This window comes from Maniola jurtina, chromosome 26 (assembly GCF_905333055.1).
Source record: "Maniola jurtina chromosome 26, ilManJurt1.1, whole genome shotgun sequence".
NCBI classification, from domain to species: Eukaryota; Metazoa; Arthropoda; class Insecta; order Lepidoptera; family Nymphalidae; genus Maniola; species Maniola jurtina.
The window spans coordinates 5,332,088-5,540,849 of NC_060054.1; the positions used below are offsets into that span (position 1 = coordinate 5,332,088).

The 208,762-nt window shown below is 38.3% G+C and overlaps 23 protein-coding genes and 1 pseudogene across 24 annotated transcripts; 12 read left to right on the forward strand and 12 right to left on the reverse strand.

The window, feature by feature from the left end:
- Window positions 1-1,193: 1,193 nt before the first annotated feature.
- LOC123878574 (protein ANTAGONIST OF LIKE HETEROCHROMATIN PROTEIN 1-like) lies at window positions 1,194-18,785 on the forward strand. The gene is made up of 3 exons (XM_045925847.1): window positions 1,194-1,245; window positions 8,636-9,004; window positions 17,754-18,785. Exons 2-3 carry the CDS (start codon window positions 8,721-8,723, stop codon window positions 18,670-18,672), a joined length of 1,203 nt encoding a protein of 400 aa, XP_045781803.1. The 5' UTR covers window positions 1,194-1,245; window positions 8,636-8,720; the 3' UTR covers window positions 18,673-18,785.
- Window positions 11,333-15,654, reverse strand: LOC123878569. Its single transcript, XM_045925843.1, has 2 exons — window positions 15,403-15,654; window positions 11,333-14,292 (listed from the first exon to the last, which is right to left on the reverse strand). The coding sequence occupies exon 2, from the start codon at window positions 14,283-14,285 to the stop codon at window positions 11,382-11,384; it is 2,904 nt and encodes a 967-aa protein (XP_045781799.1). The 5' UTR covers window positions 14,286-14,292; window positions 15,403-15,654; the 3' UTR covers window positions 11,333-11,381.
- Window positions 15,749-19,013, reverse strand: LOC123878578. The gene is made up of 2 exons (XM_045925851.1): window positions 18,787-19,013; window positions 15,749-16,579 (listed from the first exon to the last, which is right to left on the reverse strand). Exons 1-2 carry the CDS (start codon window positions 18,959-18,961, stop codon window positions 15,801-15,803), a joined length of 954 nt encoding a protein of 317 aa, XP_045781807.1. The 5' UTR covers window positions 18,962-19,013; the 3' UTR covers window positions 15,749-15,800.
- LOC123878575 (protein ANTAGONIST OF LIKE HETEROCHROMATIN PROTEIN 1-like) lies at window positions 19,006-170,837 on the forward strand. Its single transcript, XM_045925848.1, has 3 exons — window positions 19,006-19,139; window positions 165,192-165,561; window positions 169,806-170,837. The coding sequence occupies exons 2-3, from the start codon at window positions 165,278-165,280 to the stop codon at window positions 170,722-170,724; spliced, it is 1,203 nt and encodes a 400-aa protein (XP_045781804.1). The 5' UTR covers window positions 19,006-19,139; window positions 165,192-165,277; the 3' UTR covers window positions 170,725-170,837.
- On the forward strand, window positions 19,774-22,437 carry LOC123878452 (annotated as a pseudogene).
- LOC123878572 (putative nuclease HARBI1) lies at window positions 33,962-36,282 on the reverse strand. The gene is made up of 2 exons (XM_045925846.1): window positions 35,690-36,282; window positions 33,962-34,802 (listed from the first exon to the last, which is right to left on the reverse strand). Exons 1-2 carry the CDS (start codon window positions 36,137-36,139, stop codon window positions 34,029-34,031), a joined length of 1,224 nt encoding a protein of 407 aa, XP_045781802.1. The 5' UTR covers window positions 36,140-36,282; the 3' UTR covers window positions 33,962-34,028.
- LOC123878585 lies at window positions 38,236-39,020 on the reverse strand. Its single transcript, XM_045925858.1, has 2 exons — window positions 38,654-39,020; window positions 38,236-38,568 (listed from the first exon to the last, which is right to left on the reverse strand). The coding sequence occupies exons 1-2, from the start codon at window positions 38,852-38,854 to the stop codon at window positions 38,410-38,412; spliced, it is 360 nt and encodes a 119-aa protein (XP_045781814.1). The 5' UTR covers window positions 38,855-39,020; the 3' UTR covers window positions 38,236-38,409.
- Window positions 56,560-61,828, forward strand: LOC123878453 (piggyBac transposable element-derived protein 4-like). The gene is made up of 4 exons (XM_045925624.1): window positions 56,560-58,432; window positions 59,403-59,541; window positions 61,535-61,726; window positions 61,780-61,828. Exons 1-4 carry the CDS (start codon window positions 57,001-57,003, stop codon window positions 61,826-61,828), a joined length of 1,812 nt encoding a protein of 603 aa, XP_045781580.1. The 5' UTR covers window positions 56,560-57,000.
- On the forward strand, window positions 62,403-66,066 carry LOC123878454 (membrane-bound alkaline phosphatase-like). The gene is made up of 5 exons (XM_045925625.1): window positions 62,403-62,606; window positions 62,985-63,177; window positions 63,241-63,413; window positions 64,216-64,867; window positions 65,810-66,066. The coding sequence occupies exons 1-5, from the start codon at window positions 62,475-62,477 to the stop codon at window positions 66,064-66,066; spliced, it is 1,407 nt and encodes a 468-aa protein (XP_045781581.1). The 5' UTR covers window positions 62,403-62,474.
- On the forward strand, window positions 83,089-85,316 carry LOC123878576. Its single transcript, XM_045925849.1, has 2 exons — window positions 83,089-83,571; window positions 84,485-85,316. Exons 1-2 carry the CDS (start codon window positions 83,233-83,235, stop codon window positions 85,247-85,249), a joined length of 1,104 nt encoding a protein of 367 aa, XP_045781805.1. The 5' UTR covers window positions 83,089-83,232; the 3' UTR covers window positions 85,250-85,316.
- Window positions 83,577-85,436, reverse strand: LOC123878581 (protein ALP1-like). Its single transcript, XM_045925853.1, has 2 exons — window positions 85,310-85,436; window positions 83,577-84,395 (listed from the first exon to the last, which is right to left on the reverse strand). Exons 1-2 carry the CDS (start codon window positions 85,418-85,420, stop codon window positions 83,628-83,630), a joined length of 879 nt encoding a protein of 292 aa, XP_045781809.1. The 5' UTR covers window positions 85,421-85,436; the 3' UTR covers window positions 83,577-83,627.
- Window positions 86,658-88,456, forward strand: LOC123878455 (zinc finger BED domain-containing protein 4-like). Its single transcript, XM_045925626.1, has 2 exons — window positions 86,658-86,844; window positions 87,213-88,456. The coding sequence occupies exons 1-2, from the start codon at window positions 86,658-86,660 to the stop codon at window positions 88,454-88,456; spliced, it is 1,431 nt and encodes a 476-aa protein (XP_045781582.1).
- Window positions 102,246-105,344, forward strand: LOC123878582 (protein ALP1-like). Its single transcript, XM_045925854.1, has one exon. It carries the CDS (start codon window positions 103,703-103,705, stop codon window positions 104,570-104,572), a length of 870 nt encoding a protein of 289 aa, XP_045781810.1. The 5' UTR covers window positions 102,246-103,702; the 3' UTR covers window positions 104,573-105,344.
- On the reverse strand, window positions 113,511-116,558 carry LOC123878584. Its single transcript, XM_045925857.1, has 2 exons — window positions 116,381-116,558; window positions 113,511-114,323 (listed from the first exon to the last, which is right to left on the reverse strand). The coding sequence occupies exons 1-2, from the start codon at window positions 116,556-116,558 to the stop codon at window positions 113,728-113,730; spliced, it is 774 nt and encodes a 257-aa protein (XP_045781813.1). The 3' UTR covers window positions 113,511-113,727.
- Window positions 116,751-122,566, forward strand: LOC123878568. 2 transcript variants are annotated; one of them, XM_045925842.1, is made up of 2 exons: window positions 116,751-116,820; window positions 118,769-122,566. In XM_045925842.1, the coding sequence occupies exons 1-2, from the start codon at window positions 116,751-116,753 to the stop codon at window positions 121,543-121,545; spliced, it is 2,847 nt and encodes a 948-aa protein (XP_045781798.1). In that variant the 3' UTR covers window positions 121,546-122,566. The 2 variants fall into 2 exon arrangements, with proteins under 2 accessions (XP_045781798.1, XP_045781797.1); XM_045925841.1 differs by lacking the exon at window positions 116,751-116,820 and adding an exon at window positions 117,140-117,691 and having other exon boundaries at window positions 117,762-122,566.
- On the reverse strand, window positions 142,483-146,008 carry LOC123878570. The gene is made up of 2 exons (XM_045925844.1): window positions 145,464-146,008; window positions 142,483-144,930 (listed from the first exon to the last, which is right to left on the reverse strand). The coding sequence occupies exons 1-2, from the start codon at window positions 145,623-145,625 to the stop codon at window positions 143,716-143,718; spliced, it is 1,377 nt and encodes a 458-aa protein (XP_045781800.1). The 5' UTR covers window positions 145,626-146,008; the 3' UTR covers window positions 142,483-143,715.
- On the forward strand, window positions 146,190-148,287 carry LOC123878577 (protein ALP1-like). Its single transcript, XM_045925850.1, has 2 exons — window positions 146,190-146,305; window positions 147,378-148,287. The coding sequence occupies exons 1-2, from the start codon at window positions 146,190-146,192 to the stop codon at window positions 148,255-148,257; spliced, it is 996 nt and encodes a 331-aa protein (XP_045781806.1). The 3' UTR covers window positions 148,258-148,287.
- LOC123878583 lies at window positions 146,299-148,952 on the reverse strand. The gene is made up of 2 exons (XM_045925855.1): window positions 148,525-148,952; window positions 146,299-147,057 (listed from the first exon to the last, which is right to left on the reverse strand). Exons 1-2 carry the CDS (start codon window positions 148,709-148,711, stop codon window positions 146,444-146,446), a joined length of 801 nt encoding a protein of 266 aa, XP_045781811.1. The 5' UTR covers window positions 148,712-148,952; the 3' UTR covers window positions 146,299-146,443.
- On the reverse strand, window positions 149,572-151,364 carry LOC123878458 (zinc finger BED domain-containing protein 4-like). Its single transcript, XM_045925628.1, has 2 exons — window positions 151,178-151,364; window positions 149,572-150,815 (listed from the first exon to the last, which is right to left on the reverse strand). The coding sequence occupies exons 1-2, from the start codon at window positions 151,362-151,364 to the stop codon at window positions 149,572-149,574; spliced, it is 1,431 nt and encodes a 476-aa protein (XP_045781584.1).
- On the reverse strand, window positions 154,247-156,039 carry LOC123878459 (zinc finger BED domain-containing protein 4-like). Its single transcript, XM_045925629.1, has 2 exons — window positions 155,853-156,039; window positions 154,247-155,490 (listed from the first exon to the last, which is right to left on the reverse strand). Exons 1-2 carry the CDS (start codon window positions 156,037-156,039, stop codon window positions 154,247-154,249), a joined length of 1,431 nt encoding a protein of 476 aa, XP_045781585.1.
- LOC123878460 lies at window positions 159,533-159,973 on the reverse strand. The gene has a single exon (XM_045925631.1). It carries the CDS (start codon window positions 159,971-159,973, stop codon window positions 159,533-159,535), a length of 441 nt encoding a protein of 146 aa, XP_045781587.1.
- Window positions 166,149-171,490, reverse strand: LOC123878579. The gene is made up of 2 exons (XM_045925852.1): window positions 170,839-171,490; window positions 166,149-166,979 (listed from the first exon to the last, which is right to left on the reverse strand). Exons 1-2 carry the CDS (start codon window positions 171,011-171,013, stop codon window positions 166,201-166,203), a joined length of 954 nt encoding a protein of 317 aa, XP_045781808.1. The 5' UTR covers window positions 171,014-171,490; the 3' UTR covers window positions 166,149-166,200.
- Window positions 171,491-172,114: 624 nt separating this feature from the next.
- On the forward strand, window positions 172,115-174,032 carry LOC123878571. The gene is made up of 2 exons (XM_045925845.1): window positions 172,115-172,295; window positions 172,470-174,032. The coding sequence occupies exons 1-2, from the start codon at window positions 172,266-172,268 to the stop codon at window positions 173,811-173,813; spliced, it is 1,374 nt and encodes a 457-aa protein (XP_045781801.1). The 5' UTR covers window positions 172,115-172,265; the 3' UTR covers window positions 173,814-174,032.
- A 1,260-nt stretch (window positions 174,033-175,292) lies between these two features.
- LOC123878461 lies at window positions 175,293-199,456 on the forward strand. Its single transcript, XM_045925632.1, has 8 exons — window positions 175,293-175,426; window positions 175,578-175,670; window positions 175,803-177,340; window positions 182,074-182,357; window positions 187,060-187,833; window positions 190,909-191,130; window positions 196,613-196,720; window positions 199,227-199,456. The coding sequence occupies exons 2-8, from the start codon at window positions 175,596-175,598 to the stop codon at window positions 199,454-199,456; spliced, it is 3,231 nt and encodes a 1,076-aa protein (XP_045781588.1). The 5' UTR covers window positions 175,293-175,426; window positions 175,578-175,595.
- Window positions 199,457-208,762: the final 9,306 nt, after the last annotated feature.

Consider the following 208,762-nt stretch of genomic DNA (forward strand, 5'->3'; position numbering starts at 1 on the left):
TAACCCCCGACCCAAAAAGAGGGGTGTTATAAGTTTGACGTGTGTATCTGTGTATCTGTGTGTCATCTGTGTATCTGTCTGTGGCATCGTAGCGCCTAAACGAATGAACCGATTTTAATTTATTTTTTTTGTTTGAAAGGTGGCTTGATCGAGAGTGTTCTTAGCTATAATCTAAAAAAATTGGTTCAGCCGTTTAAGAGTTATCAGCTCTTTTCTAGTTTTCTTGTAGAAAAGAAGGTTAGATAACCATTAGGTTCATAATATTATGTCAATAGACAAATGTCAAGATGGACGTTGTCTAAATATATAATTATTTATTTGAAAATGATGTTTTGGAAAACTCAAATACTTTGGATCGTCGGGGGTGTTATAAATTTTTAATTTACACTTGTACTAATCTTGCCGACAAGATTACCCACGAAGTATTTGTCAGCGAGAAGGTCCCATCTCTTGAAGTCTGTGTGATTCAATTTCTCAACATCAAAAGGATTTGGATTTTTTCTTGCCGTCTGAAAAACTGTGTACCATTGCGATGGAGCCCAGAAAGTAGTATTTTTACAGGAAAACGCTTTTTCCAAACCCCAAAAAACCTTTCGATTGGGTTTCTAATTTGGGGTTCATTATATAGAGATTCTGCTGGTGAAGAAACTCTATCCAATGGCATCATTACATATTCTCTGTTCATGTACCCACTGTCTGCAACAAGTACAAAGTCACGGTGGGTTCCCAATTCAAACATAGCATGTCTCTTAGATGCACTAAATATCCTTTCATCATGAGAACATCCTGACCACCTCGCTACTAGGTCAGTTAACAACAATTTCGCATTGCAAATGGCTTGCACATTAGCTGACTTATAGCCTTTTCTGTTCCTGTAGGTTTCGGCGTGGTCGCCTCCTGGTGATATTACTCTTATGTGCGTGCAATCCAAAGCACCAATTACTTTTGGAAACTTTGCGATGTTATAGAATTCCACTTGAGTTTTCCTTATGTCTACTTCAGTTTGCGGGAACTTAATATAGTCCCGGCCTACGCTCCGCCTCAGGAAAGTGGGAAAGTCGTTTGTGGGAATGAGTGTAATATTTTATAATAGAATTCCACAATCAATTTTAGACTTGCCTTTACACAAGTTTAAAAAATCTATTAAAAGTATGCTCCTGAAAAAAAGCTATTATACAATCGAAGATTATGTAAGGGCGCTTTTAGTGTCACGCGGATTTGCTCACGCACGCGGGATTGGACCGCATGTATTAAAAAATTTCAGGTAGAGCTACAATTTATAAGGTACTTTAATAGTTATTATGTAATTTATTTTAGTCTACCAATCCACATTGGGCCAGCGTGGCAGACTAGGGCCTAAACCTTCTCACTCTGAGAAGTGACCCGTGCTCAGTAGTGAGCCGACAAATGGTTGATCATGACGATGAATAAGCTACGAACTTTTATTTACTTAGGCAGATAAAGAACTACATTTCTAAAGGGTGATTCATTTAGAGGTATTTTTTTAAATTTAAAAAAATAAAAGAATAAATTCAATTTTATTTTGTAATCTTTATTATCATACAAAAGGACCATTCTTTACAATTATTTCTAAAAGATAATTTCTTTTAAATGTTGTCCGTGACTACGGTTAACATGGTCCCTTCTGAAGTTCCAATTTTTAATGACTCGTGTGAGTATTTCGAGAAGTATTTGGCCAATGACTCGAGTAATATTGGTCTCCAATGCGTAAATCGTAGCTGGCTTATCCATGTAGACTTTGGACTTTACATAGCCCCAAAGGAAAAAAGGCAAGAGGTGTGATGTCACATGATCTAGCCAGCCAATTTACTGGTCCAAAGCGTCAAATGATGTGTTCGCCGAATCGTTCTCGCAGTAAAGCCATGGTTTCACGGGCTGTATGGCAAATGGCACCATCTTATTGGAACCAAATTTCGTTGAGACCACGGGCTTCAATTTCAGGTATCAAATAGTCTGTTGAATACGACAACGTTGTTGAATCCGACAGGCCAAGCTCTTCAGAACGGCGACGAATCGACACTTTTCGGTCTTCGCGTACGCTCGCCGCTACCGTCCCTATATTTCCTTCACTACGTGCTGGATGTGGTCTATTTGGTCGAGTATTATCCAATAGTGAAAATTGGGTCTCAAACATACTGATAATAGAGCGAATTGTGCGTTCGGTAGGCCGATTATGTGGACCATAAGTTGCTCCAAGCGCTCGATACACATTCCTCGTAGAACGCCCATTTTCGTAAATAAAGTTGAACAATTTGAAGACGCTGTGACGAGCTAAGTATTTCGATTGTGAAATGTCAAACACTACTGAACAGGAATGCCACTTCATTTGACACGACGCATGCGCGATCTGCAATTAAATCCCCACCACAAAAAGTACCTCTAAATGAATCACCCATTATATTTAGAAATCACAAGTATTAAAGCAAAGAAATAAAACCCTAGTGTACTAACTTTAATTAGATGCTATTTGAGAGTAAATAATTTAATTATTTTAGGCAAAACTAGCAAAGAGAAGGAATGAAACGATGTACAAAATTAACACTCTTTATATTTTTCAATGATTCATTGGATTGGTTTATCAACGAGTTAAAATGGGTACACAACAATTACACAGTTAAGATGAGTTTCCACGGAAATTATTAGGTACATTATTAGGTATACATAACACAATTTATAACAATCAAATACAGAGAGATACAGTAAGAATACTTATCTTTATTCGAGGAGGCTCGTTGCACAAAAACTAACTACTCTCACCCCAACAGTGGTTTATATAGGTTACTATCTTTCTTTGTTCCCTCTACATTTTCCTTATACCAAGCTGACAACATAACACAATATTCTGTTCATAGTAAACAATTAGGCTGAATTACTAACAATTATATGTTTCCAGGCACTAGTTAACATTAATATTAATAATTGAAACCATTATCAAGTTAATACAATATTTAGTTTAAAGTTATTTATCAAAAGTACACACAAGTCATAAGTCAATTGAGGTATTTTAATTCACAATTATAGTACAGCATTACACAAAATTATTCTTAAAGATCATAAGATATTATTCTAATAATTAACAAATAGTTTTCTCTATTTAAAACATTATTATAATTTAATTAAGTAGCAATGACGTGTAACTTGAAAGTTTCTGTCGGAACTCTATAATAGTCAACTGTTCTATTCTTGAATCACATTATTTTCTTGAAACATAAATTAACTACACATTACATCACAAAATTAATAATTATTTATTCTAATAATGTCTACACTTTTCTCTGTTTTTCAATTATACATATTTTAGTAACAAAAATAAAAGAGTATAGCTAATCTTGATAATCAGCCTATTACCATCATAATAAGTACGAATACAAGATAAACAAGTGTTGCCACCCCTTTTTACAATTATTGCTACCTAATTTAATAGTAAACAGTGTTTACATACTTCAATAATTAACTATTCCTCATAAATCACAGAATAAATTTCTTATTTTAAAATAATAATCTATCACGGCCAAACTGACCGTGCTTCGCTCTCGAAGCATAACGACAAAAAAAAAAACAACTTTTCACATAAGGACAATAATAACTCATGACACAGTGAAAAATCAACATGTCTGTGGCTACCATTTACTCCTTACTTTCAATGTGTGTGAAATCCAAAATCACTCCACCATTAATTCCAATAAAAAAAAATTGACAAGTTTTTATTTCTTACCACAGTACATATGTGATACTCCATGGCCTTAAACACCATTGGTTTTCAAGCAGCACCAGAAAATAGCCATGAATACCATTGGTTTTTGAAGCACCACTAAATAATAAACTTCCTTTAAAAATCCTTTAACACCATTCGTTTTATAGCAACATTTTATAATATCCTTTTAACACGAGTGGTTTTAAAGCTATAGCATTTATTTTTTTACTAAAAATTACAATCTATCACTGGTCATCGACATACTTTTTTATTCACTACTTTCAATATAATCTTCAACCAAGACATTTTGATCTATCCATTCACCAGGCCAACGTCTTAACTTTTCCTTGGCAATTATAATATCCTTTAAACTTCCTTTCCCTTTTAAAGAAAATCGATCATTTTCCAAAATATTGATAATTTCATATGGACCTTTGAATTTGGCTCTTAATTTATCATGCCGTCTGTGATCCTGATTAACATAGACTACGTCCCCAATGTTATATACTATATTATCTCGCCTGGATAAATCAAAACGCTTTTTAAAATCACTAGCTACATTGACTAGTCGTTGGTGAGCTAGTAAACGCTCAGCACGAACATCTACTAATTCTTTTTGTACATCATTACCATTATCAGTCACATCATTCAATCGAGCCTGTATGCAAGGTATATTACCATTAAGCCCAACCAATAAACGAATAGGAGCAAAACCAGTAGATTTTTGTATAGTTGAATTGAGTGATAATTGAACTTTCCATAAACCGTTTGGCCAATCTGACGTATTACATGACGTAGTTAACATATCTATTATAGTTTTGACATACCTCTCTATTTGACCGTTAGCACGTGGAGTGCCAGTAGTTATCATATGATGTTCAACTTGCCAACTTCTAAACAATGTTTGTAATAGTTTACATGAAAAGTTTGTACCGCGATCTGTAATGACTAGTGAAGGGGTGCTAAATAGAGTTAACGATTCTCGCACATTATTGACCATTTCATCACCACCCATTGACTTCAATGGTTTTAAAATACAATACTTTGTGAAACCATCTATAATCATAAGAATGTATTTATAGCCGGCACTAGATTGTTGAAAAGGACCCGTACAATCTAAATGTACCGTATGGAAAGGTATAGGAGTTTTTTTCTATTGGGTATAACATGCCTTGTTTGGGCCCTGTATGTGATTTACGCTCTGTGCAAACTAAACAATGAGAAAGATACTTTTTAATAAAACTTGTTAGTCCTGGAAACCAAAAAGACTCAGAAAGTTTTTGAAAGGTTTTATCATAACCTACATGACAATTTTCATCGTGAAATAAACGTAAAATGCTTAATCTGCTGCCTTTGGGAACATACAACCTTGCCCTACCATCGGAGTTAGTTTTGTAGTATAATAAATTATTTTTAACTAAGTATTGGTTAGTATCCAATTCGCCCGCCTGTACTTTTTCAATCAATGACTGAGTTTCATCATCCTTTTGTTGTGCGATTTCTAACCATGAGTTAGTTGGTATTAATACATTAATGATCTCCTTAGATTCCGGATTGAAAATCTCAGTTGTTGATGTAGATAATTTAAGTCGGAACCCCGTAACCTTATCTGATCCTATCGTACCAATTACTACTAAAAAAGAACCTAAATTATCTACATAAACAAGTAAAAATTTAAGATGTCGTACAGCTTTAGTTATGGCTCTTTGAAAGACAGATGGGCCATTGCAAATTCCAAAAGGCATTTTCACAAATTCGAAATGCCCATCTGGCGTGACAAATCCAGTATACTTAACAGAGTCTGGTGCAATAGGTATTTGGTAGAACCCGTTTTTCATATCGATTGAAATAAAATATTTTGATTTACCTAGCTTATCTATCTGATCCTCGATAAGGGGCAAAGGAAATTATTTTATTTAGGGCTCTATAATCTACGCACATTCTATCATTTCCGTCCTTTTTTTTCACTAATAATATGGGACTCGCATAGTCCGATGTACTCTCCTGAATTATATTGTTATTTAACAAATCCTTTATTATTTCTTTAACCTTTTCTCGTTCCACTGCAGCTAACCGATACGGGCGGTAATTGATTACTTCATCTTTTTTTTATCTAATTTTTAATTCTCCCGTTCTGACGGTACTCAAATTACCGTTAGACGGTATAATGGACGGATATTTCGTAAAAATTTTTAAAATACTTTCCCTTAGATTAGAATCAAGATGTTGGATCCTATCAGATAATTGGGATAAACTGTTATTACCGCATTGATATTCTAGTAAATTAACTTCTTGTTGAATTACACGAATCTCTGTATTTCGAATTAATCTACTTCCATTTGAATCTGTAACAATGGCTACGTCCGGATGTAACATCGCATTGCGCCTTATTATACAATCATATTTGAAATCATTATTTTTTACGACGTAAATATCTAACTCGAGACAAATTTCCTCAAATTTAACAGGAACTGTTATTTTCCCCTCTACGTTTATTTTTCCGTTACCTATACCATCAATAGTAAAAAAACAAGGCGATATATTACAATCAAGGCACTTGGCAATTGAATATTTAATGATACTACAACTAGCCCCCGTGTCAAGTAAACAGTTAATCGTGTAGTTATTGATCGTAATCTCAGTTAATTGTCATAGTTGTTTAGCAGCAGTTTCCTTATCGATCCGTTTTTTGTGAAAGCAAAAATCAATGGAATGACCCTCCTTGCTACAAAATACACAGTAAAGATTTTTAGTCTTTTTTACAACTTCTTTACCGTCTGAAGAAGAAGAAAGATTTTTATTTCCTTGTAAACATTGAGAGGAAATATGGCCTAATTTTCCACAAGAAAAACAAGTACGGTCCTTATCAGTTTTAACTCGCTTTGGAATACTAGGCCCGGCACTATTATCGGCATTATTTTCTAATGGGCGTTTTCTTGTTTGTTTCGAAAATGTAGAAAACAAAGTTATTAATTCCGACGTGTTAGTAACGGAAGTATTATGGCAAGTTATTTTAATATTTGGTTCCCGAATTCCCCCACACACAAGCTCAATTAATTGATTTTCAGAAAAATTAATCTTACAACTCTGTAAAAGTCTTAACTTTTCTCTTGCATAATCACAATACGAATCACTTGAATCCGACGAATACAATACAGCCTTTGATAATTTTTCCGAAAGATTTTTCTTTTCAGGATATAATGCAATAATATCTTTGCTAAAATTCTCCCAATTTCTACCTTGTTCGGGCTCCCATGACTCAAACCAAGATAAAGCAGACCCTCGGAGGGCCTTACCTGCTTTAGCTGCTTTTTGAATACTGCTCCATCCAAGCTCGGTGCCGAGTAACTCGATGCTTTTGCACCAGGTCTCAGCCCCGTTGTCGCTTTTCTCAGGATCAAAAATAGGCAGCGCGATGTCATCGCTGCGTTGATTGGATGTTAACGAGTCACGTATACTCTTCAAGATTTCTTGCAGCTGCTCGTGGTTGAGATTCATTGTCCCTCGTTTTTTCAAGACCTGTGTAACAAAAATGCTATTAGGTTTCCATTGCCATAAATAATTCGTATCCCACTTCTGATATTAAAAAATTTCAGGTAGAGCTACAATTTATAAGGTACTTTAATAGTTATTATGTAATTTATTTTAGTCTACCAATCCACATTGGGCCAGCGTGGCAGACTAGGGCCTAAACCTTCTCACTCTGAGAAGTGACCCGTGCTCAGTAGTGAGCCGACAAATGGTTGATCATGACGATGAATAAGCTACGAACTTTTATTTACTTAGGCAGATAAAGAACTACATTTCTATATTTAGAAATCACAAGTATTAAAGCAAAGAAATAAAACCCTAGTGTACTAACTTTAATTAGATGCTATTTGAGAGTAAATAATTTAATTATTTTAGGCAAAACTAGCAAAGAGAAGGAATGAAACGATGTACAAAATTAACACTCTTTATATTTTTCAATGATTCATTGGATTGGTTTATCAACGAGTTAAAATGGGTACACAACAATTACACAGTTAAGATGAGTTTCCACGGAAATTATTAGGTACATTATTAGGTATACATAACACAATTTATAACAATCAAATACAGAGAGATACAGTAAGAATACTTATCTTTATTCGAGGAGGCTCGTTGCACAAAAACTAACTACTCTCACCCCAACAGTGGTTTATATAGGTTACTATCTTTCTTTGTTCCCTCTACATTTTCCTTATACCAAGCTGACAACATAACACAATATTCTGTTCATAGTAAACAATTAGGCTGAATTACTAACAATTATATGTTTCCAGGCACTAGTTAACATTAATATTAATAATTGAAACCATTATCAAGTTAATACAATATTTAGTTTAAAGTTATTTATCAAAAGTACACACAAGTCATAAGTCAATTGAGGTATTTTAATTCACAATTATAGTACAGCATTACACAAAATTATTCTTAAAGATCATAAGATATTATTCTAATAATTAACAAATAGTTTTCTCTATTTAAAACATTATTATAATTTAATTAAGTAGCAATGACGTGTAACTTGAAAGTTTCTGTCGGAACTCTATAATAGTCAACTGTTCTATTCTTGAATCACATTATTTTCTTGAAACATAAATTAACTACACATTACATCACAAAATTAATAATTATTTATTCTAATAATGTCTACACTTTTCTCTGTTTTTCAATTATACATATTTTAGTAACAAAAATAAAAGAGTATAGCTAATCTTGATAATCAGCCTATTACCATCATAATAAGTACGAATACAAGATAAACAAGTGTTGCCACCCCTTTTTACAATTATTGCTACCTAATTTAATAGTAAACAGTGTTTACATACTTCAATAATTAACTATTCCTCATAAATCACAGAATAAATTTCTTATTTTAAAATAATAATCTATCACATGCGTAAAATTTCACGCTGCGGATCATACGCAGCATGAGTTTCAGTTTTCTACGGGCTGCGTAACGGTATAGACGTGTTCAAAAATGATCAATGTCAGAAGAATATGTGTCGCTTACATACTTTACAAACGACGAAACAAGAAGACAAGAGTACATGTTGATCCCTTTCTTGAAAATAGGCTTCTTGCTGGGGCGTTTGTTACACGCTTTGGAAAACTACAAAATAATGAACGTAAATTTAAAAATTACTTTCGAATGTCCATTCGTTCTTTTGATGAACTGTTGTGTAAAATTGAGAATAAGCTACAAAAAAGCAGTTTACGAAGGATTACAATACAACCGATTGAGAGGCTCGCTATTACATTAAGGTAAGTTTTAAATTTTAAATATTTAATTTCCTGCTATGATTTAGTGGAAAGGGATTTGAACAGGTAGGATAAACGTTTTTTGACTTCAAATTACTGTCATGTGTAAATTTACATGTGCAAAAAAAAAATTTTGTCATGTACTCTGAAATTTCATTGTTCATAATTTCATTCAATTTCATGTTGAAATTTCATTAAATAAGATTATTTCACTCATAAAATGTCGCCATTAAAGTGGAATCATTCCTACCTTTCATCACACGCTACTTATTATAATATAGATAAAAGTTATAGGTTTGCACATGACAGTAATTTAAAGTCAAAAAAAGTCCTTAATTGGTTTGGGATTGGTACGTTCAACCTACATACACAATCCTTTTTTTTATCTGATAAAGTACACATGGCCACAGATCAAGTTACCCAAAACCAGCATAAATGGAACTCGCGCCTTGCGTATTATCATACTTAGGTAACCCGTCGGAGTCCCGCTTATAAGGTGCGTTGGGGTAAGTTCGGACGGTTTTTCGTTGTATTCGGAAGATGTTGGCCAAATTTATTTTACACGAAAGTTACAATAGTTATCACAATGAATTATAGTGAAAATTGATTGTTAATAAATAAGCTACAGATAGAATGTTTTTCATCTAGTTATAAATGAAACAACTACTGTTTACTGGGTGTTTAAAATATGAATAAAATTTTAAAGCCTTGGGAAAAATCGGACATTCATGGGTAAAGATCGGACTACCTTCTAAAATCGCCATTGTGGCTTAGAACACAGGGTTCATAGAAAGAGAATATCCGTTCTTATACGTCCTACAAGATTATCTTTGGATTTTTTTATATTCTAATAAAGTCACCTGGAACAGTACTTTTGTTTTTTTTTTGTTTCGGACGTCCGATCTTACCCCATTAGACCAAATCTCAAATTACAGTGACTCTCAAACTTTCGTGTTCCTGATCCTGATAAACTTTTTGCAGTCAAATTTAAAAAAAAAAAAGGTTGGATAGGTTATACTTTTATGTGTTGGATATATAAATAAAACCTTACAATTTATTGCTGATCAAAATTTTATTTAACTGCTTATTTATAATTCTAATCAGTCTTAGGTATTGAGACCAATTATTTGTCTTTATACATTAAAATAAAATAAACTTTTCAAAATGTTATCTGAAAGTACAACAATAACTTTATCTAAGAACCTATTTTACATAGGGTGACTTTTACTTAGTCGCCTATAGAAAAGTGTATGAACAATGAACATGGGTCGAAAAAAAAACCTTCGCCTTCCCATAATAAGTCGATCAACTGATCGTGTATTTTGTATGGGTCGGTGATTATATTTTCCTTTTTTCACCCATGTTCCTTTGGGAAAGTTGTTTGTTATCATGATACATTCAATCACCCTTTAATTAATATAATTTTGACTTTAAAATTGTACTCTTTAGAAATATTTTCTAAAGAGTCTAAGTAGATTAAAAAGTAAATATAAAAAGTTGTCCTTGCTTAGTAAGTAACATAACTTTGTACGTTGGTGCCTGGGGAGAAGTAAAGATTTTTAACAATATTATTCATACTACTACAAGACCAACGCACTTAAAATAGCAACAAAATATGAAATTGTTTTTATTATGGTAATGCTCAAAAATGAGATAAAAATTACACAAAGTTCAAAATTGGAACAATATTAAAATTCTGAATATCAACATTAGACAAAAAATGCTTGTTTATTAATAATTGAGTATCAAAAAAAAACACTATAACTAGCCTTTGTTTTGTAGCCTAATTATAACTAACTTTGTTTTGAAAAAAATAAAACCGACTTCAAAAACGACAAACACTAAAAAGTGAAAAATAACTTTTGTTTAGCTACACGTGTAATGCACCTAGGTATGAAGTCGAGCGAGCATATTAAAACAAAATTAGAAATCCAAGAGTGAAGCTCGCCCGACTTCATACCTAGGTGCATTACACGTGTAGCTAAACAAAAGTTATTTTTCACTTTTTAGTGTTTGTCGTTTTTGAAGTCGGTTTTATTTTTCTTTTGAAAATTTTTTATTTCACAATTTTTAGTGGCCCCACTGTACTTATAATATGCTGTGCCCAGTTAAAACCCTACTGTTTACTAAGCTATTACAGTGATCGCGAGCAATTTGCTCCTATCCATTGAGGAGTTCTGTTCTCCATCTCCGAAGATATTCATCAGATCTTCACCAAATTTATATGGGACCACCTGCACAGTATACCCTTTCAAACAAAAAAAAAAATTTCCAAATCGGTCCAGGGGTCTTTGAGTAATCGGGGAACATACATAAAAAATAAAAAAAAAAGATCCCGACGAATTGAGAACCTCCTCCTTTTTTGGAAGTCGGTTAAAAATTAAAAGTAAATCGCGTCTTCGACATTTAATAGTGTAAATTCACCCGGATTCTCTTTTATTTGAAGCAATTTTATTTGCTTCACAATTGAATCTTCAGGCACACAGTCTTGGTCCCTACGTTTAGGTATAACAAATTTTACATGGTATTTTTTACCAATGGTTTTGTAATAGCATATTGAATATTTCTTTTTTTCTGTTTCATTATGTATGTGCTCAATAACACCGACGTAATATTTCCAAAATTTTGTGTAGTAACGAACCAAAACTGTATCCCCAGTGTTATATATCTTAGTATTACCCAGTGAATTTTTTTCATTTCCTTTTTGATAGATGTTATCCTCTCTGATCTTTGTTTCTGATAGTTCTTCATTTTTATGTGTATTTTTCTTTTCTTCATTTCTTTCATCGTTAAAATTCAACCGTCTAGGTATTTTTGCTGGTCTATTTTCTTTGTTTCTTTCATCATTTGTATCTTTGCGACGTTTATTGGTTACGTCAAAATTTAAATCAATTTTTTTTAGCTGTAACTTCCCGATAAAAGGTTTATTTTCAGGTCTGTAACGAACAGAAGATAACATAGTGACTCTCTCTCTTTTATCAGCTATTTCGTCATCCACTCTCTTATCATGCACTTTCCCATCCATCAGCAACTGTTTCACTTTCCCATCCATCTGCAAGATATCCACTTTCTCCTCAATCTGCAACTCTTCCATTCTCTCACCCTTTTGCAACACTTCTACTATTTCATTTATCTGCAGTTCCTCCATGTCTTGATCTCTCTGCAAAATTATCTGGTTCATTTCTAGTGTTCTTGATAATTCTTGTTCCTCTTTATAAGGAACAAAGTCTGATTCTGAAAAAATATCACTAAGCACATCTATTATATCTGAGTCGCTATGGATACTTATTTCGCCACTTTCAGAAGTCGTTGTGACACTGGGAGGTCGTTTAATTTTTTTCATTGTTTTTTTGAAACATGTTGTTTTCAGTCTTTGTTTTTTAGGTACATGTTTGGTTTTATTCCTACCAGTTTTCTGGAAACAATTTTCCGCATTTTGTATATTCAGATTAGTGCTATTCGATATATTCTGACATATTGTGTTTTCATTTGTATCTTTCCCACGACTTTCGAGGGTATCCGTCCGAGTGTGACTTTCAATTACAGTCTTAGACTTTTTGCCCACGCCTTTTCCCTTTTTAGTAATAATTGTGTTCTTTTGATCGTTCGTCTTATCAATCGTTACTTTCTTGTCTTGAGTTCTAGTTTTTTGAGTTTCTTTCTTTTTCTTAAGTTTTTTGTTTGATATGCCAGATGGGCCGGGTTTTTCATTATCGTTGGGTAGAGAAGCAGATGTTTCTATTGAGTTCATATTAGTATTTTGTGTATTCTGTACCTCTTTTTCTTTCATTTTCTCCAAGTATGTGCGTGTGATGACTTCGCTTCCTTTTGCAGCACGTGATAACTTGACTGTCTTATTAGAGCCAGTGCCATTCTTAGAATGTTGCGAAACTTTTTGCAGAAGTAGTTCTTCAAATGAAGTCTCGTATTGCGGCGGAAACTGCGAATTGCTTATACCAAACTGAGTAGTCGAAGTAAAGTTGCAAGACATGTTTTTATTTACTACTTCCAGGCACATTTGTTTCAGTGTTTTCAACTCGTTTGATTTGTTCTGAGACACCTTATATTTCCATCTTCTTAAGGCCGCCGGATCATACTTTTCTTCTGGTATAACATCTGCATTTAATGGGTAAATACCTCCCTTTCTAAAGCCACTTTGGATCACAAATGGACTTACTTGATGCCACGTTTCAGCAAACAATTCCGAAAATGTTTGTTTACGTAATTTTACGCCGACGTTTTGTCGTTGCCATTGCACTAGCTTTTTATCCCAGCTTGTTTTAAATGACTTGAATACCGCCAAATCCAGGGGTTGGAGTAAATGAGAGGTATGGGCGGGTAATTTAAGAATCGTGATATTGTTTTCACTCGCTAATGCTACGACCCTGGTATCAACATGGGTGCTGTGACCATCGTAAATCATTAAAACTGGCCGGTTTTCACCTAAACCAGGAATGACAATCCTCTTCATGTAATTGTAAAATATATCAGTCTCCATCCAGCCACGTTTACTGGCGGCATAAGAAATCTCAAAATCATATTTGTCTTTTTGATTCGCACTCATCCACTCATTGTACATGTATTTACCTTTGAAAACTATCAAAGGAGACAATTTCGAGCCGGCCGCATTTACGGTTGTTAACACTGTAACATTTTCTTTCCCCGAACCTTGTGTAGTCCTTGTGCATGGAAGGCCTTTGCCTCCAACAACTTTTGTTTTCGTGGGATCTAGACATACCGATGTCTCGTCTAGGTTCCAGATTTGCTCAGGATTGTGTATATCCAATTCCAGTAGCGTCTTTTTCAGTAAAGTAAAATATTCGGCAATCACAAATGGATCCGTCATTCTTTTTCTAAGATACTCTACAGATTGCGGTTTTTTTATTGACAGGTTGTGTCTTAACCGAAATAAGATGAACCAATCTGGCCCAGGTCGGTTGTTTTTAAAAGGTGTAATAATTTTGTTTGCCCTAATGAATTCTGAAACAATGTCCAAAATTTCTGTTCTAGATAAACCCCAGCCCCATTTTTCTAAGGTTCTAAGACAATGTGCCAGCTTATTCTCCATCTCTATAGGGATTGCAGGGGGCCGGCCAAGTGATTGACTTAGTAAGCCTGTTTTACCCTTAACATGGTCATTAAGTGTAGAAGTAGGGATACCGTAAAGTTTTGATGCTGCATAATTAGAGAGTTCTCCGCTTTTTACTTGTGCTACTGCCAATCTTAAATCCTCCTGCGAATACGATGTTGCCCGCAGTGACTTTCTCTTGTACTGACGCGGCATTATGACCCTACAAAGAAAATGCTTTTATGAGTATACTAGTCCCGTAGATCCCGTGGGAACTGTCTGATTTTCCGGGATAAATACCTATGTCAATTACAGGGACGCAAGCTACCTTGGTACCAAATTTCATACAAATCCGTTAAGCGTATGGGTTTTTAGGAATCCCGTGGGAACTATTTGATTTTCCAGGATTAAAAGTAGCCTATGTCCGTCCCTGGGACATAAGCTAAGCCTGTACCAAATTTCGTCAGAATCGGTTACACTGTTGGGCCGTGCCAAGGTAGCAGACAGACAGACAGACAGACACACAGACACACTTTCGCATTTATAATATTATTAGTATGGATTTATAAAACTAACTATAGGTATATATATCACACTAATATTATAAAGGAAAAAGTTTGTGTGTGTGTGTGTGTGTGTGTGTGTGTGTGTGTGTGTGTGTGTGTGTGTGTGTGTGTGTGTGTGTGTGTTACTCCTTCACGCAAAAACTACTGGACGGATTGGGCTGAAATTTAGAATGGAGTTAGATTATACCCTGAATTAGCACATAGGGTACTTTTTATCCCGGAAAATCAAAGAGTTCCCACGAGAATCTTAAAAATCCTACATCCACGCGAACGAAATCGCGGGCATCAGCTAGTATACCTATAAAGTTAGTTTATATATTACGGAGATACAGTATATTTTATGTTGCGCCCATAAAAGGCATCTTAAAAGTCTATTAATATTGGTTATTTTAGTAAAACATAATTAGAGCTGATAAAATATAAATAATTTCATATAATAAAATAAACAAAATACAAAACACAACTTCATGAGAAATTTTGTTTATCAACCAGCTCAGCTACATATAACATAATGATAGATTGCAACACCACGAAACATCGGAGGTTAAAGTTCGGATTAAAATAAAGTTTGACAACCACTTGCATTTTCCCTGCAGTTTAAGATCGGATTATTTTTAGTCCGTACTTCACCTGTTAATATTTGCTTGGGACAAGTTCGGATCTCATCCTACAGCTCTATTTAGCCTATTTCAAACAGATATATCACAAGACACCACATATTCTAATAACTCAAAGATTTATTATTTGAAAAAATTGATAATACTCACCAAAAAAACCAGCAAAATGTTTTTGGGGTAAATCCGGATCTCACAAATTATCATTTAAGACGACACTTCCAGTGTGACGCGCATAACTGACGTCTGATGCGTCGGAACGACCAACACGGACTGGGAAGTGGCGCAATACAAAATGACGTCCCACGCTTTGTTGCCAGATTAGAAAAATAAGTACTAATTCGGAATATATTTAACAAATACGGTCTTCCCCCATTTATGATCTTACCCCAACGCACCTTACTGGATTTGAGTAACTTGATCTGTGCCGTGTGTACAACCGCACTCATATGACTAAACAAACAATTAGAGAGAAACTGGAGAAAAAAAGTTAATCGTACTCATTTTAATAAAAAGAGTTTTATTCATAAATTAAAAAATCAAATTTTACATCATTCATTTCTTTGTAAATTTGTATCCTGAGCGTTGACATTACTTTCGCCTGTAGATGATGTTGTTGCTGGGGTATAAATTACGTCATAAGACGTGATATTAAACAGGCCGCTTTCAGTCGAAATAAGAGTTTCATTGTCATTCACTGCAGCAGAACTAATAGCATTGTCGTTAAGACTCGAAGTATCCTGGATTATACTATTGGTTTGGTAATCTTGATTTATCGGTGACAAACTGTCAAGCTCAGTAAAAGCACTAGAACTTATTGTAGGTATGGGACTGTAGTATGCAGGTTGTGTTTGACTTTCCATTTCCATAACTATATTTAACACTTTTGTTCTGAACATTAGTTTTTGATATCTAGTGAATCTTTTTAATGAAGGCTGCAGAGACTGAAAGAAAGCCAAATCCTCACTTTCTAGCTCCAGTTGATTAGACTTTAAGCATTCTAATAACTGTGCCTCAAATTCAGATGGTGCTTGCTTTTTAGATTTTACTTGTTTTTGTTTTGATGTTGGGTGAGAACTTTCTTGACGTGAAGTATCTGGTTGCGTGGACTCATTAGGTGTTTCTAAATTACTTTGTTCAGACATTTCTTCACAGAGTGACTCTTCTCCAGCAGTTTCCGTTGTACTGTCTAAGAAAGTCAAAATGTCATAGTAAGAATATTTCTTCTTCTTCTTCTTACTCCCAGAGCCGGATGGCTGATTTTTTTCAGATATCTTGTCTTTCTGGTAAGTGTCCCTTGCTGTTCGCCAGCGTTGTTGTATTTTCTTGTCTGAAATGACAAAATATAATAAGTAAGTGGCAAAAGTACACACAGTTTCAGATCAAGTTACCCAAAACCAGTACCAATAAACGGAACTTGCTAGGGCCTCGCCGGGCGCCGAGTCGTCTACGATAATAAACAACGCATGAGTCCTGTTTATACTGGTTTTGGGAAGCTTGATCTGTGGCCGTGTGTACAAATCTGATATTAGTTGGAAATTTAACTGCATTCGATTAAAGGCCCTCCTTAATTCACACATGTTGTCAACTTTACACTGTCTCATGAAGCATTAGATAAATCAAGCAATATATATATACCTATACAGAGTGGAAAAATAAGGCCGCAGTTGAAGGAAAAGTACCCTTAGGCGCAACGCAAACGGCGGGCCGGCGCAGGCCGGTCAATTTCGCCGCGAACGATAGCGCAAAGTGAATCTTATACTAGACGCAGACGGCGCGGCCGGGGCGGCGCGGCGCAGACATCGACGAAATAATTCATTTTTTACAAAAATAATTAGAACTTCATTTAAGGATTTTTGGAAAAACACCGGATTGAATCGGGCAATTTGTTTATTTGTTACAGTAAAATTTGCCATCATCAAAATTAAGGTGAAAACTTCCGGAAGTCACTAGCGCTGTAAGTTTTTAATTTGTTTTAACAAAAATTTGCTTTATTTGCATCTGTCAACCTTCATGAAGGAGGACATCTTGTAATGTAAATATTGCCTGAAATAAACGATATTTCATTATATTATATTATATATATTTATTAGATTCCTTTCATTTGCCGGAAATTTTACCATAGGGGTTAATTTATACAGAGAAGATTTCTTATAAAATATTTACAGCATAGTTATGTGTCTCAAATCTGCTAAAAGTGGCCACTTTTAGCAGATATGAGATACATAACTATACTTCGAACTTTTCATATGAAACCATAACTGCATAAATACCCCCCTATGATAAAATTTTCGGCAAATCATAGAAATCTAACGTAGCTATAGTACTGTAGTTAAAACGAATTAAAAACTTCTAGCGCTAGCTACTTCCGTGCCCTTTCACCTTAAGGGTATTTATTTTTCTTCTGAAGTAAAATTCGAGCGGTGCATGCTGTCTTATGTCTGATGTCAGCATTATTAATATATTATGTTATCATATTATTAATATATTGTTTTTGTTTTCAGATATTTGGCAACTGGTAATACATTCACTGATCTACACTATTCCTATGTGATTGGAATTGCAACAATTAGCGAAATAGTAAGACAAGTTTGTTACATAATATGGATTGAACTAAAGTCTGAATGTATTCCACAGCTTAATGGGATCAAATGGAAAGAAATCGCAGAGGGATTTCTCACATATACAAATTTTCCTAATTGCTTGGGTGCAATTGATGGAAAACATATAAGAGTGATTCGGCCGCCGCACAGTGGATCACTATATTTTAATTATAAGAAATATTATTCTGTAGTGCTCCTCGCAATGTGTGATGCTGATTATAATTTTACATATATTAATGTCGGTACCAGTGGAAGCAACGCCGATTCAACCATCTTTAGAAGGAGTCAATTGTATACGAAACTGGAAAGTAACACGTTGGGTATCCCTGACCCGCAAGAGTTGCCTATTATTTGCCCCGAAGTAGCTTATCCATCTAGTGTAAGAGCAAAGTTGCCGTTCGTGATAGTGGGAGACGAGGCATTTGGTTTATCATCACATGTGATGCGGCCTTATGCTCGTGATAATTTACCTTACAAAAAGAAAATATTTAATTACCGTCTGTCCAGAGCTAGAAGGTACATAGAATGCACTTTTGGAATTATGTCAAATAAATTTAGAATATTTCACAGATCCATGAATGTCAAGTTAGATCTAGCACAATTAATAGTCAAGACGGCATGTGTACTTCACAATTTCATAAGGAAACGGGATGGCTACAAGGTCAGCCATACATTTGTCACAAATGGTTTTACGGGACCACTACCCAGGCAGCAGACTGAAAGTAGTAATACGTCGGCAAGTAATATCAGAGATATATTTGCAGATTACTTTATCAATGAAGGAAAAGTCTCCTGGCAACACCGATATATAATTAATTAACTAAACTCAAAAGGTTTTAGAAGGTTTTTGATGTTATTTGTGAATTAAATAATTATGCTTATATTAATAAAGTAATGATGCTTGTATAAATAAAATAATGAACCAAACACATACCCGCCTCTTTTCTTTCCTCTTCGCTCAAATTTTCGTAGTTAGGTGCCAATTCCTTCAAAATATCTCTCCATGCAGCCTCCCTCGCGTCCCTGTTTTTGTATAATTCATTGCGTTTATCCCACAAAACGGGCCGCAGATGAACTTCAATGATTACTCGTTCTGTATCGATTTTCATTTCGGTAGTACAATACGGCGCGTGCGCCCCGCTCGAATCTAAAATGGGCACTGAAGTTGTAGGCAGCGCTTACGCATGCGGATACCCCGCACCGGGGTGACGCCCCGCACAGCGCCCCGCGTCCCGCGTGCGTTTATCACGCTTTACAATAGATACCTATATGAAATTGTTCTTTGCGGATGCTACGCATGCGGTCCAATCCCGCGTGCGTGAGCAAATCCGCGTGACACTAAAAGCGCCCTAAATGACAGAAAAGCTTGGATTTGACTCGCTCCAGCAATACACGGCGCTGCAATTGCTTGTATACAGTATGGCATATTATTGTAAATTATACATTTGAAAAGAGCAACCGCCGAGTTTCTTGCTGGTTCTTCTCGGTAGGAACAGCATTCCGAACCAGTGGTAGATTATTTTGACGATTCAAAAGCACTTGTAAAAGTTTAATTGAATAAAAATAATTTGAATTTGAATTTCTAGGCATGCTATAGCTGCAGTCACTCGATGGATGACTCGATTTGCAATTGGTCGGCTCACTCCAAAGAAATCACCCATAGTCAATTGATGACTTCCTGTTGCATAGAAGCGTAAAGTCATCAATAACTGGTTTATCGGTGCTAGAGAATTATTCCTGCAACAAATCTATACTAATATTATAAAGAGGAAACCTTTGTATGTTTGTATTGAATAGGCTCCAAAACTACTGGACCGATTTCAAAATTTCTTTTACCATTACTTAGAGGGATTCTTCCGAATCCGTATAGGCTATATTTTATCCCGGAACACCCGTGCGAAGCCGGGGCGGGTCGCTAGTTAAAAATATTTAATTGAATTTCTACTAAGTAAAGTAGATACTTGAGGTGTCTAGGGAGTGATGATGCACCTTCATGACTACAGAGTCTACAGAGTATCATCAACAATGAGGTATATTCTCAGATCGCAAATAGGACCTAGATTCTACAAAATTATTCGCATGACTTCACCAGCGCGTTAATCGAGCTAACGTCAAACGCACCGAGAATCGTGTGCAAGTGAGTGTGTGTTACTATCGAAGCTAACCAGCCCATACGCGTTCCCTCACCGTGAATAGCGTTTTTTATTTTTCATATGTTGGTATTACGATGGCGTCGTGTTATAACCCAACCAAATTTAGAATGACATTTCTATGAAGTTGTCTTGCGGAAGTAGATGTCTATCAAAATTAAAGTGGTTATATCGTTTGTTTATGTTTATGCGGAACGTAGGGATCTAGAAATCATTTTATTTTTTATTTTGCTTTCTTTAAATTAAATTAATAACCTAGTATAATAAAAATGAAGACAAGCCAGTCGCAATTTGATTTGATGGTGACATTTATAGAGCAGTAAGTGGAATTAAAGTTCATAATGGTGTTTAGTGTTTTTTACTTATTTGTGAGTGAACTTTTAAACAAGTTAATTTGTTTTTTAGGCATGGAGACCTCAGCAAACCTGTGAACAGGACAATATAAATACAATTGAATAGTGGCAACCCAGTGTCTATGGTCTAATCTATGGTTAAGTCTGTCAAGATGTCCGACGGCGACGCTACCTAGTTCTTGTGGTGTGAGGCTACAAGTAATGTTTTCTTATAGTCGACCATGTTAGCTCCGTACCTAATAAACAGTTCAAGCTTCCAGCAGACTTTCATTTGTCCTAACAAAACCATCATCTGCGAATGCAAGAGGTAGACTCTCCCATTTAAGCAAGTGGGAAGAACTATCTCACTTGCTTAACAGTGATGGTAGTGGAGACAGTAAAACCACTGAGAAATGGAAGAAAGTTAGTAAATTTTTTTATATTTTATTCAAAACCTACTTTATTTTAACACCTATTTTGTTTAAAACTAGGTTGTGGTTCACTAATATACCTAATATAAAACGTTTGCTTCTTTGCATGATTTAAGGTATGGAGTGATTTTAAGAACAATACAAAAAAAAGGCTGCTCGCCTGCATAGAGCAGCTAGTGGGACTGGTGGTGGAGCTGCTACTTATTGTAGACTGACAGATTTAGAACAAAGAGTTTTAAATCTGATCGGGGTGCAAATAGCGACAGGCTTAGCTGTGGGAGAGGCTGGTTTGTCACAGGTTTAAACTTCTTATATTACACTAACTGCTGGTATATTATTTTACTTTAAGTGTATTTCATAAATTATATTCACTTACAGGAGATTCATGAGAATGAGCCAGACTCTATGAACGCTGAGCAAGGTACTCCTTTCATTAGTTACGCAGCAATTCATAGATTGTAAGTTGTGTTTGTGGAATATCAGCATATCATCATAATAAACAGTATGATCATGAAATATTTTTTATTGCAGTTTCACTTTCACCAGAGGTGGTAATAACAAACACCTCACCAGTGCCACCATCACCGACGAGGGCTGTATCTTCTCCGCCTCTTTGCTTTATAGAGAAAGAAGTAAGACATAAGCTATACTTTTCTATCTAAATAAGAGAAATCACTGACATAAACTAAGAATAAATCATAATAACAAAATAACATAGGTACATATACATTTTAGGATCTCAACCTCGGAATGAGCCGGGGCCATCAACTTCATATACTGCCCCAGCTGCTGTAACGCCTCAAGCAAGGCCTGCAACTCCCCTTTTTACATTTGTGGAGTCACAAGTAGAAGGTAAAATAGATTAATTCTTTAATCTAGACTGTATCAATTTTTAGGGTTCCGCATCTCAAAAGGAAAAAGGAACTCTAGGATCTCTTTGTTGTCTGTCTGGCTGTCTGACATGTCTGAAACCTATATGGTACTTCCCCTTGGACCTAGAATCATGAAATTTGGCAGGTAGGTAGGTCTTATAACACAAGTACAGGAATAAATCTGGAAACCGCGAATTTGTGGTTACATCACAGTAAAAATTTTAATGTGGTCATGAACAAGTAAATAATTAGTATTTTCAATTTTCCAAGTAAGATTACTGTACCAAATGGCATATCATGTAAAAGGGCTTCATCTGTACATTCTAAAACAGTTTTTTTTAAATAATATCATTACCTAGTACTATCATAACTTTTATAACATATTTTTACAGATCCAGGCATGCGCACTCCAACTAGGCCCTCTACACATGTCCACGAAGTTCGCCAGAGCCTGCTCTATCTGGGCAAACTTCACCTCGCCGAGCAAGACCAACACAAGCTCGAGGAATTCAAAGGCAAAAAGCAAGGCCAGCGCACACAGAGCAGGCAGCCCAACACTTTTTGCAAGCTGAAGAGTCTTGGAGAAAATTTAAAATTGAACAACATAGGGACTACATGGACATGAGAAGAGAGCAAAATAGAATTAGGGAGATGGAAGTGCAGGCTCAGAGGGAGTGGCAAAAAGTAGGTTTAAGAGCTTTAGAAATATTAGATAAGTTAGCAAATAAGTTTTGTAAAGATTGATTTATATTTGTTATTTAGTTAATAAGATTAGTTAATTTGTTTGATTAGATTAGCATGAGTAAGATAGGTATATTTAAGTGTCATAGAAAAAAAATATATACTTTATTCACATGTTTATTTATATACTCTTTGACTCTATGTAGCATGCATTCACAGAGTATATAATAATTAGGGTTCCGTACCTCAAAAGGAAAAAGTAACCCTTATTGGATCACATCGTTGTGTCTGTCTGTCAACGAAACCTATAGGGTACTTCCCATTGACCTAAAATCATGAAATTTGGCAGGTAGGTAGGTCTTATAGCACAAGTACAGGAATAAATCTGAAAACCCCGAATTTGTGGTTACATTATCTAAAAAAAAAATAAAATGTGTTTTAATTTTCAAAGTAAGATAACTATATCAAGTGGGGTATCATATGAAAGAGCTTTACCTGTACATTCTAAAACAGATTTTTATTTAATTTTATGTATAATAGTTTTTGATTTATCGAGCAAAATATCGAAAAAATACCCAAGTATGCCCTTCGGTGCGCGAGTCTGACTCGCACGGTTTTTTTTTGCTATTAAATTAGCCAAAAAATGTCATGCGGGTGGCATGCTTTGTGAAATAGACTGCCTATATTTGTTTAAATAAGCTAATAGGTAGTTAAAGCTCCTGGTTTCTAATAATATGTATGATGTAAAATACAATTGAAGACTGATTATGTAATAAAAGAATGGTTTTATCTTATTCGAATTAATTTTATTTATTGACACATTATTTTAATTAAAATTCTTAAAAATAAAATTATTTATTACAATAAAATAAACCAGTAACTAAATGGTAGGTACCTTCCTACCATTTGCCTAGAAGGCACTCACTAAAAAAGGATTTTTGGAAATCTGACCCCTTAAGGTCTCCGCACATTACACAGACTACACGGAATTTTAAGAGAATTTCTATGTTGTCGAAGCGGAGTCACCGTTGAGCCTATGCTCCTAATGTGCCAAGACCCTTAGGTCAGAAATAAAAACTTATTTACTATTGCAACCTTCTAACTAATTGGTCTCTCAATATTCTTCCTCTAATTAACTCAGAAGTAGCTTGTCTTTCCAAGTAGCTGGTTGGGCCAGATACATCTTCCGACAGGTTTTCAAGTTCCTGACCTAGAAATCATTCATAAATTTATTTATGTTCCTTGATGCAAATTGATACAATTAAATATAATAATATAGAGTAAAGATTTGTTTCTTTGATTCTAATCGATAAACTGACCCGACTTTAAAAACTATTTAAAAAAAAATGTATATAACCCGTGCGAATTAACATGGCACCTGTGTGCCTAGTGGGAGATCTTTAACCTATTCGATCGCGTAAAGAAGAGTGAATAGGTGCCTTCTAGGCAAGCGCGTTCCACCATAAGCTGCATCGGGGCTTTCAAAAGAAGAGTGAATAGGTACCTTCTAGGCAAGCGCGTTCCACCATAAGCTGCATCGGGGCTTTCAAAAGAAGAGTGAATAGGTACCTTCTAGGCAAGCGCGTTTCACCATCAGCTGCATCGGGGCTTTCAAAAGAAGAGTGAATAGGTACCTTCTAGGCAAGCGCGTTACACCATCAGCTGCATCGGGACTTACAAAAGAAGAGTGAATAGGTACCTAGGCAAGTGCGTTCCACCATCAGCTGCATCGGGACTTACAAAAGAAGAGTGAATAGGTACCTAGGCAAGTGCGTTCCACCATCAGCTGCATCGGGACTTACAAAAGAAGAGTGAGGTACCTTCTAGGCAAGCACATTCCACCTTAAGCTGCATCATCACTTCCAGCAAACCTATTTAATATTTGCATTGCCTGTCCAGCGATGTCTATTAAGTGGCTTAGTTGCTGCGCTCGATTTCTCTCAAATTCCAGCCCTTGCTCTGCGACGTCAGCTAAGCGTCCTAGATGGCGCGCTGCATCTCTCTCGATTTGCAGCCCCTGTTCAGCGATGTCCGCTAAGCGCCCTAGATTGCGTGCCCGATCGCGGTCGATTTCGAGGCGCTGCTCTTCATATCTCTGCGCCCACACAGGTGGGTCATCATAACGACGCCTCCGATCTGAAATTATTGAAAATTAAGATGATAATTCTACTAGACACCCGCGACTTTGTCCGCGTGGATTTAGGTTTTTTGAAAACCCGTGGGAACTCTTTGGTTTTCCGGGATAAAAAATAGCCTATGTGCTAATCCAGGATATTATCTATCTCCATTCCGAATTTCAGCCAAATCCATCCAGTAGTTTTTGCGTGAAGGAGTAACAAACATACACACACACACACACACACACACACACACACACAAACTTTCGCCTTTATAATATTAGTGTGAAGTGTGATGTGAATGGTACTAATAGTCTCTTATTTGTAACGAAAATATTTTGACGAAACCTACACCAGTGGTGACCACCGCAATAGTATCCTCTACTAGTCTCCTAGCAATAGGAATACATCCAAACTATATATTTGAACTAGCTGATGCCCGCAGCTTCGCCCGCGTGGATTGGTCAGATCCCCTGCAGCATCAGGATTGAGGAGTTGGACTCCAAATTTTTTATGAAACAATGTCGCAAAGTTCCTCTATCGATTAAAAAAGAAATGACGCAAATCGGTTCAGAAATCTCGGAGATTTCGGTGTACATAGGTAGAAAAACACAACTCCCTTTTTAAAAGTCGGTTAAAAAAGTAGCCTATTTTACGCCCTGGTCAATCCTCTACTTGCCTGTGAAAGTCCCGTCAAAATCGGTTCAGCCGTTCCAAAGATTAGCCTTTTCAAACAGACAGACAGACAGACAGACAGACAGACAGACAAAAATTTTAAAAACGTGTGATTCAGTTATGGTATCGTTCAAATAACCATATGAGCTTAATATGAGGTAGTTATTTCGAAATTACAGACAGACACTCCAATTTTATTTATTAGTATAGATATGTATAATATTTTTTATGTATAATATAGTATTGGTACTTAAAAGGTCGTCGAGGGGCCCTGGCTTGCTCTGCTGTGCGACCACTCCTTGGTCCAACTTCTACAGAATCATCTGTAGAAGACTCAGGCGGTGGGGTCAGAGGTGGAGGTGGAGTGGGCGACAGATTTTGAAATATCTCCTAAGGGGATAAAAAAGGAATTTGAAATCTGCATTGTCCACACCGATGAAGTTGCAAGCATAATATAGTTTAGTATAAACAATAATGAACTTAGTTTTCATTACAAATAATCTCTATGATTTTTTTATACATATTGTTTGTTTGTTTGTTTTACTTACGCGGGAAGGGACAGCAGATTGAGTTGAAGGTGGTTGAGGTGTCACCTGTATATTGAATGCCTCCGTATTTTGCAGCTGAAAATTTAAAACTTTATACATAAATAATTTCTTAATACAACTGCATAGAGTTGCAGGTTCTACTATATTTTATCATGTACCAGCCTATATTTGTCATCTCTTTTAAGAAAGAAAGAAAATTAATTTATTCATCTCGTTTCTTAATTTATTTATTCTCAATTATATAATAATAATATATTCTCATTAATTTATTCTTTTGTTACATCCATTATCATCATCATCGTTTACCAATAGACATCTACTGGTGTACATAGGTTTCTTGTAGAGATTTCCACATGCCACAGTCTTGCTATGTCAGTGATCACTTCATTTTTTAACCCCCGACCCAAAAAGAGGGGTGTTATAAGTTTGACGTGTGTATCTGTGTACCTGTGTATCTGTGTATCTGTCTGTGGCATCGTAGCGCCTAAACGAATGAACCGATTTTAATTTAGTTTTTTTTTGTTCGAAAGGTGGCTTGATCGAGAGTGTTCTTAGCTATAATCCAAAAAATTGGTTCAGCCGTTTAAAAGTTATCAGCTCCTTTCTAGTTTTCTTGTAGAAAAGAAGGTTAGATTGAGGTGTGCGGGGTGCGCGGGGAGTATTGAAAGTAAACACGTCCTCTTAGTTCGAGCTTTACTCGTAGACTCTCAATTGAAATACATATTATTATTAATTAAGGGCTATACTACACTTAAGGCTATACTACACCACAAGATAACCCTTAGGTTCATAATATTCAAGTGTCAATTGACAAATCGCTGCTTTAATTTGATAACGACAGATCTCAAAAATGTACTTTTTTCAGGAGAGCAGTTTAAATAAAACAAAAAATTGACTTATTTATATCTTTTATTTTAATAATGGGAATCCTTTGAAATTAGCAAAAATCAACGTATAATCTAAGAAATGTTCTTATATTATTGACCTACTTAACTCTTTCAGTACAAAAATAACACATAAACTTGTAAAAAATAGCGTGCTTCAGACATACGTCAAACAGTTTAAAATTGAATTATTATCAACATTGGCATAAACCATAGAATGACCTTTAACTTGACAACATCCTTTCGTGAACAATGACACTATTCCTAATAGAACAAATGTAGTAGGCTAAGCAATTTTTATACAATGACTCATGTATTTTTGATGCAAATCTTTTGGAGTGGATATTTTAAAATAATGTAACATTTACAATTACATTGCTATTCTAAAGAAAGTGAAATACAAAACTAATGTATATTTATTACATAATGGCATACCTTGTTTTGTATGGCTAACTTTCTATCAATCTTCAACGTTAAAAAGATCACAGAAAATACTCATTAGTAAATTACTTTATTTTACAGAATACACACTACACCCAAAATTGCAAATATTAGCTAGTATCTGTTTAACAGAAACAATGTTTTAATAACAATCTCCTACCACAAATTATGTATGACTAATGCCACAAGCCCACTTTAACAAAACATAAACTTTTTTCTAATAAAATAATCTTTTATTGAACCACTAAAATCAAATAAAATAACACAAACTTCAAAAAAAAATGTAAAACTATGTACAAAAATTGTCTTATAAGTTTCTGAAATGGTAAAAAAAACTATGTCTGTACCTCCATAGGTATACGAACTATAACTATTATGAAAAAATACTTTTATAGATTCTCAAAAAATGGGGCGTAAAATCTGGGAATAAGTTTTTTATTTAGCAAAGTAAGTAGGCCTTTTTTCTTTTTCTCACATATCATCATTTTAGTTTTGTAAATTTTCTTTAGTGAAATATTTTTATTACTAGTGCTACTGTTTCTTGTTTTTCCAATATTTTCAACTATCACTTTCTTGAACACATCACTTTCGTATGAATTTTTATAATAAAATGAGTAATTTTCTGTATCTTTTGCTTCCACTTTTAAAACGACAACATCTGTAATTTTAACTATTTCTTTTTCTGTATTTTTAGTATAATTTTTGCCTATGGAAGTAGCTAAACTTTTTATATCAATAAAATCATCATGACTCAGTTCGTGAACTTTATATGGCGTACCTGTTTTCTTAGCATTCCTAATTATGTGGGTATACTGGTCTGGAGTATATATAGGGCCTGATTTCAAAGTTTTCTGTATTTGCCTTTCAATCACAGAATGAGCACTGTCGCCCTCATTCTGTGTGTGCCCTTTAACTAAAAATTTATGTGTGATTGTGTTGATATAATCAAAATGATGAACTATATACATATAAAGTGCTATTATGTAATGATTTTTTTGTTGTCCACAACAATTGTCGGAATAGAACACTAAATCTAGCTTGGAATCAAGGTTATCAGCAGTTTGTATTAAATTTTTAATGTACTCCAGAACGCAAGTCCCAATCTCAACAGCCCCTCTTTTTGCTTGGCCTTCGTGCCAAACAAAACAAGTGACATCCTTATTTTTTAAATTGCACACAGTAAAATTATAGCAGTTTAACTTAGAGACATAATAAAAATTAGATACCTCGCCCTTCGGACAACTCATTGCAGCTTGGAGATCATAAACACAGACGATAGTACTATTATCTGCTGTGTGATTCTTATCATCATCTTTTGCCTGTCTCGATAAGTTCTTTTCTTTTAAATGTTTCTCATACTTTTCCTTAAGTATATTTCTTTCTTCTTCAGTGGAATTAGAATATGCTGTGCAATCTTCGCATTGATCCTTTTTTGGTTGAAAAAATGAAATATTATTTTCATACGTAAATATATTATAATACATAATGTAAGTTGCGCTCGGTAGACCCTTCGATTGGCATTCAGCCACATAATCTCGATGCAAATCTGCTACAGTCTTACCACCATCTATGTATACACGTTTAGTATCCGCTCGACAATAGTGGCTCTCTATTTTCGGTATTGAATCAAGGTGCTTTCTAATGCCTTCTTTAATGGCTGGATCTATAGCATGATGGTTGCCGTGTTTCCCACGTTTATCTTGCTCCAAAGATCCCGATGGCTGACTTTTTTCGAAAACTGTTCTAATAGGGCGATCAGATATAGCTAAGGTGGCCTTAAAATATTGTTTACATACTCTAATACGTTCGCCATCTACTGTCAAATAAAAAGCATTATTATTCCCGCGGTTACTGTTATGAACTTTGTAAGAATATCTTGGTTTAATAGTTGAAGTATGTCTCAATATGAACTCTCTTTGTTTTTGCAGGTCGCCTAGGCTCCAATAAGTATCAAAAATCTTTTTTCGCTGGGTTTCTGATATTTTATTCGTACATTTTTGTTTGCACTTCTCACCACATGGAGTCTTCATTGATTTTTCTGGCACAATTTTACCACATTTTGATGTGTATTCCTGTCCTCTATTTCTCAATGTCTTTGCTTGTACGCATAACCATTTTTCTGGATTTAGCTTACGTTTTCGGGTTAATTTTATTGTATTTGATGATGGTGAAAGGACTGCAGAATTATCAGGATCAGTAGTGTCTAATATAGTTCTGGAATTTGCCTCTGAATTGAAGCTTGTTTCAGGATTCTGGTTAGAAGGTGCAATCTCATTTGAGAGACAGACTGATATGTTATTTTCTACCACTGGATCTGATATGATAACGCCTGCTACGTCACGACTTTCTGATTCGGAATCCGATGAGCTGCTTGAATCAGAAGAAGAAGAACTGCTGGAATCTGAAGAACTGGCACTAGATGAGATTCTTGAGCTAGACCTTTGTTGAGAGCTGTTTAAATTTGTAATTGCTAAATCAGACTGATTCTGTTCAATATTGCTGTTAATTTCGATAGCTGTTGAGGAGGTTGGGGCAGCAAGACCAGTTTTATCACGATCAGATTGCCTGTTTAATTTATTATCCGCTGTTTGAAGAGTGGTTTCGGAAACATAGTCTCTTTTGTTCTGTAACGGCAGCAAAGGCTTACGAATATCAAAAGTAAACTTTTTATTTGGTACCTTTTTGGTTTTAGAATATCTTTTCTGTCGTTGTGTTGAAAAAGTTTTATTAATATTAGTTTCATAACTATCCGAATCACTTAATATTATATTATTTTCGTAGTCAGGATCCTTGACACTATCGTCTGAACAAAAATCTTGTTCTTCTATAGGAAATTTGTTAAATACCTTCTTGTTTTCAACCAGCAAAGGTGATAATGCATTCCTTTCTTCGTATTTTTCAGGACCATAATCAGATACCGAAATTGGCAATAATTCTTCTGAACTGATATTATTAATTGTGTTTTTCTCCATGTTCATGTTTTTAAACATCTGAAGAGTACGTCTATTATTCACTGCGAAAGAATAAAATAATAAGATTAGATCATAATATTGTAAGGTATTATTTTCAATCCATAATTTTTTGCTCCCACACCATGCTTCATCATCATCATCATCATAAATTACCAGTCGCAGGACATCCACTGCTGAACATACTGGAACACATCCCCTAACACCATACTAATTATAATTAATGTCACATTAAAAAATATTATTTTATTGCAATTATCTTGAATAATGGCGCATGTTCAAAAATCATTCAACAATAGCACAATAAAGTGACATATTTGGCAAAGAATAATCGTAAAACTTATGACCTTAAAAACGAAACAGACATATTTCGCATTAGGTCCCTAAATTAATAAAAATAATAATTGAATATAAACTTATTTTGAAATACGCTATTAAGTTTATGTACTTACTTGTTTTGATATTGTCACAACACCAAATACCACGTTCTTTAAGTGAAACAAAACACAACTATCACATCAAAACTTTTTGAATATGGTCACAACACGTAAAATGACTTTATCTAAGAAAATATTCTAAAAATAACAACGAACTATTTCGTTTTGTGCCTATATCGTAGAGAAAATGCGAGCGTCACCTTGCGAGAATTCTAAGCAACTGGCGTTGTGTCGATGTACCAACAAAATGGCGGTCAATTTCGACCAATCAGATAACGTCATTCAGTCACGCCACCTAGCCAAATATATACATAGGAATATGAGTTTTATTCACAAGATGCTTAAGGTTAGTTTGGGTAGAATGGTAACATTACAAAAATAATGACACATTTAGTAATGTGCCACTGTCAAATTAAAGCAGCGAAATGTCAAGCTGTCAAGATGGACGTTGCCTAGATATACATAATTATTTATTTGAAAATTATGTTTTGGAAAACTCAAATACTTTGGATCGTAGGCGCGGAATAGTCCAAGAAAATCGGTTCAGCCGTTTGAAAGTTATCAGCTCTTTTCTAGTTATGTAACCTTCACTGGTCGGGGGTGTTGAAATTTTTTAATTTACACTTGTGATTTGATCATGTAGACAGACTTCAAGCAAAGCTCTCACCACCGCCCGCTGAGTACTTTGAGCTTTCTTATGAGGCCCATAGTTAGTGATAATAATATCTGATTTTCTCATACATATTGTTTGTTTTCTTTACTTACGCGGGAAGGGTCAGCCAATTGAGTTAACGGTGGTTGAGGTGTCACCTGTGTATCGAATAACTCCGTATTTTGCAGCTGAAAATTTAAAACTTTATCACACTAATATTATAAAGGCGAAAGTTTGTATGTGTGTGTGTGTGTATGTTTGTTACTCCTTCACGCAAAAACTACTGGACGGATTTGGCTGAAATTCGGAATGGAGATAGATAATATGCTGGATTAGCACATAGGCTACTTTTTATCCCGGAAAACCAAAGAGTTCCCATAGGAGTTCGAAAAACCTAAATCCACGCGGACGAAGTCGCGGGCGTCAGCTAGTAAATAAATAATTTCTGAATACAACTGCATAGAGTTGCAGGTTCTACTATATTTTATTACTAGAGGATGCCTACGCGACTTCGCGACTTTGTCCGCGTGGATTTAGGTTTTTAAAGATCCCATGGGAACTTTGATTTTCTGGGATAAACAGTTGCCTATGCCAATAACAGGGACGCAAGCTACCTCGGTACCAAGTTTTATACAAATCGGTTAAGTGGATGGGTTTTTAGGAATCCTGTGGGAACTATTTGATTTTCCGGGATAAAAAGTAGCCTATGTCCGTCCCCGGGATTTAAGCTAACCCTGCACCAAATTTTGTCAGAATCGGTTAAACTGTTGGGCCGTGAAAAGGTAGCAGACAGACAGACACACTTTCGCATTTATAATATTAGTGTGGATATACCAGCCTATATTTGTCATCTCTGAGTTCCACATGCCACAATCTTGGTATGTCAGTGATCTCTTCATTTTTGATTTGATCATGTAGAGAGGCTTTAAAAAAAGCTCTCACCATCACCCGCTAAGTGACTCTGAGCTTTCTCATGAAGCCCATAGTTAGCGACCATGTCTCAGACCCATAGGTTGTATACAGGGTGGCCAGAGAAGTGACGTCCAAAAGCAAAATTTGGGTGCTTCATATGGAGAGGTATCCAAATCACCCCCATGTATGTTACGCGATTTTTTGTAGTTTTCAAGTTATGATTTTTTTTAATAGGTTTTTAAAAATTTCGACCAGCACGGCTTTAAACATTTTTTTTTAAAAAACCAAGACCATTTTTTGCAGTTTTTTTTTTGTAATTTAATCGTTATGAGCAGTGCTTTAATGCTCAAAAATAATCAGGTTCGTAGCGTTAAGGAAAACTGCAAAAACTTTGAACTAAATCAGAAAAATTTCGTTCAAGCGAGTAGGACTTGAATTTTCAACATTAAATTAAAAATTGAAAACGCTGGTTTTTTAGTTTTAACGTAACTTTAAAAACTGCGCTTGGCTCTTAGGTTTCATAATAATACTAAAAAAAAAGTACTAAATGGGCTTTATTTCGCTGAAAACAGGCTTTAAAGATACTAAGGTGGAAAACTCTTAGGAGAAAAAAAAAAGAGTAAAAAATAATTATTGCCTACTTTATTCTTCCTAAGGCTAAAAATTATCACAAGAAATGCTTCAAACTAATAAAAAAAATATTCACCTTGAATTTTTTTTTAATTTGTGTTTTTGTTGTATTTTTGTTAGTTCTTATTTGTCATTGATGAGTTAATAAAACACAGTTCATTTAGATAAAAATTATTTATTTACAATAAATTTTCAAAATGGCGGCCCCCGACAGAAATGCACAGTCTACACCTACGCAAGAAATTTTCTTTTAATCGTCTAAAAGCGTCCCTGTTGCTTTTTATTACATGTTCGACTTCATTAATTTTAGACCTTAGTTCTTGTTCACTCGAACATTCACGGGCGTATGTTATTTCCTCGTAATAACCCCAAATAAAAAAATCAATGGGGTTCAGATCAGGAGAGCGTGGAGGCCACCTAATGGGTCCATTTCGTCCAATCCATCTGTTAGGATAAGTTTCATTTAAGTAGTTTCGTACTTGCGTTGCGTAGTGACATGGAGCACCGTCATTTTGAAACACCATGGTTCGTCTAAGTTCCAGATTCACTTCTTCCAGCAACAATGGTAGATCGTTTTGTAAAAAATTGTTGTATGTTTCAGCATTAAGTCTGGACGGCAGTTCAAATGGACCAATTAATTCACCGTTGAGGATCCCAGACCACATGTTTACGCTGAAACGATGTTGGTATGACGAGTCTCTTATGGGTTGATTACACCTAACGAGTACAGTGGCGAGTCAGTGTCCTCGGCCGAGTGCTCGGTTGGTATAAACACTTTAACGAGTGCTCGGCCGAGTGCTCGGTCGAGCATAGAGGCGAGAGAGTCACTAGAATCCCAATCTGTTTACTAGGCCGAGTACCCACCTCCCCGCTTCATTCTTCTGCCCCCGCAGCGACTCGCTGTCCCGCTCGGCACGCGTGAACACGCACTCGCTTGTCACTCGGTCACTCGCCACTCGGTCGTTCGTCACCAAGCAGTGTGCGTGTTTATGTTTTTGTTTTCAAAATTATTATCCTAATTTCAATTAAAATGGCCGCTAATAACAAATGGAGCTTGGAAACAACGATAAAATTTATTCAGTGTTACAAAATACATGAATGTTTGTGGAATTTTTCATCACCCGATTACAAAAACAAGGACAAGCGTAATGCAGCACTAATTGCAATAGTAAATGAGATGAACATCAACGACTTTGGTGTCACAGAGGTGAAGAACAAAATCAAAAATTTAAGATCAACTTACAGCCAAGAATTGAAAAAAATTGAAGACTCAAAGAAATCGGGAGCTGGAATAAATAATCTTTATGTCTCAAATATAAAATGGCTCAAGGAAATGGAGGAGGTATTCATGAATGATCTGAAAAGAAAGACGTACGAGAATGTGAGTATCAATTTTTATTTACGTTTTTACAACTTAAAACATAACTATTACTTATGTAGGTCTTTTAGTTAATCATTCTATTTTGCCATGGAACGGCGCCTGGGCCGGAGAAGTATTCTGCATATTTGTTACGTAAATCTCTTGCTACCCTCCCTGCATAGTTTGTGTTGTGGTCGGTAATGTTTGGCAAGTTGTTAATAAGTTCTCGTCTCCAAGACCCCTCAGTTATAGTGCCTGAATCAGTGTCTTCTTCATCAACACAACCTCGCCGAAAATATGTACTTGAACTTGTCTTTCGTAGCCAATTATGAAGAGCGCATGAGGCTCGTATGATTTTATCAGTTGTGTCAACATCAGTTGGTATACGCCTTTGGAAAATTTGAAATCTGCTTGCCAGAATACCAAATCCGTTTTCAACTATTCTGCGCGCTCTGGATAAGCGGTAGTTAAAAATTTTTTGCGTCGTTGTAAGATTGGTACCACTATACGGTTTAAGTAAATACGTTTTTAATGCGAAAGCATCATCGCCCACTAAAAAACCTCCCTTTGGTAATAAATTATTTTCGAGACTGTGACGTAGTGAGCTTTGTCTGAAAATTCCTGCATCAGAGTTTCTGCCATTTGCTCCTACATTTAAATAGCGAAAACAATAATCATGGTCAACTACAGCCAGTAAAACAATACTGTTCGAACCTTTGTAGTTGAAATATTCACTTCCAGAATTTGGAGGCGCATCAATCAAAACATGTTTGCCATCGATGGCACCATGACATCCAGGAAAATTCCACCTAGTTCTGAAACCATCTTCAATTTCTTGCCATTCATTATGATCTGGTATCTGAAACAATTTTATTTTGTTAATTACAGATTCAATCGGTGTCTCAAATTCACGGTCATCAAAATGCTGAGCAACAACAAAGTGATTTACAATGCGTAGCCTCTTCTGAACAAGCAAATCGTTCACAATCTACAGTCACTGATGCCAATGCTACAAATAATACATCTACTGGCACTTCTGCTACTCCTTCACGACCAAAAAAGAGGCCTAGAGAAATTGTAAAAGCCATTAATGATTTAAAGACGATGCACGATAAAGTATTTAAAGAAGAAGAAGAAACACCATTCGACTTATTTAGTAAAAGTGTTGCAATGCAATTAAAAACAATGTCAGTGGAAAATGCGTTAAGGGCACAACAGAAAATTCAATGCATTTTAACCGACATTGGGATAACTGATTATAGGGAGAGAACAGCTTCATCAATCTCTACCTACGAGTCAGTTGCGACTCCAGCATCTACTTATTCAAGTTACGATGAAACGCTGACGGCCGGCACATATGAAGTTGGTACTGAAGATAGTAATGCTGTTTATTCTTATATTATCCAAGAACCAGAAGCATCAACAGAAATTACTGCCACGGATGATCTCATTCACTCAGCTATGCAGGCTGCTTCTGTTAGTAGTAATAGGTCTGAATAGTTTTAAGTACTTGTGTAGATACTGATTTTTATTAACAATAAACCGGAATTAAGGTAAATAGTGGTTTAATTAAATTATATAACTACATAATTAACCTATAGCAGTCCAACGCTGCACGTTCACACTCTGCTTTCAATCATCTTCTTGAATAAGTAGCGGACCCCGATCGATAGGTAAGAGTAAAAGGCTAGGGAAGATAATGATGATGATCATGTGCCATACTCATTTCACAAGTAAAACACTTACCCTCACATATAATTCTAAATAGTTTACGATGGCGTCCAGTACTTCTGGTATAAACACTGATATCGCAGATCGAGACACTCTATAAAATGCTTGCAAATATCGATAGCTTATCCCAGCTGCTAAATAACTTAATGTTACTTGCAGTTTAACCTTTGCTGGTATAGCTTCTCTCAAAATTGTATCTTGTCTTTGTATATATGGTGTTATGTTCTCCAGCAATGTCTCAAAACGTTCTACAGTCATTCTCAAAAGTGCCTTGAATTCTTTGGGATCTTCTGACTGCAATCCATTAAAAAGGCTATTAGTTGCTCCAAGGACAGTTCGCCTTAAAATCCATGTTCTGGTCCAAATTCTTCGGTCTTCATCTTCTAATAAATCCCACAATTGTTTAATAATGTCTGGTAACAGCCGGTTGAAAACCCGTTTAAATTCTTTTTTTTTGCGATCCATTGCAGAGCGTGATCAAAACTGAACTGACTCCCCACTGTAGTAAATACGTGTGAACACCCACTCGGTAACGGCGACTCTCTCGGCCGAGAGCTCATTTACTGACTCGCCACTGTACTCGTTAGGTGTAATCAACCCATTACTGCGTGTGGGTTTTCAATTGCCCATGTGTGGTAATTATGAATATTGAATAATCCAGTTCGTTCGAAACGTGACTCGTCAGTCCACAAAATTTTATTAAAAAATTCGGGATCTTCTCGCTGTCTTCGCAACATGGTTTCGCAAAAATCAACTCGCAACTGATAATCGGTTGGCAACAAAGCTTGGACTCGTTGAATGTGATACGCGTGGTATCCTTCCTCATGAAGTATCTTTTGAATCGATGATCTCGGGATGTTCAGATTACGAGCCATAACTCTCGTACTCGTAGATGGATTCCCACGAACTTCTTCTAACACAATTTTTCTGCGATCTGGATCGACTCTAGGGACGCCTTCCCGACTGCCGTCTCGACCAGGAATGCGGCCCGCCATTAAGGTATTGTGCGTGTTAATAAATACACGATGGTCGGGATATCGTTCAGGTTGCGGACCACCTCGGCGTTGAAGATGATCACGATAAAGTCGTGCTGCTTCATGGCCGTTGCCTCGAGCAACTCCGTAAAAATAATGCATTTCTGCATACTCACTCAATGTGTAGCTCATCTCTACTTCCAAGTCAACAAAGTCCAAATCACTAGGCAAAACAGAGTCCAATAAACGAGCACAATAGTCAGATAAGTAGGCAGCGAAATCCGTAAGCAAAGCGAGCGTAGTGGTAAAGAGTAAGTGACGAGACGAGTAGCAGTTAACACAAGGTGAGAACGACTGAGGGACGTGATTCTTATTTGCGCTTGCACCGGTTATTCGTTGTTTCTTTCGCTTACACCAGTTCTAGCCGTACCAGAGAGTGAGAGAGAAAGCAATATTCTTTACCTGGCCTATTGTTATTCTCGGTAAAAGGGATACCGTACTGCTAAATTTCCGAGAACAGGCCCCTCAACATTCATTATAAAATTAAGTAAAATTGAAAATGTTCAATCTTCATCTTCCTTCGAATCTTAATTTAATTCATTTATTTGTTGGTAATCTACAAATTTTCTATCATAATTAGCGCCAGGAATAATAAAATCAGCAATTAAAATTATTTTTTATCAAATTCCTTTTTTACGAATTTTCCACTTCAGTACCTTTGATGCCTGATTTCAGCGAAATAACACCCATTAAGTACATTTTTTTTATTATTATTAATAAACCTAAGAGCCAAGCGCAGTTTTTAAAGTTAATTTAAAACTAAAAAACCAGCGTTTTCAATTTTTAATTTAATGTTGAAAATTCAAGTCCTACTCGCTTGAACGAAATTTTTCTGATTTAGTTCAAAGTTTTTGCAGTTTTCCTTAACGCTACGAACCTGATTATTTTTGAGCATTAAAGCACTGCTCATAACAATTAAATTACAAAAAAAAACTGCAAAAAATGGTCTTGGTTTTTTTTTAAAAAATGTTTAAAGCCGTGTTGGTCGAAATTTTTAAAAACCTATTAAAAAAAATCATAACTTGAAAACTACAAAAAATCGCGTAACATACATGGGGGTGATTTGGATACCTCTCCATATGAAGCACCCAAATTTTGCTTTTGGACGTCACTTCTCTGGCCACCCTGTATAACATACATTGTTCAAAGACTACTACTTACATTAGGAAGAGGTATCTGCACCTGCGCATGTCCTGCGTACTGTTACGATTGGACACCCGAAAGGGTTTTTAAACAAGTGTAAATTAAAAATTTATAACACCCTCGACAAGTGAAGGTTACAGTAACTAGAAAAGAGCTGATAACTTTCAAACGGCTGAACCGATTTTCTTGGATTATAGCTAAGAACACTCTCGATCAAGCCACCTTTCAAACAAAAAAAACTAAATTAAAATCGGTTCATTAGTTTAGACGCTACGGTGCCACAGACAGATACACAGACACACAGATACACAGACACACAGATACATAGATACACACGTCAAACTTATAACACCCCTCGTTTTGGGTCGGGGGTTAAAAAAGGATTGGTTTTACACAGAATAAGATTAACTTTAATGTACTTGGAAAAAACTTAGAAATACATTAAGATTTTAAGAGACGTGCAACCTCTTTGAGTTGTTAGACCGGACTGACTGAATCCACCCGATCCGACACCTCGTCAAGATCGAGCTGCTGCTGGGTCAGCTCCCCAGCTTACAATTAAGGGATGTAACAGTACGATACCTCTCCGACTATCTGCAAAATACGGACCTCCGTTAGAGACAGAGGTCTTTTTGGTGGCCCGCCACCCGTCCCGCGGGCATGCTGCCGTAGCGCAGTTTCGCGCTTGCGCGCCTTATATTTCAGTTCATACCAGTACTGGAAAATATGATAAAATTTAATTTGTTAGTGTGTTTTTTTACGTTTTTAGTCCATTTCACTTATCAAATGCCTCACTGCTTACCGTTTTCCAAGCTTTTGGTGACTTGGTGGCCCCATCCCCAAGGCTATTGAGATTTGAGGCGACATTGGCCCAAAACTCCTCAACTCTTAGGCTAGCCAAAGCGCCCCCTATCATGCGCCCTCGGGCTATATCAACGTGGGTTTCAAGGAGGCACAATAGTGCCTCCACTTGGGCCAATGATACAACTCTTGCCTTGGGCATTGAAATAAGGGATGGTTGTTATGAAGATAATAAAATTTGGGTATGTTTTTATTTAATTTGTGTAGGAAAGATTTGAATTATGGTAAAACTTACTTACTTTTCAATTCAATTTTGTTTTAAATATTCAAATTTCAATAAATCACGTCGTAAATACCAGGAAATATGAGTAAATACATTGATATTGACACTTACATTGACACATGACATCGTATTTACCATTAGACAGATAATAAAAATAAGTCCACTAACGCCAACTACTGTTGAGAATTAGTAAACTCGATTATAATTCATTCGCTGCGTTTAGTTATTGATTTTGCATAACTGATATTAACGTTAGAATTCAATGTTGTAAGCTATGAAAGTAAATTTTTATGATAAAATATGATAAGTTAGCCTAAAAAGTTGCATTGTTTTATTATACATCTTAATTCTTAACAACATAAAAATTGAGTTTCACAAAATGCTATTTGTATAATAAAACGCAATTCTATGATACGTTTTTAAGCCACCGGTCACTTTTCGGTCTTTTTTTGATGGCCATTTTTACACAATTCGAATTGACTTTAGCGATCAAATGACCAATCGTTTTGAATAATCATGATGGTCTAAACCTTACACAATCGCACTGCAGGTTTGAACCTGACCCCACATAGCTGGGATTCACGGAGGTCCGGCCGCCTAAATTAACGAAGCTCCGCTTATCGTTGCAATGCAGGCGAGCGTCTTGCTATTGCTATTCGGAGAACTGTAAGTTATCTCATATAAATATTATTCTCAAGAAGGGTCTACGTGTAATATCACCAACTAAAAGTATCGGTTTACAATAACAAGATTAGAAAGACTTCGTGTTAATGAATATAGTAGAATGAACGTGTTGGAAAACACTGATTAACTTCTGAGAAAGTTAATAACAAAAGACTTTTATATAAAGGAATTTATACAAGAAGTTAAAAGGAAAGGAAAAAGAAAACACTCAATTCTTGTGTTTCTTTTAAATTTGACATTTTGAATTTTACACTTTACAGAACAGTTTTAAATTTTTGTGTTTATATTTTTTGTGTGATTTATTTTATATTTCTGTGTGTTTTTATTTTTATTGTTTTGTCTTGTGTATCAAAGTATCCAGATCGGATTCCTAATTTAAAATTTTAAAATGGCAAAGTCAGGGAAAGTTCATTTAGACATTCCACAAGTTCCTATCGAGGGTGACACTAATACACCATCCCCAGCATTTTCGACAAACTCGAGTAAAGAGAACGAAGTAGAAATTGATCTAAATATTTTATTAAAATTGCAGGCATATGGGGACACGTTGCCTTTAAAAAGGGCGTTACGAAAAAGCTTCTGAGCGTGCAGCGCGCATTCGCTATCAAGACAACAAAAAGTTACAGGACTACCTCCACAGTGGCTGCAATAGCACTGGCGCAGTTCACGCCTCTCGAGTAAGGGTGGCCCCCAAAAAGTACAAGCTGCACGACAGCTGCTCGGTGTTCCAGGCTGAATTACTGGCCATCCAACGAACATGCGCCTGGGCCACCGCGCAGCACCCACACAAGAATATAAAAATCTTCACGGACTCACAGGCCGCAGTGGCCGGAGCAACACACACCCGCTGGTGGCATGTACACATCGCACCATCAGCGAGCACCAAACAGGCACCACGGGCACGGTGCGCGTCGCGTGGGTGAGGAGCCACGTGGGGATCCCCGGACACGAGGCGGCGGACGTGGCGGGCAAGAGTGCCGCCTCGTTACACAGGGCGCCGGACTACTCCGCATTCCCTATCAGCTTCATCAAACACGCCGTCCGCAGCCGCCAGTTCAGCCCGACCAACAAACAGGCACCACGGACCCGGTGCGCGTCGCGTGGGTGAGGAGCTACGTGGGGATCCTCGGGAACGAGGCGGCGGACGTGGCGGCCAAGAGTGCCGCCTCGTTACACAGGGCGCCGGACTACTCCGCATTCCCTATCAGCTTCATCAAACACGCCGTCCGCAGCCGCCAGTTCAGCCCGACCAACAAACAGGCACCACGGACCCGGTGCGCGTCGCGTGGGTGAGGAGCTACGTGGGGATCCTCGGGAACGAGGCGGCGGACGTGGCGGCCAAGAGTGCCGCCTCGTTACACAGGGCGCCGGACTACTCCGCATTCCCTATCAGCTTCATCAAACACGCCGTCTGCAGCCGCCAGTTCAGCCCGACCAACAAACAGGCACCACGGACCCGGTGCGCGTCGCGTGGGTGAGGAGCTACGTGGGGATCCTCGGGAACGAGGCGGTGGACGTGGCGGCCAAGAGTGCCGCCTCGCTACACAGGGCGCCGGACTACTCCGCATTCCCTATCAGCTTCATCAAACACGCCGTCCGCAGCCGCCAGTTCAGCCCGACCAACAAACAGGCACCACGGACCCGGTGCGCGTCGCGTGGGTGAGGAGCTACGTGGGGATCCTCGGGGACGAGGCGGCGGACGTGGCGGGCAAGAGTGCCGCCTCGTTACACAGGGCGCCGGACTACTCCGCATTCCCTATCAGCTTCATCAAACACGCCGTCCGCAGCCGCCAGTTCAGCCCGACCAACAAACAGGCACCACGGACCCGGTGCGCGTCGCGTGGGTGAGGAGCTACGTGGGGATCCTCGGGAACGAGGCGGTGGACGTGGCGGCCAAGAGTGCCGCCTCGTTACACAGGGCGCCGGACTACTCCGCATTCCCTATCAGCTTCATCAAACACGCCGTCCGCAGCCGCCAGTTCAGCCCGACCAACAAACAGGCACCACGGACCCGGTGCGCGTCGCGTGGGTGAGGAGCTACGTGGGGATCCTCGGGGACGAGGCGGCGGACGTGGCGGCCAAGAGTGCCGCCTCGTTACACAGGGCGCCGGACTACTCCGCATTCCCTATCAGCTTCATCAAACACGCCGTCCGCAGCCGCCAGTTCAGCCCGACCAACAAACAGGCACCACGGACCCGGTGCGCGTCGCGTGGGTGAGGAGCTACGTGGGGATCCTCGGGAACGAGGCGGTGGACGTGGCGGCCAAGAGTGCCGCCTCGCTACACAGGGCGCCGGACTACTCCGCATTCCCTATCAGCTTCATCAAACACGCCGTCCGCAGCCGCCAGTTCAGCCCGACCAACAAACAGGCACCACGGACCCGGTGCGCGTCGCGTGGGTGAGGAGCTACGTGGGGATCCTCGGGGACGAGGCGGCCAAGAGTGCCGCCTCGTTACACAGGGCGCCGGACTACTTCGCATTCCCTATCAGCTTCATCAAACACGCCGTCCGCAGCCGCCAGTTCAGCCCGACCAACAAACAGGCACCACGGACCCGGTGCGCGTCGCGTGGGTGAGGAGCTACGTGGGGATCCTCGGGAACGAGGCGGTGGACGTGGTGGCCAAGAGTGCCGCCTCGCTACACAGGGCGCCGGACTACTCCGCATTCCCTATCAGCTTCATCAAACACGCCGTCCGCAGCCGCCAGTTCAGCCCGACCAACAAACAGGCACCACGGACCCGGTGCGCGTCGCGTGGGTGAGGAGCTACGTGGGGATCCTCGGGGACGAGGCGGCGGACGTGGCGGCCAAGAGTGCCGCCTCGTTACACAGGGCGCCGGACTACTCCGCATTCCCTATCAGCTTCATCAAACACGCCGTCCGCAGCCGCCAGTTCAGCCCGACCAACAAACAGGCACCACGGACCCGGTGCGCGTCGCGTGGGTGAGGAGCTACGTGGGGATCCTCGGGAACGAGGCGGTGGACGTGGCGGCCAAGAGTGCCGCCTCGTTACACAGGGCGCCGGACTACTCCGCATTCCCTATCAGCTTCATCAAACACGCCGTCCGCAGCCGCCAGTTCAGCCCGACCAACAAACAGGCACCACGGACCCGGTGCGCGTCGCGTGGGTGAGGAGCTACGTGGGGATCCTCGGGAACGAGGCGGCGGACGTGGCGGCCAAGAGTGCCGCCTCGCTACACAGGGCGCCGGACTACTCCGCATTCCCTATCAGCTTCATCAAACACGCCGTCCGCAGCCGCCAGTTCAGCCCGACCAACAAACAGGCACCACGGACCCGGTGCGCGTCGCGTGGGTGAGGAGCTACGTGGGGATCCTCGGGAACGAGGCGGCGGACGTGGCGGCCAAGAGTGCCGCCTCGTTACACAGGGCGCCGGACTACTCCGCATTCCCTATCAGCTTCATCAAACACGCCGTCCGCAGCCGCCAGTTCAGCCCGACCAACAAACAGGCACCACGGACCCGGTGCGCGTCGCGTGGGTGAGGAGCTACGTGGGGATCCTCGGGAACGAGGCGGCGGACGTGGCGGCCAAGAGTGCCGCCTCGTTACACAGGGCGCCGGACTACTCCGCATTCCCTATCAGCTTCATCAAACACGCCGTCCGCAGCCGCCAGTTCAGCCCGACCAACAAACAGGCACCACGGACCCGGTGCGCGTCGCGTGGGTGAGGAGCTACGTGGGGATCCTCGGGAACGAGGCGGTGGACGTGGCGGCCAAGAGTGCCGCCTCGCTACACAGGGCGCGGACTACTCCGCATTCCCTATCAGCTTCATCAAACACGCCGTCCGCATCCGCCAGTTCAGCCCGACCAACAAACAGGCACCACGGACCCGGTGCGCGTCGCGTGGGTGAGGAGCTACGTGGGGATCCTCGGGGACGAGGCGGCGGACGTGGCGGGCAAGAGTGCCGCCTCGTTACACAGGGCGCCGGACTACTCCGCATTCCCTATCAGCTTCATCAAACACGCCGTCCGCAGCCGCCAGTTCAGCCCGACCAACAAACAGGCACCACGGACCCGGTGCGCGTCGCGTGGGTGAGGAGCTACGTGGGGATCCTCGGGAACGAGGCGGTGGACGTGGCGGCCAAGAGTGCCGCCTCGTTACACAGGGCGCCGGACTACTCCGCATTCCCTATCAGCTTCATCAAACACGCCGTCCGCAGCCGCCAGTTCAGCCCGACCAACAAACAGGCACCACGGACCCGGTGCGCGTCGCGTGGGTGAGGAGCTACGTGGGGATCCTCGGGGACGAGGCGGCGGACGTGGCGGCCAAGAGTGCCGCCTCGTTACACAGGGCGCCGGACTACTCCGCATTCCCTATCAGCTTCATCAAACACGCCGTCCGCAGCCGCCAGTTCAGCCCGACCAACAAACAGGCACCACGGACCCGGTGCGCGTCGCGTGGGTGAGGAGCTACGTGGGGATCCTCGGGGACGAGGCGGCCAAGAGTGCCGCCTCGTTACACAGGGCGCCGGACTACTTCGCATTCCCTATCAGCTTCATCAAACACGCCGTCCGCAGCCGCCAGTTCAGCCCGACCAACAAACAGGCACCACGGACCCGGTGCGCGTCGCGTGGGTGAGGAGCTACGTGGGGATCCTCGGGGACGAGGCGGCGGACGTGGCGGCCAAGAGTGCCGCCTCGTTACACAGGGCGCCGGACTACTTCGCATTCCCTATCAGCTTCATCAAACACGCCGTCCGCAGCCGCCAGTTCAGCCCGACCAACAAACAGGCACCACGGACCCGGTGCGCGTCGCGTGGGTGAGGAGCTACGTGGGGATCCTCGGGAACGAGGCGGTGGACGTGGCGGCCAAGAGTGCCGCCTCGCTACACAGGGCGCCGGACTACTCCGCATTCCCTATCAGCTTCATCAAACACGCCGTCCGCAGCCGCCAGTTCAGCCCGACCAACAAACAGGCACCACGGACCCGGTGCGCGTCGCGTGGGTGAGGAGCTACGTGGGGATCCTCGGGGACGAGGCGGCGGACGTGGCGGCCAAGAGTGCCGCCTCGTTACACAGGGCGCCGGACTACTCCGCATTCCCTATCAGCTTCATCAAACACGCCGTCCGCAGCCGCCAGTTCAGCCCGACCAACAAACAGGCACCACGGACCCGGTGCGCGTCGCGTGGGTGAGGAGCTACGTGGGGATCCTCGGGAACGAGGCGGTGGACGTGGCGGCCAAGAGTGCCGCCTCGTTACACAGGGCGCCGGACTACTCCGCATTCCCTATCAGCTTCATCAAACACGCCGTCCGCAGCCGCCAGTTCAGCCCGACCAACAAACAGGCACCACGGACCCGGTGCGCGTCGCGTGGGTGAGGAGCTACGTGGGGATCCTCGGGAACGAGGCGGCGGACGTGGCGGCCAAGAGTGCCGCCTCGTTACACAGGGCGCCGGACTACTCCGCATTCCCTATCAGCTTCATCAAACACGCCGTCCGCAGCCGCCAGTTCAGCCCGACCAACAAACAGGCACCACGGACCCGGTGCGCGTCGCGTGGGTGAGGAGCTACGTGGGGATCCTCGGGAACGAGGCGGCGGACGTGGCGGGCAAGAGTGCCGCCTCGTTACACAGGGCGCCGGACTACTCCGTATTCCCTATCAGCTTCATCAAACACGCCGTCCGCAGCCGCCAGTCAGCCCTATACTCCCACTCACAAAATACAAGGCAATTATACCAACATTTAATATTACTAGGATGGGTTTAGTACGTGGCGTGCCAATAGACTGGTCAATGCAGGAATTTGTCGACTCTGTTGTTCTGCCAGCTGGCTGTTGAGAGATCCTGAAAGACCGTCGTCTCAACCGAAAGACCATTAACGAAGGCATTACTGAATGGGTGCCCACCCAGTCGGTAGTTGTAACTTTTAGAGGCCAGACGCTCCCGACCCGAATTTTTTCTTTCTATACATCGCTCCATGTGGAGACATACAAATATCCCACTATTCAGTGCCTGAACTGTTGCCGTTTTGGCCACATTAAGACACAGTGTAGGTCCAAGCCCAGGTGCTACAGGTGCGCCCAGCCCCACACAGGAGATACTTGCGATGTTTTACAAGCAAATGCTACCTGCTCAGGTAGCCACTTTACATCAAGTAAGGACTGTCCGGAGTTTTCACGACAACAAAGTATTAAATCGGTTATGTCTGAGGACAATATATCATACGCTGAAGCATCATCACGATTTCCCCCAGTGAACAGGTCATATGCAGAGATGACAAGGGAGTTGTTCTCCTCTCCTTTATTTCCTCCACGTCCTGCTAACTCCTCTCATCCCGCAAACTCATCCCGTCCTAGTACCACGCCCAAAAAATCATATCGGGAAACAATTATCCAATCATTTAAGAAGTTATTTGTATACCAAATGTGTTTTACACCAAATGTTATTCTCTTCCTATTATTAATTTACTAGTACATGACGATTGTGGAGAAATTCCATGCAGTCAGTTCAGCCCAAGAACAGAACACAGTAATTTTCACTTTATTCCTGCGTCACCTGCACCAAGCAATAGATCAGTAGATAATTTACAGGACACACCTGTCACATTTGACCATTTATACTCTGGAGACCCTGATTCCTCTAAAAGCTCAATGGCGGCGCTAACTAATTGTTCAGAAATTCCATGCATTCAGTTAAGCCAAAGAAAAGCTCAATATAATAATTCTCCTAGCATCCTTGACCAATCGATACTCAACATGCCTGAAGTCATCTCAATTGGACAGCCGGAAACATCTCTATGCCAACTGAAAACCAACAGCTGGAAGTGGAAAATCATAAAAAAACTCGCAATAAAAGATCTGCTCCCGAGACCTGGAAGCAAAATGTGCGAAAGTGCTTAAGGCAGTCTGGAAAAGAATATTTTTCTTCAAGAGGTAAAAAACGTGGGAGCTCGTAAAGTAAGACCAAAGGATTGCAGTAGTTTAATAATATAATTTGTTGTGTTACAACGAAAGTGGAAGAGTCTCCGCGATAGTTTCAACAGACAAATTGGGAAGAAAAAGAAGATCGGATCTGGAGCATCAGGCAGCATATAATGTTATAGTATATTTATGAACTCAGAGTTTTCTCCTCTTTCATTTGATACCCCACTCGATACAATAGCAAAAAAAAATTGGAGACCCCTACTTCACTATGACCTGAACATGTGGATCCTGACAAAGATTTCTAAATGTCAGTCTTGCCGGATATTACAAAAATTCATGATGATTTTAAAATTGATTTCAAGGGTGAAATGTTACAGTTGATTAAGAAGTACAAAATGTATGAACCTATTCATAATTGTAGATCTTACTCATCACACTCTTATGGATATTCTTCACAAAATAAAATGCCTATACAACAAACCAGGCTACTACATAAACTTTGATGTCTTCTCCATCCATTTATTTCCAAAAGAAATGCTAAAAATGTGTAAATGTGATAAAGGTGTCTTTGAAGGCAATCACATCACACTATATCACACTAATATAAAGGCGAAAGTTTGTATGTGTGTGTGTGTATGTCTGTTACTCCTTCACGCAAAAACTACTGGACGGATTTGGCTGAAATTCGGAATGGAGATAGATAATATCCTGGATTAGCACATAGGCTACTTTTTATCCCGGAAAATCAAAGAGTTCCCACGGGTTTTTTAAAAACCTACATCCTCGCGAATGAAGTCGCGGGCATCATCTAGTCTTTTATATTGTTTAGAATAGGAAATTAAAATGTAAAGGTAAAATAGCTCACCTTTCTTGCCGTTTTTTTCATGGTATTAATTTTTTGTTGCAGAAAAGACCTCTTAAAGAAATGTAGAAAAATCGACAGCCATTTCTATCGCAGTGAGCCAGCAACCAGGAAATTATTGATGGAATGTCAAAAATAATGCGGATTGCCAGAACATGCCTTTGTGCAAGACATTGATGTGAGATGGAACAGCACGTATTAGATGCTGCAAAGACTTTTGGAACAAAAAATGCAACAAACTTATATTGTGTTGAATATGGTAAGGTTGATTCTCTTCAATCTAATGAATCGGTCATTGTAAAGAACCTCACATCCATGTTTACATTTTTCTATGAAGCCACCCTTGAGTTATCATTTGTGAATGCATGCATTTCGATTGAAGACGAAATCTGGACGTTTTTTGTTATTATTATGCTGCAATCGCTCGTTGTGGTCAATGTTGAGCGGGAATACTGGTATCCCAAATTGGAAGAGCTCCGAGTTGGGAATTTCGGGGAACTCATGGGTTACCAACCGCTTCCTACTCTTTTAAAAAGATGTCTACACTCTCGTTCGCACAGTTGATTGCCACAAAACGGGCTAGGGTCGGTATAAAGAGCTATGAAATATGAATTGTGCGAGTCAAGAACCGGCTATTTGTGGAAGATGGAGGTGTATACGGGCAAGGGGCACGTCCACGTGCCGCAAGGAAGGCACTCAACACTCTCAATAAATAATAAACTTATGCTATACTAGCGACCCGCCCCGGCTTCGCACGGGTGGACATTTATTTTTTCTATTTTCCGGGATAAAATATAGCCTATACGGATTCGGAAGAATCCCTCTAAGTATGGGTAAAAGAAATTTTGAAATCGGTCCAGTAGTTTTTGAGCCTATTCAATACAAACATACAAAAATACAAAGGTTTCCTCTTTATAATATTAGTATAGACAAGCAAATTCTGATGCCTGTATGTATGGTATACAACTCTGGGGGTGTACTAAATCGAGCAATGTGCAAGTAATACAGAGATTCCAGAACAAAGTACTCAGGGAAATAACGAATGCACCCTGGTATGTAAGAAATGACGATCTCCACAGGGACCTTAAGATAGAGTTAGTATACAAAGTAATTCAAAAGTTTGCAGAAGCTCACCAACATCGACTTCACCATCACGTTAATTTCGACGCTGTGAGGCTTCTAGATAACTTGGACATAAAAGAAGACTCAAAAGAACCAAGCCGTTCGAATTAGTGTTAAAAAGTGCATAAATGCAGTGATTGTGTAATAGTGTTTGTGCTACTTTAGTTTTATCAAAGTCACAATAACATAGTGGACTGTAAGTATATTAGAATAAACTAAGGACAGTTATTGCACTGAAATTAGATTTAGAAATTATTCATAAGTAGAAGTTTAAGCTAGAATAAAATTACTTATTAGCCCATAGGCTAGATCGTAGTAGGAATAAAGCTACCATTATATCGCTACCTTGGGGTACAAAGGTCGTAAAAGCCAAAACCCTACTTTTCAGGACGAGCAAAAAACGAAATTTTAAAAACATTTTGGCTAATAACTTTTTTGTTCATGTATGTATATTGACCCTATTAAGTCAAATTTGTTAATTTTTTATGCTCTTTGCAATGGACAGGCTTATTTTATTGTCAGTCTCTTAGTTTAAAAGTTAGTGTGGATTTACGACCAATTATTTTTTGAAACATGTTTAATACACCCCACGATAATTTGAGTTGTTGCATTGTAATGAGTCGTAACTAGATGTAAGTTGTTGTTATTGAGCTTAAAAACCACTAACATAAAAAAAGAAAGTCATAAAATCAATACCTTTCAAATGTTGGGAGTGTAACTATAATAACTTTATAGTAATATTACATACCTCACTGTAAATTGGTAGCAAAAACCACTATACTTACCTAAATATCCCACATTACCTACTAGTACCTATGTGTGAACTTATTCCAATTTTTTTTATCAGTTGATGAATCAAATTTAGTCAATTTTTTTAAATGAATCTACTAAAAACTAAGTATAAAATAAAAATCATTTTTTGTTTAATCATGTTTTTATTCCAGAAAACATAAACACAATGTTAATGACAATACAATACGGTGACAGTAATTACAACTGTAAAAATACGTTCGTGTTTCGTTAAGACAATTGAATAACTATTTCACAATTTTTCGTACGTCAGTAATCATCAATAAAGTTGCTCAGAACATTATCTTCTTATAATTACAAATATATAAAACTTGACGGTACTTTACATTTAAATTAACTTTCATCTTGGTCATCTTCATCGTCTTCATCTGTATCTAGGAGGCAGTCTTGTAAAGATTCATGAGGTAAATTCAAATATTCGTGTTGATATGGTTTTGGTATAGTTCCATTTTCACATAAACGTTTCAAATCGTTGTATTTTACAGTTGAAATGGGCAGCCGACAGTCATACAACTTTCGCAATACCAACTCTTCTCCTTGGATGGAACTTTGTTCGCTATTTGTATCGTCGTCGTTATCATGAATTCTTCCTCTTCCCTTTCCTTTGAATCTTCCTGTCCCTCTCCCTTTCCCCTTTCCCTTTTTCCTTTTTGTAGATTCTTCATAAAGATTGATTGTTTCTTCGAGTGCGTCTTCACACATCGAGTATTTAATTTCTGCTTTATTTGTATTTCTTTTTTTAAATGTCGCAATCCTGATTTGTTGGAATTTAATTTTTTTTTGTGTCTCTTTTGTAAATGTTTTTAATGCAAGAGCTTCCCAGTTGATGAAGTCTTCATGTTCCAAAATATTGACTTGGTAGGGTCGAGGACGTTTTCGTGCAGATGAAATGTAAGGTAGCCATTGCGAGGGGCTCCATACTGTGAGCTTTTGAATTTCCTTTTCAATCGTTGCATGCATGGAATCCACGGGCATGTAAGTATGTCCTGGTAGCAAAAAATTTATTTGAATAGTCTCTAAGCTTTTCGATTGCTTGAGGAACTGATTAATAACAGACAAGACTATCCTGTTCTTGTTTTGTCCCACGCAGGAATCACAGTAAAGAATCAAATGTTTCACCTTTCTTTTATCAACTTCTTCAAAGTATTTATATAAACAAGTAGCAATTTCTTGACTGCCTCGTTTCGCATCACACTCTCCCCAAACATAGCAATATCCATTTTGAGTCCCACTTTCGTACAAAGTGAAATTGAATACTGCATATTTTCTGGAATATCCTAGTAGCATACTATCTCCATGAGGTGTGGTTAGCACCTTTTGCAGATCAAAGCTTGTGGTCAGTGTGTCATTGTTAAGACTTCTGAATTTTTGGTGAGCTGAAAATCTTCTGTACATAGATTTCTTTTCTTTACAATGTGTATCTAATTTCTTTTTTTCTGCTTCATTCATGTTCTCATTGCGCTCTGCTTTTGTACACAAAAGACATTTATCTTTCTTTGGCGTATGAAAACTGATATTGTATTCATTGTTGAATATCATTCTAAAAACAGATTCTCCAACAGGTTGCTTATGATTACTTTCACACTGTTTCTGGTAAATTCTATACAAATTAGTAACGTTTTTGAGTTCCTGAGGAAGGTAAACCCTACTTGATCGTTTCCGGGTGTAGTGTGAAGGCACTGCAGGTAGCTTTTCAATGAACATCTTCACGTATTCTTTATCATCGGAAGAATATTTGGCAGGAACATTGCGTGTCCTCAACTCATTTTGGGCCATGCCTTCTTTAGAATGCGACAGAGTGTACAGTAAAAATTTTTGAGTTACATTGAGGGTTTGAAGTAAAAACTTTTGACACACCTTCTTACGATCTTCACCGTCGTTGATGAAATATTCATAAGTAAGACTTCTCCTGCTTTCATGAGATGTTCTTGTGCGTGAAACCGGAACTAAGCGAGTACAATTGACAAGCCAGTCTTTTTTCCTCTGCAAATCTAAGCTCCAGTAGAAATTGAAAATGGAATTTCTTTTTTCTTCGGAAATATCATAACAACCCCTTTTACATTTATTTGGCTCACAAGGATTTCGTCCCATAGTTTTTTCTGGTATTAAGTTTCCTTCTCTTTTTTCGTAGCTTTTACCTTCATCTTTAAGTTGTTTCCGTTGCTTTCTTTTATTAATAGGTTTTTTCTTCTTACGTTTATTTACACTATCAATATTATCTTCTTTGATTGCCCTTTTACTTAGTTTTTTCTTTTTTTTCTCAGGACTATCGCTTGCTTCAGATTCATTACACGACCACTCATCGGAACTTCCTCCACTAAAATCCATTAATTCATCTTCTGACAAAAACTCTACGTATAAGGACCTTTTAAATGATAATCTTTTACGTTTTGTATTTTGCTTCATTTCTGGAGTTCCTTTTTCATCAGGACGCAGGGAGCACGAAGCTGAGGGTTGAGCGTCTCCGGAAGCAGCGGGTGGGTAGCTCGTCATTAAGCATGGAGTTACTTCAGGACCCAGGGAGCACGAAGCTGAGGGCTGAGTATCTCCGTGAGCATAGGTCGTCGTCAAGCACGCGGTTTCATCAGAACGCATGGAGCGCGAAGCTGAGGGCTGAGCATCTTCGATAGCAGCAGGTAGGTAGCTCGTCGCTAAGCACGGGGTTTCATCAGGACCCAGGGAGCACGAAGCTGAGGGCTGAGTATCTCCGTGAGCATAGGTCATCGTCAAGCACGCGGTTTCATCAGAACGCATGGAGCACGAAGCTGAGGGCTGAGCATCTTCGGTAGCAGCAGGTAGGTAGCTCGTCGCTAAGCACGGGGTTTCATCAGGACCCAGGGAGCACGAAGCTGAGGGCTGAGTATCTCCGTAAGCAACAGGTTGATAGGTAGTCGTCAAGCACGCGGTTTCATCAGAACGCATGGAGCATGAAGCTGAGGGCTGAGCATCTCCGGTAGCAGCAGGTGGGTAGCTCGTCGTTAAGCACGGGGTATCATCAGGGCCCAGGTAGCACGAAGCTGAGGGCTGAGCATCTCCGTAAGCAGCAGGTGGGTAGCTCGTCGTTAAGCACGGGGTTTCATCAGGACCCAGGGAGCACGAAGCTGAGGGCTGAGCATCTCCGTAAGCAGCAGGTGGGTAGGTCGTCGTCAAGCACGTGGTTTCATCAGAACGCATGGAGTACGAAACTGAAGGCTGAGCGTCTCCAGAAACAGCAGGTGGGTAGCTCGTCGGTAAGAACGGAGTTTCATCAGGACCCAGGGAGCACGAAGCTGAGGGCTGAGTGTTGCCGGAAGTAGCAGGTGGCTCGTAAAAATACTGGTATGGTGTTACAAGTGGCTCCAAACACGTCGTGGTTTCAGTACTGTTCCCGTGTTTTATTACGTCGATAGAAATAATCTCAACTTTACTTTGCTTCTTTGCATCAGTACTTTTTAATGGACTGTTCGGAACACCAACATTTTCTCCAAAGAAAGATGTATTTGATCGGGGTACTTCAATACTTCTAGTATTGAATTCAATACTTCTAGTATTGAAGTTACTTTCGCTGCTGCTGCTATGTATTATAATATTTTCTTTTAGTACTTTTTTCTTTTTGGTGGGCTTTCTGTATCACTTCCTTCTATGATATCTGAGCTCTGATTTACATCATTGCTATTTTTATCAATGCTTTTGTATCTGCCTATCTCACCTTGTTGTTCGTGATTCAATCTGTAAGTAAAAATTATACCTAATTTTAATGATAGTCATCTGCGGGTTCACATAATAATATTGACTGTGAGACTGTGTTTTTGTCATTCATAGTATTCCACTATAGATCCCCTCTAACAGGAGTCAGTGTGGTGAGAAAGAGATTGGGAGGACTCGGGTGACTATCCCGGTGCCAAATAATTATTTAAATTTATTTATCTGAACATTAGAAAAAGAAAATATTATCATGTGAAGACACATTTTTTCAGAGGCAAGATATGAGTAGGCAGTAAAAGCCTTGAGAAATAGTAAACTGCGTCGTATAAACCACTAAAACCGTCAAGACAAAAAAGTATTGAAAGCTAAATTGGTGTATAAACCATGTATTTCGTCTGGTGTTCGTTACGACCACGGTTATCTGGGTACTTAACTATATTATTTAAAAAAATAAGCTATTCAAGTATTATACTCAGGCATTATTATTATTAGGTAGGTGCTAATATTGATAACATTATAGGTACTTAACTAAACTATAATAATAACTATAGTGCCGACTTTTCTAACCCGACGACGGTGGCTATATTTGACACTAAGTGTCGCCGTTTTCGAAATGACCGTCACTTTTTCTAACACTAAGTTCAACAGTAATATCATCGGTTTAGAAAAGTTAGTGACACTGTATAACACATCGGTACTAATAATTAACACTTATTATCAAAAACAGGAAAGCACTAACGAAGCTAAAGTAAGGAAAATAATTAGGTATAACGTAGCTTACCTTTCTGGCACTCGATTTCGTAGTTTTAACAATGATTGAAGTACTCTCCGTCTTTCAAGTAATGAATTCAGTTTGTTTTCCATCGTAACATTCGATAAATTACACCATCACCTTGCTTTTTATCAAAGAAGTATAACAAATTCTTAATACGATGTCAATTGTACGGCTATCTGTTTACAATTGAACCACGCCAGCCGGACTCTTGAGAAAACAATAATCAAAACGAAATTCTTTGACTACTATCTATCTTACTCTAATCTATGAAGTTCATAAGAACTAGAAAGGGAGATACGTGACTATTGTAAAATGAACCTTACTTTTAAGCAATCATAATATCTAAAATTAGTATGACGAGTCGCCGACGATGTAGGTATTTCTGCTTTAATCGGCAGCTCTCGGCGCGGCGTTTGGCTTCAAACGTATTTTTTCGAACGGAGTAAGTACTTTTCAATTTATTTGTCAAAAATTGCTTAGAGATATTAAAGCCAATTTGCTCTTCACGAATGTGTTCCGGATGGGTGTAAATACTTTACGGTCAGTTGATGTACTTGAGCTCAGGGTGTAAAAACTAAATTGTACTAAACGTATAGAGTTAAAAGGCTGTAAATCGAAGTCAAACTGAACTTTGGTTTTTACAACCAAGCGCAATTCATTACTTTGGTAGTACACCGTACTTGACTCGAATCTACTGTCTTTTACAACCTGAACTTGTAAAAAAATATGGTATTACTCCAAGTGGTCATAGCAATAATATTTTTTTTGGTTCTTACATCATAAATTCCAATAAAAACTTTGTTTAGACGTTGAAGTCACATGGGCCGTAAAAACCATTTATTTGCGAATTTGAAAGTGTTATATAGATCAATCGGTAGAGCGGAAAATTCTAAATAAGACTGCATACATAACTCATTTTGGGTAAAATGGTTTATACCACCTTTCTACCCCAAGGTGTCGATATAATGGAGCTTTATGGTAAGGAAAAAATAAAAAGTACAAATCGGCAATTTCATACTTTATTTAACCCCTAATACTTGGTTTGCATACAAAACTATGGTATTTCTGCTGGATAGAAATACACCTCGTGCTACAACAGATACTGTAAGTCCATTTTAAGCATAATTTATAAGCATATACACGTCAGCACTTTTCACGGAAAATTACGGGCGATCAGGAACGTGAATAATGTCGCAACTAGGGAAAGATGCAACCATTCCCCGATTATTACTGGTGGCCGAGGTTTCAAGCAAAGACATCGGTATCACTTTTAAAGGAAAAAATGGGAAAAGAGTGTTCGAAGTGCGCGTGTGAAAACAAGGAGACGGTGCTCTCCCAATACGGTGGTGCAAACGGCGCAGGAGTTGATACGTCAACTCACATATGAGTGAGGACCACCGGCTGGCACAGAGGGTCCACTAGCCGTGGACCCTCTGCCGAGCTCCTGCCTGTCGGGATCCCAGAGGTGTCCATGGACGCCATTATCGTTCAGTCCAGTGCCGTCGTCCTCAATTAGCCCAAAACTACAGTGTGGGAATTAGAATAAAGCTCACTAGATAACCCACAACCTGAGATTTTAAAAGTAGAATTAAAAAATCATTAAAAAAAAGTAATTAGTACCTATCATAAAATATCTATTTGAAGATACAGACAAAACGCATCAGATAACCCTAAAATAAAGTATTTTTTCCGGAAAAGGCAATAAATAGCCGGATCGCACCCGACAGTGTCGCATTATACGAAAATGGAGAATCAAGTGCGTATAAACCAAACAGTGATAGACGAAAGTACAAATGGGGAAGCGAACACTTTGCAACCGGGACCCAAGGTTGAGGGAAAGGCCGGGACATATTGTCATCACCGAAGAGCTCCGTGGAAAAGTACGGGTGACGGAAAGCGACGCAAGCGAGTACTTAGAAGTAGATGACCTTCAATCTGGCGAGTCGGCATTCGTGTCCCAGATAGATCCCCCGCCCCAAACCAAGAGAAGGAGGAGAAGGAGGGGCAGAAAGAGATTGGACAACCACCGAAAGGGAATCGTATGCCTAAATATAAGAAAAAGACCTCGGGCCTTATTCTACTACCTTGTTTCCTAGTCACAAATTACTCGGTATCATCTCGGTATAGACTTGTAGTCTTTACAATATCTTACTTAGTTTATTTATTTATTTAGTTATCACCTACTTGTTATAATTACATTAAATGTCAAATGTCATATCAAAAATCAATATTCGCCGAAACTTCACTCTCATCCGCCATCACTGTTTGTGTTGTGGAAAAGATAAAAACCAATTTTACGAAGTGAACTCATGTCGTTTTTATCTACCAACGCACGGAAGGTTCCTCATACCACATATGCTCAAGGGAATCCGGAATAGCATGTTAAAAAAATGTTATTTAGAAAATTAATGTTAAAGAAGTAATAGGAACATGGGATCCCATTGTTAAAGAAGTTTTTGTATTAATTTATGTCTCACACTGGCCGTCTATTTTGTTCTAATTTTATTTTAAATTTGGAATGTTACTCTAACATGTCCTCTAATAAAAATATGTTTTCTCAAAGTATAATATTTATTTTAATTAATTTTATCGATCCTAAAACGGACTCTAATACCCATGGTGACATTACACAAGGAAAAATGCATATAAAGGACTATTTGTACCAAAATTGACAGAGCATCATGTGCAATATGTAGGTTGCTTATGTTGTATGCATTGAATTAGAACAAAAGGTGATGCAAAATTATGTAGGTTGTTAGATTAAGAAATATCTTTAAGACAATAGCTTATAAGATTTGATTATTATTAACAGGTTCCCTGTCCAAGTTTTAGAGTGGAAGTCCCTCACACGTCCAGTTGTGTTTTTGTAAAAAAACAGTGTTTTAGGGGTTTAGGTATATACCTATTTGTTTCAAAATATTATAGACATATCAGAAAAGTATTTTTTTCAAGCATACCACATATGGTCTGTGGACTCTCTAGAACGAAATTGACTAAAAATTTTCTGATGAGTCCACAGACCATATGCGGTCTGTGCATATTGTCAGTGTCAAATTAGAAGTGACAGTGACAAATCATCATTTGATATAATTATTTGATTATATTATGTGAAGTTAGCTACCTAAGTGACCAATGAGAGTATTGTTTATACTGTTTCCTGCCGGTTGTTGAAGAAAACAAAAAAAAAAACGAAAGTTTTTGTTATTTTGTGTTTACTGCTTTTGAATTTCGAGTTTTTGCGGGAAAATGAGTAAAAAACAAGGGTATACGGACGAAGAATTGAGAAGAATATTAGAAGAAAGTGACTACGAACAAAATGATCAGTCAAATTCATCGGATGAACAAGAAAATGAAGCCGAAGAGAATAGTGATGTACCTGATTTTGACAATGACGATAGTGTGGCAGATCCCGATTTTTTCCCTAGTGATTTATCATCAGAGTGTCTAGATATAAGTCAGCTTGCTAATTCACACATTCTCCATCCCAATCAAACACATTCTCCATCCCAATCAATGCCGACTGAACAACTTTTTGATAGCGATATTTTTGAAGGTACGGCGACATCGCATCCATCCACGTCTCGCAATTTTTTTGACGACAACTCTAATGACCCTTCTCATCAATTTCAAACCACCGTACCACCTAGTTCCGATTCTGACGACGACAGTGACACTGAAAGAAATACAGGCCCAAGAACTGGCATAAGACCAACTACAGAGCGTGGCATGAAAGAACATGATGAGCAAGAAGGATGGAGTTATGAGATTCACCCATTAGATCGGCAAATTTTTAGTAGCGCAGGAGACTTGATACATATTGAAAACATTCCAGAAACTGCAGATGTGTTTACAATATTTTCTATTCTAGTTGATGACAATGTTTTTGACTTGATGATAGAACAGACCAATATATACGCTGAACAACTTATCACTACTAATTCTGGTGGTCGTTTGCGTCGTTGGAAACCAGTAAACAGGGAAGAAATGAAAAAGTTTTTGGGTATTTACTTGCTGACTGGTATAATCAAATTCCCTACATTAGAATGCTACTGGAAAAAGGACCCTATTTTTTATCATCCGCTAATGCACAATATAAAAATGTCCTACAATCGTTTTACTGCAATATTGCGTTGCTGGCACTTTGTTGACAATACAGCTGAAAGAGATGTCAATGATCGTTTGTATAAAGTCAAACCAGTTATAGACATTGTGATGAGAAACTGTAGAAAACTTCTTTCGCCAAAAGACTGCATTGTTGTGGATGAGTCAATGGTTCCCTTCCAAGGCCGACTCCTTATTCGTCAGTATAATCCAAATAAAACTCACAAGTACGGACTCAAGATTTACAAGGCTACAACTGATGATGGATATGTTTGGAAATATAAAGTTTATACCGGCCAGGATCCTCAAATTGCGAATCTCGATAAACCTGGAAGCGTTGTTGTTGAGCTTTGCGAAGAGCTTTTAGACCAGGGGAGAATGATTATAGCAGATAATTGGTACACCAGTTTACCATTAGCTCAATACTTGCTACAACGCAAAACTGACCTTTGTGGGACTTTGAGAAAAAATCGCAAAAACCTACCTTTATTGGTGAAAAACAAGAAACTGAAGAGGGGAGAGCTAATTGCTGCACAAAAAAATAATGTAACGATTCTAACGGGTGATTCATTTAGAGGTACTTTTTGTGGTGGGGATTTAATTGCAGATCGCGCATGCGTCGTGTCAACTGAAGTGGCATTCCTGTTCAGTAGTGTTTGACATTTCATAATCGAAAGACTTAGCTCGTCACAGCGTCTACAAATTGTTCAACTTTATTTACGAAAATGGGCGTTCTACGAGGAATGTGCATCGGGCGCTTAGAGCAACTTATGGTCCACATAATCAGCCTACCGAACGCACAATTCGCTCTATTATCAGTATGTTTGAGACCCAATTTTCATTATTGAATAATACTCGACCAAATAGACCACATCCAGCACGTAGTGAAGAAAATATAGGGACGGTAGCGGCGAGCGTACGCGAAGACCGAAAAGTGTCGATTCGTCGCCGTTCTCAAGAGCTTGGCCTGTCGGATTCAACAACGTTGTCGTATTCAACAGACTATTTGATACCTGAAATTGAAGCCCGTGGTCTCAACGAAATTTGGTTCCAATAAGATGGTGCCATTTGCCATACAGCCCGTTAAACCATGGCTTTACTGCAAGAACGATTCGGCGAACAGATCATTTGACGCTTTGGACCAGTTAATTGGCTGGCTAGATCATGTGACATCACACGTCTTGCCTTTTTCCTTTGGGGCTATGTAAAGTCCAAAGTCTACATGGATAAGCCAGCTACGATTTACGCATTGGAGACCAATATTACTCGAGTCATTGGCCAAATACTTCTCGAAATACTCACACAAGTCATTGAAAATTGGAACTTCAGAAGGGACCATGTTAACCGTAGTCACGGACAACATTTAAAAGAAATTATCTTTTAGAAATAATTGTAAAGAATGGTACTTTTGTATGATAATAAAGATTACAAAATAAAATTGAATTTATTCTTTTATTTTTTTGATTTAAAAAAATACCTTTAAATGAATCACCCATTAAAATGGAAGGACAAGAGGGATGTCCTTATGATATCTACTTGTCACGCAGACGAACAAACGATGTGTACAGGCCGAAACCAGCGTCTGAAGCCCAATATGATACTGGAATACAATGATCGAAAGAAAGGTATCGATCTTTCTGACGAGTTGGCAAGCTACTATTCGCCAATTCGCAAGACCCTGACTTGGTATAAAAAGGTTGCTGTTGATGTCTTATTTGGAGTAGGTGTCATAAATACGGTTTATTTGTTCAATAAATTGAACCAGCAGAATAAATGTACACTTTTACAGGCACAAATGAGTATCGTGAAAAATTTACTGGGTATAAACGTTGTCCAGCCACCGGCTATACCTACGCCATCCACATCACAGACGCAGCATTTCCTCAAAGAGCTGGATAGAAAAGATGGAAAAATAACTAGACGTAGGTGTGCCGGATGCTATAGTGATTTTCGTCAAAGAGGTGAAACAGCATCAGCTGCCACTAATAAAGCTAAAAGAGTTTCGCAAATATGCAACATTTGTACCAAACCGTATTGTCTACAGTGTTTCCAAAAAATACATGTGAATATGTAACTTTATTTTTTTCAATAATTGTTTTCTTTTTCAATAAATATTTTCATATTCAATATTTTGTTTATTTTTTCTACCTATCCATTGTTAATTTAGCTAAAAGTAAATGAAAAACAATAACATTTAGTAAAGTTAGATTCCGTTTTCTTATATTTAGGTTATTTTTTTCAGATCCCGATATCCCGAAAATTTGACGTCCGTCCTCTATGTCCCAACCCTTTTTGGTTTCTATATGATATGTCCTGTCACGTCCACATCAAATAAACGCAGTTCTCTCCACGTCCACGGCTCTAAAAACCTTCAAAATTGTATCGACGCACAGACCACATATGGTCTGTGAACTTGTAGTGCTTTCCGTTTACAGACCACATATGGTCTGTGGACAGGGAACCTGTAGTTGGTAAAAGAGTCGATCATAAGCTTGCACCAAATAAAGACGTCTACTACAACACCGTCGTCCATCATTTAATACAACCAACAAGTTCAATATTTAACATGTCATCGTGTACTACTGCGAGTAGCGTCGGGGTCCTATTTCTGTGACGGGGGAAGGAATCAATGGGGACGGACATCGATGTAGACGGATCTCAAAAACTAAACTACTAGATAGGAATATGAAACTCCCACATATCATATAGGTACACCATATTAAACAACAAATACTGAAAACAATGATTTATGAAATAGTTTGGAAGCCGCGACCAAAATAAACTATAGGTAATTTTTTGGATTTTCCTTTCACGGTTTATTGCAATGTTCTAGCTCGGAAAAGAAATATTTCATAAAAGCAAAATATTGTGTGTAAAATTATTATCTACGGAACCCTAGACCGGAGGAGCGAGGCCCTACTCGCACTTGACCGGTTTTTTAAAGATTCCGCTGGAAATTTCAATAATATTTTCTTGGTGCATACAATACATCTCAGTGTAAAAAATGTTTCTGCAAATAAAGAATCTGAAGAATTGAATCTACACACAGGAACAGGCTGACAATGAAATGAGGTCCAAAAATTTATCTCCCTTTTTACTCCAATATAAAAATTCCGATGATACAACAGTGTGAACATTACCGCAATCATACATACAGGGTGAACCAGGACGCTAGCAAAAATTTTGCGTTATTATTATACTACCTTAACACAATCCAATGCCAATAACCATTTGTCTTTATCGTTTTAGTGATTTAGTATTTTTCAAACCAGCATTGTATAGCGTGCAAAACTCGGGTCAATGCCCCAACTAAGACGCGGCATTGACTTCGAATGATCTATTTACGGAACGTCCGTTAACCTCTAACGTCAGTCAGATGTTTTATTTGCAATATGGTATGAACTTATAAAAAAAAACAGGATTTTTCAATTATTTTTTCGTAGTTTTTTTTAGGGTATCTTAGGTAATCATCAGTAGGTAGGTACTATCACCTGCTTTTATTGTTTTTGTTAGCGTTCTGTTTACATCCTGTATACAAAATTGCGCGCAAATCAAGTAATTATCAAGATAATATTACGATATCGATAAAAAAGCAATAAAACACAGGTCTTAAGATACTGCGACGGTCGAGTTTACGATCTGATAAAGCGATTGTAGTTAATTGCCCAAATTGAATAAGTAAGGAAGCGCGGCGGAGACTTCTGGCGACCGACGTGAACTGTCCCCGAGCCATGACGTTGTGGAGAGTGTCTGTTGCGGTGGCGGCGCTGCTGTGCGCGGCGAAAGCGGGCCGCGACCGCTTCCATCCCGAGCCGAGCGTCGAGACCGGCGCGCGCGCAGCCTCGCCGGACGAGGCGCACGAGTGGTACTGGTATGCATACCAGTATTCTTTATTTTATTCTATTTTTACTTGCTTACTTTTAGCGCAGTGTGGAACGACATCCGACCTGAACTGACGACCTTAAGAAGATAGCGGGCAGTGGGTGGGTGAGTAAGGCGGAGGATCGTGTGTGGTGGCGCGCTCTTGGGCATTCCGCCAATGGACTGTGGACGCAAACAAGCTGATTGATGGATTGATTTACCCACTTATTAAATTATCATACTAACCCTATCTATTAACCACATACGCTGTGCTTACTTATATTCTATCTTATCTTTAATACTGTCCGAAACTTCTGACTCCACGGAAGACCAGCGCTGAGCCTGCGTTCCCGACACAGGCGCAGGAAAGCACACGTTGCACTATTGTCGTACCCACTCCCGGCACAAGATTTACGCTTACTTGGAGTGAGAAGGGGAGTATTAGTCATGAATCATGATTAGCATGGCTGATATTCTTTAAAAAAATACTGAGTAGAGACCATTTTCGTACCACACACGCATCTCATCTTATTTCGAGCTTATGATATTGTGTTATTCCTGAACATTCTTTTAACACACACACATACACACAAACTTTCACCTTTATAATATATAAGTGTGATTATTTATTATCTTACTTCTGTGGCACCAAATAAACACTTTTTCTTTCTTTCTTTTGGTATGCGGAGGCGTACGAGTCGATCGGTCCGCTGCACGCGCGGCGACGTGCCGAGCGGGTGCGCGCGCGCAACGTGGTGATGTTCCTGGGCGACGGCATGTCCGTGCCCACGCTGGCGGCCGCGCGCGCGCTGCTCGGCCAGCGCGAGCAGCGCCCTGGCGAGGAGGCGCAGCTCTCCTTCGAGGCCTTCCCCACCGTCGGGCTCGCGAAGGTGCCGACCAATTTATCTAGTGATTTTTTGTTGATTTATATCTCCTAAGATAATACCTCGGTATGCTTACAGCAACGCCAAACGAGCAGGCGGGTCACAGAGTTATTAACTTTTTTTGGAAACAATCAGCTATACATATTACATAATTTTAACCTTAGTCTAGATCAATACAGTAAGCCATAGAGTTTTAACAAAAACCAGGATTCATAACTTACTAGTACATTTCCCGATCGGGTAGACCCTTATTTAATTTTGGCTCGCATACAACAGTTATAAGCAGTTGCAGTTTCAATCAGGAAACATTAGATCCCTGATTTTTGCAATTATGTCGCAAAGTTCAGGAAATGCAGTATAATCGAGCGTGCTGTTTGTCGGCAGACCTACTGCGTGAACAGGCAGACGGCGGACTCGGCGTGCTCGGCGACAGCGTACCTGTGCGGCGTGAAGGCCAACGGCGGCACGTTGGGGCTGACAGCCGCTGTGCCGCGCCGCGACTGCAACGCGTCCCTCGTGCCCGCCGCGCGCCTGGCGTCCATTGCCGCTTGGGCGTTGGCGGACGGCCGCGACGCCGGTAAGGCCCGCGCAGCGCGCCTCGGGTCATCGCGCGGGCCCTAGTAACCCCCGTGTGTTGCAGGCATCGTGACGACGACGCGCGTGACGCACGCGTCGCCGGCGGGCGCGTACGCGCGGGCCGCGGACCGCAACTGGGAGAGCGACGTGGACGTGCGCGCGGACGGCCACGACCCCGCCGCGTGCGCAGACATCGCGCACCAGCTCGTGCACGAGTACCCCGGGAACGAATTCAAGGTGAACTTTGCCGAGTCTAACTCTGCTGCCTAAAGGCGCGAGACTTAAGACATTATTAAAATGAGACAGCGTTATACCGCTAGCCTAAATCTGTCTCGTTTCAACTGAAATTAGTGCTAACACGGGCCAACGCCCCACCTACGACACGGCATTGCCTTCGAGTGACCTATTTACGGAATATTTATTGACCTCTAGCGTCGGTCAGATGTTTTATCTATACTAATAAATAAAATTGGAGTGTCTGTCTGTAATTTCGAAATAACTACCACATATTAAGGTCATATGGTTATTTGAACGATTCCATAACTGAATCACACGTTTTTAAAATTTTTGTCTGTCTGTCTGTCTGTTTGAAAAGGCTAATCTTCGGAACGGCTGAACCGATTTTAACGGGATTTTCACATACAAGTAGAGGATTGACCAAGGTGTAACATAGGCTACTTTTTTTAACCGACTTTCAAGAAGGGAGTTGTGTTTTTCTACCTATGTACACCGAAATCTCCGAGATTTCTGAACCGATTTGCGTCATTTCTTTTTTAATCGATAGAGGAACTTTGCGACATTGTTTCATAAAAAATTTGGATTCCAACTCCTCAATCCTGATGCTGCAGGGGATCTGACCAATCCACGCGGGCGAAGCTGCGGGCATCAGCTAGTTTGCAATATATTATGAACATTCAAATAAAAGTATAGGATTTTTTCCTAGTTTTTTTATGGTATCTCATCTGTAATCATTAATAGTATCACCTGCCTTTGTTTTTGCTAGCATTCTGGTTACACCCTGTCACACTGATCTTCCCAGGTGATATTGGGCGGAGGTCGCCGCGAATTCTTACCTATAACCTCCGTCGACGAGGAGGGCACGCGGGGGCGCCGCACTGATGGCAGGGACCTCATAGAAGAGTGGCGCGACGTCAAGAGGGCACGCAACGCGAGCTACGCGTACGCCTGGCACCGCGACCAGCTGCTACAGGCCAACGAATCGCTGCCCGACTATCTGCTCGGCCTGTTCGAAAGCGGCCACCTACGCTACAACCTGCTGACCGACGCCGTCAGCGAGCCCACGCTCGCCGAGCTCACCGAGATCGCCATACGATCGTTGAGCAGGAACGACCGAGGATTCTTTCTGTTCGTGGAGGGCGGGCGTATCGACCACGCGCACCATGACAACCGCGCGGAGCTCGCTCTGGATGAAACTATCGAGCTGAGCCATGCGGTGGCGCGCGCCACGCAGCTGCTATCCGAGGAAGACTCGCTGGTGGTGGTGACGGCCGACCACGCGCACGTGATGTCGTTCAACGGGTACAGCGCGCGCGGCGCAGACGTGCTGGGCGTGTCCGACGCCCGCGATGCCGACGGCGTGCCCTACATGACGCTATCCTACATCAACGGGCCCGGTCACCGCCGAGAGGTGGACGGCAGGCGCGTCGACGTCACGCAGGAACAAGACTTCCGTATGTATCACACATATTATATTAATATAATCTTTCAAGGCCGATGATTTTAGTCAGCCGTAGCACAGACGACGCGTATATATGAACGGTTACTTGCAAACACCAGTCTAGTTTTTAATGCTTTGGTCAAAAAAGTTTGGTGTAAAATGTTCACTTTTCATGAAGACTGCAATTAAATAAATAAAATATATTTCTCATTGATTCGATGAAAAGAAAGATGGGCTACCCCATTGAATCCATGGTATTATCTACCCCCATTCTAGATTTCAGCCAAATTCGTCAAGTAGTTCTGCGTGAAAAATAACAAACATACACACATCGCCCTTATAATAGTAGTGTTATTCATGATGAACCAGAAGCCATCATGATTGATTGAACCAAATGAACGAACGACTCAAATGACCCGGGTCGTGGCACTAACCATTACTTGAACGGTCGAATCGTAGTAGAGAATGAACGATTGACACATCACAAGTCCCGCGAGCCGGGTGTTCGCGCAGCGTTTATTGCGACCTTTTGAGTCATCATTCCTCATACGCATAGGCCTAAGGTTTGGAATACTCTTCCACGATTTTTCCTAACAATTACAATCCGGGTATCTTTAAAACAAGAGTGAATAGGCATCTTCTAGGTAAACGCGTCCCATCTTAGGCCATGTAGTGGGCAGAATTTTGAGGATACGTCGTGAGGCGTAGCGCGACTCGCCAATTGCCCTAAGACCACCGTATCTGATTGTAGCTTAAATTGTAATTTGAATTGTGCTGAATATTATATATTTATTAGTGTTCACTTTCTTTGATTTCTTCCTACCCTGGTAGAGAACGGCGCTATCTAGCCCCTAGTACGGTTGGCAAACACCACCACCCGTACAGCCCACATCATCACTTTCCATCAGGTGTGATTGAGGTCAACCGCTTGCTTTTAACGTGGCGTTGTACGCAGGCGCGGTGCAATGGCGCAGTCACGTGGAGGTGCCGCTGGACTCGGAGACGCACGGCGCGGACGACGTTGCCGTGTTCGCGTGGGGACGCCACCACGACGCGTTCTCCGGCCTGTACGAGCAGAGCCAGCTGCCGCACCGCATGGCGTACGCGGGCTGCTTCGGGTCGGGGCTGACCGCGTGCGGCGCGGCCGCGCTTCGCCAGTCGCTGCTCGCGCTCGCCCTCGTGCTGCTCATGCAGCTTGTAAAATTATTATAATAAAAAAAAGTAAAAAAAAAACTTTTTTATTTCACAATTTTTAGTGACCCCACTGTATTATAATATGCTATGCCTGTGTTCCGTTACCGAAACGTGATTTTTTACATTTTCAAAATTTTGAAATTACCATTAACATTGACACTTCAAAATAGTGCAATGACAACACGCAGCTCAATTAGCTGTCATGCGCGTCGTGCATGACTTAACGGCCAGCGGCCATTCCCAAAACAACGCGTTACACCAAACTGCGCACGCGCAACTTTCTATCGAAAATCAACATAGTCCCATCCAGAATACCTGGATCCAGGTGGAAAATCATCGAGTGCAAAGTGGCAGTATAATATTCAGTATACCTTTGGACATTTTCGACTAATAACTAATCTAGATAAGTAGGTACTAAATACCTTGATAAACTATCAATTAAGCTGTAAGATATTATCCCTACCTAATTATATCATGATAGTTTCATGATACGTGTGTGCACTTAATCTACTTCATGATAGATAATTATATCATGGAGTAGATTAAGTTACATTTTTTGACGTGACAACGTCTTATAATTCGATAGAGTCGGCTGCACGCACGAAAAACATGACTCATGCGGCGTTACCTCGCTTTGAGGCGTTCCATGTAAGGCTTGAAGTGCAAGCGAGAGCGCGGAACGAGCGACAAAGAAGCACAATCGGCCTTTGTTGTCACGTTCAACTATCGTCAGTAAACCGACTTTACAGACAACCAATTTTTTTTTATTCAGGTACAAGTTAGCCCTTGACTGCAATCTCACCTGGTGATAAGTGATGAATGATGCAGTATAAGATGGAAGCGAGCTAACCTAGAAGAGGTATGGCAGTTTTCATTAAACTCATACATCCTTTAGTTTCTATACGTCTAGCTAAGTCCGGCGGCAGGACTTTACGCAATTCAACAGCTGCGTGTTTGATTAGAACAGTGCACCACGGCTCGCCACGCGATTTGCACTCATCAATATCATTCTCATAAATCATATCATATCATTATCTATACATATAATAAAATTGTAGAAAAGTGGTGTCTGTACAATGGAAATATATAAAAAAAAGTAGCAGGGGTTGTTATTATATCGATGCCGAACCCGAAATTGTAATTATTTTTTTTTGTCTGTTTGTCTATGTGTTTGTGCACGCTAATATCAGAAACGGCTTATTCGATTTAGATACGGTTTTCACTAATATATTGTATTAAGCTTCACTTAACATTTAGTGTTAATTTCATGTCAATCGGTTCATAAATAAAAAAGTTGGGTCAATTTAAAGAATCACGGCGAACATTTTTAACGTACAGAGTACGTACTACACGCCTCGCGCCTGAGCGTCCGTGGCTATATAAAGCGCGCTGAGAGCGGCGCCGCTGCCATAAAGATTCCACTGCCATATTAACGCGCTCCCGTCAAGGATACGGCTTTCCAGGGGGCGCCGAGATGGGCGTGAGTCTGAGTTGAACTGTCGTGCCGGGTGCACGGTCAGGGAGACGACGGCGCACACCATCCAGCAGTGTTTCAGAACGCACGGCGGCCGCATTAAACGACATGACTGTGTTGCTAAGTTCCTAGTGAAGGCGATGACCGAGGAGGGGTGGACAGTGGAGCACGAGCCGCGGTTCGTTGCCCCAGAAAGGGGAGAATGACAAAAGGGACAAGGAGGAGATAAATAATTTGTAGGGAGTCAAGAATGCGCCCCTGGGAAACACGCCCAGAGCAAGTACCGGGGGGCTCTCCCGCGATTCGGCCCATATAACCGAGAGGTTGGTGGGGCCATGGGTGGTTGGAGGGTTCGTTACTGCACTTGGCGTAAGGAAGCCCGACATCATAGCTTCCAAGGGGGGGGGACGGTGTCATACTAGACGTAGAGGTGGTCTCGGGCCAGCGACCGCTCGACGAAGCGCACCGCGCGAAGCGTAGTAAATACGGTTCGCATGCGGAGTTAGTCGAGCTGGTAGCAGGTAGACAGGGACTGCCAGGCCCAGAGTGCGTCCGGAGTACATCGTGTACGATCTCTTGGCGTGGTGTATGGAGCTATTCGTCGCACACCCAGATGAAAAAGCTCCTAGGGCTTCCGAACCACGTCTTCGAACGCGTACCGGGCCTTGCCCTGAGAGGATCAAGCATTAACTGGACACGATTCAATCAGATTACGGCCGTTTCGGCGGAATGCCGAGCTGGGTAGCCGGGGCCTGTGGATCCTGGGCTTATACAGGGCCCAAGCGTGACAGGACCACACCGCATACTGTTTTACAGGATGTGGACATGCAACCCATTGAAAGAACATCTGCATCACGCCCCCAACATCTCAACCTGTAAAATCCCGACCGCCGCCTTCTGCTAGAGCAGCCGAGTAGAATGGGTTAAGTGTGGTCACTCTCAGAGGTCGCGCCAAATCACTAGTTCGTAACGACGGCAGGTCAGCTAAAATATTCATAGCGAACGCACGTATCCTGGGAGAGTATAGGCGAATAGTTGTATTCGATTATTGCGATTCACTTGAATACTGACTGTTTGCATATAATATGCTGCCCGAAAAGTCACTATTCCACGCGAACGAAGTCGCGGGCACAGCTAGTTATCAATAACTCCCACAACCATTTCGCAGACTTCCTATATCAAGTAAAAAACCACGCTAATCGCTCCAGAAATCTCGGAGAAATCAACGGGCCGGATTGATTTATCCGAGATATTCGAGTTTCAAACAATTTGTATTGATGATGTGCCACAATCAATTTTTATTGACCAAGTTCAATATAACTTACTAGGCATCTATACTAATAAATAAAATTGGAGTGTCTGTCTGTAATTTCGAAATAACTACCTCATATTAAGCTCATATGGTTATTTGAACGATACCATAACTGAATCACACGTTTTTAAAATTTTTGTCTGTCTGTCTGTCTGTCTGTCTGTTTGAAAAGGCTAATCTTTGGAACGGCTGAACCGATTTTGACGGGACTTTCACAGGCAAGTAGAGGATTGACCAGGGCGTAAAATAGGCTACTTTTTTAACCGACTTTTAAAAAGGGAGTTGTGTTGTTCTACCTATGTACACCGAAATCTCCGAGATTTCTGAACCGATTTGCGTCATTTCTTTTTTAATCGATAGAGGAACTTTGCGACATTGTTTCATAAAAAATTTGGAGTCCAACTCCTCAATCCTGATGCTGCAGGGGATCTGACCAATCCACGCGGGCGAAGCTGCGGGCATCAGCTAGTAATAGAATATATGAGGTCGAATCCAAATACAGAGAGCATAGGTCACTACCAAGCCCATTTTTAAGGGATCCTAGATTATGGCAATGCTATGAAAATCTAAAACTCACATGTGTAATTAAAAGCTCAAAAATTATTATAGCACAATGCATAATTTATGCAAGCAAAACACAACGAACTGCGTAGCAGGCGCTACATACAATCCACGAAACCCCAGTCATATAGTCGCGAAGCTTTACCTGAAAAGGGATGCAGGCTTCGACAACCGCGCCGCCGAAATGTTTGACTTAACAGTTTTCCCGATCATCGTAAATGTTGGCACAGTATGTAACTAGGGAAAAAGCGTTAGGAAGATCGGACAATAACAGAACAAAAGACGGGACCAATATTTTTGCCGCAACGACTCGATGGTCCACGTTACAGTCCGACAAGGCTCTCTTGGCACTTGATGTTGAAATTAGAAAATGCCGTTCGTGTTTGTACATCGAAAAAGAATCATAAAAACCATTGATAGACCAGGGACTTGTAACAAATGTTTACCTTTTCAAATACTACACTTACCTTGTGCTAAATATAGCTATAACAGTGGGTCGACACTTCTTAAGTGATTATCGCGAATGTCGCAATTCAACGTAATTGTAACCTTATCACTTAAGCGCTAAAGTTTAAATTCTGTTAAATAGCGAAATCACGAAATGTGTGGAAATCATTACCAACATTCAGATTTTTTTTTTATGAATGTTGTAGTTTTGTTATCAGCCATGTTGGTCTTGTTTAGAATTTGAGAAGCGTGCTTTGTTGGAAATTTTTATCAACTGGTCTTTTATTCTAATGTACTATAATAATAAGAGAGAATAAAGAGAATGTAAATCAGCGACATTACAATTGCAGGAAGTGTGCGATTTGTGGTGTACGAAAGTTACCGAAGTCTAACACCTTTCTATCAAGTTTTCCTTTATACCCTGATCGGTAAGTAAGACACTATATTTACTTTAAATATTATTAAAGTACTCATTATTAAATTTAGCACAGCATACAAGGGATTCTAAGTGATAAAATTTCACTAGTTTACAAATACGTGCCTGATTTATATCTGAATTGAGTTCAAGAGGTTATAAAGTAAACTTTGCCTAACACCTTTGTCTTTGCTGCTTTGATGTCGAATATGGGTAAAAGCAACAGGTGATGAAGATTTAGTTCATTTGCCGATTGAGAAACTGCATGTGCTAAAGTTTTAATAAAAAAGGAAACCGTTTGCTTAAAACTGCAGTGCCAACTGAGAAGCTTTGCAGACCACTTTTGTCTGATGACTCTTTGAGTGAATTTCCTGTACATGTTAAGTCAAATTGTGAAGTTGATTATAACAACTTATTAATTATATCTTATTATTAGCTGATGCCCGCAGCTTCGCCCGCGTGGATTGGTCAGATCCCCTGCAGCATCAGGATTGAGGAGTTGGACTCCAAATTTTTTATGAAACAATGTCGCAAAGTTCCTCTATCGATTAAAAAAGAAATGACGCAAATCGGTTCAGAAATCTCGGAGATTTCGGTGTACATAGGTAGAAACCCTTTTTGAAAGTCGGTTAAAAAAGTAGCCTATGTTACGCCCTGGTCAATCCTCTACTTGCCTGTGAAAGTCCCGTCAAAATCGGTTCAGCCGTTCCAAAGATTAGCCTTTTCAAACAGACAGACAGACAGACAGACAGACAGAAAAAAAAATTAAAAACGTGTGATTCAGTTATGGTATCGTTCAAATAACCATATGAGCTTAATATGAGGTAGTTATTTCGAAATTACAGACAGACACTCCAATTTTATTTATTAGTATAGATGAATTGACACAGAAACCAGAGTCTACCTTAGAGCCCAATTCTGTGCCACAAAATGTGGAGTTAGGGAATGACAATAACATTTGTTACCCAGTGCTGTCTTTGACTGAAGACCCAGAAATTGAAAAGTTTGAAATTCACTCTATAGCTTTGAAGAGCAGCCAGTTGTATATGTCAGTGGGTACCTGCCAAAGTCTTAGATAAATTCAACTGTGAACGTTGCAATTTTTTTTTGAAAGAGGTAAATCCAGATATGGACAATCCTCTGTATAAATACATCTCGTGGAAGGAATGGTGGCAGGACAAAATTTCATTAACTTATCCAAAAAAAGAATTAATGAAGCAAAAAATGTTTATGAAGAATTTGTTGCCCCTGATCTATACAGACTACACATTTGCCAGTATTCTATTTTACAACTAAGTACCCGCTGTAATATGACATGGTTTAAATGTGAAGTTCATTGTAACAATGTAAAAGAATATTTATTTAGTTTAGTAAGCAAACTCTTCATTAGAAGAACCTGTAAAATGATTAATTCAGATTTTGTTATATCTGAGTGTGTGCTGCAGATAAAATCAAGAAAGCACAACAGCTGAATAAATATAAGTAAACTCAAGGTGCTCTTTTTATTTCTATAAATCCTTGAAATGAACATGAATAATAAAGGCAGGCCTACTTTTATCGATAACAAAAGCACACCACTATTATATCGATATCGATACATTTGCTACATCTCTCTAAAGCTGTCAAAAAGTGGTTGTGTTGGCAGTATTAGTTCACTTCTTGAAGTTGGTATTGATTTCCACACATTTTATCTATGTGTGCGTGAGCTCAGGAATAATGATAGAAGTGCCGTCTCTTAGAACGTAGTGATTATATTATCTTTGAGCTATAAGATGCAGACACTTATGCTATATTAATTATTATCAGAATATATCGCGAAGTTAAGTATATGGAATGACTCTTTTTAAAACAAGTGTTTAGATTTTTTAATTTAGCAACACCACTGGGGGCAGCATGACACTTGACAAGATGGCGGCGTTAGTTTCAATTTTGGCCACGCGCCAAGAGAACCTTGTCGGACTGTACCTCGAAATTATCAACGAGCGCATGGAAAATATACTCGGCAACTTGTCGCTGGCCGAGTAGAGTGAAGTGGTTCCAGCACGAAGGTACACATTCTAAGGCCCATCCGTGAGCGCCTCAATGACCTTTTCGACTACCGTTGGATCCGAAGGCTAGGCCCCCCTGCCATTCCCACTGCCTTACAACACGACAGTGAGTTTGTTAAAAGACACCGGAATTAGTAAAATTAAAGAATTCCCTCTTCTACAAAATATTAAAACCAAACACAGGAATGTAGAATTTCAAATGAATAACTGCACATATGGTTTGTTTTTTCAGAACGTAAACGTCGTCAACCAACTAACTGCCTGAGAACCCGAGAAAACTGAAACGTTAAAGAAATCTAAATACGCATCGATCGCGACGGATAAAATAGATTCGGGTTCAAAATGGCTGCAGGTGTCACCCCCTTCATTGCTCCCAGCAAGACAGAAACCCTTTACAAAGCAAGGCGGAGAAATTAGCACCAGACTAGCACTTAAACGACAAAAGGCGCTGTCGCTCGGCCGAGCCGGGCTACTCAAAGAGGAGGCCAGGCTATCGGTTATGAGAGATCACAGGTCTTCGGTCACTACCCAAGAACAAAATAGAGAAATCTATGATATAAATGGCCTAACACGCACACGAAGGGTTCCGTACCATCATACAAGAAATAACATTTCTTTTTTGTTTTTTTTTTTTTTTTCATGAGAGCCATTTTGAAATTTTTATTATTTGTTGTTATAGCAGCAATAGAAATACACATTCTGTGAAAATTTCAACTCTCTACCTATTACGATTCACGAGATACAGCCCGCTGACAGACAGACGGACGGACGGACGTACGGATGACAGCGGAGGCGTAATAAGATCCCGCTGGCAACCTTTGGGTTCGAAATTCCAAAAAAAAGACTCATATGCACATGAGATCGAAACTACGATGCAGTATATTTACTCTTGTCTCGAGCGGAATGCTGAAGAGTGTTAGTTTTCTCTGGACGAAATGATGGCTGAAACTGAATAGGATTCATACTTTTGATAAGTCTTCCTTTGAGCGTATCGAAAAACGTAGAATCGTAGCAACAAGTGGTAAATCTCTGAACCAACTTCAAGGAATATTCACGAGCACTCTTCATGAAATCCATGAGCAAATTAAAAGACGGGGTAAGAAATTATAGAGAGGGAGAACTGTAATCATTTTTTTTTTCAAAGAATATTAGCCATTTTAATCATGAATAACATTGCTCTTTCCCCTCCAACTTAGCGTAAGAGCTGATTTACACAGGGTCAGTAACTGACTACAAATTCGAGGCAAGTCAGTGCTGACCCGAAAAAAACCCTGTGTAAACTGATTTGAAGTCAGTACAGTGGCTTGAAGTCAGCGCTGACTTGAATATTCGGACACTGTAGTGATTCGAAAAAAATCGAATCACGGAATTGTAATAAACAATTACGAACGACATCTACCGGTCGCGTAATACATTACTAGGACAAAGAATTTCTGACATTGACAGACTTCAACGTCAACACTGATTAACATTCAGTGCCATCTGTCGGAGAATAGTTTACATAGACTAATCAAACAATGACAGTTTTTCTAGAACATTCTTTAAAATAAAACTACTCATACAAATTAGCGACCTCTAACGACAGATAGCTTTCCATTTAAAAATAACTGTCAAGACTATTTAATTAATCATATACGCTAGCGACATCTGTCGATCAATAGTCTTTCATTCTGGAAACTTCCCCGACAAACTAATAACATTTCCTGTAGCCAGAACACTCGAGAATACACCTTATTTCCGCTAAATTTAATATAAATAAGCAATCCTCCTAGTTCAGGGACATTCCTGATTTCTATTACCTGCAATCACGACGCAGGAGTGAAGTGAAAGTAATAAATAAGTGTAGTGAATTCTGTGTAACCCTGGATTAAGGTTGGTAACTGTGATGTTATTAAATTATAAGTTTAGGCTAATTGTTTTGTACTCGTTTAACCTAACCCTTGCGATAGGATATTTACTAACAGAATCTGTAAACTCGTTCCATCACTTTTATATTATACGACCTGCACTTGGCTCAGACGACCCAAGGCTCATCTAAAGTTATGGAACGAGAGTTTGAGCAAATCATTTAAGATTGCCTCTCTCGATTCCAGGGTTCCTTCTACCAGGAAGCTCTAACAGTTACACTGAAGCTCTGCTGTTAACCTGACTGCTACCCCACCGGCGAAGTGTCTATCAACTTCGTACCGTCTACCCAAGCCACGTTGCACACTGCTGTCGAGTAGCCTACGCACAAGCACTGAGCCGCCGCACCGCAGCGCCGCCCGAGCATCGTCGATTGTCCGACGCGTCTGCGAGCCCTCTGCGAGCCCGTGTCTGCCCCCGGCGTCTGACCAAGGCCAGTTGTCTTCCTTCGGACGGTCAACGTATCTTCATGCGTATGCGATTCTCAATTAACTACCCTGTGATTGTAGCGCGTTACCTACGGCCGCTCCCGACTGAGTTATCTATTAAGTTTACTTAGTTCCACAATCATGGAGCTATCTAACAAGCTATTTATTTTCCACGATTAACTACCCTGCTCTCGTACCGCGTATCTAAAAAGTTCATTTAGTTCCCTAAACATGGAGTTATCTATTAGTAATTTATTTTCCACATTAGGACCCCTGTCAAAAACGCGACAGTGGCGCCCACGCTAATTTTTGTGTCCCTTATTGTGGAATAAAAAAGTGCCTAAATCACAGTTCACACACCACAGGTTCGAGATCGCATAGCATTAACATACGCTGACCGTAACAAAGTGTATGGTTACGAGTATATTTTGAAATTTTTGTGTAAAATTTCAGGATACACTACGTGTGTATATTTTGTACTAACTTCTATATTTTATATTTTGTGTAACACAGTTACCAACTTTTATAAGTGTTCCACTAATAACTCTTAACTTCCATTTTACTTTACACACATTCACAATGTCCTACCCAATAATATACCTATCTCTTCTAAAGAACGAACTCAAAGTCATAGCAGACCTAGACGGTAATAATTTAGGCACCTGGCATGTCAAAGACATAAAACTAACCAATTACAACACTCAAACTTAAGATTATGCATCATTTTCTATATAACATTACAAACCACCTACTAGGCATAATTTTAAGAAATTAGACTACATCTATCCACTAAACTCACAAACTAATTAATCGATTCATTAGCTAATCACCCTAATCTCAAATACCTATGAACGTAAATAAAGCCGCGGAAAGTGCTATCAAACAAACATGATCATTCCATGCATCTAGATTCAAAAAAAGAAACAACAACCGATAAACAGTGTCCACGTAATGTACAGCAGTCAACTCAAGTTTAACACCACGCGATATGCATGAACTTTAAGGTTGGTTGTACACCGCGTCGCGCAATCTTACGTTCATCAAAACAAAGTAGTTAGAACCGGTACACTATACAGATACCTACACCAGTATCTAACATATACTCACCTATTACATTTAACTAGACATAACTACAAACTCAGTAAGTTATGTACATCTACCCTCAACCTAAACAACTAATGTACCAACCGCTACATAAAAATCACTACTTATTCCACAGACATACCTTGCGAAGTCCAAAAAGAATATTACTATAATGCTAGATACACACTAACGTGCTGATGACCTAAAAGTCAGTACAAAATTGGCCTTCACTGACCTAAAAGGTGAATGCTACGCCTACACTAAGGCACTACTAGTACACAACTAATTGTATTTTGCTTACCTAAAAGGTGAAATACGTCCATATCTTAATGACCTAAAAGTTAAGATATCCTTCTATAACAAGTTGTTAATCCACTATACTAAACAGTGAAAAGACAACTACACCGATATTTTTGGACTTTGCAACAATCATAACACCTGCTAAACATGAGAGCGAGTCATGGCGAACAAACGCGATAACTCTGTACACTAGGACGCGATGGACCACTAGTATGGCCACCGCTTTATGAATGACTGAAGAATGTTCGGATAGTACGAAAGATGAAGCATGACAAGGTTAACTCGAACTTTAGCGATATTTAGAGGTAGTGTAGAAGGATTTTATTAGATAAAATCCTAACCTAAAAAGGGGAATATGTAGTGATTCGAAAAAAATCGAATCACGGAATTGTAATAAACAATTACGAACGACATCTACCGGTCGCGTAATACATTACTAGGACAAAGAATTTCTGACATTGACAGACTTCAACGTCAACACTGATTAACATTCAGTGCCATCTGTCGGAGAATAGTTTACATAGACTAATCAAACAATGACAGTTTTTCTAGAACATTCTTTAAAATAAAACTACTCATACAAATTAGCGACCTCTAACGACAGATAGCTTTCCATTTAAAAATAACTGTCAAGACTATTTAATTAATCATATACGCTAGCGACATCTGTCGATCAATAGTCTTTCATTCTGGAAACTTCCCCGACAAACTAATAACATTTCCTGTAGCCAGAACACTCGAGAATACACCTTATTTCCGCTAAATTTAATATAAATAAGCAATCCTCCTAGTTCAGGGACATTCCTGATTTCTATTACCTGCAATCACGACGCAGGAGTGAAGTGAAAGTAATAAATAAGTGTAGTGAATTCTGTGTAACCCTGGATTAAGGTTGGTAACTGTGATGTTATTAAATTATAAGTTTAGGCTAATTGTTTTGTACTCGTTTAACCTAACCCTTGCGATAGGATATTTACTAACAGAATCTGTAAACTCGTTCCATCACTTTTATATTATACGACCTGCACTTGGCTCAGACGACCCAAGGCTCATCTAAAGTTATGGAACGAGAGTTTGAGCAAATCATTTAAGATTGCCTCTCTCGATTCCAGGGTTCCTTCTACCAGGAAGCTCTAACAGTTACACTGAAGCTCTGCTGTTAACCTGACTGCTACCCCACCGGCGAAGTGTCTATCAACTTCGTACCGTCTACCCAAGCCACGTTGCACACTGCTGTCGAGTAGCCTACGCACAAGCACTGAGCCGCCGCACCGCAGCGCCGCCCGAGCATCGTCGATTGTCCGACGCGTCTGCGAGCCCTCTGCGAGCCCGTGTCTGCCCCCGGCGTCTGACCAAGGCCAGTTGTCTTCCTTCGGACGGTCAACGTATCTTCATGCGTATGCGATTCTCAATTAACTACCCTGTGATTGTAGCGCGTTACCTACGGCCGCTCCCGACTGAGTTATCTATTAAGTTTACTTAGTTCCACAATCATGGAGCTATCTAACAAGCTATTTATTTTCCACGATTAACTACCCTGCTCTCGTACCGCGTATCTAAAAAGTTCATTTAGTTCCCTAAACATGGAGTTATCTATTAGTAATTTATTTTCCACATTAGGACCCCTGTCAAAAACGCGACAGTGGCGCCCACGCTAATTTTTGTGTCCCTTATTGTGGAATAAAAAAGTGCCTAAATCACAGTTCACACACCACAGGTTCGAGATCGCATAGCATTAACATACGCTGACCGTAACAAAGTGTATGGTTACGAGTATATTTTGAAATTTTTGTGTAAAATTTCAGGATACACTACGTGTGTATATTTTGTACTAACTTCTATATTTTATATTTTGTGTAACACAGTTACCAACTTTTATAAGTGTTCCACTAATAACTCTTAACTTCCATTTTACTTTACACACATTCACAATGTCCTACCCAATAATATACCTATCTCTTCTAAAGAACGAACTCAAAGTCATAGCAGACCTAGACGGTAATAATTTAGGCACCTGGCATGTCAAAGACATAAAACTAACCAATTACAACACTCAAACTTAAGATTATGCATCATTTTCTATATAACATTACAAACCACCTACTAGGCATAATTTTAAGAAATTAGACTACATCTATCCACTAAACTCACAAACTAATTAATCGATTCATTAGCTAATCACCCTAATCTCAAATACCTATGAACGTAAATAAAGCCGCGGAAAGTGCTATCAAACAAACATGATCATTCCATGCATCTAGATTCAAAAAAAGAAACAACAACCGATAAACAGTGTCCACGTAATGTACAGCAGTCAACTCAAGTTTAACACCACGCGATATGCATGAACTTTAAGGTTGGTTGTACACCGCGTCGCGCAATCTTACGTTCATCAAAACAAAGTAGTTAGAACCGGTACACTATACAGATACCTACACCAGTATCTAACATATACTCACCTATTACATTTAACTAGACATAACTACAAACTCAGTAAGTTATGTACATCTACCCTCAACCTAAACAACTAATGTACCAACCGCTACATAAAAATCACTACTTATTCCACAGACATACCTTGCGAAGTCCAAAAAGAATATTACTATAATGCTAGATACACACTAACGTGCTGATGACCTAAAAGTCAGTACAAAATTGGCCTTCACTGACCTAAAAGGTGAATGCTACGCCTACACTAAGGCACTACTAGTACACAACTAATTGTATTTTGCTTACCTAAAAGGTGAAATACGTCCATATCTTAATGACCTAAAAGTTAAGATATCCTTCTATAACAAGTTGTTAATCCACTATACTAAACAGTGAAAAGACAACTACACCGATATTTTTGGACTTTGCAACAATCATAACACCTGCTAAACATGAGAGCGAGTCATGGCGAACAAACGCGATAACTCTGTACACTAGGACGCGATGGACCACTAGTATGGCCACCGCTTTATGAATGACTGAAGAATGTTCGGATAGTACGAAAGATGAAGCATGACAAGGTTAACTCGAACTTTAGCGATATTTAGAGGTAGTGTAGAAGGATTTTATTAGATAAAATCCTAACCTAAAAAGGGGAATATGTAGTGATTCGAAAAAAATCGAATCACGGAATTGTAATAAACAATTACGAACGACATCTACCGGTCGCGTAATACATTACTAGGACAAAGAATTTCTGACATTGACAGACTTCAACGTCAACACTGATTAACATTCAGTGCCATCTGTCGGAGAATAGTTTACATAGACTAATCAAACAATGACAGTTTTTCTAGAACATTCTTTAAAATAAAACTACTCATACAAATTAGCGACCTCTAACGACAGATAGCTTTCCATTTAAAAATAACTGTCAAGACTATTTAATTAATCATATACGCTAGCGACATCTGTCGATCAATAGTCTTTCATTCTGGAAACTTCCCCGACAAACTAATAACATTTCCTGTAGCCAGAACACTCGAGAATACACCTTATTTCCGCTAAATTTAATATAAATAAGCAATCCTCCTAGTTCAGGGACATTCCTGATTTCTATTACCTGCAATCACGACGCAGGAGTGAAGTGAAAGTAATAAATAAGTGTAGTGAATTCTGTGTAACCCTGGATTAAGGTTGGTAACTGTGATGTTATTAAATTATAAGTTTAGGCTAATTGTTTTGTACTCGTTTAACCTAACCCTTGCGATAGGATATTTACTAACAGAATCTGTAAACTCGTTCCATCACTTTTATATTATACGACCTGCACTTGGCTCAGACGACCCAAGGCTCATCTAAAGTTATGGAACGAGAGTTTGAGCAAATCATTTAAGATTGCCTCTCTCGATTCCAGGGTTCCTTCTACCAGGAAGCTCTAACAGTTACACTGAAGCTCTGCTGTTAACCTGACTGCTACCCCACCGGCGAAGTGTCTATCAACTTCGTACCGTCTACCCAAGCCACGTTGCACACTGCTGTCGAGTAGCCTACGCACAAGCACTGAGCCGCCGCACCGCAGCGCCGCCCGAGCATCGTCGATTGTCCGACGCGTCTGCGAGCCCTCTGCGAGCCCGTGTCTGCCCCCGGCGTCTGACCAAGGCCAGTTGTCTTCCTTCGGACGGTCAACGTATCTTCATGCGTATGCGATTCTCAATTAACTACCCTGTGATTGTAGCGCGTTACCTACGGCCGCTCCCGACTGAGTTATCTATTAAGTTTACTTAGTTCCACAATCATGGAGCTATCTAACAAGCTATTTATTTTCCACGATTAACTACCCTGCTCTCGTACCGCGTATCTAAAAAGTTCATTTAGTTCCCTAAACATGGAGTTATCTATTAGTAATTTATTTTCCACATTAGGACCCCTGTCAAAAACGCGACAGTGGCGCCCACGCTAATTTTTGTGTCCCTTATTGTGGAATAAAAAAGTGCCTAAATCACAGTTCACACACCACAGGTTCGAGATCGCATAGCATTAACATACGCTGACCGTAACAAAGTGTATGGTTACGAGTATATTTTGAAATTTTTGTGTAAAATTTCAGGATACACTACGTGTGTATATTTTGTACTAACTTCTATATTTTATATTTTGTGTAACACAGTTACCAACTTTTATAAGTGTTCCACTAATAACTCTTAACTTCCATTTTACTTTACACACATTCACAATGTCCTACCCAATAATATACCTATCTCTTCTAAAGAACGAACTCAAAGTCATAGCAGACCTAGACGGTAATAATTTAGGCACCTGGCATGTCAAAGACATAAAACTAACCAATTACAACACTCAAACTTAAGATTATGCATCATTTTCTATATAACATTACAAACCACCTACTAGGCATAATTTTAAGAAATTAGACTACATCTATCCACTAAACTCACAAACTAATTAATCGATTCATTAGCTAATCACCCTAATCTCAAATACCTATGAACGTAAATAAAGCCGCGGAAAGTGCTATCAAACAAACATGATCATTCCATGCATCTAGATTCAAAAAAAGAAACAACAACCGATAAACAGTGTCCACGTAATGTACAGCAGTCAACTCAAGTTTAACACCACGCGATATGCATGAACTTTAAGGTTGGTTGTACACCGCGTCGCGCAATCTTACGTTCATCAAAACAAAGTAGTTAGAACCGGTACACTATACAGATACCTACACCAGTATCTAACATATACTCACCTATTACATTTAACTAGACATAACTACAAACTCAGTAAGTTATGTACATCTACCCTCAACCTAAACAACTAATGTACCAACCGCTACATAAAAATCACTACTTATTCCACAGACATACCTTGCGAAGTCCAAAAAGAATATTACTATAATGCTAGATACACACTAACGTGCTGATGACCTAAAAGTCAGTACAAAATTGGCCTTCACTGACCTAAAAGGTGAATGCTACGCCTACACTAAGGCACTACTAGTACACAACTAATTGTATTTTGCTTACCTAAAAGGTGAAATACGTCCATATCTTAATGACCTAAAAGTTAAGATATCCTTCTATAACAAGTTGTTAATCCACTATACTAAACAGTGAAAAGACAACTACACCGATATTTTTGGACTTTGCAACAATCATAACACCTGCTAAACATGAGAGCGAGTCATGGCGAACAAACGCGATAACTCTGTACACTAGGACGCGATGGACCACTAGTATGGCCACCGCTTTATGAATGACTGAAGAATGTTCGGATAGTACGAAAGATGAAGCATGACAAGGTTAACTCGAACTTTAGCGATATTTAGAGGTAGTGTAGAAGGATTTTATTAGATAAAATCCTAACCTAAAAAGGGGAATATGTAGTGATTCGAAAAAAATCGAATCACGGAATTGTAATAAACAATTACGAACGACATCTACCGGTCGCGTAATACATTACTAGGACAAAGAATTTCTGACATTGACAGACTTCAACGTCAACACTGATTAACATTCAGTGCCATCTGTCGGAGAATAGTTTACATAGACTAATCAAACAATGACAGTTTTTCTAGAACATTCTTTAAAATAAAACTACTCATACAAATTAGCGACCTCTAACGACAGATAGCTTTCCATTTAAAAATAACTGTCAAGACTATTTAATTAATCATATACGCTAGCGACATCTGTCGATCAATAGTCTTTCATTCTGGAAACTTCCCCGACAAACTAATAACATTTCCTGTAGCCAGAACACTCGAGAATACACCTTATTTCCGCTAAATTTAATATAAATAAGCAATCCTCCTAGTTCAGGGACATTCCTGATTTCTATTACCTGCAATCACGACGCAGGAGTGAAGTGAAAGTAATAAATAAGTGTAGTGAATTCTGTGTAACCCTGGATTAAGGTTGGTAACTGTGATGTTATTAAATTATAAGTTTAGGCTAATTGTTTTGTACTCGTTTAACCTAACCCTTGCGATAGGATATTTACTAACAGAATCTGTAAACTCGTTCCATCACTTTTATATTATACGACCTGCACTTGGCTCAGACGACCCAAGGCTCATCTAAAGTTATGGAACGAGAGTTTGAGCAAATCATTTAAGATTGCCTCTCTCGATTCCAGGGTTCCTTCTACCAGGAAGCTCTAACAGTTACACTGAAGCTCTGCTGTTAACCTGACTGCTACCCCACCGGCGAAGTGTCTATCAACTTCGTACCGTCTACCCAAGCCACGTTGCACACTGCTGTCGAGTAGCCTACGCACAAGCACTGAGCCGCCGCACCGCAGCGCCGCCCGAGCATCGTCGATTGTCCGACGCGTCTGCGAGCCCTCTGCGAGCCCGTGTCTGCCCCCGGCGTCTGACCAAGGCCAGTTGTCTTCCTTCGGACGGTCAACGTATCTTCATGCGTATGCGATTCTCAATTAACTACCCTGTGATTGTAGCGCGTTACCTACGGCCGCTCCCGACTGAGTTATCTATTATGTTTATTTAGTTCCACAATAAGACACAACCTATTTGTAAGATTGTTTGACTATAATTATAAGTATCAATCCGTCTTCGCGTTTTACTAAATTCCTACCTGTCGCACGAAGCGCGACAACACGAATATTTTAAAGTCAGTTGGCGCCCCCCGCCACCCGCGCACCCCCGCGCCAGCCAAATAAACTCCGTGTAAACAGACAAGCCAGTGCGTGGTTAGTCACTGTCGCTGCGTTGTAGAGTGACCACGTTTTTTTCGCTGGCGATAAAAATGACGCGTAAGCTTAGCGAAGACGAAACCTTAAAATTGGTGCAATTATATGGCGAAAACGAGTGCCTTTGGGATATTAAATCCCTAAATTACCGCAATAAAGAAATGCGGTCAACAGCGTTGCAAAATATGGCTCAACAAATGCAAATCCAAGGGCTCACTTCCACTGAAGTAAAAAATAAAATTAAAGCCATAAGGGCTACATATTATTTAGAGCTCGACAAGATACAAAAATCCACCAGATCTGGCGCTAGTGGGGACGTATATGTCCCAAAAGTCAAGTGGTTTCAAGAACTGGACGGCTTTATAAAAAATGCTATTGTAAAAAGGAAAACAATGGTAAGTATTTATTGTAACTTATTTATTTTATTTCCATCCTAGGTACCTATACAAAATTAATGAATTCTATCCAATTGCCATGGCACACGTCCAGCACTCATGAAGAAGTTCCTATATAGGTCTCTTTTTTCTTTAGCAGTCATGGAATGGTTGCCTCTTTGTTGTTCTGAAATGCTTGATAGTGGATTTATTTCCGATCTCCATGTTCCTTCTATTATTTGTCCATCATTGTCCTCTCTGTCTACACAAGTAGATGTTATGTAGGAACTTGAACGCTTTCGCAACCAATTATGCAGGGCACAGGCTGCACAGACAATGGCATCAACTGTGTCCACATGGGTTGGAATTGCTTTTTCGAACACTCGGAATCTAGAAACCAGTATACCAAAAGCATTTTCACTTATGCGCCTTGCACGCGACAACCTGTAGTTAAAGACTTTCTCGGCAGTACTTAGCTGCGTACCTGGATAGGGTTTTAGTAAATAATTCTTCAGTGGAAATGCTGCATCACCAACTATTACTCCATTTGTAGGAAGCAATCCATCTTCCAACCGACGATATAATGAGGAATTTTTGAAAACACCTCCATCAGAGGCGTTTCCATTCGCTCCAACGTCTATATATGAAAAACAATAGTCGTGGTCTACAAGTGCTAACAATACTGTACTATTGGTTTTTTTATAATTATAAAATTCACTTCCACTATTTGGAGGAGCTTTAATTATAATATGCTTCCCATCGATTGCTCCATAACACGAAGGGAAATTCCACTTGGTATTGAAACCGCCTTCAATAATTTTCCATTCTTCCTCTCGTTCTGGAATCTGTAAACAAAAAAAAATAATTACAACCTTAATACGTATTATCATCAACTAATGATTTATTAAACATAACATTTTATTCTCATTAACAGGATAACTCAGGAACCAGCAACGATGACGCTGAGTTGGGTGAAGCTGAGGGTGTTGGTGACGGAGCTGAAAATGTATCAAGATCTACTGAAAATAATGATAATTCTACTGAAACGCCAACTCAAGCCATCCAGACGCCAGTTCGAAATTCTGTGATAGCTCCCAATCAACCTGGGCCTCCGCGATCAAAACGCTCCAAAATATCTCAGATGGCCGCCATGATAAAGGACTTAAAAAGTGTGTCAAATGATGTTAAAATGTCACCATCTGAAGAAGAGTCTGACGCTGATATTTTCGGTAAACATGTGGCGGCTCAACTAAAAAAACTGTCTGAAGAACAATCTGTTATTGCACAAGAAGAGATCCAAAAAATATTATCTAAAGCTAGATTGGCTAATATACAACAAAAGAAGTATACAGAAAATGCACACTCTTCATCCCCTAACTATTTTATCCCTAGTCCGGCAGCAACTACAACAAGCAGCACAAGTAGCATGGGATTTTACTCCCTGGAGCCCAACCCAATGACTGCATCAAGCGACAACACCATAACATTTTACCCGCCAGAGGTTGCCGAGCCTGCCACTAGCAACAGCTCTTTAGGATTTCATCCTTCCGATCGATCAACGAACCCCACATTTGTAAACCCCAGGCAGGTTATTATTACACCCTCAGGTTTGAATTACAACACCACGATCAACGAAGAAGCTGAAAGTGAAAATAACACTGCTGTTAACACGATTATGCGTGCTTATGAAAATTCTTAATACTATTTTGATGTTGTATTTCTTAATTTTCTAATAATTTAATAATAAAAATTTTCTTACCTTAATATGTGTTTTTAGTGCCGTATATATTGCCCAACACACTTCTGGTATTAGTTTAGAAATTGCTGGTTTTGAGACACGATAAAAGTGACTAAGGAACCGATAGTACATTCCTGAAGCCAAAAATGTCAGCGTTATTTCCAGTTTAATTTTGGCTGGTAAAGCATCACTCATGAATGTATCATGTCGTTGAATAGAGCTCGATATCATTGACAGCAATTCGTCAAAATTCTGTGGTGACATCCTCATAGCCAGTTTGTACTCCGCAGGATCTTCAAATCGCAATTGCTTCAGCAACAAAGCAGAGCCACCAGTTTCGTTTCTATCGTCAATCCATTTTCTTACCCATTGTCGTTTATTTTTAGTTGTCTCATTTTCTACCATTTCTATTAACTCATTCAACAGCAAAATTGATTTTTTCAACAAATAATTAAATCGTCGTTTCAGTTGTTTTCGCGAATTCATTTTTCCCACTGACTTCACACACGTGTGCTCACTAGACGTGACGTGACTAGATACATTAACTAGTTACGCGGCATGTAACCGAGTCACTAGTTTCGCTTCAAATTAAAAGTAGTGATTTTTGTAAATGCGTTACTGGGATGGTTGGGTCATGAGTGACCACGCGCACAATAATATGAATACGCGGCATATAACCGAATCACTAGTTTCTCTTTCGAGTAGTAATTTTGTAAATGCGTTACATTTCTTTCGCATCGCGCCTACCGGCCGGTCGAGCGAGATAGCAGATCAGATTTCCGAGTAAGCGAGAGCGGGTGACACGAAAATCCGAAGTAATCCGAACGCGCACATGCCGTGGCATACAACAAAAAACAAAACAGCGTAACAGTACTAGTTTAAGTACGTTTAATTTTCATACGTAAGACTATAGACATTAGACAAATACAATAAAATAAGTGATCTCTGTTTGTAAATAATTTCAACGGCTTGCGATTCCAGGAAGCGAGCGTCAATTTGTTGAAAAGTAAAATAAAAGAACTTAGTTTGTTTTAGTTCGTCGTTGGACTTGTATTTTTTTGAGTACTTTCTTCTAAAAATTAATAAATGTTATTTTGGTGCTTTTTTTGTAAATTTAATGTAAAGTTTCTTTGATGTTATGTAAATATAGTTAGGATATTATGTAAATATAATTAGTGTGGAATTGTGGATTGTCTCTAAGTAAACTATACCTAAATAAAAATGTCTCGATTGAATTCTAGTGCTTTGTGGGAGTTTTTTCAAAAACTGGATAACGAAAAAAAAGCGAAATGCAACAGTTGTGGTGAAGTTTATAGCTTCAAAACTTCAACTGCGAATTTGAAAACACATCTGAGGCGAAAACACCTCAATGCGTATACAAGCCTTTGTACCGCGCAATCAACGGCAAGGACCCCAGAACAAAGTCGTGGGCAGGAACCCGCAGACGATGTGCAACCTCAGCCCTCGTCGTCCAGCTCCGATGCTGCCTCAGCTTCTACGTCCACTGCTGCAAGTACCATACCCATATACCGCGCTGCGCAACAGCTCATTGATAGGTACGGAATTAGCAAAAAAAAAGTAACACTGACTAAAAAAAGACAAATTGACAATGACCTTGCCGATTTATTTATAGATAGTTATCACCCTTTCTCTTTAGTAGAGGAACGTGCTTTTAAAAAATTTGCCCGACACATACCTGGATACGACTTACCATCGCGAAAAACTGTCTCTAATATTCTAATTCCTACATTACGAGTATACGACCAAACAGTTTTACGAAAAAAAGAAGAAATAAACAATATTGAATTTCTATCTCTAACAACAGACTTATGGACGTCTCGGGTCAATGATGCTTACATTGCTGTTACAGGGCACTATCTAACAAAAGATCTTGTTCTTAAAACATTTTTACTAAAATGTGCAGAGTTTAAAGATACGCACAGCAGTACGAATATTCAAGCTGCATTGCTCGAAACGACCAACGAGTGGAATTTAACAAATAAAATAAATTTTATTGTTAGTGACAACGCACCCAACGTCAAAAAAGCCATAGCTGATATAGGGTGGAAGCATTATGGTTGCTATGGCCATACGTTGAACTTAATAGTGCAAGATGCCCTGAATTCAGTCCAAGCTTCTTTGGACAAAGTTAAAACTATAGTCCGTCATTTTAAAACAAGTACAGCAGCGCTAGAAAAATTATTAAAAGCGCAATCACAGGAAAAGCCGGACGTGACACCAAAGCGCTTGATACAGGAAGTACCAACCCGGTGGAACTCTACATTTGCTATGTTACAGCGATTTGTAGAACTGGAAAATCAAATATGTGCCACTGTTGCAGTTCTTAAAAAAGATTTACCACTTTTAACTCTCGAGGAATGGACAGTATTTCACGAACTGTGCAAGGTTTTAAAACCTTTTGACGAAGCTACGAAAGCTATGAGTGGTGAAGATTATATGACAGCCAGTACCATTATAGTCATGACACGCTGTCTTAAGGAATCCTGTGACCAACTGCTCCTGGAAGGCTTTACTGTTACAACAAATAATATAATTACAGTACTTCGGACAGGCTTGGATAAAAGATTTGAAGGTGTTGAGAGAAGTGGCACGTTCTCGATATGTACATTATTAGACCCAAGGTACAAAACCAATGTATTCTCAGACACAAGTGAGGCAGCAAAAGCAAAGAAAGTGCTGGAGGAAATACTGGCAACGGATATTAGGCGACGACATGGAGAAAAACAACCACAACAATCGACTTCAACCTCTGCATCCGTCCCAGTAAGGGATAAATTTTCACCATGGACGATTTTAAACAATATTGTTGGGACGCAGCAGCAGCAAGTAGGCACACCTTTGTCGTGTGCCATCAAAGAAGTGGACTCCTATTTAAAAGAGGACATATTACCCACGTTCAATGAAAATGGGAAATTTAACTGTCCATTGCAATGGTGGCAACTTAAACAGCACATTTATCCCAACCTTGCCATTCTTCTACGCAAGTATGGCAACATAATGGCAACGTCAGTTCCGTGCGAGAGGATATTTAGTAAGACAGGTCTCACGATTAATAACCGCCGCACACAATTGAAGACATACAAAGTTGCCCAATTAACTTATTTAAATGTTAATCTAGATCCAAAAAGATTTTTGATAGAGTCATAAACTCGTTTATACATAAATAATAAACAGAATAATAAAACTACTAAATGTGTAGAAAAAATGTAAATGTGTACTGTACTTGTAATATTATAAAACTTAAAAACTGTGTGTAAATAGCCAAACAAACAAACAAAGTGTATAAATAAAAGTGCCAAAACAGACAGTGAAAACGTTGAAAAAGTGTAAATAAACTGTAAATATATCAAAATTGTAAATAAATTGTAAATATAAATGATCATTGTATATACAATCAAATCAACTTCTAAATACGCCTGCATTAATAATTTTATAAAATCATAGTTTCCTACAAGTTTCCTATTAAACACTAATCAACCATAAATACATTTAATGCAGTCAGTCCTAAGCCTGAATAAAGTATGAAGGGAAGTTAATTTATTGATATAACTGTACCTATAACTACAAACAAAGATAGTGATTTAAGCTATTTTCGTTTCGTGTGTAACGGTATAGTTGGTGGAGGTTAATGTAAACAATCACAGAAGCTGAAAAAAAATTACAAAACTAGTTACAAAAATCACTAGTTTCGAAACAGGTGACGCCGACCAAGTCACTGATTTCGTTACGTTTCTTAAAAATGACGTAACGACCCACGTCTAGTGCTCACCGTGAGAAACGCACCACTACTACTTTACTTCATGTAAACAGTTAAAGTCAGTCGCGGCGCCGACATTGGCGCTGCGACTGACTTTTCTACTGACCCTGTGTAAATCAGCTATAAAGCTTGTGCTAGGAGTGGGTACGACAATAGTGCAACGGGTGGGGTTTGAACCGCTGACCTTTCGGAATTCAGTCCGCTCCTCAACCGTTGAGCTATTAAGGCTTAAATCATCATTTTTTACCGGCCGCACGCCAGCACTTTCCAAGACTGTAATGGGAATTGCTGGACAGTTTCATACTGATGACGAAATTCTTTGAGTGTACCTAGTTAGGTTGTTTTAAGTAGGTACATGGTTTTGTGAATATTCTGACTTATTACATTAAATCAAACACAACATTAGGTAAATCAAAACAAGCAGATCATAGACTACGTCTAGAATCCCATTTTAAAGACAGTGACAGAAACCGGACTTTGAACTTTTGCCATAATAGATATAGTTTTTTTTTTCTTTAAATCTGGCTTTACTCTGATTAGCCAATGTCAAGTTTGTAATTATTTTCAAGTTATTGAATCTATACAAGTATGGACTCTGTCTGCGCCGGCGCCCACCGACATACGCGCGGCACCCCTTTAGAGCGCTTTTCTAACACAAAAACCATCCACTCTTAACAAAAAAAACACTTCAAACAAGCCCAGCACGCGCGCCAGCAAACGCCATCACAGACGAAGTCCCAATACGTATAATTAATTCGTTAACAGACAGAAAAGTTTCAACACACACAAAATAAGGCCTCATACGCACGAGAGCTTTTTTAACTTCCGTTAAAAAAGCGTTTCAAATAGAACAAATGCATTCCCAAGTATCTGTTCGCATGTCAACGCTTTTTTAACGCGCACTTTGCATGTTCAGCGCAACGCCGGGTTTTAACGCAACGCTTTTTTAACGCTCGTGCGAATTACAGCTAAAGGAACCCAAAAATCTTCCACTCTGGATAGTGCTCGACCATACCAACGAAGACCAGACGATTTTCATTACAAACCAGCGCCCAACTACCAGCCAAAGGTACAAACACTTACCTATTACTTTTATTTTACATGACTGATTTTTTTTTTAATAATTAATTTTTTTTTAACATTTTTATTTTATGTTCTTCATATATATTTTTTTTATTAATTTCTATTTAACTTTATATATTCTGTTTCAAATCTTTTATTTATTAACTTTCTTGAACTTTTTTTATTTATTTTTTTCGAACAAGATCATCACGTTCAAATTGGTGTGTTTTCAGTACCATACAGGTTTATGAGTTTAGGTTTTTTATTGTTTCCTCGGTAATGGAGGCGAAGTATACAAGTTTGGACCGAAATAGCAATAACTGACTTCATTTAGGTAGTTTAAAAGTTTCAAAATCACTCGAAAAATCCTCAGCCTTCCAATATTGCTCAGCCTGTAATTGCTTTATTTTGGGCCTGAACTGTAATGTTATGGCTTCCCTCATAGACTGGACTGGACTAGACTAGATTGTTATCTTGGTAGAGTATTGCTGTCAGCACTTTACAATTTAAAATAATACTTCAGCCATAGATTATTGTGAGAGTCACTGTTGTGGAAATCACACTTCACACTAATATTATAAAGGCGAAATTTTGTATGTGTGTGTGTGTGTGTGTATGTTTGTTACTCCTTCACGCAAAGACTACTGGACGGATGTGGCTGAAATTCGGAATGGAGATAGATAATATCCTGGATTAGCACATAGGCTACTTTTTATCCCGGAAAATCATAGAGTTCCCATGGGATTTTGAATAACCTAAATCCACGCGGACAAAGTCGCGGGCATCAGCTAGTCTTCAATAACTCCCACATCATATTTTGCCTTCGCCAATTGAATTGATCTGAAAACAAGGAAAAACACATTAGAATATGAAAATGTATACAATCCTCCTATAGAATGAAAAGTTATTAAGTCAAAGATTACCAAACTGAGTTCTGAGGCTTCAAATAAATGAAAAAGAAAAATTTGACAATTCCTATTTCTGAATTTAAAGTGTAATTTTAATATAAAATGTCTAAGAAAAGTAATTTGTTTTACAGATAATTATGAAAAACTAAATAAGTTAATGTTTACCCTTGAATTATTTAGTTCCGAATTAAGTTTATGTTAAGTTACTGATTCTTTGATCAAGTTATCTAAGTAAGCCCATCTTTAAACTAATTTGATAGGATTTAATTGATTTTGCATGTAAAATAATGCAAATCATCTTAATGTGACAATCAAGAAACCATTAAAAATACTTAGTTAAGTACTTAGTTTTCCTAACAAACTCTATGTTCTAAAATTGACAAAATAGTTTTTGTGAATTTGAATACAAGTAAAACTTTGGTAATAACATTTGTAACGTAAACTGGAACGTAGTCACGTCACTTCACCGCTCTCGCTCTGACAGGTCTATGCCTGTCAGCGACTATCGATGGCTAAATTAACTCTGGACGTGCCAATGTACCAGCGTTGCCAGAATGTTACTTTTGTAACATTTTACGTTACTTTTGACCCCCTCATGTTTCCTCCATGTTACACGACTCAAAATGTTACTTTACGTTACTTTTAGGACTTCATAAAAATATTCAAATTTTTCCCAGCAAACCAAAAATAATCGTGAAACGGAACGCATCCAAAACAGTTTTCGTTTGTCGTAATTGGCCCATTTGTTAGTTTATTTCACTTTCTCTAAGTTATTGGTCTAAGTTCACTTTGTTTTGTAATTACTCTGTGATTAAAAAGTGTTTTGTTTGTTTTTCTCTGTGACTCAACTTTGTTTTGGCCAAGTTTTGGCTTATAAAGTTATTCGTGGACTTCGTCTGTGGTGGCGTTTGCTGGCGCACGTGTTATGACTTTTTGGAGTGTTTTTTTGTTAGAAGTGGCCGGTTTTTGTGTTCTGCTAGTGTTTATTGGTGGTGGAACTGACCAAGGAACTGACTGGGAAGCACTCGAAAGGGGCGCCGCGTGTATGTCGGCGGGCGCCGGTACAGACGAAGTCCATTCATAACATATAGTTTTCCTAACTTGTAAATAACTACAAACTTGACATTGGCTAATCAGTATAAAGCCAGTCGAGAGAAAAAAAAAAAAGTTATTCGTTGCGGGGTAGTGATATTGTAGGTAACTAGTTAGGTATCTAAGTACAAAAAAAAATTGTATCTTTATTTCGTCAAAATTCGAAAGTGATTGGTTTGTTCGTTATCCTTATCGACTGCGTATATGTGTTGCTAACACTACTTGCTTGGTAAGTAAATGTTGTATACAATGTAGTTTTAAGTAAATAAGTAAGTAGTTAACTAATTAGGGAATCAGTAATGCAAAAACAAAGTCATAGTATTTGCAACTGAAAGCAGTTCGTTTTTGTATTGACTGTCACCTTATTATTAAGTCACATTAGTTTCCAGAAGTTCATTTAGCTATTTACTACTTAGTTATTGTTGTAGGTAACTTCGGTTTTCTTTACAGGAATGAGAGCGAGCTGAGTAGATACCGGCCGGCGTAACCTAAAATTTGAGTTTTGCTATCGAATCTATCGATCTCTTTGCTGAGACCAAGGTAAGTAGTTAGGTACCTACCTAGTATTGTTCAGTTAACAAAACGAATTTGAAATTCCCGCGTAATTTTCTTCACTGCGTACCTACCTAGTGCGTTTTTTTTTATTCTCTCGTCTGGCTTTACAAAGATTAGCCAATGTCAAGTTTGTAGATATTTTTAAGTTAGGGAAACTATATAAGTAAGGACATCGTCTGTGCCGGCGCTCGCCGACATACGCACGGCGCCCCTTTAGAGTGCTTCCCAGTCAGTTCCTTGGTCAGTTCCACCACCAATAAACACTAGCAGAACACAAAAACCGGCCACTTCTAACAAAAAAACACTCCAAAAAGTCATAACACGTGCGCCAGCAAACGCCACCACAGACGAAGTCCACGAATAACTTACGTTATTCCGGTACGGAACCCTAAAAAATCAGTCAACTGCGAGTCAGACACGCATTTGACCGATTTTTGAAGAGTTCCGTACAAGAAGTACTACTTTTTAACCCCCGACCCAAAAAGAGGGGTGTTATAAGTTTGACGTGTGTATCTGTGTGTCTGTGTATCTGTCTGTGGCATCGTAGCGCCTAAACGAATGAACCGATTTTAATTTAGTTTTTTTTGTTTGAAAGGTGGCTTGATCGAGTGTTCTTAGCTATAATCCAAAAAAATTGGTTCAGCCGTTTAAAAGTTATCAGCTCTTTTCTAGTTTTCTTGTAGAAAAGAAGGTTAGATAACCCTTAGGTTCATAATATTCAAGTGTCAATTAACAAATATGTCAAGCTGTCAAGATGGACGTTGCCTAGATATACATAATTATTTATTTGAAAATGATGTTTTGGAAAACTCAGATACTTTGGATCATAGGCGCGGAATAGTCCAAGTCGGGGGTGTTATAAATTCTTAATTTACACTTGTTAAACCCTGTTAAACCATGAAATTAGCCTAAAAATATTTTTTCTACTTTTCCAGGTGATATAACTACTGGAATGATACCAGGCCTACTTACTGAACTCCTAAAGGGCTTGGAAGGTAAAGGGCATACCATTTGGATGGATAAGTTTTACAGCTCACCTATTTTAGGTAGACAATTGAAACAGCGCGGTTTCGACTGCGCTGGCTTAGTTCAAAAATCCTACTTACCCACCGAAGTGTCGGAAAGAGTCAGAAATATAATTGATGATGAGACTGAAAAGAACAGAAGTATGTCCGAAATACACGGCAGCACATCTGGGGATGTTGATATATTTGCGTGGATTACTAAAAATAGATGTGTGAATTTTATTACCACTTATCATGGAACTGAAACAGTGGTAACTAACAATCTGAAGACACCTAAAATAATGTTAGATTACAACCTGCACACCCAAGGCGTTCACAGGAAAGACAATTTGCTGTTTAAATTCCCGATGGAGAGGAAAAATTTGCTGTTTAAATTCCTAATAAATCGAAAAAATGCGAAAGTTTGGTACAAAATGTTTTTCCGAAAACTTTTGAACGTAAGCGTTTTGAATGCACACATTTTGTACAATAAAAGGGATATGAAACATTACGATTTCCGCAAGAAACTATGCAAGCAAATTCTGTGCCGTCACAGGTATAAATCACCGTCTGCGGCTGACCCTCCCGCAGGATTTCATGTACCTGTATCATACATATTAATGAAAAAACAAAAACTTTAGTTACTTTTAGGACTTCATAAAAATATTCAAATTTTTCCCAGCAAACCAAAAATAATCGTGAAACGGAACGCATCCAAAACAGTTTTCGTTTGTCGTAATTGGCCCATTTGTTAGTTTATTTCACTTTCTCTAAGTTATTGGTCTAAGTTCACTTTGTTTTGTAATTACTCTGTGATTAAAAAGTGTTTTGTTTGTTTTTCTCTGTGACTCAACTTTGTTTTGGCCAAGTTTTGGCTTATAAAGTTATTCGTGGACTTCGTCTGTGGTGGCGTTTGCTGGCGCACGTGTTATGACTTTTTGGAGTGTTTTTTTGTTAGAAGTGGCCGGTTTTTGTGTTCTGCTAGTGTTTATTGGTGGTGGAACTGACCAAGGAACTGACTGGGAAGCACTCGAAAGGGGCGCCGCGTGTATGTCGGCGGGCGCCGGTACAGACGAAGTCCATTCATAACATATAGTTTTCCTAACTTGTAAATAACTACAAACTTGACATTGGCTAATCAGTATAAAGCCAGTCGAGAGAAAAAAAAAAAAGTTATTCGTTGCGGGGTAGTGATATTGTAGGTAACTAGTTAGGTATCTAAGTACAAAAAAAAATTGTATCTTTATTTCGTCAAAATTCGAAAGTGATTGGTTTGTTCGTTATCCTTATCGACTGCGTATATGTGTTGCTAACACTACTTGCTTGGTAAGTAAATGTTGTATACAATGTAGTTTTAAGTAAATAAGTAAGTAGTTAACTAATTAGGGAATCAGTAATGCAAAAACAAAGTCATAGTATTTGCAACTGAAAGCAGTTCGTTTTTGTATTGACTGTCACCTTATTATTAAGTCACATTAGTTTCCAGAAGTTCATTTAGCTATTTACTACTTAGTTATTGTTGTAGGTAACTTCGGTTTTCTTTACAGGAATGAGAGCGAGCTGAGTAGATACCGGCCGGCGTAACCTAAAATTTGAGTTTTGCTATCGAATCTATCGATCTCTTTGCTGAGACCAAGGTAAGTAGTTAGGTACCTACCTAGTATTGTTCAGTTAACAAAACGAATTTGAAATTCCCGCGTAATTTTCTTCACTGCGTACCTACCTAGTGCGTTTTTTTTTATTCTCTCGTCTGGCTTTACAAAGATTAGCCAATGTCAAGTTTGTAGATATTTTTAAGTTAGGGAAACTATATAAGTAAGGACATCGTCTGTGCCGGCGCTCGCCGACATACGCACGGCGCCCCTTTAGAGCGCTTCCCAGTTAGTTCCAGCATGGTTCTAGCACCAAAAACGCCAGTGAAACACAAAAACCAGCCACTTTTAACAAAAAAAAAAACGCTCCAAAAAGGCACCACACGCGCGCCATCAAACGCTACACAGACAAAGTCCACCTAGTGCGTAGCCTCTCAAACTCAAACAGTCCTGTGTTGCCAGATCGCCCGATATAAGACGATTTTAATCTTTTTAACCCCCGATCCAAAAAGAGGGGTGTTATAAGTTTGACGTGTGTATCTGTGTATGGCATCGTAGCTCTCAAACTAATGAACCGATTTTAATTTAGTTTTTTTGTTTGAAAGGTGGCTTGATGGAGAGTGTTCTTAGCTATAATCAAAGAAAATTGGTTCAGCCGTTTGAAAGTTATCAGTTCTATTCTAGTTAATGTAACCTTCACTTGTTGGGGTGATATAAATTTTTAATTTACACTTGTATTATAAATTGATTAACAAAATAAGTTATAGCTATTCAAAGACATTTCTAAATCCGTTGGTATATTATTATTTTACATATTGATTTGTTTTTCTTTTTCAGGATCAGCAGACAATTTATTCAATCAACAATTATTATTACGATTCTTTTTAAGCTTAACTAATGGGACAAGAAAACTGTTTAAATTTTTGTATAATAAAGTGCCATATTAACCTGTGTACCTTATTACTTTTATTTTCCACGAAAAACAAGGAAATGTTACTTTTCTCGTGAAAATGTTACATTTTGAGATGTCTCGTGTTACAATTGACTATCTGCCACTGGCAACACTGCAATGTACTGATTTCACTTTACAACGTACATTTTGTGTTCTAATTTTGTGTAATTCGGTCTCTCTGTGTGTCATTTAAAACCCTAGTCCATTTATAAGTATTAAGTTTGTTAATAAACTTACAGTGGCGCTCAACTAGTGGCCTATCGAAAAACGACAATTCGAGACCGACGCGAACGTGAGTCCCCGCCGCCATTTTCCCGTGGCGAACTTAAAATTTTTTAACCAAAAAATACATATCGCTATGTCGCAAACCCGAAATCCGAGAGAACGGCTGACACACAGCGAAGAAGACAGCGAGGAGGACAACGTTACAAGGAGAAAGGCGTGTCCTCCACGAAATATCGAATTGTCACAGGACCAACTGTCAAATTTAATCTCTAAAGTTATGCAAGAAACCTTAAGCCTATCACAAGCTACGTCATCGGAGACGATACGTCTCGGTAACCTCGCGAAATGCACCGCAAGATTCGACGGGGCCGGCGGACCGGACGCTATTGAAGCCTTCATCGACGCCGTCGAGGTATACATGGAGTGTGCAAACGTCAGTGACTCTCACGCATTGCGAGGCCTTGCAATGCTTTTCACGGGCGGCGCAGCTACCTGGTGGAGAGGTATCAAGGATGACGTGCACAGCTGGCAGGAGGCGAAAACAAGGATGCGTGGGATGTACGGAGCCCCACGCCCCGCTTATAAAGTGCTGCGAACAATCTTCTCACGTGAGCAAAACTCTGAAAGTGTCGATCAGTTTATACCTCGTATTAGAGCGCTTATCGCTAAATTACCTTATAAACTTGATATGTGTGTACAGATAGATATTGTATATGGTTTATTAGATCGTAAGATTCGCAAATATGTACCACGTAATACAATTAGTGATTTAGATACTTTGTTAACAAAAGCGAGAGAGGTGGAGGAGGCGAAGGCTGAAGTAAGTAAGTCGCAGTCTATAAATAAAAGCAACTCTAAACCCGCAGTTACAGAACCAATTGAAACTAGTGACAATGTAATCAGTCCCAAAAGGGTCCGCATTCGCTGTACATATTGTAAGGCTTTTAATCACAGTGTTGACACGTGTAGGAAACTTGCTTCTAAAAATGACAACATAAAGCCCAGTACATCCACAGATACAAAACCCATAAGTGATTTGTGTAATTCGGTCTCTCTGTGTGTCATTTAAAACCCTAGTCCATTTATAAGTATTAAGTTTGTTAATAAACTTACACATTTTTAAATAGAAAAAGAAAAAACATGTTTACTTATGTAAGTGTTCTCTAAGCTTTAAGGCCTGTCTTACATGGGCAACTTGAGCAGTTAGCCAGTGATTTTAAAATACATGGACTGCTCGAGCAGTCATTAATCAACAGCTTGAATAATATAAATATCATCATCAGCCTGTGGACGTCCACTGTTGGACATAGGCCTTCCCTATAGAGCGCCACCACACCCGGTCCTCAGCCTTCCTCATCCAGCCACTTCCCGCCAGCCGCTTTATATCGTCGGTCCATCGTGCTGGAGGGCGTCCCACACTACGTTTGCTTAAACGCGGTCTCCACTCAAGGACTTTCCGGCTCCAACGGCCATCGCCTCTACGACAGGCATGGCCTGCCCACTGCCACTTCAGCTTGCTAATAGTTTGGGCTATGTCAGTGACCTTGGTTCTCCTGCGGATCTCCTCATTTCGGATCTTATCCCTCAGGGAAACTCCTAACATAGCCCTCTCCATAGCTCGCTGAGCAACTTTGAATTTGTGAACAAGGCCATTTGTCAGTGTCCACGTTTCAGCACCATAGGTGAGGACGGGAAGGACACACTGGTTGAAGACTTTTGTTTTCAGGCATTGAGGAATTGACGAATATAAATATAGTGTCTTCAATTAGTGATTAATTTCCCTTCCACCTAATATCAAGACCTTCAAGTCAAGAGTAAATAGGCAACTTCTAGGCAAGCGCGTTCCATCTTAGGCTGCATCATCACTTGCTAGCAGGTCTGATTGCAGCCAAGCGCTAGTCTATATAATTAAAAAAAAATTGAGTTGATTTGTTTATGGGGGCGACATAATCACGAAGTGATAAAGCCACAGCTAAAAAAAGATTTAAAAAAAGCTGGAAGCTGCCAGTGATATTTATTTATTTATTTATTGACAACCAAAACAGATTACAATAATGATTTTAACCTAATTCTTAAATTGCTACATTTTGACCTTATTGTAATCCTATATGGTCGCACAACATGACCATGGTTTTTAAGGCACGCTTAGTTATTACTTAATATTAATAAATTAAATTTAATATAAACACTTAATAAGTACACTTATACTACATACTTAAATAATAACCTAAGAATTCGACGAAATAACAATGTTATTCTATTATTTTACTTAATTATTTTAACTACTTTTCTAGCAAAGTTATTAAATCTGTGATCAAAAATATCTAAGTCTATATCTGGTATATTATTATACTGCTGATAACTGCTGCTTACTGCCCAGAGCAGTCGCAACTGCTCAAGCAGTTCTATGTATGTATGCAAATAGAAGACTGTGGTTGGTTCACTATGCATTCAAAAGCAGTCCGCAGATGAGAAAAGTGACTGCTTCAACCTGCCCATGTATGGCCGGCCTATGGCTCATTGTGTAAATATGATGTGTTTTAGGGCAAGATACAACAAAAACTATATTAGGTAAAACTTATTGAAATAATTTGAAGACAAAACTTGCAGACAAATATGGAGAGTTGATGGCATTTGGAAAAAATGCTATTTTTAATTTAGACATAGTGACATTTCGCACTATGGGTCATTTATATCATTGAATGATAAATCTGTGAAACATTAACTGGTTGCAGAATTTTCTCACCAAATCTAATAGATGTATAGACTTTTGTTCAACTTCACATGCGGACCTATTTTGACTATGCGAAATACAAAATGATTCAAAATCCATTTTATATGCGAAAATGTGTTAGCCTGTCTCCTAGATTTACTCCCATCGGTATGGGATTTTGATAAAATTTGGTAGAGAGATAGCGTGCATCCTGAGGAAAACATATCTAAGTCACAAAATCAAAGAGTTCCCACTTCCCACGGTTTTTTTTAAACCGGTTTACGCGGACAAGGAAGCGGGCATCATTTTTTCGTCATAAGTATATAAAAATCATACGACATACCTATCTTTCTTCTTTGCGACTTGATAATATTATAAAAGACACTAACGTAGCAGAAAAGAACATTGCACTTATAAATTAGAACAATATTATATTGTTGAACAATCACCAATTGCTTGAACATCCGCCATTTGTATCATAGAGTAGGATTATATTAGGGTACCTATATATTAGGTTATATTTGTATTTTGTATTGATTTGTATCACAGATTAGGTACCTATTAGTTTAATTTGTCAGACTGGTAGGTACCTATAATATCTTTATAATATAGTGATGGCTCGTCTTGGCGGGGGCACTGCCGTGCCCCCTGATCTGTGATGGACTTCGTCTGTGTTGGTGTCTTCGATCATAGTATATACTTAGTCTGTGGTTGGTGTTAACTGGCGGGCGTGCTCTAACCACAGAGTACATTGAACTAACTCATGGACCTATTATAATAGCTTTATGAACTAACTTGTTACAAATAACTAGAAACTTGACATTGGCTAATCTTTGTACAGCCAGATGAGAGAGAAAAAAAAAAGATCTGTGATTTGTATTGCAGCAGCTGCATCAGGCAGACGAAACGAAGGCCGAAGCGGAAGTACACCATAGGTAATGCCATTGCAGCCATTGTCAATATGGTCAATGCATTATTTTAATATCTATGGACTATGCAAACATCTGCTGCATGTTTTCTGTTTGTAGCAAGCTATAATGCTCTTTGCTTTTATGATGGTGGCGCCACATGCTTGCTAGTTGCTACAAACAATATGTACAACAAGCATCGGCAAACACCACAAAGTACTTTTTATACCATTTCATACACAGTATTTGCCTTGCTTGCCAATCGGATCGAACAGCAAGCGATCTTATTTGGCAAGTACACACGGATCCACCATCCCACACGCCAGTGTTTGTTCTTTGCTAATTGTTGCAAGCATGTGGCGTCACCGCCATAAGATAAATACAGATACCCGCCCCCAAGAGGTGTTCCACAGAGAATAGCAATTAATTCCTGAGTCGCATAGTTTTTTTTTAAAGATTTACAGTCGTCACGGGTAACATTGCAAACTTCTCAAACCTTGTGATTCGACGCAACGAGTGGCTTGAGGCTTCCTGTTTGTCGGGTGATAAAAAAAAGAACCGGATATCGTGTCGTTGGGTCAGGTGAGTTTGCTGCAAGGCAAACGATCCAATCCAAGCACTGTAAAATGTAAATACAAACGCTTTGATGTTTGCCGATGCTTGCTGCAAGTGTCTGGCGCCGACTACAAGTATGTGGATCCGCCAAGAATGAAAAATCCATAGTCAAAATAAACCTAAATACTCTATGGAAAAATCTAGAAACAAAAGAAAAAAAAAACTCTTTCTCTATTTCACATTCCACATTTCAAAATCACTTCAAATTGTTCAAAATGTCGCAGCGTCGTACAAACGTCTTTCAGCAATTTTGTTGGCGTGGTTTTTGTAAAGTAGAAATAATTACACAGGTTTAGTTAATAATTATTACAAGTTAGATAGGTGAAGTTAAAATATGTACGTAAGTAAGTACTTACCTATTTCCAGGTGATGAAGAGTAAAAAAATGGTTTGGTCTCACTTTTCGTGTTCAGACGTAGTTGACTGTTGTAATATTCTCTTGTCTTGGAATTCATGGTGTTTTTGATTTCATTACAGTGCATTATTTTATTTTCAATTAATCGATTGGTTGTATCAAACAACGCCGCACCACGTGGGCTAAAAGGTTGGTTGTTTCGGCGCCTCGCACTGCTACCGAGGCGAGACCGCCTGAGGACCGCTCGGGGCATCTATGCGGCCTGCACATAAAATATGATAACTTGGAATGCAGAGGACCGCTCGATGACGGCGGCGTAAGACCCTGACGTGTGTCCCTACAAGAGACCTATGTCTCATAACTAGGTCTCTGGCTCTGAATATGCTGTGCGTGGAAAAAAGATCTGGTGTAAGGTGGTTGAAGTCCATGGTGTTGGTGATTGTGAGGGGAATTTGATGGTTGTGGTGTGGAAGATGATATTGCTAGTTTGCTCATAACCACCATCTTTTGCACGTTGTTTACTTTGTGGCTCTTGATAAGTTGATGTACATATTGGTTGATATATAATCTTTAATGCTGCTTCTTAGGATTCTGAGCCTAAGGGTGCCTATGGGACCCTAGTACCATCGCTGGCCATTAGTCGGTAGGGCTATATCTTAAAGGTACAGAATTGAAATTTTCAATGTAATCTATTGGTGCTTTGTCAATAAAAAATTAAAACTAAGATGGACTTGGCTTAGACTGCACCATCAACTTACCCCGAGGTAGATGGGTACCTTCAAGCCAAGAGTGAATAGGCAATTTCTAGGCAAGCGTGCTCCATCTTAGGCTGCATCATCACTTGCTAGCGAATGATAAAGAATCCTTCATGTGCAAGTTAAACTCATTAGGCTTGATCATGTCTTCAGTTGTAACATGTTATACTCAGCTTCTACGATGATCTTTGATTTTTCCACAAGACTGGGAAGGTGGTTTTGATTTTCTCAAAAGAAAAAAGTTTTATTACTGAGTGCTAATGACATACTCAATTGAACTTCGAACTAGCTTAATTTTGGGTTTTTTTTTTGTAGTTTTACTCTAACCTGAACTTATAAATTGTCTTATCTCCCAATGGAACTGATACAATCAACACTAAAGGTGCATCCATCTTAATTACTAAGAACATGACCCAATGGACATGATTTTGTATAAGATGGACACATCTTAGGGCGCTTGTACACGCTAAGAAAATTTGCCGTTCCTGCGGCAGACAAGACAAATTCTTCGTGTAGACGACAAGAATTTTGTCTGTTCCACACACGAAAACTTTTCGTGTCTTCCGCAGACAAGACCAATGGAAACGTGTACACGACACGATTCTTTTCGTGCAGTCGACAGTCGGGCGTAGGGCGCGCAAGTAATAACAAGTGTAATCAGTGAGTTTCGTTTATTTATATAAATGTTAACTACAAAGCAAAAAAGAATGATAATTGCATATTATTATTATAACAAAATAAAAAAGGAAACAAAAAACAAGAGACTTTACTGGGTTCATCCAATTATACAAGAGAAAAATGAGTTTGGCGGGTTCATTACCCTTTACCGTGTCATGCGACAACATGAGGAAAAATTTGTGGATTATTTTCGCATGAAAATTTCTACGTTTGACAAGCTTTTGACAACAATAGAAAATAATATACGACATGAAAATACCAAAATGCGAGAAAGTATTCCTCCATACATTAGATTGGCCGTAACATTAAGGTAAGTAATTTTTTTAAGCATATTGATTTGAACGTTATACAATAATAAATGTCTTTGAAGTGTTACATGTTTCCAAATTCAACAGACTCCACATGTTCATATTCTTCAGAAAAGTCAAAGTGAAATTCATCTGTATGCGATGTTTCCACACTACTAATAGTTTCAGTGTCAAATTCAATGGATGTAGATTTTTGAGTACTGTAACCTGGTCGAGTCGAGTATGATGGGCCGGGTACGTTAAATGACGACGTAGAAGGCTGCGTTGTTTTGTAATACTCAGTACTCCATTGATGCTGAACATCACTTCCCTTTCGTTGTTGCGTAGAACGCACAAGTTTTAAAACTTCAAACTGGAAATCCACCATTTCCTCATCACTGAACTTATCAACACTCGGAGCTATACTTTTAAAAAATGACATGGCACGGCTCTCTTCTTCTTTGGTAGCAGCCTTTATAAATTCTGCCATATTTTTGTCCACCTCGCTAACATCCTGTTTCTTTTTTTTCGCGATCGGTGTATGTTCTACGGGACTTTTTTCCACGTTTGTTGTTTCGGGTATATTTGACTCAGTGTCTCGGCGTGTTACAATTTTTGTCAAAAATAACATTTCGTCGTAAAAATCACATTTACGAATCTTCTTAGCACCCGATCCCGATTTCATTTCTTTAAGTCTTCTGTGACATTTCATCCACCTATCTCGCAAACTTGTCCATTTTTTTGCTGTAGACTTTGCTGAAACAAAAAACGAACTACCGTTAGAAAGTAGGTACCATCTATTGCAAGTAGACATAAACTTCATATAAAAAAGGAAATGACCTCATTGTAAGAGTAAGAACACACTTGCAATTAATCGCACTGCAAGTTGCAAGTGTGTTCTTGCTCTAAGACATTGTTACAATTTTTTACAGATACATGGCAACTGGAGATGCCTTCGCACGTCTTCATTTCGATTTTCGAATCGGAATAAAAACAATAGCGAACATTGTACGTGAAGTTACTCATCATATTTGGTCAGAATTATCTACAGTTTATATGCGGATGCCAACACAAGAAGAATGGTTGAATATAGCACAAAGATATGAAATAAATGCCAATTTTCCACACTGTCTTGGAGCACTGGACGGGAAACATATTAGAATAATTAAACCCGAAGAAAGTGGATCAATGTTTTTAAATTATAAACATTTCTTTTCTATTGTTCTCATGGCTATTGTGGATTCCAACTACAATTACATTTTTATTGATGTAGGGTCGTATGGTAAAGAATGTGATTCAAATGTTTTCAAAGAAACACAGTTTTGGAAAAAACTTGTTGACAATACGTTAAACATACCATCCCCATGCTCTATAATAAATACTAACTATATATTACCATATGTTTTTGTAGCTGATGAAGCTTTCGCACTTCATGCTAACGTACTTCGACCCTACGGTGGTAACGAACTCACAAAAGAACAAAAGATATTTAATTATCGCTTGACAAGGGCAAGAAGATACGTCGAGTGTGCATTTGGAATAATGGCCAACAAATGGAGAATTCTGCACCGATCTTTAAACTTAAGTCTCGATTTAACAGTTGCTATTGTAAAAACTACTTGCGTTTTGCAAAATTTTATTCATACAGAAGAAGGTCACGTTGAGCCTTTAATCAATCGAGACCGATTAAATAGTCCATTGCATTTAGAAGGCAATAATCTCACAGCAGACGAAATTCGTCAAAAATATACTGAATATTTTTCCTCTGATGAAGGATCACTGCCATGGCAAGATAAATACACATAAAAAATAAGTTCTAAAACTAAAACCCGACTACTAAATTTTAATCCAAAAAGTGTGAAACAAGGAATTATTCTTACCTGCCATATTGTTTAAATAAACAATTACATGTTATATTTTTTTTCATGTTTATACGTATTTTATTATAAGTATTAGTCATTATCGTTTTTAGCAAAGCCGTGTCCGTATGCTACTTAGCGCTATTGAACTTATGATTGCTTGCAACTTAAATCTTTTATTGTAGATGTATTTAATGTGGGTAACGACAATGATTAATATTTATAATAATATATAGCTATATAGAATATATCTAGTAATCTGAATTTTTGAAAATTGTAAAAAGATAGTAATATGTTGTAAGTACTTACCATATTCATTTTTTTTGACATTTGTCATTTCGTCGAAGTCTTTGTTTAAGATAGTAAATATTTCTCTCCATGCTTCGTATGTGAGTCTTTTATCTTTATATATGTCTAAAGTTTTGTCCCACAATACCGGTCGTCCTTCTACTAAAGTTATAAGTAACTCATCAGCCATTTTGTACTCTACGCTGCAATACACGTCCACACCAAACGCACAACGCACAACAAAAACTGGGCTGGCTCAACCCTACTACACCGCCCCCCCGCCGCTCCGCAACAACGTTCGCCGCGTCGTGTCTTGCGCAGACAAGATTTTTTTCGTGCACCGCTGCGAGCAGTGTACACAGTTATTTTCTAGTTACGACACGAATTCTTAGGTACGCCCGGCGTTTTTTCTTAGCGTGTACAAGCGCCGTTAGTGTTTCCTTTTTGATTATAGAGACACTTTGTTCAGGTATTTGATTGGTACTTACACTGCATTTTCACTAATCAGTATGGCCTAACTCAAAATGTGTAGTTCTTTTTATTCTCCTAACTATCCTGTTAACATTTTTCATTATTTTGAAAACAATATTAGTGCAGTGGTTAAGGGGCAGACTGTAAACCCCTGTAGGTTCATCAACCCTAACCAGTTAAACTGTCTATTACAGGCATTGGTAAATCCAAGTTGGTAAAAATCTGTCAATTTGATTCATCAGTGCAAGTTGGGAAATTGAAAATTACTTGACTCTTATAAAAAAGATTGTATTAACTAAAAATAGTTGAAAATGATTGAAAAACAATAGCTCAACGGTTACTAACAGTAACCCCATAGTTCCAAACCTGACTAGTTGAACTATTATGATACATACTAGAACAAACAAGCTTCATGCTTGGTTGGTGGAAATCTGTCAAAATGTCTTTTGGATTAAGAAATTGAATCTTGTAAAAAAAAGATTGTATTCAATATGAAAATAATTACAGATGATGGAATTACCTCAATAGCACAACGTTGAAGGGGCAGACTGTAACTCTTAAGGTTGTAAGGTCCTAACCTGACTAGTTGATCTATTGTGGTACCTACAAGCACAAGCTTCATGCTGAGTTGGTGGAAATCTGTCAAATTGATTCAGAACTATTGTGGTATCTATGTCTAGCACAAGCTTCATGCTTAATTGGTGGAAATCTGTCAAAATGTCAAATTGATTCATCAGTATAAGTATATTTGTTGATTAAAACTCACTCCTTATTTTGTATTATTAGATTTGGATTAAGAAATTGAATCTTGTAAAAAAAAAGATTATACTAAATCTGAAAATAATTAAAGATGATGGAAAACACCTCAATAGCACAATGGTGAAGGGGCAGACTGTAACTCTTAACGTTGTAAAGTCCCAACCTGATTAGTTGATCTATTGTGGTACCTACTAGAACAAGCTTCATGCTGAGTTGGTGGAAATCTGTCAAAATGTCAAAGTGGTTCATGAGTACCAGTTCATTTGTTGATTGAAAATCACTCCTTATTGAAGACATCGTATAGTGTTGCCACTAGATTTCAACATGAGGTTATTCAAAAGGGGTGGGTCAAAAATTACCCGAACGCAACCTTTCAATATTTTTTTTTGCATCATTTTTTTGCTATTTGGATGTATGGACAACCTACTTCGATATTTGGAGTAGTCGGATTCTTATGTTACAGCTAATATGAACATGCTACGTTTAAACTGACAATTCCTACATATAACATGAGTCTGCGCATTATATGACACCTTTCTGTTTCTTGTACTTATCAAGCATTGGCATCTCACGCAGTTTCTGCGTTTAATGCAGCCGTTGCCAAATTAGACGGCATGTGGGTCAGAAACATGGATTGAGCCGTGTATTTAGCATACCATGGGTATGTATCGTCGATTTTGCGATACGGTATTTTACTATGGGGAAATTCTGTAGACGCTACAAAAGCATTTATCAAACAGAAAGCTTGTGTTCGATCAATATGTCGAGCTGAAACTTTGGACAGTTGCAAACCATTGTTTAGGGAGAATAAAATTCTACCGTTACCATGTCTTTATATATACGAAGCACTGCTATTTGTAAAGAAAAACCCTAATCTATTTCCCACATTAAAAGAAAAATATCCTAATAAGAGAGGCAGGCCATATCCACAATTTAAACTCTGGGCTCCACCACAAAGGTTGGCTGTCTTTTCACACAATTCGCCATGCATGGCTGTTGCCTTGTATAACAGACTTCCAGACTGTAAAAAAAATTTGCCGCTTTTAAAATTCAAGCGAGAAATTTTTGACATGCTCAATCAGAAAAATTATTATAGTATAAAAGAATTTATTAACGACAATGACATACTAAAAATAACTAGTTAACCCCACTATTTTAATGTATCTATAATATTGGATAATTTGACTGCGTAATTACAAATTGAAATTGTACTGTTTGACCTTATAAACAATTAGTAACTTAAGTTTTCGATTGATTGTAAATGTTAATTTTAACTTCAACTTAAATATATGCACACTGTCGGTGACAGTCGATTGTGTAGGGACTACACTGATTCATTGTTAACTTGTTATGTACCCACAATCTGGTAAATAAAATATTTATTATTATTATTATTGCTTGTATTTTTGGAGGAATTTTCTCTGAAGTCTTCCAAAGAAATCACCCTATTTGTTTTTTATGGGCGTGTGAACAAAAAGCGACACCACACTCAGAACCCATGGTTCAGAGTGTGGTGTGGCTTTTTGTTGGCACAAGGGTGGTCATAGGTCAAATCGTTGGTCACAACTAGTTTTACCTTGCCCATGCAAAAAATGCATAATGCATTCATAGACGTAGTTTGAAGAATACAAATGCCTATATTTGCAAACAATATGTTTCAGTACATGCCACTTGCCTTACTTTTCTTATACCGGCATTGGCATCTCACGCAGTTTCTGCGTGTAATGCAGCTGCTATCATTTCGATCCAAAGGAGACAGCATATGCGTGAGAACCATTGGCCGTGGATTGCTTGTATTTTTTGGCGGCAACAGTTCAATTATCACTTTTCTCTGAAGTCTTCAAGAGAAATCGCCCTATTTCTTTTTTATGGGTGTATGAATAGGTAAATGGGTTCTGGGTGTGGTTTGACTTTTTGCACAAGAGCTGTCACAGGTCAGATCGATGGTCACAACTGGTGCTTTTACCTTGGCCATACAAAAAATACATAAATGCATTCGCAAATGTAGTTTGAACAATATAAATGCCCATTTTCGCAAACCATCTCATTGATTTGAGCTCACAGGTATATTAAGGCAGAATTTTGGTCGTGACCCAACATGCATACTTGGCATTGAGCGAACGCTTGGGAGCGAAAGATCTCCTCCCAAGGTGAACGACAGCATGTCTCTGTGGCTCCCAGTGGCTGAACAAAGTGTTTTTTTCAAAAGTAAATTTTCTGTAAGGCCTTGTATGAAATTGTCAAACATACGGAGTGACCAGTGTATAAATATGGCTCTAATAAGTAATTTGAAAATAACTTGCCCTTTTCTATCTACATGCCATTTGCCCCCAAATTTTTTATCTGTTTCTGTATTTTTATCTGACTTTATTGCTCTGGGTTCTAGCCCCAGCGCTCGAGACCATGTGGACCATCTAAGAGGTATAATTTGATCCCAAAGTCTATTCTTTTGTCGTATTGCCTGTCGTCCTCTGAACAAAACCATGGATTCCTCAATTACAAGTTTTTGTTTTGCTAGGATAGCTGCTTTCACGAACTGATTAAAATAATCTTATAAGCCAGGTTCGACAGTATAATTCGAGAACCATCTCGATCTGTAAAAAATAGCATTTTCAAAATAAGAAGAAATCTATTCCTGCTCATATAGTATGTAAAGAAAATTTTACTAAATGAGTTTTTCTCGAGTAATGATTAAATCTATTCAATCGTACTGTTTTTTTTTTCTCGTTTAAAGAGCTGGGTCACTAGTGTGACCATGTGGCTCTGGTAGGACCATACTATCCTATTCTAACACTTAAAACTATATCTACATACTATTAACTATTACCTCTTAAGTCTTATATTTCTACGGGTCATCCTGTACAAGTGTTTTGCTGCATCAGACGTTGGGTTTGTCAAAATAATATTAACGTGTCCCAACGTCCTGTCCGGAATCGTACTGTTCCCATATAGTTAAAAAGGAATACCCAAAAATGTCAGTAGCTCCGTTTCATTTGTAATTCTCCTCTCTTCGTTCTCTTCTCTAGTCTGAGGTCAATTATGGACATTTGCATGCCCATTGATCCAACTTGCAAAAAAAAAATAGTGAAAAATACCTTGAAATAATCAAAAGGTTCCTTATTTCCTGCATTTTCAATGTAATCGTCTGGGCTTCGGTGGTGCTAAGAATTGTTCCCTCTCTGGTACCTTCAGGAGTCCACCTGTCTTCAGTCCACTCTTCCGAGTCTTCCGTACAACTGGTATTCGGATTAAACTTCTATTTCCCGCATTTTCAAATTTTCAATGTTTACTGAGCTCCGGTTGTGCTGGGAATACTGAAGTATTATTATTTTTAATTCTTAACTGAAATTCAAACTTGCTAAATTAAAACATTTATCAGACAGCAAAATGTAACCTTATAAGTTTTTTATTTTTTTACTTTTAACTAGCTTCACGGCTCTGGCATGTAGTCCTTTAGAGCCTTTTTAATTTCTACTGGCGCTGAAGGTGTGAAGCCCATGGAATAGACACGCCCGGGTTTAGGGCCGACCAGGCCTCCAACGCATGACCCGCAAAGAGGATGCGTGCAGCGCAGGTTCACCATTAGCAGGAAGTATGCTAGCGACAAGGCCCGCAGCCCCAAGCGCCGACGCAATTAAGACCTGCAGACCCACATCCCGCGCGCGGCTCAGTTCTAGACCTCCCAGGCGCATTGGAAGGGTAGCCTGACTCCATTGGTCCTAGTTAAGGGACACATTCAGGATTGACTCCAAAATGGCCTATAAAACACTGTCGAATGACGAGAAACTACCTGGATGCAGCCAAGTTGGGCAAGAGGATCAAAGCAACATGGGCTGACAGGTCACTAAGTCGCTCCCGTGCGGCGGAAAGAAGATGCTTCCTTGATTGATAGTCTCAGGGATAGCGGATGAAAAGATTGGACCTAGGAGGAAGAAATTGTTGGCGTCTAACTCCTTTAGTCCAGGTATTAGAAGTTCAAAGTGAGGATACAGAAGGTGGGACTCTGGATTGCAGAATAAGAAGTCACACTTGGACGTGTGCTATATACCCCAGCTCACACTACGGAGCTGGAGGTATGGAGGTCTGTTAGATCTTACAGAGTAACCTCACTCTGGCAGCCACTCCCTAAACTGTTAAAAAATATTCTTTTTTGACTACACGGGTGGACATGACCTTGTAAGTCGTCCATGGGTGATAATCCACATATTATTAATACTGTGAATATGTGGTATACGGAGCCGGGGATATAAAGGACCTGCTAGATCTTTCAAGGCAGTTTCGACCGCTGCCAGCTGCTGCCACATGATACCCCTGAAGTATTGGAATATATTTTGATTTGTTAAGTTAGTAAAGTTGCCTTTAAATCTACCATTCACGGCCTCTTCTACTAATCGACAAATAGTATCCTCCTATTGCTTCTGGTGGTTGATCGCATTCTAGAAGTGATTCTGGCATATATGCTTTTTAGTTTTGGGTTTTTAGTGATTCTGGCATATATGCTTTTTAGTTTTGGGTTTTTAGTGATTCTGGCTTTTGGTCTTTTTAGTCTTGGGTTCGAATTTTGTTGAAGATGTTGAAAATAAGAAGAAGCTCCTTGTTCGCCGTCCGCACTAGTTCTGCGAGGATTACCGCTTGTAAGCCATCCAGGCCATCTTTTCATATTTGTTTTCCTTTTACCAGCAACATCTTACTATTGTTCTGCAGCTTTTAAGTTTTTATACCCCTGAAATATTGAAATATATTGGATTTATGGCCATGGATTAGTTACAAAATGGTAGCTAATGAAAATGAAAAAATATTTATTTTTCTCTTTACATTTGCCTTAAAAGTAAGGAACGGTAACAACAGCGTTAGTTATAAAAATAATGCGACCGTTAAACAGACTTAGTACCAATTCAACAATATCAGAGTTGAATTTATCTTCCATAATACTTCTGAATGTATCGTAGGTCCAAAAAAGTGAAGATTGTAAACAAAGAATCACTTTCCAGGTTGCCAAAATTCATGTTTATTTCGGTTTTGATAACTTAAGTCTCTCTTCCTCTCTCGCCGTTTAGTCGAGAACTTGAGAACTCACAATCAACTTACGAACTCGAGTTCATCACTAACATGCTGATGGAACTTACGACAGCTTTTGTCACGTTTCATAGGCTCGGACTCCCAACTTGGCTGGAAATATTGTCGTTAGCATACAGACAGTCTCTTGTAGCCTCATATTTTAGGCTGAAAAAGTGATTAATTTTAGACTGATTTGTACTGATTCGCTTAAGCTTTCATAATAATTTTCAATTCTTCGCTACTCAGAGCGACGTCGACGAGTGTATGGCGAAGTATCAAACATGTTCGCCACATTATAGTAACTTCTTTTTGAGATTGTGCTATGGATATGGCTTGTGTCCCAAGGTTGACTTAGAGCGAGGCACCATTAGTGCGTTGCGTCGCGTCGTCGCAACGGAACAGCACATTGTATGCCACACCTGCGTTGCGACGACGCACGATATCGCAGCGCAAGAGCGTCGCAGCAACATTATGATTTATCCCATATAATGGGTCTTTCTTGGACCAAGGATATGAGAAAATCTATATCAATCTCCTGCTCACTCATTATGTTAAAAAATGTCGTTACGCTCGTCTAGCTTCCTCCTCTAGTAGTGGATCACTGTCCGTCGTCGCAGCGGAGCTCCGCAACGCAGCGCAACGACGACGCGAGATCCACCAGACATGACTCCGTCTCCGCGCTCGACAGCGAACTCAACGCCGTCGCGCGGAGACCAACCCCGGACTGACTACACATCGGATACACAAAGAAGTCCACTAAGGCCATAAGCCAAGATGGCAGGCCCTAGCCGGTGAAATCCCAGCTAAAAGCTCGTCACCAGGGCACAAAGTTGCCCTGCGCCTCACCCGGGTAAGGAGGCCATGCCTCGAGGCTCGTACCCCCGCTTGGCCGTTCCGACCAAACGGAGAAGACCCGCACTACTATCACCCTCCCTCCCGCTTCGTCTCTCGTCCGTCGATCCGTTGAATTGTCGCGTGCGACGACGCTACGGTCTAAGGGCATAAACTGCGTTAAGCGTGTGCACGCACGTGAGCACGTCGCGGGCCACGCTTCTGGTGCACGCACGTGAGCACGTTCGCGTGCTTATGCGCGGGCATCGGCGCGTGCATCCGCGTACGCAGTTTTCTCAGTACAATTTTGACGTTGGAGGTGTACAGTCGAATAAGTAATAATGGATAAATTAATGTTGTATTATTTATCAAGACGACGGCGACGACGAATTGCCAAAAAAAGACGCCAGCCAGTAAGCCCGTTCGTTGAATCTAGGTTACTGTGCGGGGAATTCGTGGTGAAGTTTGGTATATTAAGAAAAAATGAAAGGTTTTTTTTCAAATATTTTAAAGTTTCATTACAAGTCTATGATGAATTATATTCAAAACTGGAGCCCTATTTGAAGACTAACAATCTACGATTGAAATCTACGTCAATCGTATCACCAATGGAACGATTTGCAATGACATTGCGGTAAGTAAAGACATTTCGATATTAATAATCATCTTTATTCATGTAAAAAAACAGTCATTATTTAACAAAAGTTTAGAACACTCATATTTTTTGCCAATTTATGTAAGTCACATTACTGTTTAGCCACATCAAGCAAGAAAGAAGAAGAAGTTCTTATTGTTTCGGCAGTGACACCTGAATATGGCTTAAAATGTTTTTCTTGATGTGGTTCACGGACCGAAACACATAACCGCACACTTATTAATCATCATATTAATCACAGTTTCTTATATTTATTAATTATATTTTGTTATTTCTAAATTACACAGTTTTATCTTTTTCGTTTTTTTTTATCTATACCTACTTATTCACTTATTTTTTTATATACTTAATCACAACAGTCATCACAGTGTCTTGCATAAACGCTACGTTACAATTAGTCATTGATTATTCATTTGAAATACACTAATAAAATCACAGGTTCAAGTTTAAAATAAAAAAACACAATAACAGTTAAAACAGTACAATAAGTCTAAATGTCTTAATTATAATAATATACCTACCTTACAAAGTATTAATTATAATGACGCATATTGATTGCAAGTTTTTACATATGAATATTTCCCTTATTAATTATTCCCTTCTATTACTAGATCGGGTACTAATATTATTTTAAATTCTTATTTATCATCACAATCATAATCACAGTTTACTACATAAAAGATTAAATTTAAGAAGAGGACATATGAAGGAGCAATGTTATGAGTAGGTTCAAAAAAAAGGTCCATTAAGTAAAAAAGGGGTCTATTGATACACTTTTTTATTTGACCCCAAAATAGGGTTTAAGATAAAAGTGTCCGAATCGACCCCGTTTCTTTCCTTATGAACATGACACCTCAAGGCTTGTAAACTTTTGGCGAATGCCCTTGTATATCATAATAATTGCACATGAGACCAGAAAAATATAAATATAAAATTGCGCTTTTTACTAACTTAAATAGTTCTTCATGTTCTTCTCTTTCTTTTGTTCTTAATAATTAAACAGTCTTAATCAAATCTTCAAAGTCTTTCTTGTTACCTATTTATTCATTGTTCGTATCTGATCTTACATTTAAGGATTCTAAATCATTCGTTACCGTATTTTGCGTTAATGAAAGGTCATCAATGGTAATAATCATTTCTTTTTCAATATCAATTAAAGCTTGTAATACTTTCGTACGAAATAATAATTTTTTAAAGCAACTCAATTTTTTTACAGTTGGTAATAATGACTTAAAAAAATTCAAGTCTTCGTCCATATTATCTGCAGTGTTATTCTTCACGTAATTTAACAACTCTAATTCGAAATCAGTTGGCGATTCGCACTTACGTTTCTTGGAAGATCGTGTTTCTTTGGTAACGCTGGAGCTGGTGCTAGGTACATTAATCAAATCTTCTTCAATAATCGTATTATTTTGTGAAGTTCTCGGTGACGCGTTTTGCTCTACTGACTGATTAAAATTGTCTGCCGATTCTTCTCCTTGAGTATTCGAGTTTGAATCTAAAAATGACAGCATGTTATAGTAAACGTATGTTTTATTTGCCCTGGAACCGGAGCCTGATTTAAGTTTTTTTTTAGTAGACCTCACTCTTATATAAGTGTCTCTTGCAGTTTTCCATCTTTGCTGCAGCTTTTTCACTGAAACAATAACACAGGTATTTTATTTTATTACAGATATTTAGTTAGTGGACATACCTTCGTCGATATTCATCTGGCGTATCAGACAGGACTAACCACGGTCAGAAAAATAGTAACAGAAGTTTGTCAAATTATAATTGAAAGGTTAAAGGAAGAATGTATACCAAAATTTTCCCGTGCGCTATGGGTAGAGACTGAAAAAGGTTTTTTAACGCAAGCCCAGTTTCCTAACTGCATAGGTGCAATAGACGGAAAACATATACGCATTATAAGACCTCCACATAGTGGTTCCCTCTATTACAACTATAAGCATTACTATTCTATTGTACTGCTTGCAATGTGTAACGCCAACTATGAGTTTACCTATATAAACGTGGGAGTGCAGGGTAAAGAATCTGACTCCGCAATTTTCACACAAAGCCGATTGTACGAACAAATCAACAATGACTTAATAGATATTCCTCCTGCCAAAGCATTGCCCGTAATACACAATGATAAACCAACCAACATTGCTGCAACCGCAGCTTTGCCCTATATTATTGTAGGAGATGAAGCATTTGGGTTATCTAGCCATGTCATGCGGCCATATGCTCGAGCTCTCGATTTAAACTACAAAAAAAAAATATTCAATTATAGGTTAACGAGAGCGCGACGTTATATTGAGTGTACATTTGGTATCATGGCTAATAAATTTCGCATACTCCATCGTCCATTGAACGTTGGAAAAGACAAAGCAATTTGTTTTCTTAAAACAATTTGTATTTTGCATAATTTTATAAGATCAAGAAGTCAAATTAATGACTTTCATGATATTGTCATTATACCAGACCATATACGTTCAGTTCGGGGGTTAATTGGAAATACCCACAGAGATTCGTATACATTACGCGATAGCTTCGCAGATTATTTCGTTGCAGACGGACAGCTGTCATGGCAAGATCGCAGTATTTATTGAAGGCTTTTTTATAATTTATGTACATTCAATAATTGAATTTTCACGGTTTTTTACCACACATTTTTTATTAACATAGCAGGCATATTTTGACAGCAGCATAGCAGACATTTTATACCTAATGATTTTATTTGTTAAATTCATCGGATGTAACCAGTTGCGCCGCCATGACAGTCGAAAATTATAAGAAATTCAGTATTCTTACATTAAATAGGTAAAATGTTATGTAATTACGCATAAAATGAAACTTTTTTTCTTTCATTACACATCCAGTGATGTGTAGTTTGTACAGTGTCTAAAAACACAAGTAGGCATCTTTTTTACTAAAATATTATTGGTACTCAAACACATGTAGACGCGACACCGATTGGAGCGTGACTAACTGCATGGTAGGCAATTACCTTCCATTGCTCTTGCCTTTGAAAGCGGGCGTATAACTAATCTAGTTATATAAAATCATAGGATGTAACCAAATAACTTAGATTGTTGTAAACTAAAGTTGAGAGATGTCAAAGAAAAACCTACAAAACTACAAAACGCACGCTTATTTTACAAAGTTACTAGCCCAATTCTAAAACCAATATAATAAATATTTTAGTTGATAATTGTTTTATTTATTTACCTACCGATCCACTGTTTCTGCCCTAAAATGATTTTGAACCCTAAATACACCGATAGTGTGAAGTAGTGTGAAGCTCGCAGTCGTGAACATACTGGTTGTCTCGTGACGCGCAAAATGGCGGCGACCGCGTGGCCGAAAGAAAGAACTTTGGAATTTATCGAGCAATAATTATATAAAACCATACCAATATTATGGGACATTGTTCACACGAATTTCACAATGTTCAGAAATACGCAGTATCTCTGCACTAGTTTTGAATATAAGCATGATTTTATATTTACATAGGTAAATTATTGTAAATATTCCGAGTTTTAATTTTATAGTTGGATTAATTGTTGAAAACATTTAATTGACACAAATACAATTGAAATAACTAATTATATATAACTAATTGCATAGATTATTAAAAATAAAAATTAGGCGCAAAGAATAGTTTACCTAACCTACGTTATTATAAAATAAAAAAAGAGTGTAGGTACTTACCTTGTATGTTTTTTTCTGCTTCACTCCAGTCATCAAAATTTTCAAACAGTACTTTACAAATGTCTAGCCATGCTTTTGATTTAGCGTCCCGGTCTTTAAATATTTCGCTTGATTGGTCCCATATGGCAGGACGACACTGAACTTCAACAATTACCCTTTCTGTATCAAAATTTGTCATTTTTTGTTATGGGCCGGGCACGCGCGTGCGGTCGGTTCGAGATAGCGCTGTCAACTGAACAAGCACGCGCGTGCACCCGCTAGCGGGCTTCGCGCGTGGACCCGTCCAACGTGATGCGTGATCACGTCGCGTGCATGCGTGCCCCATTGCACGGAAGTATCACGCGACGGGCTCACGAGCGTGTGCACGCGCATGGGCACGCGCGGGTCGTTTTTGTATGGACACGCGAGAGGCACGCTTAACGCAGTTTATACCCTAATGGGTCATGTCGTAAAAAATATATGGAAACCGACGCAGTGACGACGCAGCGCAGCGCAACGCACTAATGGGGCCTCGCTCTTAGATGTTTGAGAAGTTTTCTATAAGTGTCTTGGCATCCTTGCCTGGTGGGGACACCTAAAGCATTCACTAAAAATGCCAAATCTTGCATGAAAGTACTGTTTTTGACGGTGAGAGATTTTAATGTTTAAACTATTCTTCCTTTTTCCTTCCCATTTTCGGTTCCTCAAATATGGTCTCCAGATTTGAAAGTATTGTTAGATGACTTTTGTTATCATAATGCTTTGTCTAAATTAATTAAAGGTTTTTTGAGAACTTTTCCTACCAGCCGATAGATGGCGTTAGTTGAATATTACTTCACGCTAAAATGTAAGGCTATAGGAGCCATATGTTGAGATAATCATATTTGTGTTTTGAGCAACAAGAGTAGTAAAGTAGCAGCAATACAAGAGTAGTGAAATAGTGTATTAATTAGCAATAAAGGTGTAAATCAAAAGTGCAGTGATGTTTAAATTGTGTGCCCTATAGAATAACAACAGTGAGTAACAAATGCATTAAACATATGGTGCCGAAACCCGGGAATAAACTGTAAGTAATAGAACTTAAGTTAATATCAGTGAAAAAAGACTTAGTGCAAATCGTGTTGAAAAAAGACTTAGTAAAAATCGTGTTGAAAAAGACTTAGTAAAAATCGTGTTGAAAAAGACTTAGAAAAATAACGCCTGTGAAATAACTTAGAAAATTTCGTCTGTGAAATAACTTAGAAAAATTACATCTGTGAAAAAACTTAGAAAAATTTCGTATGTGAAAAAACTTAAACTAAATTTCGCTTCAAAAGGACTTAGAAAAAAACGGTCGTGTAAACACATAGAAAAATTTCGATTTAAATTAACTTTGAACATTTACTTGTGAATAAACTTAGAGAACTTTTTAATCATTTGTGGACTTAGTCTCTGAACATAATAGTGACTTCGTTTTTAGAACTTAAATGAACTTTGAAGCTACTAACTGGACAATTTAGTAATGTTTGCACTATCAAGTTTTAAGTATTTTGGACATTTTTAAATTATTTCTGTGATACAACTGGACTTTATTTTTGTTGAACTTTAGTATTGTGTTAACTTAGTGCTTTAAAAAATTACAAATAAAAATGAATCCGCTAATACTTGTTCAAGAAGATCGTTTTGAAAACTTAATGAAGGCTGATAAAAATTACAAAAAGACACCTAAAGAGAGACAAACTAAGGGTTACAGTGAATCTAGATTAGAATCCTTAGAAACATTGTGGAGCGAATTTAAGTTGGATCATCGACAAATAGTGGCGCAGGCTACTAAAGACACAAGAAAAGATTTAGCATATTTTACAGAAGATTTATATGAGCAATTTGAAGAACTTTACACTACCTACAAATCATTGTTAAAAAATAAACTCGAGCAATTTAAGCCTACAAAACACACTGAAACTGTTTCAATATCTAACTCTGGATCATGTTCAGCGCGTGATGAAGTACATTTACCTTTGATTAAACTACCCTCATTTAGTGGAAAATATAATGAATGGCAATCTTTTCATGATTTATTTGATAGTTTAATTCACAACAACAGCAAGTTAAAGAGTGTTCAAAAACTTCATTACTTGAAGAGTTGCTTAAGTGGAGAACCTGAAGTTTTATTGCGCGACTTAACTATCACTGATGCAAACTATGAGGAGGCGTGGTTGCTATTAAAAAGGCGATACGACAACAAGAGATTCAATTGCAACGCTGTTCTTAAATCATTATTTTCCATTAAACAAACGAGTCATGAGTCGGCTAGTGCACTTAAACTTATTCTTGATACAACATTGAGCTGTCTGAAACAATTGAAGAACTTGGGTATTAAAGTCACATCTTGGGATTCAATTTTGATATACTTAGTGGTTTCTAAATTAGATGTTGAATCTCATAAGCAGTGGGAAATCCAAATGAGCCATTTAGCACCTGATGAAATGCCCACGTGGAGTCAACTTGCTGAGTTTTTAGAAGCTAGATTCCGAGCGCTAGAAATGATTGATACTAATAAGGCCAAACATCCAGTTCAGAGTAACCAAGCATCAAAACCCAAATCATTTCATACCACACTTGACAATCAGAATAAGAAAGAGCCAGTTTGTGCACTATGCGAAGAAAATCATCACCTTTACGCTTGTAAGAAATTTGGTGTGCAACAACCAAAGGAAAGACAAGACTTCGTACAAGCCAAGGGACTTTGTTTTAACTGCTTGGCTCCATTTCATTCAGTGAAAAATTGTAGGCTGGCAAAATCTTGTCAAAAATGCGGGCGAAAACACCACACATTATTGCACTTCAACAAAGAGGCCAGAGACCAAGAAGGTTTTCTGAGTACTACTGAGAACTTACACCTTGACACTAACAATTCTGAGAAACATGCGCAATCATCAACTTCGTTGGGAACTGAGACGAGAATCATATCTAACTTTGCGAAAGAGAAACTACAACCTAACGAAGTCCTACTGGCCACCGCGCTTGTTAAAACTAGAGCAAAGAACGGCTGTGAGCACCACATTAGAGCTCTTTTAGATCAGGGCTCACAGGCGTCATTCATCACGGAAGCTACAATTCAACTGCTTGGACTTAAGCGCTCACCGGTCAATGCGTGGGTGTCAGGTCTAGGGCCTGGTGGAACGAGAGTTAAGTACATGGTTTCTCTCCATGTCGAATCACGCCAGAACCCAGAAAAATCAATCCAAGTAGATGCATATGTGCTGAGATCATTTTCGTGGGTACTTCCGTCGAGTAATCTTACATCACCTGACTGTCTAGAATTTGGAGATTTAGTTCTAGCTGATCCAGGCTACGCAACTTCAAGTAAAATTGATCTTTTGCTTGGAGCTGAAGTGTACAGTAAAATATTAACTGAGGGCATGATCAAACATCCAAAAGGTAACTTAATTGCACAAAATACCATTTTTGGATGGACAATATCAGGAGAAGTGTCGAATGATACAAATGCACACAGTAAAAGAGTAGTTAACATGCACCTCAAAATAAGAGTAGAAAACAAACGTAAACAATTTCCGAAGATTGGGACAGAACTTAATAATAATTATCACAAGAATCTAATTAGAGAAGAAATTAAATCAGGAAACTTATCAACGGCTATGAGTGCTAACGATGGGCGGTACGTTGTACTGCCGTTAGAGAAAGAAACACCTGATTATGAAGAAAAACAGTTCAAGGCTTTAAAGAGATCTCATTCTATAGAAAGAAAACTAAAGAAAAATTCCAATTACTATGAAGAAGATCAAAAAATTCAGGAAGAAGATATCACTTTAAATTCAAATATAGAACTCATAGAAAATAATAAAGAGACAAAAGATTCTGCAGCAGAAATTGTCCATCAACACGCTGAAATAAGGGAAGACAAAATGTACGATCAAGTGAAAGTACATGAAAGAGATACAAAATATCAGCGTTTACTCTGGAAACATAATTCTTTTCAGCCAGTTCAGCACTACAAATTACTAACTTCAAAATTTGCAACAGTTGGTGAACCTTATCTAGATAAAAGGTATTCGGAACAAATAACTAAAGACGAAGAACATAATTTTGCAATCGCTGTAGAAAAGGGTTTGGAAATTAAATTTAACGTTGACAATCTTATGGCTACTCATGGATCTAGAGAAGAAGTTGTAGAAGGAGTTATTTACATAGAAATGAGTAAGCTATTAAGAGTATTAGAAAATCACTTCCAAAAGTTACATGCAGTAAATTTAGAATGGGATGATACAATAATAACGAAAGAGCAAGTTAGAATGAAGATTTTTAAGATTCTGAGAAAAATTCAACTGATAGATAGTTTTAGCCGAGAACTGCATGCTTCAAATGATACATCTAAATCAGCTCATGCCACTGGAGACCAAATTCACATGAGTTCGATTACCGCCAACATAAAGGTCACATCAATACAAAAGAAATTAACTACTGTAAGATTAAAACTTTGTGATAGATTTCTGGTTGCAAAATTAATATACGAGTTGGTCCGAATTTTAAACGTATTCAAATATTATGATCTTCACGTTTGGAGTGACTCGGGTGTGATATTAACATGGCTGAAAGGTTTGCCAAATTATTGCACGAATTTCATGAACAACCGAGTCTCTGAAATCATCAACATAATCGAATACAAACAACGAACGAAAGATCATATAATTTATCCTAACAAACCAGACGTCTCCACACACAAAGCAGAGAAAACATCCAAGAATTTAGCTGAAGCTGAAACGAGAAAAGAAACAGAGAACGAATTACTATCAACTAAAATCTTAATACTACCAAGAGAGTTATTTACACTAACTAAAAAGAAAAAAGAAAAGAGAAATAAACTAAAAGTTCCTATAACTATTGATGAAATGAAGATTTCGCTACCAAATTACTTGAAAAAGTCGGAAGAAATAGAAGTTTACGAAGGCTTGAATAAGATCCTAAAACGAGGATATGTACGAAAGAAAAGTACAATCTACCCTCTTCACTCTTTCATAGATGAAAAAACACTTTTGAGAGCTACTAAATCAATAACATTCCTAAAGGTACGCTACGACAAGAGACATCTTATCAAGTTGATAGTAGAGGATACTCATGAAAAAACATTGCATAACAAACCTCAAATGATACTGGATCTGTCACATGAGAAATATTGGTTTATATAGAACACAAAGATTCATCAGAGAAGCTGAAGAAAAGAATATTATCACTAGCATACAATGATTTAAAATTTATTTTACAAAATAAAATAAAAAATGTGCAATTGTTTAAAAATTCAGAGTTTAATCAAATCAGAATTGTGCCATCTTATCTAAATTACTTCAAAATGTTATGTATCCTTATAGTTGTCATGATGGGCGGCAGCCACCTCATCAGTAACATTGTTAGTTGAGTTGTATTTTATCATAACATTTCGCGAGATTAATCTAAATCTGTGTTCAATCTCTTTGTTTTTGATTGTTAGCTTTAATTAGTTGTAATTTTCAACACATTGTTTGTTAACAAGTTAAATTTTAGTTAGTCATTTAGTTTGTGCTTTGTTTGCAACGTCACAATGTACTGAGTTGTCAAATCAATTTACTTTATTTAATTGTTCAGTTCACTTATACCTGGTTGTATTTTGCTTTGCAGACAATGTTAAACTTAATTGATTTTATGTCGTTTCTCAATCTAAATACGTCATTCATTGTGTACTTACTAACTAACAATATCACTTTGTTTTTAGTATCAATTTCAGTGTCATTATAGTGCTAAGCGAACTTAGATAATGTGATAGATTTCACTTGTCTTAATCGTTAAATCACCTTAGTTGAGTAAACAACTTAACATTTGAATTGTCAATACATTTTCTTTGAGTCGTAAATCACTTAAATGTTAATTGATTATTTAAAGGACAAGTCCTTGATGGGCGGTATGTCTAAATTAATTAAAGGTTTTTTGAGAACTTTTCCTACCAGCCGATAGATGGCGTTAGTTGAATATTACTTCACGCTAAAATGTAAGGCTATAGGAGCCATATGTTGAGATAATCATATTTGTGTTTTGAGCAACAAGAGTAGTAAAGTAGCAGCAATACAAGAGTAGTGAAATAGTGTATTAATTAGCAATAAAGGTGTAAATCAAAAGTGCAGTGATGTTTAAATTGTGTGCCCTATAGAATAACAACAGTGAGTAACAAATGCATTAAACAGCTTTGAACTGCTTTATCAGAAACTTTTAGTTCCTGTTACATGGACAAAACAGCACAGGCTTAATCTGAATGCTGTAAATATTGGCCACCGCGAAGTAACAAACATGTTCGCCACATTAATAGTAACTTCTTTTTGAGATTGTGCTATGGATGAGGCTTGTGTCCCAAGGTTGACTTAGATGTTTGAGAAGTTTTCTACAAGTGTCTAGGCATCCTTGCCTGGTGGGGACACCTAAAGCATTCACTAAAAATGCCAAATCTTGCATGAAAGTACTGTTTTTGACGGTGAGAGATTTTAATGTTTAAACTATTCTTCCTTTTTCCTTCCCATTTTCGGTTCCTCAAATATGGTCTCCAGATTGGAAAGTATTGTTAGATGACTTTTGTTATCATAATGCTTTGAACTGCTTTATCAGAAACTTTTAGTTCCTGTTACATGGACAAACCAGCACAGGCTTAATCTGAATGCTGTAAATATTGGCCACCGCGAAGTAACAAACATGTTCGCCACATTAATAGTAACTTCTTTATGAGATTGTGCTATGGATGAGGCTTGTGTCCCAAGGTTGACTTAGATGTTTGAGAAGTTTTCTACAAGTGTCTAGGCATCCTTGCCTGGTGGGGACACCTAAAGCATTCACTAAAAATGCCAAATCTTGCATGAAAGTACTGTTTTTGACGGTGAGAGATTTTAATGTTTAAACTATTCTTCCTTTTTCCTTCCCATTTTCGGTTCCTCAAATATGGTCTCCAGATTGGAAAGTATTGTTAGATGACTTTTGTTATCATAATGCTTTGAACTGCTTTATCAGAAACTTTTAGTTCCTGTTACATGGACAAACCAGCACAGGCTTAATCTGAATGCTGTAAATATTGGCCACCGCGAAGTAACAAACATGTTCGCCACATTAATAGTAACTTCTTTATGAGATTGTGCTATGGATGAGGCTTGTGTCCCAAGGTTGACTTAGATGTTTGAGAAGTTTTCTACAAGTGTCTAGGCATCCTTGCCTGGTGGGGACACCTAAAGCATTCACTAAAAATGCCAAATCTTGCATGAAAGTACTGTTTTTGACGGTGAGAGATTTTAATGTTTAAACTATTCTTCCTTTTTCCTTCCCATTTTCGGTTCCTCAAATATGGTCTCCAGATTGGAAAGTATTGTTAGATGACTTTTGTTATCATAATGCTTTGAACTGCTTTATCAGAAACTTTAAGTTCGTGTTACATGGACAATAATAATATTTAAAAAAACATATTCATTTCACAAGTGGTCATTGATTAGTGATCCGATGTCGGCTGTTTGCTCCCTGTTGTTGGGACAACTCACCAATGCGCTTCCCTATTAAGGCATCTTTGTCATTTCGTCTATGTGTTAAAAACTATGGTACCGGTATATTCAGCTGGTGTTGGTTTCGCTTCCACTATCGCTGAAAGAACGACGGTGCAAAGAAAAAACAACAGAGACTTCGAATCAATGATCAAAAATGTTTGATCAAAAATCCTGAAACTAAGAATGAGATGATTGAAGAAAACTTTGAGGTTCTATCATTCTAACGTGCGTTTTCCAATAATTTTCCTAAAATCTCAACAGTGTAATTTCCAGCTTCTTTCGTGCTGCTCCCATGAGTGATCCTGTTGGCGTCTTCTCGTGCTGTTATCTTTTTTTTCTAATTCTTTCCTTATTTCATTTATGGAGTCGTCTTTTATTTGTTTTTATTTCCAACTCCTAGATAAAGCGAAGTTAAGCGTTTCAGTTTGCGTTATTTTCTCTGGACCATACTAATTCTTTCCTTATTTCATTTATGGAGTCGTCTTTTATTTTTTTTTATTTCCAACTCCTAGATAAAGCGAAGTTAAGCGTTTCAGTTTGCGTTATTTTCTCTGGACCATACTAATTCTTTCCTTATTTCATTTATGGAGTCGTCTTGAGTTTATTTTATTTGCAACTCCTAGATAAAGCGAAGTTAAGCGTTTCAGTTTGCGTTATTTTCTCTGGACCATACTAGTTCTTTTCTTATTTCATTTATGGAGTCGTCTTGAGATTATTTTATTTGCAACTCCTAGATAAAGCGAAGTTAAGCGTTTCAGTTTGCGTTATTTTCTCTGGACATACGTCCTACACGTTCCAGCTTACAACGCAATTACCACACAACGTACTTTAGGAGAGACGGCTTGGTAGAACCCCCATCTAAAACACTATCCAGAGTTACTTTATGTTGCTGATTACCGTCACGACTAGAAGTGTACATTTCCAAGTCACTCCTACAAATGGAAAAGCGTAAATCGCAGATATTCAAACAACACTCAATAATGTTCTGTATGTTGTAGAAAAGCTGCAGATCTTCTACAATTGAATTATCGCCTCGTTTAACACGAAAGGGACTCCCTTTACTTTTCTTCACTAGCTAGCAATGTATTCTAACTCTTTACATTTACCTCCCACTCAAGAAAGCGAAAAAGTTAAGCCATTCGAACGACTTAACAAGGCCAAAAGTCATCGTTTCTGAAACGCGACCAAGCAACACTTTATGAAAGCGATGATCAGGTCTAATTGCGTAAGTATCAAGAAAATCCATTCTTGGATTGGGTGTCAAAGTAGCGGCATATGCCCTGCATTCACGAAATAACGCGTAATCCGTACGTATTTTGTATTTATTAATAATCTCAACCCAATAGCTTTCAGCCCATCTCATATTATACTCCGTTAACACCGATTGTGCAATACGGATGACTCCGGTCTCTGAAGGAATAAATCCACCTCTAGAAGAGCGTCCATTTCGGCGACGTGACTGCACACACTCGCAGCCCCATTCGCTTTCCACTTGGCTCGGGCGACAGCAGACCGAGCGGTCGCATAGTAGTCGTGGTTCTTAGTACGTGTTTCTTAAGATCTTCAGGGCTGAATATAAGATGACATAGATGATTATGATTCATATCTTCTCCTAATGACTCCAAGAGTCTTAAATGTTTTTCTATTTCATTGAACGTCTTTCGACATGACGCTATCGTTGAGTCAGATGTTTCCGCTTTCGGTAATGCTGAATAATGTGCATAAACTACACTCGCGAGCAAAATTATGGAATCACCTGCATGTGATATGCTACGAGCGATCATAGGAACTAAATGGCTGGTAAAAATCAATGAAAAAATCCTACCAAAGGGGCGGTTGGAATGCAATTGTATCCAAACGTCACCGGCAAAGTTTCCACACCCCGGGTTCAGCTGTCAGCACAAGATAGGGTTCCTGTTTTTTTCGTAGAAAACGGATTTGAATGTCATGTGTCATATTCCTTCCTATATGGAGCTCAATTTTATAAAAGTTCAAAGTTTCTTTGGGTAGTGTATTGGGTACTCAGTAGAAGGATCTCAATTTAATGTTAAAGGCATGCCATAAAATTAAAAATGCTTAATTAGAGCACGTACCACTTTGGGGGTGGATCTGTTAGTAATTTTTAAAGCTTGTTCTATTTTACTAAAGCATCAAGGGTTAAGGAGTATTTTCCTTCTATGGGAAACCATCCATCCAATCCATGAAGACTTCTTCGAAGGGATTAGTTTGAATTTGAGTAAGCTGAACACAGATTTAAAAAAAAAGTAGTATCACATTCGGCGCTAAACATAGTGTTTATTATAGATCAAATGATTTGATAATGCAGACTTGACAATTTCTTTTTCAAATATTTTTGTATTTGCCTGCCATTAATTGAATATGCTTCGGTGGAAGTGATAAAGGTTTTTTAACAGCCCACCATTCTCTTAATTTTATGTGTGATCTTCATTGGGTTCATCAATTCTCAAACACTTTTCACAATATTTACATTCATTGCTTTTTCAAATGCTTGAGGCTACATATCCACCTAACATAGACAATAGAATGTGAGCTCACCCAGCATTTTTCTGGTTCAGACCTGGAGACTTAGAATTTAACGCCTTGAATTTTTTTTTTAATCCGCCCAAAGATCCCTTTCTGTTTTTATGTCATGAATAAAATTTCTTAACACTCCTGCATCAGTATAGTTTTTTCAACGCGTTGTTCCAAACCCCTAAATGAGTTGAATTCAAGGACAAAGCATTAGATAATTCGCCTCTAGTATGACCAGCACAGTTCAGGCTGTCAAACAAATCGTTTATGATAAGATAAAGTTAATACAAAAATTTCACCCACCCATACCAAAGCAAACGATGAGTCAAAAGTAGATCTTGGATAGAATCAGGCGTTACTTTGCGGAAGTTCATGTTTAGCAAGAAACAGTTAAAAATTATTTTGCTATAATCCGCCAACAGAAAAAATCTGTATGGTCAAACATGCAGTTACAAGCTAAGCACCCTGCTGCTTTCAGGGTGTAGGAAAGTGGAATAAAGGAAGGCACCGCGTAATTTAATTAATTTGTATTTGTTTTTAACTGGCGCAACCACTGTGTAAAAGGCTTGTATAGCGTCATCGATCCCGGAAAACTGACGCTACACGCTGTTTTCAGTATTTATTTATTTATTTTACTAGGCAACCAAAAAAAAATACAATATTTTACAATTCTAACCTAATTCTTCAATCACAACATTTAGCTCTTATTACAACCCTAGAGTAATAGAGGCTGTACGGAACTTAAGGAGATAAAGGGAGAGAAAACGGGAACAATGTTTGATATGCGAAACTCAATTCTAACCAGTAATTATCCATTTTTAGTAAATTAATTTACTGTAGTTTCTTCATTTGGCTTTTGCCGTATGCGTGAAAGTAAGGATAGTTTTCCTCAAATGCAACACGAAGGGTAATACAGAATTCTTTCATCGTCTATGCTGGCATCATTTCAGTTTGCGGCCGAGGAATACCTACATTTTGTGATCTACTCGTAGGAGTTTCTTCATCAGGATTTTCCTTTGTGCGAGAAAGTAGGCATAGTCTATGCCCCTCAAATGCAAGAAAAGAAAATATTAAGTCTAATATTTTCTACAATTTCTAAATTTTACATGCTTAAAAATAAATAAACCTACATACACTTTACATAAATACATACTTTTACCAGGCGGAGGATTACACCCCGGCAGGGGAGACCAAACGGCCGGGGGTCAGGGCGACAGGTTGAGAAATCGGCGAACTATCCTAGCCGAGTCTAGCAAGACCGCTTTTGCATCTTGGCTTTGAGCGAGGCTGAGTGGGATCAACCCATTCGCAGATATTACGATTGGGATGATTTCAGTGGACTCCACATGCCACATGTCGGAAACCTCGTGAGCCAGATCGAGATACTTGCGTTTTTTGTCCGTCTTAGCTCTCACGAGGCCTATGTCCTACTTACAAGAAATACCCAATGACGCTGGAGGATCTGGCCGCATTTTTCTGGTGTGCCATAATAGCTCGTGGCTTCATATTTTTGAATAATATTCCGAAAATAGGTGTTTCTCTAATGACGAAAAAGGTTTTTTCGCTCAGATGAATACTCATTTTTAACTTTCATTCGTTTGTTTGGATTATAATATAGCTTGATATTATTCGTACTATTTAAAATATTGGCCATTTGCGCCAAAACTTTGGTTTTTGCCTGGCTGCACCGAAGCCGGCACAGTAACACGGCCCGTTAAATAAAATTAAATTACCTATTACACCCTTTGGGTCGGGGGTTAAAAAGTACATAATTTAAGAATCGTTCCATTGACTTATCTTATAGTTATTGTTATTGGAAGACACTTTGTTCTTGTTTTCTGTGCGTTTGCGCATGATTGAATAAAAGTCATCCGTAAGGGATGCCTCTGTTAATTTTTACAAATTCCACCCTTATCTGCTTTTGCTCGGTAGTTATTCGGCTGCGTGATGTTTCCCAAAACATAAGTAATAATATGATATGTATTGAAAAATCAACTGAATGGAGGTATATACGTAGATACTTAGACGATTTATTTGTAAAAAGAAATGGCGGCGCGGGAGTCGAGTCTAACTACTTTAGTAATCAGACTTCGCAAAAATACAAAAAGGGGTTGTGGACTGTAGGGTAGGGCTTGAACTGCTCGAAGGGACTTGGGCAAGATGAAAAGAATCGGCATACCTGGATGTCCAGCTATTATAGTACCCCGCACTGCGTCTCGTCCGGGACTGATGCTTCTACTTCCTCCACCCTTGGTCTCCTTCCTTGGCACTGTTTACGATGCACGAACAGTTCACATATAATTTAAGGTTTTAATATTGCGTTTGTCTCGACGGTTTTCTTTCTTCGCCATGTTGGATCAACTTGTGCGCGGGAGCGGAGGGTGGCTTCATGTTGCGATTCGTGGACTTTTGGGACGGCTAATGCCATCTTTCGGAAAGGTGCGGTATCGCCGATACAGGATGGGTTTATGTCAAGGGAAAGGGGTTTTGGTAATTCGAGCAGTTTTATTTTAGAAAATATAGATTGTCGCGCGACCAGAAATCTTGAACCTTCTTTATTGTTTTTAACAGTATAATAATGTTGCTCCGTGAGTGAAGGAAGTCACAGCCGAAGGGCCCAAAAAAACTGTGTACTTTATTACTTTAATTAAATATAAAAAATTAAAACTAATTACAATTATAATTTGGTCTATAGTTACGCGATGTAGCTAATAGAATTTTGAAACTATCGCTACGCGATGTAGATGATAGAATGATTTTAATTTTATTACAGTTTTTAAGGTAAACTAGAATTTAGGTCGCGGTTGCGAAACTGCTGACTTCGCCGCTCGTGTCTTGGGGCTGCATCATGGGTCAGCGCTATACGTAGAGCTGTGCGATATAATTCGTGTTACTTCATAGACATTTTTTTTTTGGCTTGTTTATTGTCTGTACTTTGCCCCACCCCTTCCAAGGTAGATAAAGTTCGACTCGTTTTCGTTTTTTTACTAGCCAGCTCTGGAAATGGTTTTTGTTGGTTTATAATCTGAACATAAATGAATTTACTTATGTGATGCTGTTACCTAGTTAAAACATTTTTATATGTTTTCACTTGGCAATACTTTCTTGGACATCCATTATTTAACTTTCATTCGTTTGTTTGGATTATAATATAGCTTGATATTATTCGTACTATTTAAAATATTGGCCATTTGCGCCAAAACTTTGGTTTTTGCCTGGCTGCACCGAAGCCGGCACAGTAACACGGCCCGTTAAATAAAATTAAATTACCTATTACACCCTTTGGGTCGGGGGTTAAAAAGTACATATACTTAAGAATCGTTCCATTGACTTATCTTATAGTTATTGTTATTGGAAGACACTTTGTTCTTGTTTTCTGTGCGTTTGCGCATGATTGAATAAAAGTCATCCGTAAGGGATGCCTCTGTTAATTTTTACAAATTCCACCCTTATCTGCTTTTGCTCGGTAGTTATTCGGCTGCGTGATGTTTCCCAAAACATAAGTAATAATATGTTATGTATTGAAAAGATCAACTGAATGGAGATAGACATACATACTCAGACGATTTATTTGTAAAAAGAAATGGCGGCGCGGGAGTCGAGTCTAACTACTTTAGTAATCAGACTTCGCAAAAATTCAAAAAGGGGTTGTGGACTGTAGGGTAGGGCTTGAACTGCTCGAAGGGACTTGGGCAAGATGAAAAGAATCGGCATACCTGGATGTCCAGCTATTATAGTACCCCGCGCTGCGTCTCGTCCGGGACTGATGCTTCTACTTCCTCCACCCTTGGTCTCCTTCCTTGGCACTGTTTACGATGCACGAACAGTTCACATATAATTTAAGGTTTTAATATTGCGTTTGTCTCGACGGTTTTCTTTCTTCGCCATGTTGGATCCACTTGTACGCGGGAGCGGGGGGTGGCTTCATGTTGCGATTCGTAGACTTTTGGGATGGCTAATGCCATCTTTCGGAAAGGTGCGGTATCGCCGATACAGGATGGGTTTATGTCAAGGGAAAAGGGGTGTTGGTAATTCGAGCAGTTTTATTTTAGAAAATATGGATTGTCGCGTGACCAGAAATCTTGAACCTTCTTTATTGTTTTTAAAAGTATAATAATGTTGCTCCGTGAGTGAAGGAAGTCACAGCCGAAGGGCCCAAAAAAACTGTGTACTTTATTACTTTAATTAAATATAAAAAATTAAAACTAATTACAATTATAATTTGGTCTATAGTTACGCGATGTAGCTAATAGAATTTTGAAACTATCGCTACGCGATGTAGATGATAGAATGATTTTAATTTTATTACAGTTTTTAAGGTAAACTAGAATTTAGGTCGCGGTTGCGAAACTGCTGACTTCGCCGCTCGTGTCTTGGGGCTGCATCATGGGTCAGCGCTATACGTAGAGCTGTGCGATATAATTCGTGTTACTTCATAGACATTTTTTTTTTTGGCTTGTTTATTGTCTGTACTTGGCCCCACCCCTTCCAAGGTAGATAAAGTTCGACTCGTTTTCGTTTTTTTACTAGCCAGCTCTGGAAATGGTTTTTGTTGGTTTATAATCTGAACATAAATGAATTTACTTATGTGATGCTGTTACCTAGTTAAAACATTTTTATATGTTTTCACTTGGCAATACTTTCTTGGACATCCATTATTTAACTTTCATTCGTTTGTTTGGATTATAATATAGCTTGATATTATTCGTACTATTTAAAATATTGGCCATTTGCGCCAAAACTTTGGTTTTTCCTGGCTGCACCGAAGCCGGCACAGTAACACGGCCCGTTAAATAAAATTAAATTACCTATTACACCCTTTGGGTCGGGGGTTAAAAAGTACATATACTTAAGAATCGTTCCATTGACTTATCTTATAGTTATTGTTATTGGAAGACACTTTGTTCTTGTTTTCTGTGCGTTTGCGCATGATTGAATAAAAGTCATCCGTAAGGGATGCCTCTGTTAATTTTTACAAATTCCACCCTTATCTGCTTTTGCTCGGTAGTTATTCGGCTGCGTGATGTTTCCCAAAACATAAGTAATAATATGTTATGTATTGAAAAGATCAACTGAATGGAGATAGACATACATACTCAGACGATTTATTTGTAAAAAGAAATGGCGGCGCGGGAGTCGAGTCTAACTACTTTAGTAATCAGACTTCGCAAAAATTCAAAAAGGGGTTGTGGACTGTAGGGTAGGGCTTGAACTGCTCGAAGGGACTTGGGCAAGATGAAAAGAATCGGCATACCTGGATGTCCAGCTATTATAGTACCCCGCGCTGCGTCTCGTCCGGGACTGATGCTTCTACTTCCTCCACCCTTGGTCTCCTTCGTTGGCACTGTTTACGATGCACGAACAGTTCACATATAATTTAAGGTTTTAATATTGCGTTTGTCTCGACGGTTTTCTTTCTTCGCCATGTTGGATCCACTTGTACGCGGGAGCGGGGGGTGGCTTCATGTTGCGATTCGTAGACTTTTGGGACGGCTAATGCCATCTTTCGGAAAGGTGCGGTATCGCCGATACAGGATGGGTTTATGTCAAGGGAAAAGGGGTGTTGGTAATTCGAGCAGTTTTATTTTAGAAAATATGGATTGTCGCGTGACCAGAAATCTTGAACCTTCTTTATTGTTTTTAAAAGTATAATAATGTTGCTCCGTGAGTGAAGGAAGTCACAGGCGAAGGGCCCAAAAAAACTGTGTACTTTATTACTTTAATTAAATATAAAAAATTAAAACTAATTACAATTATAATTTGGTCTATAGTTACGCGATGTAGCTAATAGAATTTTGAAACTATCGCTACGCGATGTAGATGATAGAATGATTTTAATTTTATTACAGTTTTTAAGGTAAACTAGAATTTAGGTCGCGGTTGCGAAACTGCTGACTCCGCCGCTCGTGTCTTGGGGCTGCATCATGGGTCAGCGCTATACGTAGAGCTGTGCGATATAATTCGTGTTACTTCATAGACATTTTTTTTTTTGGCTTGTTTATTGTCTGTACTTGGCCCCACCCCTTCCAAGGTAGATAAAGTTCGACTCGTTTTCGTTTTTTTACTAGCCAGCTCTGGAAATGGTTTTTGTTGGTTTATAATCTGAACATAAATGAATTTACTTATGTGATGCTGTTACCTAGTTAAAACATTTTTATATGTTTTCACTTGGCAATACTTTCTTGGACATCCATTATTTAACTTTCATTCGTTTGTTTGGATTATAATATAGCTTGATATTATTCGTACTATTTAAAATATTGGCCATTTGCGCCAAAACTTTGGTTTTTGCCTGGCTGCACCGAAGCCGGCACAGTAACACGGCCCGTTAAATAAAATAAAATTACCTATTACACCCTTTGGGTCGGGGTTAAAAAGTACATATATTTAAGAATCGTTCCATTGACTTATCTTATAGTTATTGTTGGGGTTAAATATAATGATCACCATAAAATGCTTTGATACCCTTAGTTCTTTTACCAAAAATATATACTTAACACCAGATAAATAACGTCTAAAATTACAATAGTACTAGCTATTTTAGTCACGACTGCACTTCAAATTGTATTCGAACACCAAATGTAGTAAATGATCACCAAATCTTAGCGAGCAAATTAATGCGCTATTTCTGCCTAAATAAACCACTATGATTGACATAAAATGTAGGCTTATTACCAAATGAAGCATTATGATGCCATATTAAGTTATGTCTGCGGCTTACGATCCTCTCCCACCACACCGCAAGCGCCGCGCACGCCCGGACACGATCGCCAATTTAGTCGCGTGCGAGCACTTGCTTTTATTGGGTGTGTTTTGATATCTATCTTCTTTGCAATGGCGAATGAAAACTTAGCGGGACCGAGTTCGTGTGCTCCGCTGTTGAGTACTTCATCGGAATCAGATGAAGACGAATATAAAATCACAGAGCATACGAAAAAACGTCGAAGGCAAAATAAAGTTTGGGTTTTTGAAAGAAAATTTATAACTGTGCGGAGCGCTGAGGAATTTATCAAAAATGAGAAGACCTGGTCAATACAAAAAATTCATACGACTGAAGAAGGAGTAAAACGTTACTATCGTTGTAACAAAGTGAAGCTTCGGGCTGAAATTCAGTGTTCTGCCGCGATTTATCTTTTATTTGACGCATCGTGTGATGATATATTATTATTTCGTACTGAAACATGTCACGACCATGAAAATTCTGACTGTCAGTCGACTAGGGGAATAAATGAGGCAACGAAAAAGGAAATAGAAAAACTATTCGAACTGCGTTTGAAACCTAAATCTATTATGAAGAACTTAAGTAAAATTAATGGACTAGTTCTGCCGACTAAGTTACAGTTAAACAATTATCTTAAAATCATACGTAAGAAAAAATACGGGCCATCGGTAATAAGCTTGGGACAGCTTGAATTATGGTTAAAAGAAAACTCTGAAATACCTGATGACGGTCACGAAGTTTTTGTTTTGGCGTATGAAATTTCTGAAGATGATTTAGATCAGAACTTCCGGTTCATGTTAACGACGAAATATTTAATTGGTCTATCACGCCAATGTTCTGTTCTTCACGCGGATGCCACATATAAGCTCATTTGGCAAGGGTTTCCAGTACTTGTGATTGGAACTACAGACAGAGATAAACATTTTCACCCATTTGGATTAGCTGTGACAACAGCTGAACGAACGGAAGACTTCATATTTTTATTTTCCGCATTAAAAAAAGCAGTTTTCTCAATATTTTCATACACTTTAAGTTGTAAAGTTTTGGTCTGTGATGCAGCGAAGGCTATACAAACTGCCTTTGCGTGCACATTTGGAACAGATACAGTCATAAGAATGTGCTGGGCGCATGCGAAAAAGAAGATGCAAACAAGAGTAGAGCAAAGTGTGCAAAAGAAATCCCAAAAAGAGATCTTACAAGATATTGATGCTTTACAGTGTGCCTCAACTCAGGAAATATTTGATCGAGCCAGCGAAAAATTTTTGGACAAGTGGAAAGCCGAAAAAGATTTTGTTACATACTTTGAAAATGAATGGCTAATACTAAATCGTTTCTGGTATTTGGGCGCATCTCTGGGGACTCCTGCTACAAACAATGCTCTGGAATCTTTCAATAAAACAATAAAAGATGGTGGCACGCTTCGTGAGCGTCATCCTTTGGCGCGGTTCTTAGTAATTGCTTCTGATATAGTCAAGGACTGGTCTAATGAATACGTGATTAATAATACTGAGAGACGGTTCGCTCAACTGCCGACAGTATCTTTAAAGATGTGGACAGAAAGTTACCAATGGGCAAAACTGTCGAAGCAGGTGCCATTAAAGAATAGTACTGAGCTAGTTTGCTCATACAGAATTCCAGCTGGGTCGGATTTAGATTGCAAAAATTATGAAAAGCCATGGGAGACCTTTGACGAATACAAAGAGCAACATTTTAGAGAGTGGGAAGTTATAATGCCCCGAGAAAAGGAAAATTGGTTACACGGCACATGCAATTGCCCAAAGTTTCTCAAAGATTACATTTGCAAGCATCTCGTTGGATTGGCGATTCGGCTTAAGCACGTCCAGCCACCTTCAGAGGCCAGAGCTATTCCGATTGGCATGAAGCGCAAAAGAGGACGACCAGCCAAAGCTAAGAAAGCATTAATTGTGCAGTGAATTAATACAGAAGACTGATTCTTCTTAAGATTTTTTAAATGCTTATTATTAGTTTAGTTTTAAGATCTTTGAACTGTTTATTATTAGTTTTAAGAGGACTATCTTTTTAATGATTGTTTCAATAATTAAAAAAGGGATTATTGAAATTGTAAGAGTTTTATTTTTTATTTTAGGTATAGCATTTGGTTGTAAACGAAACGCTCAAGATAATTTTTTTTTGTAGTGGTTAATCAATTTGGAGACAAAAAGGTTAGGAGTAAATTTACTTTACTGTGTTTGGCAAAATATTTTTTTTGCCGAGGGTAATTTACTTTAATCGGATAACGAGATTTTATTTTTTTGCATTTCATTTTAAATTAAAATATGGTTAATAATTTGGTTTTCATTAACTATTTTTGGGCTAACAATGAGTTTTTTGGAGCCAGTTTGCTTAAATAGGATAGCAAGATGTAAAAACTTTGGTTATAATTTTACATTAAAATGCTGTTTTAATTTTGGTGATCATTTACTACTTTTGGGTTAACAATGATTTATTTGGAGTCATTTTGCTTAAATAGGATAGCGAGATGTTAAAACTTAGGTTGTAATTTTACATTAAAATGCGGGTTTAATTTTGGTAATCATTTACTATTTTTGTCTGTTATATGTTACTATACCTGGTGGTAAGTTAAACATAAGCCGTTATTGTTATTGGAAGACACTTTGTTCTTGTTTTCTGTGCGTTTGCGCATGATTGAATAAAAGTCATCCGTAAGGGATGCCTCTGTTAATTTTTACAAATTCCACCCTTATCTGCTTTTGCTCGGTAGTTATTCGGCTGCGTGATGTTTCCCAAAACATAAGTAATAATATGATATGTATTGAAAAGATCAACTGAATGGAGATAGACATACATACTCAGACGATTTATTTGTAAAAAGAAATGGCGGCGCGGGAGTCGAGTCTAACTACTTTAGTGATCAGACTTCGCAAAAATTCAAAAAGGGGTTGTGGACTGTAGGGTAGGGTTTGAACTGCTCGAAGGGACTTGGGCAAGATGAAAAGAATCGGCATACCTGGATGTCCAGCTATTATAGTACCCCGCGCTGCGTCTCGTCCGGGACTGATGCTTCTACTTCCTCCACCCTTGGTCTCCTTCCTTGGCACTGTTTACGATGCACGAACAGTTCACATATAATTTAAGGTTTTAATATTGCGTTTGTCTCGACGGTTTTCTTTCTTCGCCATGTTGGATCAACTTGTGCGCGGGAGCGGAGGGTGGCTTCATGTTGCGATTCGTGGACTTTTGGGACGGCTAATGCCATCTTTCGGAAAGGTGCGGTATCGCCGATATAGGATGGGTTTATGTCAAGGGAAAGGGGTTTTGGTAATTCGAGCAGTTTTTGTTAGAAAATGTGGATTGTCGCGCGACCAGAAACCTTGAACCTTCTTTATTGTTTTTAAAAGTATAATAATAAAAGAATTAAAAAAAAATATAAGAAAAGAAAGAAATGAAACAAATTAATGACTACACATAAAGTCATGAAGGGTTTTACAAATTTCAAATTAAATCTAATTAACATCTAAATTTAATCTAATTACAACTATATTATACTAAATTTAAACGGTCCAATGAAGACCAAAAGTCGATTCGAAAGAGTGTCTATCGTATACGTCGTGAACTCTATCCGGAACGTTTGCTCTAATTATCGAAGTACTCAAACTACGAAGAGAGGTATAGAACGCCTGCTTAGCATCATCGATTGACGAAAACAGTCTTTGAGCAGTGTTTTCTGTGTGTTCTAGTGAACGTTCACCAAAATCGCATGCATTGAGTAATCTAGAAATATATAGAGAAATTAATCTACTATTTATGTTTACAAAGACTCCCGTCTGAGATTCAGGGAATCTAATATCATTACGAACGTTATACTTTTGCAAATTGTTAAAAAGAGCCCTTATTTCATCCCTACCTGCCGTTGTGGTGAATCTAATCGAACTACATGCATTCAGACAGTCGATGAGCAGAACACGATCAACATACTGATGCGAAAGTAAAATGCTTAGATTTGGTCCCCAGTTGCTGTAAGAACTGGTGTGAACCATCATCGCCTTAATACCACCCTGTATGTTAATATTCGTGCTCTGTGGAAGATGTTGAACAGAAGCTCCAAATGTCCTTATACTATCGTCGATACGCGTTTGGGCATTAACTAGAAAAGTTTTGAATGTATTTTCTAAACCATTTAAGAAATTTGTAAATTGTTGCTGTAAAGCAACAGGAAGTTGTTGTTGCTGCTGTTCTTCAGTCATCTTTAGTCTTATAATTTCTTGTTTTGCTTTCGCCAAGCACTTTTCGATTCTGATGCGTGCGTTCTTCTCTCTCCGATATTCCTCAATTGGTACAGTAACACCAGATAGAGATAATTGTTTTGTTTTATCAACAATAGAATGTTGCTCCGTGTTACTCTTCTTCTTCCTGCGTCGTTTCCTCAATTTAGAGGATCGTGGCTCCCCTTTGACGCAATCCTTGCTAAGATGTTCTTCCATTGCTCTCTGTTTCTCGCCGCGTGGATTGCTATTCTTGCTAAGATGTTCTTCCATTGCTCTCTGTTTCTCGCCGCGTGGATTGCTATTCTTGCTAAGATGTTCTTCCATTGCTCTCTGTTTCTCGCCGGGTGGTGCTAAAGAGCAGCAACGCTGAATCTGGGCGGCGTCTGACCCATTACCTGCTTCAACGAAGCAGAAGCGGCAAGCAGTGGCCGAGAGTAATCGAAAAGACTGGCGTGGAAGGATCTGGGAACCCACCATGACTATTTATCCCAAGAAAGCCCCCCTATGACAAGTTACTTCATAGGCATATTTTTTTTGGCTTGTTTATTGTCTGTACTTGGCCCCACCCCTTCCAAGGTAGATAAAGTTCGACTCGTTTTTGTTTTTTTACTAGCCAGCTCTCGAAATGGTTTTTGTTTGTTTATAACCTGAACATAAATGAATTTACTTATGTCATGCTGTCACCTAGTTAAAACATTTTTATGTTTTCACTTGGCAATACTTTCTTGGACATCCATTATGTATAATTTAAATTTTTCGTATTAAGATTATTTCGTAACCCTTTTAATATATGCGGGATGTCATATAAGGGTATGTACAGTTCTTATGTTCCCACTTGGCAATTTTTTCTTGACCATCCATTATGTATTTAATTTTTTTTGTAATTAAGATTATTTCGTAACCCTTTTAATAGATGCGGGATGTCATATAAGGGTATGATACACTTCCCTTTTACTTCAAATCTGAGTATTTCAAGGTCTCATTTTTACTGAAATATGTTTTTCTAGATTTCGTCAGTTAAATAATTGCTGATTGCGCTCGTATTCAAATTCAAATTCAAAATATGTTTATTCAATTAGACTTTTCAAAGATTTGATATACAATATTATGCCATGTATAAAAGCAATTGAAGTCCTGCGCATTGCTGGAGCGAATTGCAGGTCAAATTCACGCTTTTTTATCATTTACATAATCTTCGATAGTATAATATGCTTTTCTCAGGAGCATATTTTTATTTGATGGATGGATATTTCTCAGGAGCTTATTTGATGACCCTTGGTCACAAATAGTAGCCAAAACAGTAAATCCTTTGTTTTGAAAATCTTTTATTATATTTTTTATCATACTTTTTCGCATAGTAATCCGATAGGCAGAAGTGCATGATCCCTTACAGTTGAACCATAGATTAAGATTTTATGTATTGTTGGAGACAGGGTGCCAGGGATACAACTCAATATAAAGTAACGTGGTGAAGCATTCGACGGTTGATCGGCTACTCCACCACGTACATTGTTAGGAATTTTCCTATCTAGATAATTACGGAAAGGGAATTCTCAGGAATGAAACCCAATTTGATTCTATTGTACAATCAAACTATTTATTCTATTTTCTTAGCCTATTACAAACGGTGGTTATTTCTATTTACAATTTTAATATGGACGCGAGTTTGTATCGACATCGAGCCAATATGTCAAAGTACGGAACCTACTTCTCGACTCTTAAACTCTTACTACACGACGGGTCTCTAACGAGCCGCGAGGCTCCAACCACCAGGCGACCGAGGGTTGGTGATACGCGAGGGGAGAGAGACGGCAGTGCTGGTTATGTGGTCACGCACTGCCACATACCCCAACTCGTCCAGCGTCTACTTCGTGGCTGTCTGCCCGGATTCCACTTAGCCGACACGAGGTCCACGAAGCGACGGCCTGCTGGCGGTCGTCGGATCGTCCACGCGGACCCTGTCGGGTCCCGGGGTAACTGTTCAGGGCAATGGCCGTCTTCAGTGGAATAATTAACCCGTTTGCCACCTACGTGCTTAGTAACAATGCTATTGAAATGTTCAGCTTGTTGTTTACATTGTAAAGTAAGCTTTTTGAGTGAGTTACGTTAGGGCGGCTGCAGGGGGTGCGAAAGGAAACAGCAGTTCCTTATCCTAATTTTGTTTCTAACAATTTACATATTATAAACTAACTATAACATAAAATAATCCTAATTGCTCCGCCGATTTGTGGCGGAGGCTTCTAAAGCTAATTGTGATGTGTGTCCGTGCCCAGTCCTCGCGTATGGTGATCGTGAATTTCGTCGCGTCAGGTATCAGGTTCCACGGCGACTGTGGGAACGGTTAGCAGGCACGTCTAGCGTTGCGTCCTGACTATGCCTGCGTAACAAGTGTAGTGCAATTTGTATTGTGTGGACCATTAGTTTTGTAAACAAAGTTTTTGACAAAGGAGCCAGATTTTACTCTTTTTTCTTAATTAGGATTTTAAATGAAAATTCTATTTTCGTGAATATGTAAGAGGTTTTTAATTAGATAAAAAAAGACACAAAATCCGTGCTTCCGACAGAAGGCGTCCATGTTGGGGAAAGAGAACCATAGATCAAAGAATAGAGTGTAGACAACAGTGTCTGTTCCACAGAGTAATAAAGTAGGCATTGTCTATTAAGATACATATTCTAACATTATTTTCGTCTGTACAATAATAGTTTTCACAGGCACTATGATCACCGAAAATATGCTTTAGGCTGTTTATTATAATATATCATCCTTTAATTTTATGATTTTATCGGAATTACTGGTCAAAATGAGCATTGCGGGAGCGAGCTGCAGCTCTTACGGCTGAACGAAGTCGAGTGATTCGTTCTGTTGTTAGCAGTTTTCTTTAAGAAAGTGGGATGGATATATCCTTTTGTAGCTGCATAAGTTTGCCGCCGTAGTTACTAAGCAAGTGGTTTGAACATTCAATTTTTTGGATTCATACATTATGATATGGCCGGCTTTCCAATATTTTTTTTGTAAGTGCTCCAATCAATCAATCAATCAATCAATTTATTGCAAATTTGGGTATATACATTGGTCTTAATCTAAGCTTATAATAAGTACAGCCAAAAGGGTTTGGGTAATTTTGTATGGGCCTTGGCATGATTTTTTTTTTCAGCGACCACTAATGTAATTGTTGCTAACGTATAGGGTAATAAATAGTAATAAAGAATCAAAAAAGAATTTTGCCGAAAGTGATATCGGAGCTGGAATATCTGTTGTTGAAGTTGTAGAATTATGGGAGCTTTTTCTTCAATATAAAGACATAATTCTCATTTAGACAATTATTAATACTACTTTGTTTGTGGCGTTATTGATAGAATATTAAATAAAAAACAAAAATACTCGAAGTTCTTTACTTATACAAGACCAATAAAAGTGACGCGAACGAAACAACAGGTACGAAACTATTTTGACGAGCGCTTCATGTTTCTTCGAATTCTTCATTTTCTAAATCGTGCCTTATTATTAAATCTAAAAACTGCGCTGGAGGGTGAAGGTTTTCTTGATATCGCCCCCACCCTAAATACCATATTATGGCCCACCCCCACAATGCAGGAGCAATAGTGGCCTCTTATTGCGTCCATGCCTTGACGCCCTCGTTCTATTAAAATATATACATAATATATTCTACGCGAAACATGACGCGATTGTATTTTGCCTCTCAGCAGCCAAGGGTCACAATATTCAGGATTTTGCCTCCTTAAGTCTTCCAAATGAGGTTCTTTATATATTTCTATTAAATACGATCCGTTTTTAATATGCTCTCCATAATAACTGCGTGCTTGTTGAATTTGGTACGTACCCAATGCGTATATTATTAGGTCGTCGGCACTTAAAACCGGAAACTCATCGCCATCAGGAATCGCAGCATTTATAGGCTGAAAGTGAGCTCGTCTTCTATTAAGATTATTGTGCAATACATATTCACTAAGCGAATTCCGATTATTATCACTTCTTGATATTCTACTTATTATGTCATGAACTAATCGGTGATCGGTTAAAGGTGCACCAAATGCATTCAGTAGTGCCGACGCAATTTTTATCTCTTCAAACAAGTGTCTTGCAGCTACATTAAAGTTTTGGGATCGTAATTGACGAAATTGATTTTTTAATCTACCGTTTATTGTTTCTACGACCCAGCGACACATGGTGACTTTTCTAGACTCATTGGCTTTTTGAACACTTAGCTGGTGTTCTGCATCATCTTTTGTAGCGGGCATACGAGGGGTGGCTGAAAAGTTTATTTATTTATTTATTTATTTGTACCAGAAAGTTGTAACAATATAAATAAAAGGAAAGAAAAAGTGGACAGGGAAGCACTTATCTCTATAAGAGATCTCTACCAGTGACCCTTGGCAGTGCGAGAGGTTGTAAATGGAGTAGAATAGGTACAGCAAAGATAGACAGTAATCATGAAAAATAAAAAATAAATATAGTAGATATTATGTTATAATATATACTTACAAATATTTATATATTAAAATAGACTTACAAAAACATATATACCTTAATACATAAATATATACTTATAGTCATAAATATATCTTATAATATATACCGATAAATATATGTAAACAATATGTTATGACAGAGAGGAAAGATAGTGCTGTTTCAGACGAAGTTTGAAGGTGCTGATGGAAGGGTTATTTTTAAAAATACTGTCAGGTAGTGAGTTCCAAAGGCGAGTTGCGAGTACCGTAAAAGATTTAGCATAAAATATAGTGTTGTAAGGGGGAACTGCAAGTGAGTTTAACTTGACACACGAACGCACTGGCATCACCCGAGGAGCGACTTCGTTGAAGCGCTCACGCAAGTAAGAGGGGGAGGATGAATTTAAAATCTTAAAGAGTAGCGTGAGAATATGAGTATTCCGGCGAAGTCGAATAGGGAGCCACTTTAACTTATTTCGAAATTGAGAAACATGGTCGAATTTGCGCAATCCGAAAATAAAACGGATGCACAAATTCTGAAGGCGATCTAGTTTATCAAGCAGCTCCTCTGAGCCTAAAGTTCTGAGCCTAGGGCATTAAAAGTCTAGATAAAAATCTAAATAAAATTTATTTTTCAATATAGTCCCCATGGACTTCAATGCACTTTTGACATCTTTTATAGAGGGCTTGTATCCCTGAAAAAAAATAAGCCGCGTCTTTAGCTTGAAAATGTTCATTTACGGCCGCCTTCATCTCTTCATCATCTCCAAATCTTCGTCCCCGAAGGTCCTTTTTCAAATTTTTAAATAGAAAATAGTCGCTAGGGGCCAGATCTGGACTATAGGGAGGGTGGTTCACTTCATCGAATCCAGTTTCTCGCAAGGCTTGCCTCGCAATGCGCGCTGTGTGAACCGGCGCATTGTCTTGCAGAAACAAAATTCCTTTGCTGATTTTGCCTCTTCTTTTTTCAACAATGGCTTCGCGAACTTTTTTCAAAAGCCCTGCATAATACTCTGCATTCATCGTAGTTTTTTTTTGGAGGTAATCTATGAGTAAAACTCCTTCGCAATCCCAAAAAATGGTGGCCATGAGTTTGGAAGCCGATTTTTCCACCTTGAACTTCGTCGGCGGCTTTTCCCCCTTCTCTATCCATTGCATTGACTCTTGTTTCGACTCCGGGTCGTATTGTCGGATCCACGTTTCATCAACGGTGACAATACGAGTGCAAATTTCCTCCAAATTGTCCTTGCACAGGTCTATAAATTCTTCGGAAGTTTCAACTCGTCGCTGCTTGTCCAGTGGCGTGAGCATTTTAGGCACCCAACGCGCACTGACTTTATTCATATGCAAATGATTATGCATAATGTCTCCAACTCGTTCCTTACTGATGCTCAGCTCTTCTGCTATCTGCCACAATTTTACTCGCCGATCGTCCAGTACAATTTTTTTTACTTTTTCGATGTTTTCATCAGTGACTGCGGTGTTCGGCCGGCCCGAGCGGGGGTCGTCTTCCAGAGTCTCTCGGCCTTGTTGGAATAGGCGTGTCCATCGTTTAACCGTGGCTGACGACGGTCCAGATTCTCCGTATACACTAGACATTTCTTCAAAAATTTCTTTTGCTGTTTTCCCCTTTTTTACGAGGAATTTTATGACGGCGCGATGTTCCAATTTCGTTAACTGCAGCGATGACTCAGACATGTTGATGTTCACGGTTCAATTACTCAAAGCTTAATGAAGCTAATGACATGAAACTTTTCTTATATAGTGGGTAGATGTCGCTCAACTAGTGACCCGCCGGATGAGTAATTAGCACGAATGCAAGTGCCTTAGGCTCAGAACTTTTCAGCCACCCCTCGTATATGCACGGTACCCACAGGTCTCCACTTCTTCAATACAGTCTCTGAAGCCTCTATCTAATATCAACACATCATCTTCATGGAAGAACCAATGGAAAGGATCCTCTGGGCTTTTCATTATATCTGATAAAATAGCTGCATCCGATGTAGTGGCTTCGTATAATCCATATACGTCAATTATATGACCATCAGGGCAAACTAGTAAAAATGGTTTCACTAGGTGGCGGAATTTGTGGAGACTATAGGATTTTCTTTGAAAATAATAATTACTACTTTTTTGCAAATAAATATACGTGCCATCTAAAATAATTATGGCTCTACGATCACGTAACGGGGCATCAGGATTTCCAAATAGTTCATTTGGAATGGATAGACATCGGGATATAACTTCTTCACGTGTTATATGGTCGTAGCCCAAATGCTGTGGCACAAATTCTGTTATTAAATCTTGCCTCACCAGCCGCATCGTCTTTTCAAAAGTCTTTCTGGTCATATTAAATATGGTAGATAGCCTTTCATTGGACTCTCCAGTATGTAGTTTGGCAAGAACAGTCGCAAGACTTGTTTTTGGTTTTTTCCTGAACCGCTGCATGATATTTGGTGTTCTTTGAAGGATTTGTAAGAATTTTTCTTTTGAAAAGCCTATGTAATAATGAAAAACGCCATTATTTATTGAAGTTAGTTTTTCAAAATCTAAAAAAACCTTACGTGTCCGTAAAATATCCATCATGTCTTTAACTTGTACGGCTGAAAAAGTATTAAATACGCTGCGTGTACTTGTATCGATACTTTGCCATAGCAACTCTGAGTGCTGTTGACAAACACGTGTCCCTCTTGGGAGATAAAAACATTTTTCTTGAAGAACTGTAGCCCTTACGTCGATGTGGATTCTTTGTAAATCAGTATTGATGCAATCAGCAAAAACACATAATTGCGAATTGAATGGCGCTCGCTTATATCCAGGTATCTCTATCAACTGTGGTCTGTTAACTTGTACTTCTTGATCAACAACATTAGGTTGTCCTAGTACAGGATTTTCCTCAATAACTACTTCCATTGGTACGTCTTGGATCAATTGAGCAGGTTGACCTGATGTATTTTCTCCAGATTGGTCTGGTACGTCTTCTGTAGACTGAGTATTGGCAGCATAACGCTGAGCTCGTAGAAAACATGGCCGACATATTCGATCCTCTCCATCAAACTGTAAAAAACACGTAAACAGAGGATAGGTAAAAAAATATATAAGATTACAAATGACATTATACATAGGCGCATAAGGATCGCGTAAGGTGGTCCACATAAATGTCATAATTACTCGCAAACATTCTTGGTTCTTGTAATTCACGAGGGCGAGTGACATAAGATTGTGTGCGTGCCGTATCCGTGTAAGTGTGAACGAGCGCAATGCTCGCGCCTGACCGCTCCCACCTAGGCTTCGACAGGCACGCACACTGATGCAATGTACTTGTACACGACGTAACCACAAGTAAAGATCACTGTGAATTGCAAGAACTGTACCTACCTATGTCACCATTGTAGTAAGCAGTAAAAGGACTATTCATACGCGAACTATGTGTTTCTCGAATTACAGGTTTTAATTCAGATGTTATCCATCTCATTTATTTACATTTTGTAAATAAATGAGATTTACAATTACATTTATTTACAAAATGTAAATAAATGAGATGGATAACATCTGAATTAATATTATAGTAACAAAATACATAGTCTCACCTGATGAACGTTGATAACTTCTAAACAGTACAACATCAAAAAAGGGTGGTTTTGCATGAGCTCTGCTGTTAAGATCATTGATCTCCTGCGAGCTCCACCGATACGGTTCAGACTTCGCCGGCAACCGACACATATTGCACTTCTAATATTAACTTCATCCATAATGTACGAGATAGAAACGAAAATCCAAATCACAAAGCTAATCGATGTAGTCCACTTCACAAAGCCAGGTCACAATATACGAAAATAACAAAGTCCGGTAAGGGAAGCCAAGTCGTATGATAAAAAACAATAGAAACAGAGGCACTCAACACTCAACAATAGTCACCAACCAACGCTACGAGACGAGTGAGAGCGTGTCCACACGGCGCGTTGCGTTGCGTTGCGTCGTCGCAACGCAAATATTTTGACGCATAGCCGGCCACACGGGCGCTGCAGCGTTACTATGACGCAGTCAACGTTCCGTCGGCGCAGCGGCGACGCACAGTTGCGGCAAGTATTTTGAAAAAAATTCGCAGTCAGTCTATAGCAAATCATGGATCGGAAAAGACGCTCTAGCATCTAGCATTGCTCCTATTACTACGTCACCGCCGAAATCGACGCAAGATCACAAGACGGTACTGGATCAGTCCTTTCATTTCATTAAGAAATCGTGATGGACAGTTTTTTTTTTTAGAATATCGGGAGTTGCTATTAGACGAAAAGAAGTTTTATAATTTTTTTAGAATGAGTGTATCCAGCTTCGAATGTTTATTGAAGTCCTTAGAACCACACATACGAAAAAACTATACTAATATGAGGAATCCAGTGGAACCAGTAGAAATGCTGGGAATCACTTTAAGGTAACTATATAAATATATTTAAGTAATAAAAATATAACAGTTTTTTTGGTTTGTTTAATTAGTAATCAACTCACAAATAATCAGCAATTGTCATAATTTTAAATTTAGACATTATTTAAGAGAGATATCATCCAGTAATTACAAATTAGAAAAATCGTATTCAGTTTCTTCACTTGCTTGAGATGTTTCTGGAGATGTAATTGAATTATTAAAATCAGAAATGTATGTACTTTGAAAATTTGCTGTTTGATACCCATATGGTGGTTGGTGAGACGTTGATGGGCCACTCACATATGATGATGTTTGTCCATACCGCATTTCATCTATAATTTGTATAACTTTACTTTGGAAACGGAGAGTTTCTCGGTCGGAAAATTCTTGAATAGATGGCAATATAGCTCTGAAAAAGGACATATGGCGATTTTCCGGCTCCTTGAGAAGTTTTAGTCCTTCTCTTTCAAACTCATCCATTTGCATTGCCCTTTTGCGCGCGACTGGAACATAGCGCGGAGTGTTGTCTGTGGTAATGTCATCATTTGTAGACGTAGATTCATTGTTGATTTCTCTAGGCGAGTCTAAGCTAGATTCGGTGGCATTTTGTTCCACTTTTCTCAAAAAAAGGAGTTGATTGTATAAATGATACTTCTTCAGTTTCGTAGCGCCCGAGCCCGATTTTGATGTTTCTTTTAATTTTTTTGAATATCTGAAGTAATTATCTTTTACACTTCTCCATTTTTTTATTAAATCATTACCTGCAAAACCAATAGTAAACATGATTTAAAAATTTATACATAGTGAATTTCTCGATAAAATTTAATGACATATTCAGATATCGTTAACAAACACTATGTGACCGACTCTGGAATCGTGAAAATATAACAGCTGTTACATACAAAAAGCAATACCTACTGAATCAAAATGTATGCAACAGCTGCTATTTTTTTCGCGATTCCAGAATTAATTGGTTACATAGAGAAAGTTATTTGCTATCGATGTCTGAATATGTCAGTATTTTTTTTCGGGTATCTATCTATCTCATAAATGCATATTATAATAATTATTTTCTTTTCAGATACCTAGGAAGTGGAAATTCAATAACTGATTTACATTTCAAATTCAAACGGGGAAAATCTACTATTGCATATATAATACAAAGAGTTTGTCGTGCTATATGGACCAATCTTCTTCGAGACAACATCCCTGAACTGACAACTGAAAGTTTCCAAACAATAGCGAGGGGTTTTGATGTAAAGGCAAATTTTCCTCAATGTGTTGGTGCCATCGACGGCAAACATATCCGCGTGTGTAATCCTGCAAATAGTGGCTCACTTTTTTTTAATTATAAAGCCTTTTTTTCGATTGTGTTGCTAGCTATTGTGGATTCAAATTACAAATTCGTATTTGTCGACATCGGTGCATACGGAAAAGAATGCGATTCAACCATATTACAAAATTCTAAACTGTACGAGCTAATGATTAACAACAACTTACCACTACCTCAACCCCAGCCACTCTCTGGTAGCAATATACCAACCCCGTATGTATTTGTGGGTGACGAAGCTTTTGGACTGAGCAAACATATTATGCGTCCATATGGCGGTCAAAATCTCGACTTACAACAAAAGGTTTTCAATTACCGTCTAAGCAGAGCCAGAAGATATGTCGAATGCGCTTTTGGGATTATGGCTAACAAATGGCGCATTTTTCACAGACCGATAGACGTGTCCTATGACTTCGCTACTGACATTATAAAAGCATGTTGTGTATTACACAATTTTGTCGCTGATCGAGATGGTTTTAGACAAAGAGATAAATTTGCTATAAGTGTTGATGAATTTCTCCCAATACAACCCGTACATGAAGAACAGACAGCACCGAATGTCATAAGACAGCAATATGCGACCTATTTTATGACTAGAGGAACTCTGCCTTGGCAGCTAAATAAGGTATAATTGTATTATGAGGGTTTTCAAGATTTTCTTGCACCGCCAATTCCGCGATCAGTAAAAAAATAATATTTTATACCTACTCAGCGTAGTCTAGGTTAGTTTTGAGCTAAGTAATAAAATAGTACTCACGCTAATCTAAATTCCCTAAGTTTTAAAATTTTAGAGTGTCGAGATATTAATTTTGTACTGATCGCGGAATTGGCGGTGCAAGAAAATCTTGAAAGCCCCTCTTAAATAAAAAAAACATAAATATCTGTACTGTGAACTCACCAACTTTATTTTTTCGTTCAGCTGTGAAATTCTCGTAATCAGGAAATAAAACTTTTGATATGTCTTCCCAGGCTTTTGTTTTTAAATTTTTATTTTTAAAATCTACGTTTGACTTGTCCCATATAATTTCCCTTTCCTGTATCAATGTAATCAAGTAATCTATGTCAATTTCTTCAATGGTATTCATTTTACCCTGCAAATAAAACTAATTACCCTGCAAATAAAACTAAATACAAAAACGTAAACGTAAAACGAAATGAGCTTCCGTGTATCCTCTCTGTCAACGCACAAGCAACTGAGCGCTGACGCTCCGACGTCGCACGAGTACACCCCCTCCCGCTTCGTCTCGGGGGCTGCTGTCCGTCATGTGTGCGTTGCGACGACGCAGCGCGCCGTGTGAACACCTTGGTTATTTGTATGTAAAACAACGCAGTAGACGTGGGTCGTTACGTCATTTTTAAGAAACGTAACGAAATCAGTGACTTGGTCGGCGTCACCTTTTTCGAAACTAGTGATTTTTGTAACTAGTTTTGTAATTTTTTTTCAGCTTCTGTGATTGTTTACATTAACCTCCACCAACTATACCGTTACACACGAAACGAAAATAGCTTAAATCACTATCTTTGTTTGTAGTTATAGGTACAGTTATATCAATAAATTAACTTCCCTTCATACTTTATTCAGGCTTAGGACTGACTGCATTAAATGTATTTATGGTTGATTAGTGTTTAATAGGAAACTTGTAGGAAACTATGATTTTATAAAATTATTAATGCAGGCGTATTTAGAAGTTGATTTGATTGTATATACAATGATCATTTATATTTACAATTTATTTACAATTTTGATATATTTACAGTTTATTTACACTTTTTCAACGTTTTCACTGTCTGTTTTGGCACTTTTATTTATACACTTTGTTTGTTTGTTTGGCTATTTACACACAGTTTTTAAGTTTTATAATATTACAAGTACAGTACACATTTACATTTTTTCTACACATTTAGTAGTTTTATTATTCTGTTTATTATTTATGTATAAACGAGTTTATGACTCTATCAAAAATCTTTTTGGATCTAGATTAACATTTAAATAAGTTAATTGGGCAACTTTGTATGTCTTCAATTGTGTGCGGCGGTTATTAATCGTGAGACCTGTCTTACTAAATATCCTCTCGCACGGAACTGACGTTGCCATTATGTTGCCATACTTGCGTAGAAGAATGGCAAGGTTGGGATAAATGTGCTGTTTAAGTTGCCACCATTGCAATGGACAGTTAAATTTCCCATTTTCATTGAACGTGGGTAATATGTCCTCTTTTAAATAGGAGTCCACTTCTTTGATGGCACACGACAAAGGTGTGCCTACTTGCTGCTGCTGCGTCCCAACAATATTGTTTAAAATCGTCCATGGTGAAAATTTATCCCTTACTGGGACGGATGCAGAGGTTGAAGTCGATTGTTGTGGTTGTTTTTCTCCATGTCGTCGCCTAATATCCGTTGCCAGTATTTCCTCCAGCACTTTCTTTGCTTTTGCTGCCTCACTTGTGTCTGAGAATACATTGGTTTTGTACCTTGGGTCTAATAATGTACATATCGAGAACGTGCCACTTCTCTCAACACCTTCAAATCTTTTATCCAAGCCTGTCCGAAGTACTGTAATTATATTATTTGTTGTAACAGTAAAGCCTTCCAGGAGCAGTTGGTCACAGGATTCCTTAAGACAGTGTGTCATGACTATAATGGTACTGGCTGTCATATAATCTTCACCACTCATAGCTTTCGTAGCTTCGTCAAAAGGTTTTAAAACCTTGCACAGTTCGTGAAATACTGTCCATTCCTCGAGAGTTAAAATTGGTAAATCTTTTTTAAGAACTGCAACAGTGGCACATATTTGATTTTCCAGTTCTACAAATCGCTGTAACATAGCAAATGTAGAGTTCCACCGGGTTGGTACTTCCTGTATCAAGCGCTTTGGTGTCACGTCCGGCTTTTCCTGTGATTGCGCTTTTAATAATTTTTCTAGCGCTGCTGTACTTGTTTTAAAATGACGGACTATAGTTTTAACTTTGTCCAAAGAAGCTTGGACTGAATTCAGGGCATCTTGCACTATTAAGTTCAACGTATGGCCATAGCAACCATAATGCTTCCACCCTATATCAGCTATGGCTTTTTTGACGTTGGGTGCGTTGTCACTAACAATAAAATTTATTTTATTTGTTAAATTCCACTCGTTGGTCGTTTCGAGCAATGCAGCTTGAATATTCGTACTGCTGTGCGTATCTTTAAACTCTGCACATTTTAGTAAAAATGTTTTAAGAACAAGATCTTTTGTTAGATAGTGCCCTGTAACAGCAATGTAAGCATCATTGACCCGAGACGTCCATAAGTCTGTTGTTAGAGATAGAAATTCAATATTGTTTATTTCTTCTTTTTTTCGTAAAACTGTTTGGTCGTATAATGTAGGAATTAGAATATTAGAGACAGTTTTTCGCGATGGTAAGTCGTATCCAGGTATGTGTCGGGCAAATTTTTTAAAAGCACGTTCCTCTACTAAAGAGAAAGGGTGATAACTATCTATAAATAAATCGGCAAGGTCATTGTCAATTTGTCTTTTTTTAGTCAGTGTTACTTTTTTTTTGCTAATTCCGTACCTATCAATGAGCTGTTGCGCAGCGCGGTATATGGGTATGGTACTTGCAGCAGTGGACGTAGAAGCTGAGGCAGCATCGGAGCTGGACGACGAGGGCTGAGGTTGCACATCGTCTGCGGGTTCCTGCCCACGACTTTGTTCTGGGGTCCTTGCCGTTGATTGCGCGGTACAAAGGCTTGTATACGCATTGAGGTGTTTTCGCCTCAGATGTGTTTTCAAATTCGCAGTTGAAGTTTTGAAGCTATAAACTTCACCACAACTGTTGCATTTCGCTTTTTTTTCGTTATCCAGTTTTTGAAAAAACTCCCACAAAGCACTAGAATTCAATCGAGACATTTTTATATAGGTATAGTTTACTTAGAGACAATCCACAATTCCACACTAATATTATATTTACATAATATCCTAACTATATTTACATAACATCAAAGAAACTTTACATTAAAGGAGAATGCCCATGGACAGTACTCTCACAAGAAGCATTGTACCTTAAATTTCTTATTCATTTATTAAACCTAAAATAAAAACATAATTTCTCACTAAGTTTCATGAATATTTGTTTTGGGATTATTTTTTTCGTAAATAAAAGTGTTTTTAAACTTCCGGCTGTTATGTAAGCCATTATTGTAGTTAGTTTTACTTTTAATTTTTATCACCTTCAGGAAAGGCAAAGGTCGTAGACCATGCAGCCTGGTAAGAAGCAATTATTGTAGTTATTTACTGATTGCCATTCATTTGTCACAAAAGTACTGAGAAGGGATGTCCATTTTTAAAAATGATATTATTGTTTGTTATATCGATTATCTAGGTCTACGATATCGATTTTTTTAATTTGAGTTTTGTTACTCTGAATTGTTTATTATTATTTTTAGAGCCTATTTTTACTGTGAAATAAAATTATCTTTATTTTTACCGCATTTATGATTTTTTAACCCTCTCAAATGCGGAGTAATTAATAACACGTTTTAATGTAGGTACTTACATAATTCGAAGAAAATTAGTCGATGAAAGTCGAATCGATTTATTTTAATCGGCAAGAGTACATAGCCCCAGTCTATACTGTCTATGTTTGAGACGCCTAGCGATATATAGACGCCATATTTTTGGTTTGTTTAGATTCTATTTAGTATGTTTTGTATTTCGGTTTGTGTATGTTACGCGCCGAGTTGAGTAGCTATAGGACTTTGCTCATAGCAGAGTGAATTATCCAGTAGAGTGGTAACTAGCCACAGCCAAAGCCTCCCACTATATGTATTATATTCTGGTCTCATAAAGCTAGGTATCCAACCATCATCATTATCAACCGCTAGACGTCCTCGTCTGGACATAGGTCTCTTGTAGGGACTTCCACAGACCACGGCCTTGTGCCGCCTGAATCCAGCGGCTTCTTGCGACTCGTTGTCTTTCCACCTAGTGCGGGGTCTTTCAACGCTGCGCTTTCTGCTACGAGGTAGTGATGCCAAGACTTTTGGGACCCAAACGCCTATCGTTTTTTCGAACTATGTGCCCTGCAAATTGCCACTTCCTGTATCCAATACGGGTGATATATTATTTCCTAATTACTATCCAATCATTCATACTAATTATTACTACAGAACATGTAGAGTTCCTACTTTTCTAACCTAACCTAACCTCAAAATATTGTAATTTTTTATGGTTAATATTTCGGAAATGCAGAAACCGTTTTCACTAATTTTTTCTACAAATATTCTGATGATGTCATTGAACAGATAGAACTTGATTTGATGGTGATACAAAAATCTTGAAGACAGTACATTTGTTCATACTTGAATGGGCATTGTCTTTTACAAAAAAAGCACCAAAATAACATTTATTAATTTTTAGAAGAAAGTACTCAAAAAAATACAAGTCCAACGACGAACTAAAACAAACTAAGTTCTTTTATTTTACTTTTCAACAAATTGACGCTCGCTTCCTGGAATCGCAAGCCGTTGAAATTATTTACAAACAGAGATCACTTATTTTATTGTATTTGTCTAATGTCTATAGTCTTACGTATGAAAATTAAACGTACTTAAACTAGTACTGTTACGCTGTTTTGTTTTTTGTTGTATGCCACGGCATGTGCGCGTTCGGATTACTTCGGATTTTCGTGTCACCCGCTCTCGCTTACTCGGAAATCTGATCTGCTATCTCGCTCGACCGGCCGGTAGGCGCGATGCGAAAGAAATGTAACGCATTTACAAAATTACTACTCGAAAGAGAAACTAGTGATTCGGTTATATGCCGCGTATTCATATTATTGTGCGCGTGGTCACTCATGACCCAACCATCCCAGTAACGCATTTACAAAAATCACTACTTTTAATTTGAAGCGAAACTAGTGACTCGGTTACATGCCGCGTAACTACTTAATGTATCTAGTGACGTGAAATAACGCCCACGTCTACAACGCAGTGGTAGCGCTGCGTCGACGCAACGCTGACGCAACGCGCTAGACGTGGGTCGTTACGTCATTTTTAAGAAACGTAACGAAATCAGTGACTTGGTCGGCGTCACCTTTTTCGAAACTAGTGATTTTTGTAACTAGTTTTGTAATTTTTTTTCAGCTTCTGTGATTGTTTACATTAACCTCCACCAACTATACCGTTACACACGAAACGAAAATAGCTTAAATCACTATCTTTGTTTGTAGTTATAGGTACAGTTATATCAATAAATTAACTTCCCTTCATACTTTATTCAGGCTTAGGACTGACTGCATTAAATGTATTTATGGTTGATTAGTGTTTAATAGGAAACTTGTAGGAAACTATGATTTTATAAAATTATTAATGCAGGCGTATTTAGAAGTTGATTTGATTGTATATACAATGATCATTTATATTTACAATTTATTTACAATTTTGATATATTTACAGTTTATTTACACTTTTTCAACGTTTTCACTGTCTGTTTTGGCACTTTTATTTATACACTTTGTTTGTTTGTTTGGCTATTTACACACAGTTTTTAAGTTTTATAATATTACAAGTACAGTACACATTTACATTTTTTCTACACATTTAGTAGTTTTATTATTCTGTTTATTATTTATGTATAAACGAGTTTATGACTCTATCAAAAATCTTTTTGGATCTAGATTAACATTTAAATAAGTTAATTGGGCAACTTTGTATGTCTTCAATTGTGTGCGGCGGTTATTAATCGTGAGACCTGTCTTACTAAATATCCTCTCGCACGGAACTGACGTTGCCATTATGTTGCCATACTTGCGTAGAAGAATGGCAAGGTTGGGATAAATGTGCTGTTTAAGTTGCCACCATTGCAATGGACAGTTAAATTTCCCATTTTCATTGAACGTGGGTAATATGTCCTCTTTTAAATAGGAGTCCACTTCTTTGATGGCACACGACAAAGGTGTGCCTACTTGCTGCTGCTGCGTCCCAACAATATTGTTTAAAATCGTCCATGGTGAAAATTTATCCCTTACTGGGACGGATGCAGAGGTTGAAGTCGATTGTTGTGGTTGTTTTTCTCCATGTCGTCGCCTAATATCCGTTGCCAGTATTTCCTCCAGCACTTTCTTTGCTTTTGCTGCCTCACTTGTGTCTGAGAATACATTGGTTTTGTACCTTGGGTCTAATAATGTACATATCGAGAACGTGCCACTTCTCTCAACACCTTCAAATCTTTTATCCAAGCCTGTCCGAAGTACTGTAATTATATTATTTGTTGTAACAGTAAAGCCTTCCAGGAGCAGTTGGTCACAGGATTCCTTAAGACAGTGTGTCATGACTATAATGGTACTGGCTGTCATATAATCTTCACCACTCATAGCTTTCGTAGCTTCGTCAAAAGGTTTTAAAACCTTGCACAGTTCGTGAAATACTGTCCATTCCTCGAGAGTTAAAATTGGTAAATCTTTTTTAAGAACTGCAACAGTGGCACATATTTGATTTTCCAGTTCTACAAATCGCTGTAACATAGCAAATGTAGAGTTCCACCGGGTTGGTACTTCCTGTATCAAGCGCTTTGGTGTCACGTCCGGCTTTTCCTGTGATTGCGCTTTTAATAATTTTTCTAGCGCTGCTGTACTTGTTTTAAAATGACGGACTATAGTTTTAACTTTGTCCAAAGAAGCTTGGACTGAATTCAGGGCATCTTGCACTATTAAGTTCAACGTATGGCCATAGCAACCATAATGCTTCCACCCTATATCAGCTATGGCTTTTTTGACGTTGGGTGCGTTGTCACTAACAATAAAATTTATTTTATTTGTTAAATTCCACTCGTTGGTCGTTTCGAGCAATGCAGCTTGAATATTCGTACTGCTGTGCGTATCTTTAAACTCTGCACATTTTAGTAAAAATGTTTTAAGAACAAGATCTTTTGTTAGATAGTGCCCTGTAACAGCAATGTAAGCATCATTGACCCGAGACGTCCATAAGTCTGTTGTTAGAGATAGAAATTCAATATTGTTTATTTCTTCTTTTTTTCGTAAAACTGTTTGGTCGTATAATGTAGGAATTAGAATATTAGAGACAGTTTTTCGCGATGGTAAGTCGTATCCAGGTATGTGTCGGGCAAATTTTTTAAAAGCACGTTCCTCTACTAAAGAGAAAGGGTGATAACTATCTATAAATAAATCGGCAAGGTCATTGTCAATTTGTCTTTTTTTAGTCAGTGTTACTTTTTTTTTGCTAATTCCGTACCTATCAATGAGCTGTTGCGCAGCGCGGTATATGGGTATGGTACTTGCAGCAGTGGACGTAGAAGCTGAGGCAGCATCGGAGCTGGACGACGAGGGCTGAGGTTGCACATCGTCTGCGGGTTCCTGCCCACGACTTTGTTCTGGGGTCCTTGCCGTTGATTGCGCGGTACAAAGGCTTGTATACGCATTGAGGTGTTTTCGCCTCAGATGTGTTTTCAAATTCGCAGTTGAAGTTTTGAAGCTATAAACTTCACCACAACTGTTGCATTTCGCTTTTTTTTCGTTATCCAGTTTTTGAAAAAACTCCCACAAAGCACTAGAATTCAATCGAGACATTTTTATATAGGTATAGTTTACTTAGAGACAATCCACAATTCCACACTAATATTATATTTACATAATATCCTAACTATATTTACATAACATCAAAGAAACTTTACATTAAAGGAGAATGCCCATGGACAGTACTCTCACAAGAAGCATTGTACCTTAAATTTCTTATTCATTTATTAAACCTAAAATAAAAACATAATTTCTCACTAAGTTTCATGAATATTTGTTTTGGGATTATTTTTTTCGTAAATAAAAGTGTTTTTAAACTTCCGGCTGTTATGTAAGCCATTATTGTAGTTAGTTTTACTTTTAATTTTTATCACCTTCAGGAAAGGCAAAGGTCGTAGACCATGCAGCCTGGTAAGAAGCAATTATTGTAGTTATTTACTGATTGCCATTCATTTGTCACAAAAGTACTGAGAAGGGATGTCCATTTTTAAAAATGATATTATTGTTTGTTATATCGATTATCTAGGTCTACGATATCGATTTTTTTAATTTGAGTTTTGTTACTCTGAATTGTTTATTATTATTTTTAGAGCCTATTTTTACTGTGAAATAAAATTATCTTTATTTTTACCGCATTTATGATTTTTTAACCCTCTCAAATGCGGAGTAATTAATAACACGTTTTAATGTAGGTACTTACATAATTCGAAGAAAATTAGTCGATGAAAGTCGAATCGATTTATTTTAATCGGCAAGAGTACATAGCCCCAGTCTATACTGTCTATGTTTGAGACGCCTAGCGATATATAGACGCCATATTTTTGGTTTGTTTAGATTCTATTTAGTATGTTTTGTATTTCGGTTTGTGTATGTTACGCGCCGAGTTGAGTAGCTATAGGACTTTGCTCATAGCAGAGTGAATTATCCAGTAGAGTGGTAACTAGCCACAGCCAAAGCCTCCCACTATATGTATTATATTCTGGTCTCATAAAGCTAGGTATCCAACCATCATCATTATCAACCGCTAGACGTCCTCGTCTGGACATAGGTCTCTTGTAGGGACTTCCACAGACCACGGCCTTGTGCCGCCTGAATCCAGCGGCTTCTTGCGACTCGTTGTCTTTCCACCTAGTGCGGGGTCTTTCAACGCTGCGCTTTCTGCTACGAGGTAGTGATGCCAAGACTTTTGGGACCCAAACGCCTATCGTTTTTTCGAACTATGTGCCCTGCAAATTGCCACTTCCTGTATCCAATACGGGTGATATATTATTTCCTAATTACTATCCAATCATTCATACTAATTATTACTACAGAACATGTAGAGTTCCTACTTTTCTAACCTAACCTAACCTCAAAATATTGTAATTTTTTATGGTTAATATTTCGGAAATGCAGAAACCGTTTTCACTAATTTTTTCTACAAATATTCTGATGATGTCATTGAACAGATAGAACTTGATTTGATGGTGATACAAAAATCTTGAAGACAGTACATTTGTTCATACTTGAATGGGCATTGTCTTTTACAAAAAAAGCACCAAAATAACATTTATTAATTTTTAGAAGAAAGTACTCAAAAAAATACAAGTCCAACGACGAACTAAAACAAACTAAGTTCTTTTATTTTACTTTTCAACAAATTGACGCTCGCTTCCTGGAATCGCAAGCCGTTGAAATTATTTACAAACAGAGATCACTTATTTTATTGTATTTGTCTAATGTCTATAGTCTTACGTATGAAAATTAAACGTACTTAAACTAGTACTGTTACGCTGTTTTGTTTTTTGTTGTATGCCACGGCATGTGCGCGTTCGGATTACTTCGGATTTTCGTGTCACCCGCTCTCGCTTACTCGGAAATCTGATCTGCTATCTCGCTCGACCGGCCGGTAGGCGCGATGCGAAAGAAATGTAACGCATTTACAAAATTACTACTCGAAAGAGAAACTAGTGATTCGGTTATATGCCGCGTATTCATATTATTGTGCGCGTGGTCACTCATGACCCAACCATCCCAGTAACGCATTTACAAAAATCACTACTTTTAATTTGAAGCGAAACTAGTGACTCGGTTACATGCCGCGTAACTACTTAATGTATCTAGTGACGTGAAATAACGCCCACGTCTACAACGCGCCGTGTGGACTGGCTCTGAAGTATGGTGCACAGTGCGCCGGAGTATGCCGCGCGGCTCAGGTAAACAAATCCTGTGCTGTGATTGGTCAAACCGATCGCGGTCGGTTGGTGGACTCACGGGGCTCATTAGAGGCTCTTTTGTTGTTGTTTAAGACAAAGAAAATAGCAGGTAACCTAAAAAATACACAATTAAAGTACCTAAATGACGACATGATTATCCATTTTTCATATTAAAATATCTCAGCTCCGATGCATTTTAGAAAGGAACTTTAATAAAAGAAAACGAATATCTTGTTACCTTCTTCCTAATAAAATACTTTTCATGAGTGGTCGCAAGTTTAAAAATTCATGCCAATTTTACCCAAACCCCTTTAGCCTTACAGCATGCAATATTGCTTGCATCATGCAATATGCTTGCATCTCCATCTGCTTTAAGAGTTATCCCTCTACTATTCTTGTTTGTTTCATGCTCGAGTTAGAAAAATAATTACTAGGTGAATCAATTTGATCTAGTAGTATCAGTGGCGTTTGTTGAGATGTTGCAAAATATTGAGTTTGGTAGCCACCCTGGTAACTGCTATTCGGATAGTAGTAGCCACTGTTTCGTCCGCGGTGCGCGGAGCAACCCAAAGAATCCCTAATCAACCGGTGTAAAGTAGGTAGTGCATGCAAGTACCTCGTGCAGTGTTATCTTCGTCTCCGGTGATTATCGGGCTCGATTCTTCTTTCTTGATGCACTTTGTGTTTAGTGGGTGTGGTGAAATGTGGTATTGCCGAACTATATCCGAAATAAAGTTAACTATGATGCCGAGAAAAGGCGGCGAGTGGCGGCCGCTCCAACCGTAAACAGGTGAATCTTTTGACAGTGACTCTGTCATCTGTCAGACGATAAATGACATTTTGGCTTTGACGGCTGGAGTTGCCGTTTAAATAATAATTACCAAACAGCCACGAGGTTGATGCAATTGTGTTATTTGAAGAACTCTGCATTGAAAGATTATTGTTTTATTGTCATCTAATCTTTCAAGTGAGGTAGAAGTGTTACCGGAAATGTATGTAATCCGTCACTGTATACAATTCCTAGGAAATGTATACAGTAATTATAATTCCTAAAATCGCACGGAAATGTGTAAAATAAATTATATTAGACACATTTCCTAGGAAATCTATTGTCTAAATAGCAGTCGGAAATGTCAATATTTGAGATATCAATGAGTATGTGGGGTTAGCGGGGCGGGGGGAGGGTATTGTTTTGTCTGATCAGTTAGGTTAGGTGAGGTTGGAAGGATGATGCAGAAGGTGGTGCATGGTGCAACTCTTCCTCGGAGAGCTTTCTCTCTGTGGGACGCGTCTCCTTTGCAGGTCGGCTGAGGCCTGGTTGCTTTGGCGCGGGATCTGCCTTTCCTTTTTTATCCGCCGCCAGTGCGGGGCGGAGTCGCTTCTCCGGGAGGAGCCTGTCCTCAAAGGAGGCTAGGAGGGCATTTAGCATTTCTCCAACCTGGACCATCACTGAGCGACAAATCTCCTCTATCGGGGACGCAGCCGAAATGGTTTCAGAGCGTCGACCTTTCTTCTTTTTTTGAGAAGGCTGCGACACAGGGGGTAGCTCTTCAGCCATATCCGAGGGAGAGGGCACGGAACCCTGCTTCGGCGCACTCTCCATGTCCTTTTTTATATCGGTCATCTCCTTACGGAGGTTGGGCATTTCAGCCTTGCAGGCGCGTGTTTTCGGCCTTCAGTTTTCGTGTCTCCTCCGAAATTGTGCGCGAGCCGAGAACTTCTACAGCCTCTTTAATGGAGGCCACAGCGTCCTTCAGGACACGCACAAATGTCCCTTTGAGATGGCCGGACTTTATGGCGATCGTCGTAATTGCCGCCAGACCGTCCTGCACCCGCATTTGAATCTGAGCCACATTCTTCTCTTCTGGTGGCCCAGACTCCAACGATCCGGCTGCCAAACCATGTAGCGGGACCGTAGTTTTTAGTCATACTAACTACATCGCTTCTTGGTTTCTTCCAGAATTGTTCTGTATTTCTCAGTCGACTGGATATAGCTTGTAAATCTCCTTCCAACTCGTCGTTATTAATTTTTGCTAAATACAAGGATACTGTAAGTTTCTCAGTTTGGTTTGTAACGTTGAGCTTATAAAAGATACCGGCATTCTAACTGCCTGATATTAGCATCAGAGGTCCCAGCTTGTATAAAGATAGTGCCATTGTCTTTTCTCTCTTGAAGTCCTCCACGCGGACCCTGTCGGGTCCCGGGGTAAATGATCAGGGCATAGGCCCTCTACAGTGGTGGCTACGCCGCCCGCAACTGCGGGCGGGGCGCGGGGTTGGACCACTGGTCCAACCCCGGTCGTGTCCGGTGAGTCAAAGCCGGTGATTGCCGCACGGATCGAGCCCGCGGGTGATCGCGAGCGATCAGCTACTGCGGCGGCGTGGTATATCCGTGTGGCTAACGCCCGCGGCTCGGCGAGGTCGAGCCCGCCGGCGATGTTCCGGCGAGCGCCCGACAGCCAGCGGCGGGGGAGCAGTGGTGTCCATTCTGGTAATCAGGTCACGTGGCAGACCTAACTTGTCCGGCGGTCGCCGATGGTATGGCGCGATGCCCCGCAGGTGCTGGGCTTGCGCTCCATCAGCGCGCGCGAACATCGAGGTGCTCAGGCGGCGAACGTGGTCGTCGAGGCTCTCCATGCGCAGGTCCCTGGAGATGACCGCGTTCCATACGAAGCGTGGAGCTCCGGCGATGGTGCGGAGCGCTAGCGACTGCTGCGCCCGCAGCGACTTGCGGACAGTTACGCTCAGTAACGCGTACCAAGCTGGGGCCGCGTAAGTGAGTCGCGTGCGGGACGTACGTCTTGTAGACGCACAGCCTCGTACGGAGATGCAGGTGGGACGCCAACACGGGGCGCCTGTCTTTTCTTCTTTTGTGAATCTTCGTCCCATTTTAGGTTTTGTAATGTCCTGAGCTAATGAAACACTCTTTCGGACAAGGGGATGTAAGGTACACGAAACACCGAACACGCACACTGCCGGCTATGCACTACATCCCATCTTTATTTCTATTATTTGAAATGATTTAAAACTACAATAGGTTTTAATGTTTCAACTTAAACCTCTATAACGTGGCAAATAACTAATCAAGTTTTACACATAAATAATTGTTACATATTTCCCGCGAAATTAAACAAAACAATTTTGACTTCCTTTCTGAAACATTCATAACAAGTGTAAATTAAAAATTTATAACACCCCCGACAAGTGAAGTTTACAGTAACTAGAAAAGAGCTGATAACTTTTAAACGGCTGAACCGATTTTTTTGGATAATAGCTAAGAACACTCTCGATCAAGCCACCTTTCAAACAAAAAAAAAACTATATTAAAATCGGTTCAATAGTTTAGGAGCTACGATGCCACAGACAGATACACAGATACACACGTCAAACTTCTTCTTGGGTCGGGGGTTAAAAACAATTCACTTTTGCACAAACTCTAATTGAGTAACGCGTTGCTTAAAACAACGTTACGATTTTGATACGTACACCCATCTGTGTACAAGGTTATGTACCTGTTGTTATCTCCCATTTTTGGAATTACTTTGTCCGTAAAAAACTTTGTTAAAATTGTTGCAAACTCATCAGAATTCGGACCACCTTCAGCCTCATTCCGTAGAAAGCAATACCCATCACTAGTTTTCATAGAATACTCAAAGAAAACATTCCTTTATTTTTGAATAGAAATAAAACTGCATTCAAAGATGTTTGAAAATTCGCTTTCCACTTTTATTACATACTTTTATTACGTACTTTGATTGCATAGATCGTTAGGATCAATTATAAGGATCAAATCTCTCTAAGAAACTTGATAAATTAAATGAAAGGAACGCCATGAAATCTGAAATTATTTACTTAAAAAATGGTTAACTAATTAATTACTTGCTTCAACTGGAGTTATGTTGCATCTTGCATCTAAGAAAGGAGTCTGCATTACAAACTCGTGCAAATTGCAATCGTAAATCATCATTTGAATGAATAAATGACGTCAATAATAATTTATTATTGTTCACTAAGATAAGTAAACAGATGGATCTTTACAAGAGCTTTAACTTGACTCATTGAATTTATAAGTCCAGATTTCATGGTTTTCCTTTCATTTAATTTATCAAGTTTGTTAGAGAGATTTCATCCTTATAATTGATCCTAACGATCGATGCAATAAAAGTACAGGTTGTAATTTGTACAGATTTAATTATTAAAAAACATCTCGTTCCATCGCTTGAGCCAAGATCATATCGAATTATTATCTATACTTCTATACTACTAATAAATAAAATTGGAGTGTCTGTCTATAATTTCGAAATAACTACCTCATATTAAGCTCATATGGTTATTTGAACGATACCAACACTGAATCACACGTTTTTTAAATTTTTGTCTGTCTGTCTGTTTGAAAAGGCTAATCTTTGGAACGGCTGAACCGATTTTGACGGGATTTTCACAGACAAGTAGAGGATTGACCAGGGTGTAACATAGGCAACTTTGTTAACCGACTTTCAAAAAGAGAGTTGTGTTTTTCTACCTATGTACACCGAAATCTCCGAGATTTCTGAACCGATTTGAGTATTTTTTTTTTAATCGCTAGAGGAACTTTGTGACATTGTTTCATAAAAAAATTGGATTCCAACTCCTCAATCCTGATGCTGCAGAGGACCTCACCATCACTACTGATGGGATTTAGAAACTGTTGGTTATAAATTGATTGATTTTGAAGGTATCTGTATACCAAGTAAAGACTTTGTCGTTGACCTTGAGGACCCAACTCCTCAACCCTGATGCTGTAAGGAATTACATTCCTAAATCCTGGTGATCCCTCGGGATTTTTAAAGGATCATCCGTTTAAATGTTTTTACGTGGTACAGAAACACGTTGCATCCCGGGGAATACAAAAGTTCCCACGGGATTTCAGATCCTAAATCCACGCGGGCGAAGCTGCGGGCATCAGCTAGTTCTGTAATATAAGGTGTCATGGTGGAGCGAATTGCAAGATATCAATTCAGGAAACTGTGTTGTATTAGAAAATATTGCCATACTAAATTGTTCTTCGGCTATAAAAAGAATTAATTTAACAACAGAAAGAGGGGACAACTTTGAAACTGAAAAAGTGGTTGATGACAGAATTGTTCCTATCCGTCCCCCTAATCTGTCCCCCCGGGGGGACGGATAGAAATAAAAAGCAGTTTTATTGAAGCATTCAAATTCAATGATTTCAATGATTTATTTAATAAAATGTAGGTACAATATGTTGAAATAATGTCTGATGAGCCTTATACATTTTACCACTATAACTGGTGTTTGAATATTACCTTAAATTAAATTAAATACAAATAAAAGTCAAGACTAAAATATTAAACAAAGAAAGATATACATAGACTTTACACAAGCAAAGTATAAAATACATTATTTTTGCATGCATTACAACAAATCAGTTTTTCTCAATTTTCTGAAAGTATTATTGAATATACTATATCTGGAGCTGTTGTGAATTATTTAATAAAAAAATTAAAATGTAATAAATGCGTAAGAGCATTGGTGTCTCTTAATGAAAAAAAAACAAGTCTCATTCACATAAAAGATGTTGGTGGATTATTACATCCATCGACACAAGTCATAAAAATATGCACGCGTTTCGAAAAAGTAACTCGAAATGCATTGAACTCAAACACAAAATTATACTACAGTGACAAAAATCGTTATGTAACGCTAACACTAAGTAGCTTCATTAACGAAGATTTATTTCCTGAGATGAATAATCACCAATTTGACTACGAAAGTAGCAACCATATAATAGATTTAGCCAAAAGCATAACAGAAAAATACATAGATATTCGATTGATTTATTTGACTCGAAACAAGTGTAAATTAAAAATTTATAACACCACCGACCAGTGAAAGTTACAGTAACTAGAAAAGGGCTGATAACTTTCAAACGGCTGAACCGATTTTCTTGAATTATAGCTAAGAACACTCTCGATCAAGCCACCTTTCAAACAAAAAAAAACTAAATTAAAATCGGTTCATTAGTTTAGGAGCTACGATGCCACAGACAGATACACAGATACACACGGCAAACTTATAACACCCCTCTTTTTTGGTCGGGGGTTAAAAATGATCCCAAAAATGCTGTGAGGAGAGTTAATACTAAATTAGTTCATTTCAAAAGTCAGTAGTGTATTTAATTTCCCTTTTTTTTTATTAGCGAAGCAAGTTTGATTAAATTATTTTTTGACTTGTTCCATGTGTTGCGGGAACGCGATCTTAAAATGCTTTGACGTCTTGTACTCGAATAGTTATTAAATTCCACAACTTCATCCGCTTGAAGTTGGACGTAGGTTTTAAAAAGATAGATAATTTTGTAATAGTTGAACATACAAACAGACAAAGAGATAGGAAAGATCCTGAAAAATCGAAGAGAGTTAATACTTTTATTTACCATCTAAAAAAATGTGAAGATATGATTAGAGTCTGTAAAACGTTATTTCTAAATACTTTTTCCATTGGTAAATCATGTATTTGGGGGTGGAAGGTTCAAGTTTCAGGAAAGAATACTAATGAACAATTCACAGAAACTAATACCAGAAAGCCATTTGACCAAGAAATTAAAACTTTGATGGAGTTTTTAAATGAGTTTTACCTAAAATGCCAACTAGGTTTTGTGGCGGTCGCTCACAACAAGATCCGCAGCCGCTCATGAGGTGGGACCACACCTCGCGCTCCGCACCGGACCGCGGCGCGGCGCGCGCGCATCGTGTCTCGCGAAGTCAGTCTCTTCGCCGCATCAATCTACGTCGCGCGTATACTTTTTGCAATTCAGGGCGCTTTTAGTGTCACGCGGATTTGCTCACGCACGCGGGATTGGACCGCATGCGTAAAATTTCACGCTGCGGATCATACGCAGCATGAGTTTCAGTTTTCTACGGGCTGCGTAACCGTATAGACGTGTTCAAAAATGATCAATGTCAGAAGAATATGTGTCGCTTACATACTTTACAAACGACGAAACAAGAAGACAAGAGTACATGTTGATCCCTTTCTTGAAAATAGGCTTCTTGCTGGGGCGTTTGTTACACGCTTTGGAAAACTACAAAATAATGAACGTAAATTTAAAAATTACTTTCGAATGTCCATTCGTTCTTTTGATGAACTGTTGTGTAAAATTGAGAATAAGCTACAAAAAAGCAGTTTACGAAGGATTACAATACAACCGATTGAGAGGCTCGCTATTACATTAAGGTAAGTTTTAAATTTTAAATATTTAATTTCCTGCTATGATTTAGTGGAAAGGGATTTGAACAGGTAGGATAAACGTTTTTTGACTTCAAATTACTGTCATGTGTAAATTTACATGTGCAAAAAAAAATTTTGTCATGTACTCTGAAATTTCATTGTTCATAATTTCATTCAATTTCATGTTGAAATTTCATTAAATAAGATTATTTCACTCATAAAATGTCGCCATTAAAGTGGAATCATTCCTACCTTTCATCACACGCTACTTATTATAATATAGATAAAAGTTATAGGTTTGCACATGACAGTAATTTAAAGTCAAAAAAAGTCCTTAATTGGTTTGGGATTGGTACGTTCAACCTACATACACAATCCTTTTTTTTATCTGATAAAGTACACATGGCCACAGATCAAGTTACCCAAAACCAGCATAAATGGAACTCGCGCCTTGCGTATTATCATACTTAGGTAACCCGTCGGAGTCCCGCTTATACTGGATTTGAGTAACTTGATCTGTGCCGTGTGTACAACCGCACTCATATGACTAAACAAACAATTAGAGAGAAACTGGAGAAAAAAAGTTAATCGTACTCATTTTAATAAAAAGAGTTTTATTCATAAATTAAAAAATCAAATTTTACATCATTCATTTCTTTGTAAATTTGTATCCTGAGCGTTGACATTACTTTCGCCTGTAGATGATGTTGTTGCTGGGGTATAAATTACGTCATAAGACGTGATATTAAACAGGCCGCTTTCAGTCGAAATAAGAGTTTCATTGTCATTCACTGCAGCAGAACTAATAGCATTGTCGTTAAGACTCGAAGTATCCTGGATTATACTATTGGTTTGGTAATCTTGATTTATCGGTGACAAACTGTCAAGCTCAGTAAAAGCACTAGAACTTGTTGTAGGTATGGGACTGTAGTATGCAGGTTGTGTTTGACTTTCCATTTCCATAACTATATTTAACACTTTTGTTCTGAACATTAGTTTTTGATATCTAGTGAATCTTTTTAATGAAGGCTGCAGAGACTGAAAGAAAGCCAAATCCTCACTTTCTAGCTCCAGTTGATTAGACTTTAAGCATTCTAATAACTGTGCCTCAAATTCAGATGGTGCTTGCTTTTTAGATTTTACTTGTTTTTGTTTTGATGTTGGGTGAGAACTTTCTTGACGTGAAGTATCTGGTTGCGTGGACTCATTAGGTGTTTCTAAATTACTTTGTTCAGACATTTCTTCACAGAGTGACTCTTCTCCAGCAGTTTCCGTTGTACTGTCTAAGAAAGTCAAAATGTCATAGTAAGAATATTTCTTCTTCTTCTTCTTACTCCCAGAGCCGGATGGCTGATTTTTTTCAGATATCTTGTCTTTCTGGTAAGTGTCCCTTGCTGTTCGCCAGCGTTGTTGTATTTTCTTGTCTGAAATGACAAAATATAATAAGTAAGTGGCAAAAGTACACACAGTTTCAGATCAAGTTACCCAAAACCAGTACCAATAAACGGAACTTGCTAGGGCCTCGCCGGGCGCCGAGTCGTCTACGATAATAAACAACGCATGAGTCCTGTTTATACTGGTTTTGGGAAGCTTGATCTGTGGCCGTGTGTACAAATCTGATATTAGTTGGAAATTTAACTGCATTCGATTAAAGGCCCTCCTTAATTCACACATGTTGTCAACTTTACACTGTCTCATGAAGCATTAGATAAATCAAGCAATATACACTGGACAGCAAATAAACCGGGCCACCCGCTACCTTGGAAGTCTGATTCGATTTTCTCAAAAAGTATAAAACTTACATCTATCAAAATTATACCTGCAGAAAGTGCATTTCATGATGATTAAAATGAATGGAAATTCATTGCGATTAATCAATTAATTAAGTGTTTATTAAGGATTTTACAAGGAAGAGTCGTTTTCCAGCCATGTTAATCGTAAGTAATCATGAAATGAAAACAAAAATTAAAGCCAGAAACAAAGATAAAATTAAAAAAAAAGTTTTTGGTCAGTATTCAGTATTCCCTCCCCTTGCTCGGATAACTGCCAGCATCCTCGTATTCATCCACCTCACGAGCCTGACGATGAAATCTCGAGGAATTGCCTTCCAATACTCTTCAATTGCAATTCCCAGCTATGGAAGCCTTGTTGGAGCAGGTATCCGGGCTCGAACCCGATGTTTCAGCTCATCCCATAAGTGTTCTATCGGATTCAAGTCCGGGCTTCGAGCTGACCAGTCCATTGTACGAATGCCGACGTCCGATATCCAACTTCTGTTCTGCGAAATCGCCGCCTCAACGCAGTTCAAGTCCAATAAAGTCTGCGTGAAGAATGCCAAATGGTCATAAGCCCAGACGCCATCAGAAGGATACTTTTTGAATGGAACCTGACTCCAAAGAGAGCTGCAACAGGCCCAGCATTGACGGTAGCCCACCATGAAGCACGACTTGAGTTTACTCGAGAGCATAGGGACTGGACGTTAGGACAGTGGGGTAATGTACTCTTCACTGATGAGACCAGGGTGAGTCTACATTGAAATGATCGACGTCTGAGACAATATCGTTGCCCTGGAGAACGTTATTCTCAGTGTTGCATCGAGGAAACTGTTGCTAATGGAGAAGGATCTGTAATTATCTGGGGCGGCATCTCGTTAACCGCATGTACAGCGTTAGTTTTCATCGAACCAGGGGGCCGTACACGTGGATTGATCTCATTGCTACATTACTGAAATCCTCGCAGACCATGTGGTACCTTACGCAGGATATATCGCGCAGAATATGCCAGTTTATGCATCATAATGCACGACGTCACGTTATTCATGTGGTGACCCAGTATGTATGCGACGTGGGCATTCGTACAATGGATTGGCCAGCTCGAAGCTCGGACTTGAATCCGATAGAACCCTTATGGGATGAGCTGAAACGTCGGCTTCGAGCCCGAATATCGGCTCCAACAAGGCTTCCAGAGCTGCGAATCGCAATTGAAGAGGAGCGGAATGCAATTCCTTGAGATTTCATCGTCAGGCTCGTGAGGTGGATGAATACGAGGATGCTGGCAGTTATCCGAGCAAGGGGAGGAAATACTGAATACTGACCAAAAACTTTTTTTAAATTTTATCTTTGTTTCTGGCTTTAATTTTTGTTTTCATTTCATGATTACTTACAATTAACATGGCTGGAAAACGACTCTTCCTTGTAAAATCCTTAATAAACACTTAATTAATTGATTAATCGCAATGAATTTCCATTCATATTAATCATTATGAAATGCACTTTCTGCAGGTATAATTTTAATAGTTGTAAGTTTTATACTTTTTGAGAAAATCGAATCAGACTTCCAAGGTAGCGGGTGGCCCGGTTTATTTGCTGTCCAGTGTATATATACCTATACAGAGTGGAAAAATAAGGCCGCAGTTGAAGGAAAAGTACCCTTAGGCGCAACGCAAACGGCGGGCCGGCGCAGGCCGGTCAATTTCGCCGCGAACGATAGCGCAAAGTGAATCTTATACTAGACGCAGACGGCGCGGCCGGGGCGGCGCGGCGCAGACATCGACGAAATAATTCATTTTTTACAAAAATAATTAGAACTTCATTTAAGGATTTTTGGAAAAACACCGGATTGAATCGGGCAATTTGTTTATTTGTTACAGTAAAATTTGCCATCATCAAAATTAAGGTGAAAACTTCCGGAAGTCACTAGCGCTGTAAGTTTTTAATTTGTTTTAACAAAAATTTGCTTTATTTGCATCTGTCAACCTTCATGAAGGAGGACATCTTGTAATGTAAATATTGCCTGAAATAAACGATATTTCATTATATTATATTATATATATTTATTAGATTCCTTTCATTTGCCGGAAATTTTACCATAGGGGTTAATTTATACAGAGAAGATTTCTTATAAAATATTTACAGCATAGTTATGTGTCTCAAATCTGCTAAAAGTGGCCACTTTTAGCAGATATGAGATACATAACTATACTTCGAACTTTTCATATGAAATCATAACTGCATAAATACCCCCCTATGATAAAATTTTCGGCAAATCATAGAAATCTAACGTAGCTATAGTACTGTAGTTAAAACGAATTAAAAACTTCTAGCGCTAGCTACTTCCGTGCCCTTTCACCTTAAGGGTATTTATTTTTCTTCTGAAGTAAAATTCGAGCGGTGCATGCTGTCTTATGTCTGATGTCAGCATTATTAATATATTATGTTATCATATTATTAATATATTGTTTTTGTTTTCAGATATTTGGCAACTGGTAATACATTCACTGATCTACACTATTCCTATGTGATTGGAATTGCAACAATTAGCGAAATAGTAAGACAAGTTTGTTACATAATATGGATTGAACTAAAGTCTGAATGTATTCCACAGCTTAATGGGATCAAATGGAAAGAAATCGCAGAGGGATTTCTCACATATACAAATTTTCCTAATTGCTTGGGTGCAATTGATGGAAAACATATAAGAGTGATTCGGCCGCCGCACAGTGGATCACTATATTTTAATTATAAGAAATATTATTCTGTAGTGCTCCTCGCAATGTGTGATGCTGATTATAATTTTACATATATTAATGTCGGTACCAGTGGAAGCAACGCCGATTCAACCATCTTTAGAAGGAGTCAATTGTATACGAAACTGGAAAGTAACACGTTGGGTATCCCTGACCCGCAAGAGTTGCCTATTATTTGCCCCGAAGTAGCTTATCCATCTAGTGTAAGAGCAAAGTTGCCGTTCGTGATAGTGGGAGACGAGGCATTTGGTTTATCATCACATGTGATGCGGCCTTATGCTCGTGATAATTTACCTTACAAAAAGAAAATATTTAATTACCGTCTGTCCAGAGCTAGAAGGTACATAGAATGCACTTTTGGAATTATGTCAAATAAATTTAGAATATTTCACAGATCCATGAATGTCAAGTTAGATCTAGCACAATTAATAGTCAAGACGGCATGTGTACTTCACAATTTCATAAGGAAACGGGATGGCTACAAGGTCAGCCATACATTTGTCACAAATGGTTTTACGGGACCACTACCCAGGCAGCAGACTGAAAGTAGTAATACGTCGGCAAGTAATATCAGAGATATATTTGCAGATTACTTTATCAATGAAGGAAAAGTCTCCTGGCAACACCGATATATAATTAATTAACTAAACTCAAAAGGTTTTAGAAGGTTTTTGATGTTATTTGTGAATTAAATAATTATGCTTATATTAATAAAGTAATGATGCTTGTATAAATAAAATAATGAACCAAACACATACCCGCCTCTTTTCTTTCCTCTTCGCTCAAATTTTCGTAGTTAGGTGCCAATTCCTTCAAAATATCTCTCCATGCAGCCTCCCTCGCGTCCCTGTTTTTGTATAATTCATTGCGTTTATCCCACAAAACGGGCCGCAGATGAACTTCAATGATTACTCGTTCTGTATCGATTTTCATTTCGGTAGTACAATACGGCGCGTGCGCCCCGCTCGACTCTAAAATGGGCACTGAAGTTGTAGGCAGCGCTTACGCATGCGGATACCCCGCACCGGGGTGACGCCCCGCACAGCGCCCCGCGTCCCGCGTGCGTTTATCACGCTTTACAATAGATACCTATATGAAATTGTTCTTTGCGGATGCTACGCATGCGGTCCAATCCCGCGTGCGTGAGCAAATCCGCGTGACACTAAGGGCGGATTTCACCATTCGCTACAGAAACCTAGTTTAATAAAACTAAGTTTAGCTTAACTGAGTTTAAACAAACAATTTGAACTCAGTTTAAGTCAAACCGATTTCACCAGCTCTATACTAATCGCGTTTAGTAAAACTAAGTTTTAGTTGCAAGAACAAAGCGCATTGTCATTGTGCTATACCTGCTCTTTGTTCTTTTTCTTTTCTGGTCGGTGTTGTATGGTGTTTGTCATTGTGTTTCTTTTCAAAGTTTTTATTATTTAAGTATTTGAAATTGATATCAATATAAGTTTTTTTGTTATAGTATTTTGTTTTATTAATTTTGTCGTTATTTTGTATTGTTAGTTGTTGTTGTTTTTACTTTGCTACTAGTTATGTCAAAAAGAAAAAGAGACGCCACTTTTGCCGCCAGCGAAAAATTGGCTCTTGCTGAAGTCGTCGAAAGACACTTCAACATTGTCGAAAATAAAAAAACCAACGCGGCTTCATTGGCTGAAAAGCGTGAAGAGTCGAAGTGCTTCTTCTCTTGCCATCCATCTTGGACGACGAACAACATATTATTACATCAGCATCACTATCATCAAAAGCTAATGCCAATGCTCTTTTCATATTGATAATCAGCAAAGATTAGTTTACATTCGTATGAAAATATACACTTGAAAGCTCTCTAAACTCGGTTTAACTGAGCTAAACGTCGAAAATTGGTGGTTTAGAATTTAAACCGAGTTTAGCTTTAACTGCGTTTAATTGACGTCGGTGAAATGCAAACTATGGCCCTAAACTCAGTTATGTGTTTAAACTGAGTTTAGCGTGAACTAATCGCGTTTAGTTTTGTCGGTGAAATCGGCCCTAAAAGCGCCCTCACGAAGTCGAGTGAGCTTTACTCGTGGTTGAACGTGTATATGTACATTGCTGTAGTGTGCGTGTCTGACGGAGCGGTCAGTTGCGACCGAGCCGTCGCCACGGTCACTTGTGCTTGTTGTTTCCACGACGCTTATTACCACGAAGTACTGTCAGCATGTCAAAACGCAAAGTTGTTCATAGCGAGGTAAGGCATTTTTTATTTTGAATCGTTTTTTGATGAATTTTGAAATAGTTAATTTATATTTTGATCTGTCAGAAATAATAGACAGTAGAAGCCATTTTTCAAGAAAAGGTTTTTTGGCATGCAATAATTTTATAAGTGTTTTGGATATTTAATCGTATGTTTTATTATTTGTAGGGACGAGCAATTATCGCTAAAGTCTTTCACTTTCTTCAAGAAGAATATAATTTTATGAAAGTGAATAACAGTGACAAATGTGATTTAAGTCCTTTGGCTAATGTACTTAAACGTACTGCGGAAGCAACTGGCGTCTCTGAGCGCACTGTAACTAGAATATTGAAAGAAGAAAAGGAGTTGCCGTCACCTTCCTCCAAGTTCACTTCACCCATGAAAAAACGACGTAAGAGAGACAGCAAATTCATGTTGGACAATATGCATAGAGAAGTAATTCGAACTACTATACAAAATTTTCACATTTCACACAAACAAGTACCAACTTTAGCAAAACTTCAGTCAATTTTGAGAGAAAAAATTGGTTTTGACGGATGTTTGAGCACTTTACGCTCTTTGCTCATAGAAATGGGCTACAAATGGAAAAAAATTGCTAACAACCGCAAATCATTACAAGAAAGGCACGAAATACAATTATGGCGTTTTAATTTTTTGAAAAAAATTAATCAATATCGTTCAGAAGGCCGTCATATCGTATATACCGATGAAACGTATGTGCTTACTTCTCATGTACGACAAAACACCTGGTGTCTAAAAAGCAAAGATCCAACAAAAAAAGACACGTCTTTTTCAAAGAAGTTGAGTACGGGCAGCCGTTTCATTATAGTACATGCAGGCAACAGTAGTGGTTTTATTAAAGATGCTTCTTTAGTATACAAAGCGGCATCCACAACTGGAGATTATCACTCCAACATGAATTTTGACAATTATGTCAAGTGGCTTAATGAAAAGCTTCTGCCAAATATTCCAGAAAAGTCAGTTATTGTGATGGATAACGCATCTTATCACAACACCCGAAGCAGTAAAATACCTACATCAAATTCTTGTAAGAGTGACATGAAAAAGTGGCTGATGGAAAACAATATTCCGTTTGATGAACGGTCGCGCAATATAGAACTGTATGATTTAATTAAAAAAAATAAAGAGCGTTTTGTAACGTATAAAATTGACGAGATAATAAAAAGCAAGGGTTGCGAAATATTGCGATTGCCTCCCTATCATCCCGAGTTAAACGCGATAGAAAATATCTGGGGTATTTTAAAAAATCGCATTGCCTCTAAAAACATAGCACAAAACATGACTGAAGTACAAAATTTAATTTTTGAGGGCTTGAACAGCATTGACAGCAACACTTGGCTCAATACCTGCAATCATGTAGAAAAAATTGAAAAAGAATACATGAAGTACTTTGATTCTGACTTTGAATTTGTTATTAATGTAGGTGAATCAAGTGACAGCGGTACTGATGAGTTTGAAAGTAATAGTGATAGTTTAAACGAAGATGATTGATTATCGAATTAAATTAACCTAGACAGTAATTTTGTGATTTTATTATTTTTATTATTTGCAACAAAAAATATTGTACAATAAATTATAGGATTTTTTTTTCATTTTTTTTATGCTAACCGTACCCGCTTTCTATCTCACGCACACTGTTACAAATATACAGATACGTGCTTACCACAAGTAAATCCCGCTCGACTTCGTGAATTGCAAGAACTGTAGCTTGTTTCGCTTATTGCCTACGTTTGCCTATTATTTCGTTGACTGTTATTTAATTCGAGTCTTATGTAAATAGTGTGCTGTATTAAACTTTAGCTTGTTAAAATAGTGCTTGCCTTCTGATTTTGCCTACCTACTGTATCCCTGCCTACAGCAACGCTTAAGTACCTAAATCTATAGACTCGCTACGAGGACTTCGCTGGTGCTGCTGCCGTTGGAAAACAGGACCCGCTATGAGTGGTGGGTACACGGTAAGCAACCCACAATTGGTATCCCCGACTTTTGGTGAATTAGCGACCGCAGATACTCGAACATTCTTCATAATTATACGAACGTCACACCGCAAGCTAGTAAAGGCGGTGGTCCAACCATAAGCGGAAGCGATTTTGATTTTTTCTTTTCTGAAATATGTCGCAAAACGGAAGTCAGGTAAGTAATGTTGACACTAAAAGCGACGATCCAGAGGTCCCCGGGGAAGTGTCAAAAATAGGCACGCCATCGCCATTGCGTTGCCCACCTTTTTGTCCCAAAGAGGCAGCCTCATTGAGTACTTATGTAGGTATAGAGTGATCGCACGCAAGTATGAACTGTTGGCAGACGTTAGAACGGACTCAAAATCACACCGATCGCAGAACTAGTAACACAGTGTCGCGAGCGATGAATGTTTCTCGCGAGGATTCCCGACGGATTTTCTTTATTTAACGAGAAATATGGTTAGATGTGCAGTTCCAAGTTGTAGCAATGATTCACGGAGGCAAAATAAAATAAACAATGATATTTCTTATCATCGGTAAGTTGTATAACTTTAATATTTTTATGAATTTACTCAAGGTGTAAACGGGTAGCGGGCAGGCGCGCGGGCAGGTGTACTCCGCTTGCGAAGCCGCGCCGCCCGCTTCCCCTCGACACGAGTGTTGTGCGTAGCTCGATCCAAATATTTTATCGACTCGTGGTATCGACTTGTAACAAGAAATAATTTAAATTTTTATTCTATTGTAATTAATTACGTTAGAATTAAAAACAAGCAGATTATTTTTTATACATCAATTAATTATTATTTGTTGAAAGTATTATTATTTTACCTGTAAGTAATAGTGTGTAAGTAGTATTATAATACTAAGAGAGTGAGTATCGGCCGATTGTGAATTGGTTTTGTAGGTACCAAGTACAAACTTTATCAATTAAAAATTACAATTAATTCGATTAATTACTTGAATTCCAGATTTCCGAAAAGCCGTGAAATGGCAAATAAATGGGCCAAAGCGATAAAAAGGCGTAACTGGGAGCCTAATATCAGAAGTGCCGTATGCTCCATACATTTTAGTCCTTCGTCCATTTCAGAAACAAAGCGTGGACTTCGCAAGCTGGTTGAAGGAGCTATACCAGAACTTCACCTTGAAGTAAGATTTTACTGAACTATATACAAATAAGTACTAAAAATAAATTATAATTGATTTTTGATCACACAAAAAACATTTTTTTATAGTATTCAATCAAAATTTAACCTTAATCGTAACCTAATGAAATATAACATTTTTATTCTTGTTTCAGGTTCAAGATTGTGTGACTATGAGTGAAAAAATGACACTTTCTACAGACCAAGTCAATGTGGTGCCTTCTACGAGCCAAACTACGGGTGATGAGGCAAGTGCTAATTATGTAAAATTAAACTTTAACTGATTTTTGATCACATAAAAACATTTTTGTTTAGTAGTCAATCAAAAGTTAACCTGAATCTTAACCTAATAAAATATAACGTTTTTATTCTTATTTTAGGATCAAGATTGTGTGGCTATGAGTGAGAATCCTTCTACCAGTCAAACTACGGGTGAAGAGGCAAGCGCTAATTACGACTGCACTCTTAACCCCGGTGACACGCCAAGAAAGCGTAAATTAAAGCGTCGTATCATCTATCTAAGTGAAATTGCTAAACGACGGCGATTACGTTGCAATGCTCTCTATGTCCAACGAAGTCGTTTAAAAAAGAAAATAGCGTCTTTGAAACAAATGCTAACTCACCTTCGCGAAAAACAATTAATAACTCAAGAACATAACGATATTCTTGAAATATGTAGTCCATCTGCTGCCGAGCTTTTCAAAAGAATGTACCATAAAAGCAAAAAATATTCCCCCAGTCTTCGTGCATTTGCACTGACTTTGCATTTTTATTCGCCTAAGGCATATGCTTATGTACGAGATACATTTAATACTTGTCTTCCCCATCCCAGTACGATTAGAAAATGGTATAGCAATATTAATGCTTCTCCGGGTTTCACTGAGGAAGCTTTTAGAGTTTTACGAGAGAAATCTCAAAAATCGGATAAAAAAATTATCTGCAGTCTCGTATTCGACGAAATGGCCATAAGACAATTAGAAGAATACGATGGCAAATCTTTACATGGTTACGTTGACTTTGGCGCAAAAGTAAGTGGTAATGTCACTGAGCTAGCCACCCAGGCTTTAGTTTTTTTATTGGTGGCTATAAATGATAGTTGGAAATTACCGGTAGCCTATTTTTTTGTCAACGGAGTAACAGCCGAACAAAAAGCAAATTTAGTAAAAATGTGCTTAGCAAACTGTCAAGAAGCCGGCATTGAAGTTGCTTCAGTAACATTTGATGGTTGCCCATCCAACATTGCCATGTCAAAGCTGCTTGGATGTCGCTTTGACCAACATGAAAATTTTGTAACGTCGTTTCCACATCCTGTTACAGGCCAAAAAGTGGTAATATTTTTAGATCCATGTCACATGGTAAAACTAATAAGAAACACTTTACAAAGTAAAAAAGTTTTTAAAAATGCTGACGGTGGACAAATAAAATGGCAATATTATTTAGATTTGAATGCGTTTCAGGAGCAAGAAGCGTTCAATTTTTCAAATAAATTAACGTCTCGCCACATATCATTTGAAACTCAAAAAATGAAAGTAAAACTGGCTGTTCAGCTTTTTAGCAACAGAGTTTCCAAGGCTTTGGAATTTTGCGACAAAGAACTACGTCTCCATAACTTTGAAAATTCTGAGGCTACTGTTCAATTTACACAAATAATAAATAATTTATTTGACATTTTTAATTCTCACAAATTCCCTGATATAGATTACAAAATGCCAATAAATGAAAAAAACAGACATAAATACTTTGCTTTTTTAGATTCTACATTTGAATATTTACAAAATTTGGTTACAGTTGATGATAAAAAACTCATATACAGTAAAAACAAAGTAGGTTTCTTAGGATTTTGCATTTGCATCGCTAGTATGAAACAATTATATTTGAGACTGGTCGACGAAGAAAAAAGCTTAAAATTCATTCTCATGTATAAGATAAGCCAGGATCACATAGAATTGCTGTTTTCAGCAATCCGATCACATGGAGGATTTAACAACAACCCGTCTGCTCTACAATTTAAAGCAATTTATAAAAAACTCTTAACTCATATGGAGTTAAGAAAAACATCTAAAGGGAACTGCTTCCCTTTAGAAAACATAATGTTATTACATTGTTCTTCATCTGTTGACCATATAAATTTAACAACCAGAGGAAATAGATCTCAAGAAGATGAAATTGTTAGAGATATGACAGACTCGCAATTTATGACTGATTGTGAAGAAGATTTTGGATTACCTGAGAGTATGTTATCTGAGCCATCCAAGCAAGTAATTTCTTACATAGCTGGCTATGTAGTCAGATTTTTGCTAAATAAAATTAATTGTAAGGAATGTCGAAATGCACTTGTATCGAACGAAAAAGGCCATTATCATAAATTTATTATATTGAAAGACAGAGGTGGACTTCATTATCCATCAAATGATGTAATAAACATTTGTATACAAGCGGAAATGACGATTAGGAAAACCATATCACTCAAAAAGACAGGTAATTTCAAGACCCTTGGTTTAGTCACTGAGACCTTAAAACTGTTTATAGGAAAAAATATTTTTAATTCTCTTCGTGAACACATATTTTATCAATCGCCTTGCAGTAATCACTTAATTCATTTGTTGCGAGCAGTGATTGAAAAATATATAGATATAAGGATAAAATATCTAGTACGTAAAACTGCAATTAAACAAAATAAAAGGCAAATGTACAATAAATTAACACATTTCAAGGGTCAATAGTTTATTAGGAATGAACTGCATTATATTATACTAGAGGATGCCCGCGACTTCGTACGCGTGGACTAAGGTTTTTTAAATTCCCGTGGGAATTCTGTAATTTTCCGGGATAAAAAGTAGCCTATGTGTTATTCCAGACTATAGTCTATCTCTGTGCCAAATTTCAGCCAAAACGGTTCATGCGTTGTTGCGTTAAAGAGTAACAAACATCCATCCATCCATCCATACATCCATACATCCATCCTCACAAACTTTCGCATTTATAATATTATATATAAATATTAAATATATATATTATATTAAATATATATATTATACTAGAGGATGCCCGCGACTTCGTACGCGTGGACTAAGGTTTTTTAAATTCCCGTGGGAACTCTGTAATTTTCCGGGATAAAAAGTAGCCTATGTGTTATTCCAGACTATAATCTATCTCTGTGCCAAATTTCAGCCAAAACGGTTCATGCGTTGTTGCGTTAAAGAGTAACAAACATCCATCCATCCATCCATCCATCCATCCATACATCCATCCTCACAAACTTTCGCATTTATAATATTAATAATAATAATAATAATTTTTAACCATTATTAATTTTTTTTAACCATTTTTGGACAACTCATTTTCCAAATTTCGTAATTTTATTTAAATAGAGGATAATTTGCGAGGATACAATAGAACGTAAAACTGTGATTTAGTTTTTATTTGCGTTTGATTTTTAAATATTATTGTGTATTATAGTTAAGTATGTCCTTGTGTTTTATTCTGCTACAAAAAAGATTAATAAATATGAGTGTATATTATTATAATATTAAGTATATCCCTGTTTTATTCTGCTATAAAAAAGATTAATAAAAATTATTTTATATTCTAACTGTGCATACTCCTGTTTTATAAATCTCCTAATTAAAAATTCAGGTGTTTGGGGACGCCCGTCAGAAGTGAAGTTTATACGCATTTTGAATGGTGGCTATTTTTTCTAATTTTAAAAACAGTTTCCTCTCTTATGATCACAGGACGCCTCAGATATCGATTTTGCGGCCTAAAAATAGAGGAAAATCAAAATGGTGGCCACTTTTTCCCAGATTTCGATTTTGAAAATATCGGTCCACAGTGCCGACTTGACGAGCAGAGTTATAGGGCACTATGAAAGATGAAAGTTAGGCACTTATGAGTAGACACTGCGTAATATGTAGGTATGACGTGTTTCCACGATATCACTAATGATAAGATGATAAGAAAATTATTACCATAATATTAACAAGTAAAAATAACAAGACCTCAGCCAGCATTTCGAATTAACCCTTTGTTACTTTTATGGGGTTCGAATAAAAATGCCAGTTTCCGAAACAAGAACGTTTATTTTATTTATCGACGGACGCAAAATAAATATAATAAGTATTTGGTTTTATTTTCACAAGTAAGTTTACAAAAAAATATTTAGTTTATATCTTAAGATAGGAATTACTAATGTAGGTACGATAACTTCATTGGTAAAACTTCACGTTAAAATCATGGCGCATCACTATCCAACGGACTCTGCCGCGATATCTATAAGTTAATATGTATAGAACAACTGCTTACACTTGGCATAAAGGCGCGTGAGCGATATACTCGCTCTATACCTACATATGTACTCAATGGGCAGCCTGCACTGTTATTTTTTCCTGTGGCAAATCGTTATTTAATAATGTGCTTTAGAATTAATTAACAGTGATTTAGAGCGTATTAATCAATGGTCATCGAAAAACTCATTAATTTTAAATCCTTCGAAGTCAAAATTTTTGATACTGGGAACCAAAAAGCAGGTGTTTAGATGGTGGCTTCAATGCGCCCAAAATTAATATAAATGCGAGCTTCCATAGAACGGGTTTACGAAGCCCGCAATTTGGGACTTACTATCGATGCGAAACTTCATTTTGAAAACTATGTACAAGAAGTGGCCCGCAACTGCTTCTACCGACTTAAGATTTTATACAAAATAAGAGATTATATCAATACCGATCTGAGGACTAAGCTGTGCGAGGCGCTTATTCTCTCTTAGTTGAATTATTGCATCAGTGTTTATGGCCCGTGCTTACTTCAACGGTCCATGCGACTAATACAAAGAGTCCAGAACGCACGCTAGATTTTGTTACTATATACCTCCTCGGACCCATGTGACTCCCTATTTAAACGATGCTAATATACTTAATATGAGGTCGCGTATTGAACTGCATTTCAGCACTCTACTGTTTGGTGTTTGTTATCCAGAACAAAACGCCGGACTATCTTCATAATAAGTTATCTTGGCATTCCCCAGCTTTATAACAAAGATAACAAAATCAGAAGAAAATACAGAAGTACCCGTATTGGAAAAATAAAATATGAAGAGATAAAAAGCGGAAACAGAGCAAAGTCAGCTCAGTCCACCACAATGTCAGACAGAGTGAAAGTTATTAGTGACACATTGGTAGAAGAAATCCCCAGCGGAACGGGATTCAAATACAGCCCCAAAAGCAAAATTGAAACCGAAGCACGCAACGCAATCGTCCTAACACCGAAGGAAAAAAAAATGGAGGTGAACAAAGCAACCACTTCAGTAGACGAAAGCCTGGACATCGATAGTCACACGGCGTCAGGCGAATACTAGGCGTTCGTCGCGGAGGTGGAGCAGCAACCGAAGAAGAAAAAAAAGAGACGTGGACGGAAATGCAACGACGGGACCCGATACGGCATCGTCCGAATGCCGCAATACGTACGGAAGAACCAATAAAGAAGTAAGGAAATCTCGAAGAAAAGGGCATACAAGGGGTCCCTGACAGATAATATATAACTTAAAAATTAAAAATAAACCAGCATATAAGTAACAAGATACCTAACTCTGTGATTTTTACAGGTAAACATCCTCCGACGGGGGAGGGGGATATAACAAGGCAGTCGCCGGCGCAACTTTTAATACTAGGGTTAATATTCGAAATGGATAGTTCTGCTTGAGGCAATTCACTTCGCCACGGCTCTCGAACCACTAAATTTTCACCGTGTATTTATAACTAGCAGATGCCCGCAGCTTCGCCCGCGTGGATTGGTCAGATCCCCTGCAGCATCAGGATTGAGGAGTAGGACTCCAAATTTTTTATGAAACAATGTCGCAAAGTTCCTCTATCGATTAAAAAAGAAATACTCAAATCGGTTCAGAAATCTCGGAGATTTCGGTGTACATAGGTAGAAAAACACAACTCCCTTTTTGAAAGTCGGTTAAAAAAGTAGCCTATGTTACGCCCTGGTCAATCCTCTACTTGCCTGTGAAAGACCCGTCAAAATCGGTTCAGCCGTTCCAAAGATTAGCCTTTTCAAACAGACAGACAGACAGACAGACAGACAAAAATTTTAAAAACGTGTGATTCAGTTATGGTATCGTTCAAATAACCATATGAGCTTAATATGAGGTAGTTATTTCGAAATTACAGACAGACACTCCAATTTTATTTATTAGTATAGATACTGCACTACGAACTGAATTTTATAAACATACTAGATGACGCCCGCGACTTCGTCCGTGTGCATCATGTCCCCACATACACATATTATTACAATATTAGTATGATACCTATTGTGCTACAAATACGTGTAGATAATACAATAATAAAGAATAGTCTCCAATCAATGATGTGTGGTTTATATTAATTCCTCGACACAATTTAATACTTACTTGCTGATTCTAATCAATCTAATTTTTGACGTGACAACGTCTTATAATTCGATAGAGCCGGCTGCACGCACGAAAAAACATGACTCGTGCGGCGTTACCTCGCTCTGAGGCGTTCCATGTAATGCTTGAAGTGCAAGCGAGAGCGCGGAACGAGCGACAAAGAAGCACAATCGGCCTTTGTTGTCACGTTCAACTATCGTCAGTAAACCGACTTTACAGACAACCAATTTTTTTTTTTACAGGTCAAGACAGAATGCTGATGCATTATTCCCGTCTGACGATGAAATAATAGAAGTTCATCAGCCTGACTTAGAAAAAAGGTCAAAAAAGCGTAAGCAAGATGTTGATGCCGGAGAACCTAGTACATCGCGCGTAAGTCCTGCTCCAGCGCGCTCATCGGCCAAGAAATCTGCGAAGCCGACCTTCAAGACAATTCTACCGCCAGCCAAAAAACCGACTGCGTACGACCTGTTTGGAACTGACAGCGAGGACGACAGAGAGGACTGTGCCACATCAGCTGCCTCGGGTAAAAAAATCCACCATTAGTATCGTGTGTTACAAGGAGATTAGCTAATGGCCATTCACGTCAATTTTATTCGAAAATAAGACCGGAACACACTTTATTGATTTGAAGATATATACGTGTCATGAAGTTGAAGACGTAAATCTATAAAAAATAGATCCAACGAAGACACAGAAGCATGGCGTCGTTTAACCAATTTCATTATAAGCACTAGAAAAGAGTACAGAAAGTGCTCACCCACTTTCATAAGTAATTACTATTAAAGGAATAATATAAATAATGACTTTATTATTATCACTACATAATTTTATAATCAATTTAAACAATCATTAAACTTATTATTACTTTACCTACCTATTATTATTATTTTTATGTTTTTATTACATTTATTGTTAATGCATTGAATATATTAAATGAATAAACCAGTGTTTTCTTTTTTTAGTCATACCTGCATCAAAAATAAGTAATATTCATTTAGTGAGATGTGAAAATTGTCAAGTTGATAAACCTGAAAATAAAACTCAATATCACTTAAGAACATAAATTGATTGAAACTATCTTAGTCAGACGAGTCAGAGCTGTATGTTCGGCGTATATGTCTTTGCAGACTGAACAATTGGGAACTGCCATATCAATGACATACTCGTAGCTTTCTTTGTTTGCAGACACTTCAAGTAACACAGAGATTTTCAGGAATTGTGGAAGGATCATGCGGCGTAGGATTTTCCAATTCCTTTTCAGAAACATCCAATTCCTTTTCAGAAACATCAGTAGATGAGCTAAAATCAACAATACGAGAAATGTTTTGAGCCTTTAATCCTGTTGGTCGAGGTAAAAATTTCTGAAGATTGTCACACTGTTTCATTACGCGGCGTCACAGTTAGATTATCGTCGGCATCAGCATTAAATTCATCAGGAGTCAAGTCCAGTATTTTTGATGCGTTTATATCAAGATTACGCTGATCTTCGTCAGAGTCATTGTCAATATTAGCATCAGATTTAGGATTTAGTGTTTGTTTATATTTTGAGGATATGGTATTTATTTTATTTATTTATTTATTTTATTTATTTAGTAATAGACTTAATTAAAAGAGAAACATTTTTCACCATTTTTTATAGACCAAAGCACTAGATAAAAAACAGACTGGTGTTTGGAATTTTGCAGCCCAAATAGACCGTAGTCTGTGCTAGGGCTGACAAAAAAGAAAAAAAAGATTAATTTATTTTATGATTTTACGATTAAAAAAAAAAAAAAAAGTTAAGCCTATATTTTCATTTTTTACAAACAAAAAAAATAAAAATAAAATATTTTTTGTGCAACAGTGTTTATATACGAGGGGTGGCTGAAAAGTTCTGAGCCTAGGGCATTAAAAGTCTAGATAAAAATCTAAATAAAATTTATTTTTCAATATAGTCCCCATGGACTTCAATGCACTTTTGACATCTTTTATAGAGGGCTTGTATCCCTGAAAAAAAATAAGCCGCGTCTTTAGCTTGAAAATGTTCATTTACGGCCGCCTTCATCTCTTCATCATCTCCAAATCTTCGTCCCCGAAGGTCCTTTTTCAAATTTTTAAATAGAAAATAGTCGCTAGGGGCCAGATCTGGACTATAGGGAGGGTGGTTCACTTCATCGAATCCAGTTTCTCGCAAGGCTTGCCTCGCAATGCGCGCTGTGTGAACCGGCGCATTGTCTTGCAGAAACAAAATTCCTTTGCTGATTTTGCCTCTTCTTTTTTCAACAATGGCTTCGCGAACTTTTTTCAAAAGCCCTGCATAATACTCTGCATTCATCGTAGTTTTTTTTTGGAGGTAATCTATGAGTAAAACTCCTTCGCAATCCCAAAAAATGGTGGCCATGAGTTTGGAAGCCGATTTTTCCACCTTGAACTTCTTCGGCGGCTTTTCCCCCTTCTCTATCCATTGCATTGACTCTTGTTTCGACTCCGGGTCGTATTGTCGGATCCACGTTTCATCAACGGTGACAATACGAGTGCAAATTTCCTCCAAATTGTCCTTGCACAGGTCTATAAATTCTTCGGAAGTTTCAACTCGTCGCTGCTTGTCCAGTGGCGTGAGCATTTTAGGCACCCAACGCGCACTGACTTTATTCATATGCAAATGATTATGCATAATGTCTCCAACTCGTTCCTTACTGATGCTCAGCTCTTCTGCTATCTGCCACAATTTTACTCGCCGATCGTCCAGTACAATTTTTTTTACTTTTTCGATGTTTTCATCAGTGACTGCGGTGTTCGGCCGGCCCGAGCGGGGGTCGTCTTCCAGAGTCTCTCGGCCTTGTTGGAATAGGCGTGTCCATCGTTTAACCGTGGCTGACGACGGTCCAGATTCTCCGTATACACTAGACATTTCTTCAAAAATTTCTTTTGCTGTTTTCCCCTTTTTTACGAGGAATTTTATGACGGCGCGATGTTCCAATTTCGTTAACTGCAGCGATGACTCAGACATGTTGATGTTCACGGTTCAATTACTCAAAGCTTAATGAAGCTAATGACATGAAACTTTTCTTATATAGTGGGTAGATGTCGCTCAACTAGTGACCCGCCGGATGAGTAATTAGCACGAATGCAAGTGCCTTAGGCTCAGAACTTTTCAGCCACCCCTCGTAATAATATTTCAAAAAATATGTATATAAAGATAGGATAGGATTTCAGATAAAATTGACGATTGATCTTCTGGGATTGCTTCAGGGTTGTAGGGATACAAGCCTGTTGCTTTGAATCCGTTTACTATGTTAGTGTGTGTCATACATTTGGGCCACACTTGCGAAAATATTTTATTGAAATCGGCTTTTTTCAATGTCCTATCAGGGGTAACTGACGAGAATTTCAGGACAGCTTCATCCCAGTGATGCTCGTAGGATTTACTTACCGATTTGTCTAATAGTTGCAGCTCGTGTGTAGTATTGGAAGGAAGGTAGTACAAAACTACATATATCATTTATTCAGCTTCATCTAACGCCTGATAGATGGCACTTTGCACCATCAAAAATTAATAAACATTTATCAGCGACTTTATGTTTTGCCAGGTGCTGAATAAATTCCACAAATGAGTCTGAAGTCATACTTCCCTTCAGTGCCATTCTAACCATCGTTCCAGCTGGTAGATTTTCTGTTAGATCTGGTCTTTGCCTTTGGCCTTTAAAAATGATCATAGCTGGAATTGTTGCACCCATAGCATTGACACACATTGCAATGGTCACATTCTCTGCATGTTCCGGGGTAATGAGATGAACCCTTTTGCTCCCTTTTCAGCCAAAACTGTATGCTGTTTATGCACAGTTATATGCATAAAGTGCACTTTTCCGTAGTACATTTTTTTTTCACAGTGCGCTTTTAAAGTGACAAAAAAATTAAATGCTAATTGTAGTTTGGTACCCAGAGCCTCAATAGAAGGTTTGTAGTGCTGATACATTATCTAGTAATGACACAACATCGTTTGTTTTATTGTTTTTTATCACACTTTTTTTTAATTAGTCTAATTGTAAGAGAATTTGGTATTTTGTTAAAAAACCCAAAAATATTCATAACTTTTAGGGCAATGTAAATATATGCTGTTGAAAAATTTTTTGTTGGAAATGACCTCCTCTATCTCCCTATTGCGTTTGATCCACGACTTTTTGGACACCTGTATAAGCTTTCTGGATGTTGCAGTATATCTAACTCAGCATATAATTTACGGATACTCTGAAAATGTTGTTGAACAATAGGGTTATTCAACTTTTGTGCACGAGCTGCGTTCATTATTTGAGGTTTTCGTTTACTAATGGATGAATTTCTATTTAAAAAGGATCTCAACAAATCTACACCGGTAATCCTTTTGGATTTATTGAAATTATTTTTGATATCATATCTCTCGCAAATTAAGAACGCTTGTTTTCTAATGAATCCCAATACTTGCAAATCTTTTTATACACGAAGCTAAATCATTTTCTTGTTTATTCGTTATAATAGGCTTTCTCCCCAAGCGTTTGATTTCTTGACCTGTTTTTAAATGATCTCTTAACGTTCTTAGCGGAATATTATACTTTGTTGCTGCTGATCGCTGAGTCAAATGACTTAATGGCAGCTTTCATAGTGTCTTCAGGCCATGACTGCCCTCTTCTCCTACGTGTGGAATGAGATGGATTCATTTCTCCAATCTGTAAAAAGCAAATTATTATGAGTACACAGAAATATTCGCCTTGTATAAATGCGCCCACTTAAGGATAATAGCGCCCATACAGGCTATTAACGCCCAAATCTCACTTTACGGGGCGTTATTACCCGAATAGTAACTTCCTAGTTCTCATATTTTCACACATAATTTCAAACAAATCAATCAAATCGTCTGTAGGCGACGCGATTAAACCTTTTGTATTGAAAAATAAAAATAGACTGAAAAACGTATTTCATGTCAAATTTGGAATATGTTTCAAAAAAAGGCAAAAGACGTTCAAAGTTTGTTTACTTCTTCTCTTACGAACAGCCGCTGACAATGGTAGCTCTGTTATAATATTTTCACGAAACATCATGAAATACGTTTTAACGCCTTTACTAAATTACTGAGACTTTCACTATCCTCTACATCGTCAATGACTTATTTGTACTTTTGATTGTAGGAAGTTATCTTTGGAAATCTTTCTTTAAACTTTTTTGTGAAGTTGTCGATAAAAGATTTCAATAAGTTTTTTTTTTCAGATGAAATTCACCTGAAGCTGTTGTTACAGCAACATTGATTAGCAAAATTGACGCTATTTTTGACGCATTGAATGCCGATAGACCCGATTTAAAACCATTTTCCACAAACCTAACTAAAGAAAGTGAACATATGAATTTATTTAAGGAAATGAAAATGTTTTTTCAAAACATTGATTTTATTGGGGCTCGCTGCACTCCTCCTTCAGTCAATGGTTGTATAAGAACCATAAGGGCTGTGGAAAGGCTTTGGCATAATTTGCAAGAATTTAGTATAAATGCACTAGCCACCCGAAGGAAGTTTTTACGTGGTATAGAAACACGTTGCATCCCGGGGAATACAAAAGTTCCCACGGGATTTCAGATCCTAAATCCACGCGGGCTCATCAGGCGAAGCATTCGTATGCGATCGCTTGAAAAATGGAACGACCGGTACCGAACCGGTGAAACAGCCGGCGTCACCAAGATATTTTTTCCTGATGCGGTGGCGGCCTACAGAATTATAGGCAAAATGGAAGTAGACGGACTCGTCACCCAGGTGTTGACGGGGCACGGCGGATTCTCCGAGTACTTGCATCGCTTCAAGTGCAAGGAGAGTCCGTCTTGCGTCTGCGACCCCGGGGTGTCCGAGTCTGTTCTCCATCTTCTGATCGACTGTCCAGTCCATATGTACGAACGCATGAAATTGGAACAAGAAATCAAAATCAAACTGTCAACACGAAATATAGCTGAAATCATATGCGATACCAAAAAAAGAGCCACTGTTCTAAAATATTGCAAAAGTATATGTATAAAAGTAAACAAGAGAAATAGTAAGTAAGTATGCTGGTATAGATATAATTATATCATATTTTTTATACAGCATAGAAAATAAGTTTTTTTTTTTTTCTCTTTTTTTAGAATAGGCAACTTTGTAAAATACATAGTAAGATAATAAGTAGCAATATTTTATTGTTAGTTATTAATCTAGCACATAAAATAGCATATGTAAATAAAAACATAAAATAAAACACCCCCAAAAAAACAAAAACAACAGCACATAGGAAGGGAACCCACCCATCGTATGAAAGATGACGAACGAAAGAAAGATTAAGTATGAAGAATAAAAGTGCGAGGAGAATGCAAGCGAGAACTTGTATGCAAGAGTAGTTAAAAATAGGAAGCCATAGTCTCTGATAATGTTAGAGGAACTTGTAAAAAAAAAAAAAAAAACCACGCGGGCGAAGCTGCGGGCATCAGCTAGTAAGTAATGAATTACATCAGAAAGTGATCAACATATGTAAACCCAGGGGCACCACGTATGAATATATAATTGAAAATGTAAAAGGCTGCTGTTTAGATAAATATAGTACAGTTGTCTTGTTGATAGGTGACAGCATGCAAATAATAAAAAAAGAAATTTTGAAAAGTTTTGCATACCTATTGGACTTACAAGAAAATACTGTTGTAAATTCATATTGTGTACTTTTCCTTACTCTTGCACTTTGACCCCAGCACAAAATAGGTATAAACTGAACAGGCTTCTAAATAATTTAAGTTTTGGCCACAGGGATTATTCATATAATCGACACAAATAATTTTATAAAAAAATTTTCATTGACAAAGGGTACAATGTACTTGCCCCTTAGTTATAAGAAACAAATAGCTACCTAGCTAGCTTGGTAGCTTGTAATATACAAGACACAGCCATTTTTAGCTTGAGTTCTATTGAAATGTTTTTTTTTTTTTAATAATTAGCGATACGATATTACTCTAGGACGCCATCACAGATGCCATCTTGGACTGGATGTCATTCATTCCGTTTCTCTTGTGGCTGCGCGAATGTGCTCTATTTTCCGTATTTTATTAATTCCGACGACTCTGGCTATTCTTTTGGACTCTTGTGATTGCTTTTACCGACTGACCTCTGCGTGTACTCTGTTCCCCTGTTTGCTATTTGGATTAACCGTTGCGTGTATTTTGGACTTTGTATTGCCGAATTTTATTGACGTCATGGAAAACCAGGATGATCAACAACCATCCACGAGTGGTGCATCACGGAGGCCCCGGGATTCCAGTTCTGATGAAGACGAACCATACGTAAAACGAAACTTATATTCAAGTGAAGTTGTTGGAATGTGGAACCTTGCAAAGGTGATCCGAGAATTAGGTACGCGGGAACAATGTGTGGCATTTTCCGAAGAGCAAGGCCTCATCAAAAAAAAAACAAATTATGCAGTGTGCATCATACACCAATGCGGGTGGAATATACGACCAACAGAACCGTTGGCTCGTTTTCTTGTAGCAAGCATGTTTCGTGAACGAAGTGAAACGAAACATGCTATAGTGAGCTAGAATGCCCAATTATACACTACTGCCATAAATAGTAATATTTAGCTGTGAAATAAACTCGTCGATTAAAGGTTATCATTATTTGGCGATTGAAATGCGACCCTAAGATAGAAAAAAATGTTAAAATACGGGGTACGTAATTTCTAAATTTATTTTTAATTGTGTAATTGGACTGGAATGTCCGTTTTTATTAAATAAATAAATAAAAAAATAAATTGCCCACCTACCGTAACCTACCTTATTTATAGGTGGCAATGTTGTATGGTTTAACGGTAACCAAAGCCTACCCACATTTTAAAATCGAATAAAAAAGAACGGCTATATGATGTAAATTATTTATATAAATTGATAAAATATCATACTTATTTACAAAAAAAAAAAAAAAAATTTTTTTAGCATCGAGAACTTTTCTAATTCTGAGAGGAGACCCGTGCTCTGTAATCGAATATATCGAATAATGTAATATATCGAATTTTAATAATCATTGTTTATTGTTGATGAAAAAGATTTACATCGTACCCATATTATTGTTATAAAATGTACCTATTTATGGCACAGGCAAATAAATTGTTATATCGAAATAATTGTATTTTACGATCGATAGTCCGATATCGATCAAAATATTTCTACTCTCGCAACTAGCATCGGTAGCTTGATTAGAGAACATCACTAAAGCAAATTCTGACTAGCAATGACATGCACCGCCCTCCGCCCGCGCTGCCACTGTTTGTCGGCATCATCAAAGGTTTGCCGCCAAACGATACAAACAGTGCGCCGCTAGCGACACTCGCGCCGCACGCCGGCTGATCAACCAATCGTGTTGCAACCGCCATTCGCCAGCCAATCGCGTATGCTCAAGTTGTTTGCCGGGTTTGGCATAATATTTTGTTTATGAAGTTCACTTTTGCAGAAGTTGTGGAGACAGTAGGTACTTCAAAATAAATAATTATAAAAAGTTTTACCAGCAGTGGGGCAAAATGGAAGTAAGTACCGACATACTTTAATAATGACTGAGAGACAATAGGTACATCAAAATAATTAATTATAAAAAGTTTTACCAGCAGTGGGGCAAAATGGAAGTAAGTACCGACATACTTTAATAATGACTGAGAGACAATAGGTACATCAAAATAATTAATTATAAAAAGTTTTACCAGCAGTGGGGCAAAATGGAAAAAAGCACCGACTTACTCTAATAATGACTGATTTTAATTTCTGCTCAGTTTTGATAGACAGTAGATACATACAAACATCATAATATTAGGTACATTACCTATCTACTCACCTACCTATACTAGGTATTGTAAGGAAGTTGTATGTTATGAAGTTGAGGTTACAAATGGATTTTTGAGAGCTTACGTAGGTACCTGGGTACCTAGGTCCCTGTATTTCTGTCAGAGGAGACATTGTGATGTTTTGGTTTTGCTTATGACATTGTTGACATTATGTATATTTTATGCTGTTGACTAAAGGAGGTAAGTACCTTCCTATCTAAGTACGTACGTCTATTTTGTTGTGTTAATCAGGACGACGAGAACACAACGCCCAGCGAGTGGACCCCTTGAAGCGGGTGCTTGCACCGCGGGCACCAGCGCGGGCGGGGACGAGCTTATCGGCTCTTCTACGCGCTGCGATCGCTGCCGCAGACCACAAAGACGCTGGACAGTCGTGGCGTTTCGAACAGCCTAACGTCCAACACGCACGAGCTCCGTCATCGGAGACGGAGGCGCAAGCGCCCGCCTGCGCCAGTAAAGATTATTCAAAAAAAAACCCTGTCAGCTGAGGAGTGAGCTGCTAGGGACCTGAGGGAGGCTGGACCGTCCTGGGCTTACACGCCTTTCGAACGATACAGCATCCAAGGGGCCTTCTGCAAGCGGCGGATCCTGTCTGATCCTCAAATGACTCTGAGGACAGTGACCCTGGACATGGACCTGGGCCGTTGAAGCGAAGATGTATTCGGAAGTGAATATGATCTTGATTCTAAGAGGGGAGGTGTTAGATAACCTCCATACCTATCCTACCATTCCTAAGCTATACCTATTATTGTTACTCTAGGTGTGTTAGAGACAAGTACTAAACTGTTACTAACCTTTAGCCCTTAATCATACACTCACATTAGTAAATAAGTCTATTTTTATAATCAATTAAACTGTAAACAAATGCTTACACAAACAAACCAAATCTCACCCTCGCCCTTTAGACCACTCGTTATACCCTCCAGTTCCAAATAGCATAAATACCCTAGATATCCCAAAATCCTTACATTCTATTCCCATTTCTATTCCACGTCGTTACTCTTTTTCTTTAGTATTAGTTCTTTGTTATTATTCTACTGTTTTTTATTATAATTTATATTAAGTGCAAATTAAATTTATTAGTTTTTAAAAAGCCTATTAATTACCGCGTTAAGTAACACAGCGACAAAGCTAAGTATAAACTTGGGACTTTTTGGTCAAGATGTAACACATTTTGCTAAGCCAAGTTTTAATACATTTTGAATAAAATAATTCTATGCATTTAAATTAAATAACAAAAAGAACTTATTACCGATTCAAGTTCAACAGGACTAATGGGAAGTTCCGCTCCCGCCCGCAGTCGAAGGCGCACGCTTCCCAAGTTTTGTTACGGTCGCTCCGCGCATTTTTAATCTTTAAAAATTCAAAAAAGTGGCTTTTTCTAAACCAATCCGCACGTGCTATACGTCAAAAGATGCGGGTTTGAACGCCCTAGTGAGTGCCGCAAAGCGCTTTTCAATCTATTCTGGATAAGGGCACATGTTGGAGTTGAGGGCAACGAACGAGTAAACTACTGTTAACAACTACCTCAAGATGCTGCCTTATATCATGAGTCATAGACAACTAGACCTATATCAGATTAATTACTATTATTTATAAATAATTGGCGGGAATGGATTATAAATCACATTTAGTTATTAACTATTTAGATCAATACATATTGTGTCGTATTTTACATTTAGCTGATATAATTGTTACGTTAATTGTCTATTTCATCACTATGGTTTACCTCTATGGTAATTTGTCAAATAGCTTCCCGAAAACTAGTACCTACCTACCTTAAAAATATATCTGTCAAACTGATTTAAAATAGCGAAGGAGTCGAACAAAGACGGGCATTGAGAAATAATAATTGTAAGCGAAAACTATGTTCAAAAATACAGTGAAGTGAAAATGGAAAGTGTCTATTATTCAAACCTATCCCTATACTTCTGCAACACTACACAAAAACAGTGGTAAACTATAGTAATTTTTTTTTGATATAATATAGTAAAAATATAACATGTAAAAATAAATGTAGAAAAAGACTCTGTTAAATAACTCTGTTAAATTAATTAAAAAAAAAAAAAAAAAAAAACAGGACTAATGGATTTATTATCGACCGTACATACTGATTTAGTCTTCACAAATTGCCTAGTTATCGTAAAAACATACAACATTGTCCACCTCTATGAGATTTTGATCGATCACTAATATCGATTAGCAGACTGTTGATCTGTATTATCGATGTGAAAACATGAACTCAAAAAAGACTACCCTATATGTTATGTATATGTTATTGATCTGTGGATATGGTGTTGATCTGTGGGTTGTCTAAGTTTTGTTTGTTATGATATCATCCGGGCCGATATCGCTGAGTGCCAGCTGCCGTAATAAATTATTCAAATCAAATCAAATCAAATTATTTTATTTGCTTAAATGCGGGTTAAATAGGTCTTACAAATTCATATTGGTATCACCACATTTGCCATGGAATGGCGTGCAAATTTCGTGCATGAAACATCAATGGTTAAAATCACTCAAAGTCCATATCTATCTATTTTATGTCAAAAAATTCTTTAAGTTCATAAAAATAAACATATTAAACTTTGTACACGTTTACATCTAGAGGAAACAAGATAAAAAATCGGAAGCCGTTTAGCAGACGATTCTGTTAGTCATTTTGTGCTCCTTAAAGGACCTACTTTCAAAATAGTTCGTAATAATGGCTTGTGATTTGAACTGAACAAATCTTTCATTTGATTGGTATATGTTATTCATTATTCTGTGATATTGACATTTAACTATAAGACCTTGTAAGATTAAATAATTGCAACATAACTAAATTAAATTCTTACAGTAACTATTTTAAATTTTATTCTATTGACAGAGACTTAATCAGACCATGACAGCAATTATTTAATACTACTATACTTTGACCTTATCTTTATTTTGTACAAATCTTGCTTTATAATACATTCTAGTCGACATTCTCATAATATAATAATATATAAGAATGCAAATGAATAATATTTAATATCTAGTAATGATAATTTTAATAATTTTAATCCTATTCTTATTGTATCTTTAATATTAACCATTTTACTGTACCTAAAATTGTATTTGCCATGCCCTGACAGGGTCTCATGTATTTAGCTTTTAGCTTTAAGCACCCACCATCAATTAATGTAAATGTACATGAAAGCAAATAAATAAATCTGAATCTGAATCTATTCTGTTATTTCTAATAGTCTTGACTTATTGGTATATTTTGTTTATTAATCTGTAATACAAGTATCTAATGTATCTGCTGAATAGATATAGTTTTATTTAATTGATAAAAATATCTCAGTTTAATAGTTTCAATTCAGTTCAGTTTACAAATTGATCAACTCGACTTAAATAATAAGTTTGATTTTTTTTGATTTCTCGTTGTTTTGATTGTTATAAAAGAACTGTTTGATTACTAAAAGCTTTTTGTTTGATATTAGAAAACGCAAACGGAACCAATAAGTTGGTATCCAAAAGATCCACATCACAAGGATTATACCTCCGATAGTATTCGAAAGAGCGCGTTCGCGGCAGTGTCTGCGCGTGCGTCGCTCGGGCGTATAAAGATGAACAATGGGAAGTGATTCTATAGGTGATAATGCGCGCGATTCGAACGCTCACGAAATACCTATACCTGAGGACGAGAGTATGTCCGGCGAACTGCGTGTGATCGGGCTAAATTGCTATATAAGTTAACTAAAATATTTTTTAAGATTCGAGGGTAAGTTATGATGATTGTAAATAATAAAGCGGCATAGTCACTTAGTGACTGAGCTTTTCAATAAAGAGTAAAAAAAAAAGGATTATACAGAATACAGCAGCTAAAAAAATATCATTAATGACGACTTTTAGAGGGCACCTATGAAAAAAAAACTTCTATTCAATCCAGTGCTGGTATAAATGATATTTATAAACCCAAAAAGCGTTTTTGATGGCGCATCCCAATTGAGTTCACTCCCCACTTCATTCATATCGGATTTGAACATCCATAAATTTTTAAGTAAATAAAATATTTAAAAAAAAAAACATTCCGTCGGGTTCTCATGACAGTGTGTTAATAATTTTAAAGCTGCAATTGAGTCCATTCTACGAAATCAAGAAAATGATTTTACATTAGTGATCCGTGCTGAAAGACGTCGCAGGAGAGCGTCGTGGTCGTTATAATGCCCCTAAAACAAATGAAGTTGCTGTTGTCTTTGTTGATCAAGAGTGTGACATTGTGTTGCGAATCCGTGATTGGTTGTGCAACGGAAACCTAGTAGATTAGTACGCAAAATATGGTTTAAAAACTATATCTACAGGAACGGTCGCCTTCCTTCGTCTGAGTTAACTCCTTCCTGGCTTCATAGATGACGCTAGGGGTTCAGCTTAGGCGAAAACACGTGCCTGCGCACTGCCGCGCATAACAAACGACGCGACGCCATATTTAAAAAAGAAGTCATTAAGGCGAGCATCTGTGAGGACGTACATTCATATACGCGCGCGCACGCCAATTTTCTGGCCGCATATACCTACTCGCATACAACCCAAAACCGCCACAGCATCCCTGGAGCAGATTCCGGAGCCAGGAAGAGTTGCAGAGACAAAAGGTTAGTGACCTTTCTTGCTGGATTTGTTTTTAGGCCATATTTTGTTGATCTAGGTTTTAGGTTGTACATATCACTACCGCAACCGCTCCCGGATCCTTGGCTACACGCTGAGGATGAGGCCGCTTGGAAAGAATTAGTGAAACTCATCGGGCATAATATGATGCATTTCAATATCCACTAATTTACTGCCGTGACGAGGATGGCTGCCATCAGCGAAAGCCATGAAAAGATTACATTAGTGATGAGTACATTTTCCATGACAAATTAAATTTAAGAAGAAAATAGTTTTTAATCACTTTGGTAATCATTGATAGTGGATATTTTTGGTTCTTTTTTTTATACTCTAATATTTTTTTCTTTTTATCCACTTAGTTTTTACTCTTACATAGTTGATATTTTTGATTTTACTCAATGTTTTTTTAATTATTTTTCTATAAAGTAGGTACTTACTTGGTTCTAGTTAAATTGTGTGTTTTTAGTTTATTAGTAATAATGCACTTTCTATTGTTTCAAAAAAATATGTACATATGTAGCGAAGCAAATCGCTAACTGAAGTACCCACACCGACGAGATGCAGTGCATTTGGCGCCCAACGAACAGGCGAATACCGGGCATTCGCCACCGAGGTGGAAGAGCCGGCGCACCCGACAAAAAAGAAGAAAAAGAGAAGAGGGAAAAAGAGAAATGGAGGATCCCGCATGGGAATCATAAGACTGCCCAAATACAAAAGGAAAGAACAGTAGAAAAATAAAAGGGGGGGGAATGTGGTTATCAGTAAAACCGACGAACCCTCGACTGCTTCACCACGTTACACATATATTAAGAAATTGTATTACTTAAGGTTAGGGTTAGATTAGTTTTATTCTTAATATTGCACCTGTAATTGACAACCATACTGAAATTATGTTGTATGTTTTATTAACATTTAACTGTATGGAAGTTGTTGGTGAAATAAATAAAAATTACTAAGTAGAGTAAAATTGTGTCATGGCATAAACCCAATCGTTTTTGAGAAAACCACAGATAAACTATGTAGTTTGTTATTGGATGAAACGTCCATAGCAGCCCGCTAAAGAAAAGAGTGATTAAGACTGTAATACATATATCAAAGGAAAACGCAGAGTCGCAACAACGGTGTATTATAGACTGCTCAAATGAAATGACATGGCATTAGTTCCTAGAATACACATTATAGTGACTACGACTACGACTACTTTGCTGTTAAGGGTCGTAAAATCGTTCCTCTTTTTGATACTCCTCATTTAATAAAAGGCATCAGAAATAATTTGCTTACCAAAGGTTTATTATACTCTTAGAGTATGACCACCATTTTGATCAGCTCGGCTATAAAAAGCCGGGCGCTATTCCTCCCAAGCACGAGGCTCATTCCGACGCTGATTTTGGTGCTGTATCGACGTGGTCTGGTTCGTTTTGTTTCTATTTTTGATTATTTGTTTTTGTGTTAATTTTTTTCCAATCATAAACTATTTTAGAACTAGTATTTGTTTGTAATAAATTTTATTTTTTTAAAAAAGGGTTTTCACTTCTGTACCTAAATATACATATACGACGAAAAATAAAGAAAAAGTTGTTAAGTGGGAGTAATTACCAAAAGGTTTACGGTGCTGATAAGTCCTATGGGGAGCCTCAATTACAACATAAAATTACTGAGGACATTGATCCTGAAAAAAATAAAATAAAATGAGAGTGAAGCCACAGTTTTGCAGTTGTTACTGAGCACCTGACTGCAAGGGGAGATCTGCCCGTGGAATATCGACAAGTGGTAGATATTACGCTTCTAATTATATTTCATACGTTTCATTCTTCAGATATCACAGACACATGTAGTAACCTTCATTGAACTGGCAACTCCGCACTTATTTAAATTTTGAGGGTGATCTGAAAAAAAAAAATATCTCCCACCAAGCGGCGCTCCCGCCCGAGCGCCGAGCGACGCCATTTCTCATTTCTTTTATTGTGCGCGGCAACACTAGATTAAGTTAGTTTATAATATGTAAATTGTTAGTAATAAAATTAGGATAAGGAACTGCTGTTTCCTTTCGCACCCCCTGCAGCCGCCCTAATGTAACTTGTAACGTTGTGAAATCTGCATTGGTGGCGCCTGCTAGCGGTTGACGCGTGAACTACGTCCACCCGCGAGGGTTGGTGTCGGTATGTTAGGTGGCGTTGAAGATTACGTACTGTTACACCCCTTAACTGCAACCCAAAGAGCTGACTCAGGGACAGCTCGGTCTTGACACAATATCTGATCAAGTAGTTTTCAGTCAGTTCGGTCTCAAACCTCAACCAGGTCAAACGTCTTTTAAATTTCAATATCCATGTATTTTCAAGTATAATAAAGTATAATTTTATTTTGTGTAAAGTAAATCCTTTTTTTTTAAAAAAACGCTACCGGTGATCCTTTGTAACAGTACAAAGTCGAACTAATATGGATTTTATTTGTTTTTCTTTACACATTTCCCGTTTTATATTACAGTCGAATACAGCTTAAACTCAAATAATTTTTTTGTCATCGCATAAGTTGCTAGGTGTCCTAGAAAATGCAATTTTTTATAGTCTGTGCTTTTAACAATCGAAGAATTTTTTTTCGGTGGCATCACATACAAGGATTGTGAATGAATTTTCTGAAAAACATGGTGAACGTTGTGTCGTGGTAAAAGAGCAAATTACGCTTTTCTTTTCTGCAGGCATTATGCCAAATTTTCAGTAATTTATTCAAATAATATGGGAGTAGGAATTTCTTTGTTGGAGATGAGCCAAAATTCGGGTGTGGGGGATAATAGATGATCACTTGCTGATTATCTTTTGGGTGTTGTTTTCTTCTTCAAATTTCAAAATTCAGTCTCCAAGTCTACTTCTTCGGAGTTCGTCTTCAGTTTTCATCTTCAATGATTTCAAAACAACTCAGGATTATTCGGGCCAGAGGAAAATTTTGTTTTTGCTTTATTATTTATGTAATTTACCTATTTTCTGTTCTTTTCCTATGTACCGTCTTATACCCGGCTATTGTGTGTTTTAATTTTGTGATAACTTTTCGTTGGAGACTGTTGTGGTGTGTGTGCTTTGTATTTGTGTGTGGTGTAAAATTTTTACAAAAAAAAGTTTCAGGGAATATAAGCAATTAATTGAAGCAATTTTACCATCCATCACAAATCTTATCAGAACCATAGAGGGCATGGAAGCAATTTGGCAAGTTTTAATAAAAAGTATGGTTTAGACGCAATGTTGCCAAGCAATCAGGACCCTGTTGAAATTTTTTTTTGGAATATCAGAAGTTACGGAGCGAGAAATGATGCCCCTAACACTTTATGCTTTGAAGAGGCATTTATAGAATTGACTAATGATTTTAAGCTTATTTCGTGGTTTAACGACGGTGGCTCGTGAAGTTCCCGCGAAAAGAACAAGAAAGCGGTAGATCGGTACTGTCCATGACAGCTTTGAACTTCATCTCTCACAACACAGCAGTCGCGTCGTGACCACGACTCATGTAACTGGGTCGAAATATCGGCTTGCTGAAGTTCCGCAATGGTTGGAAATACCAAAAGCAAACTTAGCTCTGGCTGCTTATGTCATGAAACTGAGAACTGGTGATTCCAATGAAAGGTTGGCAACTTCATTAAAACTGTCTAGGCCAACTCTAGAAAAGTGGTTACATCAAGTGGGAGAATTACTTGCAGAGTATTTTGTCCCTAGGAATCTTGGTTAAACCACTTAAACAGGCAACAAATGATAGAAAGGAATCTGGCAATACCTAACTCTTTGTTTGGAAGCTTTGAGGGAGTTGACAGACCAATAGCCATTTTTGACGGAACATATTGCTATGTGGAAAATAGTACAGAAACCTGATAAAACCATTTTTAATCGTTTGTACCGAGGGGCATATTATTGATGTTTTGGGTCCATACCCAGCAACTACGTCTGATGCCGACATCATGAAAAAAGAATTTTCGAATGAAAGACCTTTGTTGCACCAATGTGGATATAGGACCTACGTGCCTACTTCATTGGAGGAAGGTGAAACACAAATGTCAACTAATGAGGCAAATAAATCAAGAGCAGTCGCCATCTGCTTGAGGCCTATACTGGCCAATGTTTTCGGAGGTCGTCTGCACACTTCTTGCGAAGTCTTATCACGATAAAAAGACCTGCATGGCTATTCTGTATCTTTGAAAGTTTTCGTTAGACACTGAGTCCAGTTAGAAATCCATGAAATTTAGGTCACGTGTTTTTCTATTCCGTATCGAATGCGTGGCTAACTAATTACGAGTACGAGTAACACTTGGCAGTTGGCCAACATTAACATAGTAGCGTATTTTATCGACTTTATATGGCCAAATTAAATATCTCTGCCTGACAGGTAGCGTAGTAGAAATGTAAGACTTTTTAAATTGTACGACTTCGACTAGTTTTTAATTATTATCTATGGACATTTGACATTGACATTACATCAGTTTGAACTTTGACTTGAATTTAAACGGTTTTGTGTTTTGCATAGATTAGTGTTTTGTAGTACCTAACTTTGAATTATGACTATAAAATTACTATAGAATTACAGTATTCTTGAGTGCTTTTATTGTGTACCTACTTAATTATTCCTTCAGCACACAATTTGAACGAAATCATGAAGCATATTTTGTCTATTTAGATGCCTCCAAGAAGAAAAGTCTCTGTGCGCCAATTCGAACTCTTGGTCGAGTTTGCAGAGACCCAACGCGATATTGCGATGGGTCATCTCATTGGATCAAACATGGTTGGGACATCGTATTGAAGATAGATGTCCCCATTGGGCGCTGATATGTACCCGTGGCATAAAAATGCAGAGCTGCTAGGATCTGCAATAAATATAAAATCCAATTTTTGTGTTAAATTAATCTCAATATTTTCTTCCTCAATATAAATATCAGAATTTTATTTTTATTTGTTATTTTATTTTGTACCAGAAAGTTGTAACAATCAAGAGACAAAGAAAGTAAAAGTGGACAGGGAAGCACTCTATAAGAGATCTCTACCAGTGACCCTTGGCAGTGCGAGAGGTTGTAAAGGGAGTAGAATAGGTACAAAGATAGAAAATAGGTACTTTAGTACCTACATGAGACTTACCTTTAGTTCAATGCGAACAGCTGTCCTTCGTCGAGCGGCTTGGAGGTGAGGCCCGAGTTCCTCTAACACCTGCTGGTAGCCAGCCTTGCTCAAACGAAAGTTCGCAATGAACTCTGTTTCTGGCAGCTCCATTGGGTTATACATATCGCGCAGCCTGCGCCTGTGGACCCGTAGCGCCTTTTGTTGGCGCTGCTCTTCAGCAAGCCCCATCAATACGGCACGAGCCATATTTTTTTTAAATTATTATCTACAACATTAACATAACCACACAATATAGTACCTACTTGCTTACAAAATAACAATAATTTAACTCCGACGAACCAATCTTACTTTATATTACTTACCTTTTTACAACTAATAGGTAAGTACCTAGGTACTAGGTATCAATTTTTTATTATACCTAATATATTTTTCTGAAAAACCGAGCGGAATTCAGCCGATTTGTAATTAATAAAAATCCTTCGAAATTAAAACATCTCTACATTCGTTGAGATTGCTAATAAATTATTACCTCTATAAAACGGACGGATTATAGTGGCGAGTCGCAAAACACTGGTCCCGACTAGTTGTTAAAACGATCGTAGCCACCTAATAAAGTTTCTAACTACAAACTGTCATTTTTGCTTAGTGAATAGAGTTTTAAAAACTATCGATACGAAAACATACGTGAAAAAGCATTTCCGGTTTCTATTCCATCCCATTAATGGCTATGATCGAGAGTCATTGTCTATGACGTCATCTTGGTTAAAAACTGACGTTAGCGAATAGAAAATTTGAGTTTGACATTTAATTATTAGAAATTTTCACGAAATTAGTGTGCCACTGAGATACAGCATAACCCTGCAGGTGGGTGGAAATCAGACAGAGTTGCCGAAATCTATATCGAGGATTCAATTGAAAATAAGCGCGAAATTACGAGTAAAATAAAATATACGAGTAAAGTAAAATGGAGAGACTTAAGTAAAAACCCAAAGTTATGCTCATCAAAATGGAACAGCAGAAAGAAGAGGATCAGCAGCAAGATCTGGGTCTTCTAGAAGACGACGAGGAATTCACTGATCGGGCACCGATTGTCCATCAAATAGAGAATAACACCAAACAAGAACTCCGACAAAAGCTAAAGTTTGCAAGAGTACAAGTTTCGTAGGCTATCACTATGCATAGTGAATCTTTGTTTTCTTTGCCATCGTGTCAGTTGTAGTATTTTCTTTGTTGTTTTACAAAAAAGGCCTTTGTTAACATTTATGGCATTCACTTATATGACATTCCATTTGAGAACAGGACAGAAATACTGTTTGTTACTACCGCGAGTGAGCGAGAGGGAACATATATGTCCACTTCCTGGAACGAAATGACACATTTTTAAGGCAAATGATTAGACAAAACAACCGAAAAACACATTAAGAAAAAAAGGGCAGAAGTTTTACCAGACGCAATTATAGAATATTTCAAAGAATTAGAAGAGTCATTGGCAAGTATTAATCCGATCAATGTAATGAGCTACGATGAAACTAGTTTGACCGACGACCCAGGACACAAAAAAAATATATTACTAAACGAGGAACGAAGTACACAGAGAGGGTAATAAATAGCCCAAAGTGGTCAGTACCATTGATGATAGCCGCTACTGCTGAAGGCGATTTACTGCCACCGTATGTAATACATATCGCGTCTGGCCAATGGTCACACAAGACAGCTAATTGAGACGAAAAATGGCAGTCACTACATAGAGCTCAAAATTTATAACTGCAATGAAATCGAAAACTCCACCGAAATAGATGGCGTCAGGCCGTCGTTACAGTGAAAAACAAACAAATACTGACAGCAAAGCCTGGCGTCATCTAACAGATTTTATTACAGCTGTTAGGAAAGAGTTCAAGTGTAGTGATGTAGTGTATGAACTTAGATTAGTAATAAACGTAGCTTGGAACTTTACACACGTGTCTCATTTAAATATCCACTCTAGGGCCACCACCACATGGCGACCGTGACAGCGGGCGCACTTTGCGTCGGCAGTGGCAACCGCACGCGCTGCGATACATACACGTGTCAGGAAAAACATTAACAGAATTAAAGTGGCGAAAGAGGCGAAAAATGGCAGTCACTTTATAGAGCTCATTTATAACTGCAATGAAATCGAAAACTCCACCGATGAATAGATGGCGTCAGACCGTCGTTACAGTAAAAAACAAAACAAATACTGACAGCAAAGCCTGGCGTCATCTAACAGATTTTATTACAGCTGTTAGGAAAGAGTTCAAGTGTAGTGATGTAGTGTATGAACTTAGATTAGTAATAAACGTAGCTTGGAACTTTACACACGTGTCTCATTTAAATATCCACTCTAGGGCCACCACCACATGGCGACCGTGACAGCGGGCGCACTTTGCGCCGGCAGTGGCAACCGCGCGCGCTGCGATACTTACACGTCGCAAGAAAAACATTAACCGAATTTAAAATGGGACCGAAGAGCTCAAAATGCGTGTGCGAAACCAAAGAAATAATATCCCAGAATGGGGACTCCACCATGGAGCATCCCATGTATACGAACAACATCATGATGGCAGCAATCCTAGCAATACTTTACATGGGAGTTACTAAATACAGACAATGCCACAGGAACTGGATTAATGAAGGAGTGAGAGCGGACTTAATAAGGAGATTGTAGGAGCGGGTGTCTACGAGAGGACACAAGCAATGCCCGCCAACTTTTATAAACTCATATTTTTAAACTCATGAGTCATGCTTTCATATTTTTAATGCCGAGAGTGATGATTCGTGGCTCTCGGCAATGAAAATTACATATCTATGTGAAAATATGAACGCAGAGAGACTTACCTTTGCTAATATATTGTAATATGTAGGTTGCTTACGCGTTGAATCAGAACAAAAGGTGATACAAAATTATTTAGGTTAGATTAAGAAATATAATTAAAACAATAGCTTATAAGATTTGATTATAATTAATGTTAGTTCACTCCAGAACACGTCTGCCCCAACGGCCGTCGGTTCTGCGACAGACATGGCCTGCCCATTGCCACTTCAGCTTGCTAATCCTTTGAGCTATGTCGGTCGCTTTTGTTCTCCGCGTACCGGTAAGCGCAGTGTAGGACGACCTCCAGCCCGCTGGACCGATGACCTGAAGAAGGTGGCGGGGAGCGGGTGGATGAGGAAGGCGGAGGACCGTGTGTGGTGGCGCGCTCTTGGAAAGGCCTATGTCCAGCAGTGGACGCTTACAGGCTGATGGATGGATGGATAATGTTAGTTCGTAAGAAGAGTCAGTCTAAAGTTGTCAATATCCATCTCCAGCATCAATTTTTGTAACAACACAAGTCCTGGACTTATGTTGTTTCTATAATTCCTTAAGTGTGTTTATGTTTGATATAAATCAGCTGTTATTTTCTTTTCTCGCTTAAATTTTATTATTTACTGTAAATAATATGAGTGATGATGAGGTATATATAAAATATATTAAATTCAAGCAAAAAGAGAAATTTTGAATTGAAAATGGTAAAGAATTAAGATATCTTGGCGTTCACAAAATGGTGGCCCCATCATTACAAAAAAAAAAGTGATCTCTGAAGAATCAAAGAGGGGAAAAGTACCCAGGGACAAAAGACAACCATTTAATGTTTTTGAATTTCGTCAATTTGATTACACTTCAGAATTTATTGGTGCAGCAGCTCATCCATTCATAGACAGTCCAGTGTTTCACACATTTAGGCTGGCATGTTCATGTTTATTATATCTAAGCAACTTATTTTTCTAATTTTGTTAATTCTTGACGTTTTCTATTTCTATGTGTTCTATTTTTGTAAACTTGGATTATACTCACATCCGTTTTTGTTCCCGGACCCTAGTCTAGGCTACATATGACTTGCTATTTCCAAATTGAAACAAATAATAAATCATCAATCAGCAGTATGGGGCCTATAAAACGATGCATTTGGCAACAATAATTTTGACGTTTTCTATTTCTATGTGTTCTATTTTTGTAAACTTGGATTATACTCACATCCGTTTTTGTTCCCGGACCCTAGTCTAGGCTACATATGACTTTGCTATTTCCAAATTGACACAAATAATAAATCATCAATCAGCAGTATGGAGCCTATAAAACGATGCATTTGGCAACAATAATTCAGTTTTCAACTCTTCAATCCGATCCGCTCTATCTTCGGACCCGGTTTTTGCCTGCCGGTTAGACCTCGGAAAAGATTGAAGAAGAGACTCCGGCTCTCTAAACCCTTCACTAGGGTTCCGCGCTCGGTATTATCCAAGTATCCAAGTCGACTGTGTGAATAAAAACCACTAAATAAACGGGGTGTTCATCTACACTTCAGAATTTATTGGTGCAGCAGCTCATCCATTCATAGACAGTCCAGTGTTTCACACATTTAGGCTGGTTTATTATATCTAAGCAACTTATTTTTCTAATTTTGTTAATTCTTGACGTTTTCTATTTCTATGTGTTCTATTTTTGTAAACTTGGATTATACTCACATCCGTTTTTGTTCCCGGACCCTAGTCTAGGCTATATATGACTTGCTGTTTCCAAATTGACACAAATAATAAATCATCAATCAGCAGTATGGGGCCTATAAAACGATGCATTTGGCAACAATAATTCAGTTTTCAACTCTTCAATCCGATCCGCTCTAACTTCGGACCCGGTTTTTGCCTGCCGGTTAGACCTCGGAAAAGATTGAAGAAGAGACTCCGGCTCTCTAAACCCTTCACTAGGGTTCCGCGCTCGGTATTATCCAAGTATCCAAGTCGACTGTGTGAATAAAAACCACTAAATAAACGGGGTGTTCATCTAACTTCGTGTTTGTTTCTCTGCCGCCGAGACACCCTGTCCTAACATATGGATAAAAGATGCTTCTGTGCCTGTTATACCTATGGAAAAAGCATATCCATTGGGAAAAATACCAATAAATATAAAAAAATGGATAGTTTGAAGAAAATTGAAAAATACCCCCTGAAGAATATATAAAAGAATTTTATCAGGAAATATACATGTGGCCAACATCACAAAATAATGATGAGGAGGAAGTAGTTGATTAGTACTGTGGGAATGCATTGCGAAATGGAACGTAAGGAAATGACAGAGATGCAAGATGTGCGGTGAGTGAGATGTGAAAGGGAGAAGGAAGATGCGAGACAAGATGGCAAAAAGTAAGAATGTAGACGCGTGCCTGTGAACGGTACTCGGGGTGTAAATTATTATAAATAAAAAGAAGTGTTTATGTAACTTTAAAGATGTTTAATTTTCTACTTTACATCCCACAAATTGGTATCCGGGATGTAAAGAAAAACGAGTTTAAGTCGTGTTTGTGCACTCCGTGGTCCGTATTCGACGTACTGCATAAGAAGATTTTATTTTAAGACGACAGGCCCGCATCGGGATAAGAAAGAAAAAGACGGATTTTACTTTAAGAAGTTCAAAGAAAAGAAGTTTGAGAAGACGAAAAGACGAGAATGTCCGCAGAAAAGGAAAGCTGAGTGGGCGGCGCCGAGCCAACAATGGCGACACTGTTCACGGACGGCATTATAAAGTTTCGCGGGGACGACAAAACAGTCGCATCATCAAAATGGGCGCAAGATTTAGAAGATAACGCCGAAATATTTGGTTGGACGGAACAACAGAAGCTAATTTTTGCACGCCGAACATTAGTGGGAACAGCGGCACTTTGGCTGAGAAGTGAGAAGGCGTTTAAGACTTTCGATGATTTAAAAGCGGCGGTGCAAAAGGAATTTCCGGACACGGTTAACGTTAAAGAAATGCATGAAATAATGGCTGCACGCGAGAAACGCAAAGATGAGTCATATTATCAGTACATGTTGGTTATGAAAGAGTTAGCTAGCAGGGCGAAGTTCCCGGACTACGTAGGTGTACAGTACGTGATAGACGGCATACAAGATCACGAAGCAACCAGGCGATATTATATGGAGTTACTACATATCCCGCGCTGAAAGAAAAACTTAACTTATATGAGAGGATGAAGACTAAGTCTATGCCTATGAATTTTAATAAAAACCTAAACTCTGATTGTGCAAGTACGACTACAAAGAAGCCGTATCGTCAAAAAAGTCATTCTAGAATGTGTTTCAATTGTGGGGTCAAAAACCATCTTGCAAGTACCTGTGGGAAGGGCATTAAGTGAATATGAATTTGTTTTTACAGTCATGAAATTCAGCAAAAGATTGTTGAAGACTTAAATGCCGTCATGAAAGAGCTCTGGGAGAAATGGACGACACAACTTGGCCTCCCTGATAAAGAGAAAATCAAGAACGTGAGAAGATTTGTCGAAATAGAGAAAGAGATACACAAAGACATCCTGTTAGAAACTGATAGACAAATAAATAATAGACAAATGTTTGATGAAAATGATTCTACTAACTCAGTAGGCAATCTCAACACACCAAAAAAATGACTGTGTTTCAGGAGGAACTACTTAAATCGATGGATAAAAAAAGAGAAACCGATCCAGATATGAACTTTCTACTAAATATTTTACCGGAAATTAAATATTAATATTTGTTATCACTCTAACTTATTCATACTTAATTATTTACACACAAAATGAATTGTCAACGTACAAACAACCGCATTGCTCGCAATTTTATTTTTTTATAAAATTAAATGAAAAAACGATTGATTGAAAAGCATCGGCAGTGCGTCGCTTACTGATCGACGCTAGGCGCGTAGCGCCAAATGCAATATTTGTATTTTTAACCTAAAAAACGTAAAAATTAAGCGTGCGTGTTTTAGTAGTAGTGTAAATTATAATATGTATTTCGGCTTTCCTATAGTTCCGTCAATCCTTCTGATGTGATGGACACATGACATGTACAAAGGAGTATGGGTTTAATGAAAACTGCCATACAACTTCCAGGTTATCCCGTTTCCATCTTAGACTACATCATCACTTACCACCAGGTGAAATTGCAGTCAAGAATCTATTTCTAGATGGAATTCTTGGGTTAGACAATGAAGAGCAATGCTGGCTTCCAAAGAGGCCTCGAGTCACGCAGTTCACGCGGCCGGAGTCAGGTAAAAAAGGAGCGCTCTTCGTTATCGTGCCAGAAATAAAACTGGTGGTGGGGCGGACGTGGTGGAGTTAAATGACGTGGAAGAAAAAATTTAACACTCATGGGTGGAGAAAGTTTCACTACTGGTGACAGACATTTACATATTAACCCATTTGAAGTATGTTCCAATTAATTACGTAATGGTTTCTAATTTGGTAAACTTTAAACTGTAAATGATCACTCTACTGGCAAAGCCGTGCCGCTAAGCGATTAGCGTTCCAGCACGATGCCGTGAAGAAACCAAAGGAGTATGGGTTTAATGAAAACTGCCATACCTTTTCCAGGTTAGCCCGTTTCCATCTTAGACTACATCATCACTTACCACCAGGTGAAATTGCAGTCAAGAAACTATTTCTAGATGGAATTCTTGGGTTAGACAATGAAGAGCAATGCTGGCTTCCAAAGAGGCCTCGAGTCACGCAGTTCACGCGGCCGGAGTCGGGTAAAAAAGGAGCGCTCTTCGTTATCGTGCCAGAAATAAAACTGGTGGTGGGGCGGACGTGGTGGAGTTAAATGACGTGGAAGAAAAAATTTAACACTCATGGGTGGAGAAAGTTTCACTACTGGTGACAGACATTTACATATTAACCCATTTGAAGTATGTTCCATTTCTTTACACAGGTAATACTAATTTTTTTTCTTCAAAAAGAATATGCCATGCTAATCATGAATTTTCATTCATATCAATTCTAATTTCTGCATGATCAAATAGAACGACTGCTTAGTTTCTAGTTTATGCGTATTAAGACGGTTTTAAAATCGCAAACGCAACAGTTTGAATGCATTTTAGGTAAAATAAAAACTACAGATCACTATACCGCAAATCTGTGTGCAATCTACCGCCCACCTAGCTATAGTAAACACTTGTTTATAGACGAACTCGAACAACTTTTAAAGACTACGAAACGCACAAACGATCTATTTTTCTTGGGTGATGTAAATATAGACTTAAAAATGAATAATCCTGTAAAACATAAGTATAATAACATGATGTATAATTTAGGGTTAGCTAGCGGGATTTCGGACTACACACGAATTGAACTGCGAAATAATCAAATAAGCAAATCATGTATTGATCACATATACGCGAAGTCCCGCTCACTAGACCTATACACCTCGACGCTTGGCGTCGTACTAGCTGACCATCGAATGATCGCCTTAGCTTGCGTCGGCACGTCGACAATACAGGATGTTCCAAAATATAAAATTGTAATTGATGAAAAGAAACTTAACTATTATTTAAATAACAT

Excerpts from the sequence above, each read along its gene's own strand:
- LOC123878574 (XM_045925847.1), top strand. The coding sequence starts at position 8,721 with ATGATCAATGTCAGAAGAATATGTGTCGCTTACATACTTTACAAACGA. Across the intron at positions 9,005-17,753 it reads AGGCTCGCTATTACATTAAG|ATATTTGGCAACTGGTAATA; the intron begins GTAAGTTTTAAA and ends TTTTGTTTTCAG.
- LOC123878569 (XM_045925843.1), bottom strand. The coding sequence starts at position 14,285 with ATGCCGCGTCAGTACAAGAGAAAGTCACTGCGGGCAACATCGTATTCG.
- LOC123878578 (XM_045925851.1), bottom strand. The coding sequence starts at position 18,961 with ATGAAAATCGATACAGAACGAGTAATCATTGAAGTTCATCTGCGGCCC. Across the intron at positions 16,580-18,786 it reads AGAGGAAAGAAAAGAGGCGG|ACAAGAAAATACAACAACGC; the intron begins GTATGTGTTTGG and ends TTGTCATTTCAG.
- LOC123878572 (XM_045925846.1), bottom strand. The coding sequence starts at position 36,139 with ATGGATCGCAAAAAAAAAGAATTTAAACGGGTTTTCAACCGGCTGTTA. Across the intron at positions 34,803-35,689 it reads ATTTAGAATTATATGTGAGG|ATACCAGATCATAATGAATG; the intron begins GTAAGTGTTTTA and ends AAATTGTTTCAG.
- LOC123878585 (XM_045925858.1), bottom strand. The coding sequence starts at position 38,854 with ATGCCCAAGGCAAGAGTTGTATCATTGGCCCAAGTGGAGGCACTATTG. Across the intron at positions 38,569-38,653 it reads CACCAAAAGCTTGGAAAACG|TACTGGTATGAACTGAAATA; the intron begins GTAAGCAGTGAG and ends CATATTTTCCAG.
- LOC123878453 (XM_045925624.1), top strand. The coding sequence starts at position 57,001 with ATGAGTAAAAAACAAGGGTATACGGACGAAGAATTGAGAAGAATATTA. Across the intron at positions 59,542-61,534 it reads ATTCGCAAGACCCTGACTTG|TAAGGAAGCGCGGCGGAGAC; the intron begins GTATAAAAAGGT and ends AAATTGAATAAG. Across the intron at positions 61,727-61,779 it reads GAGGCGCACGAGTGGTACTG|CGCAGTGTGGAACGACATCC; the intron begins GTATGCATACCA and ends GCTTACTTTTAG.
- LOC123878454 (XM_045925625.1), top strand. The coding sequence starts at position 62,475 with ATGTTCCTGGGCGACGGCATGTCCGTGCCCACGCTGGCGGCCGCGCGC. Across the intron at positions 63,178-63,240 it reads GGCGGACGGCCGCGACGCCG|GCATCGTGACGACGACGCGC; the intron begins GTAAGGCCCGCG and ends CGTGTGTTGCAG. Across the intron at positions 64,868-65,809 it reads CACGCAGGAACAAGACTTCC|GCGCGGTGCAATGGCGCAGT; the intron begins GTATGTATCACA and ends CGTTGTACGCAG.
- LOC123878576 (XM_045925849.1), top strand. The coding sequence starts at position 83,233 with ATGACGCGTAAGCTTAGCGAAGACGAAACCTTAAAATTGGTGCAATTA. Across the intron at positions 83,572-84,484 it reads TTGTAAAAAGGAAAACAATG|GATAACTCAGGAACCAGCAA; the intron begins GTAAGTATTTAT and ends TCTCATTAACAG.
- LOC123878581 (XM_045925853.1), bottom strand. The coding sequence starts at position 85,420 with ATGTACTATCGGTTCCTTAGTCACTTTTATCGTGTCTCAAAACCAGCA. Across the intron at positions 84,396-85,309 it reads CACTAAAAACACATATTAAG|ATTCCAGAACGAGAGGAAGA; the intron begins GTAAGAAAATTT and ends TTTTGTTTACAG.
- LOC123878455 (XM_045925626.1), top strand. The coding sequence starts at position 86,658 with ATGCGTATACAAGCCTTTGTACCGCGCAATCAACGGCAAGGACCCCAG. Across the intron at positions 86,845-87,212 it reads GCGCAACAGCTCATTGATAG|AGTTTAAAGATACGCACAGC; the intron begins GTACGGAATTAG and ends TAAAATGTGCAG.
- LOC123878582 (XM_045925854.1), top strand. The coding sequence starts at position 103,703 with ATGGCAACTGGAGATGCCTTCGCACGTCTTCATTTCGATTTTCGAATC.
- LOC123878584 (XM_045925857.1), bottom strand. The coding sequence starts at position 116,558 with ATGACAAATTTTGATACAGAAAGGGTAATTGTTGAAGTTCAGTGTCGT. Across the intron at positions 114,324-116,380 it reads AGCAGAAAAAAACATACAAG|TGAAAAAGCTGCAGCAAAGA; the intron begins GTAAGTACCTAC and ends TTATTGTTTCAG.
- LOC123878568 (XM_045925841.1), top strand. The coding sequence starts at position 117,988 with ATGAATCCGCTAATACTTGTTCAAGAAGATCGTTTTGAAAACTTAATG.
- LOC123878570 (XM_045925844.1), bottom strand. The coding sequence starts at position 145,625 with ATGGATGAAGTTAATATTAGAAGTGCAATATGTGTCGGTTGCCGGCGA. Across the intron at positions 144,931-145,463 it reads AAGTTATCAACGTTCATCAG|TTTGATGGAGAGGATCGAAT; the intron begins GTGAGACTATGT and ends TGTTTTTTACAG.
- LOC123878577 (XM_045925850.1), top strand. The coding sequence starts at position 146,190 with ATGAGTGTATCCAGCTTCGAATGTTTATTGAAGTCCTTAGAACCACAC. Across the intron at positions 146,306-147,377 it reads ATGCTGGGAATCACTTTAAG|ATACCTAGGAAGTGGAAATT; the intron begins GTAACTATATAA and ends TTTTCTTTTCAG.
- LOC123878583 (XM_045925855.1), bottom strand. The coding sequence starts at position 148,711 with ATGAATACCATTGAAGAAATTGACATAGATTACTTGATTACATTGATA. Across the intron at positions 147,058-148,524 it reads TGAACGAAAAAATAAAGTTG|GTAATGATTTAATAAAAAAA; the intron begins GTGAGTTCACAG and ends TTGGTTTTGCAG.
- LOC123878458 (XM_045925628.1), bottom strand. The coding sequence starts at position 151,364 with ATGCGTATACAAGCCTTTGTACCGCGCAATCAACGGCAAGGACCCCAG. Across the intron at positions 150,816-151,177 it reads GCGCAACAGCTCATTGATAG|AGTTTAAAGATACGCACAGC; the intron begins GTACGGAATTAG and ends TAAAATGTGCAG.
- LOC123878459 (XM_045925629.1), bottom strand. The coding sequence starts at position 156,039 with ATGCGTATACAAGCCTTTGTACCGCGCAATCAACGGCAAGGACCCCAG. Across the intron at positions 155,491-155,852 it reads GCGCAACAGCTCATTGATAG|AGTTTAAAGATACGCACAGC; the intron begins GTACGGAATTAG and ends TAAAATGTGCAG.
- LOC123878460 (XM_045925631.1), bottom strand. The coding sequence starts at position 159,973 with ATGCCCAACCTCCGTAAGGAGATGACCGATATAAAAAAGGACATGGAG.
- LOC123878575 (XM_045925848.1), top strand. The coding sequence starts at position 165,278 with ATGATCAATGTCAGAAGAATATGTGTCGCTTACATACTTTACAAACGA. Across the intron at positions 165,562-169,805 it reads AGGCTCGCTATTACATTAAG|ATATTTGGCAACTGGTAATA; the intron begins GTAAGTTTTAAA and ends TTTTGTTTTCAG.
- LOC123878579 (XM_045925852.1), bottom strand. The coding sequence starts at position 171,013 with ATGAAAATCGATACAGAACGAGTAATCATTGAAGTTCATCTGCGGCCC. Across the intron at positions 166,980-170,838 it reads AGAGGAAAGAAAAGAGGCGG|ACAAGAAAATACAACAACGC; the intron begins GTATGTGTTTGG and ends TTGTCATTTCAG.
- LOC123878571 (XM_045925845.1), top strand. The coding sequence starts at position 172,266 with ATGTCAAAACGCAAAGTTGTTCATAGCGAG. Across the intron at positions 172,296-172,469 it reads GCAAAGTTGTTCATAGCGAG|GGACGAGCAATTATCGCTAA; the intron begins GTAAGGCATTTT and ends TATTATTTGTAG.
- LOC123878461 (XM_045925632.1), top strand. The coding sequence starts at position 175,596 with ATGAGTGAAAAAATGACACTTTCTACAGACCAAGTCAATGTGGTGCCT. Across the intron at positions 177,341-182,073 it reads AGCTTAAAATTCATTCTCAT|GTCAAGACAGAATGCTGATG; the intron begins GTATAAGATAAG and ends TTTTTTTTACAG. Across the intron at positions 182,358-187,059 it reads TGCCACATCAGCTGCCTCGG|ATTCACCTGAAGCTGTTGTT; the intron begins GTAAAAAAATCC and ends TTTTCAGATGAA.